The sequence below is a fragment of the Pelodiscus sinensis genome, chromosome 6 (assembly GCF_049634645.1).
Source record: "Pelodiscus sinensis isolate JC-2024 chromosome 6, ASM4963464v1, whole genome shotgun sequence".
In the NCBI taxonomy this organism is placed as follows: Eukaryota; Metazoa; Chordata; order Testudines; family Trionychidae; genus Pelodiscus; species Pelodiscus sinensis.
Window position 1 is genome coordinate 39698446 of NC_134716.1, and position 288358 is coordinate 39986803.

At 44.6% G+C, this 288358-nt stretch overlaps 2 protein-coding genes across 2 annotated transcripts; both read right to left on the minus strand.

Moving 5' to 3' along the window:
* Positions 1 to 64060: 64060 nt before the first annotated feature.
* On the minus strand, positions 64061 to 120591 carry RASEF (RAS and EF-hand domain containing). Its single transcript, XM_075931756.1, has 17 exons — positions 119831 to 120591; positions 102160 to 102306; positions 100660 to 100750; positions 94997 to 95092; positions 93055 to 93132; positions 92249 to 92364; positions 90365 to 90433; positions 88242 to 88326; positions 85820 to 85911; positions 82660 to 82891; positions 81000 to 81137; positions 80752 to 80899; positions 77278 to 77359; positions 76066 to 76180; positions 73254 to 73373; positions 71737 to 71813; positions 64061 to 68809 (listed from the first exon to the last, which is right to left on the minus strand). Exons 1-17 carry the CDS (start codon positions 120184 to 120186, stop codon positions 68704 to 68706), a joined length of 2148 nt encoding a protein of 715 aa, XP_075787871.1. The 5' UTR covers positions 120187 to 120591; the 3' UTR covers positions 64061 to 68703.
* Positions 120592 to 126101: 5510 nt separating this feature from the next.
* Positions 126102 to 230891, minus strand: LOC106732012 (uncharacterized). The gene is made up of 15 exons (XM_075931757.1): positions 229877 to 230891; positions 216608 to 218975; positions 214779 to 214893; positions 210541 to 210620; positions 206294 to 206419; positions 203525 to 203586; positions 197947 to 198097; positions 178325 to 178494; positions 159542 to 159696; positions 158964 to 159041; positions 145986 to 146175; positions 143148 to 143275; positions 141014 to 141130; positions 130447 to 130557; positions 126102 to 127048 (listed from the first exon to the last, which is right to left on the minus strand). Exons 2-15 carry the CDS (start codon positions 218973 to 218975, stop codon positions 126931 to 126933), a joined length of 3969 nt encoding a protein of 1322 aa, XP_075787872.1. The 5' UTR covers positions 229877 to 230891; the 3' UTR covers positions 126102 to 126930.
* Positions 230892 to 288358: the final 57467 nt, after the last annotated feature.

The window sequence follows — 288358 nt, forward strand, 5'->3', positions numbered from 1 at the left end:
CTACTTCTCTATATCTTTCAATAATAGCTTGAATGGCTTACAAATAGGATCAATTTACAAAAATCATAATGTCTGCCAAAAAGTAGATCTAAACAAACAAGACCTGTTCACTATTACCATGCATAAAGACTACAAGAAACTCTTAAGGTTTTCATGAAATGATACATCTTTGAGGGTCACCATAATCTAGCTCCTCTAATGTCAGAGATCCCATGTCCTGATCTCATGGACCCCTCTCTCATATCAATGGTACTCTTTGGGCCCATCTGACTCTTCTTTTAACTTGGACTTCCATGGGATCTACCTATTTTCTGTGCTTCTCTGTATGGTAGAATGTCTTTTGGAGGGATCGGGCAGGGTGAGAAGTTTTGTCCTCATTTACCTCAGCAGCAGCCAGATACGCGTGGTTACTGCAATTAAACAAGGCATGCTTCAGTTAACAAAGAGACAAAACAGTTGCTTATTTGCTTTGCTTTTCTATCTCATCCAAAAGATAAAATGGTGCAGCACTACTGTAGCTCTTCCCCTCAAGGCACAGCTCAAGCCTCTTTGTGTTTGTTAATCAAAGTGGCTTCTCCCACCTTCCTGGCATGTTGTAGCATCTGCGCCTCCATCCTAGTTGACACCTTTTTGTACCCGGAACACAAGGGATGCTGTCCCTTAGAAAATGACTACTGGTACATCTACACTAGCTTGTTAGTTCAAGCTAGGTAGGGTAATGAGGGCAAGCAGAGTTGCAAATGATGCCCAGGATTTAAATATTCCGGGCTTCATTTGCATGTTCCCAGGCGCCACCATTTTTAAATCCCCCTTAGTCCAAACTCCATGCCTGTGACTACACACGGCACAGAGTAAGTAGTTCGAATTAAAGATCCTAATTTGAACTACCGTTACTCCTCATTCCACAATATTTAAATCCCGGATATTTAAAACCCAGGCTTCATTTGCAACTCCGCTTTCCCTCATTACCCTACCTAGCTCAAACTAACGAGCTAGTGTAGACGTACCCTAACATACTACTCTTAACAAGAAGTACCACCTAGTGTCCAAACAACAAAATACAGTAATACAACCCCAAGAAATGAAATGCCACACCCCCAAAATAATTACCTTTGGGCCTGGGAGAAGAGGCACTAGGAAAGGAAAGGGTTAAATTTAAATAAAATACTAAATTATCAACACTGTGAAAAATGCCCCACCTCCAAACATTCACAACAATAAACAAAAATTCCAGCACCCTCTCTAGCATGTGTAAAATCCCTAGGATACATCCAGAGACGGGAACAGCAGCACTGTAAGTGATAGCCATCTTAAAGAGAATGAAAAGGGCCTTCTTGTCCACATTTTCACTCCCGGATGAGGCCAGGGTCTTCTCCTTTGCCTCATATATGTCCTCATGCAGTCGTTCTATATTACACAATACTCCTTTTGGTTTTTTCAGAAGGTTGTTTATACCTTTCCTGCTTCTCATTTCTTCTCAGCTTCTTTACTGCATTTTCTCCTGCAAATTTGTGTGTCATTATTAAAAATTTATATTGCAGTAGGCCCATGAAGCATGAACCCATTATATCATTTACTGTAGAAACACATATGAAGAAGACACTATTCTTGTCCAAACAAAACAAAACAAAAAACAACAACAACAAAAAAGCTTACAATCCAAGAATACAAGTGAAATAGTGAAGGGTGGATGAAGAGGAATAAAGCCAAATATATCCACTTGCGATATTATACGTGTTGGAGTGTGTAAATGACATCTATCCCCTCTTACCCCAAAACCGAGGAAAGATTCAAATAAGTATTCTATGCAAAAGGAGCAGCAAAAACATTCTTGTGAGAAGCTGAGAGATGAAAGCTAATAAAGGAGATCCACAGACACCAATTCTTTACACATGGTACATCATTAGTACATTGACTTAGTAGGAGTCAATTTTATTTCTGCCTTTTGCTGAATAGTCTTGTAAGAGCAGGAACAGATGCCTGGACAGCCAGGAGACGCTCCTTTGAAGTCCAAGAGCGCTGTGGAACATAGATGAACACATGGATTATAAACCACCCTGGATTATACTGAAACTGAGATCAAAGTCTTCCTTTCTTTTCTATATATTCATCTAAGACCTCAAAACAGTTCTAATGAACCAAAACTTCTGGTCACCCAAGACAGATAAAACACATCTAGACCTTAGCAAAGCTTTGGAGATAGTACCTGAAGAACCACCTATAGAAAACATAACTTAAATTGATGGAAGAGTGGGAATCTGAAGCTAGCTAAAGGGCCTGTGAGTGGGGAACAGTCTCAGAAGAGAAGTGAGGAAGCACATCTGCTTGCGCAGCGGGCCAGCACAAGTCCCACTTAAGCCCTCATCATAAATAAGCTGCATAGCTTGAAAAATGAAGGCTGAGATTTTTAAACAGCCCAAGGGATTTATTCAAGTTTGAAGTTCTTCTAGTTTGAAGCCTCCTATGTTACATAGAAAACTTGCATCTGGTTGTGATTTACATTCAGGACCAAATACAAATATGCTCCATATTAGCTTTAACACATGTATTTATTTTGTTGAATATAAGGAATAAAGACTACTCTATTCACTAAGCAGAAACGTGGTCCCACAGCTGGCCAGCTAGGGGATGTAATTGTCTAGGGATTTAACTGCCATTTAACAGGCCTGCCGACAGGGAGGGAGCAATGGGAGCAGTTGCCATGGCGATTCAGAGGAGTCTGGGGCTCCCAGCAGCCACCACTGCTACAGCAGCATCTGGAGCCCCGGGCCCTTGAAACTGACATCTGAAACACCATGCTCTTAGCATGGAGTGCTGGCCGCCCCGGCTCTGCCTCTTCTGCCAGAGGCCCCACCCCTTCCAGAAGTGTGGAACCGAGGCTCCTGTCCACCTTGCCCAAGTGCCTGTGGAGACTGTTGGCACCCCTGCCAATCAATCACTTTCTATCCCCACAGTCCAGCATGAAAGAAACAGTAAACTGAACCCCACCTTGCTCAGCTCAAATAATAGCTAATGGCTAGTCATACTAGTCTTCCATAATCAAAAGCTATCCCTCTCTTCCTCCACTTTCTCTGCCCCTTCCCACTTAACATTTTCTGAAAGCTCATGGGGCAAAATATAGATTGTAGCTCAAGGACACACATGTAATTATCATAATGTCCAATATAAGTCACATAAAACTAAGGGGAAGGTGTGAAGGAACTGTACTCTTAACTGTACTTGCTCACTCACTGTGAAAGTATTGTTTGAAATTAGTTTTAAAAAGTGTATTAAGGTGAATTGATGTCAATGGTAGTTTTGCCATCAATATCACTGGGACAGTATTTTATCCCACTAATGTCAGTTAATCAACCTCTTGCAGCTGACTCTAAGAACCCACAAACTCTTCTGATATCCAGGGCCACTTCTCAGGATTTTATCTTTGGTTAGCTTATAATTCAAATGTTAGCTAGAGGAACTAATATACTAATGGTTTAGCCTATACAACTGGAATCTTTTGACTGGCAACAGATTACAGTGTTCCCAACCCCCAATCCCAACCACCGCCCACCACACACACACCTCATGTCTGTTTTCTTTAAAATATATTATTAAACTGTTTTTAAATGAGAGGAGTTAAAACTAGTAATTTTATTGCATAGGGAGACTTGTTCATTTCAAACTGCTGTACAATGAGATATGCAATCGACAAACCCAGTCATATCAGCTCTTTACTAAGTGCACACTCTATAATTAGGATCACACTGTAATTAAAATCTTGATATTTTTTCCTTTAACAATTGCAGTTTGCTCTATAAAGAATAGCAGGTTCATAAGAACTTAAAAGTTTCAGTGAAAGGAAAAAGTGTTACATTTTGGGCTTGCTTTTGGGCTTTCAAAGAGCAAGGTTGAAAGAAAAAAAAACAATTAATACATCAGAAATCTCTGCCAGGCTTTTATGGCATTACAGGATTTTCCAGCTATAAAGAAACATATTGAATCTTTAGAGCACAGCCCATTCTTCACTGCTTCAGTTGTCTCCTTTTGTTTACAAGTCCCTGCCATCCTTCTTTGTGAATTGAATGCTAAACTATCTCTAGAGAGACGTTATATTGCTTACAGAATGCCTCAGCAGATGGTGCTTCCTGTTGCAACAGAAGGCTGTGATTGCACCTGAACTCTTCAAGAACTCTAACTTAAACAGAAGAACAAGATAAATGAAAGTCTTAAAGTTCTCTCCCTCCTCTCCACAGTTTCCACAGTAGGGGAAAAAGAGATTTTAGAAATTACTAACAGATCCTCATCAGCAAACCTTGGTCAGGTATTATTATCAGAACCAGCATTTCGGATGCTTGGTCAGTGTGCATTCTACGCTAGGACCATCCATTAGGAAATGCATACAAATGCCACTTTATTTCAAAAGTTCTGTATTCAGCAGAACTTTCCCACTGACTGTATGAGATGGATCTTTTTCAAAATATCTATGAAGTATTAGCTGCATTCACACTTTCCATCAAGCATTAAATCTCTCTGAATCTCTTAAGAAAGCTTCTACATAGACAAACTATTGGGGCAAACTGGGAACATGATTTACATTACATTAAAGGATGTACAGGCATAGATGAGTGGTGCATGAGAGGGGAACGGGAGCAGGGAAGGCCACCCAGAAGAACTGGGAGAGGGCAAAGAGGCTCCCCATTTAGCAATTAAAATTTTGGTGCAGGCACCCAGGGGGCGGTGCACTTCCCACTAGTCACTTATTTGTACAAGGCTTCACACCTACCTAGTTCGCTGAGCACTTCTTGCCCTCAGGACAATCTAGAGGAGCTCAGCGTGTATGGGAGACCTGCAACTATTGCACAGTTGGCAACTCCTGTAAATGAGTCCCATGCCTCATTCACTCCCAAATAGCTATATACTAATCCCAACACTCTGCCCTCTTGAGACTGTGGCTTTCACAGCAGTCCTACAGCTGTAACAAACCCCATACAGCTTCTGCAAGAAGCAGAGAGAGGAGCTACAGAAAACGAGTAGAAACATTGCCAGGCAGAGGGTAGATGGATGGCTCCATCAATACCCTCACTCTACCCAATTTTCTACTTTATGTAGGGTAAGGTAGTTGCTTGATTGGGGGTGGTTATTTAGCCTGAAAGCTGCATCTGCTAGATAGGGCCTTGACACCAAGCTTGTCTGTTCTGCAGAGATCAAGGAGGCTCTAGATTACTTGAGGCCTGTGCCACAGGAGCAGACAGGGATGGGGCTAGGCCCTTTATCTTAACAATTAATTAGATGGTGGTGTTTTTCAATTACTACTCTACCCAAGATAGTTATAACATATTTTCTACCATATTTTCCCCTTTGCCCTGACTACTCAAACAAGGAAAATACAACTACCTGGTTTTATTAAAGCCTAGAGAAGACTCTATAGGGCTCAGAGAATTGGTAGGGGTTGCCACCTGTCTGGTTTTTAACCAGCCTGGGTGGGTTTTGTACTGCCTTGACTGCTAAAAGGTTTAAAGAGCTGGGATGTGCATTTCTTAGTTTTGCTTGGCACATGTCAGAGTGCTCCACAAATCACACACACCAGTAATCTATACTGCTTTGTCATGCTAGGATAGGTAAGAAAGAGAAGAAAAACACCACAAATACAATACAAATACACAACACAAATACTGCAGGTGGGGGCGCTGTTAGTGCCTATATAAAATGATTATCTAAAACATTTTAGTAATAGTTACCTACAATCTGCACTAGGGCCCTTTTTTTGTTGGTAGGATGTGTGGCCAGTGGCTGAGTGGGTGGCAACCCTATATGTCTCTGTCTCAGATTAAGTCCAAATAACAACTTCATAGCTGTTCTGTGATTCACATGAAGTGAATTGGTTGACTTGGTCCAATTCCCTTATCCACACACAAAAGAGCCACCACAAATGGCGCCGTGCCTCAGCAGAGATACCTGGATTGAACAGAAATTGTAAATTAAATTACTGTCTCTGGGCCACCTTTGCTTTTTGCTGTCAGGAAAGCAATAGGAAGTTTGTACCACCATTGCACCTTTGTGTGGTTGGTAAAGACATTTGTCTTCAGCACTCTCATTGTTACCCCTTGTCACAGAGCTAAATTACTTTAACATTTTTAAACAGGAAAAATCTCAGCATATGTCTCATTAAAATATGATTGTGTCATGTCTATGAATTTAATAGGATGAATATGTGGAAGAATTAGAATTTGAAGGGAAAGTCCTGTTAACCCTGTGCAGTAATTTTATCCTGAGACAGAGACTATTGAGGACTTATTTACATTTTATATCTTATTTATTTTCCCAGTTTCTGTCCTGTGACAGTCTGTTTAACACCATGAGAGATTGGAACAGTTAGTCTTACACACCTGCACTAAAAAGCATATTTAGACATTCAAGCTCTTATCTGACTAAGTTGTACAAACCAGCTTCTTCTTTCAGACTGCTGTAATGCATTAAATGGCTCCTATCAAGTATTAAAAATTCCTCCTCTTCACCACAGTTAAACTCATGCTACAGAATAGTTCCATAGGATTTAATACATAGCAGAAATATAATTCCCTAACAAATTCTATAGATTTTAGAGAATTTCTATAGAATCTCATTGGTTTCAATTGGTTCACCAGGTTTTCCTATACAATATAAGTCTTCTATTGTAACTTGAAACACAGTCACAAGAATGGCCTGAGGCAAATATAAAATTTACTTCTTCAGATACCAGAGACAAAATAGGAAAATAAACTCAGCATATTTGGAATTGGTAAATTAGGAAATCCTTCCTCCTAGTCCTCAATATCCTGTCTTGCCCTGCTTTCTGTGGCTACGTCTACATTGGCCCCTTTTCCGGAAGGGGCATGGTAATTTTTGAAATCGCAATAGGGAAATGCGCGGGGGATTTAAATATCCCCCGCGGCATTTAAATAAAAATGTCCGCCGCTTTTTTCCGGCTTTTAGAAAAGCCGGAAAAGAGCGTCTACACTGGCCCCGATCCTCCGGAAAAACCGCCCTTTTCCGGAGGATCTTATTCCTACTTTGAAGGAAAAAGATCCTCCGGAAAAGGGCGGTTTTTCCGGAGGATCGGGGCCAGTGTAGACGCTCTTTTCCGGCTTTTCTAAAAGCCGGAAAAAAGCGGCGGACATTTTTATTTAAATGCCGCGGGGGATATTTAAATCCCCCGCGCATTTCCCTATTGCGATTTCAAAAATTACCATGCCCCTTCCGGAAAAGGGGCCAATGTAGACGAGCCCAGTGAGTCTGTCTTCTCCTCTTAACTCCTGTAATCCCTTCATCTTTCATAGCTCTTCCTCCACTACATTATCCCTCTCTAATACAAACATCATTTTTGTTCTCTTCTTTGCCTGTATTCATATCCTGAGTGACCAAGTGTGCTCAATGGGTTTAACTCTCAAATAAAAATCTCTAATCTGGATCTATCTTCTCTAGTTCACTCTTGTATAAATCACTGCACCTCAGTATTGATCCTGGTTGGCTCACCATCTCATATAACGAACAGCATTACAGTAGATAGATCAAAGGGGCTTGTTTGGTAGATTGTTTAAGCTAACAGAATAAATATTCATTAGTCCCAAACAATTTTCAGCTGAAACCTTTTCAAGAAGTTTGACGACAGCATCACTGTAAAAGTAGCAGATGTGAAAGAAAAGTATACTGGCTTTACATGCTAATTCAACTAGGACATTGTGTGCAGAAAGGAGCAACAGGAAAGAACAAATGCAGATGTGAGATGATGCTAGCATCATTGGTGGAACCGGGAGGACAAGAAGTTAAACAATTTATAATGGCTAGGTAAAGGGTCACTTAGGCAACAGTAGGCTTTTGGGTTTTTTTTTTTTTAAATATCAGACCATCTTAAATGCTACTGACAATATCATTATACTCACAATCTCCTAGCCTAATAACCTCATAACCTGACAGGCTCCATGTACTTCTCTATTTTTCTCTTCCCAAACCTCGTCACTTTCTTTCTATGACATTTTTCAAATTCATTCTCCCTTTCTGTTCCAGAAGCCAAATGGCTCAATGGTTCCCTAAACTTCTTTCTCTCTGTGGTTGTTCTGTAACTTCCTCTCATGTCTTTTTAATATTCATCTTATCTCCTGAAGCCCATCAAAGTGTTCCTCAGAAGTCACCTTCCCTGTTGCTTTGAAAATATCCTCCATTGCTACACATCAAATTAAAATGTCTTGTCCTTATCTTTATGGCCCTACATAATGGAGCCCTTATCTGCTTTTCTGAGCTGGTGTCCTTTATGTATTCGCCCCCCCCACACACACACACTTTTCCTCTGCTCATTCACTGATGCTAGTTTACAGATCCCCTTCATCTTTTCCTCCTAAAGGATTCTCTGTGCTCTTTTCCATGCTGCTCCTCATGCTCAGAAGCTCTCCTCAATACAGTTTGTTCAAGCCACCTAACTTGTTATATTCAAATCCTCCCTAAAAACACCCTTCTGCCATCTCATCCATGACAGTGATCAGGATGGAAGAAAGTTGACTGCTAGATCATATCATTGTTTCCCTGATTTTTCCCTTCCTTTTTCACTTATGACTAGGACAGGCCCACCGGCCATTCTTGGTGTTTGGAGTTACTGCTCCATTAAGCCAGGCTCTTTTCCCAAAAACTGCACAGGGCTGTTCTTCTGTCACCCAAGGATCCTCCTGAGAGGAAAAACAAACAAACACAATGGTTCTTACCACAGTTACAGTCTCTGAGTATTCTCCCTCATTACTGGGCAACTAGTTACTTCCCAATCTCCTCCATTTCCCTATCGTGCATCTAGATTAGCAGTCACCTTGATTAGGAGGAGACTAGAAAACTGCTCCTCACACTTCTCTCTCTCCAGCCCTATGGAAGTCACCACTTCTTTTTATGGCATCTTCCACTTAGGAGGCACAGCTATCAGCTCCATCTCCCAGCAACCTGACAAACTGCTGCTGTTGGCTCTTCTCTCCAGTCATTTTTAAGAGCTAGTTTTCTGCTTTCTTCCAAGTGAATTAATTTAACTCTTCCTGCTTCATACACCACATCACTCTTAATTTGTTGTATGCTCACAAGAGTAAACACAATGTCTGCAGGTTTTTACGTGGCACCTTAATCATTTTTTGAAGAGCCAGAAATATGCTAAAAGCCAGTCAAAATTTTCCAAAGTTCAATTTTTCAGGGAAAAAGATTAAATGATTTTTCGGGGATTTTGAAGTATTTTTTAAACAAATATAAACAGTAATAATTAAATAGAAGTTTACTGTGTGCATGCTGACAGTGTCCTCAAGACTGCTGTCTTGAGTGTTTTCAAGTAGGAGACAAGGAGTGAGGCGCGTGGTAGTTATCTTGCTGACACAGATTAAAGAGCATTCCTTCATCTTAAGTCTAGGTTAAGGAGGGTCTGGCACCAATCTATTCCAAATGCACGTCATTCAATTTTCCATTGTATCTTTTAATTCCCCTTCTAGGAACCTAACACAAAGGTGTGCCTTTCTATGTGTCTTGCATCTTTGATGTATTTATCCCCATACCGCCCCTCGGGGGAAGTAAGAAAGTTTTATAATATCCAGCCATAAAATAGGGAATTGAAGCATAGCAAAAGCTATATGACTTGCCCAAGGTCACACAAGAAGTCTGAGGTGTAACAGGGAACTGAACTTGGATCTACAAAGTCCTAGGCTAATGATCTAATCAGTAGATAAGCCTTCCCTATTCCCGGGGAGAGCTGCTTCTCATTATCTGCTTAATTGACATATGGAACATAATAAACTTAAACAACAAATGGTCTGGTAGCACTTTATAGACTAACAAAAATTGTAGATGGTATCACAGATGCCCACGAAAGCTCATGATACAATCTACATGTTTTGTTAGTCTATAAAGTGTGACCAGACTATTCGTTGTTTTTTAAGTTTATCCTGTACAGACTAACTCGGCTACCTCCTGAAGCATATGGAACATAGTCATCAGGAAGGAGATGGAAGGGGGAAGTCCCAATCTTGGACAGTTTAAAGGGGTTATATCTTTCTAGGCTTCCAAAATTCAATGCAAGGTTCTCTTTGGGACACACTACTGCACCATTCTGGTAAGATCTCAGTATCTAAGCTGCAGCTTTTGCTTTAGAGGAGAAGATGCGGAAAGTTTCTTGAGTCAATTGTGATGTGATGATTTGTGTAAACTTCCATTGTAAACTCCCACATATAATTTCTCTCCAAGAAGTAGAAGCCAGTTTGAGCCACTTTTCAAGATGCTCACTGAGTTTCACAGCAAGTTTTCAAGGCTCAGATTACAAATGATTACACTGATGGGCCACAATAGTCATCTCATATCAAATCACCATCCAAAAGTTTGAGTACATTTTAAGTATTGCCCATTTTTATTATATGCATATCACACACAAGATCAAATTGGTAGGGAAGTCCTGCAAGCAAATGTGGAGTTTATATTCAGGAACAACTGTGAGCACAAAATTGAAGATGAAATTTTAGATGTTGGCTTTGGAAATTTGCCTGAATATATTTTTTGTGAGTATTTGCATGAAAAATTGACTAAAACAAAAGAGAGACATAGGTTATGGTTAGATCTATGTCTAAAAGTTACCTTAGACATAATCCAGTTGGCTGACTTTGATGTGGTTGCATTTAAATTTAATCATGTTTTAAAGACCCCCATCAGAGGAATCTGCAACCTCAACAGGAGAATTTATGACTTACATTGACCTAGGGACTTATCCCAAAACCTGTCACAAGAACTCTGTGCATCTGAATAAGCTCAGAGACCCTAACCTATTATCCTGTCACATGTATTTCTTCTATTATTTGTATAAAACTATCATTTGATTGGCACAACCTGCTATGGCAAAGTGTGAACAATAGATCCAAAGGAAAACTGAGCTCTTAGGACTGTTCTTGAGCACAGATGACCCAGTAAAATCATGTCTGGATATTCAAGGATTTGCGGGGAAAGGGCTACAGGACTTATGGAAAAGTCTATATTGTTTATCTGAAAATATTTAATGATCTTTTATCTGTCTTGGTGACCCACTTTTGCCTCCTTTCTTCTGCACCAACTATTGATACAGTGATTCAACAAGTGATTTTGCGCAGGAGTCTATTCTGTATATTTTGACTGAACTGAGTCACTGTATAAGAGTACCTTAGAAATTGTTCTAGAAACAGCAAGATATTTATTGTGGGCTGGCTTCCATTGGGAACTGGAAACCATACACATAAATATCACCATATTATATTTTATATGCTTATACTGTTAGGGTATGTCTACACTACCCCGCTAGTTCGAACTAGCAGGGTAATGTAGGCATACCGCACTTGCAAATGAAGCCCGGGATTTGAATTTCCTGGGCTTCATTTGCATAAGCTGGGCGCCGCCATTTTTAAATCCCGGCTGGTTCGAACCCCGTGCCGCGCGGCTACACGCAGCACGAACTAGGTAGTTCGAACTAGGCTTCCTAGTTCGAGCTACCGTTACTCCTCATTCCAGCCGGGATTTTAAAATGGCGGCACCCGGCTTCTGCAAAAGAAGCCCGGGAAATTCAAATCCCGGGCTTCATTTGCAAGTGCGGTATGCCTACATTACCCCGCTAGTTCAAACTAGCGGGGTAGTGTAGACATATCCTTAGACAGTATGGTTAAAGTTAAATAAATTAACAGTACAAATTGCGTTACAGGCAGTCCCCGAGTTACGCAGATCCGACTTACGTCGGGAGCGGCAGGATGCCCAGATGCACCGCAGTCCGCCACCCCCATCCTCCGGGGCGAGAAAAGATGCTCCCCATATCCCTGGTCTGCAGGGAGACGGGGAGCAAAGCCTTAGAGCACGCCCGCAGCGGGACAGCTCAGGCGCGTTTGGGCTGTCCCGCTGCGGGCGTTCTCTGTGGCTTTGCTCTGCATCTCCCAGGTCAGCAGACCAGGGAGACAGAGCAAAGCCGTGGAGGACTAGGGCGGTCCCACCACCCCCGTCTCCCTGGTTTGCTGGGGGGGGGGGTGCAGCTAGTGCCCCCCCCCCCCCAGCAGACCAGGCTTTTCTTGCCTACCCCTGGGGTAGAGCAACCCGGCAGCACCCCAGCTGCTCTGCCCCAGGCGTCCTGATTCAGCCACTGCTGGTCAGTTTCAGCAGCGGCTGAATCAGGATGCCTGGGGCAGAGCAGCTGGGGTGCTGCTGTGTTGCTCCAGTAGCGCCGAGAAGCCGCGCTACTGGAGCAACCCAGCAGCACCCCAGCTGCTCTGCCCCAGGCGTCCCCAAGTCAGCCGCTGCTGAAACTGACCAGCGGCTGACTACAGGAAGCCCGAGGCAGAGTTGCTCTGCCCCAAGCTTCCTGGAATCAGCCGCTGATCAGTTTCAGCAGCAGCTGACTTGGGGATGCCTGGGTTTCTTAAGTTGAATCTGTATGTAAGTCAGAACTGGCGTCCAGATTCAGCCACGGTTGAAACTGATCAGTTTCAGCAGTGGCTGACGCCAGTTCCGACTTACATACAGATTCAACTTAAGAACAAACCTACAGTCCCTATCTTGTACGTAACCCGGGGACTGCCTGTATGTACAGGGCAGGGAATTCAGAACAATGTATTAAAAACAAAATAATTGTTCTTAAAATTCCCACTGTGAACTAGGAGGCCAAAGTTTTCCACAGTTGGTGATTAATAGATCTAGGTTTCTAAATTCCTATTTGAGCACTTCACCTCCTGGGAGTAATGTAGACAGTCTGGCAGAGACTCACTACCTTGGTTTGAACTAGCACACTAAACAGAACAGTAGATATGGTAGCGTGGGCGGCAGCTCAACCCCTTTGATCTGAGTTTGGGGGGCTAGTCTGAGTTTTCACTAATGCTGCAAAGTCCACACTGCTATTTCTATCATGAAGCCGAGCTAGTGCAAGTCTGTCTACCAGGGGTAGGAAACACACTCACATCACTCACATGGGTAGCATAGACAAACCCTAAGGCTATGTCTACACAGCAACATTGTTTCAAAATAACTAGCATTTTTTCGAAACAACATAGTCCGTGTCTACACAGCCAGCAGTAAATTGACATAGCTCAATTTGCGTAGCTTATTTTGAATTAAGCCCTGCTGTGTAGACACGCCCTAAGTGGCCTCATTTTCAAAGAGTATTGAGCACACAGACATTCAAGTCAATGGAAAATAGTGAATACACTTCACTCTTAAAAAAAAAAATCAGGCCACTTCTGTAGGATCCTAAATAACAGTTTATGAGCCCAACTTCAGTCATACAAATTATAAACCTTTGGTCTGAAGATACACACAAAAACCTAACACAGTTTTCTCCCAACCAAACTGAAGTCCGAGGGGGTGGACAAAAGGGCCTCTGTGGGCCACATCTAGCCCACCAAGCAGGTGGATCCGGCCCGCGGAGGCCCTGCTGCTTCCCTGCCCCCAGGCCAATTAGGGTCTGGGACAGGGGAGCACCCGAAGCCTTCTCCGCTCTGCCTCCACGCTTTCCTCGCAGGGCAGGCACAGAACGGAGAAGGCTTTGTGCACTCCCCCGCCCAATTGGCCTGGGGCTGGAGGAGCACGCGAAGCCTCCTCCCACCCTGCCAGGAGCACATGGCGCTTTGAATCACTGTGCACTGCTCACAGGGCAGGGAGCAGAGTGGAGGAGGCTTTGTGCACTCCCCACCCCCAGGCTCTGATTGGCATGAGTGCCTAGCGGGAAGGGGAGGCAAAGGGACTCCCATACCTCCAGCCCCTTCCCATTTAGGCCCGCCCCTTCCAGGGTGGCTGTCACATTACTGAGTTGGAGGGAAGCAGCCAGATCGCTGCTGCACCCCTAGGTGGGGGTTTGGCCCCAGAAATTGGTGTGGGGGGAGCCATGTGGGGTATTGAATGGGAGATTATTGTTTGTTGATCTTATGTACGCTATTTATGTGAGTGTATAATGTCTATGTGTGTAGGTAGGAATCTGTAATCTGTGTGGAAGCTGAATATTTCTGTGAATGTGGTTAAGCATGGCTATGGACAGGCTGAGTAGCAAAGCCCTGTGGAACAATGACTCTCAATAGGCTATGGACACACCCAAAGAATGGGATTTGTCACCTGAGGGCAGCCAGCAGGGAAAATAGAGGTTGGCCTCTGACCAGGTGACTTGCTGCATACAAGAAGAGGCGAGGAAGGGGATAAAAGAGGCCAGGTGGTCGATGCCATTTTGTTCTCAGCTCAGCACTTCATCCCAGAGGCAGCACTCCAGGGAGTGAAGAGCCCGGAAGACCTGTGAACCCATCCTGATTGCAGGATGTGCAATAAGAACTTTTAAACCAGCAGCTGCAACATCTCTGCTAGAGCCTGCATCGAGGACTGGGAGATTCGGTGCATGTAACGTACTGTACTTTAATAACCTTACTCTCATGCTTTTCTTTCTTGTAATAATAAACCTTTAGATATAGATTCTAAAGGACTGGCCCAGCGTGATTTGTGGGTAAGGTCCAGAGGGTAAATTGACCAGGGATCTGTGGCTGGTTTCTTGGAACCGGACAGAACTTGTTCGGGGTAGGTGGGATTGGGTGCTAGGACCCCCCACCTGTGTATGAGGCCCGGGGCCATCTGGGGCACGGATATTGCTGGGGTGTCAGAGGGGTTTTGCTCGGGAGGCTTCAGGCAGGCAGCTGAAGCGCTCTGTGAGACTGGTTTTTGGCCTGTGTGGAGAGGTCGCCAGTCGGGGGCTGTAAGGAGCCCCGGATTTGAGCAATTCGCCCTGAGCGGACGCACTCAGCTGTGCCCAGATACGGCCCGGACCGTCACAGTGGCCGAGGGCTACTTTAAAAAAATTTTAAGTGGCCCCTGGGCAAAAATTATCACCCACTTGTGGTCTAGCTGAACTTTTCAAATTGTTCCAATTTAATACTAAAGAATATGAAACAAGACTGTGAAAGACAACATGAATAAGACCAAGATAAGCACTTTGGGCTGCGGGTATTTTGTATTTTAATTTACATTCAGTGAGAATGGAGTAATAGGTAAGTATGACAGTGATTTAACATTTCTTAAACTTTTCAGTATCTAGCCCCATGCATTAAAAATGAAACATGCAAGATACAGCACTACTACCATGGCAAGCCCCATTAGTCACCGTGGAAAAAGCAGAGAGCTCTGCTTTGTCTCAAACTATCAAAAAAGATAAACCATAAGGAAATAGTTGAAGGAAGAATTGCAATTATTTTTCTCGGTGATGTCATTGCATGTCTTGTCTCTGGATCAACCTTCCCCCTTAAACCAACACATGCCCTAGCCCAAACTCACAGCAAAGACAGGACTGTACACAGGAATTTCTGTGCAAAGGTGCTTTTTATGTAAATGTGGACCAAGGTCTCCATCCTGGGCTGGGGGCGAGGGAAGAGTGAATCAATCCCTGCCTTCCCCCAGCTGGCCAGAGCATGCTTACTTGAGGGACCATAGCAGGGTGAGTTCGCACCCTTCGCACACATTAAAGCCTCCCACCCCCCCCACCCCCCCATCTCCCCATGTACAGGCCTGTAGGGAGTTTCTGGAAGTAAATTCCAGGCTTTTGTGGATGATGGTCATCATTACACAGTGTAAAACATCAACAATTAAATACATTAATATCTTATGTTTGTACAGAACTTTTCATTCCAAGACAGCTCAATTCACTATACAGAATCCAGGCAAAATATTCTGACCTTGTTTACATCCACATACATCCCATTAAAGCCAATAAATGTACTGCCTGGAGCCAAGCATATTTATATATTCACACCCAGTAGGGACTGTAGATGGTCATCAGGCTGCTGCTGGTGGACTCAAATTTCTGTCGATCCTTCAGGTAAATATCCAAACAGCTCGATCCTTACAAGAACTAAAGAGACCACCTACATTTTGAGCTATGGCCTCATAAATCTGGGCCTGTTCTGAAATTGGCAAGTTACCTAGTCAGTGCGCACCGAAGCCTTACAACACAAGAGTAATCTAGACAACAAACAGAAAACGCAGAATCAAGTGTGCTGCACTGAGACTATGGCTTTCTACCAGGAATCCTGAAGCAGATGGGCTATGTTGCTGCTACTGAAACTCAGAGCTGGTTAAAGCTGGAAATTAAAACACCACCACCAACAACTTTTGTAGCATATAAAACAAGGTTTTGGCTTAGCTGTTGAAAATAATTAAAGTTCTATAGGAAGTGGGAAGAGAAAGAGAGAGATTACAATTAAATCTCTCCTCTCCTCTCCAGTCTCTAAGGAATTGGATAAGAAAATGTTTTCCTGGGCAGCTGAATTTATGCTAAGAAAGACAGTTGATGAAGTAAGCTTTCTTGATAGCTTCGGCTACTTCTACACTGCAAGCTTCTTTTGGAAGAAGCTTTTCCAGAAGAGATCTTCTGGAAAAACTTTGTTCGAAAGACAGCATCTATACAGCAAAAGCGCAATGAAAAAGCAATCTGCTTTTTTGAAAGATAGCGGGCACTTCTGCTTTTTCTTGGAGGCCTCTTCTTTAAAAAAAAAAACCACTCTCTTCAGTGTCCATACATGCCTTTTTTGGAAAAAGCTTTTTCGGAAAAAGGTTTCTCTCTCATAGAAAGAGGTTTATCGCTGTCGGAAAAACCCCTCTGTTCTTTCGACTTTCAGTCGAAAGAACGCAATAATGGTGTGGACGTAAGTGTAGTTTTTCCGGGAAAATGGCCGTTTTTCTGGAAAAACTCTGCAGTGTAGACATACCTTTCCTGTAGGTTTGCACATGTGGTAGGGCCAGAGAACATTTTTGAAAACAAAATCTTCTGGGCTTGATCCAGCAGTCAATATCCACAGCCTGCTAGGCCACTCACCAATTCTGGCTCCTACCAGAAAACTCGCTCCTAGTGGGGGCGGGAAGGGGGGGAAAAAATCAGCCCCAGCGGCACACCACTTCTGCCTTTCTCTGGCCTGCTGGAGCACTGGGGAAGGAGGCTGGAGCAGCACGTTGCTTATGCCTTCTCCCTGCCGGCCAGAGCAGAGCTACACTTCTACCTTCCCCTGGCTAGCTGGAACATGGAGGAAGGAGGTTTGGGCAGCACCCCACTCTCGCCTTTACCCCAGCCAGAATCAGCTACATGGGACCCATGGGAGGAGTGCATTCATACCCTTTGCACCCCCTCCCTGCATATGGGCCTGAAAGAATTATGGACAATCACATTGGTCAGCTGATTTTTTTTTATTCCATTACAAACTAAGTGAGCACATCAACAACACTGTATGCAAGATAAATATTAGCTACAGGGTTAGATGCCAAAGTGTTTGAAAAAGAATCTATATCAACATGGCTGCTTATTCCATGCACAGTACTGCAACAGCTTCACATTTAGTTTCTGTTTTGCTAACAATTTCAAAGTTAGCTTCGTGTTTCAGGCAGATGCTTGACTCATAGCTACAGCACTTGCATTTGCATATGCAGTTACCTGAAATGAGCACACAAACAAAATTATTGTAGATGCAACGGCTGCATGAAGATTTTTGCAGGCTCCCTTGTTTTGCACAAGTTGTAATATCTGACCTCACCCTGATGGATAAAATCCTATTGAATTTAACTGGAACAAAACAAATGAAGACTCCATAAAAATTACAACAGCCTAGAGAATATAATAGAGAATGGCAGTCTCTCTTTAGATTCTTTTTAACCACCATATAGAATTCAGTCATCTATAAATTTCCCCAGTGAATAATTCACATTTTAGTAGGTGTCTGATTTACAACCACACCCACAGAGCACAGCACAGTGAAGAACGTTCATAAATGCACATCAGTCAGAAGGAGACAGGCATAATCATTAATGCTCCTGATAAAAAGTGCATTTTTTTATTGAAAAGCAGAGATGGGCTAGCTTCCAATCCTCTGATCTAATTTCTAAAAATTTAGGGCAATTATAGATTTAAATCTAGAGACAAATGTTGTAACAGGACATCTCCATCCAGGCTGGAAAACAAATGAACCTAGAACAACTGTGTTTTAATTGTTGCTTAGCCATGCAAAATTCAAAGATTGTACATAACATTATTTAGCTTATCTAATAATCCGTTGAAGCATATAAGGATGCAAGGTGTATATTAACTGAGGTGCATCAAATATTTTGTCCCACAAGATTATTTATGTAGATGAAGGGCAATGTTTCCAATAGCATCTAATTGATATAGGTGCTTTATAAAATGGGACTTAAGCAGATTTTTTTCGAGGCCTAATTCACACTGGCTGGCACTTAGACATTGTCATTTAGGAAGATTTTCTTTTCACAGTAATTCTAACAAATCAGAGAAAGTATTTGGGAAAGGTGTCAATATATCTTCAGGCATATTATTCATTTTGCTTTTAACATATGTATATATTCCAAAACAGTGTGGTTTGCTGACACTCAAGAAATACTGGGATGCTGTGAAGTACAAAAACATGAAGATTTGAAAGGTGTCTTTTCTGCTTCCTGTATTACAATACAGAGCAAAATACCAGCTCATACAGTGCCACCTAGTGCAAGTGAAAGGGGTATAACATTATTGCAAGTCAAGACACACTTCCTTATTAATTTTACTTTGATTTCCAATAAAATGAGCTAATTCAATAGTGCAGAAAGGCTCCCGTTTCTTTTAGACCCCAATTTGCATGCATATTCTAATTCTCATTTGAATCTATTAAAAAAATAGCAAGCTTATGGACCATGATCTCTGCTCAGTTCATCACTTAACAGCCAGGATTGCTGGGTCATTAATATCAATAATGAGCTAGAACTGCAATTAGGGTCTAAATGAAATATGCCATGAATTACTGATTTATTATTATGTTTGTCAGTACAAATATACTATGGCACAACAGACATGACTACAGAACTAGTATTATGGCAAATATTTTTCAGATTTGCTCATCTTTCTAAAAGACAGTCAGGAAAGTATTCACTGAGGCTACTATTTTATTGCTAGACCAGTTCTGTGAAGACACGAAACAGAATAAGATAGGAGATACCTGGTTAATTTGTATCAGTGCTGGAAGATCTGTTGCAAATTACTGAATGTTATCAATTAGCAAGTAATTATTTTGTTTTCCTGTTCATCTGGCCCTATGACTCTCTGCTTTAAATCCTCTCTCTGACTCCCCCTTAAAAAAGTCATTCCAGTTAAATCCCTTGTCTTTAAGGGTCTATGCTACTCCATTCCAAGGCATTTTTCTTATCATTTTTCCCCAGGCAAACATTCCATCAGCAAAACCAGTCTCAGTGCCCCCATTCACTGCCTTCTATTCCTGTTCTGTGCCTTTTCCAAGACGAAGTCCTAGGACAAGAAGTCTTTTAGCAGAGTCAAGCACAGAACCTACATCTCCTGGGCCAGATTCTCCATGGCCCTGCACTTTATGTCATCATGTACACCTGTGCAAAGGCTGTATAGAATATTTAATGCGGGCACAAAATTAGATTCATAGGCTTTGTTCCTTGATATCCCAATTTACCAAAATGCAGGACAATGTAGCACTTTAAAGACTAACAAGATGGTTTATTAGATGATGAGCTTTCGTGGGCCAGACCCACTTCCTCAGATCAAATAGTGGAAGAAAGTAGTCACAACCATATTTACCAAAGGATACAATTTAAAAAAATGAACAAATATGAAAAGGACAAATCACATTGCAGAACAGAAGGGGGATGCGGGGGGGGAAGGGGGAAGGGGGAGGAAGGAAGGTAAGTGTCTGTGAATTGCTGATATTAAAGGTAGGGAGAGTGGGATGTTTGTGAGTTAATGGTATTACAGGTGATAATTGGGGAAACTTCGCCAAAGGATTAATGCCCACAAAACAGATATCAGACAAGATCACAAAGAGAAAACAGTTTCTTGCCACTTTAACCAGAAAGGACACTCTCTAAATGACTTAGCCACCTGCATTCTGCTACAAAGACCTTTTACATCTGCACTTGAAAGGGAATCCTCTGAACTGTCATTCATGTTAAAATTCGACACTTGCCAACAAGGACTTAACAAGAATTTGAACTTTCTCACCCATTACCAAGACAGTTTCCCCAATTATCACCTGTAATACCATTAACTCACAAACATCCCACTCTCCCTACCTTTAATATCAGCAATTCACAGACACTTACCTTCCTTCCTCCCCCTTCCCCCCCCCCCCGCATCCCCCTTCTGTTCTGCAATGTGATTTGTCCTTTTCATATTTGTTCATTTTTTTTAATTGTATCCTTTGGTATATATGGTTGTGACTACTTTCTTCCACTATTTGATCTGAGGAAGTGGGTCTGGCCCACGAAAGCTCATCATCTAATAAACCATCTTGTTAGTCTTTAAAGTGCTACATTGTCCTGCATTTTGCTTCAACTACCCAAGACTAACACGGCTACATTTCTACTCCAATTTACCAAAACATCATCCTTTTCGTTCAAAGCCTCCATAAAAAAAAAAAAAAAAAAAAAAAAAAAAAATGTACATGATGCTCCAAGGAACTAAGTTAATCAGACTATTTAAAACAAAAACAAAAAACCCTGAAAATTATTTTCAACTGTGATTCCCAGTGAATCCTTTCTTCTCTGGGTTTCTGTCAGATATTCTCTTTAGGCCAGACTGCATATATGGGTCTTGCACACTCTAAAACAGAGTTCACACTTAAATTATTATGTATGATACATATGAAGTCAAACGCTATAAATAGGGCCCCCTACCAAATTCATCGTCCATGTTGATCCATTTCATGGCCCTAGGATTTTAAAAATCATAAATTTCATTATTTTAGCTGCTGTGTTTACAGCACTATGAAATTTCAGACTTAATTGGAGAGATCCTGGCTCAAAACGGACATGTAGATGGGGTTGCAAGGTTATTGAGGGGGGGGGGTGATACTGCTAACCTTACTTCTGCACTGCTATTAGAATGACCAGATGTTCAGTTTTCAACCAAAATTCCTGGTTGAAAAAGGGACTCTGGCATTTCCAGTCAACACCCTGACTGGACTATTAAAAGTCCAGTCAGGAATGCTGTAAGGCTAAGGCAGGCTCCCTGCCTTTCCCAGCACTACAGTGCACCCAGGAAGCAGCCAGCAGGTCCAGCTCCTAGGTGGAGGTAGGCGGGGGGATGTCACAGGAATCCCTGTACTGCTCCCACCTTGAGCATGAGCTACATACACACTTCTATTGTCTGAGAACCAGCCAGTGGGAGCTGGGGAGAGGTGGGTGTCACTGCCTCTGAGCTAGAGCAGTTTCTGGAGCCTCCTAAATGCCCCTTCTCCTCCCGCACTTGCATGCCAACCTGATGGCCACTTCTGGGGCACAGCATGGAGCCACAATAGGCAGGGAGCCTGTCTTAGTCTCTGAGGGTATGTCTACACTACCCCGCTAGTTCGAACTAGCGGGGTAATGTAGGCATACCGCACTTGCAAATGAAGCCCGGGATTTGAATTTCCCGGGCTTCATTTGCATAAGCGGGGAGCCGCCATTTTTAAAACCCCGCTTGTTCGAACCCCGTGCAGCGCTGCTACACGGGGCTTGAACTAGGTAGTTCGGACTAGGCTTCCTATTCCAAACTACCGGTACACCGCGTGGAAGTACCGGTAGTTCCACGAGGTGTACCGGTGGATGAATCAAAAAAGTACTTAGTTCAGTTAGCTTAAATTTACTGTGATATTTCAAAGTATACTTATAAATTATACAAATATATATACAAAAATGGTTGGATAGACATCTTTCAGGGATGATCTAGACAATGCTTGTTCCTGCTGTGAGGGCAGAAGACTGGACTCGAACTCTCAAGGTCCCTTTCAGTTCTAGTGTTCTGTGATTGTATGGCGCCAACCCTTATGCATACTTCTGATCCTAGGTTCTCCTACCAACCTTTACAATAAAACTGCTGGGCCCAGCCGAGTGCATTCTACTTAGTAGCAATCCTACTTTCAATTCCTCTATGCTCAGAGACTCAGGTCCAAGACACTACTGCATCCCAGAACATGCAAAAATGCTAAAGTTCAGAACACTCAATCTGGCCCAACACCTAATCTGTATTAGCAAAGGTTACAGAGGACAAGAGAAATTCAGCAACAACCTCCCTGAAGATTCTGCTGCCAGGCAGAAGGCATCCAGTGGAGATCTGGGACAAAGAGTACATCCTTTCATGAAGGTATAGTGTCATGGTTCAGGACTTTAACTTTACAAACTTTGCCACAATCATGGCAGCCTATGCTCCAAACTAGATATAATTCCCAAGCAATCCTATGGAGATAGAGGGAAGTCTTGGACTGGAACAAGGATGTCTCTTCTTACGTAAAGGAAGGTAATGTGAAAAAAGATTACCAAGTCATTTTTTACATGAATGACATACCTGCCCTTTGCCTTATTGCCATTTACCTCTAGAAATCTTCTAGTCAGAAAGGTCAAAACTTCCATAGTTCCACTTAATTGCCATGGGATGAATCACGCTCAGGGGCTTCCTTTCATTTGGTCTCTTATCTTCAAGATTTAACATTCAACATCATATACCATCCTTCATCACTGTCAACGTCATAGGAGCTACATCAGCATTAGCAATGGACAAGTCACAAAAGGTTTGGTAGTTCAATTCAAATAAGCATCCAAAAGTTCAGCTGCTTATCAAAAGTCATTTTCAGTTAGAAATCAGGCCCAGAATCATGTAAGAATAGACTCTTCCATTGTATTGTAAGTATTTTCTTTTCTGGCTGAATTTGGCCAACACATGCAGAGAACCATGGCAAGAAGAAACAAGTTAATCAAATATTTTTAATAGCCCATGTAGATCAGGCCTGCACAACTCGGAAAGCGGCGAGGGCCATATTACTCCAAAGAAAACAGCTGCGGGCCACAAGTAGGAATGCTCTCCTAAAAAATACCAAACACTCAGACTAAAAAAAAAAAAAAAAAAAAAAAACAACAACAAACCACCCATGTCTCCACTTGGCCCCTTGGCATTTGTCTCTCCTGCACCCTGCCCCTTGGTGCCTTCCCCTTTCTCCTGACCTGCCCCCCTCCCCTCAGCACAACCTCCTTCCCCTCTCCTATCTGGCTTCTGCCTTCCAGCTTGCGGGGCTGCCAGAGCCTTTTTGAATCCGGCGGTTGCCAGCCGTGACTTCACAATGCCACGTCATGCCAGCATCTTGGCATCTGCCGGCATCCCACCTTCTGGCTCGCACCCCACCTCCTCGTGCCGGAGCTGCATGCAGGCAGCCTGGTGGCAAGAATCACCGCACTTCCCCCTCCCTGGCAGCGCTCCGCTCCTCTGCCCAGCCAGGCACGGTAGTTGGCACGGGCCGCACAGTGAGCCCCTGCAGGCCGCATGTGGCCCTTGGGCCATATTTTGTGCAGGCCTGATGTAGATGCAGAGCAAGATTATTTTTTAACAAATATTACCCAGTGTCAGTTTCCCTAGTAGTCACAGCAGCATTGTATACTTGTTTAAATTTCAGAGAGGAAAAAACATGAGAATGCCGGAGTGAGATCAGGAGAAAAATAAAGCTTGGATCAAAACACACTTGAATTTTGATAATCTTCAGATCTAATCACACCAAAAAGGAGAGCTCCCTCTGATTTGTTCTATTGCAGAAAAAGATACATAGGAGACTGGATTTCTGTATCTGCTCCTCTTCCCACAACCTCAATTCACCAGGCAGCCATTTCTTAGCTCCACCTACTTTGGGGAAGTTATGGAAAGATCAGAAAACGGATTCATTCTGGCAAAAATCTAGGAGGGAGGGGAGGCAAACTTTAAGGGATGATTTTTCAGTTTAGTTGGGTGCAGACTGAGTGCTGGCAGAGCATTTTACATGCATTCTGTGGAACATGTTCTCTCTCACCCTCTTATGAAGAAATTAACCTAAAATTCACCAGAACCCCAAGTTTTATTAAAGCATTGTTCCTGGCAACATTTTACTTGTTGGCAAATATGTAGTGGAAAAATTTCATTTCCACCCTCTCATAACTCAAAATGTCTGAAGGGATTTGGCTTAAACTTCTCCCAAAAATGTACCTTCAGGAAATTTTCAGTGCAGTTTTCCATGGATGGAAAATTTCAGTGCAAGTGAGGAATGTTTCTGATTGTGGTTGCAAACAGAAACTGTTTGGCAACTTTTCTATTGTTTAAAGGGTGTGGGGTAAGACAGTGTCACTAAAATTATATTAACTGTTACAGTTTGATTTAAAATGTGCATAGAACAAGACTTGAGCAGGTGAGAGAAGTATTATACTGAAATTTTACACACAGGAGTTAAAGAGGAAATTAGGGGTATATAAGCACATAACTAGATTTTGCTATTGGATCACAGAGACAATGCAGAGAGACATACTTTACTTTTTTTCACCATAATTTTGAAGGACTAAGGCTTTTTATTTTTTAGCAAGTCAGCAGCATCATGTTCATAATGGAAATCTCACCACATTAGACAACTAGTGAGCATCAATCTGGTGCTAAATGGAAAGAGTTTTCAGCTGTGGAACTTCATTCTGACTCAGAGTCAGCAAAGCAGTGGCCTCTCCACACCCACATCCGCATTTCCTCAGAGAAGCTGCCAGGAATGTCAGATCATTCATGCTAAATTATGCTTGATGGCATTAAGATGTGAACGACTGTCATCTAAAGGCTGAGCTGCTATTGTCAAGTCCTTTTTACTCAGAATCTTGTGTAAGAATCCAACCGTGGTCTAAGCAGATGAGCAGGCCTTTATCAGCCTATTTACTGAGTAAAACAGAATAGTTAAACTCTGACAAAGTGAAAAAATACATAACAATGGGAGATTCTGAGAAGGAAAATTGATCCATCCTCCAGTTACCAACTGTTTAATACCTTCTGTTGACCCATAGATGAACTATTCCATTAAAATGCAAGGTCAAATTGTGGCTGCTTATGCCAGCACTGAATCTTGATGATTTAGCCAGCAATGAATGTCACCCTAGATTTTAAATCCTGCTGTCAGCAGACAGTAAAGGGGAAACAAGCTGAAATGTCAAACAAAGGTGTGTTTATACAAACAAAGGTGGTATGTACATATTTATACCACAAACTGTGCTATCGCATTCTTAGCATTTCTTGTATGTCAGAGTTTGAATCTCTAGAACAATTACACCTTTTCCTTTTACAATGTTATCTACCTTAGTAAAGATTTTATTTACTGTTTAAGCTCTGTTTTCCTTTAGTCATGCCAGAGTTCAATCCGTAGAACAACACCACCAATTTCTCCCAGGTTTTCATTTTCTCACTTCCCGTACACCCATCCTTTGACCTGCAGGCAAATGAAGCCATTCAAATATTTGCTTATCTTGTCATCTGTTGCCATCAGACCTTGCAATTCCTGTCATGCCCCACATGTCAGTTTAAAGCATAACGTCATTAATACCTCCAGTTCACTAATGGATGCTTCACACATGAATGCATTAATGAAATGTGTTATTGTTTTTCCTCACAGGACATTAACAATCTCGCTCACGCTGAGCCCCTGAAGCCCTGCAGTGCTGCTGAAAACCACTAGCTATCAAATGAACCCTCAGTTACGCCTCAGTAACTTTAAGTTCAAGTTTATCACTGAAGCGTCACTCATGTGAAGAGAAGATACAAGCCTCTAAGGTCTTTTGGGCCCAGCTTCAATTACCATAAAGAGTAACAGGAGGCAATGGCTGCAAAGGAAAAAGCACCATCGTATAAATGAAACCCTGTCAAGATAAAATAGGAAAGATCTGGGTGTCACTGTAGTGATTTGTTTCTTGTTTTTCCCCTTTGTCTATGGGCTGATGGTTTGAATAATGAAGACAGGATTGGTTTTCTCCTAGCATATACAAACACGGGTGGTCTAGTTTCCAGATAGTGCCACTGAGATATTAAGAGGGATTGAAGATTTTGTACACAGGCCAAATTTAAAATTAGGTTTTTTTTAAACCCAAAAGAAATATTTCCAAAAGGTTTGTAAGATGAGCCACAGCAAATTTTGCAGCCATCATGTGCAGGTTATCTAAATGAGGCCAATTTTCTTCTATTTAAGCTGCTGTTTTAAAAGGATATGCTTTTGGCTATGGGAAAGGAACAGTCATGCCAGAATCTTTTTCTGTAATTGAAAGGAGGATCCTGACTAATACAAGCTTTTTAAGTGTAGTGTAGTACACAATAGACATTAACCCTTATTGCACACTGGCAATGAGATAAAGGAGTCCTGACCTCTGTATTGGGACATATTTCTGTTCATTTGCCTCAGTTGTAATTTTTATGTTCTGAACTCTTTATATCCAACTTCATTCCACTAAGCGTCAGTGCACCTTAATCCCTATAGTTTTGGGAAGTCTTTACACATTAGGAAGAACAACAATCAGTATTATTGCTGCAAGTGTCCACTCTTAGGGTATGTCTATACTACAAAGTTAATTCGAACTAACAGACGTTAGTTCGAATTAACTTTGATAGGCGCTACACTAGCCCCTTAATTCGTATATATTCGTGTATAGCCCCTTAATTCGAACTAGTGGGAGGCTAGCCCTCCCCAGCTTTCCCTGGTGGCCACTCTGGCCAACACCCAGGAAACTCTACTGCCCCCCTCCCGGCCCCGGACCCCTTAAAGGGGCATGGGCTGGCTAAGGTGCCCGTGCCAGGTGCAAGCCTGCCAGCACCCAGCCAGCAGGCCCTGCACCTGGCACGGCTCGAGCCAGCCACCCAATGCCCCCCAGCCCTCCCCCTCTCCCCGGGACCAGGCTGGCGGCTCCCGGGAGCTTGCCCGGGACCGCAAGAGGCGGGCACCTGCCTGGGCTAGTGCGGACATCGTGGACCTCGTCCACGACCTCCACACTAGGCACAGGAAAGTGGCCATCTAGGGCAGGAGAGCTGCCAGCCTGGCCACCCAGGAACAGGTGTGCATGAAAATCAAGGTGGTCCACTGAGACCCCCAACCCTGAACCCTGAGCTTACAATGGCCGTACTGGGTCAGACCAAAGGTCCATCTAGCCCAGTAGCCTGTCTGCCGACAGCCGCCAACCCTAGGGACCCTGGAGAGGATGGACCGAAGACAGTGACCAAGCCATTTGTCTCGTGCCATCCCTCTCCAGCCTTCCACAAACTTTGGGCAGGGACACCACTCCTACCCCCTGGCTAATACCACTCCATGGACCCAACCTCCATGACTTTATCTCACTTCTCTTTAAACTCTGTTCTAGTTCTAGCCTTCACAGCCTCCTGCAGCAAGGAGTTCCACAGGTTGACTCTTTGCTTTGTGAAGAACAACTTTCTGTTACTAGTTTGAAGCCTGCTACCCATTCCTTTCCTTTGGTGTCCTCTAGTCCTTCTATTATGGAAAATAATGAAGAACTTTTCTTGATACACCCTCTCCACCCCACTCATGCTTTTATAGACCTCTATCCTATCTCCCCTCAGTCTCCTCTTTTCTAAACTGAAAAGTCCCAGTCTCTTTAGCCTCTCTTCATATGGGACCTCTTCCAAACCTCTGATCATTTTAGTTACCCTCCCCTCTCCCACCCTCTCTCTTCCCCCTCCCACCTCCTTTTCCCAGTCTCCCCAAGTTTTGTTCAATAAAGAGAGATTCTATTTTTGACCACACATTTTCTTTATTTTGTACATCAGGAAGGGGGGCTAGGGAAGGGTAAGTGGAAGGAGGTGAGTGAGGAATGGGGTACAAGCCCCCGATGGGAAGGACTAGGCTGGCTCTGCGGGCTTCTGGGGGTGGAAGCTCTCCTGCAGCCCCCCAATTACCCCCTCTTCCCAGATGGCAGCCTGCGGCAAGTGCAACCGGTCTGATGGCCGAGTGCTGTGATGTGCCCAGTGTGGGTAGTCCGGGCAATCCAAGCCAGGACTGCTTTGCAAGCGGGGCACCCCTGAGAACTGTCTGTCCGGGGTGGGGGTCGGGTCCCTTTAAGCACAGCCCTCGGCTAGCCTGAGGCAGCAGCTCCACGCTCTAAGTCCCCATCTGATGCCCTGCTGGCACTGCTTCCGGCCATCCTTAACCCCGGTTCAGAGTCCACTTAATGTGGACATGCTAGTTCTAATTAGCAAAACACTAATTCAAACTAGTTTTTTAGTCTGGATCCGTTAGTTCAAATTAGCTTAGTTCGAATTAGCGCTGTAGTGTAGACATACCCTTACAGTGCAATCATTCTTTAGGTCATCTCCTATTCAGCTTTAAGAGGACTTCTCCCTGATGCTTGTATGGAGGCCCCACAGCATATGGCATATACTATGTCCAATAAGTCTCATGGAATAAATCATCTGTCCGGAGCATAAGCTCACAATCATAATTAGCCAACTTGTGCAGGAAATCAGGAGCTTCCTGTGACATTAACACTTCAATGTCAGATAGAATGGGTTTTCCTGAAAAAAGTTTTAACCCATTCCATGCTATCTCAGAATAGCCACTACTCTTCATTTCCAGCAATTTAAAAGAGAGAGGACTATAGCTTTCAGAATTTCCAGACAGGATCATTTCTCAAACTCATCGGCTGCCTTGGTCCTAGGAAGCATCCTCATTCAGAGGCATTTGCTTTTTTTCTGGTATTCATGGGGAGTGTGGATGCGGTGAAGGAAAGGGGGCAAAGCAAGTGTCAGCAGTTAAGAGCTTTTTGCTTTCCTACAGATTTATCAGTCAGCCCTGTATCCTCCTTGGGATCTTGAAAATCAGTGATTGATCACAGATTCTTTGGCTCGGGTATCACACTCTTTGTCTACAACATCCTAATCTTTTCCTTTTATTGCTATTAGTGAATCAATACATCCCATAAACCTATGACCACCTATTGCTATTACACATGTTACTGCACTTCATTTCTTAACATTTCCAACCAAGCATTTTAATTACTTATCAATTTCTTTCTCTTACCTGTTAATGTGACAGCCTATGCAGAGTGGAGTGTTCTTAACCTATTCATTACCAAATGACATAAAGAGATAAAAACACTATACTCAGCAAGTTCCTCCTAACCCTTTATATTTTTAGAATCCATTAATTCACATGACAGTGATCTCCATCCAGCTGGAGATCAATTCTAGTTGCTTTGCAGACATCGATTATATTATGTCCCATATCTACATTTTTTAAAAAATTTATGGATCTTGGTTCTAAACTATGCTGAGTGACAAATGCTTGCCTATGTTTTTGCAAGGTAATTAGATAATCCTAAAGGCGTGTTGGGGGGGGGGGGGGATTCCTACATGTGTCATCAGTTACTGCTTAATGGAGAAAGATGAAGGATCCTAAGGGTAAGGATCCTAGCCTAGGACTTGAAAGAACCATGCTCAAATCTGCCAATATGCTTCCTATGTGAAATAGGGCAAATCAGTTAATCCTTTTATGTCTGAGCTCTCCATCTGTAAAAATGGGGATAATAGCACTTCTCTACCCCTCAGTGTTTTTTTGAGGGCAAATATGTGATAAATTGTGAGGCCATGTATGTATCTAAAGTGTTGTCTAAACTCTCTCAGAGATTGATCTTCTGGGTTTTGATTTAGCAAGGACCCGCTAAATTGAATGCCGATGGGGCCCCCCGTCAACCTCAATACTCCATAGGGTTGTGAGGAGTAAGGGAAGTTGACGGGAGAGTTTCTCCCATGAACCTCCCACAGTGGGGATGTGGAGAAATTCAAGTTATGGTACGTCGACTCGAGCTATGCAATCCTTGTAGCTGGAGCTGCGTATCTTAAAATGGAATTTCTCCCTTAGTGTAGACCTAGCCTAAGATACATACATATGCAAGGCCTGTGGGACATGAATTCTCCTGTAAAGATATAATTTACTGAGCTAGCTAAAAATGTTTGCATTGGAAAGAGATACAGTTTAGTATAAGCAAAACAAAAGTGTAGTGATTCTCCAGTCTCTGTGCAAAATCCTCCTAGTACTTTCAAAATGATTTGTGCACTCTGTAATAACATCAAATCTCCTAACAAGAACACCAGAAGTACCACTGAAACCCACAAGCCACGATATCTGGATTGTCATAGAACCTATCATTCTGTGACATCATCTATGCACTAAGAAATGCAAGAGGATTCCAGAAATGGGGGGAAATAATTTTAAAGAGCTCAGAATTATCTTCCATGTTGAATGACCAAACACAGCCTCATTAGGGGGAGAAATATGTAAAATTGTAAAAATTACAGTCTAACAACTAGGCTGTATCTACACTGGGCCACTTATTCCGGAAAATCAGCTGCTTTTCCGGAATAAGCTGCGAGCTGTCTACGCTGGCTCTTGAATTTCCGGAAAAGCAACGACGCTCTACTGTACAAAATCAGCCGCTATTCCGGAAAAAATATTCTGCTCCCGCTCGGGCATAAGTCCTTATTCCAGAACACTGTTCCGGAAAAGGGCCAGTGTAGACAGCCCAGTAGTCTTTTCCGGAAAAAAGCCCCGATCGCGAAAATGGCGATCGGGGCTCTTTTCTGGAAAAGCGTCTCTACATTGGCCACAGACGCTTTTCCGGAAAAAGGGCTTTTCCGGAAAAGCAGCCTGCCAATGTAGACGTTCCTTTTCCGGAAAAACTGAAAATGGAATAGTATTCCGATTTAAGCAGTTCCGGAAATTCATGCCAGTGTAGACACAGCCCTAAAGTGCGACTCTTGTTTCCCTGAACACTCTTTATTCATGAATTATCCTCTCTGACATCTATAAGACTCCTCACATGAGCAAGAAGTATTCATTAGATCAATAGAAATTTCTAGTTTGGACCCTTAGCCTATGTCTACACTATAGAGTTTTTTCAGGATACCAGAGGAATCCCGGAAAAACTCTGCTGCGTCCAGGTAACGCGTCTGCTCTTCTGATTTTTTTTCCAGAACAGCAGATGTGCTTTTTCGGCATCCCCGTAAACCTCATTTTACAAGGAAGAAGGGATGTTCTGAAAAAGGGGGGAGGGTTCGGACATTTGACCCACTTTAGACAGGCCAAATGTCAGAAAAGCCTCTTCCGAAAAAAGAAGTGGAAAAAGCTACGCAAACTGTGCTTTGCAATTTGCATAGCTTTCTCTGGAAGAGCAGTGTAGTGTAGACACAGCCTTAGTCTATAATCAAGACTTTTTATTCAACCAGAAGTTCAGTCATGACATCCAAGTACTTTTCTCACCTCAGGCTAGGGTGTAAATTGCTATTTTTGTGCACAATATTCTTGCAATGGGATGCACAAACCCCACACTGGCCCAAAAGGTTGAAGAATAATATTGAGGCCAGGTAACTTCACCTCTTCAGACCTGCAAAGATCCTTCCAGTGGAGATGAAACTTCAAAGAGAACAACCCAACTCAATCAGAGGGAGTAAGTGAAGGAAGACAAATCTACCCCAAGGCTTCCTCGACAAGGGTACCAAAGAAGCCTCCCTGCAGGGAGTAGGGTTGCACATTGAGCCCATTTGGAACTGAAGGTTTAAATTGTCTTTTCTTTTGTTACTTTAAATTTGACTTTGAACCATAGGGGAGAGACAGATGGTTGGAAGTGACCCAGGGAAGTTAACTCTAAGGGCACTGCTGGACACCATTAAATCTTATAGGGCCATCGGTTGGAGTCCTGTGGAATGGGAGAACACAGGCTCCTCTACCCATTGTCCCTGCTACAGGCTAGCCATCAGCCATATTCCAATGTCACACTCACCCAATAAGAAAAGGGCAAGGACACTGCAAACTAGTGGAAGCAAAACCCATCCTCAGGTGAGAAATTGGACAGAAAAGGCCTTCCTACTGAGAAGCAACACTGCATGCACTATTGACCAGAAAACCTGACCCTCAGAAGGACTCTATTAAAATCATTTTAAAATAAAACTAAAACAAAATATTCAGCACACCCCATACAGTAGAATTTGCTCTCCAGAAATTATTCAGGTATGTCCAAAACTAGTTCTAGAATTACTATTTCATTAGTGACTACCTGTGTCAAAATATTCACTCTGCCTTTGTTTAACATTTTCATTGTAAAAATCCATAACCAGGGAGCTGATCCACATGAAGAGCAGGTTGTGATGAGATGTCTCACCTTTCTATTGCTCCCCAATCTCTAGTCATATTCCCTAAGCAAGACTCATTTTCTCAGACTTTGTACAGAAGTACAGAATTCCTCCCCACATCAGGCCAAATTTCACAGCATTCATTCAGGGCACTTCCATTGTTCGTTTCCGAAATCCACTACCATTTTTTCTGTATGGGCGGTCCACCTGCTCCCAGGGAAGCATGGCTCGAATCTATCACCCAGCATTCCCCAGGTGAATGCCCTAATCCTTTAAGCCACTCCAGGACCCAGCCCAAGTAGCTTTGCAATTTGCATAGCTTTTTCAGTAATAAATAATAAGTAATAAGTAATAAAAGCCCCAGGGCATCCCTTATCCTGCCTTCCTGATGCAGGAGCCAGGTCCATTGCTGGGGCATATTAAAAGCTATGCAGATGATATTTCACTGATCAGTTATATGTATACAAATTAATAGTCAACCATTAGCAGTCGTTCTTTAGTTTACAGACAAATAAATCATATCATGGTAAGCCAGTGCTATTTATAATATCCAATATATAGCTTTTTCTATTCTCAGATTACACATAAAAATCCATTTAAGATCATAGGTTACACAAAATCTAGGGTCGCAGCACAGAAAAAAAAATTAAACATTTGTCTCAACAGAAGACACAAGTTTGCTTCAATTATATTCACATCCCTGTTTGTGCTAGGAAATTTTTGGTTGAAGAATATAGAAAGAGAAGAGGTTGAATATGCACATAAATATATACTTGTATAAGTATTCATCAGAATAATTCTCACAGCCATTTTGAGAGTTCTTTGTAGGTTTGGGAGTCAACAAATAAGGGAATGGACCATAACATGTGACTCGGTGTACAATCACACATGGCACATTACAAATATTGAATATTCAAGTACAGTAAGTCCGGCATCCAGTGGTCCGGCACTCCTGATAGTCTGGCACCACCTGGAACCCGGAAGTGCTCCAGGCAGCCGAACAATTGGAACTGCTCTGCCCCGGGCTTCCCGGAGTCAACCGCTGGTCAGTTTCAGCAGTGGCTGACTTGGGGATGTCTGGGGCAGAGCAGCTGGGGTGCTGCCGAGTTGGTCCCGCAGCGCTGCCCCCCCATCTCCTCTACCCCGCCCCAGGCCCCTCATAGCCCCCCCTTCTGATAGTCTGGCATATTTGATAATCCGGCACCCCTGGATCCTAAAGGTGCCGGATTATCGGAACTTTACTGTAAATAACCGTGGTGAAAATGTCTCAAGAAAGTCTTAGGCTCCTACATATATTTGAATAAACTGTTCATTAAATTTCAAGTTAACAAATTAATAAACATCAATATTCTGTTCTCAGAGATGTGTGTGTAGGTAGATATCACGTTCAAGCAGCCTTAACCAGTTAAATGTAATGTTTTTGTCTGTTTTGGAGAACTGAACTATATTTCTTCATGCTACAGACAAAGGAGTGAGTACAGACACAGAAAACTACAACAATTATAATGAGTTTAATAAAATGCCTCATGATTTTTTACAAATTATTCATCATTCCATATCATGCTATTGGATGCTGCTGAATCAGAGGTCAAATGACCATATTACTAATACCCTGGTCGTGTTAACATTTAATCACATCTCCAAAAGACCCTGGCTACGTCTAGACTGGCATGATTTTCTGCAAATGCTTTTAACGGAAAAGCTTCCCCGTTAAAAGCATTTGTGGAAAAGAGCATCCATGGCCAATCTAGACACGCTTTTGCGCAAAAAAGCCCCGATTGCCATTTTTGCGATCGGGGATTTTCTGCGCAAAACAAATCTGAGCTGTCTACACTGGCCCTTTTGCCCAAACAGGAGCAGCATAGTATTTCCGCAAGAAGCACTTATTTCTTACATGAGATGGTCAGTGTTCTTGCAGAAATTCAAGCGGCCAGTGTAGACAGCTGGCAAGTTTTTCCGCAAAAGCACCTGCTTTTGCGGAAAAACTATCCAGTCTTGACACAGCCACTAAGTTTAATCAAAGGGGAAAAAAAGACTATACCATGAATATATTACTAATAATTCTTTAGATGATAAATATTCTTGGGTAAGGACGAGACTATTTTATTTGTTTGGAAACTATTCATTGAAATATTTTTCATGGTCTTCAGAAAGGAACAATGGCAGGAAAAGTGGATGCACTTAATTTACAAAATCTTTTTCAATTATTTTATCTATATATAAACAAAAATACACACAGCATGAACATGAGTAAAATCTATGTAGGAACAATGCAGCGAATTAGTAAAAAAAGCTATTATCTCTATCAGTTTTCTTAATACACTAGGGTATGTCTACATTACCACCCTAGTTCGAAGTAGGGTGGTAATGTAGTCAACCGGAGTTGCAAATGAAGCCCAGGATTTGAATTTCCCGGGCTTCATTTGCATGTTGCCGGGTGCCGCCATTTTTAAATGTCCGCTAATTCGGACTCCGTGCCCCGGGGCTACACGCGGCATGAACTAGGTAGTTCGGACTAGGCTTCCTACTAGGAGTAATGTGGAGCAAAGCTGCGGCGAGAAGGGGGGCCCCCAGCAGACCAGGGAGACGCGGAGCAAAGCCGCGGAGGACATGGGCAGTGGGGCCGATCACACCGCCCGCGTCCTCCGCAGCTTTGCTCCGTGTCTCTGGAGTCTGCTGGCCCCCCCTCCCCAGCAGACCAGGGAGACACGGAGCGGCTTTTCTCGCCGCGGAGGACAGGGGCAGCGGGACCGCCCGCATCCTCCGCGGCGAGAAAAGCCTGGTCTGCTGGGGGGCGGGGGGGCGCACTAGCTGCCCCCCCCAGCAGACCAGGGAGACACAGAGCAAAGCCGCGGAGGACGTGGGCGGCGGGACCGCGGCGCCTCTCGGCAATCCCGCCTCCCGCATCTCCCTGGTCTGCTGGGCTGAGGGCAGCTAGTGCGCGCCCCCCCCCCCCCCAGCAGACCAGGCTTTTCTCGCCAACGCCTGGGGTAGAGCAGCTGGGGCGCTGCCGGGTTGGTCCCGCAGCGCCGCTCCTCGGCCCTACTGGACCAACCCGGCAGCACCCCAGCTGCTCTGCCCCAGGCGTCCCCAAGTCAGCTGCTGCTGAAACTGACCAGCAGCTGACTACAGGAAGCCCGAGGCAGAGCTGCTCTGCCTCGGACTTCCTGTAGTCAGCCGCTGGTCAATTTCAGCAGCTCTGCCCCGGGCTTCCTGGACTCACCCGCTGATCAGTTTCAGCAGCGGCTGACTTGGGAATACCTGGGGTAGAGCAGCTGGGGTGCTGCCGGGTTGGTCCCCGCAGCGCCGAGGTGCGGCGCTGTGGGGACCTACCCAGCAGCGCCCCAGCTGCTCTGTCCCAAGCGTCCAGATTCAGCCTCTGTTGAAACTGATCAGCGGCTGATTCCAGGAAGCCCGGGGCAGAGCAGCTCTGCCTCGGGCTTCCTGTAGTCAGCCGCTGGTCAGTTTCAACAGCGGCTGAATCTGGACGCCAGTTCCGACTTACATACAAATTCAACTTAAGAACAAACCTACAGTCCCTATCTTGTACGTAACCCGGGGACTGCCTGTATCAGCAATTCCCTAGCCATGGGTCATAGGGATCATGCTATCAGAAGATAGGGTTGCGGCAATCCTTAGCATGTGGAAGAAGCCATTTTGATCTGTACAGTGTGACCTCACATGTACAGTGCGTTCACAGTCACAATGTACGGATGACATCATTTTGCTCTACAACATGACATCCTCTGCACAGTTGGACCTACCACACCATTCCATGCACACTGGTTAAAAAAAAAAAAAAGGTTAAACAACATTGTATTGAAAATGTTAGGCAAAAAGATAGGGATGAAGATACGGGATGAAATCCTGGCCCTTCTAAAGTCAATGGTGAAACTAACAATGATTCAAATCAGGCTAGAATTTCATCCACCCACAGTGTTTATTCTGAAGAGCCTGAAACAGAACCCAGGATCATATAACCAAATAAACAAAAACAAAGCAAATAAAAAAGAAAGCATTTAAATTTATAATGAGAAAGAAGGAAAGAGGAAAGAAATAATATATCAACAAAATTTGGTAGATATTTGGAGATTAAATAATCCTTTCAGAAAAGACTATCATTTAAATACCTTAAAGATTGATCACAGTATGAATGTTTTAAAAATTTCTAATACCTTGAAAAATAAAATCTCACATACTAACATTGGAACTATGGCATCACAGACCATGTGCCCATATAACTAACTAAGCTAGAAGCAGAGAATACTTTCATATGAAACTTTGCAGAAGTAAGTTTATTCTAGGCTACATCTAGACTGGCATGATTTTCCGCAAATGCTTTTAACGGAAAAGTTTTTCCGTTAAAAGCATTTGCGGAAAAGAGCGTCTAGATTGGCACGGACGCTTTTCCGCAAACAGTGCTTTTGCGGAAAAGCGTCTGTGCCAATCTAGACGCGGTTTTGTGCAAGAAAGCCCCGATCACCATTTTCGCCATCGGGGCTTGTTTGCCCAAAACAATATCATATTGTCTACACTGGCCCTCTTGCGCAAAAGCATTTGCGCAAGAGACTTTTGCCCGAACGGAAGCAGCATAGCATTTCCGCAAGAACACTGACAATCTTACGTGAGATCGTCAGTGTTCTTGCAGAAATTCAAGCAGCCAGTGTAGACAGCTGGCAAGTTTTTCCGCAAAAGCAGCCAGTCTAGACGCAGCCCTAAAGAGAGGCCCATTTTAAATCTATCACATAGTTGAGAGAGTTTGTCTACCTGCACATCTGTGTCTGTCCATCTGTCTGTCTGCTCAAGAACACCTCCTAAATAGTAGGAGCTAGGACCACCAAATTTGGTATGCAGTATCCTCTTATCATACCTTAAAGCAAGAAAAGGGTTTGGTTTAGTTGTGCCAGGAAAATGGGATGTGCCTGGAATGGGATTGCTTCTCATAAAATCATGCAGAAAAGAGACAACTGCTAGGCAGATGAAAGGGTCTGGCAGAGGGCACACCTTCTGTCCAGGACTGCCCCAGTCCCAAGCATTATATCACACAGGCACCCTTTAGGAAGGATTGGGGTGCGAGGGGGAGAGCTCCCCTCCCCCACACACGCATGATTCATAAAGGAACATTGCTGGCTATTCCCCTTCATAAGGGAACAAGAGGAAAGTGCAGTTTTTTGTATTCCTCACTCTGGCTGGGAAGCACACGGGGGGCGGGAGGGCGCAGATGAACCAGGACCTGCCCTATCCGGGGGGGACATACACTCCTCCCCTGGATGTGCCTGATGGAGCTCCAGAAGTCATGGAGAGGTGCTTCTTACCTGCCCCCAAGCTGCTGCCAAAAAAAAGAGCACTGGGGTTGTTCTCTCTCCCCAGGGCAGCTTCCATAGTGAGCCCCTCATTCCCTGCTCTACCCTGGAGCAATGATTTAAATTAAACATGTATATTTTAATTTTATTTTCTAAAAAATAAAAATTAATTAAGTACCTGAGCAACGCCAGGAAAATCTTCTAATATATGATAAAGACAAAATCCCATGAATACATTTTAGATCAAGTGTAAGTTGTGTACAGATGAAAGAATATTTAATAATCAAGATGTAAGTTTAAAGTTAAACTATTACAGTAACTTTAGCTTCTCTACCAATTCAAAAAGCCCAAATAAAATTACTACTTTATTTTAAAAACAAATATTTAGGGTATGCCAGTAAATCTAGACTTCTTCCAGCAAATCAGTTAATAAACAGTTATTCTAACAATTATAAATATAGTCTTAAAAACACTTCAGGAGAATTTTTAATTGAAACCAAAAAATTTTCTGTAAAAGCTGCAGAAGCGCTACACTGAATTAGGTAATTCTTCACACTCAGGAGCTGACCAGATAAAGCTAATTGAGAACATTTCAAAATATCTGTACCTAGAGTACCATGGAGTATCTAAGAGAGACATCTTTTGGTACTTTATTTACTTACATGTAAACATGTGTTTTATAGCATATAGGAAACAATACATAAACCTGGTGTGATCCTGAAAAGATTTTTGGGAGATTTGCAGTTTATCACTGCCACCATTTGGAATTACAAACTGTGCATATATTTTACTTGCTTTAACCTCTCAATAACTCTCTTTTCCTTTTCTTAGCTAACAAACCTTTATAGTTTACTACAGAATTCACTGCCAGCATTGTCCATGGTATAAGATCTAGAGGACCAATTGATTTGGAGTAAGTGACTGATATTTTGGGATTGGGAGCAACCTAAATGCAATGTGATTTTTGGTTTAAGTGACTTGTTATCACAAAGTCCAGTTTATCTGGAAGGGAAGATAGGTTGACGAATCTAATGGGATTGTGTGACTCCATGACAAAATTGATATAGTGATCCTGGAGTTCACATTTGTTACTGGCTTAATGAAATCTAATTACAGAACACATCACCTGCTTGGAGTGTCTGCCCTGAAGTCAGCACTGATGGTTGTGAGCCACTCCAGACAACATGACACATGGAGAAGGCCACACACTTTCTGCAGATTCATTTTACTCATTCATATAGATGCTAAGACAATTAGAAAGTCTATGGCAAACAGATTGGTCAACATGCTTCCACCTGTGGAAGCAGTTCAAGTACATAGCAAGTCAAGCCACTGAAAAAATTAAGGTAGTCCTTCAGCATATCAACAACAATCAGCAATAGCAATATTGATGGATGCTGAAAAAGAATCCAGTCAATTACAAAAGCTGATAATAGCCCTAAGAATAGATAACCATATGAAAGAACAATAATAATTAGATATATAAAACTGTACTACATACACACGACTTCCTCCTTTTCATCACATCAACAGAAAAAAAAATTAAAAACCTGACACTGACAGGGATTCCAATAACTTTGATACCTAATCAGGCAAACCCATGTAAAGGAGTGAAATATTTGCAATGGGCCTTTGATAGAGGGTTCTATTTATTATTGTCAGCAGTGAAAGTAACTTCAAATTTCTTACAGGTACTGTCCTATTGCAACCCAGGTACTTGCCAGCTCTTTAAATATTTATTTGCTGGCTTTTGCCACAGCTCAGCCAGCTCTCGCCAGAGCTGAGCACTAGGGCACACCTTCTTACTTTAATTTCTGATTATCGTGTTGGGGTATGGAATATGATTCAGAAAAAAAAAAAAGACATGGATCCTGCCTCTAAACCTAGTAAGCCTACAAGGCTAACCTGTACCTAAGGTTCATTTGAGCTATGCTGCCAATGTCTTCCCTAGTAACACCTGCCACAAAGTCCCTTTGGACAACTTCATATAAGAGAACTTAACCTCTTAACCCACCATTTGGCCCTCTGATGTTCATATGAAATTCACATTTTATTGCATCTTAAAGTGAGTTAATTCTTCTCCTCTCTAATGTCCCAAATAATTAAAAGTTACATTTACAATGCAAATGGTAAATCTGACAATGGTTTATTAATACTTGACTTCACACTCACTAATTGTAAATTTCTGAAGTTCTTTTGATTTGCTTTTTTTTCTGGGGCTGAACCTAGTATTAGCTATTTATGTACAGGCAGTCCCCGGGTTACGTACAAGATAGGGACTGTAGGTTTGTTCTTAAGTTGAATCTGTATGTATGTCGGAACTGGCGTCCAGATTCAGCGGCTGCTGAAACTGACCGCCAGTTCTGACTTACATACAGAATCAACTTAAGAACCCCAGGCATCCCCAAGTCAGCTGCTGCTGAAACTGATCAGCAGCTGATTCCAGGAAGCCCGGGGCAGAGCAACTCTGCCCCAGGGTCCAAAACAAAAGCCTGGTCTGCTGGGGGGGGGGGGGCACACTAGTTGCGCCCCCCCCCCCCCCCAGCAGACCAGGGACACGGGGAGCAGAGCCGCAGCGGCAGCGGGGTGCCGCGCCTCTGAGGCTTTGCTCTGGCAAAGTCTCAGAGGCGCGGGACCCGCCGTGGCTGCCACTTCGGTCCCGGTGCCTGTGGTCTGCTGGGGACGGTCCCCAGCAGACCACAGGCACCGGGACTGAAGCGGCAGCAGCGGCGGTTCCCCGCGCTTCTGAGGCTTTGCTCTGGCAAAGCCTCAGAAGCGCGGGAACCCGCCCGGTGCCCCTGGTCTGCTGGAGACGGTCTCCCGCAGACCAGGGGCACTGGAGCAGCTTATGAACGGGGCTCTCTCGCTCCGGAGCTCGCAGGTAGCAATCCGCCACCTCGACCTCCTGGGCGAGAAAGCCCCGTTCGTAAGTCGGATCCACGTAAGTCGGGGACTGCCTGTATTTTCTTTATATAATAAGAATATTTATATCTGGAAAGCTCTCAATAGATCAGCAGTGCCATCCCATGTAAAAATGTTTCATATAAATTTATAGTCAATTTGCTAGAATCTGATGCATAGTCAAATGCAGTAAATTACATGTTACATAGGTTTATGACTCACTTTGTGATAAGTGTGTGTTTAAAACGGTTATATTTTTGAGGGGGGAGAGGGTCATGGGTTGCTAATAAATAATCAGTAAATGGAGCTTGTGAAATGAGCAGTGAGGATAGACTGTCGGAGTGGAAAATTAGAGGATGGGGGTAGCTGAGGATAATAGGTGAAGGGGTGGATGGTGAGAACAGATAATGAGATCAGGGGAGGAAAACAGGGTGTCTTGAGGATTAATTAGTTAATGATTGTAAAGTGCTTTAAACATGAAAAGTGCTTTATAAGCGCTAACTACTATTATTAATCAGTTTTGTTGGTAATATATTTTTCTTATAACTCACTGCACTGAGAGGTCCCTCCCCCACTATATCCACAGTCATGCCCTTAAGACCATTCAAAGTTGACATGTCATCAGCTTCTTGACTGCTGTGCAAGGGAGGAAGTCAGAATGTAGAGAATCACTAGAGAACTGAAGGTACTACAAAGATTCTTTGAAGATAAAAGAACTCAGACAATAATACTAGCAACTGAGCTATTAAGAAAGATAGGACAGTTCAGAGAGAGCTAGAGGTTATTTCAAAATCTTTGCAAAGTGACCTTCTGGATAGCGATATCTCTATGCAGACAAACACAAGAGCAATTTGCAAAAAAACAGATCAGACAGAAAAGAGAGCTATACAACTGATATTCACATCTTTGCTGTCGCATTACATGATGAGGTAAAAGCCACTACAATTTTTGTCAGAGTAATTGCCCAGATTTTAATTGTGTGAGTGGTTTTCATATACCTCTTAAAATATTGAGGTGTTTGGTTCTCAAAAAAGCAAACATTATTCCAGAATGTATCAACAGAAGTGTTGTAAGCAAGACATGAGAAATAATTCTTCCTCTCTACTCTGCACTGATTAGGCTTCCAATGGATTATTGCACCAAGTTCTTGGTACTGAATTCCAGGAAAGATGTGGACAAACTGGAGAAAGTCCAGAGAACAGCAACAATAATTATTAAAGGTCTAGAAAACAAGGAAGATGGGGGAAGATGGAAAGAATTGGGTTTGTTTAGTCTAGAAAAGAGAAGACTGAGGGGGACATGATAACAGCTTTCAAGTACCTAAAAGCTTGTCATGAGAAGAGGGAGAAAAATTATTATCCTTATCCTTTGATGGCAGTACAAGACACAATTGCAGCATGGGAGGTTTAGGTTGGACATTAAGAAAAACTTCTTGTCAGGGTGATTAGGCAATGGAATAAATTCCCTACAGAGACTGCGGAGTCTCCATCATTGGAGATTTTAAGAGCTGGTTAGACACACACCTGTCAAGGGTAGTCTAGATGGTGTTTGGTCCTGCCATGAGTAAAGGGGACTAGACTTGATGACTTCTCGAGGTCCCTTCCAATTATTGTTGTTGTTTTACACACTATAATAATAACCGGCATTAGGGGGTATTAACCATTTACCAGACCATTTGCTGAAAGGCTGCAAAGAACTGGCAAGTTACCTATTGCTAGCTCCTGCTCCATATTGTTTCTCATTACAAAAATAGTAACCTAGACTCTCAGAGAAACAGCTAGCAATAAGAAGGAACAGAACATGAAGAGAATGAAGTAAATTATTTTCTTCAAGTCTTTTTAAAAATTTTTTGCTTTTTGTTATTTAAGACAGACCCAAAACTGCGGAAAGTTGAAAATGACATTCCTATGATTTAAAGATATGGTACCTCTGATCAAAGCTATCATATTTTAAATGTGCAGAAAGAACAATGCTTAAGATAGAGCCAAAGCGTTAAATCCGCTGAGCTCTGCCAGCAGATCTCAGATAAGCAGCAGAAATAAAAGATTATCTCAGCTGCAATACATAATTGTTCTTTCAGCCGCCCTCAGAGATGTGCCAAGGCAAACAGTGCTCCAGAAGGAACGTGGCACTCTAACGACACTTTCCATTTTCATCCTCCTTTCCTAATATTAGCTTAAATAAGAGCCAGCTCAGATACAAAAAAGTCTTCCATCCCATGCTGGGGGAAAGAAAACAGATGCACATTAAGGCTCTGCAATTTAAGAGATCTATTAATCAAAAAAACAAGTGAGATGTTCTTCATATTTCAGCACATATGACAAAAATACCACACTATGGAGGGTCCAACAAAGGGGTTATATCTTTACCTACATATAATATTTTGAATAAATATTGTGTAAGTCGATGCTTTGATTAGCTTGTGTAAACATATTTTTTTCAGTAAAAGACAAATACTTTGCTTAATGGTCAGATCGGCTAAAGGATCCTCTGTATATACTTGGTTGTGGATGTGAGGGTGGGAAAGAATTGGAGCCTTTTAGCACTGAAAAACTGCATCATGTACCAGTTAGAAAGATCCTTTAGCTCCTTTATTCCATCTCTTCATCATTGCGGTGTTATATTTGCTGTATATTTACTAATGCTCTATCCAGTCTAGTTCTAAGTGTGTGAAAGGACTAGCCTCCCACATTTTTACTGTGAGATTATTTCATGATCAAATAAATTCCTGTCAAAGAGATATTTTCCTAAAATTCATTTAGAATTTTCTTTTATTACATCCCAACATTCTTAATTATGCCCCTTTACAAACCTAAATATTTCCTCTTTGATGTTCTTACCTTTCAAATACTCGTAGTATACTTTTCTTTACTGTTCAACCAAGCTATACAGTTTTAGTAGTTTGAATCTTTCCTCACATAAATTAGTTCAGAATAATACTTTTCTTGCTCCATGCTCTGATGATACAACTGTGTTAAGTGACGGTCAATTTATCCTCCACTATCTATTCTAGGTCTCTTTCAGTATTAGTTCTTACTACAGTAAAACTCCAGTGGTCTGGCATCCAATGGTCCGGCACTCCTGATGGTCCGGCACCATCTGGAACCCGGAAGTGCTCCGGGCTGCCGGACAATTGGAGCTGCTCTGCCCCCGGCTTTCCCAATTCAGCCGCTGCTGAAACTGACCAGCGGCTGACTCAGGAAAGCCGGGGGCAGAGCTGGGGTGCTGCCGGGTTGCTCCCATAGCACCGTTCCTCCAGCGCTGCAGGACCAACCCGGCAGCACCTCAGCTGCTCTGTCCCAGACCCCTTATAGCCCCCCCTTCCTATAGTCCGGCATATTTGATAATCCGGCCTGGGTCCTAAAGGTGCCAGATTATCGGAAGTTTACTGTACTCCATATATCCTCCAATTCAATACCCATCTCTTTCTCTAGCTTGAACTCTTTTTATGTTGTGTCTTAGACTTTGAATCTTTTTCTTCTGTCCTTACTTCTCACCTCCCCAGATCTGCATAGTATATCTCTGCCCTTCCTGATAGTTTACAATAAAATAGGAGGAGTTGTGAATATCTATTTCTACCGGATCATTAATGATACTTTGATACTTTACACCACTTTACATTCACTGTTTACACTGACTAGACATCTCTCACAATTCAATATATTGCTGATCATCATAATTCTTTTATTAATCAATCAGCCCCACTAACAGTCCCTGCATCCAAGATAAATTTCAATTAATTGAGTACTATATAAAATTTCATGCAACACTATCAATGCTTCTCTCAGACTGATAGGTTAGATAATTTCTATTGGATATTGTCATGGAGCAAGATTATAAACAAATGATTACACATAACTGATTTTAAATGTATACAAGGTATGGATTTTTAATAAAAGTATTATTTTAGTACACACATAACACACACAAACCCAACAACATACTCAGGAAGAACCTTATTTAAGGTTGCTTCAGTATGTGCTCCACAGATAATTAAGATTACACAACATTTCCCATTATAACCTGGCTTTCTGGTGCTTATAACTTTGGCAAGTTTTAAGTTAAGTTCATAGAATCATGGAATACTAGAATTGGAAGGAATCTCGAAAGGTCATCAAGTCCAGTCCCTGCTCAGATGACAGGACCAAGAACTATCTACACTGTACCTGACAAGTGTTTGTCTAACCTGCTCTTAAAAATCTCCAATGATGGAGATTCCACAACCTCTCTAGAAAAAAAAAATCCTAACTGTCATGTTAAGCACTGGAATAAATTGCCTAATGTCCAACCTAAACCTTTCTTGCTGCAATTTAAGGCCATTGCCTCTTGTCCTATCATCATCAGAGGTTAAGAAGAATACTTTTTCTCCCTCCTCCTTGTAACACCCTTTTAGGTACTTGAAAGCTGTTACATCACCATTAGTCACCCAAACAGTCTCCTTTAAATTTTCCAGATTGCCCTATGGAATAAGATAGACTTGGAAAGTTTCATGCTTGATCTCTGCCTATATTGTTGTAAATGGTAAAGCACAAAGTTCAGTCTTCTCCCAAAGAGCTCAGGGAAAGCTACATTTGCCAATATCCTCTTTTTTTGAACGTCATAATATTTTTAACAAGTTCTACCACCTACATGGTTTGGAATTTGGCAGCCAAAGGGACAGTAACATATGTTTTGACTCAGCTTCTGACAATCATTACACAAGTTGAAGACTGGTCCTTTAATCCTGTGAATGATCCAGCCTTAGAATGCATGTTCCCAAACCTTATTAGGTGGTCTCAACTAGCCAGCAACCTTGCTTGCCAAAATACCCTCAGGTCTACGGGAAGGTATGCTGAGTTATAGTCTATAGACTTGTCTTCCTTCATTGGTGATAATTTAATGCACTTCACAATGTCAGTGCTGGCACAGCAGGACCAGAATACAGATCTCTAACACAGTAGACCCAGATCTTATACATGTAACCATGTTGCCTTTCAGACAAAAGGGCCAAATCTATGTGCTTAGCTATTCTTTATATAGCCACAAGAGCACACTCCTCCAAAGTCAAGACCTGTGATGTCAGAAATGGCCCATGAGGAATATAGAGATTTAGTCTCTATTTAATCTTCCTGACATCTCAAGGTTAAAATAATAAAAGGAGAGAAAGCATGCATCACTTAGTCTGACAATTAGCTAAACCATTCTACTAGGTACAATACTAAAATCACTATAATGGTAGCCCAAATGGCTTACTTATGCTACAACTTTCTGAGTCATTCAACCACCTATAAGAATACAGAGAATACAGCCCTAATTTATTGGGCTGCAGCATATTTGATTTGCTGTGAGGAAATGGGAAGTAAAAATAAGGTACCGTATATTCCGGCGTACAAGACGACCTCTGATGTTAAAAAACATCCCCCAAAAATCGGGGGTCGTCTTGTACGCCGGATGCCCCGCCGCCGGAGCCCCTCCGCGGCTTTGAAAGCCTCGGGGGAAGCCGGCGGCGGGGCATCCCAGGCGCGCATGGGCTGCCCCCCCGCCGGAGCCCCTCCGCGGCTTTGAAAGCCTCGGGGGAAGCCGGCGGGGGGGCATCCCAGGCGCGCATGAGCTACCCCCCGCCGGAGCCCCTCCGCGGCGGCGCGGAGGGGCTCCGGCGGGGGGGCAGCCCATGCGCGCCTGGGATGCCCCGCCGCCGGCTTCCCCCGAGGCTTTCAAAGCCGCGGAGGGGCTCCGGCGGGGGGGCAGCCCATGCGCGCCTGGGATGCCCCGCCGCCGGCTTCCCCCGAGGCTTTCAAAGCCGCGGAGGGGCTCCGGCGGGGGGGCAGCCCATGCGCGCCTGGGATGCCCCGCCGCCGGCTTCCCCCGAGGCTTTCAAAGCCGCGGAGGGGCTCCGGCGGGGGGGCAGCCCATGCGCGCCTGGGATGCCCCGCCGCCGGCTTCCCCCGAGGCTTTCAAAGCCGCGGAGGGGCTCCGGCGGGGGGGCAGCCCATGCGCGCCTGGGATGCCCCGCCGCCGGCTTCCCCCGAGGCTTTCAAAGCCGCGGAGGGGCTCCGGCGGGGGGGCAGCCCATGCGCGCCTGGGATGCCCCGCCGCCGGCTTCCCCCGAGGCTTTCAAAGCCGCGGAGGGGCTCCGGCGGGGGGGCAGCCCATGCGCGCCTGGGATGCCCCGCCGCCGGCTTCCCCCGAGGCTTTCAAAGCCGCGGAGGGGCTCCGGCGGGGGGGCAGCCCATGCGCGCCTGGGATGCCCCGCCGCCGGCTTCCCCCGAGGCTTTCAAAGCCGCGGAGGGGCTCCGGCGGGGGGGCAGCCCATGCGCGCCTGGGATGCCCCGCCGCCGGCTTCCCCCGAGGCTTTCAAAGCCGCGGAGGGGCTCCGGCGGGGGGGCAGCCCATGCGCGCCTGGGATGCCCCGCCGCCGGCTTCCCCCGAGGCTTTCAAAGCCGCGGAGGGGCTCCGGCGGGGGGGCAGCCCATGCGCGCCTGGGATGCCCCCCCGCCGGCTTCCCCCGAGGCTTTCAAAGCCGCGGAGGGGCTCCGGCGGGAGGGGGGGGGCAGCCCAGGCGCTCCTGGCGGCTTTGCTCCCGGTGCCTCTGGTCTGCTGGGGACCATCTCCAGCAGACCAGGGACACCGGGAGCAAAGGAGGCGGAGGGGCGCTGGGGTATAAGATGAAACCCTATCTTTTAATTAAAAAGATAGGGGGTCGTCTTATACACCCAGTCGCCCTATACGCCGGAAAATACGGTAGTCACTAATGTTCTTTGCATTTAACTCAGTGTTGCATGAGTATTGGGTTAACTGTGATACACAATCTTAAACTATATTCAGCTAGTGAATTAAATTTTTACCTTATGGCATTTTATTCATTTGCCTGCACAGCCTACTCTATAAGCCAGTTCACCTGAACCTGAATAATTTTGGTTTGGGGCAATGACTGCAGGATACTGTGGTCCTGATCCCGTGACCTTATTCAGGCAGACAGACAGACTTTGGTAATCCCAGCATCCTCTAATTCTCTAGTCTTCCCATGAGGAAGCTTTGTTGCAGTGACACAGAGATCTGCCAGCCTGGATTGGCTTCCAAGATCAGGCTCTGGAAATGCACTACTTATACAGACTAGAAGATACCAAATTTGCCAATAATTCACATTTCAAATACAGAACAATAAATTACGGCATTTACATGTATTATAAACAAGTTGTTCACAGTCATATAATTTAATCTATGTTAAAGCCTAATTAGCCTTTTAAGTCAAACTGATTGTTTTTTAGAAATGTTTGCTTTCTTGTTTGCTATAAATATTCATTTAAATAAATAAAATATACTAAGCAGCATTTCATCTGAATCCTTATCAAAGTTATTGAAGCATAAGGACTATATAAGCAGTGAAGCAGAAGACCATGCTATTACATGGATAAATGCTCTGCAGTCACTGAAGCAACACAAAAACAATCATAGGAACATGGCTTTCTGAAGCCTCCTAAGCAACTCATTTTGGTGAAAAAACATAAATAGGAAGAAACCATTTGCAAGCAAAGAGCTCTTAATGCATACATTGCATTTTCCATGACTAATTCTGATGTCTGAGACAATCAAAAGCAACTCAAGAGTTAGAGCTAGACAACTATTGTGTGGGTGTGCCTGAATGCTTGTTGAACTATTATTTTTATATGGTCAAATAAAGGGGAAATTATAGTTCCTGAGTATTATAACAACAAAAAACACTATTAGCTGAACGTGAGTAAAATAGCCAGTGCCCTTCAAAGCAATCTGGAAAATGAATAATTACAGGACATTATATAACCAAGTATTTTCTGGTCAGCCTTTCTCGGGGTGCGTGTACACGGCACCCTAAATTCAAAATAAGATATGCAATTTGCGCTACAAAAATTGCGTATCTTAAGTCTATTCTATTTCAAAATAGCTTATTTTGGAATTTGGTAGCTCTATTCCAGTGTTTCTCAAACTGTACTCCACGGAGCCAGTGCTCTGGGAGACATCTCCAGGGGCTCCATGAGGTTGACAAACCAGAAACATCAATAGGTACAACACATACAATCAGTGGACCACTGGGGCTCCGCATAAATTTTAACGCATGTAAAGGGCTCTGGAGTCCAAAAAGTTTGAGAACCACTGCTTTACACAGTGCCAAATTTTGACATCCTTTAACCAAGGGTTACGGGGATACCAAAATAGTCTCACAGAAGGCTTACTGGAGCGGGTCCCCACATGCCTATCTTTCCCAGTTTATGAATCACTGCAGAGCTGAAGGTGGAGATAAGTGTCCAAATGTGTATGTGTGAGGCTGCAGTGCACAAGCTCAAAGGAAGAAACTTAGGTATCGAGTATATTTAGGCACCCAGAGAAATAGGTGGCAGCCAAGTGGGAGTTTTGATCACAGTGATGACTTAAGCAACTTAATAGGAGACGAAGTTAATTTAGAAAATGGGATTTAGTCATCCAAGTCACTAGGCGCTCACAATGCTGAGTACAGCAATGCCCACAAAAATGAAAAAGTTGAGCCTGGGCCTACACTGCTCCTGCACTCACCTCTCCATGTCACTGGCTTCTGGAATCACAGCACTGCAGTAAAGCTGAGCTGCTGTATTCTTTCCCAGTCAGTTGTGGTAAAATTTGTCCCAGCTGGGAACAATGAAGGTGCTGCGGGAAGGCACTGAAGGGCTATCAGTACTCACATGATTTAGCCTACATCCACAGTTCATAGTTTCGGTGTGTTTGAGTGAGGGTATGTTACCAGCCCAAGTGAAAGCCTTATTCAGGCTTTAGCTCAGTGGTCTCTACCCTTTTTACCCACAAGATCACTTTTTCATTTTAAGTGCAATCTAAGATCTACCTCAAACCCAAATACCTTTGCCCCACTTCCTTCCCACCCCTTCTCTGAGGCCCTGCCCCTGCTCCACCCTTTCTCTGAGGCCTCCTCCTGCTCACTCCATCCCCCTTCCTTCCCCAGTCTCACTCACTTTTACCAGGATGAAGTAGGGGATTGGGGTGCAGGCTCTAGTCAGGGCCAAGGGGTTTGGAGTGTGGGAGGGGCTCCAGACTTAGCCAGGGCAGGGGATTGAGGTCCACGAGGGATTTCAGGAGGCATGCTCTGGGAAGGAGTTTGGATGCAGGGGAACTCAGGTGTGGGGCAAGAAGTTGAGTGTAGGGAGAAGTTTAGGGCTGGGATAAGGGTTCAAGAAGCAGGCTCTGGCTAGGCATTGTTTAACTCAGATGGCTTCCGGGTGGTGGAGCAGTGGGGTTAAGGCAGGCTTACTCCTGCTCTTGCCCTGCATCACTCCTGAAAGCAACAATGGCTCCATGTGCTGCCCCTCCTCCACAGGCATTGAACCCACAGCTTCTACTGGCTACAGTTCCCCATCACTGCTCAATGGGAGCTGCAGGAGTGGTGTCCACAGGCAAGGACAGCATGTGCTCTGCCTCTCTCTGGGGCTAGGTCTACACTGGCCACAATTTCCGGAAAAGCCATGCAAATCAGGTAAGTCAGGATAGGGAAATCCGCGGGGGATTTAAATATCCCCCGCGGATTTAAATAAACATGTCCGCCGCTTTTTTTTCCGGCTTAGGGAAAAGCCGGAAAAAAAGCGTCTAGACTGGCGCGATCCTCCGGAATAAAACCCTTTTCCAGAGGATCTCTTACTCCTACTTTGAAGTAGGAAAAAAAAGCGGCAGACATGTTTATTTAAATCCGCGGGGGATATTTAAATCCCCCGCGGATTTCCCTATCCTGACTTACCTGATTTGCATGGCTTTTCCGGAAATTGTGGCCAGTGTAGACGTAGCCTGCGTGTGTCTAGACTACGGTGTTTTTTCAAAAAAAGTGACCTTTTGTAGAAAAAACTTCCCCTGCATCTAGATTGCTGCCACATGCTTTCGAAATTAAATCAAAAGATCGTGGCAGTTTTTTCAACCACAGTAAACCTCATTTTACGAGGAAGAATGCCTTTTTTCGAAAGTGCTCTTTTGAAAAAAGGCATTCTGGAACGCAAACAGACTTCCTGGGTGCTCTCTTTCGAAAAAGCGGATCTCTTTTTCAAAAGAAGTGGTTGCAGTCTAGACGCTCTCTTTCAAAAGAGGCTTTTTCAAAAGATTGTTTCAAAAATGCCTCTTTTGAAAGAGGCTTGTAGTCTAGACGTAGGCTCAGGGGCTGCAGGGGCAAGCAGTAAAAGACGTAACATCAATCCCCCACGTATGTGTTGGGTCAGGAGATAAGAGTAAAGGATAGTATGTGTTTGTGAGAATGAGAGAGACACACACAGTATGAGTGACAGAGATTTGCATTGCCAGACTCCCCCCATTCCCTTCACTCTGTGTGGAGATGGGTACAGAAGTGGGGGGAGGAGGGGCACCCTGACATCAGCACCCCGCCTCTTCTTCCCACACCCTGCACAGCAAGCAGGAGGTTTTCAGGGGGGCAGCTCCAAGGCAGAGGGCAGGAGCAGCATGACAGTGGGTGGAGGGGCATATTAAGTGCCAGCACTTGATAGCTTCCTGGGCAAACCAGTCAGAATCACCTGTCAGAGGCTCCAAGATCTACCGGTAGATCCCCATCTACTGGTTGGTAACCACTGCTTTAGCCTGTATCTCAGAGGGTGCGTCTACACTGCACCGTAACTCAAAATAAGATACACAATTTGAGCTATGCGTTTTGCATATCTTATTTCGATGCTATTTCAAAAGAGCTTATTTCATCATTTGCTGATGTCTACACAGCGCCAAATTTTGAATTAAAGTGCTATTCCAAAACATCCCTTACTCCTTGTAGAATGAGATTTATAGGGACGTCGGAATAGCAAGCCTGAAATAACAGGCTTGCTCTGAAGACATGGGACAGCTATTTCAGGATACTCCAGAATTCCAAAACAGCATTGCAGTGTAGATGTAGCCAGAATGGGCTAACTACCTTGGAGTAAAGCAGCACCCCAATCAGGAAAGATGTGACTGTATGTGTGAATAAAAGTTGACTTATGGGAAACACCTGAGTAAGAACCATATTAACAAGCCCACTGCCATATTTATTAGGAAAACAAATGTCTAGAGTTTATGGATTGCCAATTAGCTAGAGACCCTTAACTGGTTTGTAAAATCTACTGGGAAAAAATATTTTTTCCGGCTGCAATTTTTTCCCCCATTGCCCTATTCCTTTGTCACTGGGATAAAGAACAAACATTCGCAAGACTGGGGAGTGATCACATTAGCATATACAGTTGTGTTATTTAATTTATATTAATTTCCAGTCAAAGAAGTCAAGTAACAGTATAACCAAAAACTATAATATAGACAAGACCCAATGTTGTTTAAGGACATCAAAAATTCAGCCTATCACTACCTGAACGTAAATGGACCCTTTAAAGGAATGAGCTTTCTGACTCATAAGCCACTCCAAAATACAAAAATCTGGTGTCAAATCCCAGTGCTATCCAACTTTTTTAATAGTGTAATTATATCAAAGAAGAGTTAGCAAGTCCATTTTTCTAACCCTTCCTCCAAATACCACATTGAATTGCTGGACAACAGGACTGTAGTAACACATCTTTGTAATATAAAAAAAACAAAACAACACAGACACGTTGGCTAAGCATCTGCAACCTTAAAAATAACTACTACTGTGCACATTGTAACTGAAAGGAGCCAAACTGACTGAAATAAAATATGGCAAAAAGAAATCTGCTCCAGGGGTGAGATCTTGTGTGTCACATTTTGCCTAGAGCAAATTTTCACAGCTGAGTGATAAACCCCTCGGAAAAGGGGATGTACAATGGAAATGCTGACAGAATTTTAACTAACACAGCATGAACTTGCCACTATAATAACCCACTTTTTGATTGCATATATTGTTAATGATTATTGTTTCTGCATACCAGTCTAACCTGAGGTACTAAAATAGTTTGAAAATAGACTGTTATCTGGGATGTTGCTGTCCTCTAGTGGCTGCAGAGTTCTAGTAATTATATGCTGTGTTTGCTCTTCAAGGTTTTTCACACAGTTATGTATTTGTTAGACAACCACAAAAATTCCAACCCTAAAATCTGAAAGAAGTTTAATAAATGATGGATTTGAATAAACAAATGATGAATGCTTCAGTATTCAAACTTAACAAAAATTATCACTACTTTATGGTTGTGTAACTATATAATGACTCTGTTCCAGCTAACCTGTAATATAGTCTATAGATTTAAAAAAAATACCATCAGCTCTTCAGAGATGTCTAACTATCATTCTCTCAGCAGGGTTATTTCCATTACAAAGGCTGCAAGGTTAGATTTGACTTGTAGTCTGAATTGCAATGATAGAAAATCATTTGAAATTGTTGCTACGAAAGGCTGAACAACTCCATGATCTGAACAGCCATATGGTTGGAGGTTTGATTTGATTGTAAAAATAAAAAACTCCTAAATCACAGCTGCTATAGTACTGGTTAGATATGTACAGATTTGTTAAACTCAAGTGAGGAAAATATCAAATCTCATGATAATATGTCATTTATAGAATTTTACAAAGGGAAAAAGTGACAGGATAAATTGGTAACTACTGTATTTGTATTAATGAAAATACAATTCATATCCATAATTTACAAAGAAGAAAAAATAATGGTTTAAGCACTGATCATGCAAACAGTTATACGAGAGTGTGCAACATTGAGGCATTGATAAGGCTCTTAGTATCAGATACTTTAATAAAAGGTTTATATATAAATTAGTTTAAATGTAAGACTGTTGCCTTACTCCTGAAAATTCTTCATGTGCAACATTTCCACTGGTTTCAGTGGGAATCCAATTGGGCCTGATATTTTGAATCATTGGTTTTCAAAGCTGGGTTATGGGCTTCCTGAGTAAACCACTGGCGAGCCTACAACACTTTATTTATCTAAGGTTACAGCTACACGACACGCTTTTTTGGTACGAGGAAATGCAAATGGAGCACTCATTGGCATATATTGTGCTCTCATTTGCATTTTCTCTTCTGATCCTTTTTTGCAGAAGAGGTTTTTGCATAAAAAAGCGCTGTGTAGCAAAAGGGAGGGGTGGCGGCATGTCAGGGACCACCCCTCCCCCGATCCTGCACCCCCACAGCAGCAAGAACAGACTCTGCCAGCCAGTAGAATAGAGAGGGTTTATTGCTTCTCCAGGATACAGCACAGCCTAGACGTGATGTGGTTACACGAGTCAGGGCCAGGATGCCTCAGACCCCTTGAGTTAGGAGGTCCATCATCCTCTCAACACTCAGCTTAGTCTGTTCCCTTCGTGTTTCCCAGTCAGAGAGTTGGACTGGGTGAGAGATGAGCAATAAAGGAGACAGGCTAGTGATGAGAGGGATGGAGTATAGGATAACTGCTCCACTCTGGCAGGGAGTGTTACCCAGGGTTTTCAGAACCCAAAGCACTGGTAACTTTCCTGTTTCACTCCAGGCCGCATCAGAAATAAATGAATATAACACAGCACTTCCAGTTGATGAACGATTGATATAAGAAATCACGCTCTTATCTAAAACCACTATTTATTAGATTTAAACGCACACTAATATAAGCAATAGGTTGAAACAGGGCTACTTAACATACAGCTCATGGGCCGCATGCGGCCCGCAGCCTATTTGTTTTCAGCCTGCGGTATAGTTTGGGTTTATGCGTGGCTCAAAACACAGCCCGTGGGTGGGATCCTGTGAACATGGCCTCCACTGGGAACATGCTCCACAATGGCGAGGCATCTCCCAGGCGGGGTGAGCACTGAAAGACGCAAGCGGACGAGCTGGCTGGAACAAATGGGCACAGAGCATTGGCATTTCTAGCTCCCTGGGAGGAGGCATTGTGTGAAAGAAGCTACTTGCATATATATTAGCATGTATATGCAACCACACTTAAGTTGCGGCCCTCGGCATGTACTATGAGTATCATTGTGGCTCCTGGGGCTTCCATAGTTCAATAGCCCTAGGTTAAAACTTTTCTGAAGTTACCCCAGGCTGCCCCAAAAGGGGCAAGGCCTCGGGCAGAAGGGGCAGGGCCAGGATACTTCCTGTGCTCCCCTGCCCACAGACCCTGATTGGCCTGGAGGTGAGGGAGCACGTGTCTTTGTGCCTGCAAGGGGTGTGCAGTGCCTAGGGTGAAACGCCAGCTGTTCTGAACAGCTGGTGGTTCCCTCTGGTGCTGTGCGCCCATGGTGGGGGGAGGAGACATTGTGCGCTCCCCCCCCCGTCCCCATGTCTCATTGGCCTGGGGGCAGGGAAGTGGCAGAGTGACTGCAGGCTGCATCAACCCGCTTGGCGGGCTGGATTTGGCCCATGGAGTCTCTCTTGCCCACCCCTGCTCTATTAGTTAGTCTTTACTCTCCAAAGCTAATTTCCAAAAACATTTTACATGCAACACCATCTGTTTATTCCATACACTGAAAATGTTACACTCCCTACTGAACCTCTTAAAAGCTTTGTCATCATGGTCTCTGGGAAGCTGGTATAGACAGGTTACAATAAGCCCCCCCAGGAGTCAGTAGTAAATACATAAAGAAAGACTTGCATCATTTTTAAAAGGGCAGAAAAAAAATTCTGTCACCATTTTACATTCCCCTCCCCAAATTATCCACGTGCATTCCTCTTTTTAAGAAGGACCGATTTCATGCCCATCAAAGCACTTCACTGTTCAAATTATTCTTGTTCCTCTTTAAGCAGCACATTTATTCTGGAAGAACTATAGAGCTCAAATGATCCATGAAGTCTTTCGGAAGACTATTTATTTCTTAGGACCACCTTGTAGCTTCAATCAGCCATGCCAACCTCTGGAGAGGATTATCTTGAGGCATTTTTGTACTCAAATGGTGATTCATATTCCCAAGTAATTATGGATCAGAATGTGAATTTTTTTGTAGCAGCTTTTCTATAGGCACCTAAAGCATTTTACAGTAAAATAGTACTAAATGGGCAAATGCAGTAGCCATTATGGGTACATGCAGTAGCCATTATGGGTACATGCAGTAGCCATTATGGGTACATCTACACAGCAGAGCTGAAGTCAGAATAAGCTATGCAATTTCAGCATAGCTTAAGTTGAAATAGCTTATTTTGGCTTTTGGCACTGTCTACACTGCAGGAAACCTAAGAAAGAACACTCTTCCTTCGACTTCTCTTACACCTTGTGAAATGAGGGTTACAAGAGTCAGAGTAAGAAGTCCTCCAGCTCGACATTATTTCAGAATAAAGGCTTGTGGGATAGACATGCTCTTTGTTATTTTGGAATAATGTCAGTTATTCCAAAATAATGCTGCTGTGTAGATATAGCCTATGGCTACGTCTACATTGGCATAATCTTGCGCAAATACTCTTTAACACAAGAGTTCTTGCATTAAAGTATTTGCGCAAGAGAGCATCTACATGTGCCTCTGTGCAAGAGATGTGCTTTTGTGCAAGAGCATCCATGCCAGTGTAGATGGTCTCTTGTACAAGAAGGCTCTGATGGCCATTTTAGCCATAGGGCTTTCTTGCGCAAGAAATTCATGTTGCCTGTCTACACTGGCCTCTTGCGCATGAACAGTTGTGCAAGAGGGCTTATTCCTGAGCGGGAGCATCATAGTTCTTGCGCAAGAAGCACTCATTTCACACATTAGGACGTCAGTGCAAGAACTCGCAGCCAGCGTAGAACGCTTTTGCTTTTGCGTAAGATTGCATCACAAATGTAGACACAGCATATGTGTTCAGCAAGAACTTTCCTATAGCTTTGGACTACAAACTGCTTATAAATGAGGAAAAGTTGACAAGAATACTCCTAATCTCCCTCTTTTTGAAAAAAGATATCAGCTAGTGTTTATTGTTTCACTTCCTGCTCTACACTTCTTGTCTCAGGATATCTCTGAATGGATTTTTGGGTAGAATACACTCTTCTCCATTAAACTTACATCTCTTAAACAAGCACTCTAAGAGCTTTGACAGTGGTTGCTTAACAGAGATGGCTTTCTAATAAAGGAGGAGCAATATCCTACTGAGTATATATGCTGTAGCATCTGACAACTAGAGGTTGCTTAACAATAGCAGTCTGTCACCGATTTCTCAGTCATCTTTTTGGTTCCATGCTGGATTAGGCTGAGGGTGAAAAGGGTTACTGTTCTAGCAAGGATTATGTTTAGGCTTCGGTTAATTTAAATGTAGGTTGTCTCCAGGATATGACTCTGACTAGGGAGAAGCTTAGCACTAATACTCTTATTAGGGTCAAAACACTGGCTTTGTGTTTAAAATTGAGGCTAAAATTGAGAGTAAGCACAAATGGTAACATTTCTGAAAGCACCTACCACTTTAAATACAACTGTTTTGAAGGACTTAGTTCACCATTATCTCTTTATTATACATCCCTAGTACAAGCATTTGTAAACATGGCCACCCTCTGCCCTGCTAGGTTTGGTTTTGAGAAGACACTGTAAGGCAGCGGTTCTCAAACATTTTGGGCTCTGGAGCCCTTTACATACATAAAAATGTATGTGGGGTCCCAGCAGTGCACTGATTGTATGTGTTGTACCTATCAATGTTTCCAGTTTGTCAACCTCATGGAGCCCCTGGAGATGTCTCATGAAGCCCTGGGGCTCCATGGAGCACAGTTTGAGAAACACTGCTATAAGGTATAGTTAAGGTGACTTGTAAACATCCTCTCCATGGCATGCCTGATGTGTTTAATTTATCAACTTATTATAGATTGTTTTAGATTGGAATAGACAGTATATTGAATCTGGGTGAACATCTTTAATTAAATTAAAAGCCAGACCAAAACACAACCTCTACCAGCTACTCAGTTCAAACAGCTTTAGATAAAATGGCCTCTTCCCATCAATTCTTCCATACAAGTCATAACTTTCTATCTGGTATCTCCAACAAAGATCCCTAAGGAGATATATCTGTGATAGAGTCAAATGCTCCCACAAGGGCTATACAAGGAAATAGAAGCTACTTACCAGAAGATAGCAGAAGTTAGCCTGTTGAGACATGAGCTGGGAGCAGGGCTTCTAGTAGCAGAGGGAATGGCATAGGCATTGTTACAGCCATGCAATTTAGCAGCTTTAGGTTTTCTGTTGCTCCTCCTTACTGAAATAGTGTACAAGGTGGAGGGACTCCGGAAGTAGCAAAAACTCCACCTTGACCAAAATAATATTCTTTCTTTCTTTTTGTATTTTTTAAAAGAAACACCCTCATTTACAAGGAAGCAATTACCTTGTAAGGAAAAATACAGCAAAGCTGGTGGGTAACTGCATCCAGAAGCAGCCAAGTGCAAAAGGAAACCTACTGATTGATTATGCCTATTTTTAAAGGGCAAGTCAACATTTCCTGCTGTATATGCCCAGTTGGGGCTGCCACTGTTTCCAGAAGAAGATGGGTAGATACACGGTACAACTTTCCACAGAAAGAGGGACTTTTTATCTTGGAATATAAAAGCACTTTCCTACAGGTAGTAGCTATTGCTGTCCGGGTGTTACAGAAGGGAAAAGTTAGACTCCAGGGTATATAGATTTGTCAAAGTTCATTCAGTGATGGTGTCAAGATTAGAACTGCTTCCTTCTTTTTTGTTTAAAATGAAGACAGTGAAAAAGGACCCTACAGGATTATCTCAAGGGACAATTAAATTAATATCAAATATACAAAAATACTACACTGAGAGCCTTTTGGGTGAATTGAACTGGGGACTTGGAGCTGTGCAGAGGGACTGTAGCCCTATTTCATTTTGGGGTTGTTGTTTCTGAGCCTTGCATCTCATGCTTCCAGCACAATTTAGCACTTTGTGGAATGAAGATAATTAGACTCCCTATGCTCTTGGATTTTTTTCATATAACTAATAGATTATGAACCAGAAAACTGAATAGGCTTTAAAATCATTAACATGACACAATTCCTTATTTAAGACAGTAGCATTTGCTCCAATTGCACAATGACTATATCGGTTATTGAATATTAACTGTTGTTAAAATATCATCCCCAAAATGGTGTGTAAGCCAATTTACATTATCCCAAGAGGAACAGAAACTAAACATTTTTGGTATGGGGGGGGATTTTCATTGTATAGTTCTTATAGTTTTAAAGCCAAGGTAGACTGGATTATAGGAAGGGAGAAAGATGTCTAAAAGTAAAGAAGGATATTAAAGGAAATATTAAATCTGCTGTTTTTAACTTTTCTCCTTAGTTCTGGAAGTAGGGAGAATAAGATTAATCTATTCCTCCATTAAATAGATAGTCCTCTGTCTTTGCTCCCTTTCCCCCAAGTGATTCTAGTTATAACCCTAAGCATATTGTTCCCATTGTTTTACATGCACGAGAACAGAATGTGGCTGAAGGGTAGTATAGGTGAGAGAGCCAATTTAAGCATCTCTTGCTTAAATTCCCAAGGTCATTGCATTGTACATTGTATCCTGGGGCATAATTTGGCTCCAAGCCTAGGAAACAAGTCTAATGTGCATTGCCAGTCACTCTTATTCCTCTCTGTAACCCATTCTTACTGTCCCAGGGCATAGCAGAGCAAAGCTGGAGAAAATTTGCAATGCTAACCTACAAGGAATAGGTGTAGATGGTGCTCAGCATAGCACTGTTATCAGGCATATAAAAACTTTCAGAGCAAGCTGATGGTAGTTCACCAAGTGAAGGTGGGTGCAAATTTAAAAACCTAAAAGATTTTGTAGTAGGTTGCCAAAAGTTTGCTTATTTTGCTTTAAGGAGCATACTTCCTGAAAATTCCACATTTTGCAGCTAGTGAGTAATCAGTATGTGTAATATTCCAGGTTATTATACAATGAACAACATTAAAAAGCTGACCATTTCACCTTAAAGATTTTCTAATACCTGGTGTCACACACAGTCATAGTCCTCCTTTTACACTATTTCCTATCACCACTCTGTGGCATTGGCTAATCTTACACTTCTCTTACCCATGAGAGTAAATTTAGGTATGTGAGCACTGCACTGAACTCAACAGGACTGAACACAGTTGTATTGCTACTGACACATATGTGGAGGATCAAGGCATTAGGGAATCAGCTAGTCCAAGTGATATGCCATCTGTATTTGCTCTCATAAAGAAAGTGAGCACCTATGAAACTATAAATAATTACCTAAGTTTAATATGTGCACTACCTACGTTACTGCAAAGACTGAGGTCACGTTATCTAAGGCATGTGGCAGGGTCATGCTGTGAGGGTGAAAGTTTTTCTTCTTTGAGCCTAGAGCAGGAAACTAATAATGAGTATTCTATAACCAAATTTAAAATGTAAACATTTGCTACAGAACTAGAATTTCAAAGGTTTTGTTTAAACTGTTTTGAAGTAGTTCTGGGCTCACTGAGTGAGCTACAAATCTGGGACTGAAGCCCACAAGGGTAGGAGCGGCAGCTCCCAGAGCTTTTTGTCTACTGAGAAGCCACAGAGCCTTAGCGCCTAAGGGTACACTGCAGTTAGACTCCCACCAGAGGCCCCTGCAGCCAGGAGAGCAAACAGAACTGCCAGGCCCCTGAGCAAAGTGGGGTAGCAAAGAGGTGGCTCTGCATGCCCAGGAGGGGCAGGGGGTCTCAGGTGCAAAGGGCAGGGCTGGTGCCAGCTAGCACTCCGCACAGCCCAGACCATGCCTCACCCTCTCCACAGCCCTTGGAGCTGCCTAGAGCACTTTGCTTGGGGCTCTGACAGCAGCTGCCCCCCTTATCTCCTGCTGCCTTCAACAGGCCTGTATGCAGCTGTAACCCACACACCTAGGCTATGTTTACACTTGCGGCTTCTTGTGCGAGTAATATGCAAATAAGGCTAAGCATGGAATATCGCCAAGCCTCATTTGCATACCTAATGAGCCACCATTTTTTTCAGAAGAGGCTCTTGCGCAAGAAGGAGCGTCTACACTGCCCCTTCTTGCACAAGAAAAACCCTCTTGCGCAATGCCATTATACCTATTACTTGGCAGGAAGAACGGCATTGCGCAAGAGGGTTTTTCTTGCGCAAGAAGGAGCAGTGTAGATGTTCCTTCTTGCGCAAGAGCCTCTTCTGAAAAAAATGGTGGCTCATTAGGTGGCTCATGAGGTATGCAAATGAGGATCGGCAATATTCCATGCTTAGCCTGATTTGCATATTACTCGTGCAAGAAGCTGCAAGTGTAGACATTGCCCTAGTGTGGTTACTGAGCAACGCAAGTGGTACCTAGACTACAGCAACAATTAAGACCAAGAGACCTCTACAGCATTGGCTAGGAGCCAGCTAGGTTTTAGCTCAGAGGGTAGAGGCTCCTATACTCCGCTTCAGAGATCCTAGGTTCAAATCCGGCTGGTGGCAGTTACACAGCTACCTCAAGCTAAGGGGCTGTTTAATTGCATGTAGACGTTTGGGCTCAGGCAGCTGGTCAGATGCTGGGACCCTACCAGCCCACACAGTGCTAGGGTTTGGACTCCAGCCCAAGGCTGAAAGCCTATAATACAGTTCAACAGCTCCTGAACCTGTGCCTCACCAGCCCAAGTCCCCCCCTTCCACTTTAGAGGAAGGGAAAGAGAGTATTTGAATGCACAATGGCTAATTTAGTGAGGAGGGCTTTACACTAGTCTGACAAGGGCAGTTGACCAAAGCCCACAGGTAAGTGAAAAACATGGGGAGATAGGTCAGAAATGGGAGGGAGCATGGGCTATAATAGCAAAGATAAAGGAGGAATAAGGCAGAACTGGGAGCAAAATCAAATCAGTATATTAGATACCTATATACAAATGCAAGAAGTATGAGACCTGGTGGGCTAAAATACAGATGATTTGAATATTGGTATAAAAGGGTACAGCTTGCTCAGGAATGAAAGGCAGGGAAAAAAGGGAGGTGGTGTTGCCTCAGGCAGGGAAAAAAGGGAGGAGGTGTTGCCTTATACAGGCAGTCCCCGGGTTACGTACAAGATAGGGACTGTAGGTTTGTTCTTAAGTTGAATCTGTATGTAAGTCGGAACTGGCATCCAGATTCAGACACTGCTGAAACTGATCAGCAGCTGATTCCAGGAAGCCCAGGGCAGAGCAACTCTGCCTGGGGCTTCCTGTAGTCAGCGCTGGTCAGTTTCAGCAGAAGCTGACTTGGGGACGCCTGGGGCAGAGCAGCTGGGGTGCTGCCGGGTTGGTCCAGTAGTGCCCAGAGCGGGTGCTGCAGGACCAATCGGCAGCGCCCCAGCTGCTCTGCCCCAGAGTCCAAAACAAAAGCCTGGTCTGCTGGGGGGGGGGGGGGGGGAAGCACACTAGCTGCGCCCCCCCCCCAGCAGACCAGGGACACGGGGAGCAGAGCGGCAGCGGCAGCGGGGTGCCGCGCCTCTGAGGCTTTGCTCTGGCAAAGCCTCAGAGGCGAGGGACCCCGCCGCGGCTGCGGCTTCAGTCCCGGTGCCTGTGGTCTGCTGGGGACGGTCTCCAGCAGACCAGGGGCACCGGAGCAGCTTACGAACTGGGCTTTCTCGCCCCGACCTCCGGGGCGAGAAAGCCCCGTTCGTAAGTGCGGATCCGACGTAAGTCGGATCCGCGTAAGTTGGGGACTGCCTGTATATTAAAAATGAATACACTTGGACTGAGCGGGACATAACCCAGAGATTCTCACCAAGTCTCCTAAGTTACAAGGGGTAAAACCCAAGGGTGATGTGATGCTAGGGGTCTACTACAGACCATCTGACCAGGTAGAAGAGGTGGATGAGGTTTTTTTTTTTTTTTTAAACTAACAAAAGATTGATTATACGTTTCACTCCCTCTGGGACACTTGGCATTGGCCACTGTCAGCAGACAGGATACTGGGCTGGATGGACCTTTGGTTGATCCAGGATGGCCGTTCTTATTTTCTTATCCAAAGCACAAAGGATTTGGTGGCGATGGGGAACTTCAACTATCCAGACATACGTTGGGAAACTAACACAGTTTATCCAATAAGTTCTTGGACTGCATTGGAGACAATTTGTTTCTAAAGGCTGAGAGAACTTTTGGAAGGAAGGTGTTCTAGATTTGATTTTAACAAACAGGAAGAAACTGGGTGAATATTTGTAAGCGGAAGGCAGCTTGGGTTACATTCCAGCTCAGCTTTCTGTTTGATGTTATAGACACTGCCTCTTCTTGTTTCCTCCCCCCACTCCCTTTTCCCCTATTTATTTTAGTTCTGGACATCCAAAACTCTGATCATCTGAAGAAGTGGGCTGTGCCCACGAAAGCTCTTGATACATATTTTGTTAGTCTTTAAAGTGCTACCAGACTATGTTGTTGTTTTTTAAGTTTATAAAATAAGAGTTCATGATTCTAAGAAATGATAGAAGGGAGAACAGCAAAATAGAGACAGTAGATTTAAGGAAGACAGATTTTAGTAAACTCAGAGAGCTGGTAGGTAAGGTCCTATCGGAAGCAGGACTGGTGCTATGTCTATACCATAAAGATAAGTCGGAAAAATATACGCAAATTGCGAACCTTGCAATTTGCTTTTCTTCTTCTGCTTTTCTTCTGAAAGAAGCTTTTCCAACATTTGGCCCGTATACATCGGACCAAATGTTGGAAAAAACCCTCCGTTGGAACATCCCTGTAAGCCTCGTTTCACGAGGAAGAAGGGATGCTGACAAAACACATCCACTTCTCTGACTTTTTTTCAGAAAACCAGATGGATTCCTTGGACACTGCAGAGCTTTTCCAGGATACCTCTGGTTATCCCGGAAAAGTTCTGTACTCTAGATGTACCCTAAGAGGAAAAGAGTTGGCAGTTTTTCAAATGGACATTATTAAGGGCACAAAAGCAAACTATGCCACGTTGTAGGAAAGATAAGAAGTTGGGCAAGAGGCCACGTTGGCTTAACCAGGAGATCTTACATGATCTAAAAACCAAAAGGAATTGTGTAAAAAGTGGAAACTAGGTCAAATTACAAAGGATGAATATGAGCAAACACAGGAATGCAGAGGCAAGAAAAATGAGCAAAAGCACAAAACAAGCTCAATTTAGCTAGAGACAAAGGGTAACAAGAAGACATTCTACAAATAAATTAGAAGCAAGAGGAAGACCAAGGACAAGGTAGGCCCACTGCTTAGTGAAGAGGGAGAAACAATAACAGGAAACTTGGAAATGGCAGAGGTTATTAATGACTTGTTTCAGAAATGGCTTTCTAATAAAGGTGTCGGGATGCCTAACATAGCAAATGCTAGTGGAAATGGGGTAGGTTTAGAAGTATGTTAAAAATTACTTATAAAAGTTAGATGTCTTCAAGTCACTGATAGAGGAAGTATCTGAGCCTTTAGCTATCATATTTGAAAAATAATGGTAGTCAGGAAAGATTCCATAAGATTGGAAAAGGGCAAATACAGTGCCCATCTATAAAAAGAGAAATAAGAACAATCCACGAAATTACAGACTAGTCAATTTAACTTCTGTGCTGGGGAAGATGAGAAAGTAATTAATCCGCAAACATCCTTAAGACAATAAGGTGATAGGAAACAGCAAGCATGGATTTGTAAAGGATACATCATGTTACACCAATCTGATAGCTTCATCATGAAAGACTGAGCGCCCCCTCTGCACACTCTCTCTCTCCTGCCCTAGTACTCACTCTATAACATGGTGGGTATGTCACTCCTTAGCTGCAGAAGATCCAAGTTCAATTTTCTGTAGTAAAGCAGGGATTCTGACTGGATTCTGCCACCTCCTAGATAAGTGCCCTTAATGCCACTGGGAGGTGACAGGAGCTCTTTGTGAATGGTGCTTAAGGCCCCTTGTGGATCTAGCCTGAAGAATGTTGTGGCTGAAAATATTCAACAAATTCAACATAAGCTCAGGAATAGTTTCAGGTCAACAAAATTGCATTTTAGGTAAATAATATGTTAATCTGAAAAAATTAACCCAGCTCTAGCTGGGATACTAGCTGTTAGAGCACTACTGTCCAGAGTCTGCTATTCGGTTAGCTTTTGGTAAATAAAATTACTCACTTTTATTGCATTTCATTACATAAAATATTTGCATTTTAGAGGCAAACTGGAAAAAATAAAACACACTGAATTTCCATTATAATACACTTTATTGTACCGCAATACACAATAGACAACATGTGGTTCTTTCTGAATATCTGTAGAAAGTTACACAGTGGGTGGAATGATCTGTAGTTTTGAGGTGAAATAACTAGTACAAACACCATTGTTCTAGCTGTCATATGTAAACAGAATAAAATCAATGTTACAAAACAATTGTTTCACACTATAGGACTTGTTTATTTTATTGAACACTTTTTTATCATACAGTCTGGAATTAAGCTTGGCACATAAAACCGAGTTCACTGAATCTGCTCGCTATACAAGTATGAAAATAAATCTCTTTTAAATACTTAACTTTATATTCAATTAAAAGTTTGCACAGGTTGGGTTTACGCAAATGTTATTTGTCAGTCCATCATGTAACTACCAACTTCACATATATGCAGTTAATGTTGAGTAAATTATATTTGCATCTCTGACAGCTGAAAAAGTGGGTAACAAAGCACTTCTCTTTACCAATTTCTATAGCACAAATTGAACCTAAAATACAAGGCATTTGGATTTATTTAAAAAATGAAATGCTGGGTAATAGTCCAACAAAACTCTTCAGGCTATGTTGTTGCCAGATTAACCTGAGTAGCATTAGGCCTGTGTTCTTGGATGGGGGATATCTTTACTCAAATACCTAGTGCTACAGGAAGCAATATTGATAAATTAATAGTTTCAAGGAAACAATATTATGTACTGTATCAACATCTTGGGATACTGAAATTGCAGGAGCCTGTCAAAAGGCTTTGTATAAGGAGCTCCTTGTGAACAGACCTCTGCGCTGGCATAGAACCCTACTGCTGGAATTCTCTGTCTGGGTGCAGGAGTCTGTTCACATGATTCTCCTTGCAGGATTGCCACAAGTTTTGTAACATGTTTTGGGATCTCTTTGGATGAAGAGTGATCACCATAGTACTTTGATAATATAGGAGGGAATTGTGGAGTGAATATGAGAAGAGATGTGTTTTAAATATGGTTGCAAGCAGTTACATCATAACCACACTCTTGAGTAAGAGAAATAATATAGCAAAGTTTAATAAGAAAGCAACTAAACAGGGATACATATATAAGAGGTCCCTAGAAAAATCATTTGATCACTCCCACAAAAATTGCCTCAAAATCTTTTTAACGTGTGACAATTAAAAAGACAAAGACAACAAAGGACAAAATAATACTTGGGTGTCAAGTGCATAAAAATAATCTTATTTACAGATTGCTGGGAAAAATGTGAAAAGACATTCCTTTACAAATAAATATAGGCATTAACATAGCTACTAACAAAATAACTTTGTGCAATAAATGAACAGATTTAAGTACCGAACGAAATCATAGAGGAACACAAACACAATTGTGTTGCATGCAGTAGGCAAGACAACTTTTCAAAGCAAAACAAAAAAGGACCTTATATAAATACTAGCTCTGATTCTAAAAAAGGCAAGTATTTGTTTCTAAAATTAATAATTTAATTCCAAGATGTCCTATTTTATCATGAATGCCATCTCATACTATGCCAATTGTCACCCTTGATGGGGTGATCCTCACAGGATTTCTAAATAAGGCCTTGATCTTGCAAGGTGATTCATAGGAATAGACGTCTACACCTGTGCATAGACCCCTCTGAAGTCAATGGAGTTCTGTATACGAGCAGTCTCTGAAAATGCATCATATCGCAGGGTCAGTGCCTGAATCCATGTGTTTCTAATAAATTGTATATATATTATCAGTAAATACACATTTAGGTTAAAATCCTGTAATTGGTTACAGTAACAGAAACCCTTGAGCCTGTGTGGACACTTACTGAGGCAGAAGGATTCCATCAGGGCTTAAAAAAATGCTTCTGAGAATCTAATAGCAAAAGGGGCTTATAAAATGTAACTGTGACAAGAGATCTTCACATGGTTATGGCCAGTAAGCAAAATTTGGTCCAGGGCTGTACTTTCTGTAACTCTAACACCTACAATAAGTACAAAATTTGGCCCAGAGTGACACCAGATTTCTATTTCAAAGCCCTTTTTCTAAGAATTTATTAAAGTTGACCATAAAGCGCATTCCATGAAACCTGGGTGACACTATTTTGACCATTTCTCTCTTCTATTTTTAAAACATGGGTTTCAAGGTTGGTTTGCTTAGCTATAGCTCTCACAAATGCAAAATAAAAGTCACAGTTTAAAAAATAGATTTAATTTATAAGTGTTAGCAAAATAGCTATAGACATGGTTCTGGTCATTAAAATCCACAGGACACCAGAGATGGTGGTCAGGCCTCTGACACTACTGACTTCAGCTGTATTCTGTACAGGCTCAGGAATCCATTCACATGGTTTGCTTTCCAGGAGTAGGGCATATCATATTTAAGAAGCATTTACTGCACAATACACACAAACTACTTTCCATATGGAGTTGAAACCTGTTTTTCTAAAAGAGTACATCCCACAAAGGTCTCTTTATAGGACCCAGGTCTACAACATCAAGAAGAAAAGTTCTATTGGGTATGTCGTTTTTTATTTTAAAACTGCCAAAATACTGTACATATTTTATTTAATTGAACAGACCCAGCCTATTAAATCAATAACATACTGGAGTTAGATCAATAAAAGATTGATCTACATTTTCTTTTATGAAGCCAAAATATACAGAAATAATAGACTTCCCCATTTTATTTGGCATTATATTCACTTTGCCTTCTTGCAAAATGCTCAGAGATCAGTTGCTTGAGGACAAAATCTCTGAGAAAACATAGCTTTAAAAGAACATCTAAAAACACAGGTATCTTTGCCTGAAAAAGGTATTTTTACAAAAAAACATAGGTGACAAGCTACTCTAACTCTAGAGAAATCCATTTTTTATAAATTAATAATATAAGTCAAAGGCTACACTCTATTAAAATGTACCAGCTCAGAAAATATCTGAAGTTGCTGCAGCTGGTATCGACTTTTCTTGAGTTTGAGACAAGTCCATAAAACTACAATTATGTCCCACAATAGGCAGACTGGTTGCATCTCTTAGACCTGTTTTTTCATATACACTAGAAAACGCTGGAAGAGTTTGCTCAGCCATTAAAGATCCTAATTATACTTCCACTGAAGTCAGTGGGAGCTGTGCCATTTATATTAATAGGAGAAGAACTGCGCCCTAAGGTCCTGAATTGGTTTTAGTAGCATCAACAGCAGGCAAAGTGTCGCCCACACGCTTAAATATTTGCAGGACTGGCCCCAAGTAAGGGAACAAAAAACAAGTCACTAAGGTGTGATGCTTTTTTGTACTATGCTATAATAGTGTCGTTTTACATGAATGGATTATAGGCCTGGTGTTTGAAATACGTACTAAACCATGGGATTTTCAGACAACTCAAAAGTAATGTCTTGAATTTCTGAGAGGCTGAGCATCTGTAGCTCCCACTGACTTCACATGGAGTTACGAGTGCTCAGTCTTACCTTAATGAGAACAATATTGCCTGATTTTTGGAAAGTGGTTCATGGTCATGCTGACTGATGCCTTTAATAAACATTTCATATGGATGCTTGTGCATGTTCAGCAGCTGTTTAACAGATGGCTTAAGGAGGCCTAAAGATTCTCTAGGAAAACAGATTACTACAGACTCCTCTTTACTATTCAAGTCCATCACTTTAAAAGTGTCTGAATTGTCAATATATCAATGGCAAACATTTGAAGAACAAAAGGAAGGGGACAATTCACATTCCTCTATGTTAAAATAATAGTAACAGTCATTTATAAAAAGGCAGGAATTGTATCATTTATTCATCCCAGTATTCCTAAATCTTTCAGATACTGTGATCTCTCTTGAAATTAGAGCAGTACATATTTTAGCTTTTGCTTTGCAGGGTTCATGCAAGAATTTCCTTTAGTTTTGATCTGCATGCAATCAGACTTGAGTTTTGCTTTTCAGTTTGGGTTCAGCTGCAAACCTCAAAGTAGAATACACTGAAAACCACCAAGTTTCACATGCTTTTGATGAAACACCATATATTTGCCAAGGTTTGCTCAAAACTGACTTAGTTCACTTGAGAAGTTTACAAGTTCACAAGTCCTTTTGACACACCTGTCCATCTTAAACTAGTTAAGTCTCCAGTGGTTGGAGCGTTTGTTATACATATTTCATGAAGCGCTAATTTGACCTCCATTTGCTGACCTAGACAAAATTAGCTGACATAAGAATGGAGTTTCCCCCAGGTGCTGAATATCCTAGGTTTACCTTATTAAATTAGCTTCGGGGTGTGAAACCTCTTTCACTTTATAAAGAAATATTTAGATGAATGAAATGAAAATATAGTACTGTATGTACTCACTCTCAAATTCCTGGTCAAAGTAGAAGCCTTGATTCTGATCTCAGACTGTTTTCACACCTATGTACACTCTTTGATTTTACTGACATACACTGATATAAATAAGATCAAACCACAGCCTGAGAGGCAAGGCAAGTGCACCAGTGCAGAGCAGAGAAAGTGGGAACTGAATTTCTCAGCTTTTACAACTAATATATACATATAAATTCATGGTAAGAAGAACACATTATGTAAATCCTTCATTTTTTTAAAGTCATAAAAATACAAAAAGTAAAATATTTAGGGAAGATAGGGAATTTGTTATTTATATATTGCAGCAGTTCTTCATGAGCGTCGATTTTTTGACAGTTGGCTCTGCCAGGTTGGTTACTGACTCTGTGTCTTCATTGTCACCTCTTTTTCGCACTTCACTGTAAAAGAACGATGAAATAAATTATGAAGATATAACTTGGACTTGGTGAATGGGTCTCTCCTGAAAGTAAGTTACACAGAGCAATAAAAAAAAAAAAAAAAAAAAAAAAAAAAAAAAAAGTACTGTCCACCATCAGTCACTGCTTTTTCCAACTTAAAATTCACAAACTATCTCATAGGAAAATTCTTTTTAGTTTATAGAATCAATGAAAGGATTGGAATTGAGTGAAATTTTAACAGTTTCTGCTTTGAAATGGCAGCAATAATTCTATCCAAAGTGTCCTTCCAAAGTAGAAAATAAGCGCAAGGAAATAAGCATCTTTAATATGTGAAAACTATTAATTTTAACTCCAATTTGAGGTCTAGACAATTAGTTATGTTTTTCTTTTTAGCTCTTTTTTAAAATTATTTTATTTGTTCCCCTTCTAATATCACAGCAGCAGAAGTCATAGGGCCCTAGCTGTCCATATAATAAAATGAGAAACTATTATACAATTACAGATCGGTTCTGAGAAATACAGCATATTGTTAGCCACTTTGTTACAAAGATGCTTGTAACTGTGTTGTCCATACATGGGATTTTCAATTCTGTACCAGTATTATGAATGTGTCTTGTAAAGCCCTAATTCCACCACGCACTGCTCATACTGAGTAGTTCCACTGAAATCAGTTACTGACAGGTATGGGACTACTTAAAATTAATAACAACTGCGGAATCAGACCCTAAACCATGCCTGATTTTTGGGGCTGAAGGGAAGCAGATGCTCCAGGATGCAGCAATTTAAAAAGGACCCAGGGCTCCCAGACACCAACACCGCTAGAGCAGCAACAGGAAAGGCTGGAACCCCACACTCTTTAAATCACTGCTAGTGTGCTAGATGGTGCTGAAGGGCTGGCTGGGGAAGACTAGCCCCCCAATTGTGCCTCCTTTGCCTGAGACCCTGTCTCTTCCAGGGCCTGTAGCTGCTCCTTCCTCCCATCTTGCCCAGGGCCCTGCAAAGTCTGTCAGCCATACTACCCTAAATGTGGGTAACATAGTTCTGAAAGTCTTATTTTTCCCATTGAAATGTAAAGTCAGAGATGATTGCTTCCATGCAATGAGAAATATTAATCCCTGAATATAACCAACCATCTTGAACCAAACTCTTAAACAGTGTCTGGTGCATCTCTCATTGATCTCAAATATATTTAATATATATAACAGATCCTTCACAAATCAGCTTTCATTAAGCCAGTAAACCAATAGTTTAAAATCATATTCAACATACTGAAAAGGGGGTAGGCAAGATAAAATGGGCATGTCTTGACAAAAATTAACTACTGTAATTGTTCTAAATGTTGCCTTAAACATGTGTTTTTCACCTGTGATTTAACATAATGTAACTGTGCAGTGTAGGCTCACTAGAGAGCTCTAACAGAGCAATGCACTGTTGCATTCATAGCCAAGTTCCTGGAAATGAATCATACAAGTTAACAATTAACTTCGTATTGACGTTTGAATATAAATGAATGGTGATATCTCTGGTACACCTGTTCTCACTGGAGGTATAGGTATTTTTCCATTTTCTGACTGAACAAGCAGCATTCATTCTTATACAAGCTATTATTGTTAAAAATATTGTAGTGTGGAATAACCAAATATTGACTTCTATTTAAAAACATGCGTTTCTCCTAACAAGCTACAGAATAAAAATAAATAAATATGGTAAGCAATTGACTCCAGTTTGGAGCTCCATGTATTAAATGTAATACATAGGTTTGATCCTTTAAAAATTATACATAATCATAATCAATGCTAGGTTGGAAACTGTAGGAAAAATGCAATGATTTGGTCAGATTATATCAAGTATTGGCAAGGTTTGATAGATGGGACTGTTTTATTTAATCCAGTTTAAAAAAAAAAAAAAGGTTACAGTCAGTAGTAGGGTTGTAAGAGTAGTCAAGTTGACTACTCACATTCCCCTCCCCTTGCTGTCTCTATCAGAGGCACAGGCAGTGGGGGGGGGGGGGGGGGGGCAGGGTAAGGGGATGGAGCAGGAGCTGGGGGGAGCCGGCTTAAAACCTGGTTCCCCCCAGCACAGTCTCTGCAGTGCCACTATTACAGGCAGCAGCGCGGCAGGGAGAAGGCAGAGGAGGCTGGCTCCAGTAGCAGCCCCTGTCTGCAAGGGTCCCAGTGGGCAGTTGGAGCCCCCCATGGACAGGGGCTACTGGTGCCTGGGCAGGCAGCCTGGCGCATGCAGGGACCAAACCCCACTGTGGCTCTGCAATTTAAAAGCCAGTAGGAGCCAGGGAGCTTGTTTTCCCTGCCACGGCCTGGGCTCCTACTACCTTTTAAATTGTAGAGTTGTAGTGGGGATTGGTCCTGGCCTAAGCTGGGGCTGAGCTGGCTGCCCTCCCCTATTAACTAATGGAGTGGTGGCTAAAAACTCTATCGACTTCTCATTTAGTAAAATAACCTCATTTTAACATCCCTAGTCAGTAGACATCAAAGAAAATATATACCATTAAAATGGTCTGTAGCAAAATCACGTCTAATGCTGCAAACCCAAATGTGTCTTCAGTGTATGAAAAGATTAAAAGAATAAATGAGTGTATATCATTAGAAAGTATCATTTGTCAACCAGAGACATTTTAAAAAGAATGGAATGCATATTTGAGCTCTACTTTAATATAATTTTATCTGTAAATATGTTAATTTTATTTTAGTGTGTGGTAGAAATTCTTCAAAAAATATTTTATTTGATTCACTGAGAATTGTACTAAGATCAACTAAGACCGAAGTGGGACTCTATAAATAAAATATATGGCATGTTAAACTTTAAGGATGAATCCTGTTTTACATTTATCTATCAAGTAAATATAATATATATTAACCAAAAAAGCAATTATTTGACATTAGAAACCTATTAGTAACATGACTACATACCGAGCAAGATGAAGAACTGCTTCTACAATATTTGATCCATCTTTAGCACTTGTTTCACAGAATAGTGCATTATAAGTCTGTGAGAAGAAAATAAAAAGATCAGCTACATTGTCTAAATGTTTACTGGAAAATGTAACTACTACAGAGCAGATTTAACTAATTTAAGTGGATAGGATTTTCTGTTATTATTATACTTTGTAGGCATTATCTTTGATTCTACAGAGATAACTAACTTATTTTCAATTTTATAGTTTTTTTAAACTTAAGGGCTTTTAAGATGTGTAACTGATTCAGGAACAAATCCTGTCGCAAGGTCCAACCTGAATAATCTTGTCTGCAAGGCCGCAAAGCAGCAACAGAAGTTGTAAAGCTGTTACTGGAGCTTACATTTTAGTTACAGTTCCAGCACCTTTCACACCTTGGTTTTTAACTAGTACTTGCTACATTAGCATCCACAAGCTCTAGGCCCACACACCTTCGCATAGAAAAATGACTGCTTCTTCAATGTCTCAGATCTACCAACCAAGAAAACTCTTGTTCCACTGCTGGCCAGCCAACAGTGTGCTTTAACGTGGGGAATCCCATTAAGCACAGGTCCACAGCAACTAAGATACACAGATTCCCTGTACAAGCTCCCGAAAACTTGCTCATCTTTTCCTTCGCAACCAATCATGCCCAAACTGCTTCAGCCCAGATAGTGGTGCAGAACTACTCTTAGATCCAGATGCTTGCAGATATTTAGATACCCAGATTCTACTGATTTCAAGGGGAGCTAGGAAGCTAAACATTTTTCATAATCTGGGCTCTGGAACCAAAACACTGCAGCTTCAGAAAATCTTTGGGTTCAAGAGAGGCAGAAGCTAGGTTTCCTCACTTCTTACTAATGTAACTCACACTTGTAGTAGAGTACAAACATGTACTCATGCTGAGTGGGCAAGTTCAGTCTCATATTTAGGGTAACCAGAAGTCTTGATTTTACTGGGACAGTCCTGATATTCACGTCTAGATCTTGTGCAGACTACTGTAGCCCTTACTCCCTGTCCCAATTTTTCATACTTGCTGTCTAGTCACCTGGCTCTCACACATGAATTCCTTTACCACTTTTTAAGAATGTCAACAATGTACCAAAAACTTCTGAGGGGTTGCGAAGTTAGTCTGTAACAGGAAAAACTCAAAAAACAACAAATAGTCTAGTAGCACCTTAAAGGCTAACAAAACATGTACATGGTATCATGAGCTTTCTTGGGCAAAACCCACTTCTTCAGATGACCAGAGTTTTGTGATGACAACACTAGATTGAGACAGCTAACTCATTTCATAGAGACTAGCAAATAGCTATTTATTAGGACATTTTTCAACCTGATCAAGTATGCACTGAACAGTCAAGGCCAAATTGCATCGTGATGACTGTAAGATAAAAGACTCTTTGCCACACCATTATTTCTGTGAATTATCTAGGCTTCATCATAAAGGTTTTAAGAGCAGTTAAACTTGAAACAATTATTTATAGATCTTACCATTGCCAATTTTTCTCCATAGTTGATTGGTACACATTTATGTCCTTGTTCTGAAACTGTTTGGCGAAGATCTGACTTGTTACCCACCATCATGACTGGAATATTCTCGTGAGTTGCATCCTGTAAAAATAGGTACAGTAAACTTCCGATAATCCGGCACATTTAGGACCCAGGGGATGCCAGATTATCAGATATGCCGGACTATCAGAAGGGGGAGCTATGAGGGGTCTGGAGTGGGGTGGGAGGGGATGCCACCCCACACCCCTCATAGCCCCCCCTTACGATAGTCCGGCTCTGCCCCAGACGTCCCTGATTCAGCCGCTGCTGGTCAGTTTCAGCAGCAGCTGAATCGGGGATGCCTGCAATAGAGCAGCTGGGGTGCTGCCGGGTTGGTCCTGCAGCGCCAAGGGGCGGCGCTAAGGCACCAACCTAGCAGCACCCCAGCTGCTCTTGGGGACACCTGGGGCAGAGCAGCTGGAGTGCTGTCGGGTTGATCCCGCAGCGCCAAAGGACGGCGCTGAGGGACCAACCCGGCAGCACCCCAGCTGCTCTGCTCCCGGCTTCCCCGATTCAGCTGCTGGTCAGTTTCAGCAGCAGCTGAATGGGGGAAGCCTGTCCGGCTGCCCCAGCACTTCCGGGTTTCTGATGGTGCCGGACCATCAGGAGTCCCGGAGCATTGGATGCCGGACTAATGGAGTTTTACTGTAGTTTGGAATATTCTGGTTACAAAAAATGTCAAATATATCAGCCGGTTATGGGAACACACATGCTAATTACTTTACCCCAAAACTTCTAAAAAATACAAGAAGTGATAGACAGTTAATAAATCCAGTCATATTGAACACTTTGCAGATAAAACAACCTATGTCTTATAATAACGTACCAAGGAGCGAATGCTTTCCCAATTAGATTTGTATTTGCTAAATAAATCTTATGGAAATTAACACTATGCCCAATATGGCTCAAAAGGACATAGGTAAGGGCAACACCAATTGTTAGGAATATAGAACAGCTTCCATCCAAGGAGAGATTAAAAAGATTGGGATTATTTAGTTTAGAAAAGAGAAGACTGATACAGGTCTATACATTTGTGAACGGTGTAGGAAAAATAAATAAGGAAGCGTTATTTATCCCTACTGATAGCATCAGAATTAGGGGTTACCTGATAAAATTAAATGGGCAGTGTGTTTAAAACAATCATAAAGGATTATTTCTACACACAGCGCATAGTCTACCTGTGGAACTCCTTGCAAAGGGATGTTGTGAAGGCCAAAAGTTTAACTGGGTTCAAAAAATAGATAAGTACACAGCAGACAGGTTTATCAATGGCTATTTGCCACAACTATCAGGAATAGAACTCCAAGCTCCAAATGTCCCTACACCTCCAACTGCCAGAAGCTGGGACTGGACAACAGGATGGGTCACTAGAAATTGCTTCTAAAACATCAGACATTGGCAACTGTCAGTAGACAAGATACTAGGTTAGAGAGGCAATTGGTCTGACCCAGTATGTACATTTCTCCAGTTAGTCTGATAAAGTGGGTTTTACCCATGAAAGTATATGCCCTAATAAATCTGTTGGTCTGTGTCTGCAAAAACAATGTGGCACTTTAGACACTATCACAGCTCCTCTTCTGAAACCTGTTCCTATTTGTTTATTTTATATGATACCACTATCCCTAGAAAGAGGGGTAATTCAATTTCTATGATAAACACATACTTTCTAAGAGGCAAATAAAATTTTACTATAATCACCTTTCTTTCTAGTAAACATCTTAGGGTGAAGTAGGTCTTTTTATAAAATGCAAATTAGTATTCCATAATACAAAAAAATTAATAGTAAGATAAAGCTATAGGGAAAAGTATTGCAGTGGATTATAGCAAGATGGTGGTCATTCAGGGGGAAAAAAAACATATTACAGGCAGTCCCCACCTGTGCGGCTTTGCTCAGGGGCAGAGGAGCAAAGCCACACGGGAGGCGGGGTCCCTCCGCCTGTGCGGCTTTGCTTGGGTCTCCTTGGTCTGCTGGGGGTGGGGGAGCGCAGCTAGTGCGCCTCCCCCAGCAGACCAGGGTTTTGTTGCGGGACGCCTTGGGTAGAGCAGCTGGGGTGCTACCGGGTTGGTCCTGTGGGAACCTACCGGCAGCACCCCAGCTGTTCTGTCCCAGGCTCCAGATTCAGCAGCTGTTGAAACTGATCAGGCTGATTCCAGGAAGCTGAGGGCAGAGCAACTCTTCCTCCGGCTTCCTGTAGTCAGCCCCTGATCAGTTTCAGTGGCAGCAGCTGAATCTGGAGCCAGTTCCGACTTACATACAAATTCAACTTAAGAACAAACCTATAGTCCTATCTTGTACGTAACCCGGGGACTGCCTGTATTGCAGAAACCGCAAGCAAAATTGAGCTTATTCCCATAAAGTATTGCATTTTCAGATCAAAGGGAAGTGAGATAGTCAAAGAGGAAGCAGGGGGACAAGGCGAATGGAACAATACGAAATGGTTAATTAAATGGTATTTTTTCTGATACCAATCACATTTGGTCAAATTTAACGGGTGCCCAGAAGCTCATGTCAGGATTTAGTTTAATCTCTTGTATCTTGACAGCTATGCATTTAACTTGCAGCACTAGTGGAAACTGCATAGTGGCCAATTTTGCAACAATCACATTAATGAAGATTTAAAAAACGAACAAAACAAGTATCCCTAAAATCACTGTTTCTAACCCATATCCCAACACCCAATGGAAATGCCAATTTCCTAATAATAAATATTAAAAGACTATATAGTAAGGATACTTAACAATTTTAAGTTCTTACCTCAATCATATCCACCCATTCTCGTACATTAAGAAAACTCTTTTCACATGTAACATCATATAGCAGTAATACGCCATCTGCTCTTCTGAAATATGATTTAGCAATGCTTCGAAATCTTTTAGAAAAAAAGAGTTTTAAAACATTTTAACGTAGTTGTAATATTACTATTATTAAAAATGATTCGTTATTGTATTAGCTTAGTCTGTTAAACATATTTCTCTCCCCCACAACCTTCTCAAGGAAATGTGACAAACTTGCATGAATTCATGTAAAGGTTTCTGCAAATTTTGTATGCGCTTCCATAAACACTCCATCAAAACGTGCTATATTTTATACTGCAATCAGACAACATTTTATAGCAAACAGCTACGTACATGAAGGATACCTTCCTCACACTGGAGTTTCAATGATATGGTAGCGTATTTACGTTCCTGCATGAGGGGCAAAGTTCATAAATACAATAGGCTGAATTAATTTCTAGTGTAACTTTTCTGAAGTCAATGAAATGGGTGTGGAATAGGAAACTAATGTACTTACAACAGAGACAAGTCCTTAAATTGTATAGGGTCTTTTTTTCTACATGCATACTGTGGCCTGCTTCAAAATAAAGATTACTGATAAGGTTTTACATTACACATAATGATGAAGAATGAGAAAGCCAAATATATCTTTTAACTTCATATTCCACATAACAAAGTGACTTCACTCAATGCAAAGATAGATGGCATTCCCAATACAAATTCTACTGAAGCGAATGGAAAGATTAAAACTAACTTCAGTGGGATTAGATGAGGCATCTTCATGTACACACAATTGTGTCAGCTAAAACGTATTGGCTTGCTGCAGTACAGGATCTCATGGGATTTTAGGGGTTTATAAAGTACACAGATAGTTTACAGATCCATTTATGTGAGCTCAGCAATTTGCGCAAGTCTGTCGTGGTTTTCTTTAAAAGACACTGAATACCACGAAAGACAGCTGACTGTACTTAATGGGAACTGCGGTCATTGAACACCTCATAAGACCGAACCCTTTACAAAAGTAAAGGTCTCTAATAGCAAATGGAAGGAAGGGACTGAAAAGTAAAAGTAGGAGAAATGGTGAGGCAAGAAGCTGGGGGGGAGGTTTTGCAACTAGGGGAAAAAAGTCATTCTTCACAAAGAAACAATTCAATTCACATCTACATCCTAATAATCTGTTGAACATTCTAACCTTTCCTGTCCTGCTGTGTCCCATAACTGGAGCACGGTAGGTTCTCCATCAACAACAAGCCTTTTCATTTGAAAATCAACTCCTTAAAAGAAAAATAAAGTGTACAGAACTAGTTAGCATACATAACACTGGCTTTGATTTAAGAACTGACATTAATATTATTACCAACATCATTAAAATGAGTAGCAGTGTGATATTTCAAACAGGTTATAACAGCTGTATCAAATCACATGTCATTTAGTACATTGCAAGACACAGATCAAGAGTTCAAATACTCCCAGAAATGTAGTAATCCCCCAAAATGTATAATCAACGCTCTCTGGGAGGAGGGGAATTAAAACATACTGTTATGCATTTACTCAGGAGTATTGATGCAACTTTCATATCATGATAAACAAAAAGTTCTACACATTATCTTATAAAAATCTTTTACAGAAGGACAGAAAATATTTTATATGGTAGACCTTTTCCAAACAAGAAGTTAACAAAAACAAAATAGCCCTCAACCAAAATCAAATCAGAATGAACACACAAACAATTCAATGGGAAGACAAAAAAGTCAAGCTTTAAATTTAATATAACTACAATACAGGTGGAACCTCTGTAGCCCACACATGGTGGTCCAGCAACATCCATGGTCCAGCATGTTTTTTCCATTTTTCATGGGTGTGGCCAAGTTTCCCATGGTCCCACAAAGTCCCACCAGTCCTGGCTCTCAGTGTTCTGTGCTGTTACTTAGCTCTAATTTACCCCTCAATGTCTTCTAAGAGCCCAGTAAGCAGTGGAAGTGATGGTAATACTGCTAGACAATATCGACCTCCTGTAGTGCAGCAAATTCTCTAGTTCAGTACCAGTCAGGTCCCAAGAATACTGGACTAGAGAGGTTCAACCTGTAGTTCATGGATGTGATAATATATATTGGAATGTTGAGACCTCCAAACTCGCTGAAACCCTTCTACTTGCATTTGAATTAGGGCTAATCCAAGCATTCATAATATTTTGAAGAAAAGGGATGAAGAAATATTATATAAAAATGAGTAAAGAGATAAGGGTTGGAATCCTGAAGGATATGTCTACACCAGTGTTTCTCAACCAGTAGTATGAGTACCCTTAGGGATACTCAAGCGAAGTCTGGGGGATAAGTCAACACAACTGAAATTTGGAGAAAACTAAATTTTTGTTTTAAATTTTACAACAGTGCTTTGTTATTTTTGTACTTTTTACACCCAGAAATTTCATCGCCAGCCTGGCTACGATTAAGTTGTTTAAACAAATGTGTTGCGGTGGTAGAAAAAAAAATGTGTGTCTGAAAACTGTAGGTACTGGGGGTACTTATACTTTTTTTACTTTATAAAAAAAGGTTGAGAAACACTAGTCTACACTATGGGACAAAGTCAATTAAAATATGCAACTTTAGCTAAGTTTATTGTGTAGCTGAAGTCAAAGTAGCTTAACTCAGCTTTTGGTGCTGTCTAAGGGAGAACACTCTTCCTTCCACTTCCCTTACTCCTCATGAAAGCAGAGTTATCGGCATTGACCAGAGTGCCCCTCTCACTTCGAATTAGCTGTCTTAACTAGACCACTAATTTGTACCCTGGAAGACCAACAGCAGCAGCTTCGATCTTCTTCTGTACTGTAGACGTACCCTAAGTGTCCCCTTTCTGCCTGTCCATTCACAAGGGGACACTTGTGGCCATTTAGGGATCTGGGATGGTTTGATATATGCAAAGACCTAAATAATAAGAAGTTTTGGAAGAGAGGAAGCAGCTCTGAGAGCTCATCTAGACTACGGAGAACGGTTGAAAGACGATATGGAAATTCTTCCGATCGCACTTTCAAAAGCAGAGCTTTTGAAAATGAAAGTTGTTAAGATGCGGCATTTTTCAGCCCCCCCGCCCCCCCCCCGGTCAAAAAGCTACTCTTCCTCAAAAAACAGGTTTATGCGGCTTTTCGGCAAGGGGAGGGGGGAAGAGTTCGCCGAAAAAGCCGCATCTTAACTTCTTTCACTTTTGAAAGCTCGGCTTTCAAAATTGCGATCGGAAGAATTTGCATACCTTCTTTCAACCGTTCCCCACAGTCTAGATGAGCCCTGAGTGTAAGTACTGTTTGGAAGAAGTAAGCTAGTGCAGAGAGGGGGAGGAGGCTCCCTCTCATCTAACCAATTTGGAGATAAACTGGGAGAAAGGAACTAGGATACATCTTGCCTCCCCTAATAGCAAGGATGACATCAGAAGGAGAAAGTTTTTCTGCTGAACCATCCTAGGATGAGGATGAAAGGGGAAAAGGGGTCAGCTAAAGGAGAATCGACACAAATGAGGAGGTCCTGAAGATAAGCTTGTTAAGCCAAGGACTCCTGGCTAAAAGAGACAGTTCATAGCTTCTGAATTAGCCAGTGCTATGGAGAACACTGGAGATGCTACTTTAAGGAGAAAGTTGCTGGTACACCCTGCTCCAGGATGAGAGCTGTGGTTTCTGTCTTGAGCAGAGAGACCTGTAATTGCCTAAATTACAACCCACACTCTAAGGCAGGAAGCTGGAGACTCCCAACTTGAGAAGAGGCAAAAAGTTCCAGTTCCAGAAAGGAGGCAGGGAGATAACCTGAAGAGGAGCAAGTTGCTGACCAAGAATCTCCTATAGATCCAGAGTAAACACATAACAGAGCCACCAACAAAGTGAATTACACTTTATAGGAAGTCTTAATAAAACAGATCCCAGGAAAAAGATACATTGTTTTGAACCAACCTAATTGACTGAAAGAACCACAGAGGCCATCAGTGCACTGCAAGTGATGGGCTATGAGAGGCTACCAGGGGTGCCTTGGGGGATATCAAGCATAGCAGGAAAGAAAGGAGAGAGATAATGGGAAATTGAAAGAGTTTTTTTTGAAAGCATGGCCCATCCAATTTTAACAGGTGTCTTAGTGCCAAATGTGTTCAGGAACATCCTCCATGTTTTATAAAGATAACTAGATGGTTCTCCTCCCATATTTAGGCACCCATATGCTAACCAATAAGTTAGTTTATGTGCTGAGAAGATCCTCGGGAAATGAGGTGGAAGCAATTTTCAGAGTACACCAATCTGCAGAGCAGTAGCAGAGACTTTCTATGGTTGCTTGGAGTAGCTCTGGCACCTGTATCTTGACACACTGGTGTATCCAGACAGTGATGAATGTGCTGGCTGCACATCATCTCTTATAACCCACATTGCCCCAAATCTCTTGGCGCAACAGCAGAAAGTTTCATTACTGCACACATGGGAACATTCATTTTCTCTCTCTCTCTCGCCCCCCCTCTCCCCCCCCTAATACAGAACCACACCATTCCTGCTACAGGTAATGTCCTTCATATCCATGGAAAAGCAAATATAATTTAATCCTCAATTCTTATTTCAAACAGTTTCTATTAGTATAACAAAGGGGAAAAATTTCACACTTCTTTAAAATGACCATACCTGTTGAAATTCACAGAAACTTACCAAGAGTTGCACTGGTGTTTCCTCGAAATTCATTCTTGCAAAGCCTCAAAAGGAAACTCGATTTCCCTACTGCTGCATCCCCAGCAAGAACAATCTTGTAAGCTCTCTCTGAATTAGGGTATTTCAGGTTACAGTCTACTGCGTCTGTCTAAAAGCAAAGAGCCACCCAAATCCATATTAAAAATGAGAAAATTATAGTCCGGCTAGGCATATGAAACTAAAATATAAAATTGATCTGGACTGGTCACCTGTGGAGAGAGGGCAGGGAGACACCTCCTTGTTGAGGCACTAGAGCTGCTTCGACTGACTGGTTTTGAGGATTTCCAGTCTCCTACTGTACTGCTATTGTCAGGACTATACGCCTCTTCATCCCTGATCTCTGGAACCTGCAAGTACCAACAAAGTTACTATTTTTGTAATATTTCAATTCAGAAAAAGAATAGTGCTTTGAAGGGGAAAGCAAAGAGAACTGAAATCTAATTCTATAACAGTTTGTATTAAGCAGGGGTAGTCACAAAATGGAAATCAACCCTGCTGGCCGCAGGATGAGTATTTATGAACAATTAATTTGGGAGGCAGTCTTTAGACATCCAGCCTCCAAAATCTGATGCAACAGTAGCAGACAGAACTGGGCAGAGAAAAGGTAATTCTGTTTCATGGAGGATCTTGATATTTTAAATTTAGTTTCATTTTGATTTGGAACAAACCTCTAAAGTGTCAGAGATGGAGCCCTAGGCCTGGGGCAGTTTGCATGATGGGCTGCTCTGGAACCACAGATCCTGGAAACTCTAGAGTCCCCAGCTTCAAGGAAGTTTGTATGGTGGGCTGGTCTGGAGCTATAGACCTAGCAAGACTGGATTCCCTGGCTTCAAGGTAGTCCATATAGCAAGCTACTCCAAAGCTGCAGATTCTGGGAGCTCAGACCGCTGAGGACCCACAAACCAGGCCCTCAAGGATCCCCATCAGACTGGCAGGCAGGCTGCAACAGGAGCAAAGTGGGCAAGCTGACAGGCAGGTTTAGAAACGGGGTTCCAACTCAGAGGAAGTCAAACCATTTCTGAATGTTTCAATTAATCTGCAAGTTCCAGCAAAAAAAAAAAAGGGGGGGGGGGGCTTTGTTGAATTTTTCTGAGCAGCTGAGTTGCATCCAATGTTTGCCGCTGCTGAGGCATCTAGTCTAGATTTCAAGACGGCAGCACCTACTTGCTGAGTGGCAAACTGGGCAATCAAAATAGTTCAAATCTATAAAAACTAATTTCCAAATACCCCTATGATTAGTGGATAAAGGCTGTGGAATCTGGAAATAGATCAAAGAGTGTCTATTTTCTGCTTTTTGTATTTGTTCAGTATCTTGAATTCTTTCCCCCCTTCCAAAATGTTTCTTTACTCCAGTGTTCAAGAACAATCAGTGCCAAATGCCCAGTTTTGGATCAACCTCTCTGGTTTGGCATCCTTGGGGCCTGACTAGTCCTGAACCAGGGAATTTGCCTGACCAACTCAATGCTGGTCCCTCTGCTGCTGGCAGCCAGCCAGGCTCTACTCCTGGCAGCTGGCTGTGCTCTGCTCCTGGCCTCCAGCCTTACCAGGGTGCCATGGCTCTAGCCCGCTGGGGCTCCCCATCTCAGGCCACCATGGTTCTGGTCTGCCAGGGCTCCATCCTTCCCTGTTCCAACAATGCTCCTGGTCCTAGCCCACCATTTTCCACCCCATGAATGCTCCAACCCCGGAGCATCAACGAGGTCGCTGACGATGCTGCACCCACAAAAGTATCCTATTAATTCTAATGCTTATAATCCAGGTTATTACTTAGGTTCCCCGACCTTTGTGAAAAGATCAATTTCACTTCATTAACAAGGAACTAATTTTCAAACAAAGGTCTCTAAGAAGCGCAATAAGATTGGAGCTTACATCTGTATCAGAAGCATCACCACCAGAACTGTCCTGCATACAGTGTGACCTTTGAAAACTTCTTTGATGTCTCCATTCTGCTTCTGAATCGTATTCATTTGAGTCTCTCAAAGTAGACAAACCACTGTCAAAGCAGCTTTCAGACAAGCTATCAGCATCACAGTTTATCCTTTGCAGAGGGTCACAAAGTGCTAAACAGTCATCTTCATCCACACAGGAAGAACGAGATGATCTGGTGATGGAAAATACACTTTGTTGAGGATCTGAACCTCAACAAAATAAAACATTTCAGCTACACAGTATTGCCCTTTATCAAAAAGAGGATCTCTATTTTTTAATCTCCAGTAAATGAATTCATTTCATTTAGCTCCCTTGTAGTGAACACTCAAAACATTTCACTGAGCAGGCTATGAGGATGTTGTATTTATTCAGAGGCTGACATAATGAGTATTTTAAAAAGGGAAGTAGAAATGTTAGTCCTGGAAAATGGCTTTGATATGGAACTGGGAAGTAAATGGATATATCCAGGGGTTTAGCTCTCACATTTTCCAGCCAGTAAATTATGAATATGAAAAAGGAGGCAGCAGATATCACAAGCTTAGCAAAAGTTAGTAGAAGCAGCACAGAATATGTTCAATTCCAGTTTTGGATGTCCTATATATAATTTTAAGCATAACAGCGAGAAACAAATGGTTTCTTGTAAGTATGGGCTTGACTCTCCCCTCCTTTCCAAGTCAATGTTCCCCTTTGATTCGCTTCTCTTTTCCAAGGCAATCCTTGGCATCCAAAGCAAAAGATGATATACAAGATACTCAAATGGCAGAAGTGCTTGAAGTAAAAGTGACTCACTCTTTTTGCTTTTTAAGTTAAATTGAACGAAAAGGCGAAAGGAAAAGAGAAAAATGGAGGGAGGGAGGGAGGGAGGGAGGGAGGGAGGACAGCCTTCAAAAATGGTATTCTGGTTTCCAGCCCCTAGCTGCAGCACGTATGGACAGGAGAAAATAAAAAGTAGAAAAAGTTAACTTTGCCCCAGGGCCTGGTGATTCAAAGGGGCCAGGGCCTCCTAGCCACTGCTGATGCAGCTGTAGTGGGAGCCAAAGCCCTGGGCCTTTTAAATTGCAACCGAAGCACCATAGCGCTGATGGATTTCGGGGTGGAGGGCAAAGGGGAGCGTTGCGCTTCCTGTGGTGTGGATGGCTGACCAACTCCAACCCTGCTCCTACCACGGAGGCTCCGCCCCTTCTGGGAGCATGGAGCTGGACCCAGCTCCCCTCCCCCACATCTTGCCCGGGGCCCACGCATGCTGTCAGCTCCCCTGATGCAGGACATCACAGTTGCAGTTAATATTGCCAATGACAGCATTATTCCTGGAAGAGCTTTGTTTCCCAGTGATCTGAGCACTAGTGTCCAGCATTGAGGTGCAGCAGTCTGAGGAGCTGGAGATTCTGTTCATTGGGCTTGGCAAGGTTGCCTACTCCCATAAAATTCCTATTCACTAGTACTGGCCAGCAAGGACCATTACAGGGACTATTTTCTCTTGCAACAACTTCAGAACCATCTAATTCCATGCTCCTAGCATAATGAGTTTTCACTCAAATACCTATGGTCTTGGCTTTGGAATACCAAAGTATTGATATTATTTGTATTCATGAATATAGCCTATAGGAAATCATGGATAGATGAACAAAGGAAGCATGTTGTAGCAAAGTTAAGAGGGTCAAGCATTACTTCAGAGGACTATATTGTCAATTTTTAAAAATCAACAAAGCCCATATTCAGTGTTGGGAATTCCACATGTTCTTAAAGCATCTTATTATCAAATGTTATATGACTGGAGAAAAGAAAAACATCTTTACTAACACGAATGTCTTAAAAGCAAGGTTAGAATCCAAATAGGTACCCAGATTTGTGAACACTGGTTGGATGTTTCTTGCCTGACACAAAGTGCTGAAAATGTACAGGCATTTTGGAAGTAGAAGTTCATCTCGTTCTGAATCCTGTTACACCATACATGCAAGGAATAAGTTTTATCCCTGACATCTACTTCTGAAGAAGTCCATTTTCCAATTTAGATTGCACAGAATAGCAGATTTTTAAAAAAAGCTTTCAGAGAAGGATATCACTGAGGCCTGCTGAATAGACTTCATCTTCCCTAACCTCAGCAAATTTCTCAGTTTAATGTGCAACCTACTAAGAGAAACCTCTTCCAAAACATACAGAGGCTCTAACACAACTGAATCTATTTTATCTGCATTCAGCAAAAGAATAGTTTGTTGCTATCAGAATGTTAAAGCTTACAAACAGTCTCCAACAGAGTCAGAATCAATACTAGTATTGAATTAATGGTATATTTGGATATCATTAGTGTAAAGTAAAAGCCAATTTTGTTTGAAAAAGGATTGTCAAGCCACTGGCAAAAATATATGCTGAACATATAAATACCCTGATATAGATCTATATGGAGTTTAAAGTAATACCAAAGCAAAAGAAAGTAAAAAACTATCATTTAAGTAAGAAAACACAGTTCACTGAACTTCTAGCTAACTCCAAAGAAATGGTCAAACCAACAGAATGGTATGTATGACCTACTGCTCTTAAAGGCTGATACAAAGCAATGTGAGGTCAATGGGAGTCTTTCAATAATTTCATTGGGTTTTAGCTCTAGCACAAAACAGTTAGTTGCTTTGACCATTTAATAGCTAGCCTAAGAATTCTGAGGCTGAAAATTAATTAAATGGGTTTATGCTCTCTATAAATTCTATTCTGCAAAGTGCTGAGCAAAAGTGCTGAACACACTCACTTCACTGGGATTTTAATGGGAGAAGAGGATGTTTAGCCCCTTGAAAAATCATGCGCTGTCATGCTGTTAGCTGCCATTACACAAGGGAAACCAGCTACAGGTTAAGTATTTGGAAAAACCAGTGTTTTCCCTTAAGTACTGAAGGGACCATTTAAGAATGGCCCATATTAGAATCTTGTTTTGTAAGGCATGGTCCTCTGAGAAAGTACAACTGAATTTTTCTTGAGTTTCCTGAGTTGAATTGAGAAAAGATAAACCAAGCTGTTTAACACTATCATTTTGTATTAAGTATTTGGCTGTCTTAAGACATATATAATGGTTCATCATTAAGCTATAAGTGTAAAAATGTACCAACCCTACCTGTCATATCGTGGATTTTGAGGAGAGTGGCCACCATTGCATTTGGGGCTGTTCCTAGTAATTGTATTCCCTGGGGAGATGTTTGTTAGACGCTGTAAAAGACATGTGTAGAATGGTCAGTAAGTATTTCATTGTACAGGTGCATTTGTTTTTTGTACATGTGGGACTACAACCAACACAATTAGCTGCTGTACATTATGATGCAAATCCAACGTGTTGTTTTCCTTAGCCTTTAAAACGGGACGTTTGCATGTCCAACATCTTACATTTATATATGTAATATTCAGAGACCAGAGTGTCCTTCTAGCTCTAGAGTTACTGTCTCCCACTCAAACACTAAGAAGCAATGGGATTCTGAGAGCATGAAGTGGCTGATGGGTATAACAGTACCATCTGATTATGTGATCTCATGCCATGAACTATGATACAGTCCTTTAGAAAAGCACTATTTTGAGGAACAACAAAAGATTTTTCTCTCATTCTGGAATAACTATCAGTTAGAGTACGTAGGTGGTGAAGAGGGAGAAAAAAAAAAGAAAATCTCTAGTGTGATTCACATACCCACAGGTCATAGATTTTCAGAGTGCTGGAAGACATCATAGCTAATTTTAAAGTATTGACATCTGTTTTATCAAAAAAATGCTTACTTTTCCAGGGTGCAGATGTTATGGGGCTATAAGCAGTGGGTTGGAGGGAGAGAATGGAGTTCCCTGCTGGAGCAGCTGAACTGTAACCCCTCTCCTTTCCTCTCTTACCCTTCCCCCTTTGCTTTCAGCACATAAAGGCTACTTTTCTCTACATGGAGGGGGGAGGGAGGAGCAAATGCTACATTTGAGCCTGGACTTAGGAGGGCTGGCCCACCCAGCACTGCTGTCATTGGGTGGTGGGAATGATGCTGGGTCCAGATAATGGACTCTCCCACTTGGTGGGGAAGGAGGAAGGACAGTTAATCCAGTTTGCTGACAAGGCTGGGTAGCCACTGTGATCTTCCTGTTTCAGCTTCACCCTTGCCAACCCATCTAGTTACCAGAGCTCTGCGATAACAGAGGCTTGTCTAATAACCAGTTCTAGGGTCTGGAAAGGATTTTTCTTATATGGCAAAACTGGCAAACTTCTGGGTAGTTTTTTCCCCAATATCCAAATACTTGATTGGGGGCAGGAACTGCTCACTACAACCGTTGTGATGTTGGCAGGTACCAGTACCCTTGGTGGGTTAGGAGTTGTCCAACGGAGGTCCCTGTAGCTCACATGACTGCTGAGTCATCTCTCATCACACACTGAGGGAGCTATTTCTGTAGCTCCTCTCACCTTCTCTCTCCTGCCTCCAATGTGAAGAAGAGGAGCTGATTGGGACTCTAGCTTCCAATCAAGGTCCTTTGGCAGGTCTAAGGATATACAGGGTCCTTGCCTTCACAAATCACCCTCAAGTTTAGAGTCCATTGGGACTACTGGGACCAAGTGACATTACCATGAGAAAAATCCCGTCTGGGTAGTTTGAGGGAGTTACTCCAGCTAGGTAACAGTTTTAAATGAATAAAACTGTGGCCATGACATTTAACAATACTGTGTCTTGCTGTTCTCGTCAAACCAGACTTCTCTCAGGATCTATCTACACTTTCGAACTGGAGGTGCAATTCCCAGCTCAAGGATACATACCCATGCTTGCTTGATCAAAGCCAACATGCTAAAAATAGAGTAGTTGCAATGGAACAAGTGGTGTGAAGGACTAGCTGCCTCAAGTACATCTCTAGCATCTTGGGCAGGTACATACTTGAGGTAACTAACTCCTCAGGCAACCACAGCTACATTCTATTTTTAGCCCACTGGTTCAATCAGAGCTCACTCAGTTATATCTCCTTAAACTGGATTTACATCTTCCAGCTTGAAGTGTAGACATGCCTTCATTCAAATTACAGTGAACAGGGGCAATCCAGAGCACTAGGAGTTAGTGTGGCCTCAGAGATAAGGCAATGGCAACCACTCAAAGTGATCTCAGTTATAGTGAATCTCTTGTGTGTCACTAAATATAAAAAAAGTCTTGAAGTCTGTCATGTATTTAATGGAAAACTAATTCAGATTACAATGAACTTCTGCTGAGATTTAAGTTGTTTTGTGCAAAAGTGTGTGTTCGGTATGAGGGTTCCAATGTCAGTGTATTCATTTCAGAATGAAGGAAAGGGTCTTTTCAACTCTTGGTGGTGTGTGGGCAGGGGTGTAATCCCAATGTTTAATAGAAATTGTGTGTGGAGTCAACCGACCTCTTCAGAATATAGATACACTGCACCAAAAATCTGTTCTCAGTTACATGAATTTAAACCACAAATGACTCTACTGAAGTCAATGGAACTTTCTCCGTTGACACCAATCTAAGAGAGAGCAAAATATGTCCCATTATATAAAACACATTAGTATAATTTATTACCAGTGATCTGTTGCATTTGCTTAAACTGTTTTCTAGTGCACTCCTTAAACCATCATTGCTGTCATGTAGTTTTCTGTTAGCTGATCTAAGATCAAACAGATAACAAAATTAAATTGTCTTGCAAAAATGCTATAATATGTTAAGAAAACAAAAAAGGATTACTACATTTTTTCCATTACAGGTTACATCTCATCAAATCCAACAGTTTGTGATGGAATCAGAAAGACTTTTTCTCCTTAAATGAACTCTAATGAAAAGCGGAGGCCCAGAGCCATTACTAAACTTAAAGCTTAGTGCTATGAGATTTTTCCTATGAAAAACTGGCAGTTGCAGATGTTTACTCTCAAGGAAACTGAACTAAGAGTGGGCTCACTGCAAATGTATACAGAGTCCTTAATCAGCTGGCCAGAAGACAAGGACTTATTACCACCTTAAGGGCTCTTGCTGTAACTAGAAGCAGAAGTGTTAGCAGAAACTTCCTACCCCCTTAATCCTCATACAAGATAAAATGGCAGGTTCTCCCCAACAGGATGGCTATAACAAAATTGGGGATTATATGGAAATGATTAAGGAAAAAATTAGGATCCGCACTGAACAATTTAATTCTGGGAACTCCCAGGTATTTTAGATGAATACATTTGTGGTTAAATTAAAGCATTTCCATTCCTTCTTCTAGCATGGCCAAACAATGTAAAATATGGAATATATTTTTTCAATCTTTCTGCTGGGAGTTTTGACTACACAGAAATCGTGACAGCACACTTCATTGTACTTCTTTTCTTTTGGCAATACTGTATATCTTTAAGTGCACATGTACAAAATCTTACAATGGGAGGAATTTAGGGAAACTTGGTATACCATGGAATCATTAAAATATTATATTACATTCTAAAAAACCCTACATTAAAATAATTTAACTACTTGTGATAGTAAACTTGAACACATGTGTATTTCCATGGTCGGGACCTAAGGTGGCAAAGTCAAGGACACTAAATAGGGGCATACCTGGAAAGTTAGGAAGTTACAGAAAAAGAATGTTCTCTTCAGCTGAGAAACTTGTATCTCAAATCCAGAAACTGCTTGTGAAGGGTAATGATTTGGGATGAAGAGGGGAAAGTGCCCATGTGCCACTGGGATAACATTAAGGAAAGATTTGGTTCAAGTGCTTGGAAGAAAAATCATGAGTATGATGAAAAAACTTGCTGAAGATATAAAACTCTTTAGATTGGGTGATTCTTGAAGGCATCAGCGTGTGTGCGTCATACAGCACTGAACACATTGTTGGTGCTTTAAAGATAATGATAAAAGAGGGAGTTACTGGAGAGGCAAAGTCAATAAAAAAGGAGCCAAGTGATAATATTTAGAATAACATGGATAGACAAGGATCTCATGCAGCTTATCAAAGAAATGAAAGGCAATGAGGCTAAGAAAAAAAATCCCACGAAGTGTTAGAAACTCAGCAATCACACACATATACTACCAACTATTAAACTGAAGAAGTTGGCAGCTGTGGTGGATAAATCTTGAATATTGTTAGCATACTTGAATCAATGGGAAGCTTTTCTTATAAATCAGTGGCATGATATGGTCCAATATCCCTCTGCTCAATACCATTAAAGAAAAAATTCAGACAGAACAGTAGGATGGATAAGTAGAGACATCAGGGATTGGCTGTCAGAAATCATTCTAGCACTACAGAAAGGAAACAATGTGTGAAGCTAGTCTGTGGTAAAATAAAAATGAAGCTGTCAACCAGTACCAGTTAAGACACATGTGAGCCATTACAACTTAGTTTTTGAAGAGTTCAGACAGAATTTGTGAAAGGACAAGATTATATAGGGATCACACGGAGAGATACAAAATTCAGTCACAGCTGCTGCTGCAAAGGTATTTACTCTGAGTTCCCAAGTAGCTTTATATGGCAATAAAACTATGCATAACTAGTCCAGATGATAGAGTATCTACAACAACAGAAACGGTTTAAACTGCAGCTGAAAAACCCCATTTTCTCTTGATAATATTTTCTTCTCCAATTCCAAGATAAACATGTTTAGCTGTGCACACTTCAGAACAAAATTTGTAAATAAAATTCAGTGAATTATTAAAAATGATTAAAAACTTACTGAAGTATTTCAATTTGTCTTTCCAGGCTCTCTCTGTCTTCAGTGTATTCTCGGATTATTTCCAGGTCCCTGCAAAATATAAAGTCATACTTCTACATACACAGCTCCATTGTCTAGAGTGTCCATTGTCTAGATTGTTAATTCTTGCAGAAAAAATTTCAATTGTAACAGATTTTGAAAGCATTAATTAAAAACCTAAGATAAATATTTTTAGAGTCAAGCAAAGTTACAGGGGGGAAATTGGTTTTAGGGTTTAAGTTACACCAGATTTGGATTGTTTTGTTTACATTAAAAGAAGATATTTGGTTTTAAAACATTTCAGCAATTTGTAAACATAGACCAGACAGACATTCATCGTGTCTTAAATGATTGTTTTGCAAAAGCTTCCCATCCAATTCTCAAATCATACCGACAACCTTCTCCCCCAATGGTGGCCAGTTTTGAAACTTCTGTACCTTTTTTAATTTCCTCATGGGTGGAACCCTGTTTACAAGGTGCTGGCATCTTATTTCCAGCTGCTGAATTACAGTTAAAACAAACCGATACATTAAAACTTTACTGTTTTTTCACATTAGTAATTATCACAGTTGTCGATACTGACCACCATTGGGAGAGAAGTTTCTTGGTATGATACAGGGCCATGGATCGGGGGGTGGGGGGGGGGGGGGGGGGGGAGGCTTTTGCCAGCCCCCTCCCAATCTTTGTCCAAACACAGATTCTATTAGTAAATAATGCAAACACTGTGCTTGGAACAGAAGCACATTTATCTCATTTTTTTTAAACATGAACAAATTTAGTCATAACACCAAGTTACTCACTGAAATGATAGCCAACTCTTTTTTTTTTTTTTTAATAATTTTTTAACTCTAGTTTCCTGGAGATTTAAAATTGTCCACATCCCTACTGTGTACACAAAATACTATGAATTCAACATATATTTTATAGGGGGATTCTGCACAAGAAATTAATGACAATTTGACTCTGATGCACTCTCAAGGGTAAGGGATCAATCTGACAATTGGCAGCATATGGGTACAGGAAGAGTCCCACTGACTTCCAAAGTCCACTGGCATTGGCCCACACATAAGAGTGTGCCATAGCCCAGCCATTTGAAGGACTGGGGCTTAAATTGTTACTACTCCATTTTAAACATGCAGTGGCAAGTGAGGGACAGAAGGGAGTCCCTATTCTCCCACCAGCATCCAGCCACACTTTCACTGCAGGTGCTTAAGAAAACCAGAACTGGGGTTGATGGTCCAACAGATACCTCTCTGAATGACATGCAAAGTTCATGGATATTTCTTTTCTGTACTAAGAGAATCCTGGCCAAACCTGCTGGACAGGTGTAGCAAGATATACTGTCACCCAGTAGCCATTGTGCTTTCAATCACTGTGCACCAACACTGAGGCAATAGGACTCCTTCCTTCTCCAGAGCTGGTTAGCCACGAGAGGTATAATTTAGCCCTAACTTTGTCTTGTGAAAGGTCTCCAAGCCGATGGAGCAATAGACAATCTAATTTTTGTTGTCACTAATTCACCCTTGTCTTTGAAAACTTCCATGGCCTTATTTACTATGACAGACAAGGGTACTTTGTTGAAATTGAGTTATAAAGAAAGGGCTCAATCTGTAAGTTTTTGCTCACTACTGAAGTCCAGTGAAGTGAGTGAACGTACTTCCATGAATAAGGGATTCAATATCAGGCCCAATTTTAACTCTATCAGATCCATTATAGCCAATTAAGTAAACAGTAGATATGTGGTAATATCAGTTTTAACCTATGTACTTGCCAATTATGATCTATTAAAATAATAAAGTTACTGACTAAATATATAAACAAAACTTATCGCCCTAAATAAAAAAATTAAACTGTGAAATACCTTACCTTTCTGAGCTCAAACTTTGATCTGCATAATCACTTTTCAAAGTATCTAATTCACTTTGAAGAAAAGCTATATTTGTCTGCGCTTCTAAAAGATCTTTCTTGAGTTTCTGATTTTCCTTAAACACAGAAAATAAAGTTTATGCAACACAGATGCTTTTACAAAGCAGAGTACTGTAATACTAAAATATAAAAATGTCAAAATCAAAACCAGTAACAATATTAAATCTCAACAGAATTAATGTAACTGTTAAAAGTGCTATTTATGAAAAGCTAATTTACAAAGGTAAACCTTTAAGACTGACACTCAAAATCTTCAATGTATGCAAAAGCACTAAAATATACACTTAACATTAGAAATGTTATATCTAACCCAATGGGATGACTCATATGCTTAAAATTAAGCACATTCCATAGAAATGTGAGCGCAGACATTCTCCATGCTCTGAATCATATCATAGTCATATTTTCAACATTCAAAAATTCAATTTAACTTCAGATTTTTCAGTTTCTCATACACATAAATAACACCATCCTATTTCAAATTAACAAAACAATTATATATATCTAGAATTTATATTTGTTAAACAGAATTATTTCTATTTCATCCAATAATAAACAATTGTTCCGTCTTACATATTCCCGCCCAGCCGCCCCCCCCCCTCCCACCCCCACCCTCAAAAAAGTGCCACATCTTAGTTTTATAATTCTAATACCAATTCTGAAGTGGAAAAACAAATTGATATAGAAGAAAGTACAAGGCTGGTTGAATCTACAACTTCTGTATGTAAACTATAATCAGCTCTTACCAATGACAATTCATGTATTCTTCTTCTTAATTCAGCCACATCTTCTCTGTGATTTATGTTCTTTGATTGTTCTTCCAACTGAAATATCCAAAAACATATGAAAGTTTAAAAAAAAAAAACACAACGACACACACACATATACCTGACTGATCCAAAGGCAACTTAAGTCAATGAAAATCATTTGGATCAAACAGTATATTGAAAGACAAATTATGTACATTTCCCAGCTACAAAAGTTATTTAACAATTCATAAGTTCTCTAGCTAAGCTTCCTCCGCCCAATTCTTTAGTTTATATCATTTCATTTTTAGAACAATTATTTTGAAAATTTCTTGTAGTGTGCTCCACAGAATTTAGTTTGCTAGAAAAGTTAAAAGTAATTTTACAACACAAGAAACTAATCAAGGGTCAGATCCTTTGCTGGTAACAAGAGGAGCAGCTCCTTTGACTTCAGTGGAACTGTGCACACCCAACCAGTTCAGCTAGCTTAAATTCTTTAGAGTAAAAATGCTGCAGTTCTCTTATTTTTCATGAGAAACTTCCATTGGTATCAATGGAACTATAAGTATGATTTAATAACTAACATTCCTAATACTGAAGAGAACAGCCTTGGCTTGTCCAGAGGATGGACACGATGACTTATGATACTAGGTCCTTGAAAAGGACCTCTTTATGATTCTATTAAATATAAATACTTGTAAACTGGATTCTTTCCAACGAAAGAATAGACCGCTACTGATAATCAACATCTAGTTTCTCAACAGTGATTAGTAATCATTTGGTAATACAGGCAGTCCCCGGGTTATGTACAAGATAGGGACTGACTGTAGGTTTGTTCTTAAGTTGAATCTGTATGTAAGTCGGAACTGGCGTCCAGATACAGCCACTGCTGAAACTGACCGCCAGTTCTGACTTACATACAGATTCAACTTAAGAACCCCAAGCGCCCCCAAGTCAGCTGCTGCTGAAACTGATCAGTGGCTGATTCCAGGAAGCCCAGGGCAGAGCAACTCTGCCTCGGGCTTCCTGTAGTCAGCGCTGGTCAGTTTCAGCAGCGGCTGACTTGGGGACGCCTGGTGCAGAGCAGCTGGGGTGCTGCTGGGTTGCTCCAGTAGCACCGCTCCTCGGCGCTACTGGACCAACCCAGCAGCACCCCAGCTGCTCTGCCCCAGGCGTCCTGATTCAGCTGCTGCTGAAACTGACCAGCAGCGGCTGAATCAGGACGCCTGGGGCAGAGCAGCTGGGGTGCTGCCGGGTTGTCCCAGTAGTGCCCAGAGCGGCGCTGCGGGACCAACCAGCAGCGCCCCAGCTGCTCTGCCCCAGGGTCCACAACAAAAGCCTGGTCTGCTGGGGGGGCGGGGGGGAGGGCACACTAGCTGTGCCTCCCCCCCCCCAGCAGACCAGGGACACGGGGAGTAAAGCCGCAGCGGCAGCGGGGTGCCGCGCTTCTGAGGCTTTGCTCTGGCAAAGCCTCAGAGGCGCGGGACCCCGCCGCGGCTGCGGCTTTGCTCCCGGTGTCCCTGGTCTGCTGGAGACGGTCCCCAGCAGACCAGGGGCACCGGGAGCAGCTTTTCTCGCCCCGGAGGTCGAGGTGGCGGGACCGCTGCCTGCGAGCTCCGGGGCGAGAAAGCCCCGTTCGTAAGTGCGGATCCGACATAAGTCGGATCCGCATAAGTCGGGGACTGCCTGTATTAGTTGTCTAGCAGTTAGATCCCTTGTATTTCAGAAAAATATACTGAATGGATTCAAGGACAACAGGTATTTTAGTCAACACAACTTTAAAAAAAATAATATTAGTTTGCTATTTATTGAAGCACCATAGCTGGAAATGTTTCACAGCAAAAGGCAGCTTAGCTACCTCAAAAGAGGCACTTAGCACCTCACCATGTCAAACCCTCTTATATTATTCACAGAATTCTGGGCACTAGCCTAAAACACCCACCTTTTTAAGTTTTTTTATTGTCACCTGAAGTTCACCAACTTCATTCTCATATTGACGCTTAAGATCACTTAGTGCCTCCTCAGCTTTCCGCTTCTCCTGTAACATTCGGTATTTTATTATAGTTAAAATGCAGACAAACATTTTCTTCAGAATCTTGGTCACCCAAGCATTAAACATTTCATTACTATAAAGTCAACAATTTTCTTTAAGTTAAAAGTGCGTATCTTTGGTTCTCTTCAATTGACTAAAATGGGCATTAACCTGAATTCTCTTATTACAGCCTTATTTATTAAATATTTGTAAAAATGAAAGTTTAGCAGATTGGAGCAATACTTCAGGTCAGTTACCAATATTACTTAATTCAAATGTAACCCAATTTTGTGGACTCAGCTGGATTTCAGACAAGTGTGTGATTTGCACAAAGACATATATGCTCCCAGAGTCAATGATTTTTCTTCTCCCCTCAGAAAATATCACACACTGCTTCCCAAGATAAATTGATACAATAGTTTTGTAATTCATGTCATATTTCCTTCCTTCAATGTTGCCAGTGTCCACAATGAAACTGAAAAGGAGAGTGCAGATAGTATTTTTTTGAATATCAAATTTTGGAAAGTGACTACATTTTTCAAATTAGTCTTCTACTACAAATGCATACTTCAGTAGATAATGTAGTAGTAACAGCATTGTTGTATCATCCCTGGATATATATTTATAGAATTATAAAAATACATCTATCCTAGCCATTATTGGAGGGAAGAAAAGAGGAGGTATGAGTGAAAGGATGGGGATATCTTAATTGTGGGGCATCCGGGAAGGATTACTGGGGAGCTTGTTAATTGAAATCAATAAGGTTTACACAGGCTCCCAGAACTGTAGTTATGCAGGTGTACTGAGAAACATCCTCTCTGACTTAAGCACTTCAATACAGAAGGGTGGCACAAAAATCAGCACCGAGAGAAAGATTTTGAGAGAGCTGCCAGATTTTTGGGGGGGGAAAGAAAAAGGGTGGAACTTCACCCAAGGCACAATCATTTTCATAAGAGAGCCTTTGGTATGTGTGTGTTTTAATTTTAACCAATTTAGGTAATCCCTTGTCTAGCTAGTGCAGGATTTTCCTACTGTTGACACCTGTACAGATTCCAAAGATATGACTTGCACAGTAATTGTTTGCTTGCCTGGAGGAAACATGAAGACAGGGTATGCTCACAATACATATATTATCACATGATCGAAAGTGTCACACTGGCGTTGAGTCAGCACACTATCTGAAACAATAGTGTTCACTGCAGCCATTAAGATTTATGGCTTAGAACAATCCCTCAAAATAAATATCTCGGCAGGTTACATTTGCTCTCAGGGCGTTTTGCTTTTTGAAAATATGTGGAGCTATGAACTGAAAGAAACACGTAAGGGCAACATAATTTAAAGAATGATAGGAGAAAGAAGTTACAGCCCAGCCTTAATATTGACACCTCAGTATCAAAGGTAAAATCCTCCTGGTTCGACTAGGTATGTCCACACTGCAGTTAGACACTTGTAACCAGCCTGTGTCAGTTGGTTCAGGTTCATGGGGCTTGGGCTAAGAGGCTGTTTAAATGCAGTGTAGAAATTGGGCTAAGGATGGAGCCTGTTCTTGGACCCTCTCCCCTTGAAGGATCACTTAGATCAAACATCGACACCATTGAACAGCCCCTTAGCCTGAGCCCAAATCAGGTGACATGGGCCAGCCAAAAGTTTTTAATTGCAGTGTAGATAGACCAAGTAACCCCCAGTGAGTGCTTTGCTATTAACTCTGATATTTCACTCAGTGGTTCCAAAAGTGGTTCCATTAATCCACATTTTTGGCCTTGCCATTCATATTTATTAGAACACCTTAGTCCATGGCAGATTGATTTGTGTTAGGATAAAGATTGTAATCTACATTCAGAAATATGAAGCATTTGTTACCTAAGTTATAAGGAATTTTGCTGAATCAAGACAGATTGAATTCTTAATGTGCATCATGGTGTTTAAATAGATATTATGTAGCAGACTGGAAAGTGTACAATTGCAACAGCTGCTTGTGCCTGTTCTTTGATAACTCAGATACCCGTTTCCCATTCATCTGTTTATAATATAATTTGTTGGGAGTATTACATTTTATTTCTGTTATTTATTGCTGTGTGCAGAAGGAAATTCTCCCAGAAGTATTTGTTTCCTACATGTAAATGATCCATAACTTCCCAGCAGGAAATATAGTTGTGCCCATTCTCCATTTATTTTCCTGGGATTTACATTATTTGCCAAACATAACAAAATTTACTGACTTCACAACCAAAACACAACCTTTATGTGTGTGTGTTTTAACCACTCTAAGAAACTTATACACTTAAGCATTTTTATATGAATACCATTAACCTACTCATCTAGTAATCAAATAATCATTAATGATTTAAGTGGCAATGACTGTTTGACAGTTTATTATAATTGTTCTTTGGAGAAAGGGGCAGTGTCTTCCAGTATGAAGAGAAGTCCTCGTACACTGTGGAGGTTACAAAAATTGAACAAGGTAACTGAGGGCCTGGCATACTCCCTGGTTCAGAAGAGGGATGTAAGCAACTAGTACACTCACTACTGACTAGTCACTTCTTCCCCCACCTCCCTTGCTGCCTCTGATAATCGAGGCGGGAAGCAGGAACCAGTGCTGGTTAAAAGCCAAGTCCCCCCAGCACCATCTCCACAGGGGGGCAGGGGAGGCAGAGGTGCAGCAGGGGAGCAGGCGCAAGTTGGGACAGCGGAGCTGCAGGACAGGGCAGCAGGGGACAGGGCAGCTCATACTACATTTAAAACACAAAGCTGCTAGGGTCCCGGACCAGGGAGGTCCAACCTGTAGTGCTTTAACATTTCATCAGATTATACAGACAAAGATGAACATGTAGTTCACTGTCTTTTCTACTTTTCATTACATAGGTCATTTAGGGTTCTACTATACCTTCTCATAAACAATAAAGAGAAAAGGATTTTTGTAACAGTCAATCAAAGCGGCAACTGAATTAAGATAATGGGTGAAGACAGATTTTTCTTAGATAATGGGTGAAGTCTGACTTAGACAAATTGGAGGATTGGGCCACAAGAAATCTGATGAGGTTCAACAAGGACAAGTGCAGAATCCTGCACTTGGGATGGGAGAATCCCAAGTATTGTTACAGGCTGGGGACCAACTAGCTAAGTAGTTGTTCTGCAGATAAGAACCAGGGGGTTACAGTGGATGAGAAGCTGGATATGAGTCAACAGTGTGCCCTTGTAGCCAAGAAGGCTAATGGCATATTAGGTTGCATTAAGAGGATCATTGCCAGCAGATCCAGAGATGTCATTATTCCCCTTTATTCGGCTCTGGTGAGGCCACATTTGGAGAATTGTGTCCAGTTCTGAGCCCCCCCCCCCCACTACAAAAAGGATGTGGACGCATTGGAGAGGGTCCTGCGGAGGGCAGTCAAAATGATTAAGAGGCTGGAGCATATGACTTATGAGGAAAGGCTGAGGGACTTGGGTCTGTTTACTCTGCAGAAGCGAAGAGTGAGGGGGGATTTGATAGCAGCCTTCAACTTCCTGAAGGGAGGTTCCAAAGGGGATGGAGAGAGGCTGTTCTCAGTAGTGACAAATGGCAGAACAAGGAGCCATGGTCTCAAGTTGTGGTGGAAGAGGTCCAGGTTGGATATTAGGAAAAACTATTTCACTAGGAGGGTAGTGAAGCACTGGAATGGGTTACCTAGGGAAGTAGTGGAGTCTCCATCCCAAGAGGTGTTTAAGTCTCAGCGTTTAAGTCTCGGCTTGACAAAGCCCTGGCCGGGTTGATTTAGTTGGGATTGGTCCTGCCTAGAGCAGGGGGCTGGACTTGATGACCTTCTGAGGTCTCTTCCAGCTCTATGGTTCTATGATTCTGAAGAATATGGCAAAATTCCATTAACTACAATAGGGACAGTATTTCTTTTCCTCTTCTGGGAATCTCTAAAAAGTGATTGTGTAACCAGTATGCATAAATAGGGAAAGAAAAGTCTAAGCAAATTAAACAGCACAAACAATTATCAGAACATAAATCAAACTCTGTAAAGACAGGAAAATGTAGCGCACCAGTAGTACTGATTAGACCCTTTCCCCAGGGGATGTCAGCCTTCCATTCTGTGTTGCCTTCAGTGCCAATCATTTGCATTCCCCACCCAATGACATAGGAGCACCGTGTTAAGTTCCCTGTGAGCTGTGCAGCTGCTTATTTAGTGCAAAGAAAAGGTGCTCAAGGAACCTGCCCAGAGATCTGTCGCTGCTGTGGGAGAGTTGTCTCAACCCCAGTCCCAACCTAGCCCAAAGCCCCAACCTCCTATGACCAGGAGAGAGAAGGTGTGAAACTAGCGCCAACCCAAACGTGCCATGGCTGGAGTGGTCCTCCCCTGGATCCAACCCAGCCTCAGCTCAAACTAGCTAGGGCAGGAGAGGGGCACCTATCCTGTTGTCTCAGAGCTGCCATGATGGGGATAGGTGCCTTTTGCCCCCAGCTTCAGTGCTGATGTGAGGGGAGAGAGCTGGGGTAGAGGAGGAGGGTCCTCTGACCTTGCAGTAGCCTCAGAGCACCCTCTTTCACCCCACACCTCTAAACCCAGTCCAAGCCTATAGCCTGCACCCCTCTAGCCAGAGACCTCACACCTTTGCACTCCAACTCTCTGCACCAGGCCTGAGCCCCCTCCCACACTCAGAACCCCTTGAGCCCACCCCTGCCACGTGAATTTTATGTGCATCAATACAGAGGTGGTATGTTACATATCACCTGTATGCTGATGCACATAACAAAATTCATTCTGCTCAGGGGTGAGAAAAATTCAAGGGAACACTGGCACAGTGCCATGCAATTTGTTATTTCTACATAAGAAGCCAATCTGTCCAGGGAGGAAAATGAAAGAATGTTTTTCTTGACCTTTGGGAGGCTTTTCCCCCTTCCTAGGCTAAATCCAAAGCCTACTAAAGTCAATGGGAGTCTTTGCATTTACTGTTGTGGGCTCTGGATCAGTCTTAAGTACAGTAAGTCTGGAGAATTATTTAGCCCTCAATCCTTCCTTAAAGTCCATGGGGGTTTTGTCCAAGTAAATACTTTTGTTAGGCTCAGCAAATCTAAATGAAGATGCAGCCTCCCCACCACCACTTCTGTGGGGGAAATGGATGATTTTTAGAACACTCATGATACAAACCATCCCTTAAGGATCACATTCCTCATCAGCCTCAAATGCATGCTTTTAAAAGAAAGGATAATTTAATTCAGTGCAGGAGGCTGGACTAGATGACCTTTTGTGGTCCCCTGAAGTCCTTCATTTCTCTGATTCTACGATGTTCAGGCATTTGATCACCTTAAGTCAGTCCTACATTTTACAGCCTGCACTCAATCAAATTACTAGTATGGAAATATTGCTGTTACAAACTGCAGACCTTGACTCATAGCCATCAAAACCAAATAGCACTTCCCTATAAGATGCTTTGCAAAATGTGATACCATCAACTTTTAGACATCCATAAATCAAGATGAAAAATATTCTGTACTTGGGACCAGAGGCCTGCACCTTTAAAATCAATATTGGTTTCAATATAGGCAGGAGTAACCTGATAATTATGAAATGCTGAGAATTTCTAGTACTCACTTCCTTCTTGACTTTGTGTTCTGCAGCCTGTATCCGGTGATCCATCTCCTCTTCCATTTCACTGAGCTGCATTGCTGCTTTATCCTGAGCTCTAAGATTTTAACATGAATATACTCTGAGTCCTCCATTAACACCACAGAAAATTTGAGAAAAAATACATGTCCTATCCAGTTCAAACATAGATTTGCAAGTGTTGAAACATGAGCCAAATACAGCAGGTAATTATATCACAGTTTTTAGTAGTGATTGAAAGATCTGGCAATACTGACAAAAACCTATGTTGTTTATACTCTATTTAGAACAAAGTGTTTCATATGTTTTTACTTTAAAGTAGCTTTTAAAAGTGAAATGTGCCTCTGAAAAATTATGTAAAAAATATACCATCTATTCAGAAGAGCTAGGCCCTATATATATTGTCATATTGACTTAACTAACAAAGTTACATTTTAGTTTACTATTATCACTCAGTGAAATAACTTCTTCAGTTCCTTCTCACACATTAAATTTTGGACAATGTTCAAGATTCCATGGCAGACAAAATTTTACCATTTCATTTATTGCTATGACATCCTATTGGCAAGGTGGGATTACATAGTCAAAGAAATCATTCAAAGATTATGACTATTCATATATTTGGACTGGTATGTAAACCTGACTTGTAGCACCTTTATTGCAGCCTTTATTGGAGAACATTCAGAGAAGGGGGAAAAAAAAGATTTAGGTACTAGAAAACAACCTAAGAGAAGACAAAGAAGGAACATGATAATTTTCAACTAGTTAAAAAAGTTGTTACAAGTTGTTAACCCTCTGAGATAAGAAGCAACAGGGTTAAATTGCAGCAAGGGTGGACATTAGGAAAAAAAACTTCCCCTTCGGTTGGATAAGAACTGGAATAAATTGACCAGAGAGATTGTGGGATCTCCACTGCTACAGATTTTTAAGAGCAGGTTAGACAAACACTTGTCAGGTATGGTCTAGATAAAATGTAGTCCTTCCATGAGTGCAGGGGATTGAACTAGAAGACTTCTTGACATACTTTTCAATCCTACGATTCTATGATATTAATGGAGATGATGCATAAGAAGGAAAGAAGTCAGTTTGACTCACAAAGCCAAGGCTGAATTTGCAGGACTGTCAATTAAAATAAAAGTTTCTGACATGTAAACTGAGCAAATTTAGTCAGATTCATTGAGACACAATGACAGGGAACATCATGACGACATTTTCACAGTCATTTTTTGGATCAATTTTCACTTGACATATAAGAAATATTAATATAAAAATGTGCCAATATGATATAGTTACAAATATTATTTTACAATACCCAAACATAATACTTAAATACTGTCTTTGATGCTGTATATGCAAAAGATATTGTTTGTAAAAGTAAATGATGGAGATGAGTAGTCAAAGTCATAGTTACAGCCAAAAAGAAAAAAAAAAAAAGAAACAGCACAATTTTTAGTCATTTAAAGCTGGGAGCTTAGCCGAAGACTGTACCTTTTTACAGATATAGCCAAGCTTTCCATCTCTGTATTTTGAAGTTTGATCTCTTGGATGAAGTTCTTAATAACACATTCATAAGGCTGAATTAATCTTGGTTCCACTAAACTTATGTTCGTATACAGAACACTGGCCTGCTCTTGCCTGAAAAAACAAAACAAAACAATGAAGTATATTTCCCTAGACAAATACACTATTCCAAAATGTATTCAATATGACGATATCCTGTGCCTTCGATTTAAAAATGTAACAAATCAAATACAAATTTGAAACATTCAGCACATCATCTGCCCTTTTCTCAAGTACCCAAGTCCTTCTGGTCTCTTTACTGTGCTATACTCTCCCAGAACAGTATTTTTAAGGTGTTACATAGATCATTTAATATTATTTATGTTAATCATGTAACATGGAAGGTAAAACTGGCAAACAAAAATAGTAAATCAGGTCCATTAAGTTCACTTCTGGTAAACAGTGTATAGGAGATCACTGCTGTTGATGACTGCTACATAGGTAAAAGAGGACACCACCTCAAGGCCTAGGTCATAATAAAAGATTAAGGAATTGGGTCTCTTTTCTTGAAAAAAGAAGGCAGAGATGACTCAATGAATAACACATTAGTAAACAAGAATCAATCATTACATTTGTCATACATTTGTATAAGTTGAATTCTCAGCAGAGGCCCAGACTATAGCTTTATAGACGGTGGCCAGCATCTTTTACTTAACCTGGAAGTAAACTGTCACGGAGCAGAGAGTAAAAGTCCCTTTTATAAAGCAAATTATTTTAATTCTAATCATTTTAATCTTGGAAATGGTCTTCTGCATTTGACAAAAATACAAGTGATCTAAGATGCCATTCACATATATAATCGTCATATGAAACACAGTGGATACTTAAGGAAAACAAAAACTCGTGTGTGCGCACGCGCATGCACAGTGGCTGAAAAAATTTACAAGAAAAAAACACCACTTATAAAAACTCTACCATACTGCAGAATAAGTTCTTAAAAGCAGATTCCCTTAGTTAATTATAATACAAAAACTCCTGATAGCCACATCAAACATTTTTTATAAGAGCACATACAAAAATAACAAAACACAGAACAGTGCGAGAAAGGAGAACATTACTACAGAAGTTACTACCGAAGAATATAATAAGCTCAACAAATCCTACAACATTATCATCAGGAACGATGGTCATATAATGTTTTGTTACATGCTAGATACTTCTGTTATGTAGACTAGTATAAATCTGATTACTGATAATACTACTATGGTAGAATCTAGAGCAGTGGCAGGCAACGTACGGCCCATCAGTATTCTGTGTGACACCCACAAGACATTTTGTTTACTCTTGCCCACATGCAGGGATGCCAGATTCTGCTGATTTCCAGCCACATAATATTTTCCTTATGTATGTATCACTTTAGTAATACAAGTAAGGGGCACGCAAAGCAGGATGCGTACTGATTGCACACTAACTTTGACAGTCGCGCACCCCCTGTGTAGTCAAAGCACTATTATGGTTCAATCAGCACACCCACAAGTGGAATTAGCAAAGCTACACTATCCCAGGAGACTGTCCTGGTTACGACAATCTTGCCACTTAACCACTGAGATGGAGGAGGACCACTATGTGGCCCACTCAATAATCTAGGTTGCCCATTACTGATCTAGAGGCATCAACCATAATCAGACAGATTATGCAAGACACTATACATACAAAGATGAATCCTGTCCTGAAGAGTTTACAACCTAAATAGACTTAGAAAATGGGAAGGTGACTAGTCTTGCCCAAGGTCATTCTGTGGGGCGGCTGCAGAAAACAGAATTAAACGAAAGTCTTCCAGGTCCTAGACCAGCACCATATCTAATACTGTCATGTATAAGTTTTCTCTTTTTACAGAACAGTTTGAACTTTAAATGAAAAGTTTCTAAGGTTTTTCCTAAGATTACATACTTTACTCTTTTCCAATAAGGAAATTATACTTGAAGTTATTCACTCATGAAGAATTTCTTACAAATGCAGCATTATTTAAAATATAGCATACCAGATTTAGAGTCTCCTTAATACATTTTTCTAGAGAATGAGGATTCATGTTCTCTGTAGTTAATACTTTGTCTACGCAGCATTTCACAGTACATGCCCATAGTATAGGTTATCAATATACCTTCTCGCAGTGTCTCCCTGTGGTTTTCCACCAACAGTATGCATTATTCTATTACAAACTGCGCCATAGCTGCTACTATAGCGCATGTACCATTTTAGACAACTGCAGAGCTTATAGACAACTATAAAAAAAACTATAGGCAGAAACTTTGATGTACAAGTTGTATGTATGGCAATATATCAGGAGCACAAAGAAATACAGATATATTAATGTTCAAGGCAATTCTGTGCACCTCAAATATCTCTCTCAGAAATAATTTCCTTTTAAACAGGCTAGTACTTTATTAGGTATTTCCTTAAGCTGAAATTTCAACAATTAGTCTTTGAATATTCTCTGCCATACATGTGCAGCTGCACATTTTATAACAGATTTTAAAGTAATATCATGATTCATAGGTGATCGTAGTACTAACTGGGTTTATTCAGTCATGAGGTTTTATATATTATGCATGAATAGCCAGTAATTAAAGAACACCCTTAATGCATATTTACAGTTTCGTCAATAACCCACATTTAAAATACAGATAAGGGGCATTTTCACTTAACACTATTATAAAAGGTGACATAAAAACCAAGTATCACATGCTTAATTAATGGAAAAATTAAGGAAAACAAAAGAAATTCAAAGGCTGAAATTTCACCTTCTTATTACTTTGGTCTCAGTATCACAAGGGCCTGAAACAGAAGATAATATTGTGCATACCATGCAGTATTCCTTAGGCAAAACAAGTAGAATTTGGGATACTTCAACTGAAGTATCAATAAATTGAGGGCCTGATCCTGAAAACCTTACACAAACAGATAAGAACTAGGTATTAATTCATGTTAATATTATTATTAAAATGTCATTTTTAACTCAACAGTACTCGTCATATGCATAAGGACTAGTTTAGTTAGGATTTGCAGGATTGGGTCCCAGATAAAAGAAAATGTGTTTTTTTAATATCAAAATCCATTACTGTCAAGACTGAGGAACAGAAAAAAAAAACCCACACAAAAAACACCACACCACATCACACCAAACAAACAAACCAAACACTGGACCAGGAGGGAGGGTACATGAGGGTCTCAGAGCAGGGTGGGTGCAGGAGGGTACTTGGGGCAGGGTATCAGGGCAAGCTGGGAATGCGGGATCTTGGCAGAGGGAGAGGAGTGGGGGGGGCTGGGCATGAAGGGTGATGATTAGCTAGCTTGGCACCCTGCTGCAGCAGGGAAAGCCTGCAAGGAGCATGCTCTTGTTCCTCCAGGGGTGGGAGGAAGCTCAGTTCCCTCCCCACCCCCACTCTGATCATAGGAGCTACCCCTCCTCATTCCCTCTCCTAACACCTTCCTCTACACACCTGCCCTGCCTCTCTCCTCTGGTGTTGGTCCTTCCCCTGCAGGTGTCTGCCCTTCTGCTTCACCCCCAGAATCCTCTGGCACCTGCACCTTCCCTTACCCCTTCACCCTCCTAGTGCCCCCCTTCCCCTCTTTTTCCCTAATGCCCACTCCCTCACTACCCTCTGCCCGTTCCCCTCATGCCCTCACACATGACTTGCTCCATCCCCGCCTTCCTCATGCCCACCCCTTCTTTCAAGCCTTCTCCCAGCACTTCCCCCTCCAGCTCCCAATGCCCTTAGCCTCTCCTCTCCCAGCATAACCCTGTCTCCCCTCCCACTGACACCTCCCTTCCTGCCCTTTTCCTCATTGTCTCCACTTGGCCCCCTGGCATTGGTCTCTCCTGCACCCTGTCCCTTGGTGTCTTCCTCTTTCTTCTCCTGACCTGCCCACTCCCCTCAGCACAAGCCCCGTCCTCTCCCCCATCTTCTGCCTTCCAGTTTGTGGCACTGGAGTCTGTGATCAGGCCCCAGAAGTTCCCACAGCTCTGCCACGGCTGCTTTCAGGGCTCCCTCTTCTCCTCCAACAGCTGCCAGCCAGCCCTTCGGAGGACGCACCACGGGGAAATTCCCGGTATTCCACCAGGCCAGTCTGCCCATGCGCACTGATGTGCCGTGGAACACAGTTTAAGAAATGCTGGTCAAAAGAATCCTTCATCTCTCTAAGGTAGATACAGTCAAAATAATTTGGATCAACACTTTTGGGTCTTTGGGATGTGAATGTAAAATCTAAAGCTGAGCAAACAATTTGTACTGGAAGCTCCTTGGTTCAGCATCCTCAGGACCACCAGGGAATTTGCTGGATCAGGGGAGGTTAATGCAGCCCCTCTACAGGTGTCAGCTGCAAAACTTCACTCCAGGGCAGCAAAGGGGCCGGCAGAGATGGAGCGAGGCTAGGGGACTCAGGGGAGAAGGCAGGACGGCAACAGAGCACCGTGGCCCATGCGCTGCACTCCTAGCCACCAGCACTAGGCCCCAGCTGTGGGGCTCTATAGCCCCAAGCACCCCCTGCTTCCCCTCTCTCTCTGAGCTTTAATGCCTCAAATCAGGTCCCAGAGCATCCATGCACACCAGACCAGGGAAGTCCAGACTATATAGGTTCAACCTGTAGGGACTACATTATTCAGTGGATTAAGACTCTTCTTTTCGTTTATTGTCAATAAGACACATATTCATTGCTATGCAAAAAAATCTTGGTGCATAGATGGTCTGTGATCAGTTTATTGAGAGTATTTATTATTCAAAATTCAGATTGCTTTGGTTAGTTTTCACAGAATATATAAGTCATATGACATGTTTCTTCCTCCTCAATGGACGAGCACAGCTCTTTGGAATCAGGTTTTTGGTGCACATGTACATCAGCGTTCAAAATCTGCATTTTGCAAATACTCTATATTTGTTGATTGTTACAGTATTTACAGAAAGTAAACACACATAGCCAAAATGAATTTTTTTTTTATTTGAGCAAATGTTTGTCAAGGTTTTTTAAAACGTATTCACATACAGAGTCTCCAGCTCTGTTTGGACATGAGAGAACATTTCATCAAACCTTTCATAGGAGTAGGGAGGTTGTGCCATGTTCTTAGCAAAAAGAATAAAAATCCGTGGCAAAACAAAATGCTCAGGCTTGTCTCGCTCCAGTGAGGAACAGTACTGCCTGACTGCTTTCCCAACATTCTACTGGTGTTATGTGTGTAAAGCTAAAGGTGGGCTTTGTGTTTGGAAAGATCCTTTGGGACAGAAAGTTCTGTACTCATGTAAAATATTGTGACTCAAGCATCTTTAGCGCACTGTCTGGCAGGTTGTGACTTACGGTACATACAATGCCTCATGCTGACAAACTGAAAATTAATCAAGGAAACTGGTCTCTCTCTACCACAAGTTACTTGAGCCAATAGCTTCAAGAGCCTATGGTGGAGCTTTGTTCCGTAGTTTTACAAGTTCACATTTTTGTTCCTGTTCCAAGAATGTCACAGCCACTCCCCTCTCAGCTTTCTATTTTCTGACATCAAAGATTAAACAAATGAACAAACACAAAGAACGAAGGCTGAAACATTAAGCAATGCTTTAGCGCTGTCTGCGCACAGATGTGCGTGAGCTTTGTATTAAGCCATTAATGTCAGAAATATAAGGTAGCTGTTATGGTAGTTTATGCTAGCTATGTGATCCAAAAGCCTCCTGATGTTCATTGTTCCTTGTTTGTCCAACTGCAGTTGGCATACTTTTATGCTGAGCCAATTAAATCTAAGAAATAAAACAAAACTCACAACCAGAGTAGAGCAACACCCAACAGAAACTGCAGTAGCCTCTAGGAAGTGCGGTTTGTTTTCTCCTAAAACTGAAACTGACAATCAGGGGATTTTCAAAGCGCTTACCTGAGCACAGCACACCTGTGACAACTTTGCATAAAATCTTAATTTAAAAAAATGGCAACTCACCAGCCCACAGAAACAACAGAGGAAATTAAACATTTGTAACAAATTTGCTCTAATTCCTCTTAGGGTTGTCAGGTGTCTGGTTTTCATCTGGACTGTCCGTTATTCGGGTCCCCTGTCCTGTAAAAAACAGAAAATACCGGACATATGAAATGTCCGGTATTTCCTGTTTCCCTCGGATAGAAGCCCGGTGAGGACAATCTTCCTCTGCCACATCTGGTGGGGGAGTGAGGAGAGCAGGGCCATTTAAAGGTACAGTGCCTCCCCCCCTTAACAACTCTGGTCTCACCTCCCCCTTTTTTTCCCCTCAACAACTTGGTCTCCCCTTTTTTTCCTCTCCACAGAATTTTTTCCTGTTTTTGGGGGGGGAGGAGGAAGCGGGAGCTGTTCGGTATTTTTTGTTAAACCATCTGGCAACCCTAATTCTTCTTGACCTCTGGCACCTTAAACAAGTCAGTAATGCTATTGACTTTATCACCTCAGGAATCTGAAAACTATATTTTGTAACATTAGCAGCAAGCTCACTAATGCTTTATACAGTCACAAATATTAAAAGGATGTGGCCTAGTACAGTGTTTGTTATGAAAATATTTGTTCTGAACTACATATTGGTATGTTTTTCAACCTCTGGTCTGCTTTCACACAAGTTGGACCACTTCACTGGCATAATTACAACAGGAACAGAGTCACTGTACTAAATAATTTCAATTAGTAATGCTGCCCATTTTTTCCAACTTTATATGAAGAGATCTATTATAAAAACATGCCAGTCGTTCAAAATTGTTTGCTGAATAAATTTTGAAAAGAAGCTGTGGTCTGAAGCTTATTCCTCTCCAGTGTATCATGAATAACTAATATTTGAAAATTAGATTGTTTTGACTAGACACAGTAGGAGATTAGAAAGTATGTATTTCAGTGTTAAGAAAATTCAGAATTTTCAATTAAGGATTAGCCCAGTTTCAATTCTTTAAAATGGTCCTTTTTTTTCCTCCTTCATTTCCAAGTCCCAAGTTTTTAATGCTTAAAAATGTGCACACCTACAGATGTGTATAAATATTAGCATGTGGGATGGATGTTTTAAAAATAATGTGAGATTATTGCTATTAATTTGCGTAATCAGAGATTTAATTCATGCTGTGCAATCTGCTACCTGTTCTCAAAATATATGTTCCCAAAGTAGGGCTTTGCAATAAATGTAGACTAGAAAGCACTCTAGGTATATACCCACCCTAAATATATCTGGATTCATCTTAAGGTCATGCCTGTACAAAACTTCAGACCCAAGCATGCCAAATTTCAGATCCATATCAGCTTAGACCCATCCCCATTTTAACATGAAGTTGAAGGGGAAGCAGGCACTACCATAATTGGAGAGGAGTCACCATCGATGGAGCTAAAGAGCAATAGAGCTACACCAACTAGAGATCTTCTAAGATGAGCCTTGTGTGTTTTTTTTTTTTTTTTTTTTTTTTTTTTTAAAAACAACAACACACAAGACTGATGTGTGCCTATATCAACACTGACAAGTCAAGGTATCTTAGAACGACGTTCAACAACAAACAAGTTTATGCACAATTGTCAAGTGCATTTGTAAAACCTATATAAATAGGGCCTAGAAATTTTTGTCCTTCTGGACATAGACATTCTGAAGTCAGTTAGGATGCTCGGAGTACCTGTTTTCCTATTAATATGCTACAGATTCTGATCCTATTAATATGCTATGAGATTCCTATTCCTATTTTCCTATTAATATGCTACGAGATTCTGATCTCGTGCTTTCTTCTAATTTTAACCTTCAGTTTTACATCTGTGCCAATTTATTTCAGTGAAGTTGCTACCAACTTACATGTGTGTAAGTGCAAATCAGAATCAGGCCCAGAATGTTCTTCAGGGAACAGAGCTAGTGATTGAAAGCTGGAGAACAAATTGCAAGGTCTAGACAGTAGTTGCTTATCTGTCTCAAGGGCTTTGAATGAATGCACTGTGGAAGGTTTCGCCCTCTTTTAGTCATCATTTCTTTCTTAAGTGCTGTCATCATGAAATGTAGCAGCTACAGATACACACTTTTCAGTAGTGATTATTTTGCAAATCTGGTAACTTTCTGCATTCTAATGATGAACTGAGTTTATTGAATATCCACTGATATTTTATGGAAAATCAGTTACTTGTACCTTTCTATATAATAACTCTTGTGAACAAAATTATTAATATTCACATAGGTTCACCTTTATAGAAATGAAATAAAATTAAATTTTTGTCCTAAAGAGTTGATAGCCTACAATCAGGTAAACATAGGAATCAGAATGAAGTAAGCCACAAAGAAAGGAATAGAAAACAGAAGTGAAGTTTTATAGTGAAAACCAAAGGGGGAAAATGTTGAGATTTTCAAAGAGAATATTTATAATTTTACACCGCATTACTTTTCTTCTCATGTAACATATATGTCCTCACATCATTTTTAGTTTATATTTACTTGAATATATTTCAGACTGAAGCCCAGAGTCCTCAGAGTAGGATGTGAGAGGAAGGAAATAAAATTTCTCCAGGAAGTGGAATTCAGGAGTTGGCCCTGAAAGACTCAGTCTTCCCTACCCCTCGCCTCATCAACTTCATTCTAGGTATATCTACACTGAAGAGGTTTTTTTTGAAAAACAGCACTTGCGTCCACACTGCAATTGTGTTCTTTCGATAGAAAGTTGAAAGAATGCAGGGTTTTTAGACAGCAGTAGACCTCATTCTATGAGGAAGACGCCTTTTTCTGAAAGAGTTCTTTTGGCAGTTTGTAATTTATGATTTTTTCCTGTTTTTATTTCAGAAGCATGTCAGCAGCCCTGCTTAACTTTTCCTTTAGGAAAAAATTAGGTAATGTGATTTATAAATGGCTAAATATAAAACAATGTAATACAGGTTAGATCATTCTAGTTTGGCATTCCTGGGTCTGACCTAGGCTGAACCAGAGAATTCGCCCAACCACAGAAAGTGAATATTGTCATTATCAACATTTCCACTGATAACTGGACTCAGAGAAGACATTTAGCAGTAAATTAGAGCTAAAGAACAGCACAGAACACAGAGTCACGACTGGCAGGTGTAAACAAACTTTATGAGACTGTGGGAAAATTGGCTACAGCCCTGATAAGTGAACATCAGGCTAACTAAAATGCTGGACCACAGATGTTGTCGGACCAGAAAGTGCTGAACTAGAAAGGTTCAACCTGAATTATCAAGTCAACTGAAGCTTTACATTTTTTTTTTAAATCCAAGACTTATATTGCAGTGGGCAATAATTTTTAATTGGCTGGAAACTGGCCAATGGGAGGTGCGGGATTTTGCTAGGTGTGGGGACACCAAGCAAAGCTTTCTCTTTCCTGCCCAGTTTGCAGAGTGATTAGCAGTCTGCTCTTTAAAGTGGGTGCAGCTGTTCTATAGAAAGAGTGCCAGCTAGGCGGCTGTGGGCTGGATCTGGTGGCTTGGTGGGCCAGATGCAGCCCGCAAGTTGCTTCTTGCCCACCCCTGACCTATATCCTTCAAACACTTAAATATCTGCTTGACTTTGCTCAGATAAATAATCCTATTGATTTCAGTGGGACCACCCTTAGAAGCCAACACAAACACATGCCAGAACATTTGGGAGAAGAATGGAGAAACTAAATGGTAGCATTGCGCAACCTCCCGTGCTTGAAGACTGAAAACAAAAAGGACAAATAAAATAAAATAAAACAAATGATACCCCAAAATTGATATGTGCCTAACAAATGAAGCCAAGGATTACACAGAGGTTGAAAGTTATTTACAAGTCTAAAAAAGAAGAGAACTGGTTTGCATAAAGAAACAGTGCATAACTGTGCATCTGATGCGAGTACACATGCACTTTATCACCACCATCTTTCAGTTTGTAGTTTGATGTATGAAAATTACAACTCAATACAAACAGACAACATCACATCTACCAAACAAAGCTACTCCCATTCCCTCCTATCACCCTTTTAGACAGACAATGGGATGGCATTCAAATTGCTGCTGCAAACATAATGACCGAGATAGGTATGTTAGTGAAAGACAATAGATGCTTCCCTTAATCATCACGGTGCACAAGTCATATTTATTGATCTCCTTAGAAATCACATTAGACTGAACATGCATGAAAGAGATCTTTTTTATTTAGTGATACTGTTCCTCAACTGCCTCCACATTACATAACATGGGTTTCTGAAGTTCCCTCTCCTAGGCTTCCCATCTGGAAGCTAATCCAGTTAAAGGTACAGTTCCCAATTCCAATCTTCCTTCCTCTATCAATCAAAATTTAGGAATACAACACACAATTCCAAACACTTATAATCAACCTAATTAAATTTACTAAGTGTTCAATCTCTGAGGAACTTCCAACTGTCACTTGGACTTGCAAGTCTCCCCTGAACATAAGAACTATTGCTATCAGGAAGCAGAGAGTCTACTATTTCTGGAAATACTATATTCTGTAGCTCAGCTGTATGGAACTGTTGCAGCTGTTACCAAACCAAGAAGGCCCTAGGCAAGACAGAACACTCAGTGTCCAAGCTGGAGAAAGCATCATTCATTCCTTCTCCTCGGTATATGTCCACTCTTCTAAGACACCACTGCTCTTTGCAACCATTCATTTCCATCAGAGAACCCAAGCCATATCAGTGAACAAGTGGTAGCTCCCAGAACTCCAAAACATACCAAGATTTTTTGTATAACTTTATCTGTCTCTTTATTAGGGATGTAAATGAGTAGTCAAGTATATGATTAACCAATAGGCCTAATTAAATTTACTAATTTAAATGTAATGCTGTTCTTTAGAGACCAATATAAAATGGCTCCTCTATTTCATTTTTCAGTCCCCACATGAACATCGTTCATCCATTTTAACATTTTCTATTCCAATGTACAATCACTATCCTGGTATCTTTAAAGAAAATGCCACCTAGGACAGAGAGCTCCCCCTCTGAATTGGTCAGAGAAATTGGGAACATGTTATTCTGACTACCCTATGAAAAAAGCCTTATTCACTTTCTGGAGATTCTCATCCTGAGCTGTTCCTCTGGCAATCACAGTTTACATTTTTGTTTGAGAGCAGATTATTTTACCAAATTGACATGCACAAAATCTGGCTCTGGAATTCATTTCCCTAGACAAATATTCTAAAAAGTGTGTCTGAAGCTACCAAATCCCTCCCAGGTTTGTATTCAATATGGAACTGAAAAAAATGTATTTGAGGGAGTATTTACCAAGCTCTTTATGTATATGGCAATAAATGGTCTATAGTCATTTTAGCAGATACTGATCTCCTAAGTTCCCTCTAAGCTGCATAATAACGCGGCTATTTTCTGAGCCCCACTCAGAAGTTCAAAGCTCCTGCACAGGCAGGGAGCTCAGCTGATGGGCATGGGACAAGGCATCTGTAAGCAGCAGCTAAATGGAACTACCACATGCTTAACTGAAAAGTTCCCAGAGCAGATAAGCAGACAGGGATAAGTGGCTGGGGGAATGAGTATTTAATTGGCTTGGGAGGAAGTCAGAGGGGAAGGAAGTTTGGCGAGTCCTGTCTGCCAGAGCAGGAGTGGGGGGCAGAAACCCAGTAGTCTCTTCAACCCTCCTGGGTTGCGAAGGGGGAGATAAGGGGCTGACTGCATGGGGTAGGTGAGAGAAAGAGGGCGTGCAGTGAGATGGAGGCATGGGGCAGTTTGCTCAGGATGATCAGACTCTTTGGCTGCAGTCCTCTCACTTTGTCTGGGTTGGAGGAGGGGGGGCAGAAAGCAGACTGCATGTGATGTGTGCATGCCAGGAGCACATTTGCATAATTACATTTCAGACAATGTTTATATAGGTGTTAATGGCTTAAAATACAAAAGAAAAATATTCTTTTAACAGATTTTTTGGAGTGTTGCAGATACCTAAAACTCAGAACTTAGAACTTACTGATTTTTTTTAAAAACCTGTGTTACTAATTAATAAATGGTAAACTGTATTGCATTAAGGCCAGATCTTTGCTATGTCGTAGCGTTCTGGCTCTTATGAGTCAGAAGTAGCAAGTACGAGGTGTGATGCTAGTTTTGAATGATGAAACCTTACGTGCAAGCTCTTTGAAACACGCATCTGTCTACAAACAAGTGTCCAAATCAAAAATTAATAAATTACCCACTTGCTTTCTGGCAGTCAGCCCGTTCACCTTCTGCTGCAATGTTGTCCATTGTTTACATGAAAAACTCCAGTGAGCCAGCAGTGATGTCATCATCCTCCTTGTCCACACTATGCACACTCTACTACTGCCTATATGCTCTTCTGAAGTGACATAATCCACTGGATTTCTTGCATCTTTTCCTACAGGCCAGGTATTGTGTTGTTGTCACAGCATATGCAGCTCCACATGCTGCTTGGTGATCTCTAAGGGTGTGTCTAGACTACAGGGTTTTTTCGAAAAAACCTCCCCTGTGTCTAGACTGCTGCCACGTTCTTTTGAAAGTAAATAGAAAGAAACTCCAAAGGGTGGAGTTTCGATTTCTGAAAATAGCAGTTTCTGATACTCTTGATGTTTTTAACAGTTTTCATTTAACTCTGGCAGAATTAAACAAACAAACAAAACCCGCCCCCCCCCCCCCCCACACACACACACCCCACAAACCACCAAAAACCCCACCAGGGAAAAAATTCTGTTGAGTGGGGAAAAAAAAAAAAAAAAAAAGAGGGAGACCAAAGTTGTTGAGAAGAGAAAAAAAAGGGGGCCCCGAGAGTTAAGCAATAAAATAACTAAATAAAACAGCATTAGAACAGCATGGCCCCTTTAAGTGCGTGCAGAGTCAGAATAGGGATAGGAAGAGTGGCGAATTTGAGCACTAAGACCCAGGGAAGGCATTGTTTTCCCTTGCTTCAAGTCTTTAGGCTTTTTTGCCAGCAGCCATCTTGTTTTCTTGATCAAGCCAGAAGGCAGCTTCCCTGGGGAACCAGGTAAGCAGCAGTTCCAGGGGCGGGGCCCAGTCGCTGAGTGTGTCGTAGAGTTGCCAGGAGTCTGGTATTTTTGCCTCCTGGCAGGGAAAAAAAACCCCAGAAAATACCAGACATTTCAGGTGTCCAGTATTTTCTGAATTTTTTTTTTTTTTTTTTTTTTTTTTTTTTACCAGACAGGAGGCGAAAATACCAGACTGTCCGGGTCAATACTGGACACTTGGCAACCTACAAGTAGAGGAACCTGCCTGGGGCTCCCTGCTGTGTCCATGGGCTGGATCTGGTGGCTTGACAGACTGGATCCAACCCATGAGCTGTATTTTGCCTGGGTCTGATCTCCGCACACTAACTTACAGGGCTGAAGCCTAAATGAATACTTCTGAAAGGGTGGATACAAGATAAAGACTTAACAAAAGTTTTGACAGACACACACAGCTTTTACTGTTAATTATCCAAGCTATTAAGAATAATCTCTTGAATGATTTTCTGAGGACAGTATATTTTTTATTATTATTATTATTAAAGTAACTTTTTGGCCCCAGTCCTTCAAAGACTTACATGCATATTTAATTTTTATACTTAAATAGTTCCACTGAATTACATGGGATGACTCACATATTTAAAAGCACATGCATAGATTTTTGCAGAATCAGGGCCTTAAATAGCAGCAGTTTAACTAAGGTATGACATTTAAAATGTTTATTAAAGCACTATAAATCACTTGTATAATACTCTCTCTTCTCTGTCTTAAACCCTTGTACTCCCAAGTGGAGCATAGGTCCATTCCTTGTTGTGCTGAGGTAGCTTGTGTGTCTCAACGACCTGGAGAGCTATGCCAGCAGGAGCTCCTGGAAGGGTCACCCAAACTGGATGGGTCAAAGGATGTAACCCAATGATTCATCATGTCGGATTTGATTGTTTAATGTTAAGTCCTGAGCCATTTACAATTGTTTAATCCATTTCCTGGGAAGTATGATCTAGGATACAATTTTATAAAAATGAAAAACCTGATGGCCTGGAAATATGCTAGGGATGTTAAAAATAGTATAATATGGTAACCATTAAATATCCTGTCAGTTACATGGTTAACCATTACTTTTATAAAGGGAATTTACTACAATCCACTGCAGGCTCTGTAGTAGGAGCCAGAAAGCTCAGTCCCAACACGTGCCAGGTACCAGCAGCTGCCCCTGCTCTCAGGCTGCCCCTGCTATAGCTCTGCATTTTAAAAAACTTGGAGCCTGCAGGCAGGCTGCCTCAGTGGGGTCCTGTCAGCTACCCCTACTGCCAGGCTCCCCCACTGTGTTTCTGCATTAGGAACCCACAAGCTCCCTCATCCAGACAAGATTTTCTACAATGCAGAGTTGCAGCGGGGGGCAGCCTGGAAGCAGGGGCAGTTTCCAGGACCTGGTGCATGCCAGGACTGAACCAGCCTTCCTGTCTGCCTGCCAGCTCCAAATTTACTTATAGAGCTGCAGCAAGGGAATGTGTGTGTGGGGGGACGGGGGGGGGGGGGAAGGACAGACTTGTGGTCAACCAGTAACATTAACCAATAAGCATCCAATTATCAGTTAACTGGTTACTCTCTGAACTGTCATTCATGCTTAAATTTGATACTTTATGCCTCGGTCTAAACAAAGACATTAATTATCTTACGCATTACAAAGATAGCTTCCCCAATTATCACCTCTAATATCATTAGCTCACAATTATTTACCTTTCCCTCCCCTCCCCCCGCATCGCCCTTCTGTTCTGAAATTTGATTTGTCCTTTTCATATGTGTCCTTTTTTTTTTAATTGTATCCTTTGGTATATAGGATTGTGCCAATTTTCTTCCACTATTTGATCCGAGGAAGTGGGTCTGGCCCACGAAAGCTCATCACCTAATAAACCATCTTGTTAGTCTTTAAAGTGCTACATAGTCCTGTTTTTTGTTTCAGCTACACCAGACTAACACAGCTACATTTCTGTCACTATTCTGGTTACTCTCTCACATCCCTAATGCTCAAAAACTTCAGAGGGGTAGCCGAGTTAGTCTGTAACTGGAAAAACTTAAACAACTAATAGTCTAGCACCTTAAAGACTAACAAAAACATGTAGATGGTTTCATGAGCTTTCGTGGGCACAATCCACTTCTTAGATGCCAGTCATTTGAAGAAGCGGATTGTGCCCATGAAAGCTCATGAAACCATCTACATGTTTTGTTAGTCTTTAAGTTGCTGTTAGACTATTCATTGTTTTTTTATGTGTACCTCTAATGCTGACACGTTCAACTATCCTGAATAGGTTCACTTACATCAGAAATTTTTGCCTCCTTGTTCTTCTACAAAAATCTCATCCTTGTTGCTCTCTCTCTCAATACTTTCAATTACAGTATTGGACTAGAAATACTTATGCAGTGCTTAGGCTTTTACATGAAAGAAGCTTGATTTAAATCAGATTGCCTGTGAGTAAAGTTCAGCCTGTTCACAAGCGTTTGCAGTACTGGATTTAACAATCAAGCCAAATAATTACCTATCCTGTCGTACATGAAGCTGCTCTACCCTGTGGATGGCTGATGATAATTTTGTGCATAAGTAGTAGTTTAAAAAAATTGCCTTTTAAAAACTCTTCACACATGCACAAAAAACCCTGTTGATGTCAAAGTCCTCTTATTTTACAGGATATATCCGTGTTAATGAAAATTTTAAAAATAATAAAAAGTCACATAATAGAAAACTGACCCATTTTAACCCTTCAAAATGGAAAGAACTTTATGATTATCAAAGTATTTGTAATTGTTTTCCTTGTGAAGCAGGCTGCTACCAGACCACTTTCCCCATTACAGGGAGGAACACGTTCCCATTGATTTCTATGGGAGTAGGGCCCTCCCAGAAGCCTGATAACATGGAGAAGTGGGAGAACTCTTGTGCTGTTGTACAGTCCGAGTTAGAGATCACACCACAGGAAGTATAATCCAGAAGAGTTAATTACAGCCTCCTGGCCTATTTAGGGGACACGATCAACTGAAACTTTCAGAAAGACAGAAGTGAGATTTTTATCTTCTACGCTCATAACAGGAAACACATCAGATTACTATACCTGAAAGAGGTGAGAGCAGGATCCCTCCCCCCACCTCACATTTGTTTAATTTGTGCATTTGACAACGCTTTGCATATAGTTTGTTTCATCTGTACAGTCATTTCCCTGTCTGGATCTTTCACAGTATCAGAGGAAAGGGAAAGCATTTTAAAAGTTCAAAAATGTGATTGTAAGAACCACAAAAACTGGCAGGGAGACTCCGGGGCAAAGTAGTACCTGACCCTACTTTTAACTCTTCAAGAATCAAGATTTCAAGCTGGTACGGTCCCATTAATGTGGTTTTTATTTTCCGTGATCTGTTGCGGTTTGATACTGAATCAGTTGTCTCTTGTTCAAACGAAGTGTGAGTTCTCAGCAGCTGCGGAAGAGGATATTCACAACTGGAACAAAGGCAGAGTACTCTGCCTTTGTAAGGGGAACTATGCTGGAGTGAAGAAATAAAATGCAGCCCATAAGCATCTGGAGTTTTACCTAAAGCTTCCCCTGTCTTCAATGAGTTTTGGCTGAGTCTCAGGAACTGGAAAAAAAAGAGACGAGGAGTCCTGTGGCACCTTATAGACTAACTGAAGTGTAGGAGCATAAGCTTTCGTGGGCAAAGACCCACTTCGTCAGATGCATGTGAGATAACGAAGTGGGTCTTTGCCCACGAAAGCTTATGCTCCTACACTTCAGTTAGTCTATAAGGTGCCACAGGACTCCTCATCGCTTTTGCAGATTCAGACTAACACAGCTACCCCTCTGATACTGGAAAAAAAGAGATACTGGCACTCCAAACCCATCATACAAATAGGTGCATTGGCTCAAAACCTGCTACTGGCCCTGTCCAGACCATGCTATGTGCAGTCTCTTCCTAACCAACTGGGATCCCTCTCTCTGTGCAGCTCATAGGAAGCTCATCTCCAAGCAGGGGCTGTTCTTACTGCATAGGTTAAGTGGTTAGAAGTCCTTGCGATCCACTATGACAGAGTTAAATTTTACCTTAGGTACAAAAAGGCTGGTGCAAGATCATGTTCTGCCTTACCAAAACAACTCCCCACCCTTTCCACTAAGCATTAAAAGGACATCCTCTTTAAGGTGTGCTTCAACTGATGGGGCACGGAGACTTAATTAGATGTTATCTCTTGAGCTCACAACAGGCAAAGGCGCCTGCTCTGCTTAACCAGGATGTACCTTGGAATGGGTTCACCAGATGGAAAACCCAAATAAGCAACTTCTCTCATAAATGGGGTGGAGGTGGAAGCAGATTGAGAGGGAAATTAGAAGAGCCTAGTCCACAGGGTACTATTACCCTGACTTTCCAGCGGGGACCATGCTTTTCAGACCAGAAGCTACCAGGTGCGATGACCACCGTGTTTCATCCTGACCCCTACTGTTCTCTTGTAGGAGCCCACATTCCCCGTTGTGCCAAGGCCCATAGAATCAGAGAACTAGAAGGAACCGCGAGAGCTCATCAAGTCCAGTCCCCTGCATCCCGGCCATCGCTTTGTGCAGCGCCTGGCACCATGGGGGCTGCCCCTTGCGCAGGAGGGGAGCCCCCATACAGCAGGCAAAGCCTCCCTCCCCGTGCTGGCTGCGGTCCAGGCTGGAGACTGGAAGGGCCCCCCGCGACGGGGCAGGGCACTGGCGAAGGGAGGAAGCTCTCACCTGGGAATGTATCTGGCCTCGTCCCCCAGCCGCAGCTGGAAGTCCCGCCAGGGCTGGTGCAGCCCCGCCGCGCCCCACGCCGCCTCCTCGTCCTGCTCCAGCGTCTCCCCGCCGCCCCCGCTGCCCCGCCGCTGGCTGGCCCCGCGGAAGCCGCGGGCGAACTCGTGGAAAGTGATGGCCCCGTCGCGGTCGCTGTCGAGCCGCTGGAAGATCGCCTCGGCCTCGGCCGGCCGCACCCGCAGCTCGGCGCACAGCGAGCCGAACTCCTCCCGCTCGATGCGCCCCGAGCCCCGCACGTCGCAGGCCACGAAGAGGGAGCGGAGCCGGGCCAGCTCGTCCCCCTCGTCCCGCGCCATGGCCACTGGCCCCGCTCTGGCTGGGCTGCTCCGAGCGCCCCAACCTGCCGCGCAACTTTCCCCGGGAGCCGCCCCCGCCCGGCTCCGCCCCCCTGCCCCGGCTCCGGCGGCCGCCTCGCCAGCCACTCACTGGGCGGCCGGTCCCGAGGGGCGGCGAGAGCCCGCGCACCTCTGAGCGGGGCGGGAGCGCTGGGAGTCGGCGGGCGGAGCCCCGGAGCCTGCATGATGTAAGGTGCAGCAGCGCTCGCCCTGCCCGACTCGCCAGGTTCGCCTCTTGGACAAACGATGCGATTTCCAGCGTAACTGCGGCGCGCCCTTCTATTTGCTGGAGGAAACCCCCGCAGGAAGCAATGCAAATATTGCGGGAAAGGGAGGCAGTTCGTTATAGAAGGCAGCGAGGACGCGTTGAGCAGTTGATCTCTTTTGCGTGCGTTTGCATAACACTTTATTTGAAGAAAAAAAAAAACATTAAACGGTCTGTTAGAAATATTTCCTTGCCAAGCGTTCAGACCACAGGAATTGCATACCTCATTTTCTGCCTTGTGGTCCATTTGAATCTGGGATTCGCTTTAGGCTGTTGATAAGCTCTGGCACTTTTGAATTAGTTAATTCATTCTCTGATTACTCCCCCCCCCCTGCCAGCAGCCCTTTTCTCTGCTCCAGCAGAAACTTTCCAGGTAATTTAAAGTGCCCATCCATTTTTGAGAGTCAGTATTTGTTTGAGTTGAAAAAGGAAAAGGGGTATACAGAGCCTGGTCCAAAGCCAACTGAAGTCAACAGGAGTCTGTTTCTTATTAAAAGTGTTTCCTGCATTGTAATTACAGAGTTGACTTGAAATTGGGTTAATTAAGACTCTCCTAGTCCAATGTATTGTGATACAGATACAATGACAAATAGAAGAAAAACTTAAAAACCAATAAATAGTCTGGTAGCACTTTAAAGACTAACAAAACATGTAGATGGTATCATGAGCTTTCCTGCCCACAAAAGCTCATGATACCATTCTACATGTTTTGTTAGTCTTTAAAGTGCTACCAGACTATTTGTTGTTTTAAAAGTTTTTCCTGTTACAGACTAACTCGGCTATTCTTCTGAAACAAATGGAAGAGAATCTTATTAAAATGTCAAATCAATAGAGAATGACATCCGTCAAAGTTTGTAGGAAGACCCTGCTGAAATATAAAATATTTATTGTTCCACAGCATGACTTTTTAAGTCTGAGGAGGCTAATAGATCCAGGAATCTCTCCCCTCCTCCCTCTTTTGTAGTATATACTAGAAACAGCTAATCTCACTGAGATGAAGGCCTGGTTTACATGTAAAAATTAAATCAACAAAGCTACTGTAGTCAGAGGTGTGGAAAAAAATACCAGTGTAGATCTGCAGACCTAGCTGCCATCCTTGGCAAGATGTGTTGCTACAGTTCTGAACTAAAGCTTTCACTCTGCAGTACAGGAATGTTCTTGTAATGATCTGTAACTATGGGGACTATCAGAATTTGTGTTTGATCATAAATATCATTTAGTACACCCCTAGAGTGAGCCAACACACTATTATAAGTTAACTGATTTATTGTAATATTCTCTGTAAAAGGATTCAGGGTACCAACTTCAGTCTCCCCAGAAGCAGCAGACATGACCTCAGAAGTGGGTTGGAGAAACAAGAGTATTTTCCTCTGTCTACACAGGATTATTCAGGTTGAACCTCTCTCAACCCAGACTTCTTGGTCCAGCAACAGCCGTGGTCCAGCAGGGCCAAAGGCTGGAGCTCTGCAAGGACTGGAAATCTAGCCAGGTTGGCTGCAGGGAGGCCAACAGCTGGGAGTCCTTCCACAAGAATCTGGCTGAGCCAATGGCAGAATGGCCAGAATTCTGCAGGCTCCATCAGGGCAGTGGTCTGCTGTGGAAGGGCCAGGAGCCCCAGCAGGGCTGGCAGGGTTGGGTGGTTTACCACGGGGGGCAAGGCTGGCAGTGGGACTGCAGGCTAGCAGGGCTGGTGCTACCACGGCGGGGCTGGCGGAATTGGGAGCACTGGTGGTGGGGCAACGGTTTGAGGCAGCAGAGGTGGGAGCCCCAATAATATAATAATAACGGTTTGAGGACCATGAGGTGGCAGGGCTGGTGGCAGGTGGGGAGCCTACAAGGAGGCCAAACCAGGAATGGAGTCAGGCCGGGGGACAAGAAATGACCTCCACTGGTCTAGCAAAATCCCTCCTTCGGGACTACTCAGGTCCCAAGGGTGCCAGACCATGGAAGTCCAACCTGTACCAGATTAATTATGCTGCAGTAATGCACATAAACTAGACATGGCCCAAGATTCAGCCCTCTGTACTCCAGCAAAATCTTCCTGATTAGAAAAAAGTCTGGCTTTTTCTATGCTCTTATATGAAAGGTGGGCCACTAAGTATTGTCCTGGTGGTCAGCATGAACATTGACCATCAGAGAACTTTGAGGAAGACTACACTTGTTCTCTCATCAAAAGGAAACCAATGTATCTTGCTTATGCCTGCCAGACCTTTGATAAAAGGAATTTCTAGGCCCTGGCTTTTGATGTTGACAACCTATTGAGTGGAAGTACTTCGAAGTAGGAATAAGATCCTCCGGAAAAGGGCGCTTTTTCCGGAGGATCGGGGCCAGTGTAGACGCTCTTTTCCGGCTTTTCTAAAAGCCGGAAAAAAGCGGCGGACATTTTTATTTAAATGCCGCGGGGGATATTTAAATCCCCCGCGCATTTCCTTACTACGATGGCTGAAATTAACATGCCCCTTCCGGAAAAGGGGCCAGTGTAGACGAGCCCATAGAGTATAACTGAACATTGCTTTTGTGAACGAGTACAATTTAGTATATTATTAGTCCTAATTTTACTCCTTGTTCTTCTCAGCCCTTCTATATGTTGCCTTTTTCTGTTCTCATCTTCCTTAGGGTTTAAACTTTTATGTTAGATGTACCCTGAACATCTAAGATTATATAAGTAAAAAATAGCAATAAAAGACATTCCCAACTCACTCTGCAATAGGTCTGACCCAAAGCCCTCTGAAGTCAACAGGACTCTCTATGAACTTCAGGAAACATTGGAGAAGGCCCTAAAAATAATATTTACAAGAGCCACATGTAACTGTTACATTTTCTTCAAATTCTGCCTTTATTTATGTGAACACAACCTCTTCTGTAGTCAATGGTTATAAATGAGGAGAGAATATGTGTGTTTGGGTGTTGCTTCTTCCACTGCTACAGAAGTTTTAATTTGGCTCATTAGACTCAAACAAGATGAAGAATGTTGTCATTTAGCACTGACATGGAAGAGATACATACTCCAAAATAGATGGTACTTACAGTCTTATACAATCGACCACTTTCTGTCTATCCTTGCTTGGTACCATGCTTCTAATTAGAGGGCTCAAACATGCCATTCAAACAAACCAACACAGATACAACAAAACAAAAGATGATTCATTTTATGAGTTGTAAACAGTGGATGTTGAGGGCAGGATTCTCAGAAGGAAATGGAAAAACAAGGTTTTGTTCTGAAATTACGCACCTACTATGATAAAAATATGTCATCTTGAGTCCAGTTCTAGCCTAATTTAATATTCAAAAACAAAAGTTCTCAGCCATGGCCCAGTAAGTGTACTTTTTACCCAGGAGACAGAAAGAAGCAGTCACGTGAATTAAACAGGTAAATACTAAGGTTACAGCCATCTTAGAAATATCAGGGATGTAATTTTTTATTCATTTTTTGTCTTACTACAACGATAACTCCAGCCTTACTTCAAAACCAGTTTAAGCACCAGAAAATGTATGGTTGAATTAGATAGTAGCAGGGTATGAAATCATGCTGCATGAGCTGGTGTGTGAATACAGAGCACTTAACATAATATCACAACCTAAAATATTTTGAACAGAATCTGACGTGTACAGATGACAAAATTAGTTTCATTGATGCTATCATAGAATCATAGAATCATAGGACTGGAAGGGACCTCGAGAGGTCATCGAGTCCAGCCCCCTGCCCTCAAGGCAGGATCAAGCTCCGTCTACACCATCCCTGACAGATGTCTATCTAACCTGTTCTTAAATATCTCCAGAGAGGGAGATTCCACCACCTCCCTTGGCAATTTATTCCAATATTTGACCACCCTGACAGTTAGGAATTTTTTCCTAATGTCCAATCTAAACCTCCCCTGCTGCACTTTAAGCCCATTACTCCTTGTCCTGTCCTCAGAAACCAAGAGGAACAAATTTTCTCCTTCCTCCTTGTGACACCCTTTTAGATATTTGAAAGCCGCTATCATGTCCCCCCTTAATCTTCTTTTTTCCAAACTAAACAAGCCCAGTTCATGAAGCCTGGCTTCATAGGTCATGTTCTCTAAACCTTTAATCATTCTTGTCGCTCTTCTCTGTACCCTTTCCAATTTCTCCACATCTTTCTTGAAATGTGGCGCCCAGAACTGGACACAGTACTCCAGCTGAGGCCTAACTAGTGCAGAGTAGAGCGGCAGAATGACTTCACGAGTTTTGCTTACAACACACCTGTTAATACAACCTAGAATCATATTTGCTTTTTTTGCAACAGCATCACACTGTTGACTCATATTCAACTTGTGGTCCACTATGACCCCTAGATCCCTTTCTGCCATGCTCCTTCCTAGACAGTCGCTTCCCATCTTGTATGTATGGAACTGATTGTTCCTTCCTAAGTGGAGCACTTTGCATTTCTCTCTATTAAACCTCATCCTGTTTACCTCCGACCATTTCTCTAACTTGCTAAGGTCATTCTGAATTATGTCCCTATCCTCCAAAGAAGTCGCAACCCCACCCAGTTTGGTATCATCTGCAAACTTAATAAGCGTACTCTCTATCCCAATATCTACATCACGACATATTAGACACAGTCTAAACTCTAAGGCTATGTCTACACTGGAGCGATCTTGCACCAGAGCTATGCAAATGAGGTTAAGTGTGAAATATCCCCGAGCTGCATTTGCATATCTGAGCCGCCATTTTGCGGAAGAGGCTCTTGCTCAAGAAGGAGCTGTCCACACTGCCCCTTCTTGCGCAAGAAAAACCCTCACAGAAAATAATTAGCGTAACAGCACTGCGCAAGAGGGTTTTTCTTGCGCAAGAAGGAGCAGTGTAGACAGCTCCTTTTTGCGCAAGAGCCTCTTCCGCAAAAATGGCAGCTCATTACATATGCAAATGAGGCTCGGCAATATTCCATGATTAGCCTCATTTGAATAGCTCTGGCACAAGATCGTGCCAGTGCAGACATAACCTAAGGATATGCCTAGACTGCATCCCTCTATCGGCAGAGGGATGCAGATTAGGCAGGTCGACATTGCAAATGAGGCGATTTAAATATCCCGTGCCTAATTTGCATAAAAATGGCCACTGCATTTTGCCGACTCATCACTTTGTCCGCAAAAAGCGGTAGTCTAGAGCGGGATCTGTCAAGAAAGAAAGCCTTTCGACAAATCCCTTATGCCTCCTGCAAGGAAGTTTACAGGATCTGTTGAAAAAGGCTTTCTTTCTCAACAGATCCCCCTCTAGACTACCGCTTTTTGCCGACAAAGTGCTGAGTCGGCAAAATGCAGTGGCCATTTTAATGCAAATTAGGCACAGGATATTTAAATCCCTGCCTCATTCGCAATGTCAACCTGCCTAATCTGCATCCCTCTGCAGACAGAGAGATGCAGTCTAGGCATACCCTAAAAGAGTAACTCTGAAGTATTAAAACTTATTTTCCCCTATTATATACCAAACAAATTAATCAGTTACATTATGGAGAGAAACAAGGAGCCCATTAATTTTGGTTGCAGCTGTAATATTATCTGGTGGGTTATATTGTCGAACAGGAAAGGAGAAAAGAGATTTATTTAAATAGAGTTCCTGGGGATAAATTCTCCTTTCAACAGCATTCACAAGGGGATCCTAATTAAGGTTGCCAGTCCCAGTCATCATCCTAGCTCCCAGACCCAGTCTCTTTGCCTAGCCAGTTCCAGTCTCCAAGTCTTAGCCTCCCCCAAAATCTCAGCATCCAGTCTTTAGTTTCTCTCTCCACATCACTGCCAGTTTGTTCCAATGGAATTTGCAGCTGCTTATCTAAGATTTTCAAATTGTTCCCCACAGAATACCAAATGGCATATAGCTGGTCCCCAAGTTGCGAATAGTCGACTTACGACCGTTCGCAGTTACGACCAAAGCTGTCGTAAACAGTGGACCCCGAGTTACGAATGCAATCTGCGCTTACAAACACTGCGGTCACATGTAACTCTACAGGGTCCAACTTATGAATGAACCGAGTTTACAACCAATTGCTTGGTCTGTAATTGGTTCGTAAGTCGGGAAGAGGCTGTATATTTTTTGGTGTGCATAGCCACCACATCCGAAATTATAGACATTACATTCCTTTGCCAACTGCAGCTTACACCTGCTCTGTAACTTATACCACCATTTACATCATTGCTGGTTTATTTTTATTCTTTCCAATCAAATAGCAAGGACAATACATTTAGCAATATTTAGCATGTGGATTGTATCTCATATTAAAAAGGTATTGCATGCATTATCTTCACAACATCTCTGCAAAGAATGCAAGTGACTCGTGCAAGACCAGAAGGAGAGTCAGTGACAGGATTAGAGTTCAGGAATTCATGGTTCCCAATTCCATAATTTAAAAATATGCACAAGAATAACTGGCATCGCATCTCTTTGCTGCAGCACTCATAGCAATAGAGTTGCTCGTTCAATTAAATGTTAGCAGGTAGGACAGAGAGGTCATGATACACTTGTACTGTTTTATTGGTTTCTTTAATGGACTCCAGGTCAGGAAAGAAGCGGCAGCCATAAAGATGAAGCAACTTCAGCCTGAAAAAGAGAAAGCAGACCATGAGGAACAGAATTAAATACAGAAGCTAAAAGAGATGGGTACGTGGCAGCAAAAGTAGAATAAATCTATGATACTGCACTGATCCCTTTTAAAATCCCTTGCCTAATCAGGTAGTTTGTGAACCTGTGGAATATTCAATGATAGTACTAACTAAAGAGCCCTTGTAGTCTTCCTCATGACATTTTATTTAACAACAATATTCCAATGCCAGGCCTGACAGGAGAAGGACATATTAAGTGGATGCTTCCAAGTAGCTGATTCCCAACATTTACATTAGGTTTTGTTAAAGTGAATAGTAATTGGGAGGGCAGGGTTACAGGCCCTAATATTACAAGGTGCTCAGTAAGATATCAGAATATCTGAATTTTATTTTAAATTTATTTAGTAAAATGTATTTTAAACAACTTTTTGAACCGGAATAATTCTCCTTCTCCCTGCACTATTAGAAACCTAAACAAATACAATTTGTAGTGTATGAAAATCAGAAAGTGACATTGGTAAGTCTGGGTATATCCTCCAAACTATGTAAAAAGCAAAAAGTAAACACCAAAGCCCCAATTTAGTACTCAGTTTCACAAGTGCATCTCCCTAGGTATCTGATGGCAGAGTGGAACCTGCCATCTGGTAAAAGTAAATTAGATTCAATTATTTTCATGTAAGGAGTTGTTATTGACAAAAAAAAAAATCAAGATTGGATGTTTTCTCAGAGACATACTCTGATGCTCACAGGAATTAATTTAGTATAACCCGTGTTATACAAGAGGTCTGATTAGATGATCACAGCAGCCCCTCTGGATTTATAATTGATGTATATGAAAAACTCAAAAAAATGTTAGTGTGAATCACTCATAGAGCTGAGTTTGGTTTTTGATGTTAAAATAAACCTTTTATTTTAAAATAGGGATTTAGTAAGAAAAGTGACCATAAATATGACCTTATAGAGACACATTTATTCTGTTCTCTATGGCTTCCATAGCAAAGCAACTCAGTGTACAAGCCCAGGTTTTGTAACTGCCAGCTCTGAAAACTCACCATTAGAAGGGACAAGTTGATTTTTCTATCTCTTACATCAAATATTCTGCAATCAACGTGCCACCCTGTGAGGAGGTTCACTCACCACCACAGCACCCCCTGCCCTAGGAATTAGCTCCTTCTGGCCGACTAGGTGCCTTCCTTCGGGTGGTGTCTCCCCTCTTTCTTCCGTGCCACGGTGTCCTCTTCAGGAGGCTACCCTCCAGCAGTGCCCACATCCATCTGAGCCCCCCTTCCGGAGGTTGTTTCTTCAGCAGGCCATGCTTCAGGCCCTGCAGTCTGGAAGCTTGTTTGACCAGAGCTCCCCTAGCCCTGCCTTTCCTCCCCAGCACTGCCCTTGCTCCAGGGAGCCTCCTACTCCCCCAGCAGCCAGGCTTCCACTGCTCTTCCTCTAGGGCACCTCCTACTCCCCCAGCAGCCAGGCTCTTACTCCTCTCCCCAGGAGCAGCAACCCATCCTCTTATATAGCTCCCAGCTGGGCCCTCATCAACTAATGCAGCATCAGCTGGGGTTAAATTCCCAGGTCCTGCTCCAGGCTGGGGTTTGCCCTTAAAGGGCCAGTGCAGGGCAAGCGCCCTGTCACACACCCACACACAGCAACATCTGGGCTGTGTCTACACTGGGCCACTTATTCCGGAAAATCAGCCGCTTTTCCGGAATAAGCTGCGAGCTGTCTACACTGGCCCCTTGAATTTCCGGAAAAGCAACGATGCTCTACTGTACAAAATCAGCCGCTATTCCGGAAAAACTATTCTGCTCCCGCTCGGGCATAAGTCCTTATTCCGGAACACTGTTCCGGAAAAGGGCCAGTGTAGACAGCCCAGTAGTCTTTTCCGGAAAAAAAAGCCCCGATCGCAAAAATGGCGATCGGGGCTCTTTTCCAGAAAAGCGCGTCTACATTGGCCACAGACGCTTTTCCGGAAAAAGGGCTTTTCCGGAAAAGCAGCCTGCCAATGTAGACGCTCTTTTTCCGGAAAAACTGAAAATGGAATAGTATTCCGTTTTAAGCATTTCCGGAAATTCATGCCAGTGTAGACACAGCCCTGGGGAACATTGATGGGGCAGGCACTGAAAGGGGAACAGTCCTAATACAAAAGGAGGGAGACACTTGCCAAGGGACAATAGATAGTTCCTCTCCGTTTGAGTCCCTGGATCCCACTGGCCAGCTAGGGAGAAAAGTTGCTGACTGTCCAGTGTTCCTCAGCTGCCAGGATTTGGCACAGTTCATGGGCCATTTGGAGCCTGAGATCCCTGCATGCACAGGTACCTACCTGAGTATATCTCACTGCAGGATCAGGGTTATATTTTGATCATGATTAGTAACTCATGAAAGGTATATGTTTTTAATACAGAGATTACTTACAACAGCAGTCCAACTTTAAGGATATACTCAAATTCTACAGTGACTATCACCATCTCCATGTGTCACATTTCCACTATACACAATGGGCTGCGTCTACACTGACATGATTTTGCACAAATACTTTTAACGGAAGAGTTTTTCTGTTAAAAGTATTTGTGCAAGAGAGCGTCTATAGTGGCACATGCCTTTGCGCAAAAGGATCCATGCCAGTGTAGACGCTCTCTTGCGCAAGAAAGCTCCGATGGCCATTTTAGCCATCAGGCTTTCTTGCACAAGAAATTGATGTTACTTGTCTACACTGGCCTCTTGCGCAAGAACACTTGTGCAAGAGGTCTTATCCCTGAGCGGGAGTGTCAGAGTATTTGCACAAGAAGCACTGATTTTGTACATTACAACGTCAGTGTTATTGTACAAATACTTGCAGCCAGTGTAGACGAGCGGCAAAATTTTGCCAATGTAGACACAGCCAATAAGCACAACACTGTTCTTACTTTCTTTAACCAGTGGTATAAAGATTGGTATCACTTCCTTCTGTATTTCCATAGTTAATTCTATCAGCTCAGGTTTACAGTCAGAAAGCTGGGTCACCTGCACTTTATTCTGACTGTTTTCAGGTATAACAATGCCAATTTAAAAATAAAATACAGGCTTATTTTCTGCAGCTCACGTTTCACTTATCAGTGTTAAAACACTGTAAATAAAAGTAGATACCTGAAGTACTGCATGAAAAGTCATTAAGAGTTACATCAACCACTACAGTTTTTAAAAGCCACTTAAAAAGGCATATAAACATTTGACTACAGATACCTTAACAGCACAGCTTATGAATGAAAAACATATATAAACAATGTACAGTTGGCTCTAAATTCCCCATTAATTTAATCAGGATCAAAGTCTATGTCTGATAGAATAGCTTAGCATTTTAGCCATGCACTGACAAGATAGCTGAGTTTTTTATCTGTGTAAAGATGTAGATCTTACCTTTTACAGTTTTTGCAGAGTTTTTTAATTGCATCCAGAGTGATATCCTTGCAGAAACTGAGCTTCACACATTCCAAACTGATATGGCAGAAGCTAGCCAACAAGCACACCCTGGTGCCCCCCCCCAAAAAAAACAAACCATTAACTTCAAGTTCTGCCAAGTCTCTTAAAAAGCACATCTTTTTGTTCATCATACAGAAACCTATCAATGAGATTATCTTAGAAATATGTATATGATTGTTGTCTCATTGCTAGAAAAATATAAATATATATTGGATATAGAAATATGAGAACGTACATTCAGATTTATATTTTATTTTCCCTGTTTTAGAAAAATAAAAGAAAGAAAAATGGGGAAAAGCCATACCTACAAAACTGGTATAGCTTAAAAGCTCTGCCAGGGAAGTTGGCAGAGTTTGTAACCCACTTGAAACCAAACTTTTGATTACAGCTCTCAGTATTACTAAAAGATACCACCCCATACACCCAGTTTACAACTTAGCTACAGGTCTTATTTTTTAAAACTAAAGAATAGAGAGACTTCTGAGAGCATCAGCCAACATGCACCTTTCAAACTGTAAAGAGCAGTCATTTATCAGTTTAAAATTTTAGTCATAATTCACTCATTTTCTAAAAAATGCCCTGAATCATGCTCTGCCAATGGACCAGCAGCTGGCCATTGTAACCCAAAAAGTGGGCTGTGGTGTCCAAAGAAGAGGTTTCCTACAGTACTTGGGATACACACAGGTGTAGCATGTTCTATATTAGACTGATCATAATTGTCTTACTTTTGCCTTCATCTCCCCCAGTCAGTTTGCTCTATCTCCCTGCTATGTATCACCTAATAATTGGGCTCCAAATCTCTCTGCACCCACATGGATTTCAGTGCAGGATGGGATCTTATGTTGCAAGATCTTCAGGGCACATATTATTTTTCATTTTATGTGTTTATACAATACACAGCATATCTGGTCCCCAAGTCCTGACTAGGGATGTTAAAAAGCAGGTTAAAATCTTAGTGGTTCCATGGCTACACTCTGGGCTCTGCAGTATAAAACTTATATTGCAGAGCCTGCAGCGTAGTCAGCTCCCCAGGAGTAAAGCCTGTCACAGAGCAGGTCCTTTGATCATGGCCTTGCGCGCGCATTGCTCATTCTGCCACACAAAGGCCCCTCACAGAAAACGTAGGCCACTGACACAATCTGAGAAAGCATAACTTGTAAGCGCACAATGCAGCTTTCTGTGAACGGAATTTAACCTTGTAGGCATCTAGGAACAGGGAGGTGAGCATGAAAAGATAGCACAGCTGCAAGAGATAAATAAGTCTCTCTTGACCGGTCCTTGAAGGTAGGGAGGTAGGCATTGGGAGATAAGACGAAACTGCCATGCACACTGACCATGCCCGCACCCGGCACTGTCCACGGGGCCATCAGGCGGGCATCATGAAAAATCCTATAGGGCAATATTGCACATTACCTCATTACCAGCCTATCAGGCCCAGCCAGGGAACAGACCCTAATAAGGTACCGGATATCAAGTTATGTTATAAAAGACCCTCGACCCCTTTATTCAGTGAGGTTCCGAGTGTTGAGAACACGTGTCTTTTTTGTCCGGCTGAAGGATTAATCACTCTGAGGCTGCCTCCCTACCCTTCGAGTCAAAGATAGGGGTGCGCGAGTTCTGAGCATGCTCCGAGTTCTAGTGTGTCTTTACGCTGTTATCGTTGCTGAATTTGTAAGTATTGCTTAAATATATTAGTTACTGGTTTAGTTAATAGTTGAATTGTGTTAATTTCACTGTGTAATTCTGTAGAGTGTAATTGAGTTCTATTAACCACACTGTGTAAATTGTATAATCTTGAGTTGTGTAGTGGTGTTGTATTTAGGCCAAGCATAAATGTTAGAAATAGAAACCCAGGAGTTATTAAGTTGTAGAGGTAGATTAATGACTAACTCCACCAGCTGCCCTAAAATAACCACAGAGGGGCTGGCTGTGGACAGAGTTTTTATTTTCATTATATTGGCTTTGTTTTTGTAATTTTTGCTTGCATGCTGCACTGCCTTAAGCGAATTAGAGATAGTAATTTAATATAATCGAATTATAATCACAAAGTTTGTAATTAGTTAAGTGCAGTTTGGTTCAGTTTTCCCCTCCTGTAAAAGCATTAAGCAATTGCTTGTTTTAAAATTCATTTAAAAGTCACTTGATTTTTTATAAGAGAACCATTCTGTTTAATAAAAAATCATTTGTTTCACCATCATCCAGTAGTTTTCACTGGGCAGTCGGCGTTAACCCCTAGGGGCTCCCATCACATCACCGAACCAAGTTGCGACAGAGCCGACTGGCCCCACTCCCAGGCAGGGCCGGATTAAGACATGGGCTAGCCGGGCAGCTGCCTGGGGCGCCACCCTATGGGTGGCGCCTGATGGCAGCTGTAAGGGGTGCACAGCGCGCCTTATAGCTGCCCTCAGGTGCCACGCGCCCAACTCCTGGATCACGGGCTGCAGCAGCTCCCAGTGGCCACCCTGCCGCAGCAGCCCAGGGCGGGGGCCGCGTTAACCCCCATAGCTCTGGCCAGCAGCGCCCTCCCCACCACAGCCGGGTAGCCCCGGGCTGCGCGCCAGTGGCAGTACCTGGGCTGGGCCGGGCCGGGCATGTGTGTCCTGCTGCCGCCAGCTCTATGCGCCCTCCCCCAACCCGGGGTGCAATTAAACTGTCTGCTCGGGGCACCAGAATGGCTCGTGTCGGCCATGCTCCCAGGGCAGCCAGCTTTTCTGCAGCTCTGCAATATAAGCTTTCTACTCCAGAGTTCACAGTGCGGGGTGACAGCCAGATCCCCAGTGTGGGGTGTACCTGAAGCTGTCTTTTATCTGCTACAAAGCCTGCAGTGTGGGGTGGCAGCCGGCTCTTCAGGAGCGGGGCGGAAGCCTGCGTGTAACCATTCACAGTCACCAATAAGCTCAGACTTACTGGTTAACCGTTTAAATGGTTATCCTATTACATCTTTAGTCCTAACTGTATCTTCTAAGCACCAGTGCTTTTTTGTAACGGTATGCACCGGTATGGCGTAGCAGCACCGTTTTTGGGAGCACTTGCGCCATACCGCTTTCCCCCGGCACAGCCCCCTGCTGGCTCTGGGAGCACTTGCGCCGTGCCGCATTCCCTGGCACAGCCCCCAGCTGGCTCTGGGAGCACTTGCGCCGTGCCGCATTCCCCTGGCACAGCCCCCAGCCTGACTGACTCCTTCTGCGGGAAGAGCAAGAAAAATTTGCTTTTCGCTTATGTGCCTACGTATGTTGAGACGATATTGGAAGAAGGGTGGGAGAGGCATTTTTCAAATTTACTTTTCTCAAGAAATGAGTACCGGTACCTTTTTTTTTTTTAAACACAGAAAAAAGCACTGCCAAGCACTACATTAAAAATCCCTTAGCCCACGCATAGGTTGTCAGATCCTGCTGATTTCCATCCACACAGGTTTGTTTCTTTTCCTACCAGTGTTACTAAAGTGACACACATGTAAAGCAAGCACACATGAAATGAGGTGCATGCTGATTGCACACAACACTGACTGTGAGAGCTGACCCTCTGCATCCTATCAAAGCATTGCTATGGTTCAATCACTACACCCCACAAATTCTAGGCACACAAGTGCAATGAGAAAAATTACCCATCCTGGGAGACCATCTTGGTTACAACAGTCTTGCAGCGCATTGAGATGGAGAGTCACTCATGCCACCCACTCACTAGCCTAAGATGCTCATTGCTGCCTTAACAGCATCCACCACCAGATTCCAATTGCAAATGAATGGTGCCCTTCTTTGGGTGAATCCTTGGAGAAGGCTGGCTGCACAAACACTGTCTGCCTCCCCATTGAGCTGGCAGGAATCCTTGCTAACAGAGGTGGGTGCCTTTTGATCTAAATGCAATGCTGAAAAGTTGTTTGTTAAATGCACATTCTGGTGAAGAGCCATTATGCATTGAAGATCAAGGACTTACTCTTCCTTCCGAAGCTCCCACTAAAATAGATCAAAACCTCTTTAAACACAGAAGAATAAAATTTGGGGGTACTTTTAGCACTTCTACACTCAGCAGCACATTTGTGTATTTAGTAACTGAGATTGTGCCAGTGAGTATGACTACAGGAAATAAGGGGTAAAATCCTAGCCCCAGAGAAATCAAAGGCAGTTTTCCCATTGACTTCAATGGAGCACCGAATTCCAGCCACAAAGACTAAACTTCAGATTAAACCAATAAAATATAATAATATATTTGAAACAATTTATTAATAGAAACAGGGTGTGTGCAGCGATTCACTGGACCAACTGCTCCAGAAGGCCTCATTATAAGTTGAGTACCTGTAGGCTGAACCTGCTAATTTTCAGATCTCAAGTAAAAGGATATTTCCCTCTTGTGAGACAGAAAATAGTCCAATATATTTTACACAAAATAATCTAAAAGCAGCCATTTCTGCTGCAATTATGAATTTGTTCATTTATTATATCAACTTGTTAATTATTTTCCAAATGTAAGCATAAAATCTGGCATACTGTACATCTAGGTTTGAAAGGAATACATTTTTTAATTAGTAAATGTTGGTAAGATTGTAAGACTTCACCATATACAAACAAAGAAATGAAAAAGTATTTCCATCAATAACCAAAATTTGCAAATAAGCAAAGTAAGAAAAATGTTGCATAATAACTTGCTACGTGGTTTGATTTTAAAGATTTTTTACTTTGTATATTTTGACTTGTAATGCTGACATTTTGTTCTGTGCAAGATCTAACTCTTCATAGGCAACTTCCTGTCAAAGGAGATCACTCTAAATGTCACTAAATGAAGGCAAATTCATCATCTGCCCTTTGCATTTATGCAGAAGAGTAAGGGGGAGATGTAGAGTCTGAGATCCCTGGCAGGCGATACATACATGGGCTGGCACAGCTAGGGAAAATGTGTAAAGTTGACTCAGCCTCCTCCCTGATGCACTAGCAAGTTCAGCTGAGCTCAGGTGGAGGATGATGCCTGGTAAAGGGACAGCACAGAATATTTCCCTATGGAGCAATGGGGAAACCCGGAACAAACTGTGACTGGGAAAGTCTTATATAGATTCTCTCTGATCTACTGCTAGACTCAGTCATGGCAGATTATGTCATGTCAAAAGCTAGTCCACAGGTAGTACAATTCTTTGCCACCTGCATTAGGAGAATACTCCCAAGGAAATGTCTGTTTTTGTAAATCTTGAATGGATGCTTAAAACAGATTTAATTGTATGATAAAATAGTGGAACAGCAACTTAAAATATTTATAAATAATATTCTCTTTTATCCTCATATGTCTCTGGTGACTCAGCTATGCACTTGGAGGGGAAATTCTCTCAATGGATGTGGGGCCAAATCTCCTCCCTTATTATTTAAGATAAATTCGATGATTTGCACTGTCAGGCCTAGAATAAAGAGACTCAGTATGCCATGACTTCCCACCTCATAACACACAACTGGAAAATCTTACAATGCAGGCTGCCTTGGCATGGTCAACTAGTTAGCAGAAAGAGTTGGTATTAGAAATATAAAAGGTTAACTGGTTAACCGGTAGGAGCTGGAGCAGCTCCCTACCCACCTCAGGGAGGGGGCTGCTCCAGCCTCACAGGGTCCTCTAGAGCAGCCTCTGTCTGAGTTAGGCCCAGCCACCATCCCCTCCTTACCTTCCCTCCACTGCAGGTTACAGTGTGGCCGGCACCCTGGGAGCCAGCTGCAGAACCTGCAATGAAGCCTCCTTCCCAGGAGCAGAGCTGACAGCAGCTTCTGCTAGTGCAGCTCCCAGGGAGTTTCTGCTGTGGGCTCTGCAGTATAAAGCTTGTTCATATTGCAGAGTCCACAGTGTGTATAACCACTATGATATTTAGCAGTTACACAGTTACATTTCTATCTGCATTTTTACATCCTTAGTTTGCATATAGCAGAACCCGTTTAAAAACAAAATCCCAAATCCATTTTGTTTTAGGCAATTCTGTACAAAGCCAGAGAAAGTTGAAGAGGGAAGCTGAAAGATCTATATCCTACAATACCCAATTATCTGGAAGAAGTAACTGGTCCTGTGTCTTCTGGTTTTTTTCTCCCTCCTTTCTACTAGCTGGAAAAATCATATTTAAAAAAAAGAAACATACATAATCAATTTCCTTATGCTACCTTTCCATGTAAGCAGTTGAAAAAAAGTAAGGAAGTTGTGATTGTCAATACAAGGGGAGAGGGTTCTGCACAGTTGCAAATTAGACACTCTCTAGCACGCTCTGCCTTTTACCAATCTCAAAATAGATTAACATCAGTAATTTATAGGTCAGAAAGAAATTCTTCAACTACTGACAGTTTAGGAAAATGAAATCGCCTAATCTAACACAATAATTAAATCCTTGACACTATAGGCCAAATGTTTAAAAATGCAAACAAGCACACTCAAATTCCACTTGCAGTTGTACTGAAGAGCATGTCTGCATATTTTTTTTTACTCTTCTACAAAAAAAATCCTGTGCTTATAATTACATCTTTCCTTTCCTCACACACTAATCCTTGTATCAATTTAACTATCCCTAAAGTGGTGACATTGAAAACCAGAGAAGGGAGCAGCATAGAACTTCAAACTTTCACAAGAAATTAAAATGTGTATGGTACTTGTAATTAATGGCTTCTATAATTTATCAAAGGTTTCATTTTGCTTTGGTGTTTAATCAACAGCAGTCCAACCAAAGCAGACTTATGTCTGAAGTGCCCTGAACCATGGGACCATCAATACTTAAAAAGATGATATACACTAGGGAAGTGAAGGATTAGTCAACAGGATAGTTGACTAGTCGCTTCCCCCCTTGCTGCCTCTATCTGACGGAAGCTGATACTTCAAAGCAGCCGTGCCACACAGAGCCCAGGGTCTGATGCGCCGTGCAGCGCTGCCACTTTGAATGCCATGGGGAGCCTGCTGTCAGGCTCCTTGCAGCATTTCAAAGAGGCAGCACTGTTTGGAGCCCGGGATCAGCTGGGGACTCCACACAGTGAAGTCCCCAGCTGATCCCGGGCTCCAAACAGTGCTGCCGCTTTGAAACGCTGCCATGGTGTTTGAAAGCGGCAGTGCCATGCGGAGCCTGCGGTCAGCGTGGGAGTCCCCATCCAGGGCTGGACGGAGGCATGGGTGAGCCAGGCAGCTGCTCAGGGCGCCAACTGATGGGGGGCACCTGATGGCAGCTGTAAGGGGCGTGCGGCTTCCCTTACAGCTGCCATCAGGTGCCGCGCGCCTCGCTCCCGCAGCGCCGGCCTGCTCGCATCCCTGCCGCAATGCCCTTCCCCCCACGGCCACGGGGCCCTACACGGCCCGACGTGCGTTCTAGCAGCGACAGCCGGGCCGGACTGGGCTGCGCTTGCGCTATGCGCCCTAGGGGCGGGCCCCAGGCTACGCGCCAGTGGCCGTAGCCGGGCCGCACATGCGCCGTGTGCCCCGGGGGCAGGTCTGACCACCCTAGGGGGGCGGGCCCACGCATGCGCCATGCACCCATGCCCGGGGCACCAGAATACCTCGGGCCAGCCCTGTCCCCATCTGACCCTGGGCTTCGGCGCTTTCACCTTTGAAGTGTCGCAACAGTCGTAGGGCGGTTGCTACACTTAAAAAGCGGAGGTGCCTTATCGACTAATCGAATAGTCGATGAAAAAATGCATCGACTATTCGATTAGTCAATTACCTGATACTTAACATCCTTAATATATGTGGCACATGCAGTAACACTGGAGACGCTTTTTTGATGGATGTACTAGATAGATAAGGCAACAAAAAATAGGTTAAATTTGAATTAAAAGAAACAAATACAAATCTAAGTGGGTCACACATTACAATTAATAACTAGCTTGTTCTAGCCATCTGTAATTAAGTGTTGATTATGCCTGAGTTAGGGTTATGTGCAAGGCAATTGTGTAATGCAGCACCATGTAGCTCTCCTCAGCAGGATACTAAGGAATTCTCACATATATAGTCATTGTGTACCATAGGGATGTAAGCTACTAGTCGACTAGTCCCTTGGCTAGTCGCTTCCCCGCCAACTTGCCAAGGGAGAGGAAACAGGAGCTGGTATTGGGGGGAGCCAGCTTAAAAGCCGGTTCTCCACAGCACCGTCTCCGCAGGGGGCAGGGAGGCAGCATGGGGATCTGTCACAAGCCCAGTCCCAGATGCTGCATTTCTGCTTTTTAAATGTATTAAGAGCCTGCCAGCACTTTACATTTAAGGCTGCTGCACAGCAGGGGGGACCCAGTGCAGGCCAGGAATCAGCTGTCCCAGCTCACACCGGGTCCCCTGCCCACTGCACTTCAGCCTTTTAGGTGTATTAAGAGCCTGCTGGCTGAAAACACATTTAAAAGGCTGGTGTGCAGTGGGGGACCTAGCGCAAGCGGGGAATTAGCTGTCCCAGCTCACCCGCAAGTCCCCACTCCTGTGCTTCAGGAACTCTTAATACATTTAAAAGGCAGAGCCACAGCAAGGTTAGCTCCAGGGGTGGAGAGCTAACCCAGCTGCAGCTCTCCCACTTATCAACTAATTGACTAGTTGATTGAAAATCCATTGACAAGTCAATTAGTTGATTAAAGTAAATTTAACATCCCTAATGTGCAATACTTAGGTCTAATATATCCATATTTACATAGTGCTTAGACAATGCAGGAAAATATATTTTACACAAATAACATAGCACTTTTTCAAACCACACTCATCACTTTTTATTCCCTTCCTCACACCACTGGTCTCCTGAGTCCCGTGTGTGCACTACAGAGTCAATACAAGCACACAACTATATACTACAAAGTAACAACTAAAGGTTGGAAAATTATTTCTTTTGTGGAATTCATAGTTTGCCTCTCTCTGTTTTCCAATAGTCACTAAAATTTGGCATTTTGTTAATGTAAAGAGTTATAGGAAGAATTAATTGTTAAGAGGTCTATTCTCCTTTCAGTATCCAGATTGATCCCAGTAATAGGAAAATAAATATGGTATTTATGCCATCGGTGTTTCAAGAGGCTATCATTCAGTGTGTCTAATTACCATGAGAATACAGTAGTGTCACTTCACTGTGGCTGTCTACACTACAGAGATTTTTTTGGAAAAACGGTCATTTTTCCAAAACATCTTCTTACATCCACACTGCAATCGCGTTCTTTCGAAAAAAAATCAAAAGAACAGAGGGGTTTTTCCGACATTGATAAACCTCTTTCACCCATTCAGTGTGGATGCTATCTTTCGAAAAAGCAGATTGCTTTTTCAATGCGCTTTGGCATCGAAAGAAGCCTGCAGTCTAGACATAGCCTGTGTGACAAGTCTGCTACAGAATTCATACCAAAACCAAATCTACCATCCCTGTGTTCAGTCTCTTGCCCTTCATGTGAGTCTAAGACGACAAGGTTCAGGCACAGTTTGTTCTTTCCTGGGAGCAAGTGCTCCTGCAAAAGCCCAAACTTTTTCTTTTCAACAACCTAGATCCTCAAAAAAGCATCACTGCCAGTCATTCTTGCCAAAAGTAACAGTTTGTCTGAAATGTGGCAGGTACTTTTCTCCTTCCCATGAAAACTTATTCACCTTAGTCCACTGCTGCTAGGTCAGAATATTTTCACCCTGTCACACACTGTCATACACTCAATGAGGAAATCTCTCACACTGACTTAAGTTTTTACAAACAGAAGATTCTGGAACATCACACCAGCATACGCAAACCTTCACACAAACATGTCACCCTTCTTCCTGTAACTCTGATCCTGTATTTCTATCTCTTAGAAAACATATTTCTAAGAATGACTGCCAAATGTATGTGTCTAGAATGGAATCTCTAAAGTGAGTTTGTATGTACAATTTGTATAAACAGATTTCTTTCTGCTCTATGAAAAGAATCTATATCAAAATATTTTATATTCATTTGTGTATATATATACATAAATAAATGTAAAATATTTTGATTCAACTTAAAACCATTCGATACATGAAGAATTTCAAAAAGATATTATGACGCAGCAGAGGTTTTAATTCTGATTTTGAAACAAAAATGTGACTCTCAATTTAATCATGGCAATCACTTTAAACAATAAATATTAAAACATTCCCTGTTCATCTGTAACTCTTAATTAATAGCAAGGATATTTTGTTACCAACATAAGTAATGATGGGCATAAAATATTTGAATGTGTGTCCATCTCTGAACAGCAAATCTCATTACAATCTTAATGTTTGTAACTTCATGATATAATATTTATCTCACATATGGATTTGTGGTATTCCCTGCACTTAGAATAAAAAAATATAACAAATACAGTAATAATTATATAGTGTAATTAGCATACGTCACTATTTTAGTGGTGCTCGGTTACATATTATTTATACATAAAGACTACACAGGTAACTCATGTTTGCTTTGCTGATTAATGAATGATCATACTGAATATTGCAGGGCCTATAAAACAAGGAAAACGAGACTGTTACACAGAAGAAAATGAGAGAAAAAAAGAAACAGAGAATACCAAGTATTGGGTAATAAACTGCTGAAGTGATATCTTACCCCCTCTTGCTCGTTCCTGTAGAGCTCAGATCAAGGTAATAAAGTTGGTGGCAGCTCCCTGCCAAAGCTTGAATTCCTATGTCAGTCACCTTTTTACAGCCACTAACATCAAGATACCTGTAGGTTTCAGAACAGATTAGAGTCAAGGAATGTATAAAATTGGCACAATTGTGTAAAGTGGTGAACGAGTTTCATTTTCACAGATGATTATAAAGCTTTACCTTCTTCCACTATTTTTAATAAATGTACTGGCAAATCCAGAAAGCATAACAAAAACAGTTTCATTAAAAAAAACCCGTCCTTTCTAAATTAATGGATATTTCTTTCCTTTTGCTCCCAGGAAGATCACATTAAAAGTGGTATTACTTAAAAGGTTTTCTTTATTCCACCATGGCTGTTTTTTTTAGTATTAAAAAAAGTTTCACGTATTAATGTAATCCTTTCTCTCTACCCTCAACCTTTTTTATATATACACACTTTTAGAAAGACAAATGTAAAGATTTCCAGAATGTCAAATGAATTTGTATCACTGAAAGCGGTATATAACGAGCTATATGTATGTTGCTTCATTTGCATTCAAAGCATGGAACATTTCAACTTGCTTGTAAGCCTCATGCCTCAATGGCTCATGAATGTCAATCTTATACCATAAGACCAAAACCTGATGGTGTATATTCATTTAGGAAATATCTCACCAAAGACACATAATAAAACTGAGGGAGCTTTCAACTGTCTCAACTGTATGGGAATTTAGGCTACTAATTGACTAATTAGGAGCTAAAACTGTGGAATAATTACCAAGGCGTGTCTTATATTAGAATATATATGCTATGTCAGAATTAATTTGATACCAAATCACTATATGAAATAGTACCATGAAATCTTGTTATTTATAAAATGATTGTAGGAACATATTCTCCTTGTCGTTCAATCAACTGTAATTAGCTATTTGGAGACTGCAGACTTATGCAGTATCTGCATGTCCTAAGTTTTCATTTGGCCAATAGCCTGGAAGATTAATATAAAAGTTACATTTCCTTTCACCTCTGATGTCCACATTTATCAGTTATTTGTATATCCAGCCAACCTACTGAACAGCATGGTCAATGGGTCGGCAGAAGTAGTGCTTAGATACTTCAACAGTGAGTATAATAGAGATACCCAGGATAGCTGGATAGAAACTACTTACACTATTTAATCCTTTTCATGGACCTGGCCTATGCCTGAGCCTCTCAGAGGATTCAAGAAACCAGAGGTAAAATCCTGGTCTCTATGTCAAGACTTCACCCCAGGGAGGAAAGGTCTAACTCTGCAATACACAGTAATGCATTTTCTGGTATCCCATTCACTCAATCAGGCCCCTAAATCAATTCTTGTAAAAATCTATATGTAAGTTTTCACTTAAGTTCTTTTCTTAAGTGTTAGAACAAGGTGAATAGTCTGATGTATACAAAGATATAATTAAGATAAATTTCAAATAAACTGAAAACTTTCTAGACATTTCAGCAAATATATTTTCTCTTTTATAATAAAGTTCTACAGTATTGGTTCAAATGCTGCAAATCTGGCACTGCAAAGTAATAACTGGTTAGCATAGGTGCTGGAAGTAAGGTGTGGGAGGTGCTGCAGCAGTGCTGGCTTGAAGTGATTTCCATTATACACAGGGTTTACAGTTTGTTCAGTGACTCTTAGCTCCCCCTACATAAATTGTTCCAGCCCCTCTGCTGGTTAATGCAGAAAAGTTCTCTCTTTTTTAGTAAGTATAAGAGGTTACTATTATTCTGGCTCGCGAGTTTTATATATTTGAAAAGAAAGTGACAGCATCCTTCTGTAAATCAAAATCACCTAATATGTGTGTATGTAAAAATAATATGTGATCAACATTCAAACATGCTACACTTTTTTTGATCCACACCTGTACCACCTAATGGGAGCTGCACTAAGGATCCAAAGTAATTACAGTGTAGCTTACCCAGCACCATTGCAATACTATCTGTGAGCAGAGCAAACAAAGCTTCTGTCAGCTGGAATAGAAATGAACCCCAAATTGTCCTTTTTGAATGATAGAAATGCTTTAAACTTTCAAATACTAACTCATTTGCAAAAAAATTCCTTTTGGTTTTCATACTTGTACCTGATTGTTTGTAGATAGGTGCCAATTTCTACTAGGCTTATATCAGTTACTTGCAAGCAGGAGCTGAGAACCAGACACTCCAGTTTAGGACACTGTGACACAATAAAATGCACAACACGGTCTCTTACCTAGAATGAATCACACAAAGGAAAAAGAAATGCAAAAATGTCCTCAGATATGAGCAACTCTCTGCCAAAAGCCTTGCCCAAGATATTTAGTGGTAGCTAAAGAAATACAATTCATTCTATCAGTCATGTTATCAAACATGAGCCGTAAACTCAGCAGAACTGGTGATTATTACTTACATTATTCTCCAAAATGTGCTAGACACTGCAGACACTTAGGATGACATAGTCCAGGGCTACTCAACACATGGCCCATGGGCCGCATGTGGCCCATGACCAGTTTGTTTGCGACTTGCGGTGCAGTTTGGGTTTATGTGTGGCTTAGCATACAGCCCGTGGGTGGGACCCAAAACAAAAAAGTAGTCAATATAATGGTCTTCTGTTGATATGCGTTTTAGTAGTTAAATTCCTGGATTGTCATTGCTCATTAAAAGTGCTGTCATATGAGTTGAAATTGGGTAAATATTGCATTTTATTAATATCAGCAGAACTGACTTAAATGGGGCCTGTATGTTGTGTAGTCTTGCCTTAATCTTTATATTCATGCCGGTCAGTGTGAAAAAAGCTATTTGCATATATATTTGCATGTATATGCAACCACACTTAAGTTGCAGCCCTTGGCATGTGCTGTGAGTATCATTGTGGCCCCTGGGGCTTCCATAGTTGAGTAGCCCTGACGGTCTCTCCGCTCTAGAAAACTAGCATGTGAAAAGAAGACTACTATACACAGGCAGTGTTTGAGACAGATGTTACATACACATCCTGTCAGTTCCATTATGTATATGGTTTGAGTTTATATAGATTATGTGCTTGTATAATGTATCTCTTTCTCACAACCTTTGTGTATTATGGCAGTCTGGTGATTCTATGTACTGACATTAGCATCAACTGCTTCCCTAACTCTCCACATTTATCTTCATGCCTTAGCCTGATCCACCCACTCCCTTGCTCCTCCACTGCCCCAGTAAATACAGTAAGCTGCCCTCCTTCCAAGAATCTGATCCTAGAACAGAAATATGGCTAAGTGAGAGACACAAATAAATAACAGAGAATCAGAAGATGGCCATTTTAGTCTAAGTTTCAAGGGCATGAGTGGGGTACTAGCCTTGGAGGCCCCAATAGCCAACTCCTGTCCCTAGAAACTGGGGTTGGTTCCTATTGCTCTCCTTCACCCATGTGGAGGACGGAGGATTGGAAAATCCTGTGAACAGGACCCTCATAGAACATAAAGGAAATTAATAGCAGAATTTTAGAAATAAATAAATAAGGGTACATACTCATGGGTTCTCCATCACATGTTGACCCATTTCACCATGAAGATCTGACATCCAGGATGTGATAACTTTGCAAGATTTGGGGAAGTTAATTTAGTAGTAGTAGTAGTCGTACTACATTTGTCATTTTGTAGTAGTAGCACTACATTGTCTTGTGGTAGCACTTAGTGGCCTGTCAGGGGCCCTTAGAACAGCAAGGCGCTACATAAACATATAGAAATTTACTGTCCCTGCTCAAAGAATATTTCTTTCCAAGCCAAAAGGTTCCAAGTGGGATTGAAGGTCTCTTTGTGAATGACCTAAATCTTTCAATGCTGAATGAGAAGATACAAGGAAGTCTTGGTCTCAGCACTGCAGCAGTTTTGGCCCACTTATGTAGAATGTTGTCAAATCCCTTTGTTTACCTAGGGATCCAAGCAGCAAATAAAGGAATTGGATGCTCTATATGGTCAGAGACTGTATTTTCTTAATGAAAGTTTTTACAACTCTAATTTCAGCTTACTTTTCCTCATTTTGATTTTCTACTGTTTATTGCGCTTGATTTTAACACCTGATTACTGAACTCTAGCCTTCTTCCATCTTCTCACCGTCCTGGGCACGCTTTAAAAATCTCTACATGTATTGATCGGGAATGGTTCTGTGGACTCTCAATAATGTTACCCTCAGCACCAGCATGATTCTGCTGACACACCTTGTGACAAATTAAATGTTACAGTTTGCAGTATAGGAATGTAAAAAAGGCTGGACACTTTCCCAATGGTTTTAAGGTTGGCTCCGTTATTAATACAAAAAACCTGAACAGGATAAACAGCAATTGCTCATATTTTACCAATGTTAAATATTTTAAACACCAAATATTTCTACTAACTACTGTGAAAGTCTCCAGCATCTTTCAGCCATGCTAATTCTGTGAAGCCTTACCTTTTGACAATGAGTCAAATCCTGCTCAACCTTGTGCTGTCACGTAAAGTCTAACAGTGGCAGGCCACAGAGGAACACACAGAGGAAGTTGGGGATTGATCTATGGATAGACATCAGCTATCCTGCAGCTACAATGAATCAATTGCCTTAACCCCTGATGGTTTATTCCAGGCCAGAACACTGTAAAAGGGAGGAGCGTTCCCTTGTAAACTGCATTTAAGTAACCTGGTCTAAGACCAACTACTTAGGCTTTGTACAGGAGATGAGTGTTTGAAGCTACTGTATGTGTCTCTTACTGTTTAACTAATCTGTAATTTATATGATAGCTGATAACATTTTTAACCAAAGAAGTTGGCTATTTGCATATCTCATAACTAGGTGAAATAACCACAGAGAACAGAGAACATCACTATATGAGTTCATATTTATTGATACAAATATCACAGACATAAATCAATCCATCTGCTTCTAGTAGATTTCAAACCAATGAGAAAATAGTGAGAAATCTGTGTTCTTACCACACTGAGCCCAGTTATATTGAGTGCAGTTAGTTTTTTCAGACACGTCACTATCTTTGCCAAGCAGAGATCGGTAACTTTAGGGACTCGGCCAATATTCAGCGTCTGCAGATTTGGACACTTAATAGCCACGGAACTCAGGCAGCTGGTAGTAAGAGCGTGACAGCCAAATATTTCTAGTTTACTGAGGCTGGGGAAAGGCAAATGAAATTACAAAAAGTTAGCCCAATATCAACAGTGAAACACAAACAAAACCCACAGCTTTGCATTAACTTGCTTATAAGATGTTTCAGTTTTATTTCTCCTAAATTTAGTGGCCCTGATTCTGATCCTGTGTAAATATTGAATAATGCCTTTGAAGTCATTTGAATTTGACCTGCGTAAAAGTGAGATCTGAATCACATCCATTTATATTTGATAACTTTAAGAAGCAACACAGAATGATCATCACATAATTTGTAAATGAATACAATCAGCGATAATATGCTAAAAAACAAACAACAGTATTGTTCATTTCCCCTACAAAAATTTGCAACAGATTGAAATAATTCAGATAATCATATATTACCCTAAAATAACCGATTTTCAAAATGTAAACAATAGCATTTACTCTGACCTTTCTAGATCCATCTGAGCACATAGCATCCATTTAACAAAGTAGTATAATACATAGGCATAACACAGGTGATCAGGACCCTCTAGTGGCTGATCTCAGCAAGGATAAGAACCTGCTAATTAGCAACAGATAATTCAGAGAGATCCCTACTATACCAAGCATCATTAAATGCAAGTGCCTTTCATTTTCCTACTGTTGATGATGGCATGCAGTAAATAAAAAAGGAAACTGCAGCCCTCGGATACTTCAACCAATGACATAGGGATGGGGAACCTAAGGCCCAGGAGCCGGATGGCATCCCCGGCTTGCTTGGATCCCAGCTTTGGGGATCCCATGCTGCACTCCAGTCCTTCCTCCTGGCCCCCGCCGCCCCACTGCAGGGCTGGAGCACACAAAATCTACTAGCCTGCTTCTCAGTTGGGGGGGAATACATAAATCCTGCAGAGACTAAGCAGGAAATGAAAAGTTTGAAATGGAATGTTTTAGAAAAGGCTAATTATTGGGAAGATGCAATTACATGAGACATATTCCGCTCTTTGAAAGTAGTGAAACAATATTTCCTACAGCAGTGAATTTCTGAAGGTTCACATTCAGATTTATCTATAATCAGTAATACATGGATTAATTTTCATCCTTATACCGTAATGCAAGTACCAACATTCAAGGTAAACGTCTTTTAAAAAAGGATGAAGGCAACACATTTTAATTATCTTAAGAAAACAAACTCTTCTTTTGTGGTATTAAATATAAGAAATTAGTGCATTTAAAAATGCAATAGGAAGGATTTTTCATTTGAAGAATAACCTATTCTCTCCCCCCTCTCCAGAGCACATTATTTAAGTGCAAAGCAGCAAAACACTAAAGTCCAGTATCAAATAAATCACGACAAATTAAACAAGCAATTCCCAGAATACTATCTTCATTCATATGTGGAGCTCCTGACATGAAGTGCAATGAACATTCGGTCCTATCTAATAAAAAGAAATGAACAACAGAAGAGCCTCTTTCATCAGAATGCTTTGTCCATGGTAGCTACCATAGGACAGAAAATCAATGTTGCCGTTAATAGAACAGAGATGAGTTTAATCACTAAGAACACAAATATATGTGGAATGAGATCATTCCAAACAGTTGGAGAAAACATACAGTATGCAGCAATGTTTTCTTATTCCAAAGGTGGGGAAGAATCCCATTCACTATATTCCACATTTTTTTCTCCTTGACAAGCTGAAATGTACTCCATGTACTTAAAAAAATATTAAAAGATTACACTTTATCTTTTTTTTAATAGCATAGTTCTCTTGAGTCTCTCATTCATAGAGATGTTCCTTTCTGACCAAGCAATGAAGCTTGCACTGCCCTGGTTGACTCTTCTGTGGAAAGTAATTTGGGGACAGATCTTTGAGGCAATGTAAAGAGAGTGGAAATCTTCCATAAGCCCCTTCTGCTGCCACACCATTCATGGGAGACTTTGTCTACACTTTGAGTTTTTCTGCAAGAGGAAATGCAAATGAAGTGCAGATTAGCATTTTCTCGCACTTCATTTGCATACTCTCTTTCGTTCTGTTTCTGCGCTAGGGGTTTTTGCACAAAAACAGTCAGTGTGGCCGTGGCCGTTTTGCACAAAAACCCCTCTTTCCAGAAGATCCTTATGACTATCCAGGCATGGCGCGAAATGGCCATGGCCACACTGCCTGTTTTTGTGCAAAAACCCCTAGTGCAAAAACTGAACGAAAGAGTATGCAAATGAAGCACGAGAAAATGCTAATCTGCGCTTCATTAACATTGCTTCTTATGGAAAAACTCATAGTGTAGCCATAGCTGGAGAGTCCCCAACACGTGTAGAACTCGCTCATACGCCACTCATGCGGCCCCAACATAAAAGGCACATAAAGGCATGCTGCGGGCCAGGACAGGGAATGGCCAGAACATAAAAAAAATTCTTCTTCAGCTACCTACTACTAGTACTGGGTCATTTGGAGGCCATATCAAGTGCCACAAAATAAAAGATCCTTCCAGCTATTCTAAACTGAATGAGAATTGGGACTGGGGCCACGAATCAGTGACTTGTAATCAAGTCTCCAATAGATCCCTGCTCTGTTGCACCTAGGTGAAGCTAGATGCAATAAAGAATCTGTCCTCATATAGTTTCTTATGTATTTGATATTCATTGTTTTCTCTTGGAATCATTGAACTGAAGCCACAAACCAGTGTTTGCAACAATACAATTCAGAACCATGGAAGTCACATTGTTGTCCCAGTCCTCAGATTATAGTGTCACGAATCATTTAGAGAGCAGGTGGAAGTTGTTTAGAAAAGAAAAAAAAAGATATTACATAATTAGCCTTGTGTGCCATTGTGTGTGTGAGAAGTGGGATGAGTTGAGCAAGAATTTTTTTAAAAAAATATGTGGTGGGGTAATGTATAACTGGTAATATATTAATGATTATGTACAAAAATCTGTGTCAAATAATTTTTTATTTAGTAAAGTCAAACAGTCAAAAGTTAGAAGATGCTAGTATTTAGGCTGTCTGGGAGATCTTAATTTAGCCCCTTTGAGTATATGCATTATGGTGAAGCCCTTAATTATAACATTATATGCTATTTCTTCCACGAGAGTTCTGCTCTTGTAGGCTATGTCTAGACTGCAAGCCTCTTTCGAAAAAGAGTGTCTAGACTGCAAGCGGAACTTTCGAAAAAGCAAGCCGCTTTTTCGAAAGAGCACCCAGGCAGTCTGGATGCTCTCTTTCGAAAAACCCCTGTTTGCATTCAAGAACACCTTTTTTCGAAAGAGCACTTTGAAAAAAGGCGTTCTTCCTTGTGAAATTAGGTTTACCGCCGTCGAAAGAAAAGCCGCGTTCTTTCGATTTAATTTCAAAAGAACGCGGCTGCAGTCTAGACGCAGGTGAAGTTTTTTCGAAAAAAGGCTACTTTTTTCGAAAAAAACCCTGAGTCTGGACACAGCCGTAGAGAAGTTCAAAGTGCAGGAAGGATGGCTCTCGGGGAATAAGGGAGCTATTTAAGGCCAGGTCAGCACTAGGGGACAAAGTCTAACTAAGATCACATCTTTAGCTACATAAATAATGCAGCTGGAGTCTATGTATCTTCTTTCAAATTTCCACAGTGTCCCCACTGCAGGAGGTTGATGAGAGAAGCTCTTCCATCGATTTCTCTTACTTCTCGCAACCCGGTGGAATAGCGGAGTAAACAGGGGCATGATGAGTGGTTGACTTAGCAGGTCCTTACTAGACCCGCTAAATCAAACCTGGCAAGATCAATCTCTGCAGTGTTTATCTCCTGTTAAGTAGAGACAAGGCCTAACATCCATGAGGCGTACAGATAGTTTGGAATAGGAAGCCTAGTCCAAACTATCTAGTTCGTGTCGCGTGTAGCCGCGGGCACAGAGTACGCACTAGCGGACATTTAAAAATGGCGGCACCCGGCAACATGCAAATGAAACCTGGGAAATTCAAATCCCGGGCTTCATTTGCAAGTTCATATGACTACATTAACCACCCTAGTTCGAACTAGGGTGGTAGTGTAGACATACCCTTAGAGCGCCTGACTTGCTTAGGATTCCTTCTCCTGTAGTCCTTCTCCTTCTTCCTTCTTTTTTTTTCCACTTTATCGTTTGTTCCTACTTTCATTTTCATTCAGCATCTTTCCCTCTTTCTAGTATTTCTGAGGCTTTATACTACATTATTTAATTTTTTTCCCCTGACGTGAGTTATTTTGGGGGAAGGAAGATTATTGAATATGTTGTATTCTTTCCCTGCCTCTTATCCTAACCATGTGGTTTCATCTAGCTCAGCACCATCCAAAAAAATTCCCCCTCCTCTCTCTGTATGGCTACGTCTAGACTGCAGGCTTTTTTTGGAAGAAGATTTTCTGGAACAGATCTTCCAAAAAAACTTCTTTCGAAAGAGAGCATCCACACAGCAAAAGTGCATTGAAAATCATAGAATCATAGAATAATAGGACTGGAAGGGACCTCAAGAGGTCATCGAGTCCAGCCCCCCGCCCTCAAGGCAGGACCAAGCTCCACCTACACCATCCCTGACAGATGTCTATCTAACCTGTTCTTAAATATCTCCAGAGAGGGAGATTCCACCACCTCCCTTGGCAATTTATTCCAATATTTGACCACCCTGACAGTTAGGAATTTTTTCCTAATGTCCAATCTAAACCTCCCCTGCTGCACTTTAAGCCCATTACTCCTTGTCCTGTCCTCAGAAACCAAGAGGAACAAATTTTCTCCTTCCTCCTTGTGACACCCTTTTAGATATTTGAAAACCGCTATCATGTCCCCCCTTAATCTTCTTTTTTCCAAATTAACAAGCCCAGTTCATGAAGCCTGGCTTCATAGGTCATGTTCTTTAGACCTTTAATCATTCTTGTCGCTCTTCTCTGTACCCTTTCCGATTTCTCCACATCTTTCTTGAAATGTGGCGCCCAGAACTGGACACAGTACTCCAGCTGAGGCCTAACTAGTGCAGAGTAGAGCGGCAGAATGACTTCACGAGTTTTGCTTACAACACACCTGTTGATACAACCTAGAATCATATTTGCTTTTTTGGCAACAGCATCACACTGTTGACTCATATTCAACTTGTGGTCCACAATGACCCTTAGATCCCTTTCTGCCATGCTCCTTCCTAGACAGTCGCTTCCCATCTTGTATGTATGGAACTGATTGTTCCTTCCTAAGTGGAGCACTTTGCATTTCTCTTTATTAAACCTCATCCTGTTTACCTCTGACCATTTCTCTAACTTGCTAAGGTCATTTTGAATTATGTCCCTGCTTTTTCAAAAGATCTGCTTTTTCAAAAGATAGCCTCCACATTGAATGGACGCTATCTCGCATTTAAGTTGTGATTACTATAGACAGAGTGGCCACTAGGGCACTTGTGCTTTTTCCTGGAGGCCTCTTCTTTTGAAAAAAACACCCCTCTTCTCCACACATCCCTGTTTTCGAAAGAGCTCTTTCGGAAAAAGGCTTCTTCCTTATAGAAAGAGGTTTACCGTTGTCGGAAAAACCCCTGCATTCTTTTGACTTTCTGTCGAAAAAATGCAATTCCAGTGTGGACATAAGTGTAGGTTTTCCAGGGCTGTGTCCAGACTCAGGGGTTTTTTCGGGAAAAGTAGCCTTTTCCCGAAAAAACTTCCCCTGCGTCCAGACTCAAGCCGCGTTCTTTCGAAATTATTTCGAAAGAACGCGGCTTTTCTTTCTATGGCGGTAAACCTCGTTTCATGAGGAAGAACGCCTTCTTTCGAAAGTTCCTCTTTCGAAAGAAGGCGTTCTTCAATGTAAATAGGGCTTCCTCGAAAGAGAGCATCCAGACTCGCTGGGTGCTCTCTTTCGAAAAAACGGATTGCTCTTTCAAAAGATCCGCCTGCAGTCTAGACGCGATCTTTTGAAAGAGGCTCTTTCGAAAGATGCTTTCGAAAGAGCCTCTTTCGAAAGAAGCCTGCAGTCTAGACATAGCCCAGAAAAACTCTGCAGTGTAGACATACCATATGTTATACAACCTATTCCATCAATTCTAAATGTCCAGAGACTGATATGTATCAGTATGATCACACCCTAAATTAAAATACAAATGTGTGAGGTTTGGACGAGATGGGGTTAATACTGGGAGAAAGATTTATTCCATGTTCTTTTTGAAAGTGGTGGAGCAGCAGAGAGTGAGAGTAAGAGGGATTGTAAAGAAACTTTAATTACAGGATATAGATCCTGGCTGGTTTATAACTAAACATTTTGTTGCCCTAGCAACCACCTGTTCTCAGTGTCTAAGATAGACAGCCTTATGTACAGGAACTGCACCCAGAATGCTATAGACAAATACTCAGTGAGATAACTCCAGCTATCACTGTAAAGTCCAGTTTGTCCTGTGAAATCAATGGGATCTACAGATGCTTGGTAACTCTGAAAACCAGATCACTGTCTGTAAGTGCCTAACCATGGATTTAGGGTACAAAATTTTAGGCACTCAAGGTCAAAAATTTTCACCAAGGATCCTCTTAAAACTATTACTAAAGATATTGTTATTGACAAGCCTGAAAGAGACTATTATTGGGATTGTATATATACTCTCATTAGCGTTATCTGCAACTAGCATCTCTGCCAACAATAGGGTTTAATTGCTTTTGAAACTATATAAAAAGTGTCCCTTGGTAACTGTATTACACCTATTTTAAAAAAAAAGAAATTCTACACATAATGATCTCACTTGTTCTCTCAGAAATAGCCAGCAGATCCAGAACCTCACTGACGTATATCAGCATAGTTCCACTGGCTTCAATCCACACAAGCTAATGATGTAGTCCATTGTGTGCAATTCCCACTGACTGCTCAGTGAGACACAACTATTGTGGAAGAGCAGAATTGTGTCCTGTGTTCTAATAGATACTGCTTTAGTCTAATCGACAGCACTGTGTGATACCAAGCAAGAAAGGGCAGATGAAGGTTTAACAATTTATTGTTTAGAAGGATTTTATATGTCATTCTATCAACGCAGCAAGGCAGATTAAAATAACAGACAACATTTAGGCTTCCTGATAACTTTGAGACTCCACAATTTATTCACTGAAGGAAATCAAATAGATATGCAAAGTTTTTTGTGTTTCCTTTATTCTAATGTGTGCTCATATACCTTGCAGAGCATTTTGGAGCTCTCTCCTGTGGCCAGTGTGGCAGATAATCACCACCTTCTTTTGTCCTCAAAGAAAGCACTTTTTGAAAACAGACAAAATGTAGCACAATTCTTGAATAGTGAAAAAAAAGCAGAATTCACTGAAAATAGAAGCAGCATAGCGTTATCTTTCAACCAATAATATTTCTTCAGCATGTCATTTAGGTTCTTACTTAATGAAAAAGCCATACACTATAGTCTGTCATGCCCAGTTAATACTGGCTTCAAACTGCTGTAAACTGATGCAATATGACCATTGCTGGCAACTTGTTAACCTTGCAAAAGTCTCTACTCTCGGAATGCCAATTTACATTAACTTTTAAGAAAACATTCTTTGTGCACTAAAGATCTTGTGCAATAGAAGCTATTTCTAGAATCCTGCAAATCTGTAGATATCTGCTTTATATATGTAGATATTCATGGATCATGTTTGCGGATCAGATGCGGATACAAATTTTGTTTCAGCAAAGTGCTCTAAATAGCTCTTCTCTTCATGTGTTTTTATATAATTTCCTTAAATTTAATGAGATTTACCATGATGCACAGAAAAAAAACCAATATCAGCAGATCTCTGTTAACTGGTTCCTGAATATGTGAAGCTATCTAGACTAACATCGATTTCGTGAGATGGTGTTTTTGCAAGCAAGGTCAATGGTAAAGAACTGCAAAGCTAAACCCATTATTAGCCAAATTGTACATCAATTTTTAGAGCTAAGCTTCACTTTAATGGGACCATACATGTCCTGAAAGTTAAGCAGTACTTCGTTTATTTAACTTCAGAAAACTCTCTTCGTGTATTCATAATAAGTGTGCTCACATACAAAATGAAAACAGTGCTTGTCAATAAGCACTAATTGAAAGCCAAACACAGAAAAGATGAGATATTATGAGATGCTTGGAGGAAGGATCAGTTTTGACTTCATATATTATAATGAAGCTGATCTTCTCCCCGGTTCCCAAAGGACACACTGCCACTGAAGTTATATTCTTCCATCACGGGCAAAATTCACAAAATCAGATCTTCAGTCTACCCTGGGCTACACCTCCCAGGGGATTGTCCTCTTCACTCCTCAGTCCTTCCTTCTTCAGGGTTTCTTGGAGGAATCATCAATGCTCTGTTCATTTAGTAGCGCCACCCAGAGAGTCTCCGCAGGACACTTCCCTCGTGCTGTCCTGCTCTCAATATTCGGTCCTTCTCACCTATCTCCCTATTCCATGGGAGAAGGCATTGGCATTCCATGTCTGCATGTGCTCACTTTGTCACATTCCTGATGGACTCTCAGGCCTGACTCACCCTGGTTTTCCACCTCTAGGACCAGGTACCATCTTCTAAACTTAACTGGGGTCAACTCACCAGGTGCAGGTGTCCCTGTTCCTTCTTTATGGAATATTCATAAAATAACCTATTCACTACTTGTGAGTGGCGAGTAGTCCTGTGGCACCTTATAGACTAACTGAAGTAGAGTCCACAGGACTCCTTGCCGCTTTTGCAGATTCAGACTAACATGGCTACCCCTCTGATACTTGACTACTTGTGAGTGTGACTAAATATCTAAGTCTTCAGGCAGGACTTAAATGAAGAGAAGATGGTGCCTTGGGGTGAACCAGGTTCTGTGGAGAAATGTTAAAATGATGTGAGTTTGAGATTTACCTTCAGATGAGAGAATGAACTCTAAAGACAGGAGGCTGTAGATAAGTGTATTCCATGATCTCATATGTTGTTAAATGGAAGAAAGAAGACTGGAAAAACCCCTGATTTAGAGACTGCTGGCTGTAATCTCCAAAACTATTCCACAACTGTTCCAGCACATAGGTATCATTATTGGGTGAATGAAGGGAGCTTCTTCTCTATCTCCAGTGAGTCTTAGGGTTAAGACTAGGTTGATCATCTGGTTTTGCTTTATCCATGTATCCTATTGCACATTGTTTTTTTCTTTTTAATATCCATAAATATCAGAGTAAATTAATCTATCCTGATTTATGTTGTCTGTTGGCTGCTTTCTTTTCTGGTAAAGAGGAGATGTTTTTGGAAGATGCCCATGACAATCACTCTTCCTAAAGATTTTCAACTCCATCTGAATTCTTTGAGTTAATTTTTTTTAAATATAGGTACTTAGCACTAGGCTTCTAAGTTCACATTTTAGAGTCCTAAATACTGTAAGATACCTGACTTTCCGGGGCATAAATTCTCATTAATTTCAATGAGACTGCACTTAATATTTCTGAAACTCAGGTTAATATTTCAGGTGCCTCAACATGCCCAGAATTAGGCAGCTATATGTGAAAAGTTGAGCCTTTATTCCCATGGCTTCTCTTCTGCTGGTGAGGCTGCCTCTATTCTGTAAATGACAAAAAGCTTAGTTGTGCCCTTTTCCTATGCAGCTGAACTGTGGAGTAAGGCTTCTTCCTCACACCGCATGCATGCACAGGACTCTCCCAAGTTGCCCCTTCAAGCGTGAGGGGATTGTAGAGGCTGTGACCCAAAATTCCTTGCGAACAAGTAGGCAGCAAGTAGAGGAGCTATGGCTCTATCCCCACATTTTGGTCCCTGTTGCATGAGGGAGCAAGTATGCTGCACCTCAGAAAGGAATGAAGTAAATTACTTCCTACTTGCAGATGCACGGGAGGAGTCTAGGGGACCACTGAATCACTATTTCTTCATGGCATTTCTCAGGGGCTACGTCTAGACTACAAGCCTCATTTGAAAGAGAGCGTCTAGACTGCAATAATTTATTTCGAAAAAGCGAGCCACTTTTTCGAAAGAAAGCACCCAACCAGTCTGGATGCTCTCTTTCGAAAAAGCCCTGTTTGCATTCAAGAACGCCTTTTTTCGAAAGAGCACTTTAGAAAAAAGGCATTATTCCTCGTAAAATGAGATTTACCACGGTCAAAAAAAACACCGCGTTCTTTCAATTTAATTTCGAAAGAACGCATCGGAAGTCTAGATGCAGGGGACATTTTTTCGAAAAAAGGCCACTTTTTTCGAAAAAACCTTGTAGTCTAGACACTCCCTGGGATACAGTGGTGCTGCACAATGCTCCAAATTTAGGACTGGAAGTTCAACCTAGCCCTTCACCAGGTGATGCTTACTGGTTATGGGTAACCAGTGGGGGCTGGAGTAGCCCCCGCCTGATGTGGGCAGAGGGCTATTCCAGCCTGGAGGATTATTCTGTGGACTGGGGGTGCTCTAGCCTGGCTAGAGCAGCCCTTGCCTGCTGTAGGCTGGGCCTGGCTGCTCCAGCCCTTGCTCATGGTGGACCTGGCCTGGCTGCTGCAGCCCATCTGGGCTGGAGGAGCCCTCTTGCTTGCCCCCTTTAACCAGTTAAACGTAACATTTAACCAGTTAACTTAGGGGTTGGCAAAGGGTCCTTTGCAGGCTGGATCTGGTCCGCCAGGCGGGTGGATCTAGCCTGTGGCTGCCCTGCCATTCCTCCGCCTCCAGGCCAATCGGGGCCTAGGGGCGGGAGGAGCATTTGAAGTCTCTTGCTACCTGTTCCCACCCTGAAAGCATCACGTGCCCCTTGCAGGGCAGGGGCAGGAAGTGAAAGACTTTGTGCATTCCTCCCACCCCCAGACCCCAATTGGCCTTAGTGTGGGGAGAACGTGAAGTCTCCTCCTGCCCTACAAGGGGTGTACAGTACTTTCACTATGAGTGCTGTGCGCCCCTTGCAGGGAGGGGGCAGGGAGTGAGAGACTTTGTGCACTCCTCCTGCCCCAAGGCCCTGAACAGCTGGCAGTTCTTTCTAGGCATGGGGAGGGTAGAAGGCAAACACTTCACATGCTTCCCCACCTCCAGGCCAACCAGGGTCTGTGGGATGGGGAGCAGGAAGTATCCTGACCCTGACCCTTCTGCTAGAGGCCCCAACCCTTGCGCGGCAGCCTGGGGCCACTTCAAAAATTAGTGAAGTGCCTCCTCCCCTCGTCTAACATTATTGCCCACCCCTGGGTTAACTAGTTAACAGAATTTTGCATCTCTAACTTCTTTATGAAAATTCAGAGTCTAACGAGCTAAGGCACAGTCTTAGGTCCTGGATACAGCTGCTTTGCAAAAAGCAATCCATCAGATTTTTCAGCCACTGTTGCTGCTAAGGTGACATATCTTAAAGCAGCACTGAAACTGCTCTAAGTTATGCCAGGGGCATTTGTGTGCCCAGAAAATCTAGGGGAGAAGCAAGCGAACACTCTTCCATTCTGTAAACTTGCCACCGTTGAGGAATGAGCCCTTCGACTTTACAGAAAAAAAAAATCAGAATCCATACCTGAGTTGTGAGTTTGTGTGCATTCTGATTAGTTAAACCAAGTTTCTGTCTAAAAACCAGTTCCAATACAATTCAGCAGAAACCTACATAAACATCTCTGCTGATTTCATTTACTATGTTTTCATTTCTTTCCTGAGCAAAACATCAAAGGAATTAGAACTACCCACAGATTCTAAACAAAACCACAGATCTCAGTTAATGGGTTTATCCATCGTCTGAGTCATACTTGTTAACAATAACAAATAGAATGTCAGAAACACAATAAAACTAGATTGTCATGATTTATGATTACATGTATTTAAATAAAGTCCTGTGAAAAGCGAGCAACACTATCTCAAAGTACCTCTTTGTCTAGGTAAGGGGGGAAAAATCACAATTCATACCACTGATCTTTTTTATTTACTACTTCATTATTACAAGCCAAAAATTGATTTTATCATTAATGGCACATGCCTTATTATACCTTATTGTTGAAATAGGTAATGTAAAAATAATTTATTTTCATTGGCTGCAATGGTTCCCAACAGATTTATAATCTGTTTCTAACCTTTATTTTTAATTACAAATGTTTAGCCAAGATTCTGTAGTCAGAAGTTATTTACAGAATTATCCCATTGCCCCTCACTCCTTCACAAAATAATGGGCTCCCTCCTCCATACTTCATGTTCATTCCCGTGATTATTTAAAGCTTACTATGAAATCTCTTATTTCATGGAATTTGCTCTACTGCTATCAAAGGGCTTGAGCGTGACAGCCAATACATAGTCTCACATAACAAAACTTCATTAGCTTTGAGTTAAGGTTGTTAGACCGTGTATCAACCAACACAAATTCTGTAAAGAATAGAAAGAAGGAATTCATTCTTTCAATCTTTCTTCCATGCTCCATTCATAAGCTCCCCTTCTCAACCCTAGTTACCTCTCTCACACCTTGAAAATTTCCACCCTCTTCCTGAAAAAAAACAAAACAAAATAAAATAAGATGTCTTAAGTCTTAATTCTGAGACTAAGATTATCGGTTACAAGTTCAAGTATTTTTACATATGTTGTGATTGGGTGTATGTTGGTGCCTCATGTTCGGGTGGTTTGAATAGGCCATGTAAATATAGTCAGAATTAAAGCTGCATGTTGGTTTTTACAGGATGGGCATAGCAGGAAGTGCTAGGAAGATAGGTGAGCCACCATAGTGAAAGGATAGAAGATGAACAACCATTCATAAATCTGACCAATGTCAGATGATAAGGGCCATTCTCTTTACTACCACTCCTGTATGTTGTACCTTTATTAAAGTAGGTTGCCAGAGGAGAAACAACTGTTAGCAATTAATAACTACCTCCCTCCCCCCAAAAATAGAACAGCCAACCCCAAATGCTAATATCTTTGTGCAGGATCATTGTGTGAATATGAATTACCTTTTTCCATGCTTTGCAACCAAGGCATTTATAGCATTATCTGTCAGCTGGCATCCATTAGCAGAAAGGCCCCGGAGGCTGAAATGTAAAATGACAGTTATTTCTCTATATTTAAAAAAATCACCCCTAGTTTAATAACGCCATCAGCTTCAAAAAAGTTACATGGCAGTTGCAGCTGTCCTGCCACCTTCTTGCCACTTAAGAGTCTTACTGTCACCATATCTTCCCCCAGGGAAGCAATCAGGAACTTTTTAGAACCAGGCAGAGCTCTGTTCTGTTACAGATACATTGCCTGTATCAGTGGCACAAGTTTGTGCTGCTATGAAGGAACTCTAACTCCACCAAGGTTGTGGCTTGACCTGGGAACCAGGGAGCCAGAGCTAAAACCCACTCCTAACCTCCTCCCCCCCTCATCCCCCCACCACTTCAATTCCTCCACACTAAGCAGAGCTTTGGCACATGCCCAATGACTACAACTGATCTTTCACATTACTTAATAAGCAGATCTACAGGAGGAATGTCTACCTAATGCTGTAAGACAAGCAGGTGTAGAAGTGGGGAGGTTTTAAGTCTTTTACCTTAAAGAAGCTTCTGCTAGAGCAATGACCCCTAAATCAGTAGCCCCTGTCCAGCTTATATCCACAGATGTCAGCTGCCTGCAAAAGTTGCTTGCATGAAGAAGTATTGTGTCCCCTCGCAAGCTAGGACCATTGCAGCTTGTTATGTTTAATTCCTGGGTGTAGAAAGAGCAAAATAAATGCAGTGCAGAATGCTAAATAATGATTACAGTTTACCTTCCAAACTACAAATTACATAGAGTGTTTCTCTTCTTCCACTGTTATTTTTCAATGCATCGCCTCATTATCATATATTTTCCACATACACACACATTTGCAAACAAAACTATGGACTTTTGCAGGCGCAAACGGACACACACAACATACTATTGGTATGTGTTTAAGGTCCATATTGGTAGCTCAGGGTTCACCTCAGATAAAAAAAATTAACTGACCTTGGCTGGCTTTCACTTTACTAACTTCATTATGAGTTGAGAACATTCAGCATGTAACAGCAGATGTTCAGAGTTGAGAACATTCAGCATGTAACAGCAGATGTTCACCACTTCACAGGGTTGGTCTCTTTAGCAGGGATAAAGTTAGAATAAGCTATGCAACTACGCCTACATCAATTGTGTAGCTGAAGTTGAAATAGCTTATTTCGGCTTTGGTGCTATCTACACAGCAGGAAGTCAAAGGAAGAACACTCTTTCTTTGACTTCCCTTACTCCTTGTAAAATAAGGGTTAGCATGAGTTGGAGTAAGAAGTCCTCCAGCTCGACATTATTTCAAAATAAAGGCTTGTAGTGTAGACACACCCTTTGTTATTTCAGAATAACGTCAGTTATTCCAAAATAACGCTGCAGTGTAGATGTACCCTTAGGCTGTGTCCAGACTCAGGGGTTTTTTCAGGAAAAGTAGCCTTTTTCCGAAAAAACTTCCCCTGCGTCCAGACTCAAGCCGCGTTCTTTCGAAATTAAATCGAAAGAACGCGGCTTTTCTTTCGATGGCGGTAAACCTCATTTCACGAGGAAGAACGCCTTCTTTCGAAAGTTCCTCTTTCGAAAGAAGGCGTTCTTCAATGTAAATAGGGCTTCTTCAAAAGAGAGCATCCAGACTCACTGGATGCTTTCTTTCGAAAAAGCAAGCCGCTTTTTCGAAAGTTCAACATGCAGTCTAGACGCTCTCTTTCGAAAGAGGCTCTTTCGAAAGTATCTTTCGAAAGAGCCTCTTTCGAAAGAGGCTTGCAGTCTAGACATAGCCTTAGTGGCCACCTCCAAACCACTCATTTTTTATTGGACTGACTTTTCTCAAACAGTGTCTTAAAGCCAAACTATTCCTTTCAAATTACATACAGAAAAGATTACATTTCTTTCCTTCATTCAGTCTGATTTAACTGAATGATAATGTCACAGACTCACAAGGCATAAGTTTATGGTCTATACAATCTATATACATGATATACTGTCAACCTCAAGCATTCAAACATCAAGAATCAGGCCCCAAAACAACATGATTGGCTTTAAAATCATGAAATTACAAAAATAATAAAGTTGGGATTCTTTTTATGTGCCTTCTGGTTTCTAGTGTTCCCATTTTCAAGATTTTCTCCAAGAGGGCAATAAACTTACTTTATTTAGTTTTTACATGAAAGTTGACATTCTCACAAGAACTGATTGACTCCAGGAACTGAGGTTTTAAGAAAAACACCAAAAATTGCAAGACTGGCAATAAAAATTACAGATTTGGCAACTTCATGACAGACTAATGTACGTCTGCACGTGTCCATATTGGTCAGCAACTCCATTTTCATTGTAAATTCACTGTGTCCTTGTTCTCGACTTTTAATCTCCATAATGGATTGAGAAAATCAGGAGTTTTTAGCATAGACTCAAAGGCTATGTCTACCCTGTAACAATTTTTCAGAGGAGGAAATGCAAATGCTCATTTGCAAATCTTGCGCTCTCATTTGCATATTCTCTTCCTATCCTTTTTGCGGAAGAGGTTTTTGCGATAAAAAGCCCCATGTAGACCAGGCCATTTGTCAGAAAAAACCTGTTTTGCGCAAGATCTCTTATTCCTCAAAAAACGAGGTTTACAGGATCTTGTGCAAAACAAAGTTTTTCCGACAAATGGTCCCATCTACACAGAGCTTTTTATTGCAAAAACCTCTTTGGCAAAAAGGATCGGAAGAGAATATGCAAATGAGAGCGCAAGATTTGCAAATGAGTTTTCCATTTGCATTTCCTCTTCTGAAGAACTACCGCAGTGTAGACGTAGCCTTTGTGTACCACTAGCTGTAGGTTAACAAGGGAGAGCATCAAGAATTATTAATCTATATAATCTTCCAATCAAATGGAAGCACCTTAAACAATAAGCTGGCTGCCACCTAGGGAAACCAGTTTTCCCCAATCTGGAACTTCAGCTGGGCAGTCAACATGCAATATATCACCTGAAAAAAGACATGAAGCTCTTCTGGGAAGTTATCTTACAGAGGAGCATGGAATTTTATAATAATTGTGGTTTTAGCAGAGGCACTTTCTCACTTTCTCGAACAAGGCAACAACACTGGGTAAAGGAGAAGAAAGGAGAATCCTGGGATCCTAAAAAAAGATCCTATACACAAAAGATTCTGAAATTATAGGGACACTGGAAGTAGGGATAGCCATGCATGTGTGTTATTTTCCCATAGATCTGTATATCTCTTATGCTTTTTTTTTTACAATTGTTTGGGAATTGTTTTGTGATCATTCTCTCTCTCTCTTAGTTTAACTCCCAAATACTCTCTGAAGGATGCAACAGTTATCCAAAGTCCATGGTTTCAGTGGAATTCGGAGGAGTATGCAGTTGCTATTGAGAAGGCTTAAGAAAGTAACATTAATTTCAGGAGGACCTGTGCTGGTGGCCTGCCGAATCCATATCTCAGAAAGGAGTGCTACACAGAGGATGTGCATTCCAAGAATGTGTAGAGAAATACAGAGTTTGTGGACTCTACCCCCAACCTAGCCAGCCTAAACACAGGCAAAATCCAACATGTGGGTCTAATATAGCAGTGTGGTGAGCATCCACCAAAATGAGTTCTGCTAAGATTCTAACAGTTGCAACGTATTCTAACCTAACATTTATTTTTCTAAGATAAAGTGCTGCTACATAGTAAGCAAGTCATTTCAGGACATGCTTAAAATTAAATATGTGTTTAAGTACTCTGCCGTACTGAGACCTGGATCCTGCAAGGCTTATATGCATGTGCTGGTCTTTATTGACTTCACATGGAGTGCAAAATCATGTGTTAAATCTTTCTTCACCACCATTACATCTCTGTAATTCTTACCAAGAGATATCAAATATAATAAACTATCTTTTGAGCTGTAATATGTGTAGTTGTGCTGGAGAATAACATGGGTCTGCCTCTATTTTATATAACATAAATCAACAAATATTTCTTAAATTTCCCATTGCAGTTGTTCTCTCCTTCACATTCTGTTCCGTTTGTAATTGATTTCTATGCAGTCAACTTTGAAGTACAGACACAGTTATAACTGAAAAGTAATTCTAAATGCCAACAGCTTCATGACAGAGAATCCATTGATTGAGTGCCACAAGTAGTTCCTTTATAAGGTTTCTGTACAACCTTCTGAAGATAGAAGGAAAATCCACTTCTTGACATGGGACCCAATAGGCATTTAGTTGCCCCTTTTCAACTAGAGTGGCATGTCAAATTTTGGGGCTCCTGGTGATATTCCAGTTGGAAGAAGAAAATGATAATCAAGTATGGGATTTTCTTTAATGCAATTTTGTGTATTTACAAGGAATGTACAAGTTTCTGCTTCTCTGAACACAGGAGAACCAGAAATAATAGAACATTATTTTAGCTTATAGCCACAATCCTCTTTAGTCAATCCCAAACCCCAAATACACTGTCTCCCACTAATCTTTTCCAAGGTCATACACCGTACTCGCAGACAGCTGCTTGACTTTCTGGCTCTGGCTCTCTTGGTTTTTATGTGGGCACTCCAGTTTACATTTTTCACACATACAGAAAAATGTGGACTGGTAGGAGTAGAGAGGACTTGCGGCATGACAGGGGGTGGTGCTACGATGGAGTTCTTTAAAGACTGCATAGGTGGGAAGAAAGTCTGGAATTTTTAGTCTTTTATGTCCACCAGGGTTTGCACCATTTGGTTTGCTGCTTGAGAAGACCCGTTATATTCGGATGCATCTCCCTTTTCTTTTCCTTTTGGGACTCTTGGGTCTTTCTCCTGTCCATTCTTTCCTTCTCCATGCCTCAAGACACTTTGCTCTGATGCAGCACTAGCCTGTAGAATCTCACTGAATACATCTTTCCTAGACATCTTCTTTCTCCTACTCGTCTGAGTTAGGCATTCTGCAGGTGAAGAATGCTACAGATGATAAAAACAATGATGGGCTAGTCTATCATTCCAGTCACTGTGGAAAGGGAAAGACAAGTTTCAAAACTTCCTTTCTTTAGGCCCATTAAAATGTTTAATAAGACATGCTTATTTGTATTTCATCTTTGAAACACCTCTACACAGTACCACCTTCCAGCCCAGCCATAGCATGTATGGCCCACCATGGGTGAAGGGTGGAAGGAATTTCAGTTTCATAAGGCAGTAACATTTTGGTCTCTAGTTCACACACACCCATGGCAATGAATACAGGCACTGTTTTCCACAGGCAGTGCTACTTTTGTCTTATAGCTCACTCCTAAGAGTAACAAAGGCACAGAGAGCGGCTATCATCATTGTGAAGCCACTCAGGCCCATATGCTGTTAGTCTGTTTACTGCAATAGTGCCAGCTGAATTCATCATGGAGTGACATGGGAAAGTGTCCTACGTGGAGGAAGACACAGGGCAGCCACCTCTAGAAACTATTGGAAGAAGACTACAAAGCATTTTCATAGAAGTTTTATTGAGATCCTTCAGGAGAATAAAACATTTATCCCTATGTACATAAACAACTGCTTGGCATGTCCCGTCCCCACCTTACCCAATAAGGGAACCAAAAGCACATACAAACTCTACCTCTGTTTGTTGTGCCTCTGCCTCTTCTCACATGAGTAAAATAATGAGAAGTTAATGCCTCTGTCTTGTTAAGCTGGGGATGTGCTGCAAGTATCTTTGAATTTGAACACTATAAGGAAAATTACATGCACATACTTACCTGAGTTTCATTCCCTATCATTGGCCTGACCCATGTTCAGCTGGTGGAACTGGCTACACTGTGGTAGAATCTCAAATAGAACCTGGCTCATGGCAGGGTTGGTGCCTCCGCCCCCATCCTGCCAATCTCCTCACTACTCAAGATTCTGTCTCAAGCTCTGCCAATACCCATGATGATGTGCAGGGTGTTGGCTGGGTCTCCATCAAGCATGGAAGGCAGTTGTAAAAGCAGCAGGTCTGTGACCCAGCACCAGGTAGTTTTTTGGCTTCCCTGCCCTCGGCTTATGCCTAGTGAAGATCCTTAGTTCTGTGGCACTACTGCTGATCCTTATCACACCCCTTTGCCTGCATTTCCTGTGCAATATTTTCATAGATGTCCATAATCCTTTGGCTGATCTGTAGTTGTATTTGCACAGACTCTTCTCCCCACGGGCCCAGGAGATCCAAAAATTCCTGTCTGGAGCATATCTAGTACATGGAGCTGGCAAGGCTGATTGGCACTTGCACACACAAAAGGAGAATTACTAAATGTTCTTACCCAAGTGGGCAATCAATAAAAGGAATATAAAAAATTCACAGGACTTTTAACACGAGGCAAGACTTCCAGTCTCCATGATTTCAGCACAGTTTAGTTTCCAAATGTGACCAAAGCAGTCACTGTTGCAGGGAATGTGGCATTATGGGACAACTGCAGAAGAATGTTTGGTTTGAGATAGATCATGCAGTGTCTATCCTTGCACTGCATTGACCTCAGCAGATGAGTCATGGCTTCACACTGTTCTAGGAAGTGGTTTTACTACCTTGCTATAACAGAGCCATTATGTTAACCAGCGACAAATCTGAGCATAGACAAACATTCAAGTAGGTCGATGTAAGGCAACCTATGTTTATCTATCTATAAAGTAGTCCAGGCCAAAGGGTACAATCCAGTTCCCCCTGAGGTCCATAGGAGACTTTCCATTCACTTCAGTAGGAGCTGGGTTGGGTTCCTAAATGCAATTACATTAAATAGACAATAAGCAGAACTTTTAGAAAACTAAAATAAAATCCACAGCCTAATTTCACAGAATTTAGATTTTTCAACAAAATGGCAAATTACTTATTATTGCCATTTTCTTATATTTTAAAATAAACTAAACCCAGTAAAATGCAATGCAAGTAAAATGTCCAATATCTTGCTTTAAAAGAATGGACTTGTTTCTGTTCATTAATCTTAAACTTGTGGGAAAGGGCACATAATTAAATAACTATCATACAGAAGGTGAACTGCTACAGAAATTAACTGATTTATTTCCAGCAGTCTCATGAAATGACATAAATGTTATAACACAATGTTTTCATTATGTAACATATGGCAGCAGTCCAGCAATAGTTATGTCTCTGAAGAAGTTTATTCCATATCAGCTGACATTTTATTTACCAGTCATTATTTTTAGATAACAATTTTATTTGTTTATATGTTTGTTTCTGATGGATTTACTTATATTATTGAGATGGTACATGGTACAGTATTTATTTTGGATCTAAATTTGGCGGGTGGAGGTGAGAGTGAGAGAGAGAGAGAGAAACTAACATCTTACAACTAGAGATTATAAAGTTACTTGAAATTTAGTTGTCTGGGTGGTTTAGTTTGTGATAACTATTTGAACTATGAACAGAACATATGTAAGTGCAAAATAATAAGTAATTTTTATTTAGCTATGGTAACATCATATGTTCTGACAAATATATACATTCATTCTTAGTATCTGAGGACTTGATTAATTAGAACGGATCTGAGGCCTTTATAGTGAGTAGTGGTAGAGCTCTGACTTCTCCTCCCTACCAGCCACAGAATCTCCATCCGCCACAACTCCCCATACAATGCAGACCATCATGAGAAGAAAAAGCTTAACCAATCTAATGTAACTTGTCATTGCCAAAGCTGAATCTATCTCATTTGAAATGATTGAGAAAATGTATTCCTTCAGAATTTATAATATTATTGATAAACTTAAGTGAGATGAAAAGTTGTATAGATCACTCTGAAACAATGTTCTGAAGGGCCAAAATTTAAAATCTCAGATGTTTTGACACAAACATATATGCAAAATGTTCATGTGACAAAATATATAAACATTTGCCCATGTAAATACTCATTATTCCCATTGGCACTGGGTCAGGACTGCATCCTGTTTCCATGCGCAAATGCCGCACGTGTACAAGGAAATATGGTACCAGTAAAGTGTACACTTTTGCAGGTTAAGTCAGAGCTTATATTAGAAAGTCTGGCATGGGAGATGGCAAACCATAATAAAAGGAAAAATACATTCTGTGGCGCAAGCAAGTGACAGTTATTGCTTCATAGATTCAAACTGTTAAAAATGAGAGAGTTTCTCACCTTGTGCAGTAACTGAGGTTCTTTGAGATATGTGTCCCTGTGAGTGCACCCCCCCCCCCCCTTCAGGTGTTGGTGTGTCCTGGTACTGCCGATCGGAGACCTTCTGTAGCAGGGCTAGTCAGAACGTTCACATGCAGTTGGTGTCTCACAGGACTCATGAGTCCGTTGAGCATGTGCACATCCCGGCCTCCTCAGTTCCTTCACTACCGTAGAGCTCCTAGGTCAAACTCCAAAGTTGAAGGAAGAAGGGTGGGTAGTGGAGCACCCATCAGGACACATATCTCGAAGGATCTCAGTTACTGCACAAGGTGAGTAACTCTCTTTTCTTCTTCAAGTAATGTTCCTGTGGGTGCTCCACTTTAGGTGATCACCAAGCAGTGCCCCTCATGGCTGAGGGGACTTCGGAGCTGTGTAATTGGTAGCCGTGGATAGTATTGCACAGCCTAATAGGGTGCTGGTTTTTGCCTCTGGCATGAAAGCACAGAGTTTAACAAAGGAATGGTGTGATGCTCATGTGACTGCTTTATATATCGTAGTCAAAAGCACATTGTTTAGGAAAGCTGTTGGGTTGAAGACCACTCAGGTGGAGTGTGTGCGTTTCCTCATCGGCATTGAGACCCTGTGCTTGATACCATGCGCTAATGCAGTCTGATATCCACTTAGGTAATTATCGTTTGGAAATGGTCATACCCTTTGATTGGTCACAGGCGGTTATGAAAAAGCTGGGGGGAGGGCAGAGATTGTGGAAGGGTTTTGTTCTATCCAGGTAAAAGGTGAGCATTTGTCGAACATCAAGGGTGGGTAGAGTGACTTCCTGAGGGCTTTTGTGGGGCTGGCGGTAGAAAGTGGAGCAGCGCATAGGTTCATTAAGGTATACTGGGGAGAGCACCTTTGGAAGGAATTTAAGATGTGGTTGCACAGTGATTTTTCCTTGGAGAATATGGTGTAAGGAGGTTGAGCCACTAATGCTGCCATTTCACCAACATGTCTGGCTGAAGCAATAGCTACTAGGAAGGCTACCTTCACAGACATGAGGAGAAGAAAACAGATGGCTAGAGCTTTGAATGGGTCCTCAAAGGACTATGTTTGCATCTCATATGGATGTTACGGGTTACTCTTCGGAGTAGAGGTTTCAGAGTCCTGTGAGGAAGCATTCACTGATGGGATGGATGAAGAGAAAGAGTCCGTCTGCTTTGTGGTGAAAGGAGTTGAACACTGCTTGAGCTAAAGGGTAGTCCCTGCTCTTTAAGACTGATGCGACAGTCTAGGTCTTTGGGGTATGGGGCAATGTAGGGTGTGAGACTCCTGACTATGTGTCATGCATTGAATTGAGCAAGGCGAGCAAGGTGGTTGCCTTGGGCTCCATGCCTTCAGAGCCCTACACTGCCTGGCACCCACCTGCCCAGGCACTTGGTCACCTCCTTGGGCCCTCCATACTCTTTGGCTAGGCCTGATCATTTCTATTTATATTAGTAATACCTACCAGAACGTGCATTGGTGAACGCATTAAAACAATTATATGGATTGCTATGCAGAGGTGAACACATTATTACTACTAAAATAATACACAAACTGTGCAAAACACTGCCCAGTAATGCATTAGGTGTCCCAAAACGTGGTTCTCGGCTCCACCACTCCCCTTATTTTTTTCAAGAATGAGCTTTCTAATCTATGTTAAAACAAATCATCATAAAAATTAAAGCCCTGCTCAACAGTTAGGCACATGCTTAACTTCAAGCACACTGTTTATTAAGTTCAACAGAACAGCAGAGACTTCCTGATAGTCAAAGCAGCTGGGATAGTTTCCCATAGCAGCTGGGATATTTTATTCTAAAAATAGATGATTTTACTATGGGGAGAGGAGCACTGAAATCTTTCAGCTGTGTCAACTGTAGCACTGGTGTAGTGCAACAGATAACATTTGTCACACTCAATGATAATCAAAGCTACCTTTCAGCTGTGATGGCCAGACAGAGTCAAGGGCTTTGAGACCTTCTTTGGAAAACGTCCATAACTTTTGACCTTTTGTTACCACTAAGGGGTACATGGACGTAGTGGTAAACTCTGCAAGTTAAACACCGAATTAAATGGAAACCTAGGAGAAAGCAGTAGGTAAGCAACATTCCTGAAACAACATAAAAACAGGCTGTTGAATTCTCACTAAGAGTCTTAAATCCTCCAATGAGGAATGCTCACCCACTAAAATTAGACTAAATAATAATAATAATAATAATAATAATAAAGCCTGCAGAGTAAATGGCATTTACAAAGGTTGCTTGTGGTTGTGATGTAGCATCCACCCCATACCGGTAGAAAAGAGCTTTAAAGCGGCGCAGGGGAGGCTGCTCAAGGAGCAGCCAATCCAAGAGAGATTATGAGGAGCAGCTAGTCAGGGCCTAGCAGGCCCAGATAAAAAATGAACTACAGGGCCAGAGGTGGTCAGCTGCTGCAAGGCTCTCTAGATAGAGCAGTGGGTTGCTAGAAGGCTGCAGGAGGGTAGCACTTCAGAGATGACAGTTACTAGCAGGGACTGGGGGTACTAGAGAGTGCTTCTGGCTGGCTACTGGGTCTTGCAGGCTCGAGGTCCTGAAAAGAAGGTGCAAAAGATGCTGGGGAAGTGGCTTGGTGAATTTGAAGCAGCACAGTGAGAAATTAAGGTGAGGCAAAGGGATACTGTTAGCTTCAAGATCTCTGGGCCAGAAGCCAGAGTAGTGTGTGGTCTTGGTCCCTGACACTCACAATATAGGAAAGGTCTAGACTCTAGAACTCAACTGAGATATCTCACTCTTGCCCCCTGGAAGGAGGAAAGTATGGATAGTGACAGGGTCAGAGGACTTAGTCAAGAAGAAGATGCCGTGGTACCAGGACAGAGGCAGGTTTGCAGGCAATGAGGGCAGGTGAGGCAATATCAGGATGGCACACCAGTTAACAGAGCAAATCCCTGTGAGGAGCCAGCAGGAGCACCGCAGTCATGAGTGAACCCCATGTCAGTGATGCCACAGGCTGAACCTCTCTAATCCAGAACTCTTTGGCCTGTAAACATCCATCATCAGGAATCTTTTTAGGTAGCTGGATGTGCACTTTTCATGGGCATGGCCAACTTTGCTGTGGTCCCATAAAGTTTGTTTACAGCCACTAGTCCTAGCTCTCAGTCTTCTGTACTGTTATTTAGCACTACTTTACACCTAACGCTATGTCTATACTGCACGTCTCTTGCGCAAAAGCTATGAAAATGGAGCGCAGATTCGCATTTTGCTGTGCTTCATTTGCATAATTAATTAGGAGCTGCTTTTGCGCAAAAAGGAGCTGTATAGATGATTCCTTTTTGTGCAAAAAAACCCTCTTGCGCAAGAGCCGTTCTTCCTCATTTTGTCAGGAAGAACGACTCTTGCGCAAGAGGGGTTTTTTGCACAAAAGAAGCCATCTACACAGCTCCTTTTTGCACAAAAGCCTCTTGCACAAAAACAGCCCCTAATTAATTACGCAAATGAAGCGTGGCAATATGTTAATACATGCTTCATTTGCATAGGCTTTTGCACAAGAGAGGTACAGTGCAGACATAGCCTAAATGCTCTCCAACAGCTCAGTGAGCAGTGAAAATGTTGGTAATGCTGCTAGACAATATTGAAGTTCTGTGATCCAGGAAATTCTCTGTTTTGGAACCGGTCAGGTCCCGAGGGTGCCTGACTAGAGAGATTCAACCTGTACTATGTTCAAAATGTTTCTCTGTTATATTAAAAAACATAGCAAGCACATACAACTCCTGCATACACAATGCAAACCAACTTCCATGACAGTTAGGTGTTATTTTCATATACAATAAGGCCCTTCACAATGCTCCGGTCCCCTTTACAATGCCAAGTAGTGAATGAGAATCAAGTCCTTATGTTTTTTTAATTCATACTTCCATTGTTTCTCTTGTTACCATGACTGCCTTCAGATTTTTTTTTAACTTGAAAATGTCATAAGAATTCTAAGGATGATGATAATCATTAGTTACATCAATAATTGGGGATAACTAAAGTATTGGCATTGGACACATTGGGCCTAATTCTCCTTCCATTTACATTTAAAGCAAGAGTAATTCTATGAGAGAATACTAATACGTTACTCTATTCTCCATTTTATGCAAGAGACATCTTTCTCTTAAACTCATTTATCTGTTTGCTCCCATGTCTCCATATAACAGAAAGTTCCAATCCAGCTTGATCCTCATTTCTAGCCTGTACCTTTCCTTATGGAAACACTGGTTGTAATACTTTTGTTGGTAGGTACCAAATGGGTGTACTGCGTAACTCTGCAGATTTCTCAAAACCACAAAGCGTTCACATTGCCACATTCTTTGTTAACTCTTGAAAACTCTTTAAAAATATCGAAGGCAAAAAGTATACATTTTGTACCCTGGTGGACACAATGTCTTCCTTGCATTTAAGACACAGAATAAAATTCTCTGGTTCCTCTGAAGTTGATAAAAAAATTTCCACCGGCTACATTGGAAACAGAATTTTACACTATCCAAAACTTTTAGATTTGCATTTTATTCAGTAAATGTTTTCTCTTTTCTATGAGGATTCAAAAATACACTGCATCTCTGTATCTAATTAAAAGTTTTCACTATCTCTTTGATGAAAAAATAAAATAATATTCAAGACCCACATACACTTGCACCTTGAAATAAAGATGGAATATCCTCTGTTGTGCTTGTATAAAATATTATATACATATATATTGCAAAATGGGCTCCCTCTGGTGGTTATTTTTCATTTGCTTTCCCTCACTGAGCCTCCTTTAGGAAAAAGTGGATACCTCTGATAGGAGAATTATAAAATCAAATCCTAGCAAGATAGTGATTTTATTACAAACTATATTATTCACATCTACTTTTTCTATATATTTTATTTAAAAAAACAACCCCCCCCCCATAAGTTATCACATCATTAATAATTAAAAGCACGGAAACAGTCCATCTCTACAATGTTGAACATGAATTTTTAATATATCAAATTTTTAAAATATATTAGAAAAACTTGTTTCATTTAAACTGAAATCATCAGGGTACATTAAATCTGTAAGTAAAGGCAGCTCCAGAAAAGCTTGTGTAACCTTAATTAGGTTTAATTTTTTTAGAAAACATCAGAATAAAGAGTGAAGGCCAGGGACCACCTTAATTCAGCCACCCCTTGTGCATATGCATTATGAGACAGTCTTTGATTTCATGCTCTGATACTATTTTTCCTGTCTCATTCAATGCACAAAATATATAGTCAATATTTCATTGTTGTCCTCATTCAGTGCATGACCTACAAGCCTTATTCACTGCATGTTATCCAAACCCTGTTCTGAAAACAGAATTCATTTCCTTATGAGTGTCTCTATAGTTCTCATCACCATAACATGAGTAAAACTTTATTTATTTATTTTCACAAATTCCCTGTGAGGTGAGAAGTGGTGTCAGGTGCTGCCTCCCAGTAGGTAGGCGTAGCACCTGAAAACTCAATTGAAGCAGGATGTAGGGTCAGAAGTAGGCCAAAGGTGATATTGGAACAGAGATCCAGGGATAGGCCATGGTCAAAAGTAAGATCAGAGTCTATAACCAAGCTAGCCATGATAGCCAGAGTCCAGGTACAAACCAGTAAAAAAAAGCCAAGTGTTCAAAGTACAGAAACAAATCAAGTCAATAAAGACAAGGCAGAAACAGATGAATCCTGGAGATAATGCCTGGCTGTGAGGATGATGTCACCAGGAGGGCTTTGTCTTCCTTGATGTGGTTCTGGGAAGAAGGACTGCGAAGCAGAGATGGGGTCTACCATATTGAGGAAGGGAAGAACATAATCGGATACAGACCAGCTAACCTAGTGAGGACATCTTTAAACAAGGCTCAACAAGGACAGGGGACCAAAGTCCACAGGTAAATAAAAAACATGGAAACCCATGAGAAGGGTCAGAACCTTTTGGGAGCATAGGCCACAATGGCAGGGATAAGGGGGCACAACTTGCCTGGGAAGAACAGGCTGGGAAAAAAGGGCGGAGGTATTACCTTTAAAAGATGTACAGTTGGATTGAAGTTGAGACTGAAATAGGAGACAGACTCGTTGAAAGTCTCTGGGTAAGGATAAAATTGTTAAAAAACAAGAGAGATGTTGTAGTAAGGGTCTACTCACTAAGAAAAAGTGATGGATGAGGCTTTAAAAAAAAAATCATCTAAAGCACATGTCCTAATATTGATGGGGTACAAATATCCAGATATCTGTTGGGACAATAACGCAGCAGGGCACAGATTATGAAACAAATCCTTGCATAATGTACTGACACTTTTTTTTTATTGCAGAAGGATAAAGTTACTGGCAGAGAAGTTGTTCTAGATGTGATTTTGACAAATACAAGAATCAATAAAGACAAGGCAGAAACAGATGAATCCTGGAGATAAATAAGAATTTGAAAGTGGAAGGCCGCTTGGGTGAAAGAGACAATGATTGTAAGGAATGGTAGGTAGGAAAAGAACAAAATAAAGATAATGGATTTCAAGAAACGAAACGTAAGGAAATTCAGATCACGTGGGAAGTAAATCTAAGAGGAAAAACAGTTCAAGAGGGTCATGGTGGTTTTTCAAAGACACATTAATAGGGACACAAGAGAAAACTATCCCAGTGCATGGGAAAGACAGGAAGTATGGAAAGAGATCATCCTGGCTTAACCAGGAGATTTTTAATTATCTTAAACTCAAATAACAGTGCAACAAAATGTGGGAAATGGACAAATTACAAATGATGAATGTAATAAATAACACACATATGTAGGGACAAAATCAGAAAAAGGCACAAAGTGAGATTAAAATAACTATAGACAAGAAGCGTAGCAAGAAAACATTCTACAAATACAAACAAGCAAGAGGAAGACCAAGAACAGGACTGGGCTATTAATCTGTGGTTGTGGTGGGGGAACAACAACTGAAAATGGTAGAAATGCTAAAGGGTTTTTGTTCTGTTATCACCAAAAAGGTTTGTAGCAATTGGATATCTAACATAGTAAATGCCAGTGAAAATGAGGTAGGATTTGGGGCTAAAATATGTTGGTTAAATAAGATAAAAATTACTTAGACAAGTTAAAGGCCTTCCAGGCACCAGGATCTGATGAACTGCATCCTAAAATACTCAAGGACCTGACTGAGAAGACTGGTCTAGAATAATACTTAGTTCTACTATAAGTTCAGGGAACTAGACCAGATGACCTTGCAAGGTCCCTTCCAGTCCTAAGGTTCTATAAGTACCATAGCCAGGGTCACAGGTGCTGATAGAGGCTGCAGGTCAAAGCTGGGTACTCAGAGTCCAAGGATCCAGGGAGTGTCAGGAGGTGGAGACAAGCCTGGAACAAGTCAATAACAAAGCTGGAACTAAGTCAGAGAAGGGCAACGACAAGACTGGAATAAGTCTCGGGCAAGACTGGTAGTCTTGAGAGTCTGCAACACTAGGAGGCAGTGATTCCACTGAAAGTAGATTCCACACCAAGTAGCACAGACTGATTTGCAGCTCTGGCAGAGTTGGGGAGATAGGGTTCCATCTGACCCAAGCTCAGCTCAGAGATAGGTTGCTGCTGCATGCCTGAGAGCTGAGTCACTGCAGGTTCTGTTGTGGAGGCATACCTGAGTGATGGCTCACTATAGCCCTGTTGGAGGAGCAACTACTGAGAGTCTGGAGATACTTGTGCCTGTCCACATCTGCAAATATATCTCTCCCCACACCTTTGACAATCCAAATCTGAGATAGTTTTTAGAGCGCATGGTAGGTATTACATCAAGTGTAGATCAATTTAGAAAGTTCTACCTATCCAAAGTGTTTGACTGTCACATTGAAGAACTAAAGGAACAACTCCTGTGAAGGAATTAGCATTGTGGCTGATGAATGTGGCTGGTGCAGAAGACAAGGTATGTACTTAACATTCTTGCCATCTCTGTCCCACCAAGCAGTCATAATGCAGGCAGTTCTGACACAAATGGAGACAACCTGGATTTTGTTACACTGTGAAGTTCTGGAAGTAGTCACTTCTAAAACCATCCACAAAGCAATATGGGAAACCGTTGAAAAATTTGCAACACCCTTTGATTGCAACACGGCACTTGTGAATAACAATGTTGTACATGAAAAAAGCTTGGGACTGAGGTTTGAAATCTTTGTTTTTAAATGCTGCACACTTTACATTCATGGCACATTTGCTTAACCTTGTGGGTAATCTGTGGAGAAAAAGACTTTTGAAAATAAATGAATTAGTTAAGGCTTCAAAAAGTGCTTTCACTGCCTGCCCTACCAGAAAAGTCCAGTTCTGCATGTTTGTAACAAAGAGGACTAGTCTTTCCCTCCCAACAACCCGCAAGACAACCAGATGGAAGACTTAGCTCAGTGAAAATTTCCAGAGGCAGGAATAAATATGCAGGCCAGGATCAGGCTGGAGATGAAGAGGTGGATCCAATCAAGGAGGATGAGGCCCACTTCTAGCAGCTGATCTGGAGCTGTGAATTCCAAGAGAGCAGAAGCTGCTTTTGTAGTTAACAAGCCATTCACAGTCTTTGTTTAATCCAGAGTTGATTGTGTCAAACTTAAAGATGAATTGTAGCTCAGCAGTTTCTCTTTGAAGTCTGGTCCTGAAGTTTTTTTGCTGCAGGATGGCTACTTTTAGATCTGCAATTGTGTGTCCAGGAAGATTGAAGTGTTCCCCTACAGGTTTTTGTATGTTGCCATTCCTAATATCAGATTTGTGTCCATTGATTCTTTTACGTAGGGACTGTCCTGTTTGGCCGATGTATATAGCAGTGGGGCATTGTTGGCACATGATGGCATATATTACGTTGGTAGATGTGCAGGAGAATGTACCAGTGACAGTATGGCTGATCTGGTTAGGTCCTGTGATGGTGTTGCTGGTGTATATATGTGGGCAGAGTTGGCACCGAGGTTTGTTGCAAGGATTGGTTCCTGAGTTCGAGTTATTATGGTGCGGTGTGTAGTTGCTGGTGAGAATATGCTTCAGGTTGGCGGGTTGTCTGTGGGCAAGGACCGGCCTACCTCCCAAGGCCTGTGAAAGCGAGGGATCATTGTCCAGGATGGGTTGTAGATCACTAATGATGCGTTGGAGAACACCACTGGCCATCACCTACAGTCCCCAGCTAAAACCTCTCCAACGCATCATTAGTGATCTACAACCCATCCTGGACAATGATGCCTCGCTTTCACAGGCCTTGGGAGACTGTGAATGGCTTGCTAACTACAAAAGCAGCTTCTGCTCTCTTGGAATTCACACCTCCAGATCAGCTGCTAGAAGTGGGCCTCATCCTCCTTGATTGGATCCACCTCGTCATCTCCAGCCTGATCCTGGCCTGCATATTTATTCCTGCCTCTGGAAATTTCCACTACATGCATCTGACAAAGTGGGTCTTTGCCCAAGAAAGCTTATGCTCCTACACTTCAGTTAGTCTATAAGGTGCCACAGGACTCCTCGTCGCTTTTGCAGATTCAGACTAACACGGCTACCCCTCTGATACTTAGCTCAGTGCAGCTCTGTATCTCACTGAACAAGCCAAGGATTGCATTTTATAACAGTAGGTCAACCATTCAAGTGACTGTTGATCTTCACCAATTCAAAGCAGTTATTGAACTCCTGGTTCTAACTGTGTTTGCACCCTGAATCATGAACATGTTGTACAGGACTCCTCGCCGCTTTTACAGCTTATGAAGAGCCCACAGTTTGTGCTCATTGAGTCAAAAATGGCATGTATGATCTTGTGTTGATGAGGGCATAGAGCTACTCTGAAACTTGACACACCCAAAAGCAAAAACAACATTCTTGGAAAGCTCAAAAAAAACAGTCATACATAAACACTGACTCAGTCTTGTATTTTCAACCACCTTCTGCCTCTTTCTTCAGTGCTTAATTGCAGTCTATTTGAGCCAAATCAAGCAAAGCACTATGATATTTATGAGATCATGATATTTGAAAACAATATTTCAGCACAGAGAGAATATTAGGTTTACTGTGGAGCAGCTCAATAAATGAGAAACATGGACATTTTTTCATTCTGGAAAAGCATAATGGTCAGATTCTCAACTGTGTCGGTACCTGCCGTGAGATGCTTAGCAGTCCCAGTCAACAGTGTCCATTTTGAACACTCCATCTCATCTTATAAAAATATGCTTAGGGACAACTGATGCTACATAAAATATAACAATCTGCCTGTGCATAATTTGTTTTATACCACAATTACAACAGTTTGCAAAAGGGACTTTGCTAAAAATACTCAGTTTATATTATTTTTGCTTGAAAAATTCTTACACACTATGCAAATATAATTTCAAAATAGTTTGCTTTGACAAGGAAATGAAAATGATTGCATTGATACTGTGTGTTTCTTGTACATGTTACATTGTAATACTTGATTATTAAATTTATGTGTTTTTGTTGTCATGACCATACTATGATTTAGTACATTTCTACCATGACTATTTCATAAATTTTGCCTAATTTTATTCTGATAAAATCATAGCCTGGCTGATTGATTCCTAACCTTTTGCTAATGATTCCTAACATTTTGTTAGTTTTTGTAAATGCTGCTGCACGTTGAGCAGATGTGTTCAGAGAACTATCCACTACGATTCCAATTCCTTTCTTGAGTGATAACTAATTTTGTCCTGATCATTTGGGATTTTTTTCCAATGTGCATTATTTTGCATTTATCTACATTAATTTAATCTGCCATTTTATAGCCTAGTCTTCCACCTCAATGTTTACCCCCTTTTCCAGAGTATTTATAAATATGCTAAACAGCACATATTCCAGTACAGATCCCTCTTCACTGTGAAAATTGAACTTTTATGCCTACCCTTTGTTTCCTGCCAGTTATTGATCCAGAAAAGAACCTTCCCATGAATGCCTTCTTTGCTTAAGAGCATTTGGTGAGAGACCTTACAAATGAGGCATAATGGCACAACAGTTGGATGGAGGAAGCACAAGGAAACAAGCAGACAATACTAGTCATCACATAAGCATGCCATTTTTAAAATACTGTGCAAAACTGGTAAGAGAAGCAAACAACAGGATGAAATATTTCTTTACTAGGATATTACTTTCACAGCTTTTGTAAATATGATAGACACATGTTTAGAAATATGTAGGCATGTGTTTTGAAATCTGAAATCTGTCAGTCTACATACTACATGTCTGAGAAAGTAAAACTGTATTCTAAAATAGGATAATGTTACCTTAAGAGAGTCTCTGCAGTGCTGAAAGAACTTTTTTAACCCTTTATGAGTAATGCTCTGTGTTTCATCATTGCAATGGTGAAGAGTGAAATACTGGGGATGGTGCAGTCCTAGGCTGATGAGCCACTTATCATTCAAACAACGGCAGTCTGCAATCTGAATCTGCCTCCCTGGAAAAAGAGAGACGGAATACCAAGATAGATAACCACAAAATACAAGTCCATATTCATTGTGGAGTTTTTATTAACATGATAGAATATAACTATTGGTAGCTCTCATTTGGAGAACTGAATTTCAGAGTATGTTTGCATTGTGTTTTCACAAACATATCCATCATTACAAGTGCAAATTTAAAAAAGCCATAGTAAAAATGTATTTTTATATCAAATGATTACAAAGCCAGTGCTCTTCCAAAAAAAGGATTCCACCAGATATGCTTCCTGAATGTTTTCTACTGAAGACAAAAAATCTGAAAACATTTGAACTTACATTTAAAATAGGACAGGTTGCACTTCTCTAGTCTGGTTCTCTCTGATCCAGCAACACCTGTGCTCTGGCATAATTTTAATTAGCCAGATGTCCACTTATCATGGCACCTTGTTATTCCTCTGACTTAGCAAAAGAGAGATATGCTAGTGCTAAACTGAACAACATCCCACCGCCACACCTATTTATAAGTCAGCCAAACAAATTGCTTAGATGCTGCCAGCCTTTATTCTGCTCTGTTTGGTGCATAACAGTTACCAAACCACCTGGAAGAATGTTCTTTTGATGTATCCAGTGCCACTGGACATTCACAGGAATTACCAAGTCCACTGTTTCCAAAGAGAGTGTATACACATTAGCCTTTTAGCACAAATGAAGAGTCCCACTTCAATACTACAGCAGTGAGATGAACTTACAGTAAAATCAAGAATAAGTCTATTACATGGTATCAGATTTAAGGGACACTAAGGGTGTGTCTAGACTACATGCCTCCTTCGACGGAGGCATGTAGATTAGCCAGATCGGCAGAGGGAAATGAAGCCGCGATTAAAATAATCGCGGCTTCATTTAAATTTAAATGGCTGCCCCGCTCTGCCGATCAGCTGTTTGTCGGCAGATCGGGGCAGTCTGGACGCGACGCGCCGACAAAGAAGCCTTTCTTCATCGGCACAGGTAAGCCTCGTGAAACCAGGCTTACCTGTGCCGATGAAGAAAGGCTTCTTTGTCGGCGCATCGCGTCCAGACTGCCCCGATCTGCCGACAAACAGCTGATCGGCAGAGCGGGGCAGCCATTTAAATTTAAATGAAGCCGCGATTATTTTAATCGCGGCTTCATTTCCCTCTTCCGATCTGGCTAATCTACATGCCTCCGTCGAAGGAGGCATGTAGTCTAGACACACCCTAAGGGTGTATCTACACAGCCATTCCATTATTTCAAAATAATTTCAAAATAACGGATGGATTATTCTGAAATCTGTAAGCCTTATTCTACGAGGAATAACAACTATTCCGAAATAGCTAATTCGAAATAAGGCGTGTGTAGATACTCCACTGCTGCTATTTCAAAATAGCCCCTCACCAGGGCCATTCTAAGTTATTCCTCCCCAGTGCCTCCTGGGGCTCTAAATCGAGATAGCACATCTACATTAGGGAAGCCTGTGTCAGACTAATTTAGAGGTTTCCCTGCAGTGTAAACATGCTATTTCGAAATAAGCTATTTCGGAATAACTTATCAAATAGCCATGCAGTGTTGACGTATGCTAATGAAAAACAATAGAAACAGAAAAAGCTTACTATACTTTCTAGTGACTAAACTTAATAGGTTACAATGATAAGGCATTTTCTCCCCTAACCTCACCTCACAACACTACCAACCTTCATGGCTTGAGACCCACCAGACACTGACCTCTTTGTTCCCTCAGAAATGGATAACAAAACATCTTTTTTTATTCATCTTATATTTCTTCAAGGACTCATTGTTTTGCCCTCCCCCCAGACTTTTCCTGTTCATTTACATGCTAATGTAGTTTTCTCATGTTGGTTACTCAATACTTAATTTACGTGAAAGGCAAAGGGATAACTTCCTTCCCTCTTGTCTTGAAGAAAACCTCTTTATTTCTTTGGTTACAGACTTTAAGGCATTAATACCAGTAAATATCTATAATTCCTCACATATGGTTAATATATACATTTCACATCTCTCCAGTTTTATTTGTTACCTTACAAGAAACTCTTTAGGGAAAAATACTATTACAGCAACATGTTAGGGTGTAGAGAGTTTGTCAAGCCAGAAAGTAGATAGGACTTGCTGATACAGAGTACAGAGGGGCAGCAATGTTAGTCTGTTTCAGCAAAAATAACAAGGAAGCTAGTAGCACTTTAAAGACTAACAAATTTATTAGGGCATAGGGCATACGCTTTTCATGAGATACAACTCACTTCCTCAGATGCTGAAAAGGAAAAAAAGGAAGGGATACAAAGTTGGGAGTGTGACATCTGTGTTAATGAAATCATAGGGGACATGACTCATCTCCAAGAGTGATGAGGAAATGAGAGTACATAAAGAGTAAATTACCTTTGTAATGTGAGAACCACTCCATGTTTATATTTAAACATTTTTTCAGGCTGTCAAATCTGCATATGAATTCTAGCTCAGCAAGTTTCTCAGTGTAGTCTGGTTTTGAAGTTTTTTGCCTGAGAATAGCAACTCCAAGTCAGAAATGATGTGTTCAGGAAGGTTAAAGTGCTCCCCCATTAGTGTTTGTATGTTGCCATTCTTAATGTCTGATTTGTATCCATTTATTCATTGGTGTAGAGATGGTCTGGTTTGTCTGATATACCAAGTAGTAAACCATGAAGGGGAATCTGTGTCATAAATTCTAACAATGGGATATCATTACTAAATGGAGATGGTAAAATTGTTTTGATAATGCAGACTAGACAGATGTGTTCGGTAATTATTTCTGTTTTGTATTTGAAAAATAAAACATTGATAAAATACTTTCCAGCCCATTTGTAATTGAGAAGTTTGTTGGACGATATCTTCTGGGAATAAATATTTTTAAATGAATAACCTGCATCCAAGAGCTGGCAAAGGAAATCTTTGGCCCACCAATTTCAATTTTAAAAAACATTTAAGAATACCCAGGAAAGTCCAAATGACCAGAAAAGTACTAATATTGAGCCAGTTTTCAAAAAGCAAATGGGATGGCCAAAGTAAGCAAAGGCTGATTACCCTGACATCAATCCCATGCAGAATAATGAAAGAATTGTGGGGGGAGGGAGGGGAGGGCGGGGAGCGGGAGAAGAAGATAAATAATGCCAGTCAATATGGAAAACATATCTTGACTTCCTTCTGTGATGAGATTATAAATTTGGTTAAGAAAGGTAAGTGCATAGTTCTAGCAGGCTTTTATAAGACTTTTTAGTTAGCACCACATGATATTCCGATTTAAAAAACAGTACCATACAGTATCAATAGAGGTCATGCCCAGTGGATAAAGAGCTGGCTAAGTGACAGATTTAAAAAACTAGTTGTCAAAGGGAACTCATCATCTACAGGGGATGTTTCTAGTGTGTTCTGCAGGAGCTCATACTAGGCTTGATGCTATTCAACATTTTCATCAATCATCTGGAGGCAAATATAAAATAACTGCTGATAATATTTGTGGATGACACAGAGTGGTGAGTGATCTTGTGTTGCTACATCTGGGTGTAAGGAAGAGTAAGAAACCTTCCATTGCTCAGCTGCAGCAGACAAACAGGAAGAACCAGAACTGTTCTTTCATACTTCCTGTCGCCTCCCTTGTCCAGGTAGATGGAGGTGGAGAATGAGCAGAACTCTCCAAGATGCCAACCAGATTTTAAGAATATGTGCTAGCTACTTATGCTAAACAATCTGGTCCATATTACACTGAGCTGTGATAATTAGAATACATATTGGAGACCTGAAGATCTCTGTGTGGCTCAAAAGCATGTCTCTCTGACCAACAGAAATTGCCACAATACAAGATATTACCTAAACCATCTTCTCTAATATCCTGGGACTGACACGGCTACCAGCACATTGAATATAACGTATTATAGAGAGACAATGTGGGCAAATTAATATATTTCATTTGATCAACATCTTTTACTATCAGCCATCTTGTCTCTATAATATCCTTGAACCAATATGGTTACAACAACACTACATATGACATAGCATACAGAATTATGACTGCTTTTTGTCAATCTGAATATTGGAATATCAGAACTTTTTCTTTGTGTAGGGTACTCACATATAGTATAAAATCTCTGTTTAGTAGGAATGGGGGACATCTAAATTATATGTATTCACAAAAATGATGCACATAATCACCTAGGGTACGTCTACACTACAGCGTTATTTTGAAATAATTATTTCGAAATTATAGTGTCTACACACAAAATGCATTTCAAACTAGCATTTTGCTATTTTGAAATAGCGTGTCCACACTTAGTGGATGCTGAATCACATTTAAGGCCAGCTGAAACTGGTTCCAGTAGGGCATCAGGTCAGGAGTTACTTTATGTGGCAGCTGCCTGAGGCTATCTTAGGCCTGTGCTTAAAGGGACCCCACTGGACAGCTGGTTCTCAGGTTTCCCTGCTTGCTTGCCTACCTCACTGAGGGACAGCAAAACATTTTTTTCTCTGCCGCGGGCAGTCTGTAGTGCCCTCACTCGGGACACCACAGCACTCTGCAACATGGAGCCAGAGCTGCCCCTGGGCACTCTGGTGCTTCTTTTGGATGTGTTGCTGAAAGCCTGGCAGCACTTTCTGGAGGCTGCCTCGCAGCATCTGCGCAGCCCAACCCCCAGGCCATCATCCGGACCCTCCTGGGGTATGTGGTGGAGAAGCTGCAGCTCCTGGATGCCAGTGTGCCCCACCGCATCTGGATGCCAGCAGCAACTGGTGGGACCTGGAGTGCTGGGGAGACCAACAATGGATCCAGAACTTTAGGATGAAGAAGGACACCTTAATGGAGCTCTGCGAGTGGCATGCCCCTGCTCTGCAGCGACGGGACACACACATGAGGCCCACCATTCCCGTGCAGAAGCGTGTGGCCATCGCCCACTGGAAGCTCTCCAGGACGGATAGCTACCAATCTGTGGGGAACCAGTTTGGCGTGGGGAGATCCACCGTCGGCGCAGTGCTCATGCAGTATGGCAGTCTCCGGCCACAGTGCCAGGAGGAGGGGTGCAAGGAGGGGACGGGCTGCCCTAGGGAAAAGGGGGGGAGGTGGTGCAAGTCCCCTCCACGGGAGGGTTTGTTCTGTCCCATCCTCACTACAGACTGCCCGTGGTGGCCAGGATTGCAGGGCGGGTTACTCGTGCAGAGTGGGGGGTGCGGGGCAGTGGTGGGGAAGGAGCACACTCAGCCACCCTGGCACCTCAGTGACTCTCGGTTTTGTGTGTTCCTCTGCAGGTGGTCAAGGCTATCAATAGAGTGCTGCTCCACAGAGTCATCCACCTTGTCGATGTCAATGCGGTCATCGAGGGGTTTGGCGCCCTGGGCTTCCCCACTGTGGGGGGGCTATCAATGGCACACACATCCCAATCTGTGCCCCGGAATACCAGGCCTCCCTCTATATCAACTGCAAGGGACACTTTTCCATTATCCTGCAGGCTGTGTCTGACCACTGGGGCCAGTTTGTGGACATCAAGGTGGGCTGATCCAGCAAAGCACACGACGCACGTGTGTATCACAACTCCTCCATTTGCCAGAGGCTGCACGTCAGGACTTTCTTCCCCGACCACCACATCAGGGTTGGGGATGTGGACATGTCTGTGTGCCTGGTGGGTGATGCGGCCTATCCTCTACAATTCTGGCTCATGAAGTCATACACAGGACACCTCAACCCTCCCCGATAGGCATTTAATGCCAGGCTCAGCAGAGCCCGCATCATGGGGGAGGGTGCTTTCGGCTGGCTGAAGGCCCAATTTAGATGCCTCCTCACCTGCCTGGACCTCTCCAAGCAGACTATTCTGCACATGGTGGCAGCGTACTGTGTGCTGCACAATTTGTGCGAGAGGAAGGGGGAGGCTTTCCTGCCAGTCTGGGTGGCAGATGCCAAGCACTTGGCTGGCCTGTACATGCAGCCCCACATGGCTGCCAGCCAGGAGGCCCAGCGGGAGGCTGTCCATATCCAGGAGGCCCTGTGGGAGAGCTTCCACCTGGAGGAGGACTAAAGTCTCCCTTTTGTGCCCCACTGGGGGCTTGTGCCTCATTCCACCCTCACGTCCTTCCATTTACCTCTCCCTAACCCCCCTTCCTGATATATAATAAAGACATGTGTTGCAGAAAACAAACTCTCTTTATTGAACAAAACTGGAGTGTAGGGGGGAGAAGGGATGGGTAAACCTGGGAGGAGGGAGCTGGAAGGGGGAGGCAAGGGGAAGAAGGGGAAGGAGAAGCTCAGAGATCAGGGCTTGGGGGAACTCGGCGTCCCCAGGGGTAGGAGAGGGGAAGTGATGGAGGAAGAAGCGGGAGGGGGAGCAGGCATGGGAGGAGGAGTGGTAGCTGGGGAGACAGCAGTGGCTGGAGTGGCAGGAGGCAGAAATTTCTGCACCAGGGTCTGCAGGTGGTCGCAGATGGCACGGCCCTGGGCAAGCAGCTCCCACCCACTCTCCCGCCAGAGCAGCATGTCTTCGTGCACCCAGCAGTCCAGGTTGCGGTGCAGGCCTCGCAGTATCCCCAGGGGCTGCCGTTGGTACTCCTCCTGGTTATGGGTCAGCCTGCTGAGTGCCCGGGCGCAGGAGGATGTCCTGGGCGGGGTAGTGTGCCCTGCACTTGCAGCTGGTGCAGCTGTAGAAAAACAAGAGAAGTGGTCAGTTATCCCTGGGGACATGGGGTGAAATCCAGCCCCCCTCTGCAAGGCGAGGATGACAGGTCTCCGTACCATCAGAGCTGATGTGCTAGCACAGAGGCCATGTTTGGGATGTTCTACTATCCCTGGGAGTGGGAGCTGGCCCGGGAGCGCACCCATGCTCCTGTGCTGTATGTTGTGTGGGTCTGTGTGTGTGTGGGGGGGGCGATGTCCACTGCCTCTGTGTAGAGGGGGCTTGTGGAGGGAGGGCACCTTGCTGTGTCCTGCCCCGGGGTCAGGAGCATGTCATGTGCCTTCATACATACATGCGTGTGAGTAACAGGCCACGGCCCCTGTGTAGCATACAGCTGGGGCCACGTGCCCAGGGGTGGCACGGCACATGCACAGGTTGCTACATGAGCTGTGGCCAGCAAGGCCCACGTGAGCGGTCCCAGGTCTCTGTCTTCTCCCACCCCCGCATAAGGGGACAGTGATGGCACTCACATGTTGTTGCCTCCCTGGCCTCGGACAACACCGGCGACAGGTCTGCTGGGACGGCTCGGGGGCCCTGGCTGCGCGGCATGCTCCTTCCGGGCTCCTGCGGCTCCTGGCCTTCCTCCTCCTCCTCCATGCCCTCTGCCCCAGGGTTGATGACCATCTGGGGGGCACGGACAGTCCCGCCCCCCAGGATGCAGTCCTGGGCATCAAAATAGGGGCAGGTGTCTGGGTCTGCCCCTGTTTGAGAGCTGCCCCCTGTGGCCCTGGCATACGCCTGCTGCAGCTCCTTGGTTTTCATCCAAATCTGCTCCTGGGTTCGGATGTGGCCTTTGGTGGCCAGGCTGGCAGCCATGTGGTGGTAAGACGCCCGCATTCCTCCATCTAGTGCGGAGATTATGGATGTTGCAGGCCTCCCCCCAAAACTCAATGAGGTCCCTGATATCTACACTGGATCAAGCAGACACCCTCCTTTTCTGGCCCCTGGCAGGCTCCTGGGAGCTGGCAGACTGGTCCTAGGGAGCGGTGGAGGGCTGGCTGCCAGTGGCTTGCTGGCTCATGCTGCGGCCTGGCTCTGGGGCAGCAGCAGAGTGGCTCTGGGCTGGCAGGCCTGGTGCTAGCCACAAAAGACTGTAGTCAGACTCTACCCTTTTAAGGGCTCCAGGAGGGAGAGGGAGGAGAGGAGTTTTCCTGTTTGTGCCCACAGTGGCCACCAGGGCACCCTGGGAAGGGCTGGAGGCCCCCTATTTCGAAATAAGCACCTCCACAGTGCTTATTTTGAAATAGAAATTTTGAAATAGGCACTATTCCTCCTGGAATGAGGTTTACCAATTTTGAAATAAGCCCTCTGTTATTTCAAATTAATAGCAGTTGGCCTGTGTAGACGCTAGCACAGTTATTTCGAAATAACGGCTGTTATTTCGAAATAACACTGCTGTGTAGACATGCCCCCAGGGACTCACTTTGAGAGGTGCCAGGCCACTATATCCCAGGGGTATCAATAGGCGTTGAGAGCATTCAGATGCTTGCGTAATGCAAGCAGTTAATGTAAAACAAGTGTGGACTTCAATAGCTGAAAAATTTGTCGCGTGAATTGGACCTCACACCCATTTTACATCATTACAGCTCCTTTTATTAGGTAAAGTTACTCTTTCAAATCAGGAGTATATCTGAGAAGAATTAGACCCCTGCTGGAAGAAGGGCAAATTTATTTGAAGAGAAAACTACATGCATAAAAATATAGCTATATATGCTCTTGTTATTGTTGTAAATGGTTTAAGAACACTATGTATTATGATAGAAGTAGGTCTAGCTAAAGCTTAAGATACATTAGCAATTTCCTCTAGGATATGTCAGGCTTTGCGTAAATAACAGTTCACCCTCAGTCATGCCCTGTTTAGTTCCTAGAATTAAATCATACTCTTTAGGTAGCTCATTTCTTCTTTAACCACTACCAAAACAAGTTCTTTGATGTCAGCTAATTAGTTCTGCACTGCTTGAGCTTGTTCAACAAGATACAGTTTATCTGGGCTAATACAAAAGAGTATATTAAAAATCCCAATAATAAACCCATGATTTTAAATATATTTTCCCCTCAGATTATACCTGTGGCCTTATTCAAACAGATTCCAATTTACCTCCTGAACACGGGCCTTGATAGTATCAAAGAATTTTATCCAAGCAGGGCCTTTTCTTGCAGAAAAGCTTTTAATCCTTGAGTTAAAAAAAAGCATGTTTCCCATGGTTTCTCTTTATTTCTTTCCTTCCAGCTGAGACCCTTTCTTTTTCCTTGATCTCGGTCTTTGTGTTTGAGGATGCTGCTCAAACTGGGTATGTAGGATATGAATCTAATCTACATCAGGATATGTAGGATTAGGGTGATTGATTTGTGACCTGTGTATGTGACTTGGTCAAGGGAGCATCTGAGCATAAAGCAAATCTCAGGGAACCAGAGCTTATTTTAGCAGTCTAAACATGAAATAATAAGAACAACAATGACCGTCACAACCACTAAGGCATATTAAAATGCAATGGGTGTTTTACAATAAAGAGTAATTTGGCTCCCAGAATTATTAGTCAAAAGAGGTCAGAAGAATTAAACTTTCAGAGGTTCAAGATTCCTTAAATAGAGACTTATTTCCAAGAAAGGGCCTCAAGGTTTAGCCCTTATTTGTATTTAATGCACCATTACATAGCAATGCCCATAGCAACCCAACAATTGAGCTACTAGGTAAACTTTTACATAGCCCTAGTCACACAGCAGTGGGTGTGGCAAGAGAACAATATAGGTCACTGCAATTTCTTTCCCTTTTCACCAACTTTAAAAGCTGTTGTTTTGGCTGTCACCTTAAGAGTGAGAAATTCTCTGCAGTTAACAGACATTTCAAATTCTAATCTAATTAGCCACTTGAACCTCAACTGCCCATAGATATATAATACACAGCATTTCTAAAGTAAAAGTGAACTTAAACCTAAGATCCTTTTAACATGTTCTGGATGCTTACATTATTGATACATGACTGTCTGACTGACTGCATGTGACTTGATTCAAAGTGCACCAAAGGATCCAGAGAACACTGGAAACAAGGGGTCAAAATAAAACCTTTTTTTGGTTCTGTTTCTATGAGGGATAAGAGAAGACACAACTTTTAAGTACAGAATACAGCTATTTAAATCATTTACAGGCAATGGCTTGAACTGGCAAGTCTGGCTTGCTAGTCAAAGCTAAATGGCATTCTGCTACAGAATCTAAAGAAATGGGATACAGGATAAAAGTTGGATATCTTTGTCGCTAGATAATCCTTTACTGTTCATGAATAGAAGTCTGTTTTTCCTTAAGATTTTTAAGCAAAAGTATTCTGAAACCCTTCCTGTACTGCTAAAGAGATTTCCTTTGATCTGTCTAGGGGCAGCAAGTATGCCCTTTTTCTCTTTAACAGTAGGTGGGATTTTTATGACACAAATGCTGGCAGTCTGGATTTTTTTTTTAAATAAACATTCAACCTTATATAATTTGACAAGCAAAGTCTTACTGATTTAACCCCTTGGCACTGGGATTCATTGATATACAGGCAGTCCCGGAGTTACGTGGATCCGACTTACGGCGGATCCGCAGTTACGAACGGGGCTTTTCTCACCCCGGATGACGCGAGCGGCGGGACGCCCAGATGCGCCGCGGTCCCGCCGCCCGCGTCCTCCGGGGCAAGAAAAGCTGCTCCGCTTCTCCCTGGTCTGCTGGGGGGGAGCCCCCCCCCCAGCAGACCAGGGAGACGCGGAGCAAAGCCGCAGAGCACGCGGGCAGCAGGACAGCCCATACGCGCCGCAACTGTCCCGCTGCTGGCATCCTCCGAGGCTTTGCTCCCCGTCTCCCTGGTCTACTGGGGGGACCTCCCCCCCAGCAGACCAGGGAGACGGGGAGCAAAGCCACGGAGGATGCGGGCGGGACCACGGCGCGTCTCGGTGGTCCCGCCACCCGCGTCTCCCTGGTCTGCTGGGGGAGGGGGCGCAGTTAGTGCGCCCCCCCCCCCCCCGCCCAGCAGACCAGGCTTTTCTCGCCGACGACGCCTGGGGTAGAGTAGCTGGGGCGCTGCCGGGTTGGTCCTGCAGCGCCGCTCCTTGGCGCTACTGGACCAACCCGGCAGCACCCCAGCTGCTCTGCCCCAGGTGTCCCCAAGTCAGCCGCTGCTGAAACTGACCAGCGGCTGACTACAGGAAGCCCGAGGCAGAGTTGCTCTGCCCCGGGCTTCCTGGAATCAGCCGCTGGTCAGTTTCAGCAGCGGCTGACTTGGGGACACCTGGGGTAGAGCAGCTGGGGTGCTGCCGGGTTGGTCCCCGCAGCGCTGAGGTGCGGCGCTGCGGGGACCTACCCGGCAGCGCCCCAGCTGCTCTGTCCCAGGCGTCCAAATTCAGCCGCTGTTGAAACTGATCAGCGGTTGATTCCAGGAAGCCCAGGGCAGAGCAACTCTGCGTCGGGCTTCCTGTAGTCAGCCGCTGGTCAGTTTCAGCAGCGGCTGAATCTGGACGCCAGTTCCGACTTACATACAAATTCAACTTAAGAACAAATCTACAGTCCCTATCTTGTACGTAACCCGGGGACTGCCTGTAGTTTCCAATGATTTTCCTAGTTGTTGCAGAAATAAATAATCACAGCTCAGGTTCCTAATATTTTCACAAAACCTCATTAGACCCTGAAGTGAACAGGAGCTGAGAGTGCTCAGCATTTCACGGAAGTGAGACAAAAATGGGAATCTATTGTACTTTGCAATCATTGTTGATTACGTAAAAATAGATATGTAAATAGAAGCTCTCTCCTTTATAGTCTGCCTTTTCCTTTTAGTAATTATAACTCAGTGTTTGTGACATCACATTAGAAACACCTGTGATGTCACAAATTCTCAAGTATGTTATTAGTCAATGATGCAGGTAAAAGGAATAGACTGTTTACAAAATGTAGAGCTTCTACTATGTGTATAAACAATTTTGTGACCATAATGAGAGCAGTGTAAGAATACAGAAAGTTTCTAAGTTTGATATTTAGGGCCAAATCCTGACACAACTCAACTGCCTGAATATAGCCCAAATGCAGACACTTTTTCATTTGACGTAATATATATGAATGTGTGTTTCAAAGTTGTAGTGGTTTATGATAGTTCTGACTGAACTATTTGATGTGCATAAATTGAGCTGTCCACATTAATTTACTGAAAAACATTTGCTCCATATATCATCCCAATTAGACTAGTGGTCTCTAACCTTTTTACACCCAAGATCACTTTTTAAATGTCAGGGCAAATCAAGATCTACCCCGTCCCTTTCCCAAGACCCCACCCCTTCCTTGAGGCCCCGCCCCCTCCATTCCCCTCCTCTCCATCATTTGCTGTCCCCAGCCCTTACTCACTCTCACTGGGTTGAGACAGGACGTGCGGTCTCTAGGATGGGAATGACAGATTGGAGTGTGGGGAGGGATGAGCAGTGCAAGCTCTGGGAGGGAGTTTGGGTGCAGGCGGAGAAAGGGATGTTAGCCCAGGGAGGGGACTCCAGACTGGAGAGTGTTGGGGTCAGGCCTCAGGCTTGTGGATATAGGGGTTCAGGAGTTTGGGTTGGGATATATGAAGGGTTCAGGGCAGGAGATTGGGAGTATGATGGGCTCAGGACACAGATTTGCAGTGTGTGGATGGTGCAGGAGTGTTGTGGCAGAAGACTGGGGATGTGGCAGTGCAGGAGTTTGGGGATGTAAGGGGTTCAGGTGTATGATAGACTGGGGGCTGGGGCTTGTGGGGGGTGTCGGAGTGTTATGATGCTGTGGCCAGTTGGGGGTTTTGCCCCAATTGGAGACTTGTTGGCCAGGCTTCATTTTTAAATAAAATATTTTGTCCAACACAAAATGTTTCAGCATTGTCTTTATTTATGGGAGGGGTGAGGTACCTGTTTTGGGTCAGGGGCCACTGACTCTCAGAAAAATCACCTTAAGAGTACAGGCAGTCCCCGACTTACGCGGATCCGACTAACGTCGGATCCGCACTTACGAATAGGGCTTTCTCGCCCCGGAGGTCGAGGTGGCGGATTGCTACCTGCGAGCTCCGGGGCGAGAAAGCCCCGTTCGTAAGCTGCTCCCAGTGCCCCTGGTCTGCTGGAGACGGTCCTCAGCAGACCAGGGGCACCGGGACTGAAGCCGCAGCCGCGGCGGGGTCCCGCGCCTCTGAGACTTTGCCAGAGCAAAGCCTCACAGGCGCGGCACCCCGCTGCTGCTGCGGCTCTGCTCCCCATGTCCCTGGTCTGCTGGGGGGGGGGGGGAGGCGCAGCTAGTGTGCCCCCCCCCAGCAGACCAGGCTTTTGTTGTGGACCCTGGGGCAGAGCAGCTGGGGTGCTGCTGGGTTGGTCCAGTAGCGCCGAGGAGCGGTGCTACTGGAGCAACCCAGCAGCACCCCAGCTGCTCTGCCCCAGGCGTCCCCAAGTCAGCTGGTGCTGAAACTGACCAGCGCTGACTACAGGAAGCCCGAGACAGAGTTGCTCTGCCCCAGGCTTCCTGGAATCAGCTGCTGATCAGTTTCAGCAGCAGCTGACTTGGGGATGCCTGGGGTTCTTAAGTTGAATCTGTATGTAAGTCAGAACTGGCAGTCAGTTTCAGCAGCGGCTGAAACTGGACTCCAGTTCCGACTTACATACAGATTCAACTTAAGAACAAACCTACAGTCCCTATCTTGTACGTAACCCGGGGACTGCCTGTACTATTTTCTGATACCCAGCATGGCCTTCCCTCCCTCACCAGGAATTGGGAGAGGGTACTGAAAAGGGCCACTGCCTATGTTACTGGAAACCTGTTCTATTAATATCAACTTGGTACTTCTGAACACTTACAAACAGTTCTTTTAGGGCTGGTCAATGTACAAGTTTTCTTCTGATGTGCTGGTTCAGAAACTGATAAAGTGGTATAATCCCCTTATGTGAATGCAGTTACATTGGTGTAAATTTATTTATAGTCATAATATTAATTTCTGTAAGGGTGTGTCTAAACTACATGGCTCCGTCGATGGAGCCACGTAGATTAGGCTGATCGGCAGAGGGAAATGAAGCCGCAATTTAAATAATCGCGGCTTCATTTAAATTTACGAGGCATACTTGCGCCGGTAGACAAAGGCTTCCTTGTCGACAGCGGCGCGTCCAGACTGCCCCGATGTGCCGACAAACAGCTGATCATCAAATGGTTGGCAGAGCGCGGCAGCCATTTAAATTTAAATGAAGCCGCGATTATTTAAATTGCTTCATTTCCCTCTGCCCATCAGCCTAATCTACATGGCTCCATCGACGGAGCCATGTAGTTTAGACACACCCAAAGTGTATGGAAATGAGCTTTATCAATATAAGCACCTTCATGAGGATGAAACTGCATCTATAGTGGGAGATTCTACCATGATTCTATATCATTTTCTAAATCCATATAATTAACAATAGGGTAGACTATGTCTCAAAAAGAAAGTGCTTTTGCCTCAGAAAAACAACCCAATTCCTCTTGCTAAAGTCCCCAAAACAGACAGATAAAGGATTATGCTGCTTTAATACAGGAGATCCTCGCTATAAGTCCAAGATACATTCCAAAAAACTTGTACTTATAGTGAAACAACTTAAAGCGGGGAATTTTTTTCCCATGGCTAACTTCCATTTAAGCAAATTGGGGAGAGTATTTTGTATGACTTATAGCGGGGAATGGGAGGACTTATAATGCATCAGTTGCTACAAATGTCAATGACTTTAGTGTGGAACGGATGTATATTGGGGTGACATAGTGGGGACCCCCTATATTTGTAAACTTTATGCTACAGTATAGCAGAAATACAGGAAATGTATAAATATATTGTACATACTCTAAATCACTTTCTCACTTCTATTTGCCATGTGGAGTTGAAAAATCTCCCTCATACATTTTCCAACTTTCCTTTCTGAATTTTAGTTCCTGCTGCTACCCCATATGCACAACAGAGACAACCAGATAAAACAAACACACAAAGAAAAAACCCAGAGTACAAACCAAGCTGATTCATGGCCCTACAGTGCAATTCAAAGATTTTACAGAAAGCACTGCTGGCTTCATCTAGAAATGCAAGCCCCTTATCACTACACAATAGTTACAAACATCAGCGCTTTTCCCTCAAGTTCCAAAGACCAGTCATGACAGCTGTTGCTTCTTTAAAAGAACAATACACTTAGTTCCTAGAACACTTGTTCAGCATCACTGAAACGCAACACTCAGCTACGTCCTTTGTTTGTTCAAGGTGTAAGTATTTGCTTTGGAGTTCACCGTGGGAATGTGACATAAGCCGAGACACAGACGCCTACTGCAGGTGACCTGCAGTTTTGTTTGCCTCCCCATTCACAGCCTTGAGTTGGTTCTTTTTTTAGACATCTCTTTCTTCGTTAAACATATGGCATTTCGTTCATTCGGTGCTTTTTGTTGTTGTTTTAACTACTTATCTATCTTTATTATTAGCTTTTGGATAAAAATATGCTGGATCTGTTAGTTTACCTAAAGGAAATTCTGGGTGTGATTATGATTCCTTTGTTTAAAGGATATAAAAATCCAGCTATGAACTGCATCTACTGATAACAGAATATAGAATTTTCCATTGCTATCCAGGTCACTGGTTCATATAAGGCATTGTCAGCAGTGAATGAAATGTAATCATATTTCTGTGGAGCAGCTTTTTATAAAGATTAACAAATTAATACACAAAACACCATTGGAAATGATATCTAAATATAATTCCCTTTACTCAGATAAAAAAATAAAACATGATGGATGGGATCTACCATAGGGATTTGTATTGCATAGCTTAGCATCATGGTACTTAACTTTTAGGCAATTAAAAAAAAATCACAGGAACAACACTGTCATCCACTAAGAACATGATCCACGAAAGCCAGCACGTTAAGCAGGGAGCCTCTAGCCAAAGGGAGATGTTAAGGAGATGGGTGTGTACACTAACCCATCTCCCTCTTTCAGGCTATGTTTACACTACAGGGTTTTTGCGCAAAAACCCATGGAGCATCCACACCTCAAGAACATTTTTGCGCAAGAAAATTTACAGTAAAACGGCAGAACAGAGGGCTTTTTGAGGTGTAGGTATAACTCTTTCTTTGAGGAATAACTCCTTTTTGTGCAAGAGTTCTTGCACAAAAAGGTGTGTGGGGACACTCAACAGGGCTTTCTTGTGCAAAAAGAGCCTATCAGAAAAAGCACAGGTACTCTGATGGCTATTCTGTGATGGCAATCCGAACTTTCTTGTGCAAGAGTGTCCATGCAGTGCGGACGCTCTCTTGCGCAAAAGCACATCGCTTTTGTTATGCGCTTTTGAGGTATGGATGCGCTTTTGCGCAAGAAGATTTTGCAGAAGATCTCTTCCGCAAAAAGCTTCTTGAGCAAAAACCCTGCAGTGTAGACAAAGCCTCAGAAAAAGCCACCTATGTCTGGGCTGTAGGGAGACAACCAGCTCTTAATGATCAAGAAATGGGAATCTGCCATTTGGTGTCAGGTAGCTTAAATGCCTAAGGTGTAGTTTATGGGACTGAGTTAAGCACTCCACCACACAAAATGGTTGAAGAAAGTGGCGTTGCTACCCACCTGATCACTTTTAGCCCAGTGGTTAGAGTCCTCACCTGGGAGGTGAAAGACTCTGGGTCCAGTCCTCCCTGTTTCAACCACTCGTTCATTATTTATCCACAGATCAACAGCTTGAAGAGAAGAGGCTGAAGGAGGCCCACATCACACTATTCCATAACCCTCCTCTGAGGTTAAAGCACTCTCCTCTGAGTTGAGAGATCCCAAGTCAGATCCTTTTTCCCCCTCTGGCAGAGAGGAAAATTGACTCTGGGTTTCCCATGTTCCAGGGGAGTGCACTAAGCATAGGGCTAAGTTTTAAAGTGTATACTACCAACATGCTCTCCATTTTGAAAGGGACCTAATACTCCCACTACTTCTGTAGTTTGCTCAGTAGGCTTGCTCAGAGGCAGTCTATCAGATAAGGCCTCCAGTGAATGACTTTAGTGGCCAACTACCTGTTTTTTCCCTGGTTTGTGGTGATGGAGGAGATGGGCATCCAGCTGCCAAGAGGGAGGCACTAGTGTGCATTCCTAGAGTCAGGAACTTAGGGCACCTAGGGAAATTCTATTCTAAAGTGTGTTTAGGCTTCCATAATGGAGGTAAAACGGACCTTCATGGATTTTAACTCAAGGGACTTCTGTTTGGAGAAATTCCAAATGGAATGATATTGTCTCTTCAACAGAGCTTAAGAACATCTCACAGGTTAAGGATGAATTTAAATATCTGAAATCAAAACAGAGCATGTCAAAAGTCTTTTGTGTGTGATATATGGTGAATTCTACACACAAACTACTAAAATAAAAGGTGCAAACAGGTGGGGCCACAATTTCACATCACAAATGAAACCATTTCAATGCTGGGGGGGCAGAATAGCTCAGTGGTTTGAGCATTGGTCTGCTAAACCCAGGTTTGTGAGTTTAATCCTTGAGAAGGCTGTTTGGGGATCTGGGGCAAAATCCATCAGTGGTGGTACTTGGTCCTGCTGTGAAGGCAGGGCACTAGACTTGATGACCTTTCAAGGTCCCTTCCAGCTCTAGGGGATAAGCATCTCCATTAATTAGAAACCATAAATAACAAATAAGGGAATGGAAAAAGGGTCTTTTTCCATCTCTTCTCCCCAATTTACATTGTGGGATATATTTTATTTTGTCCACCATCCATGTAGGCATCAAAAAAGAGAAGAAAATTGCTCCAAAAGTAGCACCACTACAAACATGGGCCAATGTAGACTTGTTCCTATTTACACCAGTATGGGAAACTGCTGGAATCCATCTGGACCTGTTCCTTACCAAAGTTGAGAAGAAGAGAGAGAAAGGGAAAGCCGTAGCAACAATGGATATACTACCTCCACCGGGCTCCTTCAGCACAAACCCTGCACAACTTATTCCATCTACAAGGTTGAATATGTTAGTCCAGAAAATGAAGCCTGCTTCTTTTCCCTTCCAACCTCACTACTAACTTGTAAAGTCCTGGCTGATTTGGAACAGCTCATTGGACTAAGCATCCCAGCATGCACAGAGGGACTGATCCACCTCTCCCTGAAGTCAATGGAAAGAAAACGAGTGCTTGATCTTATCTTTAAATAGTGCTCCAAGAAAGCGAAGTGCTTCCAGGAATTAACATTGTAACTTAAAACATAATGGTATTACCAAAGTATTTGTATGAAGCAGAATTTTTTAAACATTCACCACTTTGTCATCTTAGTACTATTTATTTTAAACATACCAGAACCAGGCCCGAACGTGGAGGGCTGCAAGCTGTGGGAGGGGCTGGTGGTTGTCCCCACCCCTGTGCAGCCCAGCTCCACCTCCGGCCTTGCTCCTGGATGCGGAAGGGAGAATTAGCCCCAGCTTTCCCTGGCTGGCCGAAGCATTGGGGAGGGAGGCTGGGGCAGCGCAACACCCTGCTTTCCCTCGGCCAGCTGGAGCACCAGGGAAGAGCAGTGTCCCTTTCTGCGCGCCTCTCTGTTTTCCCTAGTTCGGTGGGAATCAGCCCCATGGTAGACCATAAAGGACTGTGGGGGGGATGTTCATACCCTTTGCGCACACCCTCAATGTATGGGCCTGAGAACAGATACTACACAGGAGGTACTAGTTACATGGCCAACTCCATGTGCAAGATTCAGCTGTTTTGAGTTTTTTCACACACACACACACACACACACACACACACACACACACACACACACAAATCACATACAAGTCAATACATACAAATTATTTCAAACACATACAGCAAATGTATTTTCTCTTTTCAGAACTGAAAGGTCAAAGTATCTTTTTTCCCAAACTTGCCAAAATATTTACCGAGGTGCAAAGATCAAACATGGAAAATGTATGCCCCAAAGGTGACTTTTTTGAAAATGCTTTGAAAACGTCGTGTTAGCAAGGAAATGGTACATTCTTTTTTAAAATACAAAAGGAATACAGACCACAGTTCTTGGGAATACTTATATCTGTTTCTCTTTAGTGATGGGCCTGGGCTACAAAGTTTACATCTGGATCAGAATTTGTTTGGGTTGTTCCTATTCAAGGGGTGTAGTTCAGTAGCCATTTCTTATTTCAAAATACATATTCATTGAATGGATCTATCCTCTTTTAGAATGATAAGCATTTGATGACACTTTAAATCAAGGATTCAATGTAACTCAAAGTAAGCAGGATTTAGAGACAGCACCATTATCAGAATACAATATAAATACATTCTAATTATCAAAAAAATTTCTCAACAGTTTGTTTAATTTAACGTTTCATTTAATAATTGTTAAATTAACCATTTTCTTTTTAATTATAGATCTCAATTTGTAACTCCAAAGCTTCCTAATTTTCAGTGCCTTACAGTTTTCTTTACACTTGTAAATTTATACTGTTTACAAGGTAGCATGACAAAAATCAAACAGGACAGCAGATACCGCTTTCAAATACTGAAGCCAATTCTTTCAATTGAATTCTGTAGGACAGACATCTTCCAAACTGACTGGTAATTATTCATTTTTGTTTTAATTTAGATACTTTTAAAAACATTTTTAGTGATTTACTCTTCTGTGTGATTCAACACAGAAATTAGGAACCTGTTTCTGCTGTTATTGTCTATATTCTGTGTCCTAGGATATTTTTATATTATGCTAGAGAATTCCTTTACACTTGACATTGTTAGTTACCTTGCAAGACCTTCTTTTCTTTCTACTTACTATTATTAGTTAGGTATTTCAATGTACTTACAAAAGGACTCATCCCTTGCAAGCTGGTGGAAACGGTGGCAGACTTGGGCAACCTGAGAAAGCTCTTTATGGGAAAACAAAGAGAAGATGCATAGCCACAGCTCATCCGGAAGAAGGAGCCACACTGAGAGGTCACTCTCACCTTTACCATGCTGCAAATAAATCAAAGCAACATTCAATTATAAGGAATAATAAACAAGTATATTGCATTCTCTGGACAACAAGTTCTCATCCAGGCCAAGCAGTAAAATAAACAAATCAGATTCAGGTACCAAAGAAAAGACATTTTGCTCCGTTTCACTCACAAACAAAGCGAGAAGAGCTTTCAATGCAAGGTGACAGTCTGTTTCCCCACTTCCATTTCCAAATGAAGGCATCAGAACCATGTATTTGCTTAATTTTAAGCACCTGAGTTTTGGATTAGCTGGCCACAAGATCGGGGGCTTAGCCTGGTGGTCAGAAGGAATGAGGCTCTAGAACAGGGATGGGGAACCTATGGCTCGTGGGCTGGCTTGCTTTGATCCAATCTGCAAGGCTCAGGGCACCCCTTCCCCTGCAGCGGAGAGCCAGCACTGGTGCTCTAACCACTCACCAACTCCCCGAATCTCGGCATCCCCTATGTGGCTGGAGCACCAACATCAGCTCCCCGCTGCAGGGTGGGAGATTTACAGATCAAGGCAAGTTGTGGGCCTCCTCCAGGCCACAGGCTCTGCCTGGCAGTAGGGGAGGAAGCAGCTTGGCACAGCAGCTCAGGGAAGCTCAGGAATCACGGTCAATGGGAGTGGTGCCCGCAAGTGAAGGGTGGCACAAAGCCATCTGCACTACCAACCCTTGGGAATGGCTCCAGGTAGGCAGCCCAATCCCCTGTCTCCTGCCCAGACCCCACACTGACACCTCCAGCCCACCTGCACTAGGAATGTAAGTAAGCAGTCGAGTAACCAATAAGCCTAGGCTTATCAGTTAGTCTAGTCAACTTCTTGACTACTTGCATTACCCCGTCCTTGCTGTCTCTGTATCAGATGCAAGCGATTAGCCAATGGGAGCAGGCACATCAGATGGAAGCAGGAGCCAATGCTGGGGGGAGCCAGCTTAAAAGCCGGTTCTCCCCAACACTGTCTCCGCAGTGCCACCAGACATCCCCTCCCCGTGCTGCTGCCTCTATCAGGCTGCCGCAAAGCAGCCGCTGCCCAGGCTCACTGTGGGCAGAGGCTGCTCTGGCAGCAGTCCATGTCTGTGGGGGTGCTGGACCCAGCGCAAGCCCGGCTCAGTCCTGGCTCATGCCAGGTCTGGGAGCTACCCCCACTGCAGCTCTGCAGTTTAAAATGTAGTTCTTGCTACAGCAGGGGTAGATCCTGGATCTTGCATAAGCCGGGACTGAGCAGTCGCAGCTCACGCCAGGTCCAGGACCATTGTGGCTCTGCATTTTAAATGTAGGAAGAGCCAGTAAAATGCAGAGTCGCAGCAGGGGTAGCTCCCAGACCTGGCATCAGCCAGGACTGAGCTCGGCTTGTTCAGTCCCAGCTTGCACCGAGTCCAGCAGCCCCTGTCCACGTTGAGGGCAGGGGTCCCAGTGAGAAGCTGGAACCCCCTGCACACATGGGCTGCTGCTGGAGCAGCCTGTGTTCATGGCCAGCCTGGGCTGCCGCGAACAGGACTGGCCATGAACACAGGCTACGCCAGCAGCAGCCCCTGTCCGCAGGATGCGGAGCAGCTGCTGCTCGCAGCAAGCCTGGGCCCACGACGGAAAGAGGCTGCTTCATGGCAGCGTCCCCTCCCCTCCCCAGCGCTGCACAGGGGGTGTGGAGTCGGCACCATGGAAATAGTGCTGGGAGAAACCAGCTTTTAAGCCGCTCCCCCCCACTACCAGCTCCTGCTTCCCACCCCTTTGCTGCCTCTGATACAAAGGTAGAAGGTAGCGTGGTGGGGAAATGCGAGTAGTCTAATAGTCAACTGCATGACTAGTCACTTACATCCCTAGCTGGACCTGGGTGCCTTTTATCTACATAATAAAAATTCTATCGACTACATGATTAGTGAACTACTTGCTTCTTCACATGCCTATCCTGCACCCTACCTCCTGCCCTGACTCCTCACTCCCAACCCACTCCCCTGGTAGCCCCATCCTGCATACCGATCCCCTCATCCTGGCCCCAACCCAGAGCCTAGATGGGGCCCACAAACGTTACTAGCAACAGGCCCCCCCGAAAAGTTAATCCAGCCCTGGTAACTCTAAGCCTTGGCACTTCTCTCAACCCTTAAAGGCTGGAGCACAAGGGGAGTGAGGTAAGTGTCTCTCTTTTGTTTTTTTCTGCATCTCAGTTGAAGGCTACCTCTGTGAGGGGGGGTTTCATTCTTACTTGGGGGCAAGTGAGGAGTTTGGGGTATTTTTACTTCTCACTTGTGTGTGGCCCCCAACTGATTTTTATGTGAGTCAGTGGCCCCCAAGGCAAAAAAGGTTCCCCACCTCTCATCTAGAATTCTGATCAGCCACACCCATATAGCGAGCTCACTTTATCAACACAGCTCTTGGAATAATAGTAATATAAATGAAACAATTTCAGATCTGGCATATTTTTGTTCTGCTTAGCTCTCCCAAGCTGGAAACAGCCTGGAACACACGGAAGCCACTCTGACCAACTATCCCTCATTTTATGTGCTTCCTATAGTTTGCAGACATAAGGACAGATTCTCCTCAACATAGGAAAAGTACAGGAGACTGGAAAAGTTACTCTATAAAATCTTATGACATTTGCACAGCATTATCCTGTATGAGCAAAGATCCAGGTCCATATACCCACAAATACCCTGCACAACAATGTTTTCAGCTACCACTGCCTTCATGATCACAAAGTTTCTGAAGAACATTTTTCCCCTCATGGGAATGTACTAGACAAAGCCATGTATCTTTTATTTTATAAAGCTTCCCCAGAGTTGTCATTCAAGGCAATCATAGATGGACTTCATGCCTCACATCTTTTACAAATTTGTGTTCTTTCTGAACACAATCAGTCTTTTTTGTTTCCAGAACAGAATGCCTTTTCATTACCATTCAATTCAAATAGTCTTATAAATAGATCTACTAAAATACTGTCATGCTGTTTGTACAGTACATTATTAATATAAATTTGTTCCAATTAGAAAACAGAGATTCAAATTATCAAATAGAGTTTTGTGAGATCCTTTTGAAGCACTTCAAAAGTAAATATATACACAAAGCAGTTATTCCTTTGATGAATTTGGCTCTGAGTTAAGGTGTGATGTTATCTGATTGAAATATTAGACTTCTAATTAAACTGTGGCACAGTAAACAAGGGTTAACTAGCTAGGGTAGACCCAGGGAAGACCTTTAAAGACTTATTAGAAAGATGCATAAATGATAAGTGGGTTATTACATTAAGCTAAAATAGAACTTTGAAATCCAAGCTTACATTGTTAGAGCAATAGAATGGTAGGTGTTTGCTCTATGTGAACAAACAATCCTTGTCTGTTACTATAGCTTTGATTCAAGAATATTAAGGGAATATTAACATAATGAAACTTGATTTAAGTAGTATTATTGTTTATATGTATCTTTGACGATTATGGTAAACTGTGAACTGTTCGATGGATAAATCACTTTGTGTTAATTGCTGTTTGGGAGACAAACAGTTAAATCCATTGTGTCCTCGCAGGCAAATAGTAGGGATGTTAAATTTAGATTAATCAGCTAATTGAATAGTCGATGCAATTTGCATCGACTATTTGATTAGTCAATAAGGGCACCTCTGCCTTTGAAGTGTAGCAACAGCCCCAGAGCTGTTGCTGTACTTCAAAGGCAAAAGCGCTGCTGCGTGGTGCACTCAAGCCGCTTTGAAGCACCATCTCTTCTCCCCACCCTTGCTGCCTCTTTCTGATAGAGGCGGCAAGTGGGGGGAAAGCAACTAGTCGACTAGTGTGTCAACTATCCAAATAAGCATTTGCCAAAAGTCCAACTAGCCCTGTATCCTGTCTTCTGACAGTGGCCAATATTCTCCAAAAGGAGTGAACAGAATAGGTAATCATAAAGTGATCCCTTTCCTGTCACCCATTTCCAGCCTCTGACAAACAGAGGCTAGGGACACAATTCCTATCCATCCTGGTTAATAAGTATTGATGGACCTAAACTCCATGAATTTATCTAGGTTTTTTTTTTTCAACCCTTTTCTGAACCTTTTCCAATGCCAATTTATCTTTTTGAGATGAGGCAACCACATCTGTACACAGTATTCAAGATGTGAGCATACCACGGCAATAAGATGTTCTCAGTCTTATTTTCTATCCCTTTTAATTATTCATAACATTCTGTTTACTTTTTTGACTCCTGCTTCACATTGAGTGGGTATTTCCAGAGAACTATCCACAATGACGCCAAGATTTCACTCCTGAGTGGTTATAATTAGTCTCCATCTTTTTGTATGTATAGTTGGGACTATTTTTTCCAATGTGCATCACTTTGTATTTATCAACATTAAATTACATCTGCCATTTTTTTGCCCAATCACCTAGTTTTGTGAGATCCTTTTGAAGCATTTCCCAGTCTGCTTTGTTCTTAACTATCTTGAGCAGTTTAATATCATTGGAAAATTTTGCCACCTCCCTGTTTATCCCTTTCTCTAGATCTTTTATAAATATGCTGACTAGAACTGGTCCCAGCACAGTCCCTTGAGGACACCATTAGTTACCTCCCTCCATTCTGAAAACTGACCGTTTCTTCCTAACCTTTGTTTCCTGTCTTTTAACCAGTAATCAGTTCATCAGAGGACCTTCCCTCTTATCCCATGACAACTTTGCAGCAGCTGCCGCAAAGATATAAACAAACACCCTTTTGACAGAAACATTTTTTCTCTCATATCTGCATGGATGCTCACAGGGAAAGCTACAGGCCATAAAGGATGAGATCCAAGGAAATCCTGGTGCCCCTCTTAATGGACATTGACTTAGGGTCTCAGATCTGCTTGAGGTTTCATACTGAGGAAACCTAAGCCACAAGGACTGAGGGCCCAGTCACTGGCTAGAATCACCTTGGATACAGATTATTGACTATAACCATGAACTAAATTCTGAAAGAATTCTTTACAGCTACAAGATCATCACTATTATGTATCTAAACCTCAATAACTGAACTACGTCTGTATGTATACTGATCTTTTAACTAATACTTTCTCATGCTCTCTTTTCTTATTTAATAAATTTTAGTCTAATTAATAAGAATTGACTATAAATATGTATATGGGTATTTTACGGGCACTGTGTGGTATGGACTTCTGATTGACCAATACGGTAACAGAGAAGCAGCTTTGTGTTCACTTTGGTGAATAGCCTCCAGCTTTGGGAATTTGCCATCCCATTTCTTGAGGTGCACCCTAAATGAGTAACCTCAGCTGGCTCCCCTGGAAACTCGTGTATCACATAAGACCCAATCCAAAAGGTGCAATGTTTTGGGCAGACGAGATCCTTTATTTGTAAAAACTGGATCTGTGGTCAGCATAAAAATATATATTTCAAACTTCTGCAATACTAGCTTGTTTAATATACAGCTAAGTAGGGATGTAGACACTTACCCAATTAACTGTTTCCTCAACATCTTGAAATGTAGTTTTGCAATGTTGCTTGGAGTCAGTGCCTGAGTGAAAGAGAAATTATTCTGGAATTCCAGAGCTACATGAAAGTCAGTTTGGTAATAGAGAGCAATATATCAGGAAAATATGAAGCAATATTTCCATTTGGCCACACTATAAATAATTAGAATTACAGAAAACGGAGATGAAGAAGACCTGGTATGGTGTTTAGCTTATCTCTTGTTGGGGCAGATTTTTACTGACTGCTTTTAATGTAAAACAAATGAATAAAAGCAGCAGCATTCAGGACAAAATATATTTGGTGCTTCCATATATCAACATCATGCCAGCATTTTCAAAAGGCCTCCCTTTTTATGACTGAAAATTATGGGAGCAAGTAGTTGCAAGCATAATTTTGCGCTATAATTATTTATGTGTATAATTATTTGATTACAAATACTGTCATACAGATGTCTGAGTACTGACCTGAGCAACTTTAGATTTCTGAGTAATTTTAATGCAAGTATAAATAAATATGCTTGCAATTTTACAGGTGAAAAAAAGAGGCTGTTGAAGGCAGGAAGAAAATGCTGGTACTTAAGCTCTAAAACTAATCTAAAGACAGAACTAGACAAAAAAATCCCATATTAGTGGGAGGATAAATTAACTGGCCTTAACAGGTCTTTTCCCTCTTGAATATAACAGAAACTCCAATGAAACAACATATTTTCAGCAACTATTCATTTCAACTTTTTTTTGGTCTCAGTATGAGTGGTGCACAATTATTAACTGGATTATATTATTTATTTCTGTCACTGCAGTTGCTAACAGAACAATTGCATTATATTCACTGTACATTAAAAATAATCAAACATTTGTTGGTGAAAAGGCATTACACTAGAAAGTCTTTTAATCTATGCAGTGCCATACACCATCCTAAATACTTCTATAGTGTCTGTTGGTAAAACAAAACTGGCTGAATGCCAAAACTGTAATGCCACTGTTGGAACAGACACACTGATTGTCTTTGTACATCGAACACAATATCCTCAGACAGATGTTCACATGGACCACAATAGCAAGTATTCATTTCAAGAGAATATTAAGAATGCAAATGTCTGCTATATTTCCATTTTAGACACAAGTTATGTAAGTAGTTATGTAATCAACCAACACATAAATAAGCGGCCAGTCCTGCCTACTGTGGAGCACAGATGCTCAACAGTACATTGCAAGACAGGGCTTTATTGATCATATCCACACTAAATGAGCATTCACACACAGCTAAAAATAAATTCCTAAATTTTTGTCCCACCATTCAATGTAACACCTCGGGTAGATTGTCTCAGGGCAGACTCTTCTTTGTCTGGTCAGGAACTGGAAGAAGTTACCCCCAGGATATTATGAGTAGACAAAACAGATTTAATTTATTCAGATGTCTTCAACTGGCTAACAATCAAATACAAATACTTCACTAAAATCACTCTGTAAAATCATCTCCACAGACCGTTGCTGTTTATTAAATAATGTTCACAGCAGAAAGAACATCCACCAAAACATGCAATTTTCTCTGCTCCTTTGGATGAGCACAGGAAACTCCCTTACTCTCAATTTTCCAGTCATACATCTGTAGACCATAAATATCCCCGGGATATTTCTGTTCTGTTTGCATGCAACCTACCCTTGTTCAGTTTTATGGATCTCTTGACTGACTTATTTTGCATTTCCCTTGCTTCAACTGAGGCCCATGCTGTTAGGCTCAGAAAAACTCATGAGGAATACGTTTCATTTAGCTAGTAAATTCATTCTATTTTATGTTGTACAACATTTTAAAATGTATTTATTAAAGCCATTGTCTTGGAATGGGTCTCTGAATAATGACCACTTATTTTTAAAGGAGGGGACCTGTTCATCCACTGCAATGATTTCTACCATGGATTTCCAAAATCATTTTGTTCATTTAGAAATGTATCTTTTGCAATGTTGTATCAGGTTGCGATCTTGTTAGATCTTCCATGGCAGAGTTATACCTGTCAATATTTTTTGAGGCCCCAAGGAAAGTCAAAGATGTTGTAGGAAGTGGTATTGGCAATTTAGAAGGAGCCATTTCCCTTCTAAATCAGGACTGTCCCAATGCCCAAACATGCTCAAATAAAGCATTGTGATGATAGCAGTGATGTCTTGAAGATGAGATACAATCCACAATCCTATTGTGGATGTCAATAAGATGTCATTTTCACAAGACTGCAGTGAGAATCAAGGGTTCTTAGTACCTTCCCAAAGGTATTTGGTACCTTCCAGAATCAGTTCTCAAACTAGATCAGATCAAAGAACATACACACATTACACAAGACAAAGGAAACTGAGGAAGTAACAGGCTTAGAAATTATAGTTGACTTTCAATTTTTTTAACTTTAACATTTTTTTGTTTTTATCTTGCTGTTCTTCCTTACTATTGTCTGTTGTCTCCATTTAAATTATATTCAAATTCTCTAATCTGCAATGTTACAATTTACTTCAAGCTATTTCTTTTTAATTTCCAGATCAGAATCTGTTGATTATCACTCAGAGCTTTAGTTCCAAAGACAGAGAAAGCACATAGAGAATGCAAAAGGAAGTTAGGTAAATGAAAAGGAAGGTCAAAAGTGACAAAAAGAACATACTGAGTATGTGAAAAAATGTACACATAATTCCTGTGCATAACTGAATACAACTTTATGGATCATTAACATGCTCAACAACACATGTGCACACATTTTTTTTTTTACTTACAAGTATTAGCAGTCTTCACAAAAGCTACTGATGTAGCTTTATAATTAGGTGGTTTCTGCTGAGCTTTTGCAGATGTGGTAGGTTTTGGGAGAGGATGTACTTTCATCTGTTTGGAACTGACACAACCTACAGAAAGAAGGAAAGTTCTGATAATATTATGGAAGTTAGAGGTAGACATTAACTATCACATCATGAAATCCACCAACCCTAATGCTCTAGATGCCACCAGGATGCTACAGAGCAAATTTCTCTGGTAGAACTCCTTGTAACAGATATAGCAATTTCCTGCAATATCTATGAAGAAGTTTAAGTATTATTGGAGTCCACTGTATTAAATGCAAAGGTTATGTATTACTGTGGACCTGGATGATCAAAGGACTATATTGAAACAATGTGACAGATCAGAATGATCTTTTTGGGATAACTTGAAGTGGACTTAGATAGTTTCCATAAGATGAAGTGGACTTCCTGGAAACTATCTAAGACATGGGCAGACAAAATACAGTCTATAGGCTGAATCTGACCTGCCAACATCCTACAACCCAGTGGGACCCTGAGGCAGGCTCCCTGCCTGCCACTCACCTGCACACTGCTCAAAATGGGGGGGAGGGGTTGTGCTTCTCTGTGTGCTGTGCACTGCTGGGGAGGCCTTCATGCTGTCCCCCTACACCCAGTACAATCTTGCAGCTCCCATTGGCCAGAAACTGACAAACAGGAGCTGCCTGAGCCATGCCTGGAGCACAGAGAGCGCACAGAGTGTTCCCCCCCCCCCCCGCCCCAGGGGTGCACAGAGAAGCATATGATCCCTGCAGCTGGGCACCTTAAGCAGTGTCACCAGTGGTGAGTGGAATGTAGCGACACGGCGACTGCAACACAGCTCTACTGAAACCAGCATCATCTTGGGCTTGTTGCGTGATTGCATGGTGAATGTGTGAACCAAGGACAACATCACAGCCTTGTAGATGTTCTAGATGGGAATATTGGCAAGGAAGGATGCCAAACAAGCCTTCACCAAATGTGCCTGAGCAGCAGAGGTGGCTGGACACTTGCTGACTCCTAACACACCTGGATTCAAAAAATTATCCAATTTGAGGCCCTTTATGTGAACACCCAGAGCCCTTTCATCCTTTCTGCATATGTGATGAAGAGCTCTGGGTGATGTGATGATCTACAAAATGGCTCCATCCAGTCTAGGGAAAAAGTGAGAGCTTTCCTGACATCCAGGGCATGAAGATGTTTTTCCTCGCTGGTCGTACGTGGTTTAGGGGAGAAGACTGGAAGGAAATGGCAGGATGGGGCTGGAGCTGAACCTTGTCCTTAAAAAAGACAGTATAAGGGGGCTCCAAAGTCGAGCTGCTTAGACTCTTCTAGCCAACCTGATCACTATAAGGAAAGCTACCTTCCAAGAGAGGTACAGAAGACAACATAAAGCAATGAGCTCCAATGGCAGACCCACAAGTCTAGAGAGGACCAGGTGAAGGTCCCATTGGGGGACAGGAGGCCAAACATATGGGGAAAAAGTCTCTCAAAGCCTTTCAAGAACCTGACCATAATGTCATGGGAAAACACAAACTGGCCTCAGATCAGGGGATAGAAAGCCAAGATCATAGCCAAGTGACCCTTAATAAAAGCATGAGCAAGGCCTTGTTGATTTGCAGGATACTTTGTATGGGGGCCACAGAGGAGAAAGTCCCTTCTCCACTGCCCACATGGAGAACGTAGACCACTACTCCATGTAAGTCTGCCTAGTTGTTGGCTTTCAGCTTTCCAGAAGAACTCACTGCACTCCCCCACTGCACTCATTCAAAACAGAATTGCTTCTATGGATTCAGCCACAAAGAAGACACTGTGAGATGGAGTGAAGCCAGGTCAGGATGGAGCAGACAGCCATGGTCCTGGAAAGGTATGTTTGGGTGGATGGGCAGGGGCCATGGTAGGAGCATGGTGAGGCTCATCAGAGAGCTTTACCAATGCTGGAAGAGAATAATCCTTGCTTTGTCCTGCTTGATCTTCATTAGGAATTTGGTAATGAGAAGAATTGGGAGAAAGGCCTAGAGCAAACCTTGTATACATGGTATGAAGAAGGCATCCAACAGGGAACCCATTCTTGCAGCTTGCCTAGAGCAAAAACTGAAGCACTTCCTGTCTTGTCCTGTGGCAAACAGGTCCATTTGGAGATTGCCTCACTTCTGGAAGAGAAGGGAAGTGACTTCTGGATGGTGAGCCCTCTTGTGGTGAGAGAACTGTCTGCCAAGAAGTTCCTGACACCTGGGAAGTGGGGAGCCTCCTGGTGAATATTGTGCTGGATACAAAAGTCCCAAAGATGGATTGCTCCCTGGCAGAACACTGAGTAGTGGACTTCTCCTTTTCAGTTAACATAGAACATTGTGACTGTTTTGTCCAAGAAGACTCTGACCATTCTGTCCAAGAGATGAAGTAAGATGACTTCGCATGTTCTGCGCACTGCCCTTTGCTCCTTGACATTTATGTGGAGGGGCACTTCCAATCCCAGGTGCCTTGGGTCCGGAGATCGCCTAAGTGAGTGCCCCATTTGAGGTCTGAGGTATCTGAGAACAGTTCAGTAGAGTGGGGAGTGGCCTGAAACAGGACCCCTGTCATGATCTTCTCTTGGTTGTCTACCAGGTGAGGGATGGAGAACTGAACCTGGGATGGTCACCACTCAGTCAAGCAGATGCCTGGAAGATGTGTAAACTGACCTAGCCACCCATAGAGAAGACGCAGCCTGAACCAGGTGTACCTAACTACATAGGTACACTCTGTCATGTGACTTAGAGGCCAAAAGCAGATTCCAGCCCTGGTGATTGGCAAGATGGACACTAGGGATCCTTAAAATGTGGGCAATTGTGTAAATATGTAACTGCTGAAAAAACTCAGTGGTTATATTGTTACATGCACCTGCAGCCAGCTCCCTGGGAACCGGAGCACACAGGGAGCTGGCTTTTAAACTGGCTCCTTGCACATACTGGTTCCCACCTGCCACCCAGCACTGCTGCCTCTGATACAGAGGCAGAAGCATAGGGTGACAGGTGGCTCCCCAGGTGCGGGTGCCGCTGGGAGCCAGCTTTTAAGCCATCTCCCGGTGCGCACTGATTCATGCTTGCAGCCCCACACCCAGGGAGCTGGGTGCTGCCCCTGTGCTGCTGCCTCTGATATCTGGCCAAACACCCTGAATGAGGTGTCCTCTGGCTCTTCTGCTTGAAGATGCATATTAGCAGCAGCTCTCTTTAGAAAGTGTTGGTGGGCCCTAGCATCGTTCTGGGGCAATTTATTCCAGTGTTTGACCACACTGACAGTTAGGAACCTTTTCCTAACGTCCAACCTAAACCTCCCTTGCTGCAGTTTAAGTCCTTTGATTCTTGTTCTATCCTCAGAGGCCAAGATGAACAAGTTTTCTCCCTCCTCCTTATGACATCCTTTTAAATACCTGAAAACTGCTATCATGTCCCTCTCCCCCCCAATCTTTTCTTTTCCAAACTAAACAAACCCGATTCTTTCAGCCTTCCTTCATAGGTCATGTTCTCTAGACCTTTAATCATGCTCGAGTTAAGATCTGAGGTGGCTCTCCGTATAGGAGCGCAGAGGTTAAAGTATTGTAGGTAACTGAGCAAACAGTAAATGGGTCCAACTATTCAGACCTAGTATCCACAAATCCTGTACCGTGAGGTTATGGCAAGCTATACCTGCTACTAGACCACAGCATATAGTAATGGACTCAGGCTGGCTGGGCAAGTGCTCCAAGTCCAGCCTCTGGGCTGGGAGAATGGAGGATTCCATCTTTTTCAGTTTCCATATTCATCTTTTGTGCAAAGCCTGCTTACTTGGGTTCTGGTGAGAAGTGTTGGTACCAAAATTTCAGCCCTAGTGACTATTATCCGTCTAACACATCATTTTTCTCACAAGGAAGAGGGGAAACGATACAGAAAAATGATATGGCAGAGGGGCTCTTTAGATCACCAGAGTAGCAAATCATTTCTCCATTTTTTATCTGTGCTTTTAATGAAAATATAAAAATTAGACATAAATGTTGATCCCTCAGAATACGGTTACATATGCTATTTCAGCAGAAAGTTCTGTTTCTGGAGTCTAGCTATACTCCCCTTCTCTCTCCACTATCAAAAATTACATGCATCAATTGCTTATACATATTTTCATGACATTTAAAATAATAATTTTCTTAATTCAGTCTGAAAGATCTGGTCACATTTATTGGTTATTGATTCACATACCTGAAGGCTGAATATTTTGAGATATATTGATCATCTTCTTGCCCACGATAGCTGAGGTTGGTCTTTGAACACAGTGTGATCTAGATCAGGCAAACAAAAAATTGTTGGAATAGTATATTTCCTTATTTCTGCTTGCCCATCATCAGAGGCTAATAATATGTTACTTAATACTATGGACTGACAAACACTGTGCATAGGTTTTATTAAACTTGTTGGACACATTTATTAAATATATAAATGTACAACATATGTGGAGATAACGGCCATATGATAAGCTGCAGACACATCTCAAAGTACAAAGAACCATGGTGACTGCTATGTGATAAATGATGTGAGCCAATTAAATAGTTTGCAAACCATATCACATATATCCAGAGAAAGCTCTAAAAATTATTTTAGTTAACTTGTTTGGGTATAGAATTGTTTTAGTGGCTCTTAAAAAAGATCGATATGCAGATTCCTTTCCTCTGAATCGTGTAATGTCTGAATTCACCCCTTTCATTAACAGACATTTACAATATAAATTATTAATCAGATCACTTCCAATGACAGCAGCTCTCCTTTGGGTAATTTGGCACATGAAGGCAAAAAGCTTAATTCAGATATTCACACCCCCCATGACTGTGCACATGAACATTAGTCTTATTTCAAGCAGAGACTCTTGCTCTTCATTTAGCCACTATAGAGCAAATTAATACAAAATATCGAATTATACTATAAGTTCTTATTGAATCTTTATTCCTTTAGTGTTAGTATAAATTATTACTGCTTGCCCCTTGTTAACAAACTGGGAAAATAGAGCCACGCTGTATAAATAGAGTTGTTTTAAAGCATTAATTTTATTTAGAAGTCAATCAGGAAATAAATACACACATATTAAAATGCAGATTTTAATAAAGCGTTTGATATACTCCCTTATGACAGATTATACACAAAGTTCATTCAAATTTGTTTGGGTTTAGAAGAAAGTCACATGGAATGAAAATTGACTGAACCCTTCCCCTCCCCCCCACAAAGGGTAAAGATAAATAGCAAATTACTGAATGGAGGGACCCATCAAGTGGGTTACAGCAATGAACTAATATTTTGTCCTGTCATATTTAAATATTCTGTAATGATCCAGAAAAGGGAGTAAACTGACGTTTGTAAAATTCATTCCATTCAAGCCATTTGAATTCCTGAAGGTATATATAGGCACCTTGGGTAAAAATAATTATGAACTTAATTATTTCATGATCACAGCACATGATTCTAAAGAATGGTAGGAGGGAAAACAGCAAGAATTAAAACAATGGATTTCAAGAAAACAGACTTTAGCAAAATTAGAGCTAGAACCCAATGGAAGCAAGTCCAAGGGGGGGGGGGGGAGAGCTCAAGAGAGCTGGCTATTTGTTAAATAGACATTATTAAGGACACAAAACCAAATTATTCCAAAGTATAGGAAAGATAGGAAATATGGGAAGAGAGCACCCTGGCATAACCAGGAGATCTTCAACAATCTGAAACTCAAAAAATAAGACAAAGAAAAAGTGGAAACTAGATCAAATTACGAAGCATGACGATTTAAAAAAAAAACAGCACAAGGATGTAGGGACAAAATTAGAAAGGCACAAAATGAGATTAAACTAGCTAGGGATGTGATGGGTAACAAGAAAACAGTTTACAAATAACTAAGAAGAAAGAGAATGACCAAGGATAAGGTAGGCCCATTACTCAATGAGGAGGGAAAGACAATTAAGGAAACACAGCGGTGGCCAAAGTGTGAAATGTCATTTTTGTTTTATCTTTCACTGGAAAGGTTAGATACTATGGGTCACAGATTAAATATAAGTTTACAATGCAAAAGTGTTTCTAAAAAAAGTGAATATCCTTCTGAGAGGTATTAGCTGGAGTGTTGTATGAAAGATACAAGAAGCAATTTTTCCACTCTGATAAGGTTTTAACTTGAGGGTTGTGTCCATTTCTGGGTACCATACTTTGGGAAAGATGTGGACAAATTGTAGAAAGTCTAGATGATTAAAAGTCTAGAAAACATGATCTACCAGGAAACTCTGAAGAAATGCTTTGGTTAGTTTAGTTAGTTTAGAAAAGAAAGGAGGGGACTGAAACAGATGACCTATTCTACTATTCACACCTTGGGATGAACTCTCCTTAAATATTCTCTCATTCACGCCTTGTTCATGACCCACCCTGGGCAGCACTAGCAGCATGTCTGATAAAAATGGTGGGGATTTGAAGGAGAATGCATCATGCAGGCCCTGCTCAGTCTTTCTCCCACTGAAATCAATGGCTAGAGAAATAATAACACATATACTCCACCCCACTCTACCCAACCACTGTTCAGGTGCAGTAGAGTGAGGTCCTGCAGAATATTAGTCGCAATTCCCTGATAAAACCATCCACCACCATGACAAGTTAGAGTTTCACAGAAGCACCACTTATCAGTTAATCTTATCAACTAAACACACTCCCTCACTTGCTGCCTCCTCCAGTGCCAGCTCTTTGGAGCCACCTGTCTCCTACCCTATTGCCTCTCAGAGGAAGCGGGTGGAGGGAAGGGCAGGCAGGAGCTGGTGTTGTGGGTGGGGAGCAGCGCAGGGCGGGAAGGAAGGCTGCAGTGGAACAGCCTCTGTCTGCAGAGGGCCCAGGCTCACACAGCTCCCTGGCTAGCACAGCTCCTGTCTGCACTGAGCTTGGAACCCACTCCCACCCCCATCCCCGCACAGACAGAGCTGCTTCCAACCCATGCTGCTGCCTCTGATACAGAGGCAGCAGTGGAGTGTGGCAGAGGGCTCCCCAGGAGGGGGCCAGGAGCTCACTGGCTGCCGGCCCCACCCTTGGGGACTACTGAATAGTTATGCAACTGATAGTATTTTGTGCAGTTACACAACTATTCAGTTAATCGCTACCTTTTACCATTAGTATTAAGTCCACCAGGGACCATAAGCCAATGCAGAATAGAACTCCACTCCATTTGGGACGTAAGAGTGTAAACTACGAATTGATTTTTAACCCAAAAGCGAATGCTGATTGGTTAATGGTATCGGTTACACTCATCCTGTCAGGGAGGCATATTTGCAAAGCCTCCTCCCTGGGAGTTGGGCAAGCAAGAACTGTCACAGCGAAGCCTCCTCCTGGGAGCTGGGCTGGCAGGGGCTAGCGGCCCTGCTCCCAGCAAGATTTCACCATGGGCTCTGTAGTACAAAGCTAAGCAGTGCAAGTAACTATGTAACCATTGAGATTTTCAGCAGATATACGGTTACACAATTTTTAACATCCCTAATCCCCACCCAACCCTGTTCCTGAACCTCACCAATACACTCACTGTTTCCACTTACAGCTGAGAGGAACAGAAGTGGGCAGACACAGGAGATAGAGGAGAGTTTTATTCTGTCTTAACAGTTTTATGTTTTCCATCATCTTTTGTTAACCTTTTACCATCTAATATCTCACATGAAGAGGAAAGCATTATGAACAAATGTCTTGCCACAAATCTTATTATGACTCCAAGGGACACTAAGGCTACGTCTATACACTGCACATTCTTGCGCAAGAAGATATGCAAATAAAGCGTGGCGATGAATATCACTGTGCCTCATTTGCATACCTAATGAGCCGCCATTTTGCACAAGGGGCTTTTGTGCAAGAAGGAGCTGTCTACACTGCTCCTTCTTGCGCAAAAACCTCCTCTTGAGCAGGAGCCATTCAGGAAGAACAGCTCCTGCACAAGAGGGGGTTTTTGTGCAAGAAGGAGCAGTGTAGACAACTCCTTCTTGCTCAAAAGTCCCTTGTGCAAAAATGGCGGCTCATTAGGTATGCAAATGAGGCACGGTGATATTCATCGCCACACCTCATTTGCACATCTTCTGCAGCAAGAATGTGCAGTGTAGACGTAGCCTAACAGTGTGGGAAGTAGATTTACTCTTTTGCACTCAGCTGCCTTTAGAATTCCCACTGTTTGATTTCTTTTAAAAGCAGTCAGAGTAGTAGAAGCAAAATTTTGATTTTTCAATTAAGTATTTCAGTTCTAACTTAATTTGACTAATTTGAGTTACAATTAGAATGTTTCAAATTAAATTGTAACTTTAGAACAACATAATGCATCCCTTGAAAAAAATTGGCAAAGTTGATAAGAATGCTGATGTGTACAATGTCAGCATTAAAATTCTAAATGGAGCATTCATTACATGTAATGTTTAGTGAATTGTTAGAAAAGTTAGAAAGAAAGGTAAGCAAACCTTGGCTTCAGTTCTCCATGTGTGTAAGATGACCATGCAATGCTGGATTTCTCCCAATACCTCTTTGAACCAGGCACTTTTGTCTTAATGCTTTTGGTTTCTGAGCCTTTCCTATCTAAAAATATGTAACAACACTAAATGTTACCAAACATTTGCATATCATAAATTTATGATTTTTCAGAAATCATAGGGAATGATCTTACTCCACTGAGTAAATCAAAGTATACTATTGTAATTTCACGTTCTATTGTACTACACAAGAAACATTTCCAAGAAAACATACATTTATCTTTATTCATTGAGTCTCAAGAACAGCCTAATCAGAGTTATTTACATGCAAGTGATTAAAAGAGGCTAAAAAGCAATGAATTTAATTATTATGTTTACATCATTACAGCTCTTTTTAATGCAAAAATTAAGCAACTTAAAATACATTAATCAATTTACATTAACAATGAATTAAGAATTGGAGAGATGGATGCTACTTAATCAGTGTTAAGCTATTATTACTACTACTACTACTACTACTATTACATGTCATAAAATGTTAGATTAGCACCCAAAATAAATAATTATAAGAGTAAAGGGAAAATAATTATGACAGAGAAGAATAAACTACAGGATCATGTATACAGGCAGTCCCCGGGATACGTACAAGATAGGGACTGTAGGTTTGTTCTTAAGTTGAATCTGTATGTAAGTCGGAACTGGCGTCCAGATTCAGCCGCTGCTGAAACTGATCAGTTTCAACAGCGGCTGAATCTGGACGCCAGTTCTGACTTACATGCAGATTCAACTTAAGAACCCCAGGCATCCCCAAGTCAGCTGCTGCTGAAACTGATCAGCGGCTGATTCCAGGAAGCCCAGGGCAGGGGCTTCCTGTAGTCAGCCACTGGTCAGTTTCAGCAGCGGCTGACTTTGGGACGCCTGGGGCAGAGCAGCTGGGGTGCTGCTGGGTTGCTCCAGTAGCGCCGCCGCTCCTCGGCGCTACTGGACCAACCCAGCAGCACCCAAGCTGCTCTGCCCCAGGCGTCCTGATTCAGCCGCTGCTGAATCTGACCAGCAGTGGCTGAATCAGGACGCCTGGGGCAGAACAGCTGGGGTGCTGCCCGGTTGGTCCAGTAGCGCCCAGAGCGGCGCTACGGGACCAACTGGCAGCGCCCCAGCTGCTGTACCACAGGTGTCTGGAGCAAAGCCACGGAGCACGAGGGCAGCGGGACAGCCCAGACGCGCCGTGGCTGTCCGCTGCCCGCGTGCTCCGCGGCTTTGCTCTGCTTTGCCCCCCCCCACGTCCTCCTGGTCTGCAGACCAGAGGGATGGGGGGGGGGGGGCAAAGCAGAGCCAAGCCACGGAGCGCGCTGCCAGCCCAGATGCGTCTGGACTGTCAGCTGATCGCGCGCTCCGCGGCTTGGCTCTGCTTGGCTCTGCTTTGCCCCCCCCCGTCCCCCTGGGCTGGCAGCTGGCCGGGCGCTCCGCGGCTTGGCTCTGCTTTGCCTCCCCCCCCCCCCCCGGTCTGCAGACCAGGGGGACGGGGGGCGGGGCAAAGCAGAGCCAAGCCTCGGAGCGCGTGGGCAGCGGACAGCCCTGTCCGCTGCCCACGTGTTCCGCCGCTTTGCTTCCTCTCCCTGGTCTGCTGGAGACCAGGGAGAGGAACCCCGTTCGTAACTGCGGATCCGACATAAGTCGGATCCGCGTAACTCGGGGACTGCCTGTATACTGTATTCAAAATTAGGATTGGCACATTTCTCCTTAAAGTAGCCATTAGCAATGCTTATATATTTTACATAATTAAACGTGTATAACTTAGCTAATTTGAAAAATGTCTTTACCTATTGAAACTTGGCTTCTCTTCTGCTTTGCTTTACAATTCAACTCAAGATTATCCACCTGCATCATAAAACCACTTCCAAAAGTAGATTCTCTTTCTTGTTCTATGGCGTCAGCATTGATGTTGCTAAAAGACCTTAGTTCAGTCTCTCCACAATGACTGTTACGTTCTTCAGTCTCTTCATGCTCAGCCACCTTATCCTCAGCATGTCTGGCAATCTTTTCCTCTTTAGAAAATCTACTGAATTCTTGGAAAGAAAATGACAGGTTCTTATCTTTGAGATGAAGACTTCTGAATTTATTTAACTGATCCAAATAAAAATAATATTTATCCAAAACACTAATATCACAGTCTGAATATAGCAATGTTTTATCATCACAGCATAACTTCTGGCAGTCATCATTTCTTTCTCTTAATTTGGAAAATTCCTCTGAGTTGCTTTCTGAAACTTGTGAAGATTTGATGACTTGATTGGAAACATTCTTGTGCTTGTCAGTCACTTCTCCTAGGAATACTTTGCATTTATGTTCCATATTATCTTTATCACACTGTGTAAATACACCTAATAAAATACAACCACATCCATAACACCAAGTTATATCTGGATAACTGAGACTTCCAGAGTCAGGGCAAACTTTAAAAGTGTGTTCTTGGGAGTTCACTAATGAATTCAGCAAAGAAACACTCCTTTGTATGGCTGGATCTTTCTTAGAGGATTTTAGATCTATTTCACTTTGGGCTCTCTTATAGTTATGTCCTTTACCTATACTCTTGTCAAAAGTTGTACTTCTGAACATACTGTGTGTTTTGTCTTCTCCAATCAATTTTTTCACTTCAATAGTGGAATCTGAGTCTTCCACATCCTTGAATCTTGATTCATTTTTCTGTTCTGTCTCTCTCTTCAGAGATGTAATATCTATCAACAGCTCTTTCAAGTCACCATTTTCTACCTCAGATTCACTAGAGAAGGAAATACATCTGTTTTCAGCCTCTCCCTTAATGCTACCTGCAATAAGCTTGCCTTCACTGCAGGCATTAGCCTTTAATGGCAATTTGAAATCCTTATGTTTATAATTTTCTTTGTTCTCTAACGTGTGCTTTTCTTCCACAGTCCATTTTCCATTGCTGTACATCTTCCTCCCAGAGGCAGTACTGCCTCCCAGCACAGCCGAACTCAAATATTTTATATTTTTTCCTTTAAAAGAAAATGTGTTTTGTGAAGATTTTTTTTGCTCCTTCATCTCAGCATCAGACCTATTTGATTTCTTGGTTGTCACAATTTTTTCTGCATATTCCTCATCTGAACTATCAACTACGGGAGGCCAAAAATAAGTACTAGGATCTTCATTCAGATTCTCTGTGGTTTTAGTTGAATAATTGTCAGCTTCACACACAAACTGAGGTTGTGGCTGGACAAGATGCATTTCTGACCACATATCTTTCTCACCTACATTTTGAAATTTTGATTTTTCTTTGCTGTTATGAGTTTCATCAGCATGTGCAAGTTGCCCCAAAATAGCTATGGAAATCTCAGAGTCTTTTCCTTCTTTCTTGTTCCTAATTACTGTATTTTGCTGATCGTTATTTTCCTGAATGTTATAGAAACATTTGTTTTCAGGGGATGATGTCTTATCTCTTAAATGTCCAAGAGAAATGCACCTCTCTGTATGCTCTGAGTTAACTTCAGAGATTGAAGAAAGGCTGCAAATATTAGCATGCGCATTGAGGTTAAAATGATCTTTAGACTGTGACAGAGAACCACATGAGCTTCTGGTTTCTTTCTTCCCACCATCTTGTGCTATCTCACTTTCGTTGTCTTGAGACAAAACTACTCCTTGAGGTAACTGTGAAAATTTCAGTCTATGAGCTGCTTGCTGAGATTTACAGAGGAACGAATGTGCCAAATTCATAACATGCTGGAGTTTTTGTGTCTCTGGAACAGTCAGATCCTCAAGTAGTCTATGATCCAATTCTGAAATACTGGATTGCTTCATGCATTTGTGGTGTGTTTCTGCATTTGCGATAATTGTTTCTTCTTCTTTTCCTTGATGGTTTACTCCAGGTGATGTCTGAATTAAAAATTTATTTCCATTTCTCCCATCATTAGGTTGCTGACAGCCACTTGATGTGGATGTCTGATTTTCTTCTTCTGTAGTGCTAACTGTAGAGCATAAAACTGCTCTGCTGGAAACTGGTGAATTTGATTTATTATCAGTACCACAAGATCTAATCTTTGTCCTTCCATTTCTTCCATAGTAAGCTAAGCGCTTAGCCCGTAAAAGCTTAAGGTCCTGAGTGCGAGGTGTGTCTGCTTCATTAATGATTTCAACATGAAGTTGTTCAGCTGCTTTTTCAGATAAATGCTCCATCTGCAAAAAAAAAAAAAAAAAGCATTTCCAGCAAGACCTGAACTACAAACATAATTCTCACAAAGAGAAATGTTCCATAAACACAGTCAGTGCAGCATTACAGAACTGAACCAACAACTATATGCAAAAAAGGCAAGGAATGCGTATCAGTTTGCTAATTGACTAATTGAAACAAAATGTAATTTTGCTTTTCCATTCTGAGGCTAATGATTTGATTCTGCATCCAATAATGTCAATGACAAAATTCCATTAACTTTCATGGGTGCAAATTAAAGCTGTAGGACCTTGTTTCTTAAACTGTGTTCTGCAGAGAACCCACAGGTGTGCTGCGATCATTTGAGGAAAAATAACAGCCGCTAGACCAGCTGAGATGCAGTGGGTGGTGTGAAGGGTGGAAGAGGTGAGTGAGTGGTGTTGCAGTTGGAAATGCGGCAGGGATCCCGCGTTCCTCCTCACGTGTTTCCGTGCCCAGTTTGCAACCACCTGGGAAAGCTCCGTGCCTCGGTTGTGCCCCTTGCCAGAGGGGAGGAGCATTGCAGGGCCAGCAGCAGGGCCAGCTCTGATTGGCTGTCTTCGCTGCTGGTCTGGGGATCCTGCCTCCCAGGGGAGAGAACTGCCCCCACAGCCACCAAACCAACCGGGTCTTTGCACCACTGCCTTTAGCTCTCACTTGTTACCCAGGACAGCTGAGGGGGGCCAGCACCTTCCACCCTCTTGCACAGACAAGGCCTTCCCTTCAGTATTCTGTGTCAAAAATAACAGAGCCAGGGGCTAGAACTACTGAAGGACAAAACATTAAGCAGCAAGGGATCCACTGTGAATTGGGGGGCAGGGGAAAGGCCCTCAGTGCCCCTAATTCTGGCGTGGCTGCTATGGCTGCTGTCAATCAGCTGCTTGACATTAACCTGGGCTTGATAAGGTACTGAATTTATTATTTCCACCAAAATAAGTAAACAGAGTAAATTTCATTTCCCAATCAAAAAGGCAAAAGTGAGTAAATATAGTACTGCTGAGGAACCAGTACCATCAACTAGTGAAATACACGTAAACATTTCCACCTCTCAATGTAGCACATCGTCCCCAGAACCAAAAAGGAAGAAAATGATATGTGGAAAATATGATCCTGTATACCTAGCATTTGGATTCACATATAGAGATGATTGCCCACAATGCATTATTTGCTTGGAGATTTTGGGTAATAGCTCTATAGTTCCATCAAAAACTTAAAAGGCATTTGGAAACAAAACACCAGCAATATCAGAATATGCCAATTGATTTTTTTAAAAGAAAAGAGAGTGAATTGAAAGCTCATAAGAAACTGATTCGAATTACGGGAACTGGAAATGAAGTTGCCCTTAAAGCGTCATTTTTTAATATAATTTTGCATTGCAAAATCAAAGAAAAACTTCACCGTAGGGGAAGAATTAATTATGCCTTGTATTTTGGATGCAAGCCATGCAATTTTGGGAGATGAAGTTGCCAAAAAACTGAAATCAATTCCTCTTCCTAATGATACCGTTTCAAATCACATAATTATGATGAGCGTAGACGTTCATCAACAACTTTAAAAAAATAAAAACGTCAAAGATGTATGTTCTGCAAGTAGATGAGTCGACTGATATTGTTGACAAAGTTGTGCTGCTTATCTATGTGCAGTATGTGGACTGGGATGAAGATGAAATTAAAGAAGAATTCATGAACTGTCTGGAACTGAAAAAGCATACAACTGGCACTGAAATATTTTCAGCATTGTCAGATTATGTCTTAAGTGCCAATTTAAAAATGTCAGACTGTGTTTCAATTTGTACTGATGGTGCGCCTAATATGACTGGTAGGCATGCTGGGTTAGTTGCAAAAATGAAACAAGTAGTGCCAAATATGTAAGGCACACAATGCATTATACATCAAGAAATGTTATCAAGTAAAAGTATAAGTGCCGAATTAAATCAAGTCCTAACAACAGCTGTGAAAACAGTCAATTTCATAAAATCCAGCACTCTTACTTCACGACTGTTTGCAATCTTATGTGATAAAATGGGATCCACACATAGAACTTTATTATTGCATGCGGACTTTTGCTGGCTATCGAGAGGCCGGATATTAAAGAGACTATATGAACTTAAAGAAGAAATAATCATATATATATCAAGCAAAAACTGTGACTTTGTTCAGTACTTCAAAGACATAGATTGGAATATGAAATTGTTCTATCTTGCAGACATATTCCAGCATCTGAATGAGTTAAACTTGTCTCTTCAGGGACCACATAAAACTATTTTTAACACCTATAATAAAATTGAAGGGCAAAAGAAAAAAATTAAACTGTGGATCGAAAGAATTGAAAACAACTGTTTTGATATGTTTAGTGCCTTAATGGAGCTTATAAACGAGTCAAAAGAGAAGAATGAAAATTACAATTTTTCTCAGATTAATCTGATTATTTTTAATCACTTGAAAATGTTGTCACTCCAATTCAAGAAGTATTTCCCTGCAAACCAAGATCCAAGGGAAGATTTTTTTGAGAGTTTTGGATCCATTCAAATTCACTAGCCAAACACCATATCTATGAATGAAAAGGAGATGTTGGCAGATCTATCTTCAGACATCACGTTGAAAAACTCACAAAACAATTCATCACTTGAAAAGTTTTGGACAAAAGTCCACAGCGAATACAACCTGTTAAGTGAAAAGGCTTTAAGGGTCCGACTTCCTTTTCCTTCAATGTACCTTTGTAAAAGTGGATTTTCAGCAGTCACTGCAAGACCAAATATTGAAATAGGTTGACTATTACACCTACATTAAGACTTTCTTTAACAAATCTCACTCCAAACATTGATGAAATATGCCATCACATGCAAGCTCATCCATCCCATTAAGATTAATAATTAACGATGTATATGATTAACAAATATTATGATGTTTATTAAACTAAGCCAGGTAATGTCTTTATTCAGACCTTTGTGATGGGTCCCAAACCTGTAAATGAAGTTAAGTTTCAACACTTCCCTGTGTATTTGGCTTGTGAAATTGGCCTGAAACAGCACAGTGACTTTGAGATCCATTAATGAGTGCTTGGGCAGGTTTAAAACTGATGTCTAACAATGTCATTTGGTGATTCCTAGTTCTTGTGTGTTATGCATAGTAAATAAAACTTCTTTATTTACTTTCTCCACACCAGTCATGATTTTATAGATCTCTATCATATTCCCCTTAGCCATCTCTTTTCCAATCTGAAAAGTCAGTCTTATTAATCTTTCCTCATATAGAAGCTGTTCCATATGCCTAATTTTTGTTGTCTTTTTCTGTACCTTCTCTAATTCCAATATATATTTTTGAAGTTATCAGAGCTCCAAGCAATATTCAAGATATGGGTGTACCATGGATTTATATAAAGGCAATATGACATATTCTGTCTTATTATCTATCCCTTGCTTAATGAATTCCAACATGGTTTGCTTTTTTGACTGCTGCTGCACATTGAAATGATTTCAGAGAACCATCCACAGTGACTCAACGATCACTTTCTTGAGTAATAACAGCTAATTTAGACCCCATTATTTTAAATGTGTAGTTTGGATTATGTTTGCCAATGTGCATTATTTTGTATTTATTATCATTGAATTTCATCTGCCATTTTGTTGCTGATTTTGTAACTCATCACAGTCTGCTTAAGACTTAACTATCTTGAGTACTTTTTTTAATCATCTGTAAATTTGCTATTTCACTGTTTACAGTGCATTATGAATATGGTGAACAGTACTGGTCCTAGGTACAGACCCATGGGGGCACCAATATTTACCTTTCTACATTCTAAAAACTGACCATTTATTGCAAGCATTTGTTTCCTATCTTTTAACCAGTTACTCAGTCATGGCCAACTCACGGATCATGAGCTACATGTGGCTCTTGCCCCCCAAAAGTGCAGCTTCCAAAGCCTCTCATGTGCTCCCCCCCGGCTTCCCTGTGCTTACCTGGTTAGAGCTGTGGGGTTTCAAAAATGGTGCCTAAGATGGCAGCCGTCTTAAAGGGGCAGCCTCCTTAAAAAAAAAATTTTATTTTTATTTTTTTGCTTGACAATTCTGGTGCGGCTCTTCGCATTTTTTCCCCTGCTGTTTTGGCTCTCTTTGTTAAAAGGGTTGGACACCCCAGAGTTACTGATCCATGAAAGGACCTTCCCTCTTATCCTTTGATAGCTTACTTTGCTGAAGAACCTTTGGTGACGGATCAAAGTCGTTCTGAAAATCTAAGTACACTATATCCATTGAATCATCCTTGTCCACATGCTTGTTAATCCCCTCAAGGAATTGTAGTAGCTTGGAGAGGCATGATTTTCCCTTACAAAAGCCATACCAAATCTTCTCTAACAAATCATGTTCCCATCTATGAGTCTAACAATTCTGTTCATTACTATCGTTTCAATCAATTTGCCTGGTACTGAAGTTAGGCTTACTGGTCTGTAATTGCCAAGATCGCCTCCAAAGCCTTTTTAAAAAACTGGTATAAAGGTACAATGAACTGGACAACAATTCCACCTTAATTATATGGAGATTAAAATGCATTTAATCGAGTAAATGCGTAACTGCTGAAATTTACAGTTACATGTAGGGAGGGCAGGTGGCTCCTCAGGAGCAGGTGCATGTGGGCTGGCTCCCTGAACACTCTGGGAGCCAGTGTGTTACCGTGAAAGTTAACTGATGATCCCAGACTCATTGGTTAACCATGTATATGGTTACACTTTCATTTCCCTACTTATTTATACCTATGCTACACCTCAGGTACATTTGAGATATCAGTAACGATGCTCAAGAAGAAAAGAATCCAGATTGACTTTCAGATCCAAGTTTCTGGATTTGATAGATTTAAAAAAAAAAGATCAAATATCATATGAAATAACAAAAAGACAAATACAGGCAGTCCCCGGGTTACGTACAAGATAGGGACTGTAGGTTTGTTCTTAAGTTGAATTTGTATGTAAGTCGGAACTGGTATATATTGTAGGGGAAACTCTAGCCAAACATTTCTCCAGAGCTCAGTTTTATTCTCCCACACCTCACTTCCCTCAGTCCTTTATTCTCAAGCTGAGGTGTCTGCTGAGAAAAGCCGCTCCACGTCTCCCTGGTCTGCTGGAGGGGGGGGGGGAGCGCTAGCTTCGCGTCTCCCTGGTCTGCTGCGGGGAAGCAGCTAGTGCGGGGTTACCTCACCCCGTTTGTAAGTAGGGATCCGATGTAAGTCGGATCCATGTAACGCGGGGACTGCCTGTATAGAACCCTCAGTGTCATTTCTGTAGAATCACTTTCTGGATTACTCAAAACAGTAGTAAAGTAAAACAAAACAAGCCTTCCTTCTACTAGATGATCAGGTTGAAAATTACTCAAGCTATGTGAAGCAACCAAAATAATGGGAGTGAAATCCTGACCCAACTGAAAGTCCCACTGATTTTCATGGAGCCAGTATTTTGCACAGAGGCCAAAAGCAGTCAGTTGTTTGATTGTTCTTAAACCAACTAAAGAAATTGCTGAAGAACTGCAAGAAACGTATACTATCTCAAACCACCAGCATTAATATCAGGGCTCAGTCCTGCTCCAATGAACTCACTGACCAAATACCGATTGTACTCCAGTGGACAGAATTAGACCCTATTAAACCATAACAAAGGAAGACTTGATTTTAAAAAAAGTCAGAAAGGAATTTAGTTTCCTTCAACTGTATGGACCTGCCTACAATTTACTCTATGCCCAATGAATACATTTGTATATGAAATGTTTCCTTTAGCCACACTCTAGACAAAGTCATGCTAATGTTATATGTCACTTCACAGTGTCAGCAGAGAATACTGATACATTTGAGAAACTGATGGCATTTTCATTATAAATCTATTTATAAGTCACTCTTGGATGAAACCTAACAATTGAAATCCCAGTTCAGTGGAATTTTTCAGGGAAATTTGTTTCTGTTTTTTTTAAACGACAGTTTCATTGGTTGAGTTATATTATACATTAATTCAAATTGTATTTCATTCAAAACTGACAATAAATTAGTTCATAACATGAACAGACTGCCTGCTAAATTGGAAATATATTTATTTAATGAAGAAAGAATGCAAGATCAGTATTTGAAAATTACACTGGGCACATGTATAATAGCAACGTACAGATATAGACCCTAACTCGGCAGATACTTCAAGTATAGGAGTACCACTAAATTATACAAAGAAAGGTGTGGTTAATTTACCTTATTCTTTATTTCTAATTTAATAACAAGACTTGTCTTCTGTGGTGACTACAGTCAAATGAGGCAACTTCAGTCACAGGATCTTTTTACATGACACTGAATGCATCATTGTTCCATAGCAAACTAGATACCACTAGATTAAACCCTTGAGAAAACAATGTGTTATCATAAGAGTCTCTAAAACAGATCACAGTCTTCAATTGCCACCTACAGGCATAAATAAATTATATTTGTATTTTAATAGAACAGTATGTGACACAGAATATTAGTTCATTTCAGTGACAATGCTGCAGAGACATGCTATGTCAAGTGGAGCAATTCAGAGGGGTTATAATAATAAACACCGGATGGGGTAAGAAAAAACAAAATGAGGAGAAGGTAGATGGTTTTTTCTTGTGTCCCACTAGATCTGGGTAATACGGTTAGGCAAAATTCAAAGAAAAGTTCATTACTAATTTACAACGGCGAGTAAAGATCACACTGAATTTAATCTAATTTATAAAATAGGCAAAGTCTATTTTGTCTGGGTTGGCCCCATGTTCCCATCTATACAGCCGCTCCCCGAGTTACGAACAAGTTATGGACCAACACTTGGTCCATAACTCAAAGTGTTTGTAACTCGGATCCCATAGAGTTACATGGCGACCACGCTGTTCATAAGTGTTCAACTCGGATCTGCATTTACGATCGCTTTGGTCGTACGTGTGGATGGTCGTAAGTGGAGGTGGTCATAACTCAGGGAGGGGCTGTAGTCTATCTTTGTCCTCATATCTATCATCTATCTTTCATTCCCCAAAAAAAGAAAAGTATACACTAACAGCTCTCCTTTAGTCTAACAATATGACAATTCTGGATTCAGAACAAGGGTTAAACATCCAAGTTTTCTTTTGTTGATTTTACCAACCCCTACCTATAAGCTCTTCCCCTGAATTGTCTTTTATACCACTTTTTTAATTTAGCCCAGATTAATAATTTAAAAATAATAAATTACTTGCATAATACCTTCCATAAAAAAAAAACCTCAAAAGACTTTAAAAACATACCTAGTAGAATGGGAAAATACTATCCCAGTTGCCAGAGAATGATTAGGTGACTTTCCTAAAAGGCACACAGGAATACAGCCCAGATTTCATCTACTTTTGCTAAAACGAGACACAAATAAAGCAATATAAAACAAATAGTATTTACAAATAATTTCAAAATGATAAAAGGATAAATGTTTATTAGATACACAGATGTCAATTGCAACAAAACTAAATACTATCCAAAGTCAGAGAGAATTCTTCAATAAGCTCTCTGACACCTTCTGGGACATCCCTGTATACTCAATAACCGAGTCCTTCCAGTAATTAATCTCTGAGCTTTGAAACAGGCTCTCTCAATCAGCACGTATCAAGGTGAGTCTCTACAGTAGATCTCAATACTCCTGCTTTAAAGCTCTCTTTCTAACGTGAAAGTCAACCAAGCAACTCTATCTCAAGTCAACCCTCTCACTTAGGCTAACTTATTAGAACTTACATCCAGCCCACTTCACCCTCTTTAGAACTTTCCAGAAGCAATGACCCAAGGTAGTTACCATAGTAACTTAAATATTTTTAGGACTTTAGAGATCACGACCAACAAACAATGCTGTGTCATCACTGGAATGGTCACAGGAAGCTGCTCAAAATGGTACACAGCATATCAAGCTGTATGTGGACACCTCTATTCTAATCCCTCCCGGACCACTCAAAGATGAAGATACCTTGGTATACTCCTCTCCCCCTGCCCCCCCGACCCCACCATAGCTTCTGTCTGAGTCCTTCTCCCCAGTGAAAAGTGCTTCCTTTTACAACTGTTCAAAGCTTTCTCAAGTACCTGTAAGCAGCTGAAGTGGAGTAAAATTAAACTGATTTCTGACAGTTACCCAGAGGGTTCTGAATACCAGCTACATAAACGGACATAACAGTTTAACATTGGCTGTGCTGCAGTTTTCACCTTGAGCAGCAGCATATTAGAAACACAAACTGTTTATCTGAAGATTACCCCTAGGGCATTCCGTACCATTCTCCAACGCAGAATTTGTGCTGAATTAATGTTCTGTGCAAAATATCCTTTCCCATTCCCCCACAACAGAGGAGAGGGGAGGAGCTGGAACGTTCCCACAGTTAGTTTCTGGCTTGCCCTGAAGGAAGGAGGCGACATGCAGGTAATGCCGTGTAAGATCCCGACTTAGCATCAGACTGCTTCTCCCTCTGCATACATAGGTTCCGAAAGGAAGGGGGGGGAGAAAAACAGGAACTGGGTTTTCCTATGGGATTTATTTAACTCTCTTCCTTTGGGGGGATTTTGTGTGTCTGTATTGTTACAGACATACTTTTTGACAAATATTTTGAAATAAATTACCAAAATAACTGTAACTGGAATGATTATAAAGTGTTGTTTTGACAAGTTAGATATGTGGAATTTTTCAGAACTTTAAAATATTGTGTATATAATTCATAATTTTTGGCGCAGAATTTCTTCAGGTATAGAAGATCCAAGTGGAAGTACTGCATCAGTTTGCACATGGTTCACATTTGCTTATCTTCCTAACAAAAAGAATGAATTTATTTTTAAATGAAAGTTTATATACTGCAGAATTCTTCCAATTGGCCACAGGCAAATCCATTTTTTCAAGCCCCTCTTGTCAAACACAGTCCTATCATCTACCTGCATAATCCTAAAGAAAAATACAGGACATTCCCAGTCAACTGAATAATTGTATTAAATTCATCCACATCCTTTCTCTCCCTGAACTCTCCCTGTGCTATTTAGCATCTTACCTTATAGCAAGGGCTCTCAAAACTATTTCATACTATGGATCAACTCTTAATGGAGAGATTATCTCATGGACCCTCCCTTTCTGTTGAATACATTCCTGTATCAATTACTGCAAATGCTCACATAGAAAAGTAGCATAAGGAAAGTGTCGAATGTATTTTTTACTTTTTTAAAAGCATCAAGCAGGTGAAAGCAAGAAAGTGAATTAACATCCTGTGACCAGCTAGCTGTCTGTAAATGTCTAGCAAGTACTTGATGGACCAAGAGGGTAAGCTCTAATGGACAAGACAGTCTTCATCAGCTCAGGAAAACTGTGGTACTATATAATAAATGAACTATAACTTTTAAAGTTGAGTGGTAAATGGGTGGAGGGATGACTCAAAAAGCAGTTGAATGTGCAGATGTGAAGGAGAGGGTTTGTGGGTTGGGAGATGAATGGAAAAATGGGTTGAGAGACAGTCAGGAGCAGGAGAGTGGGATGAGAGACTTGGTGTGTGACTGGTGACGTATGTGATTTGGCAAATGGTTGAGAGTAAATAAGTCTAGAATGGGTGGGCGAGTGTATGAATGAATGGGCATTTGGTTGGCTGGGAGCATGGGCAGATGTGCATAGGGGGATTACTAACTGAGTGAGCAGTTGTATGGGCAGCAGGATGGTTAGATGGCTCTTCAAATGGCTACATGGATGATTGAGTGGGAAGGGGGGACTGAGTGGGAAAGTGAGTGGCTGAGCTAGTGGGCAGGTGTATAGATGATTGTACGGATGAACAGGCTGGTAGATGGTGAGTCAAATGGATGGGTGGTCATACGGCTCGATGAATGAACGTGGATGGATGGTGGGAAGGCTTGGTGGCTGAACAGCTGGGAGGATGGACAGTGGCTGTGCAGCTGCATGGTTAGAAGGGTGGGAAGCTCTGTGGTTGTGCAGGTGGATGGCTGCTTGGAAAGCTGGGTAGTTACATAATTGGATGGATGCATAGACTGGTGGCTATATAGCTGGTTGGTGGCTGCATGACTGTACGCGTGGCTGGCATTTGCACTGCCAAACAGGTAGGGAGATGGGTTGGTGGCTGCATGGCTGGAGGAGTGGGTAGGTTGCGCTATAGCTGGAGTAATGGCTAGGCAGCTGCATGGCTGGACGGGTAGCTGTGTGGCTGGTGAAATAGCTGGCTGGCTACATAGATAAATGTGTGAACTAGGGTGAGTGGGCAGTTGCATGGCTGACCTGGTCACATACCTGTGTGGCTGAAGAAGTGTCTCATTGCCTGCCTGCATAGATGAACAAGGCAGTTGTATGACCATGTGGTTGCTAGAGGAGCACTTACACTGCAGGAGGGCTGAGTGGGTGCATGGTAGGGATGTTAAATTGCATTTAATTAGCTAATTGAGTCAACTAGTCAATAAAGGGGGGAACTGCAGACCTGCAACATGGTTTGCTCCTGTCCCTGGAGCTAACCCTGTTGTGGCTCTGCCTTTTAAAAGGAGTAAGAGAGGTTGGGCTCTTACTCCATTTAAAAAGCAAAGGCACAGCATCTGGGATCAAACACCAGATGAGGCAGCTGATTCCTGGCTCCAGTCCAGTTCCCCGCTGGGCCTTTTCCTCCACAGGCCCTCTGCAGAGACGGAACTGGGGGGAACAAGTTTTAAGCTGGATCCCTCCAGCACAGGCTCTCCCCGCCCCCCACCTTGCTGCCTCTAACAGAGTCATCAAGGGGAGGGGGAGGAAGCAATTAATTAAGTAGTGACTCGACTACCTGGTAAGCATGTGCTTCTATTGGGTAGTCCACTATTTGACTAGTCCCTAACATGCCTCGCGTGGGTGACTCGTTCAGCTTTGACCCCAGCCTAGGCCGGGACTCCCAACCCACCTGGCCTGCAGAGCTCGCGGCGCCGACCGGCTGATTCCCCGGCGCTTCTGCCTGCGGCGGGTCGGCCACACGCGGGTCACTTACGCCGAGTCCCCCCTGCCCAGCAGAGCGCGGGCAGGGCCGCAGGAGCGGGCTGGGCGGCTGCTAACACCCGCCGAGTGGAGACTGAGGCTCCCTGACTGGCTGGCGGCTACGCCCGGCTGTCGCTGTGGAGACCGCCGCCGGGCCGGGGGAGGAGCAGGCGCCTGCCCTTTCCCCGGCCCCGCCCGGCTCCTCTCTCCAGCCCCTAGCATCCCAGCCGCTCCCCTCCGCTCGCCCCGAGCCAGCCACGCCCCGGCCCGCCGCGCTCTGCGCCCAAGCTCCGGCAGCGCAAGCCACTGCTGCCGCCGCCGCCCGGGGACACGTGCCCGGCCCGGCCATGGGCTCAGCACAGGCTGGGCTTTGCTGGGCTCCAGCCTCCTGCTACCGCCCGCGAGGGGAGGATGGGGATGTGACGTGACATCGTCGAAACCCGGCGGCTCGGTTCAGCTGGACCGTCAGGACTGGTGGTGACCCCAAGGAAGACTTATTGGGGGAAGGTAAAAATGGCTGAACTGAACACCTAACTTGGAGCCAGAGGTGGCCCCTCACATTGTGCCTCCCTCTTCTAGTCCATCAGCCCCTCAGGAGCCCGCAGCACACCCACCAACCAATCCCTGCTCGACTGGGGGCAGGGATGCAAGGCCCCAACTCTGGTGTGCCACAACTAAAGCACCCACAGCTGGATGGATGCACGTGGCTGCTGCATCCACAGCCCCAGGGCTCTAGGCCCCAGGGCACTGGTCAGGCAATTCGTCCAACCCTAATTCTATGCAGAAAGTACACTGGCCTGGGGAAGGAGGCACAAAATGCTGTTTGGGGACATTCAGTATGCCCCTGCCTACAATAGCCACTGCCCACGTTTTTCTATCTATATTGTATTCACCCAAAAATGAGCCAGACAGATTCCAGATATGTGTCTGCCTGTTAAGTGTTCCCTATGAACTGGTCTGCCAACATCACAGCATCTACTTAAGGAGAGATTTTTCAGCTTATATAAACAAGGTAAAATATTGCATGAGTATACATAGAGGAGTACTATAGAAACTTCTGTACTCTACTATTTCATTGTATAGAACTTTCAAAACAGAGCCATTACTTTTTCAGTATGGAAAGGAGTATGTTACGCATGCACACCCATGCCTATGCATACATATACACACATTTTACCTTACATTTCATGTTAGAATGAATTCACAGTATCAGAGCAAAACAGAATCGATAGTGCTGAATGTCCATGGCCACATTATATGGCTTTATTCCAGGCACTTAAAAGCTCCACATAGTTACTACTAATCTGGTACAGCAAAATCAATCAGTCATGATCACAAGGCTGACACCTATCCATGGCTCCGAAATGTCTCCTCCTTACATTAAATCCAGTCTTCAGGTATCAGTGTGCAGAGACTTTCTCTCTGAAGCAGGCTATATGACCAAAAATTGCAGCTGGCACTGACCAATGAGGACTTCAATCCTCTTGAGACTTTTTCTTAATAATACATCCCTATGACTAATAAAAATCAAACACTCAAAAAAGCCCATCAGTTGCTGTTCTCAATGCATATGAAATGCTGCTGATCTACTGCTGTCATGTTTAAGCAACCAGACTAAAGAATGACAGGTGTGTTAGGCCTGGCTCACAGCTAATTTAACTCAAGCTGAACAGCTTCAGCAGACAAGAAAGCAGCAAGCCAAGGACTATTAGAAAACAGGGACAGGCACAGGCACCAGAGTAGGCACAAACCCACACATACTACAGCTCAAGCCCACAGCTCTATCTCTTCCCTACAAAAGGCGTCAGAATGAAGCCAAAAGTTGAAATAGCTTATCTCAGCTTTTGGCGCTGTCTGCACAGCAGGAAGTCTCTACAGTAGAGAGCACTCTTCCTCCAACTTTCCTTACTCTATCACTATCCTTGTAAAGTGAAGGTTACAGAAATCAGAGAAAGAAGTCCTCCAGCTCGACATTATTTCAAAATAACTGCTTGTATTGTAGATGTGGACTATGTTATTTCAGAATAATGTCAGTGTAGATATACCCTTAGCTTGGGGTTCTAATCCTTTTTTATGCTGCTGAGAAGGGATTTCAACCTTTTTCTCTTACCTCTGTTCTAAAATATTTAGCGGCCTGGATTTGGCCCGTGGTCCACTGAATGTCAACCTCACCCTACACCAGTTAGAATTTCTTACCATAGGGAGAATCTTCTGCTAAGAGAAACAATGTTGCCACATAGAAACTGAGCAATTGTTTAAGAGTAAAATAACATTACAAAGATCCATATGTTCACAGATATATAATTTAACATCCCTAATATCATATAACAGAGGGAGAGACCTGCTCCAACAGGAATGATGAAATATAATCAATCAATCAAACAAACCTCCAAACTATACAATTAAGATTTGTTTAGGTACTTATTTGTAAAACTTCCAAGCAGTTAAAATATATGTGGAATAATTTTATCAGTTGAAACCCTAAACCAGAAACCCTTTTTATAAGTAAACAAACTGATAGGAACTTCCAGAAGTACAGCAATGACAGTTAATGAACTGTAGAATAGGTCAACTTAGAAGATGAGATATATGTACCAGCTAAATTTTATGACTTGTGGGTAGAAATACAGTTATCCTAAAAAGTGACATTGTGTTGGCAGTGAAAGGATTATTAACAAATATGCAGATGTAATAGGCTTCCAGGGGAACGGAGGAAAAAACTGGAGGGTGTAAGAGTCAGTCTGGGCAGGGAGGAGAAAGTTGTGTGAGAGTGTGTGGCAGGGTAGAATGGGCTCCTAGACCCAGTGTGAACTGGAGCTGATTTGGGCTGCACACCCACCTGGCTCCTAATACACTTTAAATGCGGAGCCACAGCGTGAGTAGGTCCTAGATCCAGCGCGAACCCAGAATGAGCCGGGCCGGTGGCCAGCCTGCCAAAAAATGTTCTGCCCACTGGGGGGGGTGGAATGGTGTAGTCTGTAGCATTAACTGATAAGCTTAATTAATCAGTTAATTGACTACAGTATTACATCCCTACCCTGCACCTCAAGCCCACCCCAGATCATAACCTCCTCCTTCACCTAAACTCCCTCTTAGACCCCACACTCCCTCCCCCCCCCGCAAGTCCTCTATCCCAAGCAAGTGGCTCCCCATTAAAAATGATTGCCCACCCCTGCACTAGATGCTATTTGTTGTAGTGAAATATATGGGGATGTGTCACTTCTGTTTTATTATCTATTCCCCATGACTTCATATTCAAAAATAAACAATTTGGAAAGCATGTAACCTAATATTAGATGATAGTTCATCCACCTGCTGCATGAAAAGCAGAAGGAAGAGAGATGACATTAAAAGAAATAATATTTTAGTCCAAACACAATTTGCTAGAGGACACCGATGGAAAATGTACACAGATGATTAATTTGCGTGAAAGAAAATTGGTTTGAAGCACTGTCTTGCAAGTGAAGGTGAACCAGTGTGAACCTCAAAGCTTATATTTCTTAGTAAGTCTTAATAAGGCTTAATAGGTCTGCCGTCTGTATGTAGTAATGGTGTCAGCAAAATGTCCAGATCCAGCGGCTTGGTGGGCCAGATGCAGCCCGCAACTGCCTCGTTCCCACCCCTGACCTAATGCAATATAATTATCAAAAGGCAGGAAACAAACACCCATCTTTCTCAGTGAACTATGAATTAAAATTTTGATCACAGCATTGGAACAAGGTATTGTAAAATTGTGACATTTTTCCTAAAGTCTCTCACCCAAATGCAATTTCTCATGTATATTCAAAAACCTAAAGAGTATTGAAAATGTAATATCATAAAGGAATTAATTTATGGACATTAAGATTGCATTAATGTAGCATTAGCCCCCATGTTTAATTTACTTGACCACTTTTGAGTTTTCCTGTGCTGAAATGCTGCAGAAAATCAGGGAGGCCTCACCTACATATGCCCCTCCCACCCTATGAAACATAGGGGCCTCACTTAACCAGCAATTTGTGTTTGCTTCTGCAGAGCTCAGCGGAGCTATGGGAGTGGAAAATCTACAGCTGACTAGAGACCTGTGGATAGAGAAGAAAGTGATCTATAAGGAACAAATAAAGTCTCACTGGTGTACCTCACAAGTTCAAGAAAAACATTATATGTCAATATAGTGGTAAGCTCTGCCTCCTCATTTCAGGCTTCCACTGCAGTCTGCCCTCTCAACCCAACCCCCCCTCCCAAAAAAAGTAATCTCAAAAAGCAAGAGAAAAATGAAACTTACACCATGGAGGTGAGTTAATTCCAAAACCCATGAAAATATGCAATAAAATCACATATTAAATGGAAGTGTAGAAACTTTATTGGAATACATAGTGAGCAAATCTTGACATTTATGAACTTCCTTACGTAAATTACAGTAATTGATGAGTTATAGAAAGTTAACATAAAGCTAGATGTTTATGACAGCTGAAGCTAAATCTAAGAGTTCAACCAGTAGCAATAGTCAAACTTTGTTAAATTGTTAAACAAATTCGTATCACAAAATGGTGATTGAAGAGTTGACGTAATCTAAAATTTTAACTTTGCCACTTTCAAGCACCTGCTCTGAGGAAACCTTCACGCCATCCAAACAGCACCCCACAAGCAACCTCAACTTGCCCTCTTCACTACATCTAATATACGCATACAAAACCATCTATAATTTTCAACAGTTCACAGCACTTTTTCATACCAGGACTCAAAAAGTTAACACAAGACACTGCACTTCTACACCAACAATTTGGATAGGTAACATTTTACCGAAATGCCTACATAAAATTTTCCACAAATTTCAACAGCTCACATTGTTCTTCCTACCAGACTTCAAGAACAGTAATCACAGCGTTTCCCTTCCACACTAACAATTGCAGCTTATTTGACAGAAATTCCTACATAAGCCTTCCATAACATCTTCCTACAACCTTCTGTATAAAATAATATGAAAAAACCTTATAAACGCCACTACCATAACTCATCTCAAAATGCCAACTCTCAAACAAACTAACCCAAGAGGTGCAAAGTTGAAACTGAATATGCAGTGTTGTTTGGTTGATGTGTCAATTCAAGCAGAGTAAGTACTTTAAAGTTGCAAAGTAAGAGCAAAACCCTGATCCTAGATTCCTAGTTGTTTGCTTCTTTTTCAAAGTATATTAAGGATCTTAAAAATGTTAGCTAAGGCATAATCTGCAGTAAGAGTTAACAGCTATTTCACATTTAAATGATGGTAGGGTTTTTGGTTTTTTTTTGGAACACAAATACATGCCTTTCTTCCAGTTACATTTTTCAACTGCTAGTAAGAAATTGTGTTTTCTTTGGTTCTATTGAAATCAAGAATAGTAACAGCAATAGATACCTCATTGTATTTAAGGTCTTTGCTTCATGGAGTTATAATTGTTCCTCTCTTCCTAGCAAAACACTTGTTAGCAAAACGAAAAGTACACAATATGTACCAATACTATAACTATTGAAAAAACATTGTCAAAAAAGGGATTATTTCTTTAATGTAAAACAAGACAGAGAAATGATTTCTTACCTATCAGGATGAAATTACATTTAATTGGAAATACTTAGGTTACATTATTTTTAATTGGCTTCCTCTAACTAGGTGAAAAAGAAGAGTTAAAAACAAAAAGAAGGGATCCTGTAGTAAAATGTTCAATAATTGGTTTCGTAGTTCATCATCACTTCCCTTTTGTGATCACTAATTGATTGAAATAATACAAATATTGAACAGTATTTAATAGGTGAGAGTAGTCATTTTGTGAAATTTCAAGTAAACTGGCTAGGCAGTATGATGGGCCTAGACACTAGACAGAGGTGTTCTGGGAGACTGAGAAAAAAAAGTAACTACTAAGATTTGTACAGTAGTGAAAGCATACGCTTTCTGACCAGCTGACTACAGTAGCATAATACCAGAGGCTAAAGAGCAGGTCCTCGATCCACAGTTGCACGGAGATCATGATGCCGATGTTAGGCAAACCCTCTACCCCCCACTTCGTAACACAAAGAGGGAGGCAGCCTAGCCCCTCAGTTACAGGATGGTCAATCTCATTGACCAACTAATTGCAGGGGCAGAAGGAGCACAGTGGGCGATCACACTCCTCAAGGTGTTAGAAAGCTCCATCGCCCCTGTGACCCGAGCCTTAATTAAGGGGCGAGGGCACAGGTGTCGGGAGGGAGAGGCTCACTTGGTCCAGAGTCCCTTTCCTTCTCTTCTGTCTTGGCTGACTTGCTTTCTTCGCTCCCGTTTGCTTGCAGGTCCTTGGAGGCTTCCTCCTTCTTCTTGTCTTCCCTTCTTGGTTGCGCTGCAAGCGGAGGGAAAGAGAGAGAGAAGATATAAAGACGGCCGTAGGACAGAGCCCGGTCCGCTCCCCGTCGCCAAGGCGAAGAGAGCATAAACGAGCGAGGCGGGCCCGCGTTCCACCGCCTGCCAAGCCTTCCCCGTGTGAGCGTACTACCCAGAAACTCCTATTCCTAAGGCAGCATCACCCCATTTCCCCTCTACTCTTACAGCACGTTGCCCTTCGAGAGTCTTAACGCAAAGTCATCAAGAGTTGGACGATTAAGGGCAGTGTGAAATTACTCGACGTCATTGGCTGTGTGTGATCAACAGCTGTACTGCTTCTGATCACTTGTCTTTCCAACTGCGATGGAAAGGGAACTCACCAGCCAGTGCCGCGCCATCTCTCGTGTCCAGCAGCGAAGCGGAGTAGAAGCCGGAAGGATTTGCTGTGGAATTCCAGGGGAGCTGGCAAGGCAGCGGGACGGGACTCTGGACAGAGTTGCTTGGAGGGAGCACGGGAAATGGTGAGCGACTTATGAGGCTTGTACCCCTCTTACGGGGCGCTGCCTCGGACCAGCCGGCTACGGTAGCATGATGCCAAGAGGCTAAAGGGCAGGGCCTCGATCCCTAGTTACAGGGAGACCACGCTGCCCACGTTACCCAAATGCCCCTACTCCTCCCCCCCCCCGCCTCCGTAACTCAGGGAGGGAGGCGACCTAGCCCCTGAGTTACAGGGTGGTCAGTCTAATTCACCAACTAAAGGCGCATTAACGCCCACGTGGGAAGGGGCAGAGGCCTTGCCCTCAATTACAGGGAGGTCTCGCTGGTCAAGGCAGCCAAAGCCTCAGTGTGCGCCATAGAAAAAGGAGGCTGGTGACACGCACCGTGGTTACACAGTTGTCACGCTGAGTAGACTGCCAAGTGAGACCTGAGCCCTCATGACAGGGAGGTCACACTGCTCAGGGTTCCAAAGAGCTCCATGTCCCCCGTAAGCCGTGGCCACGTGACTTGCACCCTCCTTACAGGGGAGTCGTTTCGCTAGTCAGCCACAAGCGCTTAGTAGCAAGAGGCCAAAAGGGCCGACCAGAACCCTGCCTTACAGGGTGGTGAAACAGATCAAGCTAGCGGAAAGTCGAACGAGCCTCCGAACTCAGGGAGAAGCGACGGGCACCCTTCCTTACAGGGCAGTCGCTCTCGCTTGCCAGCCGCAAGAGCGTCGTATTATGGAGGCCGAAAGGGCCGACCTGAACCCTGAGTACAGGGAGGCCACGCAGTTCAAAGATGCGTACCCCCGCAGAAGCAAGGGGATGGAGACGCGCTCTAGTTAGAGGCCGGTCACTGGGCCTAGCCCAAGAAAGCAAGCATTCTTGTACGAGACAACAGGGGAGAGGCCCGAATCCTGCTTACAGGGGGCTCACCCAGGCCATGGCCCAAACCTGGCTCTGCGGCCTGATTATTGGCGACCTACACCCCAGTTACAGGAGGGTCGCAGCGGCTGGACTACCAACAGCCCCCGGTGCCGAAAGGGCAAGAGGGCAGAGACCTGAACCCAAATTACAGGCAGGTCAGAGGATCAATGGCACGAAGATCGCCCTAATCCCTTCTAAAGCAGAGGGATTGCGCCGTCACCTCAGTTAGAGGGCGGCCCCCGGAGATCGGCTAGTTACTGGAGCCTAATGCCAAGGAGCTAAAGGGCAGAGACCTCCTCCTGAATTACAGGTAGGCCCCGCTGCTTAAGAGTCCCAAGAGCTCAATCTGTGCCATAAAAGAGAGAGGCTCGAGACATGAACCCTCCTTACAGGGCTGTCCAACTGACTAGACTGCCAACGGGCCATAATGCCGAAAGGGCAAGCGGGCAGAGACCTTACCCTGAATTACAGGGCGGTCACGCGGCTCAGAGTTCCGAGGAGCTCCATATCCCCCTTAAGCCACAGGATCGGGACTTGCGCCCTCAGTGCAGGGGAGTCCCTCTCACTAGCCAATTAAAGGAGCATTACGCCAAGCGGCCGAGAGAGCAGAGACCGGAAGCCTAGTTACAGGGCGGTCACACTGCTCAAGCTGTGTTAGAAAGCTCCATCGCCCCTGTGACCCGAGCCTTAATTAAGGGGCGAGGGCGGAGGGGTCGGGAGGGGGAGGCTCACTCTGTCCAGAGTCCCTTTCCTTCTCCTCTGCCTTGGCTGACTTGCTTTCTTCGCTCCCGTTTGCTTGCAGGTCCTTGGAGGCTTCCTCCTTCTTCTTGTCTTCCCTTCTTGGTTGCGCTGCAAGCGGAGGGAAAGAGAGAGAGAAGATATAAAGACGGCCGTAGGACAGAGCCCGGTCTGCTCCCCGTCGCCAAGGCGAAGAGAGCATAAACGAGCGAGGCAGGCCCGCGTTCCACCGCCTGCCAAGCCTTCCCCGTGTGAGCGTACTACCCAGAAACTCCTATTCCTAAGGCAGCATCACCCCATTTCCCCTCTCCTCTTACAGCACGTTGCCCTTCGAGAGACTTAACGCAAAGTCATCAAGAGTTGGACGATTAAGGGCAGTGTGAAATTACTCGACGTCATTGGCTGTGTGTGATCAACAGCTGTACTGCTTCTGATCACTTGTCTTTCCAACTGCGATGGAAAGGGAACTCACCAGCCACTGCCGCGCCATCTCTCGTGTCCAGCAGCGAAGCGGGGTAGAAGCCGGAAGGATTTGCTGTGGAATTCCAGGGGAGCTGGCAAGGCAGCGGGACGGGACTCTGGACAGAGTTGCTTGGAGGGAGCACGGGAAATGGTGAGCGACTTATGAGGCTTGTACCCCGCTTACGGGGCGCTGGCTCGGACCAGCCGGCTACGGTAGCATGATGCCAAGAGGCTAAAGGGCAGGGCCTCGATCCCTAGTTACAGGGAGACCACGCTGCCCACGTTACCCAAATGCCCCTACTCCTCCCCCCCCCCGCCTCCGTAACTCAGGGAGGGAGGCGACCTAGCCCCTGAGTTACAGGGTGGTCAGTCTAATTCACCAACTAAAGGCGCATTAACGCCCACGTGGGAAGGGGCAGAGGCCTTGCCCTCAATTACAGGGAGGTCTCGCTGGTCAAGGCAGCCAAAGCCTCAGTGTGCGCCATAGAAAAAGGAGGCTGGTGACACGCACCGTGGTTACACAGTTGTCACGCTGAGTAGACTGCCAAGTGAGACCTGAGCCCTCATGACAGGGAGGTCACACTGCTCAGGGTTCCAAAGAGCTCCATGTCCCCCGTAAGCCGTGGCCACGTGACTTGCACCCTCCTTACAGGGGAGTCGTTTCGCTAGTCAGCCACAAGCGCTTAGTAGCAAGAGGCCAAAAGGGCCGACCAGAACCCTGCCTTACAGGGTGGTGAAACAGATCAAGCTAGCGGAAAGTCGAACGAGCCTCCGAACTCAGGGAGAAGCGACGGGCACCCTTCCTTACAGGGCAGTCGCTCTCGCTTGCCAGCCGCAAGAGCGTCGTATTATGGAGGCCGAAAGGGCCGACCTGAACCCTGAGTACAGGGAGGCCACGCAGTTCAAAGATGCGTACCCCCGCAGAAGCAAGGGGATGGAGACGCGCTCTAGTTAGAGGCCGGTCACTGGGCCTAGCCCAAGAAAGCAAGCATTCTTGTACGAGACAACAGGGGAGAGGCCCGAATCCTGCTTACAGGGGGCTCACCCAGGCCATGGCCCAAACCTGGCTCTGCGGCCTGATTATTGGCGACCTACACCCCAGTTACAGGAGGGTCGCAGCGGCTGGACTACCAACAGCCCCCGGTGCCGAAAGGGCAAGAGGGCAGAGACCTGAACCCAAATTACAGGCAGGTCAGAGGATCAATGGCACGAAGATGGCCCTAATCCCTTCTAAAGCAGAGGGATTGCGCCGTCACCTCAGTTAGAGGGCGGCCCCTGGAGATCGGCTAGTTACTGGAGCCTAATGCCAAGGAGCTAAAGGGCAGAGACCTCCTCCTGAATTACAGGTAGGCCCCGCTGCTTAAGAGTCCCAAGAGCTCAATCTGTGCCATAAAAGAGAGAGGCTCGAGACATGAACCCTCCTTACAGGGCTGTCCAACTGACTAGACTGCCAACGGGCCATAATGCCGAAAGGGCAAGCGGGCAGAGACCTTACCCTGAATTACAGGGCAGTCACGCGGCTCAGAGTTCCGAGGAGCTCCATATCCCCCTTAAGCCACAGGATCGGGACTTGCGCCCTCAGTGCAGGGGAGTCCCTCTCACTAGCCAATTAAAGGAGCATTACGCCAAGCGGCCGAGAGAGCAGAGACCGGAAGCCTAGTTACAGGGCGGTCACACTGCTCAAGCTGTGTTAGAAAGCTCCATCGCCCCTGTGACCCGAGCCTTAATTAAGGGGCGAGGGCGGCGGGGTCGGGAGGGGGAGGCTCACTCTGTCCAGAGTCCCTTTCCTTCTCCTCTGCCTTGGCTGACTTGCTTTCTTCGCTCCCGTTTGCTTGCAGGTCCTTGGAGGCTTCCTCCTTCTTCTTGTCTTTCCTTCTTGGTTGCGCTGCAAGCGGAGGGAAAGAGAGAGAGAAGATATAAAGACGGCCGTAGGACAGAGCCCGGTCCGCTCCCCGTCGCCAAGGCGAAGAGAGCATAAACGAGCGAGGCGGGCCCGCGTTCCACCGCCTGCCACGCCTTCCCCGTGTGAGCGTACTACCCAGAAACTCCTATTCCTAAGGCAGCATCACCCCATTTCCCCTCTCCTCTTACAGCACGTTGCCCTTCGAGAGACTTAACGCAAAGTCATCAAGAGTTGGACGATTAAGGGCAGTGTGAAATTACTCGACGTCATTGGCTGTGTGTGATCAACAGCTGTACTGCTTCTGATCACTTGTCTTTCCAACTGCGATGGAAAGGGAACTCACCAGCCACTGCCGCGCCATCTCTCGTGTCCAGCAGCGAAGCGGGGTAGAAGCCGGAAGGATTTGCTGTGGAATTCCAGGGGAGCTGGCAAGGCAGCGGGACGGGACTCTGGACAGAGTTGCTTGGAGGGAGCACGGGAAATGGTGAGCGACTTATGAGGCTTGTACCCCGCTTACGGGGCGCTGGCTCGGACCAGCCGGCTACGGTAGCATGATGCCAAGAGGCTAAAGGGCAGGGCCTCGATCCCTAGTTACAGGGAGACCACGCTGCCCACGTTACCCAAATGCCCCTACTCCTCCCCCCCCCCGCCTCCGTAACTCAGGGAGGGAGGCGACCTAGCCCCTGAGTTACAGGGTGGTCAGTCTAATTCACCAACTAAAGGCGCATTAACGCCCACGTGGGAAGGGGCAGAGGCCTTGCCCTCAATTACAGGGAGGTCTCGCTGGTCAAGGCAGCCAAAGCCTCAGTGTGCGCCATAGAAAAAGGAGGCTGGTGACACGCACCGTGGTTACACAGTTGTCACGCTGAGTAGACTGCCAAGTGAGACCTGAGCCCTCATGACAGGGAGGTCACACTGCTCAGGGTTCCAAAGAGCTCCATGTCCCCCGTAAGCCGTGGCCACGTGACTTGCACCCTCCTTACAGGGGAGTCGTTTCGCTAGTCAGCCACAAGCGCTTAGTAGCAAGAGGCCAAAAGGGCCGACCAGAACCCTGCCTTACAGGGTGGTGAAACAGATCAAGCTAGCGGAAAGTCGAACGAGCCTCCGAACTCAGGGAGAAGCGACGGGCACCCTTCCTTACAGGGCAGTCGCTCTCGCTTGCCAGCCGCAAGAGCGTCGTATTATGGAGGCCGAAAGGGCCGACCTGAACCCTGAGTACAGGGAGGCCACGCAGTTCAAAGATGCGTACCCCCGCAGAAGCAAGGGGATGGAGACGCGCTCTAGTTAGAGGCCGGTCACTGGGCCTAGCCCAAGAAAGCAAGCATTCTTGTACGAGACAACAGGGGAGAGGCCCGAATCCTGCTTACAGGGGGCTCACCCAGGCCATGGCCCAAACCTGGCTCTGCGGCCTGATTATTGGCGACCTACACCCCAGTTACAGGAGGGTCGCAGCGGCTGGACTACCAACAGCCCCCGGTGCCGAAAGGGCAAGAGGGCAGAGACCTGAACCCAAATTACAGGCAGGTCAGAGGATCAATGGCACGAAGATGGCCCTAATCCCTTCTAAAGCAGAGGGATTGCGCCGTCACCTCAGTTAGAGGGCGGCCCCTGGAGATCGGCTAGTTACTGGAGCCTAATGCCAAGGAGCTAAAGGGCAGAGACCTCCTCCTGAATTACAGGTAGGCCCCGCTGCTTAAGAGTCCCAAGAGCTCAATCTGTGCCATAAAAGAGAGAGGCTCGAGACATGAACCCTCCTTACAGGGCTGTCCAACTGACTAGACTGCCAACGGGCCATAATGCCGAAAGGGCAAGCGGGCAGAGACCTTACCCTGAATTACAGGGCGGTCACGCGGCTCAGAGTTCCGAGGAGCTCCATATCCCCCTTAAGCCACAGGATCGGGACTTGCGCCCTCAGTGCAGGGGAGTCCCTCTCACTAGCCAATTAAAGGAGCATTACGCCAAGCGGCCGAGAGAGCAGAGACCGGAAGCCTAGTTACAGGGCGGTCACACTGCTCAAGCTGTTAGAAAGCTCCATCGCCCCTGTGACCCGAGCCTTAATTAAGGGGCGAGGGCGGAGGGGTCGGGAGGGGGAGGCTCACTCTGTCCAGAGTCCCTTTCCTTCTCCTCTGCCTTGGCTGACTTGCTTTCTTCGCTCCCGTTTGCTTGCAGGTCCTTGGAGGCTTCCTCCTTCTTCTTGTCTTCCCTTCTTGGTTGCGCTGCAAGCGGAGGGAAAGAGAGAGAGAAGATATAAAGACGGCCGTAGGACAGAGCCCGGTCCGCTCCCCGTCGCCAAGGCGAAGAGAGCATAAACGAGCGAGGCGGGCCCGCGTTCCACCGCCTGCCAAGCCTTCCCCGTGTGAGCGTACTACCCAGAAACTCCTATTCCTAAGGCAGCATCACCCCATTTCCCCTCTCCTCTTACAGCACGTTGCCCTTCAAGAGACTTAACGCAAAGTCATCAAGAGTTGGACGATTAAGGGCAGTGTGAAATTACTCGACGTCATTGGCTGTGTGTGATCAACAGCTGTACTGCTTCTGATCACTTGTCTTTCCAACTGCGATGGAAAGGGAACTCACCAGCCACTGCCGCGCCATCTCTCGTGTCCAGCAGCGAAGCGGGGTAGAAGCCGGAAGGATTTGCTGTGGAATTCCAGGGGAGCTGGCAAGGCAGCGGGACGGGACTCTGGACAGAGTTGCTTGGAGGGAGCACGGGAAATGGTGAGCGACTTATGAGGCTTGTACCCCGCTTACGGGGCGCTGGCTCGGACCAGCCGGCTACGGTAGCATGATGCCAAGAGGCTAAAGGGCAGGGCCTCGATCCCTAGTTACAGGGAGACCACGCTGCCCACGTTACCCAAATGCCCCTACTCCTCCCCCCCCCCGCCTCCGTAACTCAGGGAGGGAGGCGACCTAGCCCCTGAGTTACAGGGTGGTCAGTCTAATTCACCAACTAAAGGCGCATTAACGCCCACGTGGGAAGGGGCAGAGGCCTTGCCCTCAATTACAGGGAGGTCTCGCTGGTCAAGGCAGCCAAAGCCTCAGTGTGCGCCATAGAAAAAGGAGGCTGGTGACACGCACCGTGGTTACACAGTTGTCACGCTGAGTAGACTGCCAAGTGAGACCTGAGCCCTCATGACAGGGAGGTCACACTGCTCAGGGTTCCAAAGAGCTCCATGTCCCCCGTAAGCCGTGGCCACGTGACTTGCACCCTCCTTACAGGGGAGTCGTTTCGCTAGTCAGCCACAAGCGCTTAGTAGCAAGAGGCCAAAAGGGCCGACCAGAACCCTGCCTTACAGGGTGGTGAAACAGATCAAGCTAGCGGAAAGTCGAACGAGCCTCCGAACTCAGGGAGAAGCGACGGGCACCCTTCCTTACAGGGCAGTCGCTCTCGCTTGCCAGCCGCAAGAGCGTCGTATTATGGAGGCCGAAAGGGCCGACCTGAACCCTGAGTACAGGGAGGCCACGCAGTTCAAAGATGCGTACCCCCGCAGAAGCAAGGGGATGGAGACGCGCTCTAGTTAGAGGCCGGTCACTGGGCCTAGCCCAAGAAAGCAAGCATTCTTGTACGAGACAACAGGGGAGAGGCCCGAATCCTGCTTACAGGGGGCTCACCCAGGCCATGGCCCAAACTTGGCTCTGCGGCCTGATTATTGGCGACCTACACCCCAGTTACAGGAGGGTCGCAGCGGCTGGACTACCAACAGCCCCCGGTGCCGAAAGGGCAAGAGGGCAGAGACCTGAACCCAAATTACAGGCAGGTCAGAGGATCAATGGCACGAAGATGGCCCTAATCCCTTCTAAAGCAGAGGGATTGCGCCGTCACCTCAGTTAGAGGGCGGCCCCCGGAGATCGGCTAGTTACTGGAGCCTAATGCCAAGGAGCTAAAGGGCAGAGACCTCCTCCTGAATTACAGGTAGGCCCCGCTGCTTAAGAGTCCCAAGAGCTCAATCTGTGCCATAAAAGAGAGAGGCTCGAGACATGAACCCTCCTTACAGGGCTGTCCAACTGACTAGACTGCCAACGGGCCATAATGCCGAAAGGGCAAGCGGGCAGAGACCTTACCCTGAATTACAGGGCGGTCACGCGGCTCAGAGTTCCGAGGAGCTCCATATCCCCCTTAAGCCACAGGATCGGGACTTGCGCCCTCAGTGCAGGGGAGTCCCTCTCACTAGCCAATTAAAGGAGCATTACGCCAAGCGGCCGAGAGAGCAGAGACCGGAAGCCTAGTTACAGGGCGGTCACACTGCTCAAGCTGTTAGAAAGCTCCATCGCCCCTGTGACCCGAGCCTTAATTAAGGGGCGAGGGCGGAGGGGTCGGGAGGGGGAGGCTCACTCTGTCCAGAGTCCCTTTCCTTCTCCTCTGCCTTGGCTGACTTGCTTTCTTCGCTCCCGTTTGCTTGCAGGTCCTTGGAGGCTTCCTCCTTCTTCTTGTCTTCCCTTCTTGGTTGCGCTGCAAGCGGAGGGAAAGAGAGAGAGAAGATATAAAGACGGCCGTAGGACAGAGCCCGGTCCGCTCCCCGTCGCCAAGGCGAAGAGAGCATAAACGAGCGAGGCGGGCCCGCGTTCCACCGCCTGCCAAGCCTTCCCCGTGTGAGCGTACTACCCAGAAACTCCTATTCCTAAGGCAGCATCACCCCATTTCCCCTCTCCTCTTACAGCACGTTGCCCTTCGAGAGTCTTAACGCAAAGTCATCAAGAGTTGGACGATTAAGGGCAGTGTGAAATTACTCGACGTCATTGGCTGTGTGTGATCAACAGCTGTACTGCTTCTGATCACTTGTCTTTCCAACTGCGATGGAAAGGGAACTCACCAGCCACTGCCGCGCCATCTCTCGTGTCCAGCAGCGAAGCGGGGTAGAAGCCGGAAGGATTTGCTGTGGAATTCCAGGGGAGCTGGCAAGGCAGCGGGACGGGACTCTGGACAGAGTTGCTTGGAGGGAGCACGGGAAATGGTGAGCGACTTATGAGGCTTGTACCCCGCTTACGGGGCGCTGGCTCGGACCAGCCGGCTACGGTAGCATGATGCCAAGAGGCTAAAGGGCAGGGCCTCGATCCCTAGTTACAGGGAGACCACGCTGCCCACGTTACCCAAATGCCCCTACTCCTCCCCCCCCCCGCCTCCGTAACTCAGGGAGGGAGGCGACCTAGCCCCTGAGTTACAGGGTGGTCAGTCTAATTCACCAACTAAAGGCGCATTAACGCCCACGTGGGAAGGGGCAGAGGCCTTGCCCTCAATTACAGGGAGGTCTCGCTGGTCAAGGCAGCCAAAGCCTCAGTGTGCGCCATAGAAAAAGGAGGCTGGTGACACGCACCGTGGTTACACAGTTGTCACGCTGAGTAGACTGCCAAGTGAGACCTGAGCCCTCATGACAGGGAGGTCACACTGCTCAGGGTTCCAAAGAGCTCCATGTCCCCCGTAAGCCGTGGCCACGTGACATGCACCCTCCTTACAGGGGAGTCGTTTCGCTAGTCAGCCACAAGCGCTTAGTAGCAAGAGGCCAAAAGGGCCGACCAGAACCCTGCCTTACAGGGTGGTGAAACAGATCAAGCTAGCGGAAAGTCGAACGAGCCTCCGAACTCAGGGAGAAGCGACGGGCACCCTTCCTTACAGGGCAGTCGCTCTCGCTTGCCAGCCGCAAGAGCGTCGTATTATGGAGGCCGAAAGGGCCGACCTGAACCCTGAGTACAGGGAGGCCACGCAGTTCAAAGATGCGTACCCCCGCAGAAGCAAGGGGATGGAGACGCGCTCTAGTTAGAGGCCGGTCACTGGGCCTAGCCCAAGAAAGCAAGCATTCTTGTACGAGACAACAGGGGAGAGGCCCGAATCCTGCTTACAGGGGGCTCACCCAGGCCATGGCCCAAACCTGGCTCTGCGGCCTGATTATTGGCGACCTACACCCCAGTTACAGGAGGGTCGCAGCGGCTGGACTACCAACAGCCCCCGGTGCCGAAAGGGCAAGAGGGCAGAGACCTGAACCCAAATTACAGGCAGGTCAGAGGATCAATGGCACGAAGATCGCCCTAATCCCTTCTAAAGCAGAGGGATTGCGCCGTCACCTCAGTTAGAGGGCGGCCCCCGGAGATCGGCTAGTTACTGGAGCCTAATGCCAAGGAGCTAAAGGGCAGAGACCTCCTCCTGAATTACAGGTAGGCCCCGCTGCTTAAGAGTCCCAAGAGCTCAATCTGTGCCATAAAAGAGAGAGGCTCGAGACATGAACCCTCCTTACAGGGCTGTCCAACTGACTAGACTGCCAACGGGCCATAATGCCGAAAGGGCAAGCGGGCAGAGACCTTACCCTGAATTACAGGGCAGTCACGCGGCTCAGAGTTCCGAGGAGCTCCATATCCCCCTTAAGCCACAGGATCGGGACTTGCGCCCTCAGTGCAGGGGAGTCCCTCTCACTAGCCAATTAAAGGAGCATTACGCCAAGCGGCCGAGAGAGCAGAGACCGGAAGCCTAGTTACAGGGCGGTCACACTGCTCAAGCTGTTAGAAAGCTCCATCGCCCCTGTGACCCGAGCCTTAATTAAGGGGCGAGGGCGGAGGGGTCGGGAGGGGGAGGCTCACTCTGTCCAGAGTCCCTTTCCTTCTCCTCTGCCTTGGCTGACTTGCTTTCTTCGCTCCCGTTTGCTTGCAGGTCCTTGGAGGCTTCCTCCTTCTTCTTGTCTTCCCTTCTTGGTTGCGCTGCAAGCGGAGGGAAAGAGAGAGAGAAGATATAAAGACGGCCGTAGGACAGAGCCCGGTCCGCTCCCCGTCGCCAAGGCGAAGAGAGCATAAACGAGCGAGGCGGGCCCGCGTTCCACCGCCTGCCAAGCCTTCCCCGTGTGAGCGTACTACCCAGAAACTCCTATTCCTAAGGCAGCATCACCCCATTTCCCCTCTCCTCTTACAGCACGTTGCCCTTCAAGAGACTTAACGCAAAGTCATCAAGAGTTGGACGATTAAGGGCAGTGTGAAATTACTCGACGTCATTGGCTGTGTGTGATCAACAGCTGTACTGCTTCTGATCACTTGTCTTTCCAACTGCGATGGAAAGGGAACTCACCAGCCACTGCCGCGCCATCTCTCGTGTCCAGCAGCGAAGCGGGGTAGAAGCCGGAAGGATTTGCTGTGGAATTCCAGGGGAGCTGGCAAGGCAGCGGGACGGGACTCTGGACAGAGTTGCTTGGAGGGAGCACGGGAAATGGTGAGCGACTTATGAGGCTTGTACCCCGCTTACGGGGCGCTGGCTCGGACCAGCCGGCTACGGTAGCATGATGCCAAGAGGCTAAAGGGCAGGGCCTCGATCCCTAGTTACAGGGAGACCACGCTGCCCACGTTACCCAAATGCCCCTACTCCTCCCCCCCCCCCGCCTCCGTAACTCAGGGAGGGAGGCGACCTAGCCCCTGAGTTACAGGGTGGTCAGTCTAATTCACCAACTAAAGGCGCATTAACGCCCACGTGGGAAGGGGCAGAGGCCTTGCCCTCAATTACAGGGAGGTCTCGCTGGTCAAGGCAGCCAAAGCCTCAGTGTGCGCCATAGAAAAAGGAGGCTGGTGACACGCACCGTGGTTACACAGTTGTCACGCTGAGTAGACTGCCAAGTGAGACCTGAGCCCTCATGACAGGGAGGTCACACTGCTCAGGGTTCCAAAGAGCTCCATGTCCCCCATAAGCCGTGGCCACGTGACTTGCACCCTCCTTACAGGGGAGTCGTTTCGCTAGTCAGCCACAAGCGCTTAGTAGCAAGAGGCCAAAAGGGCCGACCAGAACCCTGCCTTACAGGGTGGTGAAACAGATCAAGCTAGCGGAAAGTCGAACGAGCCTCCGAACTCAGGGAGAAGCGACGGGCACCCTTCCTTACAGGGCAGTCGCTCTCGCTTGCCAGCCGCAAGAGCGTCGTATTATGGAGGCCGAAAGGGCCGACCTGAACCCTGAGTACAGGGAGGCCACGCAGTTCAAAGATGCGTACCCCCGCAGAAGCAAGGGGATGGAGACGCGCTCTAGTTAGAGGCCGGTCACTGGGCCTAGCCCAAGAAAGCAAGCATTCTTGTACGAGACAACAGGGGAGAGGCCCGAATCCTGCTTACAGGGGGCTCACCCAGGCCATGGCCCAAACCTGGCTCTGCGGCCTGATTATTGGCGACCTACACCCCAGTTACAGGAGGGTCGCAGCGGCTGGACTACCAACAGCCCCCGGTGCCGAAAGGGCAAGAGGGCAGAGACCTGAACCCAAATTACAGGCAGGTCAGAGGATCAATGGCACGAAGATCGCCCTAATCCCTTCTAAAGCAGAGGGATTGCGCCGTCACCTCAGTTAGAGGGCGGCCCCCGGAGATCGGCTAGTTACTGGAGCCTAATGCCAAGGAGCTAAAGGGCAGAGACCTCCTCCTGAATTACAGGTAGGCCCCGCTGCTTAAGAGTCCCAAGAGCTCAATCTGTGCCATAAAAGAGAGAGGCTCGAGACATGAACCCTCCTTACAGGGCTGTCCAACTGACTAGACTGCCAACGGGCCATAATGCCGAAAGGGCAAGCGGGCAGAGACCTTACCCTGAATTACAGGGCGGTCACGCGGCTCAGAGTTCCGAGGAGCTCCATATCCCCCTTAAGCCACAGGATCGGGACTTGCGCCCTCAGTGCAGGGGAGTCCCTCTCACTAGCCAATTAAAGGAGCATTACGCCAAGCGGCCGAGAGAGCAGAGACCGGAAGCCTAGTTACAGGGCGGTCACACTGCTCAAGCTGTTAGAAAGCTCCATCGCCCCTGTGACCCGAGCCTTAATTAAGGGGCGAGGGCGGAGGGGTCGGGAGGGGGAGGCTCACTCTGTCCAGAGTCCCTTTCCTTCTCCTCTGCCTTGGCTGACTTGCTTTCTTCGCTCCCGTTTGCTTGCAGGTCCTTGGAGGCTTCCTCCTTCTTCTTGTCTTCCCTTCTTGGTTGCGCTGCAAGCGGAGGGAAAGAGAGAGAGAAGATATAAAGACGGCCGTAGGACAGAGCCCGGTCCGCTCCCCGTCGCCAAGGCGAAGAGAGCATAAACGAGCGAGGCGGGCCCGCGTTCCACCGCCTGCCAAGCCTTCCCCGTGTGAGCGTACTACCCAGAAACTCCTATTCCTAAGGCAGCATCACCCCATTTCCCCTCTCCTCTTACAGCACGTTGCCCTTCAAGAGACTTAACGCAAAGTCATCAAGAGTTGGACGATTAAGGGCAGTGTGAAATTACTCGACGTCATTGGCTGTGTGTGATCAACAGCTGTACTGCTTCTGATCACTTGTCTTTCCAACTGCGATGGAAAGGGAACTCACCAGCCACTGCCGCGCCATCTCTCGTGTCCAGCAGCGAAGCGGGGTAGAAGCCGGAAGGATTTGCTGTGGAATTCCAGGGGAGCTGGCAAGGCAGCGGGACGGGACTCTGGACAGAGTTGCTTGGAGGGAGCACGGGAAATGGTGAGCGACTTATGAGGCTTGTACCCCGCTTACGGGGCGCTGGCTCGGACCAGCCGGCTACGGTAGCATGATGCCAAGAGGCTAAAGGGCAGGGCCTCGATCCCTAGTTACAGGGAGACCACGCTGCCCACGTTACCCAAATGCCCCTACTCCTCCCCCCCCCCGCCTCCGTAACTCAGGGAGGGAGGCGACCTAGCCCCTGAGTTACAGGGTGGTCAGTCTAATTCACCAACTAAAGGCGCATTAACGCCCACGTGGGAAGGGGCAGAGGCCTTGCCCTCAATTACAGGGAGGTCTCGCTGGTCAAGGCAGCCAAAGCCTCAGTGTGCGCCATAGAAAAAGGAGGCTGGTGACACGCACCGTGGTTACACAGTTGTCACGCTGAGTAGACTGCCAAGTGAGACCTGAGCCCTCATGACAGGGAGGTCACACTGCTCAGGGTTCCAAAGAGCTCCATGTCCCCCGTAAGCCGTGGCCACGTGACTTGCACCCTCCTTACAGGGGAGTCGTTTCGCTAGTCAGCCACAAGCGCTTAGTAGCAAGAGGCCAAAAGGGCCGACCAGAACCCTGCCTTACAGGGTGGTGAAACAGATCAAGCTAGCGGAAAGTCGAACGAACCTCCGAACTCAGGGAGAAGCGACGGGCACCCTTCCTTACAGGGCAGTCGCTCTCGCTTGCCAGCCGCAAGAGCGTCGTATTATGGAGGCCGAAAGGGCCGACCTGAACCCTGAGTACAGGGAGGCCACGCAGTTCAAAGATGCGTACCCCCGCAGAAGCAAGGGGATGGAGACGCGCTCTAGTTAGAGGCCGGTCACTGGGCCTAGCCCAAGAAAGCAAGCATTCTTGTACGAGACAACAGGGGAGAGGCCCGAATCCTGCTTACAGGGGGCTCACCCAGGCCATGGCCCAAACCTGGCTCTGCGGCCTGATTATTGGCGACCTACACCCCAGTTACAGGAGGGTCGCAGCGGCTGGACTACCAACAGCCCCCGGTGCCGAAAGGGCAAGAGGGCAGAGACCTGAACCCAAATTACAGGCAGGTCAGAGGATCAATGGCACGAAGATCGCCCTAATCCCTTCTAAAGCAGAGGGATTGCGCCGTCACCTCAGTTAGAGGGCGGCCCCCGGAGATCGGCTAGTTACTGGAGCCTAATGCCAAGGAGCTAAAGGGCAGAGACCTCCTCCTGAATTACAGGTAGGCCCCGCTGCTTAAGAGTCCCAAGAGCTCAATCTGTGCCATAAAAGAGAGAGGCTCGAGACATGAACCCTCCTTACAGGGCTGTCCAACTGACTAGACTGCCAACGGGCCATAATGCCGAAAGGGCAAGCGGGCAGAGACCTTACCCTGAATTACAGGGCGGTCACGCGGCTCAGAGTTCCGAGGAGCTCCATATCCCCCTTAAGCCACAGGATCGGGACTTGCGCCCTCAGTGCAGGGGAGTCCCTCTCACTAGCCAATTAAAGGAGCATTACGCCAAGCGGCCGAGAGAGCAGAGACCGGAAGCCTAGTTACAGGGCGGTCACACTGCTCAAGCTGTTAGAAAGCTCCATCGCCCCTGTGACCCGAGCCTTAATTAAGGGGCGAGGGCGGAGGGGTCGGGAGGGGGAGGCTCACTCTGTCCAGAGTCCCTTTCCTTCTCCTCTGCCTTGGCTGACTTGCTTTCTTCGCTCCCGTTTGCTTGCAGGTCCTTGGAGGCTTCCTCCTTCTTCTTGTCTTCCCTTCTTGGTTGCGCTGCAAGCGGAGGGAAAGAGAGAGAGAAGATATAAAGACGGCCGTAGGACAGAGCCCGGTCCGCTCCCCGTCGCCAAGGCGAAGAGAGCATAAACGAGCGAGGCGGGCCCGCGTTCCACCGCCTGCCAAGCCTTCCCCGTGTGAGCGTACTACCCAGAAACTCCTATTCCTAAGGCAGCATCACCCCATTTCCCCTCTCCTCTTACAGCACGTTGCCCTTCGAGAGTCTTAACGCAAAGTCATCAAGAGTTGGACGATTAAGGGCAGGGTGAAATTACTCGACGTCATTGGCTGTGTGTGATCAACAGCTGTACTGCTTCTGATCACTTGTCTTTCCAACTGCGATGGAAAGGGAACTCACCAGCCACTGCCGCGCCATCTCTCGTGTCCAGCAGCGAAGCGGGGTAGAAGCCGGAAGGATTTGCTGTGGAATTCCAGGGGAGCTGGCAAGGCAGCGGGACGGGACTCTGGACAGAGTTGCTTGGAGGGAGCACGGGAAATGGTGAGCGACTTATGAGGCTTGTACCCCGCTTACGGGGCGCTGGCTCGGACCAGCCGGCTACGGTAGCATGATGCCAAGAGGCTAAAGGGCAGGGCCTCGATCCCTAGTTACAGGGAGACCACGCTGCCCACGTTACCCAAATGCCCCTACTCCTCCCCCCCCCCGCCTCCGTAACTCAGGGAGGGAGGCGACCTAGCCCCTGAGTTACAGGGTGGTCAGTCTAATTCACCAACTAAAGGCGCATTAACGCCCACGTGGGAAGGGGCAGAGGCCTTGCCCTCAATTACAGGGAGGTCTCGCTGGTCAAGGCAGCCAAAGCCTCAGTGTGCGCCATAGAAAAAGGAGGCTGGTGACACGCACCGTGGTTACACAGTTGTCACGCTGAGTAGACTGCCAAGTGAGACCTGAGCCCTCATGACAGGGAGGTCACACTGCTCAGGGTTCCAAAGAGCTCCATGTCCCCCGTAAGCCGTGGCCACGTGACATGCACCCTCCTTACAGGGGAGTCGTTTCGCTAGTCAGCCACAAGCGCTTAGTAGCAAGAGGCCAAAAGGGCCGACCAGAACCCTGCCTTACAGGGTGGTGAAACAGATCAAGCTAGCGGAAAGTCGAACGAGCCTCCGAACTCAGGGAGAAGCGACGGGCACCCTTCCTTACAGGGCAGTCGCTCTCGCTTGCCAGCCGCAAGAGCGTCGTATTATGGAGGCCGAAAGGGCCGACCTGAACCCTGAGCACAGGGAGGCCACGCAGTTCAAAGATGCGTACCCCCGCAGAAGCAAGGGGATGGAGACGCGCTCTAGTTAGAGGCCGGTCACTGGGCCTAGCCCAAGAAAGCAAGCATTCTTGTACGAGACAACAGGGGAGAGGCCCGAATCCTGCTTACAGGGGGCTCACCCAGGCCATGGCCCAAACCTGGCTCTGCGGCCTGATTATTGGCGACCTACACCCCAGTTACAGGAGGGTCGCAGCGGCTGGACTACCAACAGCCCCCGGTGCCGAAAGGGCAAGAGGGCAGAGACCTGAACCCAAATTACAGGCAGGTCAGAGGATCAATGGCACGAAGATGGCCCTAATCCCTTCTAAAGCAGAGGGATTGCGCCGTCACCTCAGTTAGAGGGCGGCCCCTGGAGATCGGCTAGTTACTGGAGCCTAATGCCAAGGAGCTAAAGGGCAGAGACCTCCTCCTGAATTACAGGTAGGCCCCGCTGCTTAAGAGTCCCAAGAGCTCAATCTGTGCCATAAAAGAGAGAGGCTCGAGACATGAACCCTCCTTACAGGGCTGTCCAACTGACTAGACTGCCAACGGGCCATAATGCCGAAAGGGCAAGCGGGCAGAGACCTTACCCTGAATTACAGGGCGGTCACGCGGCTCAGAGTTCCGAGGAGCTCCATATCCCCCTTAAGCCACAGGATCGGGACTTGCGCCCTCAGTGCAGGGGAGTCCCTCTCACTAGCCAATTAAAGGAGCATTACGCCAAGCGGCCGAGAGAGCAGAGACAGGAAGCCTAGTTACAGGGCGGTCACACTGCTCAAGCTGTTAGAAAGCTCCATCGCCCCTGTGACCCGAGCCTTAATTAAGGGGCGAGGGCGGAGGGGTCGGGAGGGGGAGGCTCACTCTGTCCAGAGTCCCTTTCCTTCTCCTCTGCCTTGGCTGACTTGCTTTCTTCGCTCTCGTTTGCTTGCAGGTCCTTGGAGGCTTCCTCCTTCTTCTTGTCTTCCCTTCTTGGTTGCGCTGCAAGCGGAGGGAAAGAGAGAGAGAAGATATAAAGACGGCCGTAGGACAGAGCCCGGTCCGCTCCCCGTCGCCAAGGCGAAGAGAGCATAAACGAGCGAGGCGGGCCCGCGTTCCACCGCCTGCCAAGCCTTCCCCGTGTGAGCGTACTACCCAGAAACTCCTATTCCTAAGGCAGCATCACCCCATTTCCCCTCTCCTCTTACAGCACGTTGCCCTTCGAGAGTCTTAACGCAAAGTCATCAAGAGTTGGACGATTAAGGGCAGGGTGAAATTACTCGACGTCATTGGCTGTGTGTGATCAACAGCTGTACTGCTTCTGATCACTTGTCTTTCCAACTGCGATGGAAAGGGAACTCACCAGCCACTGCCGCGCCATCTCTCGTGTCCAGCAGCGAAGCGGGGTAGAAGCCGGAAGGATTTGCTGTGGAATTCCAGGGGAGCTGGCAAGGCAGCGGGACGGGACTCTGGACAGAGTTGCTTGGAGGGAGCACGGGAAATGGTGAGCGACTTATGAGGCTTGTACCCCGCTTACGGGGCGCTGGCTCGGACCAGCCGGCTACGGTAGCATGATGCCAAGAGGCTAAAGGGCAGGGCCTCGATCCCTAGTTACAGGGAGACCACGCTGCTCACGTTACCCAAATGCCCCTACTCCTCCCCCCCCGCCTCCGTAACTCAGGGAGGGAGGCGACCTAGCCCCTGAGTTACAGGGTGGTCAGTCTAATTCACCAACTAAAGGCGCATTAACGCCCACGTGGGAAGGGGCAGAGGCCTTGCCCTCAATTACAGGGAGGTCTCGCTGGTCAAGGCAGCCAAAGCCTCAGTGTGCGCCATAGAAAAAGGAGGCTGGTGACACGCACCGTGGTTACACAGTTGTCACGCTGAGTAGACTGCCAAGTGAGACCTGAGCCCTCATGACAGGGAGGTCACACTGCTCAGGGTTCCAAAGAGCTCCATGTCCCCCGTAAGCCGTGGCCACGTGACTTGCACCCTCCTTACAGGGGAGTCGTTTCGCTAGTCAGCCACAAGCGCTTAGTAGCAAGAGGCCAAAAGGGCCGACCAGAACCCTGCCTTACAGGGTGGTGAAACAGATCAAGCTAGCGGAAAGTCGAACGAGCCTCCGAACTCAGGGAGAAGCGACGGGCACCCTTCCTTACAGGGCAGTCGCTCTCGCTTGCCAGCCGCAAGAGCGTCGTATTATGGAGGCCGAAAGGGCCGACCTGAACCCTGAGTACAGGGAGGCCACGCAGTTCAAAGATGCGTACCCCCGCAGAAGCAAGGGGATGGAGACGCGCTCTAGTTAGAGGCCGGTCACTGGGCCTAGCCCAAGAAAGCAAGCATTCTTGTACGAGACAACAGGGGAGAGGCCCGAATCCTGCTTACAGGGGGCTCACCCAGGCCATGGCCCAAACCTGGCTCTGCGGCCTGATTATTGGCGACCTACACCCCAGTTACAGGAGGGTCGCAGCGGCTGGACTACCAACAGCCCCCGGTGCCGAAAGGGCAAGAGGGCAGAGACCTGAACCCAAATTACAGGCAGGTCAGAGGATCAATGGCACGAAGATGGCCCTAATCCCTTCTAAAGCAGAGGGATTGCGCCGTCACCTCAGTTAGAGGGCGGCCCCCGGAGATCGGCTAGTTACTGGAGCCTAATGCCAAGGAGCTAAAGGGCAGAGACCTCCTCCTGAATTACAGGTAGGCCCCGCTGCTTAAGAGTCCCAAGAGCTCAATCTGTGCCATAAAAGAGAGAGGCTCGAGACATGAACCCTCCTTACAGGGCTGTCCAACTGACTAGACTGCCAACGGGCCATAATGCCGAAAGGGCAAGCGGGCAGAGACCTTACCCTGAATTACAGGGCGGTCACGCGGCTCAGAGTTCCGAGGAGCTCCATATCCCCCTTAAGCCACAGGATCGGGACTTGCGCCCTCAGTGCAGGGGAGTCCCTCTCACTAGCCAATTAAAGGAGCATTACGCCAAGCGGCCGAGAGAGCAGAGACCGGAAGCCTAGTTACAGGGCGGTCACACTGCTCAAGCTGTTAGAAAGCTCCATCGCCCCTGTGACCCGAGCCTTAATTAAGGGGCGAGGGCGGAGGGGTCGTGAGGGGGAGGCTCACTCTGTCCAGAGTCCCTTTCCTTCTCCTCTGCCTTGGCTGACTTGCTTTCTTCGCTCTCGTTTGCTTGCAGGTCCTTGGAGGCTTCCTCCTTCTTCTTGTCTTCCCTTCTTGGTTGCGCTGCAAGCGGAGGGAAAGAGAGAGAGAAGATATAAAGACGGCCGTAGGACAGAGCCCGGTCCGCTCCCCGTCGCCAAGGCGAAGAGAGCATAAACGAGCGAGGCGGGCCCGCGTTCCACCGCCTGCCAAGCCTTCCCCGTGTGAGCGTACTACCCAGAAACTCCTATTCCTAAGGCAGCATCACCCCATTTCCCCTCTCCTCTTACAGCACGTTGCCCTTCGAGAGTCTTAACGCAAAGTCATCAAGAGTTGGACGATTAAGGGCAGGGTGAAATTACTCGACGTCATTGGCTGTGTGTGATCAACAGCTGTACTGCTTCTGATCACTTGTCTTTCCAACTGCGATGGAAAGGGAACTCACCAGCCACTGCCGCGCCATCTCTCGTGTCCAGCAGCGAAGCGGGGTAGAAGCCGGAAGGATTTGCTGTGGAATTCCAGGGGAGCTGGCAAGGCAGCGGGACGGGACTCTGGACAGAGTTGCTTGGAGGGAGCACGGGAAATGGTGAGCGACTTATGAGGCTTGTACCCCGCTTACGGGGCGCTGGCTCGGACCAGCCGGCTACGGTAGCATGATGCCAAGAGGCTAAAGGGCAGGGCCTCGATCCCTAGTTACAGGGAGACCACGCTGCTCACGTTACCCAAATGCCCCTACTCCTCCCCCCCCGCCTCCGTAACTCAGGGAGGGAGGCGACCTAGCCCCTGAGTTACAGGGTGGTCAGTCTAATTCACCAACTAAAGGCGCATTAACGCCCACGTGGGAAGGGGCAGAGGCCTTGCCCTCAATTACAGGGAGGTCTCGCTGGTCAAGGCAGCCAAAGCCTCAGTGTGCGCCATAGAAAAAGGAGGCTGGTGACACGCACCGTGGTTACACAGTTGTCACGCTGAGTAGACTGCCAAGTGAGACCTGAGCCCTCATGACAGGGAGGTCACACTGCTCAGGGTTCCAAAGAGCTCCATGTCCCCCGTAAGCCGTGGCCACGTGACTTGCACCCTCCTTACAGGGGAGTCGTTTCGCTAGTCAGCCACAAGCGCTTAGTAGCAAGAGGCCAAAAGGGCCGACCAGAACCCTGCCTTACAGGGTGGTGAAACAGATCAAGCTAGCGGAAAGTCGAACGAGCCTCCGAACTCAGGGAGAAGCGACGGGCACCCTTCCTTACAGGGCAGTCGCTCTCGCTTGCCAGCCGCAAGAGCGTCGTATTATGGAGGCCGAAAGGGCCGACCTGAACCCTGAGTACAGGGAGGCCACGCAGTTCAAAGATGCGTACCCCCGCAGAAGCAAGGGGATGGAGACGCGCTCTAGTTAGAGGCCGGTCACTGGGCCTAGCCCAAGAAAGCAAGCATTCTTGTACGAGACAACAGGGGAGAGGCCCGAATCCTGCTTACAGGGGGCTCACCCAGGCCATGGCCCAAACCTGGCTCTGCGGCCTGATTATTGGCGACCTACACCCCAGTTACAGGAGGGTCGCAGCGGCTGGACTACCAACAGCCCCCGGTGCCGAAAGGGCAAGAGGGCAGAGACCTGAACCCAAATTACAGGCAGGTCAGAGGATCAATGGCACGAAGATGGCCCTAATCCCTTCTAAAGCAGAGGGATTGCGCCGTCACCTCAGTTAGAGGGCGGCCCCTGGAGATCGGCTAGTTACTGGAGCCTAATGCCAAGGAGCTAAAGGGCAGAGACCTCCTCCTGAATTACAGGTAGGCCCCGCTGCTTAAGAGTCCCAAGAGCTCAATCTGTGCCATAAAAGAGAGAGGCTCGAGACATGAACCCTCCTTACAGGGCTGTCCAACTGACTAGACTGCCAACGGGCCATAATGCCGAAAGGGCAAGCGGGCAGAGACCTTACCCTGAATTACAGGGCGGTCACGCGGCTCAGAGTTCCGAGGAGCTCCATATCCCCCTTAAGCCACAGGATCGGGACTTGCGCCCTCAGTGCAGGGGAGTCCCTCTCACTAGCCAATTAAAGGAGCATTACGCCAAGCGGCCGAGAGAGCAGAGACCGGAAGCCTAGTTACAGGGCGGTCACACTGCTCAAGCTGTTAGAAAGCTCCATCGCCCCTGTGACCCGAGCCTTAATTAAGGGGCGAGGGCGGAGGGGTCGGGAGGGGGAGGCTCACTCTGTCCAGAGTCCCTTTCCTTCTCCTCTGCCTTGGCTGACTTGCTTTCTTCGCTCTCGTTTGCTTGCAGGTCCTTGGAGGCTTCCTCCTTCTTCTTGTCTTCCCTTCTTGGTTGCGCTGCAAGCGGAGGGAAAGAGAGAGAGAAGATATAAAGACGGCCGTAGGACAGAGCCCGGTCCGCTCCCCGTCGCCAAGGCGAAGAGAGCATAAACGAGCGAGGCGGGCCCGCGTTCCACCGCCTGCCAAGCCTTCCCCGTGTGAGCGTACTACCCAGAAACTCCTATTCCTAAGGCAGCATCACCCCATTTCCCCTCTCCTCTTACAGCACGTTGCCCTTCGAGAGTCTTAACGCAAAGTCATCAAGAGTTGGACGATTAAGGGCAGGGTGAAATTACTCGACGTCATTGGCTGTGTGTGATCAACAGCTGTACTGCTTCTGATCACTTGTCTTTCCAACTGCGATGGAAAGGGAACTCACCAGCCACTGCCGCGCCATCTCTCGTGTCCAGCAGCGAAACGGGGTAGAAGCCGGAAGGATTTGCTGTGGAATTCCAGGGGAGCTGGCAAGGCAGCGGGACGGGACTCTGGACAGAGTTGCTTGGAGGGAGCACGGGAAATGGTGAGCGACTTATGAGGCTTGTACCCCGCTTACGGGGCGCTGGCTCGGACCAGCCGGCTACGGTAGCATGATGCCAAGAGGCTAAAGGGCAGGGCCTCGATCCCTAGTTACAGGGAGACCACGCTGCCCACGTTACCCAAATGCCCCTACTCCTCCCCCCCCCGCCTCCGTAACTCAGGGAGGGAGGCGACCTAGCCCCTGAGTTACAGGGTGGTCAGTCTAATTCACCAACTAAAGGCGCATTAACGCCCACGTGGGAAGGGGCAGAGGCCTTGCCCTCAATTACAGGGAGGTCTCGCTGGTCAAGGCAGCCAAAGCCTCAGTGTGCGCCATAGAAAAAGGAGGCTGGTGACACGCACCGTGGTTACACAGTTGTCACGCTGAGTAGACTGCCAAGTGAGACCTGAGCCCTCATGACAGGGAGGTCACACTGCTCAGGGTTCCAAAGAGCTCCATGTCCCCCGTAAGCCGTGGCCACGTGACTTGCACCCTCCTTACAGGGGAGTCGTTTCGCTAGTCAGCCACAAGCGCTTAGTAGCAAGAGGCCAAAAGGGCCGACCAGAACCCTGCCTTACAGGGTGGTGAAACAGATCAAGCTAGCGGAAAGTCGAATGAGCCTCCGAACTCAGGGAGAAGCGACGGGCACCCTTCCTTACAGGGCAGTCGCTCTCGCTCGCCAGCCGCAAGAGCGTCGTATTATGGAGGCCGAAAGGGCCGACCTGAACCCTGAGTACAGGGAGGCCACGCAGTTCAAAGATGCGTACCCCCGCAGAAGCAAGGGGATGGAGACGCGCTCTAGTTAGAGGCCGGTCACTGGGCCTAGCCCAAGAAAGCAAGCATTCTTGTACGAGACAACAGGGGAGAGGCCCGAATCCTGCTTACAGGGGGCTCACCCAGGCCATGGCCCAAACCTGGCTCTGCGGCCTGATTATTGGCGACCTACACCCCAGTTACAGGAGGGTCGCAGCGGCTGGACTACCAACAGCCCCCGGTGCCGAAAGGGCAAGAGGGCAGAGACCTGAACCCAAATTACAGGCAGGTCAGAGGATCAATGGCACGAAGATGGCCCTAATCCCTTCTAAAGCAGAGGGATTGCGCCGTCACCTCAGTTAGAGGGCGGCCCCTGGAGATCGGCTAGTTACTGGAGCCTAATGCCAAGGAGCTAAAGGGCAGAGACCTCCTCCTGAATTACAGGTAGGCCCCGCTGCTTAAGAGTCCCAAGAGCTCAATCTGTGCCATAAAAGAGAGAGGCTCGAGACATGAACCCTCCTTACAGGGCTGTCCAACTGACTAGACTGCCAACGGGCCATAATGCCGAAAGGGCAAGCGGGCAGAGACCTTACCCTGAATTACAGGGCGGTCACGCGGCTCAGAGTTCCGAGGAGCTCCATATCCCCCTTAAGCCACAGGATCGGGACTTGCGCCCTCAGTGCAGGGGAGTCCCTCTCACTAGCCAATTAAAGGAGCATTACGCCAAGCGGCCGAGAGAGCAGAGACCGGAAGCCTAGTTACAGGGCGGTCACACTGCTCAAGCTGTTAGAAAGCTCCATCGCCCCTGTGACCCGAGCCTTAATTAAGGGGCGAGGGCGGAGGGGTCGGGAGGGGGAGGCTCACTCTGTCCAGAGTCCCTTTCCTTCTCCTCTGCCTTGGCTGACTTGCTTTCTTCGCTCTCGTTTGCTTGCAGGTCCTTGGAGGCTTCCTCCTTCTTCTTGTCTTCCCTTCTTGGTTGCGCTGCAAGCGGAGGGAAAGAGAGAGAGAAGATATAAAGACGGCCGTAGGACAGAGCCCGGTCCGCTCCCCGTCGCCAAGGCGAAGAGAGCATAAACGAGCGAGGCGGGCCCGCGTTCCACCGCCTGCCAAGCCTTCCCCGTGTGAGCGTACTACCCAGAAACTCCTATTCCTAAGGCAGCATCACCCCATTTCCCCTCTCCTCTTACAGCACGTTGCCCTTCGAGAGTCTTAACGCAAAGTCATCAAGAGTTGGACGATTAAGGGCAGGGTGAAATTACTCGACGTCATTGGCTGTGTGTGATCAACAGCTGTACTGCTTCTGATCACTTGTCTTTCCAACTGCGATGGAAAGGGAACTCACCAGCCACTGCCGCGCCATCTCTCGTGTCCAGCAGCGAAACGGGGTAGAAGCCGGAAGGATTTGCTGTGGAATTCCAGGGGAGCTGGCAAGGCAGCGGGACGGGACTCTGGACAGAGTTGCTTGGAGGGAGCACGGGAAATGGTGAGCGACTTATGAGGCTTGTACCCCGCTTACGGGGCGCTGGCTCGGACCAGCCGGCTACGGTAGCATGATGCCAAGAGGCTAAAGGGCAGGGCCTCGATCCCTAGTTACAGGGAGACCACGCTGCCCACGTTACCCAAATGCCCCTACTCCTCCCCCCCCCCCGCCTCCGTAACTCAGGGAGGGAGGCGACCTAGCCCCTGAGTTACAGGGTGGTCAGTCTAATTCACCAACTAAAGGCGCATTAACGCCCACGTGGGAAGGGGCAGAGGCCTTGCCCTCAATTACAGGGAGGTCTCGCTGGTCAAGGCAGCCAAAGCCTCAGTGTGCGCCATAGAAAAAGGAGGCTGGTGACACGCACCGTGGTTACACAGTTGTCACGCTGAGTAGACTGCCAAGTGAGACCTGAGCCCTCATGACAGGGAGGTCACACTGCTCAGGGTTCCAAAGAGCTCCATGTCCCCCGTAAGCCGTGGCCACGTGACTTGCACCCTCCTTACAGGGGAGTCGTTTCGCTAGTCAGCCACAAGCGCTTAGTAGCAAGAGGCCAAAAGGGCCGACCAGAACCCTGCCTTACAGGGTGGTGAAACAGATCAAGCTAGCGGAAAGTCGAACGAGCCTCCGAACTCAGGGAGAAGCGACGGGCACCCTTCCTTACAGGGCAGTCGCTCTCGCTTGCCAGCCGCAAGAGCGTCGTATTATGGAGGCCGAAAGGGCCGACCTGAACCCTGAGTACAGGGAGGCCACGCAGTTCAAAGATGCGTACCCCCGCAGAAGCAAGGGGATGGAGACGCGCTCTAGTTAGAGGCCGGTCACTGGGCCTAGCCCAAGAAAGCAAGCATTCTTGTACGAGACAACAGGGGAGAGGCCCGAATCCTGCTTACAGGGGGCTCACCCAGGCCATGGCCCAAACCTGGCTCTGCGGCCTGATTATTGGCGACCTACACCCCAGTTACAGGAGGGTCGCAGCGGCTGGACTACCAACAGCCCCCGGTGCCGAAAGGGCAAGAGGGCAGAGACCTGAACCCAAATTACAGGCAGGTCAGAGGATCAATGGCACGAAGATGGCCCTAATCCCTTCTAAAGCAGAGGGATTGCGCCGTCACCTCAGTTAGAGGGCGGCCCCTGGAGATCGGCTAGTTACTGGAGCCTAATGCCAAGGAGCTAAAGGGCAGAGACCTCCTCCTGAATTACAGGTAGGCCCCGCTGCTTAAGAGTCCCAAGAGCTCAATCTGTGCCATAAAAGAGAGAGGCTCGAGACATGAACCCTCCTTACAGGGCTGTCCAACTGACTAGACTGCCAACGGGCCATAATGCCGAAAGGGCAAGCGGGCAGAGACCTTACCCTGAATTACAGGGCGGTCACGCGGCTCAGAGTTCCGAGGAGCTCCATATCCCCCTTAAGCCACAGGATCGGGACTTGCGCCCTCAGTGCAGGGGAGTCCCTCTCACTAGCCAATTAAAGGAGCATTACGCCAAGCGGCCGAGAGAGCAGAGACCGGAAGCCTAGTTACAGGGCGGTCACACTGCTCAAGCTGTTAGAAAGCTCCATCGCCCCTGTGACCCGAGCCTTAATTAAGGGGCGAGGGCGGAGGGGTCGTGAGGGGGAGGCTCACTCTGTCCAGAGTCCCTTTCCTTCTCCTCTGCCTTGGCTGACTTGCTTTCTTCGCTCTCGTTTGCTTGCAGGTCCTTGGAGGCTTCCTCCTTCTTCTTGTCTTCCCTTCTTGGTTGCGCTGCAAGCGGAGGGAAAGAGAGAGAGAAGATATAAAGACGGCCGTAGGACAGAGCCCGGTCCGCTCCCCGTCGCCAAGGCGAAGAGAGCATAAACGAGCGAGGCGGGCCCGCGTTCCACCGCCTGCCAAGCCTTCCCCGTGTGAGCGTACTACCCAGAAACTCCTATTCCTAAGGCAGCATCACCCCATTTCCCCTCTCCTCTTACAGCACGTTGCCCTTCGAGAGTCTTAACGCAAAGTCATCAAGAGTTGGACGATTAAGGGCAGGGTGAAATTACTCGACGTCATTGGCTGTGTGTGATCAACAGCTGTACTGCTTCTGATCACTTGTCTTTCCAACTGCGATGGAAAGGGAACTCACCAGCCACTGCCGCGCCATCTCTCGTGTCCAGCAGCGAAACGGGGTAGAAGCCGGAAGGATTTGCTGTGGAATTCCAGGGGAGCTGGCAAGGCAGCGGGACGGGACTCTGGACAGAGTTGCTTGGAGGGAGCACGGGAAATGGTGAGCGACTTATGAGGCTTGTACCCCGCTTACGGGGCGCTGGCTCGGACCAGCCGGCTACGGTAGCATGATGCCAAGAGGCTAAAGGGCAGGGCCTCGATCCCTAGTTACAGGGAGACCACGCTGCCCACGTTACCCAAATGCCCCTACTCCTCCCCCCCCCCGCCTCCGTAACTCAGGGAGGGAGGCGACCTAGCCCCTGAGTTACAGGGTGGTCAGTCTAATTCACCAACTAAAGGCGCATTAACGCCCACGTGGGAAGGGGCAGAGGCCTTGCCCTCAATTACAGGGAGGTCTCGCTGGTCAAGGCAGCCAAAGCCTCAGTGTGCGCCATAGAAAAAGGAGGCTGGTGACACGCACCGTGGTTACACAGTTGTCACGCTGAGTAGACTGCCAAGTGAGACCTGAGCCCTCATGACAGGGAGGTCACACTGCTCAGGGTTCCAAAGAGCTCCATGTCCCCCGTAAGCCGTGGCCACGTGACTTGCACCCTCCTTACAGGGGAGTCGTTTCGCTAGTCAGCCACAAGCGCTTAGTAGCAAGAGGCCAAAAGGGCCGACCAGAACCCTGCCTTACAGGGTGGTGAAACAGATCAAGCTAGCGGAAAGTCGAACGAGCCTCCGAACTCAGGGAGAAGCGACGGGCACCCTTCCTTACAGGGCAGTCGCTCTCGCTCGCCAGCCGCAAGAGCGTCGTATTATGGAGGCCGAAAGGGCCGACCTGAACCCTGAGTACAGGGAGGCCACGCAGTTCAAAGATGCGTACCCCCGCAGAAGCAAGGGGATGGAGACGCGCTCTAGTTAGAGGCCGGTCACTGGGCCTAGCCCAAGAAAGCAAGCATTCTTGTACGAGACAACAGGGGAGAGGCCCGAATCCTGCTTACAGGGGGCTCACCCAGGCCATGGCCCAAACCTGGCTCTGCGGCCTGATTATTGGCGACCTACACCCCAGTTACAGGAGGGTCGCAGCGGCTGGACTACCAACAGCCCCCGGTGCCGAAAGGGCAAGAGGGCAGAGACCTGAACCCAAATTACAGGCAGGTCAGAGGATCAATGGCACGAAGATGGCCCTAATCCCTTCTAAAGCAGAGGGATTGCGCCGTCACCTCAGTTAGAGGGCGGCCCCTGGAGATCGGCTAGTTACTGGAGCCTAATGCCAAGGAGCTAAAGGGCAGAGACCTCCTCCTGAATTACAGGTAGGCCCCGCTGCTTAAGAGTCCCAAGAGCTCAATCTGTGCCATAAAAGAGAGAGGCTCGAGACATGAACCCTCCTTACAGGGCTGTCCAACTGACTAGACTGCCAACGGGCCATAATGCCGAAAGGGCAAGCGGGCAGAGACCTTACCCTGAATTACAGGGCGGTCACGCGGCTCAGAGTTCCGAGGAGCTCCATATCCCCCTTAAGCCACAGGATCGGGACTTGCGCCCTCAGTGCAGGGGAGTCCCTCTCACTAGCCAATTAAAGGAGCATTACGCCAAGCGGCCGAGAGAGCAGAGACCGGAAGCCTAGTTACAGGGCGGTCACACTGCTCAAGCTGTTAGAAAGCTCCATCGCCCCTGTGACCCGAGCCTTAATTAAGGGGCGAGGGCGGAGGGGTCGGGAGGGGGAGGCTCACTCTGTCCAGAGTCCCTTTCCTTCTCCTCTGCCTTGGCTGACTTGCTTTCTTCGCTCTCGTTTGCTTGCAGGTCCTTGGAGGCTTCCTCCTTCTTCTTGTCTTCCCTTCTTGGTTGCGCTGCAAGCGGAGGGAAAGAGAGAGAGAAGATATAAAGACGGCCGTAGGACAGAGCCCGGTCCGCTCCCCGTCGCCAAGGCGAAGAGAGCATAAACGAGCGAGGCGGGCCCGCGTTCCACCGCCTGCCAAGCCTTCCCCGTGTGAGCGTACTACCCAGAAACTCCTATTCCTAAGGCAGCATCACCCCATTTCCCCTCTCCTCTTACAGCACGTTGCCCTTCGAGAGTCTTAACGCAAAGTCATCAAGAGTTGGACGATTAAGGGCAGGGTGAAATTACTCGACGTCATTGGCTGTGTGTGATCAACAGCTGTACTGCTTCTGATCACTTGTCTTTCCAACTGCGATGGAAAGGGAACTCACCAGCCACTGCCGCGCCATCTCTCGTGTCCAGCAGCGAAACGGGGTAGAAGCCGGAAGGATTTGCTGTGGAATTCCAGGGGAGCTGGCAAGGCAGCGGGACGGGACTCTGGACAGAGTTGCTTGGAGGGAGCACGGGAAATGGTGAGCGACTTATGAGGCTTGTACCCCGCTTACGGGGCGCTGGCTCGGACCAGCCGGCTACGGTAGCATGATGCCAAGAGGCTAAAGGGCAGGGCCTCGATCCCTAGTTACAGGGAGACCACGCTGCCCACGTTACCCAAATGCCCCTACTCCTCCCCCCCCCCCGCCTCCGTAACTCAGGGAGGGAGGCGACCTAGCCCCTGAGTTACAGGGTGGTCAGTCTAATTCACCAACTAAAGGCGCATTAACGCCCACGTGGGAAGGGGCAGAGGCCTTGCCCTCAATTACAGGGAGGTCTCGCTGGTCAAGGCAGCCAAAGCCTCAGTGTGCGCCATAGAAAAAGGAGGCTGGTGACACGCACCGTGGTTACACAGTTGTCACGCTGAGTAGACTGCCAAGTGAGACCTGAGCCCTCATGACAGGGAGGTCACACTGCTCAGGGTTCCAAAGAGCTCCATGTCCCCCGTAAGCCGTGGCCACGTGACTTGCACCCTCCTTACAGGGGAGTCGTTTCGCTAGTCAGCCACAAGCGCTTAGTAGCAAGAGGCCAAAAGGGCCGACCAGAACCCTGCCTTACAGGGTGGTGAAACAGATCAAGCTAGCGGAAAGTCGAACGAGCCTCCGAACTCAGGGAGAAGCGACGGGCACCCTTCCTTACAGGGCAGTCGCTCTCGCTTGCCAGCCGCAAGAGCGTCGTATTATGGAGGCCGAAAGGGCCGACCTGAACCCTGAGTACAGGGAGGCCACGCAGTTCAAAGATGCGTACCCCCGCAGAAGCAAGGGGATGGAGACGCGCTCTAGTTAGAGGCCGGTCACTGGGCCTAGCCCAAGAAAGCAAGCATTCTTGTACGAGACAACAGGGGAGAGGCCCGAATCCTGCTTACAGGGGGCTCACCCAGGCCATGGCCCAAACCTGGCTCTGCGGCCTGATTATTGGCGACCTACACCCCAGTTACAGGAGGGTCGCAGCGGCTGGACTACCAACAGCCCCCGGTGCCGAAAGGGCAAGAGGGCAGAGACCTGAACCCAAATTACAGGCAGGTCAGAGGATCAATGGCACGAAGATGGCCCTAATCCCTTCTAAAGCAGAGGGATTGCGCCGTCACCTCAGTTAGAGGGCGGCCCCTGGAGATCGGCTAGTTACTGGAGCCTAATGCCAAGGAGCTAAAGGGCAGAGACCTCCTCCTGAATTACAGGTAGGCCCCGCTGCTTAAGAGTCCCAAGAGCTCAATCTGTGCCATAAAAGAGAGAGGCTCGAGACATGAACCCTCCTTACAGGGCTGTCCAACTGACTAGACTGCCAACGGGCCATAATGCCGAAAGGGCAAGCGGGCAGAGACCTTACCCTGAATTACAGGGCGGTCACGCGGCTCAGAGTTCCGAGGAGCTCCATATCCCCCTTAAGCCACAGGATCGGGACTTGCGCCCTCAGTGCAGGGGAGTCCCTCTCACTAGCCAATTAAAGGAGCATTACGCCAAGCGGCCGAGAGAGCAGAGACCGGAAGCCTAGTTACAGGGCGGTCACACTGCTCAAGCTGTTAGAAAGCTCCATCGCCCCTGTGACCCGAGCCTTAATTAAGGGGCGAGGGCGGAGGGGTCGTGAGGGGGAGGCTCACTCTGTCCAGAGTCCCTTTCCTTCTCCTCTGCCTTGGCTGACTTGCTTTCTTCGCTCTCGTTTGCTTGCAGGTCCTTGGAGGCTTCCTCCTTCTTCTTGTCTTCCCTTCTTGGTTGCGCTGCAAGCGGAGGGAAAGAGAGAGAGAAGATATAAAGACGGCCGTAGGACAGAGCCCGGTCCGCTCCCCGTCGCCAAGGCGAAGAGAGCATAAACGAGCGAGGCGGGCCCGCGTTCCACCGCCTGCCAAGCCTTCCCCGTGTGAGCGTACTACCCAGAAACTCCTATTCCTAAGGCAGCATCACCCCATTTCCCCTCTCCTCTTACAGCACGTTGCCCTTCGAGAGTCTTAACGCAAAGTCATCAAGAGTTGGACGATTAAGGGCAGGGTGAAATTACTCGACGTCATTGGCTGTGTGTGATCAACAGCTGTACTGCTTCTGATCACTTGTCTTTCCAACTGCGATGGAAAGGGAACTCACCAGCCACTGCCGCGCCATCTCTCGTGTCCAGCAGCGAAACGGGGTAGAAGCCGGAAGGATTTGCTGTGGAATTCCAGGGGAGCTGGCAAGGCAGCGGGACGGGACTCTGGACAGAGTTGCTTGGAGGGAGCACGGGAAATGGTGAGCGACTTATGAGGCTTGTACCCCGCTTACGGGGCGCTGGCTCGGACCAGCCGGCTACGGTAGCATGATGCCAAGAGGCTAAAGGGCAGGGCCTCGATCCCTAGTTACAGGGAGACCACGCTGCCCACGTTACCCAAATGCCCCTACTCCTCCCCCCCCCCGCCTCCGTAACTCAGGGAGGGAGGCGACCTAGCCCCTGAGTTACAGGGTGGTCAGTCTAATTCACCAACTAAAGGCGCATTAACGCCCACGTGGGAAGGGGCAGAGGCCTTGCCCTCAATTACAGGGAGGTCTCGCTGGTCAAGGCAGCCAAAGCCTCAGTGTGCGCCATAGAAAAAGGAGGCTGGTGACACGCACCGTGGTTACACAGTTGTCACGCTGAGTAGACTGCCAAGTGAGACCTGAGCCCTCATGACAGGGAGGTCACACTGCTCAGGGTTCCAAAGAGCTCCATGTCCCCCGTAAGCCGTGGCCACGTGACTTGCACCCTCCTTACAGGGGAGTCGTTTCGCTAGTCAGCCACAAGCGCTTAGTAGCAAGAGGCCAAAAGGGCCGACCAGAACCCTGCCTTACAGGGTGGTGAAACAGATCAAGCTAGCGGAAAGTCGAACGAGCCTCCGAACTCAGGGAGAAGCGACGGGCACCCTTCCTTACAGGGCAGTCGCTCTCGCTCGCCAGCCGCAAGAGCGTCGTATTATGGAGGCCGAAAGGGCCGACCTGAACCCTGAGTACAGGGAGGCCACGCAGTTCAAAGATGCGTACCCCCGCAGAAGCAAGGGGATGGAGACGCGCTCTAGTTAGAGGCCGGTCACTGGGCCTAGCCCAAGAAAGCAAGCATTCTTGTACGAGACAACAGGGGAGAGGCCCGAATCCTGCTTACAGGGGGCTCACCCAGGCCATGGCCCAAACCTGGCTCTGCGGCCTGATTATTGGCGACCTACACCCCAGTTACAGGAGGGTCGCAGCGGCTGGACTACCAACAGCCCCCGCTGCCGAAAGGGCAAGAGGGCAGAGACCTGAACCCAAATTACAGGCAGGTCAGAGGATCAATGGCACGAAGATGGCCCTAATCCCTTCTAAAGCAGAGGGATTGCGCCGTCACCTCAGTTAGAGGGCGGCCCCTGGAGATCGGCTAGTTACTGGAGCCTAATGCCAAGGAGCTAAAGGGCAGAGACCTCCTCCTGAATTACAGGTAGGCCCCGCTGCTTAAGAGTCCCAAGAGCTCAATCTGTGCCATAAAAGAGAGAGGCTCGAGACATGAACCCTCCTTACAGGGCTGTCCAACTGACTAGACTGCCAACGGGCCATAATGCCGAAAGGGCAAGCGGGCAGAGACCTTACCCTGAATTACAGGGCGGTCACGCGGCTCAGAGTTCCGAGGAGCTCCATATCCCCCTTAAGCCACAGGATCGGGACTTGCGCCCTCAGTGCAGGGGAGTCCCTCTCACTAGCCAATTAAAGGAGCATTACGCCAAGCGGCCGAGAGAGCAGAGACCGGAAGCCTAGTTACAGGGCGGTCACACTGCTCAAGCTGTTAGAAAGCTCCATCGCCCCTGTGACCCGAGCCTTAATTAAGGGGCGAGGGCGGAGGGGTCGGGAGGGGGAGGCTCACTCTGTCCAGAGTCCCTTTCCTTCTCCTCTGCCTTGGCTGACTTGCTTTCTTCGCTCCCGTTTGCTTGCAGGTCCTTGGAGGCTTCCTCCTTCTTCTTGTCTTCCCTTCTTGGTTGCGCTGCAAGCGGAGGGAAAGAGAGAGAGAAGATATAAAGACGGCCGTAGGACAGAGCCCGGTCCGCTCCCCGTCGCCAAGGCGAAGAGAGCATAAACGAGCGAGGCGGGCCCGCGTTCCACCGCCTGCCACGCCTTCCCCGTGTGAGCGTACTACCCAGAAACTCCTATTCCTAAGGCAGCATCACCCCATTTCCCCTCTCCTCTTACAGCACGTTGCCCTTCGAGAGACTTAACGCAAAGTCATCAAGAGTTGGACGATTAAGGGCAGTGTGAAATTACTCGACGTCATTGGCTGTGTGTGATCAACAGCTGTACTGCTTCTGATCACTTGTCTTTCCAACTGCGATGGAAAGGGAACTCACCAGCCACTGCCGCGCCATCTCTCGTGTCCAGCAGCGAAGCGGGGTAGAAGCCGGAAGGATTTGCTGTGGAATTCCAGGGGAGCTGGCAAGGCAGCGGGACGGGACTCTGGACAGAGTTGCTTGGAGGGAGCACGGGAAATGGTGAGCGACTTATGAGGCTTGTACCCCGCTTACGGGGCGCTGGCTCGGACCAGCCGGCTACGGTAGCATGATGCCAAGAGGCTAAAGGGCAGGGCCTCGATCCCTAGTTACAGGGAGACCACGCTGCCCACGTTACCCAAATGCCCCTACTCCTCCCCCCCCCCGCCTCCGTAACTCAGGGAGGGAGGCGACCTAGCCCCTGAGTTACAGGGTGGTCAGTCTAATTCACCAACTAAAGGCGCATTAACGCCCACGTGGGAAGGGGCAGAGGCCTTGCCCTCAATTACAGGGAGGTCTCGCTGGTCAAGGCAGCCAAAGCCTCAGTGTGCGCCATAGAAAAAGGAGGCTGGTGACACGCACCGTGGTTACACAGTTGTCACGCTGAGTAGACTGCCAAGTGAGACCTGAGCCCTCATGACAGGGAGGTCACACTGCTCAGGGTTCCAAAGAGCTCCATGTCCCCCGTAAGCCGTGGCCACGTGACTTGCACCCTCCTTACAGGGGAGTCGTTTCGCTAGTCAGCCACAAGCGCTTAGTAGCAAGAGGCCAAAAGGGCCGACCAGAACCCTGCCTTACAGGGTGGTGAAACAGATCAAGCTAGCGGAAAGTCGAACGAGCCTCCGAACTCAGGGAGAAGCGACGGGCACCCTTCCTTACAGGGCAGTCGCTCTCGCTCGCCAGCCGCAAGAGCGTCGTATTATGGAGGCCGAAAGGGCCGACCTGAACCCTGAGTACAGGGAGGCCACGCAGTTCAAAGATGCGTACCCCCGCAGAAGCAAGGGGATGGAGATGCGCTCTAGTTAGAGGCCGGTCACTGGGCCTAGCCCAAGAAAGCAAGCATTCTTGTACGAGACAACAGGGGAGAGGCCCGAATCCTGCTTACAGGGGGCTCACCCAGGCCATGGCCCAAACCTGGCTCTGCGGCCTGATTATTGGCGACCTACACCCCAGTTACAGGAGGGTCGCAGCGGCTGGACTACCAACAGCCCCCGGTGCCGAAAGGGCAAGAGGGCAGAGACCTGAACCCAAATTACAGGCAGGTCAGAGGATCAATGGCACGAAGATCGCCCTAATCCCTTCTAAAGCAGAGGGATTGCGCCGTCACCTCAGTTAGAGGGCGGCCCCTGGAGATCGGCTAGTTACTGGAGCCTAATGCCAAGGAGCTAAAGGGCAGAGACCTCTTCCTGAATTACAGGTAGGCCCCGCTGCTTAAGAGTCCCAAGAGCTCAATCTGTGCCATAAAAGAGAGAGGCTCGAGACATGAACCCTCCTTACAGGGCTGTCCAACTGACTAGACTGCCAACGGGCCATAATGCCGAAAGGGCAAGCGGGCAGAGACCTTACCCTGAATTACAGGGCGGTCACGCGGCTCAGAGTTCCGAGGAGCTCCATATCCCCCTTAAGCCACAGGATCGGGACTTGCGCCCTCAGTGCAGGGGAGTCCCTCTCACTAGCCAATTAAAGGAGCATTACGCCAAGCGGCCGAGAGAGCTGAGACCGGAAGCCTAGTTACAGGGCGGTCACACTGCTCAAGCTGTGTTAGAAAGCTCCATCGCCCCTGTGACCCGAGCCTTAATTAAGGGGCGAGGGCGGAGGGGTCGGCAGGGGGAGGCTCACTCTGTCCAGAGTCCCTTTCCTTCTCCTCTGCCTTGGCTGACTTGCTTTCTTCGCTCCAGTTTGCTTGCAGGTCCTTGGAGGTTTCCTCCTTCTTCTTGTCTTCCCTTCTTGGTTGCGCTGCAAGCGGAGGGAAAGAGAGAGAGAAGATATAAAGACGGCCGTAGGACAGAGCCCGGTCCGCTCCCCGTCGCCAAGGCGAAGAGAGCATAAACGAGCGAGGCGGGCCCGCGTTCCACCGCCTGCCAAGCCTTCCCCGTGTGAGCGTACTACCCAGAAACTCCTATTCCTAAGGCAGCATCACCCCATTTCCCCTCTCCTCTTACAGCACGTTGCCCTTCAAGAGACTTAACGCAAAGTCATCAAGAGTTGGACGATTAAGGGCAGTGTGAAATTACTCGACGTCATTGGCTGTGTGTGATCAACAGCTGTACTGCTTCTGATCACTTGTCTTTCCAACTGCGATGGAAAGGGAACTCACCAGCCACTGCCGCGCCATCTCTCGTGTCCAGCAGCGAAGCGGGGTAGAAGCCGGAAGGATTTGCTCTGGAATTCCAGGGGAGCTGGCAAGGCAGCGGGACGGGACTCTGGACAGAGTTGCTTGGAGGGAGCACGGGAAATGGTGAGCGACTTATGAGGCTTGTACCCCGCTTACGGGGCGCTGGCTCGGACCAGCCGGCTACGGTAGCATGATGCCAAGAGGCTAAAGGGCAGGGCCTCGATCCCTAGTTACAGGGAGACCACGCTGCCCACGTTACCCAAATGCCCCTACTCCTCCCCCCCCGCCTCCGTAACTCAGGGAGGGAGGCGACCTAGCCCCTGAGTTACAGGGTGGTCAGTCTAATTCACCAACTAAAGGCGCATTAACGCCCAGGTGGGAAGGGGCAGAGGCCTTGCCCTCAATTACAGGGAGGTCTCGCTGGTCAAGGCAGCCAAAGCCTCAGTGTGCGCCATAGAAAAAGGAGGCTGGTGACACGCACCGTGGTTACACAGTTGTCACGCTGAGTAGACTGCCAAGTGAGACCTGAGCCCTCATGACAGGGAGGTCACACTGCTCAGGGTTCCAAAGAGCTCCATGTCCCTCATTACAGGAATGTGTCTTTCACATGCCAGAAACGGTTATCTGTCTTATTTTGTGTTTGTCAATTCCATGATGAGTTCTATTGGTTGTTCAAACTAACAATTTATTTCCTTATTAGATTTCATGTGGCTTATTACCAGGGACTGATGGGGAGGTTTTCATAGAAAGAGAAAGTTGCCTTTTTTGTGATGTAACCATTATTCAATTCCAATTTGATTATGTTAAACACTCACCAGTAATCTCATGCCACACCAGAGAAATGCTAAACCAGAATCCTATCCTTTCAACAAACCTCATTGCCAAGTCCATCCACTTATCTTTACAAGTGACACCATCACAGACCTAATCTCATCAGCCATACTATCAAAGGCTCTTCTACCTGCACATCTACTAACATGATATATGCCATCCTGTGCCATGCCTATTGGCCTACTCAGATAGTCTCTGCACCAAAGGACAAATTGGCAGAAATTAGACCTCCATAAGGTAACCTACAAAAACCACTTGGAGAACACTAACACACTGCAATCTATTTTAAAGTACCAGTCCTTTTTCAAAAAGAACTTGAAATCCAGACCTCAAAGAGAAATTAGATGAGCTGAAAGTAATTTGCAAATTTAACATGATTAAATTTGGACTGAATAAGGACTTAGAATTATTTACTTCTCTATAAAGGTAATTTTCTCTCTCCTGTGATTCACATCTCCCCATCAACTGCTGGGAGTGAGCCACATCCACCCTGACTGAGTTAGCCTGAAAAACAGTGGTACTACACTTTATAAGTAATGTGTGTGTGTGTGTGTGTGTGTGTACGTACACATACACACATGTACAGAGACGGAGTAGAAACTTTACTCTAAATTATAGGATTGTGACTTCTGCCCTAATTACCGGGGAGTCTCTCTCACTAGCCTATTAAAGGAGCATTATGCTAAGCCACCAAAGGAGCACCTTTCTGAACCCCTGTTACAGGTCTTTCAGACTGCTCAGTGTGATTAATAGCCCCTGTGACCTGAGTGTTATTTATGGGGAACTCAGTCTGTCCACAGTTCCTTTCCTTCTCCTCTGCCTTCAGTGACTTGTTTTCTTTCCTCCTGTTTGCTTCCTGTTTCTTAGTGCTTTTCTTCTTCTCTTACTTGGAGGCCTGCAGAGATAAAGAAGGAAGTTAAGACAGCCTTTTGACAGAGCTTACTCCACTCCATTTCCCCAATGCAAACTTAGTACAAACAAGAGAGGCTCCTGTAATTCCACCCTCATTAAAGTACTGTTGTACCCTCATACTTTTTATAGGGATTCTGTTTTGTGACAAAACTTTACAATGAAATCCTTTTTCAAAGAGAAAATCTCTATTTCTTTTCTTGACAGCTGCTGTACTATGCTCATCCAAATTAATATAAATTGAAAAGAATTCAGTTCATGGTCATCTGTCTGATCCTAGTCTCCTCTCCTTCAGTATATTGTATATTTTCCAGGTTCTTCATTCCTCTCCTATGTCAGCATTTTCCTTCCTCAGTCCTCCCTTCTCCATTTGCTTCCCACCTCAGCCTCAGATCCCACTTCAGCCTTCCCACCTCAGTCTGAGCCTCCCAACTTCTGTCTCCCCAACTTCAGAATTTCTTCTTCAGCCTGGTTCCCATCTTCCACCTTGTCACTAAGCCTCAGTCCCTGAGGCCGCCACCTCAGCACTTCCTTCCTCCTGAGCCCCTCCAGTCACATCATCCCTTCCCATCAATTCAGCCTAAGCCTCTTGCCTCAGAACTTTCTATCAATCTCCTCAACCTGAGCCCCCGCTTCAGCTCTTACCACCATCTCAGGCTGAACACTTCTGCCCCAGCTCTTCCCTTCTCCTCAACACCTCAGTGCTTCCCGCCAAAACAGCCTGAGGGCCCTCCACCTCAGCTCTTACTGCCACCTCAACCTGAGGCCCTCACCTCAACATTTCCTGCCTCCTCAAACTGACCTCTGCTTTAGTGCTTCCCACTGTCTCACACTGAACCCCCCCACAGCATTTCTTCCCCCACCTCAGTCTGAGCCCCTTACTCAGAAAGATTCTCATCTCTCACTGCTCATCTCAGCACATCCCTCCTCAACCTGAGCTCACCACCCGCAATTCCCGCCTAAGCCTGAGCCGCCTCACCTCAGTGCTTCCCGCCAAAACAGCCTGACCCCCCGCCTCACTTCAGTTCTCCCCACCACCTCAGCCTGAGTCCCTTACCTCAGCGTTTCCTGCCTCTGCAGCTATTTCTACCATCTCAGGCTGAGCACCTGTGCCTCAGCTCTTCCCCTCTCCTCAGCACTTTCCACCTCAGCCCAAACCCTCCCACCTCAGCCTGAGTCTGCCCAGCCTCCTGACCCCACCCACCTCAGCTCTTCCCGCCACCTCAGCCTGAGCCTCTTGCCACAGTGTTTCCTGCCTCCTCAAACTGACCTCTGCCTCAGCACTTGCCCCACCTCAGCACTTCCCCCCTCATAATGCTGAGTGCTCCCTACCTCAACACTTCCCCCCATCTCAACCTGAGTCTCCTTCCACTTGCCTAACAAGCCTGAGCCCTGGGCTCAGGACATCTCACCACCTCAGGCTGAGCCTCATACTCCTACATCTCACCTCACCTCATCTCATCACACCCCAACACAATCTGAGCTCACTATCAGTACCTGCCGCCTCAGCCTGAGCAGCCTCACCTCAGTGCTTCCCGCCAAAACAGCCTGACCCCCCACCCACCTCATCTCTTCCCGCCACCTCTACCTGAGCCCCCTACCTCAGCGTTTCCTGCCTCCTCAGACTGAGCTCTCCCTCACCATTTCCCTCCATCTCAGCCTGAGCCCCCACCTCGGTCTGAACCCTCTTCTCCTACCTCAGCATGAGCCCCCATCTCTCACCTCATCCCACCGCAACCTGAGCTCTCTACCAGCACTGCCCACCTCAGTGCTTCCCGCCAAAACAGCCTGAGGCCCCTCTACCTCAGCTCTTACTGCCACCTCAACCTGAGGCCCTCACCTCATCATTTCCTGCCTCCTCACACTGACCTCTGCCTCAGTGCTTCACACTGCCTCACACTGAACCCCCCCACAGCATTTCTTCCCCCACCTCAGTCTGAGCCCCTTACTCAGAAAGATTCTCATCTCTCACTGCTCATCTCAGCACATCCCTCCTCAACCTGAGCTCACCACCCGCAATTCCCGCCTAAATCTGAGCCGCCTCACCTCAGTGCTTCCCGCCTCCTCAGCCCTTTCTACCGTCTCAGGCTGAGCACCTCTGCTTCAGCTCTTCCCCTCTCCTCAGCACTTTCCACCTCAGCCCAAACCCTCCCACCTCAGCCTGAGTCTGCCCACCCCTCTGCCTGCTGCCACCTCATCTCACCACCTCAGGCTGAGCCCCATATTCCTACATCTCTCACCTCATCACACCCCACCACAACCTGAGCTCACTCCCAGTACTTCCCATCTCAGCCTGAGCCCCCACTTCAGCATTTCCTGCCTCCTCACACTGACCTCTCCCTCAGTGCTTCCCTCCGCCTCACACTGAACCCCCCCACAGCATTTCTTCCCCCACCTCAGCCTGAGCCCCTTACTCAGAAAGATCCCCATCTCTCACTGCTCATCTCAGCACATCCCTCCTCAACCTGAGCTCACCACCCGCAATTCCCGCCTCAGTCTGAGCCGCCTCACCTCAGCGCTTCCCGCCAAAACAGCCTGACCCCCCCCCCGCCTCACTTCAGTTCTTCCCACCACCTCAGCCTGAGCCCCTTACTCAGAAAGATCCCCATCTCTCACTGCTCATCTCAGCACATCCCTCCTCAACCTGAGCTCACCACCCGCAATTCCCGCCTCAGTCTGAGCCGCCTCACCTCAGTGCTTCCCGCCAAAACAGCCTGACCCCCCGCCTCACTTCAGTTCTTCCCACCACCTCAGCCTGAGCCCCTTACCTCAGCGTTTCCTGCTTCTGCAGCTATTTCTACCATCTCAGGCTGAGCACCTGTGCCTCAGCTCTTCCCCTCTCCTCAGCACTTTCCACCTCAGCCCAAACCCTCCCACCTCAGCCTGAGTCTGCCCAGCCTCCTGACCCCACCCACCTCAGCTCTTCCCGCCACCTCAGCCTGAGCCTCTTGCCACAGTGTTTCCTGCCTCCTCAAACTGACCTGTGCCTCAGCACTTGCCCCACCTCAGCACTTCCCCCCTCATAATGCTGAGTGCTCCCTACCTCAACACTTCCCCCCATCTCAACCTGAGTCTCCTTCCACTTGCCTAACAAGCCTGAGCCCTGGGCTCAGGACATCTCACCACCTCAGGCTGAGCCTCATACTCCTACATCTCACCTCACCTCATCTCATCACACCCCAACACAATCTGAGCTCACTATCAGTACTTGCCGCCTCAGCCTGAGCAGCCTCACCTCAGTGCTTCCCGCCAAAACAGCCTGACCCCCCACCCACCTCATCTCTTCCCGCCACCTCTACCTGAGCCCCCTACCTCAGTGTTTCCTGCCTCCTCAGACTGAGCTCTCCCTCACCATTTCCCTCCATCTCAGCCTGAACCCCCAGCTCAGCCCTTCCCCCACCTTGGTCTGAGCCCCCTTCTCCTACCTCAGCATGGGCCCCCATCTCTCATCTCAGCACTTCCCGCCTCAGCCGCCTCACCTCAGTGCTTCCTGCCAAAACACCGACCCCCCCATCTCAGCTCTTACTGCCACCTTAACCTGAGGCCCTCACCTCAGCATTTCCTGCCTCCTCACACTGACCTCTGCCTCAGTGCTTCACACTGAACCCCCCCACAGCACTTCTTCCCCCACCTCAGCCTGAGCCCCTTACTCAGAAAGATTCCCATCTCTCACTGCTCATCTCAGCACATCCCTCCTCAACCTGAGCTCACCACCCGCAATTCCCGCCTAAGCCTGAGCCGCCTCACCTCAGCGCTTCCCGCCTCCTCAGCCCTTTCTACCGTTTCAGGCTGAGCACCTCTGCTTCAGCTCTTCCCCTCTCCTCAGCACTTTCCACCTCAGCCCAAACCCTCCCACCTCAGCCTGAGTCTGCCCACCCCTCTGCCTGCTGCCACCTCAGCTCTTCCTGACATCTCAGCCTCAGCCCCTTTCCTCAGTGCTTCCCACCTCATCATCGTGAGGTCCCACCACCTCAGCACTTCCCCCCTCATAATGCTAAGTACCCCCTTCCTCAACCCATCCCCCCCAATCTCAACCTGAGCCTCCCTCCACTTCCCTCACAAGCCTGAGCCCCCCCCACCTCACTCTTCCATCTTCTTTGGCCTGAGCCCCCAGCCTCAGCACATCTCACCACCTCAGGCTGAGCCCCATATTCCTACATCTCTCACCTCATCACACCCCACCACAACCTGAGCTCACTCCCAGTACTTCCCATCTCAGCCTGAGCCCCCACTTCAGCATTTCCTGCCTCCTCGAACTGACCTCTCCCTCAGTGCTTCCCTCCGCCTCACACTGAACCCCCCCACAGCATTTCTTCCCCCACCTCAGCCTGAGCCCCTTACTCAGAAAGATTCCCATCTCTCACTGCTCATCTCAGCACATCCCTCCTCAACCTGAGCTCACCACCCGCAATTCCCGCCTAAGCCTGAGCCGCCTCACCTCAGCGCTTCCCGCCAAAACAGCCTGACCCCCCCCCCGCCTCACTTCAGTTCTTCCCACCACCTCAGCCTGAGCCCCTTACCTCAGCGTTTCCTGCTTCTGCAGCTATTTCTACCATCTCAGGCTGAGCACCTGTGCCTCAGCTCTTCCCCTCTCCTCAGCACTTTCCACCTCAGCCCAAACCCTCCCATCTCAACCTGAGTCTCCCTCCACTTCCCAACAAGCCTGAGCCCTGGGCTCAGACATCTCACCACCTCAGGCTGAGCCTCATACTCCTACATCTCACCTCACCTCATCTCATCACACCCCAACACAATCTGAGCTCACTATCAGTACTTGCCGCCTCAGCCTGAGCAGCCTCACCTCAGTGCTTCCCGCCAAAACAGCCTGACCCCCCATCCACCTCATCTCTTCCCGCCACCTCTACCTGAGCCCCCTACCTCAGCGTTTCCTGCCTCCTCAGACTGAGCTCTCCCTCACCATTTCCCTCCATCTCAGCCTCAACCCCCAGCTCTGCCCTTCCCCCACCTTGGTCTGAGCCCCCTTCTCCTACCTCAGCATGGGCCCCCATCTCTCATCTCAGCACTTCCCGCCTCAGCCTCAGCCGCCTCACCTCAGTGCTTCCTGCCAAAACACCGACCCCCCCATCTCAGCTCTTACTGCCACCTTAACCTGAGGCTCTCACCTCAGCATTTCCTGCCTCCTCACACTGACCTCTGCCTTAGTGCTTCACACTGAACCCCCCCACAGCACTTCTTCCCCCACCTCAGCCTGAGTCCCTTACTCAGAAAGATTCCCATCTCTCACTGCTCATCTCAGCACATCCCTCCTCAACCTGAGCTCACCACCCGCAATTCCCGCCTAAGCCTGAGCCGCCTCACCTCAGTGCTTCCCGCCTCCTCAGCACCTCTGCCTCCGCTCTTCCCCTCTCCTCAGCACTTTCCACCTCAGCCTGAGTCTGCCCAACCCCCTGACTCCTCCCACCTCAGCTCTTCCCACCATTTCAGCCTGAGCCCCTTGCCTCAGTGCTTCCCACCTCCTTCTTATCCAGAGTTCCCACCACTTCAGCACTTCCCTGTCATAATGCTGAGTGCCCCCTTCCTCAACACCTTCCCCCATCTCAACCTGAGCCCCCACCTCACTCTTCCATCTTCCTCAGCCTGAGCCCATTCTCCTACATCTCTCACCTCTCATCGCAGCACATTCCACCACAACCCGGGCTCAGTACCAGCTCTGCCTGCCTCTGGTTCAGCAGCCTCACCTCAGTGCTTCCCGCCAAAACAGCCTGAGCCACTTGCCTGAGCATTTCCCCCTCCTCCGCTTTTCCCACCACTTCAGACTTGTCCCTATCTCTCATCGTTAGCCTCAGCCTGATCCCTCCTACCTCAGCATTGCCCACCTCAGTGAATTCCCCCCACCTCAACCTGATCCCACCTGCCTCAGCCTGAACCCCCCTCCCACCGTTCAGTACTCGTCTCAGCCTAAGTCTCCATTTCCTGCCTTAGCCCAGGTCTCTCACCTCATCTCAGCCTAACCCCCACACCACTCGCTTAACCTGAGCTTAACCTGAGTCTCACCACCTCGATCTCACCCAACACCACTCAGCCTCCCTTCTCTGCCTTATCCCCCTCTTGCATCTCTTGACTGAGCTCCCACATCTCTCACCTTCTCTTCTAGCACTTCTCCTCTCCCTTGAGCTTCCCTATATTATTAGCTCCAAGAGACCAGTTGTTGTGACTTGGACCCAAAAAAACCCACAAGAATCTAAACAAAGACTGTTTATTTTCCTGAGAGACAATTAGTTTTGCCAGCATGATCAGATTTACTGGGCACAGATTTTTGACCCCTGCTGTAGGAGCTCTCATCTGATCTCTACAACTGCCTCTTCCTCACTCAGCTATCATTCCCCCCGCCACCCCTGCAGCACTGCCCTCTTCCCCACTCAGCTCAGCCTTACTCAGCATCATCTCTGCTCCTCCTACAACTCTTCAGTTCCTTCACCCAGGCCTGAGGGGCTGCAGCAGGATCCCTTTCTCCCTGCCAGGCTTTCAGGGTGGCTTCAAGGGACTCTTGACCCCCTTCTAGGCTGAGTACTGCTGAGGAAGAGTGGAGAGGAGCCAGACTACACATAGGAGGAGGAGGAGAGCAGAAGACGAGTGTCTCTTAGCAGCAGGGCTCTTTAGCTCTCTCTGAACCCTGCCCATGTCACATGCCCTCTCATTGCCTCCTTCTGAACCCCATCCCACCATGTGCCTCCTCTTTGAGCCCTACTCTCTAATTGACAGGAGGAGATCAGAGAGCTGGAGAGGTATGGCTTTGCACAGGGCGCTCTATTCTTCCCCTTGTACGGATAGGTGATAGCTCCATGCCATGTCCCTGGGCTGGGTTAACAGTGGGGACAGCACTGTGCATAGGTGTGAGGTCAAAGCTGACCCTGGCTACCTCACCTCGTCCTGCAGAGAACCAGGCCGTTCTTGGCTGCCCCTGCATTGCCCTCCCCACTAGGGATGTGGAGGACGAGTCAACTAGTCGCTTCCCCCTCTTTTCTGCCTCTATCAGAAAGAGGCAGCAAGGGGTGGGGAGAAGAGGAGAGAGTACTTCAAAGCAGCAACGCCGCTGGAACGTGGCATTTCAAAGTGGCAGCAGTGCATGCAGCCTGAGATCAGCTGGGGACTCCCGCACTGATCCTGGGCTGCACGCGGTGCTGCTGCTTTGAAACGCTGTGGGGAGGCTGGCGTCAATCTCGTCCCGGCATTTCAAAGCGGCAGCATCGTGTAGAACCCAGGTTCAGCTTGAGTTCCCGGGTGATCCTGGGCTTCCTGGGGTGCTTTTGCTTTTGAAGTGTAGCAACAACCCTAGGGCAGTTGCTACACTTCAAAGGTGGAATCGCCCTACTGGCTAATTTTGCATTGACTATTCAATTAGTCAGTTACTCGATATTTAACATTCATATTCTCCACCTCTTCCTTCAGAGCCAGGTCATCCTTTGTTGTGCCCTAGCACTGACTCCACCCCAGTCTCCTTCTCCAAGGCCAGGGCATCACCCGCCATACCCTATTGCCTACTTAAAAATATTTAAAACGGTGTAATTGTGGTCCTTGATTAGTTTGGACCATGATGATAATGACGATGATAGATTTTTTATATTGTCCTTTGTTGGCTGTCCTCTGGAGTCAAACATTGCAGCAATTGTATGAAATAGCCCTAAAGAATCAACGTGCTTAGTGTTGTAGCCAAGGGTGAAAGGTATGAGCTATATTTAGGATATGGAGTTAAAACATAAGAATTAGTTAATTATGAGATTTTAAGGCTGAGGCTTGTAAATTATTTATCTTAGACAAATTAGGCTTTAAGATAAATTAGCTGTATTAGAAATATAAATAAAATAGCAGGGCTGTCAACTGACATGCGTTAATGCCTGCGATTAATGCAGTCCAGGATTAACACATTACATTTTTGAACGCGTTATACGCAGTCGTTATACGCAGTCGTTAATGCTGCGCTGCCCCTTTGAAGTGCTGCTGCACTCTCCATCTGACCCCATTTGAAATGCGCAGAGGCAGCGTTTCAGAGGGGTAGCCGCCTCACAGTTGAGCCAGGGATCAGCTGTGCGGTGGCTGCCCCTTAAAAACACCACCTCCGCCTGTTTCAAAGGGGCAATGGAGCCCGGAATCAGCTAGGAACTGCGCGTGCCATTTTCCAGAACCCATGATCAACTGGAGAGTCCCCAGCTGACCCTGGGTTGTGGGGAAATGCTGTGCGGAACCCAGGATCAGCTGGAGACTCCCCAGCGGAGCCTGGGCTCCAGGGATAACCCTTTGAAACATGCGCGGAGGCAGCATTTTAAAGGGGCAGCCTTGGAGCCCGGGGTCAGCAGGGGAGTCCACAGCTGATCTTGGGCTCCATGTGGCAGTGGAACCCAGGATCAGCTGGGTATACCCCAGCTGATCCTGGGCTCTGTGCAGCATTTCCCCAGAACCCAGGGTCAGCTGGGGAGTCTCCAGCTGACCCCGGGCTCCACGGCAGCTGCCCACAGCACTTCCCCAGCTGACCCTGGGTTGTGGGGAAATGTCGTGCAGAGCCAGGGTCAGCAGGGAAGTCCCCCAGCTGACACAAGACTTCCACAGCTACCCCTTTGAAATGCTGTCTTGAGGTTTCAAAGCGGCAGCGCCACACAGCCATGCTGTACTGCCACTTTGAAGTACCTCTCTTTCTTGTTGCCTCTTTGTGACAGAGTCAGCAAAGGGGGGGGGGGGGGGGTGGAAATTGACTAGTCCACTAGTTGACTGACTACCTGATAAGCATTTGGTTATCAGATAGTCAACTAGACTTTATCTTCCCTACCCGGGATCAGCTGGAGTGCCCAGCTGATCCCAGCTCTGCATTGTGCTGCCCCTTTCAAGCATCACTCCGGCGCTTCAAAGGGGCAGTGCAATACGGAGCCGGGGATCAACTGGGCACTCCAGATGGTCCCGGGCTCCTAATGCGTGGCCCCTTTGAGGAGCCAGGGCGGCGTTTCCAAGGGATTGCACAACGCGGAACCTGGGATCAGCTGGGCACTCCAGCTGATCCTGGGCTCCATGTTGCACTGCCCCTTTCATGCGCCACCACAACACTTCAACGGGGCAGTATTCCATGGAGCCTGGGGTCAGCTGGAGACTCTAGCTCACCCCCGGCGGCTCCTTGCACTGCCCCATCGAAACACTTCCCCAGCGCTTCAAAGGGGTAGCACTGCATGGAGCCCTGGGTCAATTGGCATTTCAAAGGGCAGACACGTGTGATTAATCACGGGTAAATTTTTAAATCGCTTGACAGCCCTATAAAATAGTTAATCTACTGAGTTTGTATCTGTTTGATGTAGAAATGCCTGTCTTTAACGTCTGCATTTCCACATCAAAAGCTATGTACAGGACACATCAAGCCCACTTAATTAGCTTCATTAACATGGATCCTACAATTTACATGTAATTCTGCTCTTTTTATATATATAAACCCCTTTTTATCAGATGAATTGGAGTGGAAATAAGAGAAACCAAGATATAGATATACACACACACAGCACAATTACCTGTAAATTGTAGGACCCATGGAGAAATGTCACAGGACAGTTCAGGATCTGTTAACTGAAACACATAAAAAGATGGGTGCAGAACTACAGGGTTGCGTCTTTTAGTTCTAACCTCATCCTCCAGGAGCCTCGGTGCATATCTACATGATCCGGCTCCCCTCCTTGTTTCTACATCACCTGGCAGGTGGACTAGCGTGAGCAACTAAGAACTGTGTGTATGTGTGGTGGATAATTTTAGTAGCTGGAGCAGTAAATGAATTCTGAAGTCACAGTAAACGTCATCGTTTTCATCTCCATTTTTAATTAAAAACCAAAAAAAATAGAAATAAATTTGATCCATTCCAAAACAGTTACATGTGTTATTTCAAAAGATTCTGGACTTTAGCTACATTCCACTTCCCTTTTCATTACCAAAAATTACATGCTATACATGTATCAAAACACTAATACATATTTTCATTAACTTTAAAATATTAATTTACTTTGGTAAATTGTAGGTAGATCTTCCCTGTAAAATCTACAATATATTCAGTCTGAGAGATCTGGTCACATTTATTGGTTATTGATTCACAAAACTGGACGCTGAATATTTTGAGGCATAGAAACCATCTTCTTGCCCACATCAGCTGAGACTGGTCTTTGTATCCACTGTGATCTAGATCAGGCACACTGCTTTATTGCCACTTAACCTATTAATAGCTTCTGATGATGGGCATTTAATACTATGGACTGACAAACGTAGTGAGTTGGTTTGACATCACAGTACCCGGTAAATGGAAGACAAGCAAACATATAACTGAAATATTGTTTTATTACCCTTTATTTAAATATATTATAATGCACTACATATGTGGATGCAATAAACATTTGGTAAGCTGCAGAGCTGCCTCAAAGAACGTGTACGTGTGGTAATATAGTCTGTAATGTGAAGGTCAGGCTATGGTCATGGTAGGCCTCTCTGACTTCAAAGGCCTGTGTTCTCCCCACATACAAGTACACTAACTTTTTCTCTCTTTAGACATATGCTTTTTTATAATGGGCTTACACCAGTTCTGAGGAAATAATTACTTTGGTGATTGCTTTCTTCAGATAATTATACTGGAGGTTTTATACATCTCATTTTATTTCCCTTAAAAATAATATAAAAATCAATGAATTAAAATAAACTTTCAAAAGAAATGATGCTTTCAGTAATCTGGCCTCCAAAAGATGGACCTGACTGATCCTTTCAAGTAATCTAAGTGAATAAAGGGGTTTGCCCATGTAGCCATAAGTAACTGTTGTATATCTTGACTAATGCAACATGCATAATTTAGCAAATATGAAAAATATCTTTGCCTATTGAAACTTGGTTTTTTTCCTGCTTTGTTTTATTATTCAACTCAAGAATATCCAAAAGTTTCACAAAACTACTTCTGAAAGTATATTCTCTTTCAGATGTCTCCTGTACTTCAAGATGACTGTTCTCTTGTTGTATGCCATTGCCAGTCAGGTTGCTAACAGAGCTTAGTTCAGAAGTTCCACAATCACTGTTAGTTTCTTCAGTCTCCTCTTGATCAACCACTTTACCCTCAAGATATTTTGTAATCTTTTCCCCTTTAGAGACTCCATTGAATTTTCAGGAGGATTTGGGATGAAGACATTTGGCATTGTTTAACTGATCCAAATAAATATAATATTTATCCAAAACACTAAAATCGTCTGAATATAACAGTGATTTATCCTCCAAGCATATCTTTTGTCAACCATCACTTCTTTATCTATGCGCTTGTCTCCAACAGTCCATTTTCCATTACTACAATCTTCCTCGTGGAGGCAATACTACCTCCCAGCATAGCAGAAATATTTTACATTTTTTCTTTTAAATCAAAATATGTTTTGTGACGTTTTTTGTGTTCCTTAAACTCAGCACCAGACTTATTTGATCTCTATCACACATTTCTTGCTATACATTTCTCATCTGAACTATGAACTAGGGAAGACCAATAATAAGTACTAGGATCTTCACATGGAGCCTTTGTGGCTTTAGTTGAATAAATGTCAGTGTCACACAGAAACTGAAATTGTTGTAGATGTATTTCTGACCTTGGAATGTTAACGTGTACCCATGTGCACAGTTACATGCACATTCCCCTCCCCCTGCGCTGCTGCCTTTGTATTTATTAGGAATAAGAGACAAAGAAGAGACCCAAACAGGGTGTTCTGGGGCAAGTTGCACTTGCTGATGAAATCTGCAGCAGCAAAGAAAAATCAACATTTCAAAATATAGGTGAGAAAGCTTTGTGGTCAGAATAGGGATGTTAAAATGCATGTATTTTTTGTAAATGCGTAATTGCTGAAAATATTCAGTGATTACTTGTTTACATGAGGGGGGCAGGCAGGAGCTGATGCTTGCTGGGGAGCTGGCACCAGCTTCCGCCCCTACCCCATACTGCTTCCTCTGTATCCGAGGCAGCAGGAGAGAGCAGGAGATGGTGTTCATAGGGTGCCACCTTAAAAGCTGGCTCCCCACAAGCACCAGCTCTTGTGGAGCCGCCTGACGCCTGTCCCACCTGCGTTACTGCCTCTGATACAGATGCAGCAGCATGGGAGGAAGGGCAGGCAGGAGGTGTGGGCTCTCACCTGTCTCCCTCCCACATGTAGACATGTAACCACTGAAAATTTCCAGTAGTTACATGTTTACAAAAATAAATGCATTTTAACATCCCCATTCTGAGCATATATTTTTCTCACCTATATTTTGAATTTGCTGATGCATGTTTCATCAGCACGTGCAAGTTTCTCACAAAACACCCCTGGAGATTTGAGGGTCTCTTCTTTGTCTCTTGTTCCTAATTACTCTCTTTTGCTGGACATTTTGTTAGCCTTAATGTTATAGAAACGTTCATTTTCAGGTGATAAAGTCATCTCTCAAATGACCAAGAAAAAAGCACCTCTGTGTAGGCTATGAGTTAAATTTCAGAGATTAAAGAAAGGCATGTGCATTAAGGTTAAAATCATCTACTGATTGTGATAGAGAACCATATGAATTTCTGGTTTCTTTTTTCTTACCACCTCATGCCTTTTCGCTTTGTCTTGAAATGAAAACAAGCCCTTGAGGTAACTGTAAAAATTTCAACTATGTGAGCTGCTTGCTGAGATTTACAGAGGAATAATTGTACACAAATAACAACATGCTGGAGTTTTTGTGCCTCTGGACCAGTCCGATCCTCAAGTAGTCTATGATCTAATTCTGAAAAACAGGATTGGAACATAAGACTGTCCATACTGGGTCAGACCAAAGGTCCATTTAGCCCAGTATCCTGTCCGCTGACAGTGGCCAGTGCCAGTTGCCCCAGAGGCACCGAAGATAATGATCAGGCGATTTGTCTCGTGCCATCTATCTCCAGCCTCTGACAAACAGAGGCCAGGAACACCATTTCTGTCCCCTGGCTAATAGCCTTTTATGGACCTAACCTCCATGAAATTATCTAGCTTCTCTTTAAACTCTGTTATAGTCCTAGCCTTCACATCCTCCTCTGGCAAGGAGTTCCACAGGTTGTCTATGTGCTGTGTGAAGAAGAACTTTCTTTTATTTGTTTTAAACCTGCTATTAATTTCATTTGGTGTCCTCTAGTTCTTCTTTTATGGGAACTAATAAATAACTTTTCTTTATTCACCCTCTCCACACCACTCATGATTTTATATACAGGCAGTCCCCGACTTACGTGGATCCGACTTACGTGGATCCGACTTACGAACGGGGCTTTTCTCGCCCCGGAGCTCACGGGCGGCGGGTCGCTGCCCGTGTCCTCCGGGGCGAGAAAAGCTTCTCCCGGTCTCCCTGGTCTGCTGGGGGGGTTCCAGCAAAGCTGCTGGACGCCCCCCAGCAGACCAGAGACACCCGAGCAAAGCCACCACCTGGGCGGCTTTGCTTGTTTGCCCGGGAGCAAAGCCGCCCAGGCAGCGGGACCCCCGCCGCCTGGGCGGCTTTGCTCCTGTCCCCCTGATCTTCTGGGGGGGTCCAGTAAAGCCGCTGGACCCCCCCCAGTAGACCAGGGACACCCGAGCAAAGCCACTGCCTGGGCGGCTTGGCTCGTTTGCCCGGGAGCAAAGCTGCCTAGGCAGCGGGACCCCCGCCACCTGGGCGGCTTTGCTCCTGTCCCCCTGGTCTGCTGGGGGGGTCCAGTGGCTTTGCTGGACCCCCCCAGCAGACCAGGGGGACAGGAGCAAAGCTGCCCAGGTGGCGGGGTTCCCGCTGCGGCTTTGCTCGGGGGCAAAGGAGCAAAGCCACACGGGCGGCGGGGTCCCTCCGCCTGTGCGGCTTTGCCCGGGCCTCCCTGGTCTGCTGAGGGGAACTCCCCCAGCACCCCAGGGAGACAGGAGCAAAGCCGCACGGGCAGCGGGGTCCCTCCACCTGTGCGGCTTTGCTCGGGTCTCCCTGGTCTCCCCCCCCCCCCCCCCCAGCAGACCAGGCTTTTGTTGCGGGACGCCTCAGGTAGAGCAGCTGGGATGCTGCCGGGTTGGTCCTGTGGGAACCTACCGGGCAGCACCCCAGCTGTTCTGTCCCAGGCTCCAGATTCAGCAGCTGTTGAAACTGATCAGGCTGATTCCAGGAAGCTGGGGGCAGAGCAACTCTGCCTCTGGCTTCCTGTAGTCAGCCCCTGGTCAGTTTCAGTGGCAGCAGCTGAATCTGGAGCCAGTTCCGACTTACATACAAATTCAACTTAAGA

Coding starts and splice junctions, on each gene's coding strand:
- RASEF (XM_075931756.1), bottom strand. CDS start 120,186: ATGGCGCGGGACGAGGGGGACGAGCTGGCCCGGCTCCGCTCCCTCTTC. Junction 90,434..92,248: donor CAAAGTTTGAGCTCAGAAAG/GTAAGGTATTTC, acceptor TATATTTTGCAG/GGACCTGGAAATAATCCGAG. Junction 77,360..80,751: donor AAACACCAGTGCAACTCTTG/GTAAGTTTCTGT, acceptor TTTTCTTTTAAG/GAGTTGATTTTCAAATGAAA.
- LOC106732012 (XM_075931757.1), bottom strand. CDS start 218,975: ATGGAGCATTTATCTGAAAAAGCAGCTGAACAACTTCATGTTGAAATC. Junction 198,098..203,524: donor TTGAGGAAACAGTTAATTGG/GTAAGTGTCTAC, acceptor ATTTATTTGCAG/CATGGTAAAGGTGAGAGTGA. Junction 146,176..158,963: donor GTTGCAAAGCATGGAAAAAG/GTAATTCATATT, acceptor GCCTTTCCCCAG/CCTCAGTAAACTAGAAATAT.